This window comes from Ictalurus punctatus, chromosome 12 (genome assembly GCF_001660625.3).
Source record: "Ictalurus punctatus breed USDA103 chromosome 12, Coco_2.0, whole genome shotgun sequence".
NCBI classification, from domain to species: domain Eukaryota; kingdom Metazoa; phylum Chordata; class Actinopteri; order Siluriformes; family Ictaluridae; genus Ictalurus; species Ictalurus punctatus.
Genome location: NC_030427.2, coordinates 12,740,117 through 13,028,474, shown reverse-complemented (window position 1 = coordinate 13,028,474; position 288,358 = coordinate 12,740,117). Strand labels below are relative to the sequence as shown.

General features: G+C 39.4%; 10 protein-coding genes and 1 long non-coding RNA gene across 23 annotated transcripts; 5 read left to right on the top strand and 6 right to left on the bottom strand.

Annotated features, from left to right (window-relative positions):
- Window positions 1-633: 633 nt before the first annotated feature.
- LOC108272737 (protein boule-like) lies at window positions 634-10,058 on the top strand. Of its 2 annotated transcripts, none has more exons than XM_017481420.3 (11): window positions 634-1,035; window positions 2,796-2,918; window positions 3,057-3,148; window positions 3,890-3,950; window positions 5,002-5,077; window positions 5,165-5,325; window positions 5,737-5,820; window positions 6,426-6,473; window positions 6,565-6,690; window positions 7,148-7,231; window positions 7,463-10,058. In XM_017481420.3, the coding sequence occupies exons 1-11, from the start codon at window positions 970-972 to the stop codon at window positions 7,628-7,630; spliced, it is 1,089 nt and encodes a 362-aa protein (XP_017336909.1). In that variant the 5' UTR covers window positions 634-969; the 3' UTR covers window positions 7,631-10,058. The 2 variants fall into 2 exon arrangements, with proteins under 2 accessions (XP_017336909.1, XP_017336908.1); XM_017481419.3 differs by having other exon boundaries at window positions 636-1,035; window positions 6,426-6,479.
- Window positions 9,964-17,350, bottom strand: mobl3 (mps one binder kinase activator-like 3). The gene is given in 8 exon segments (NM_001200526.1): window positions 9,964-10,435; window positions 12,413-12,524; window positions 12,719-12,798; window positions 13,426-13,512; window positions 13,669-13,711; window positions 13,840-13,940; window positions 15,187-15,249; window positions 17,276-17,350. Coding segments are annotated over 8 exon segments (678 nt in total). The 5' UTR covers window positions 17,336-17,350; the 3' UTR covers window positions 9,964-10,303.
- Window positions 17,351-18,785: 1,435 nt separating this feature from the next.
- On the top strand, window positions 18,786-21,613 carry LOC108272738 (gamma-crystallin M2). The gene is made up of 4 exons (XM_017481421.3): window positions 18,786-18,843; window positions 19,285-19,507; window positions 19,880-20,122; window positions 21,254-21,613. Exons 2-4 carry the CDS (start codon window positions 19,352-19,354, stop codon window positions 21,527-21,529), a joined length of 675 nt encoding a protein of 224 aa, XP_017336910.1. The 5' UTR covers window positions 18,786-18,843; window positions 19,285-19,351; the 3' UTR covers window positions 21,530-21,613.
- A 5,135-nt stretch (window positions 21,614-26,748) lies between these two features.
- On the bottom strand, window positions 26,749-31,530 carry LOC108273153 (ankyrin repeat domain-containing protein SOWAHC-like). Its single transcript, XM_017482199.3, has one exon. The coding sequence runs from the start codon at window positions 31,318-31,320 to the stop codon at window positions 29,548-29,550; it is 1,773 nt and encodes a 590-aa protein (XP_017337688.1). The 5' UTR covers window positions 31,321-31,530; the 3' UTR covers window positions 26,749-29,547.
- Window positions 31,531-31,724: 194 nt separating this feature from the next.
- Window positions 31,725-43,531, top strand: septin10 (septin 10). Of its 2 annotated transcripts, none has more exons than XM_017482201.3 (10): window positions 31,725-31,762; window positions 36,036-36,150; window positions 36,455-36,650; window positions 37,362-37,548; window positions 39,982-40,143; window positions 40,598-40,694; window positions 40,778-40,946; window positions 41,385-41,517; window positions 41,899-42,083; window positions 42,747-43,531. In XM_017482201.3, the coding sequence occupies exons 1-10, from the start codon at window positions 31,760-31,762 to the stop codon at window positions 42,760-42,762; spliced, it is 1,263 nt and encodes a 420-aa protein (XP_017337690.1). In that variant the 5' UTR covers window positions 31,725-31,759; the 3' UTR covers window positions 42,763-43,531. The 2 variants fall into 2 exon arrangements, with proteins under 2 accessions (XP_017337690.1, XP_017337689.1); XM_017482200.3 differs by lacking the exon at window positions 31,725-31,762 and adding an exon at window positions 31,805-32,104.
- Window positions 43,532-46,156: 2,625 nt separating this feature from the next.
- On the bottom strand, window positions 46,157-50,104 carry LOC108272586 (ly6/PLAUR domain-containing protein 6). Its single transcript, XM_017481073.3, has 4 exons — window positions 49,936-50,104; window positions 49,161-49,259; window positions 48,056-48,180; window positions 46,157-47,500 (listed from the first exon to the last, which is right to left on the bottom strand). Exons 1-4 carry the CDS (start codon window positions 50,051-50,053, stop codon window positions 47,330-47,332), a joined length of 513 nt encoding a protein of 170 aa, XP_017336562.1. The 5' UTR covers window positions 50,054-50,104; the 3' UTR covers window positions 46,157-47,329.
- Window positions 50,105-57,909: 7,805 nt separating this feature from the next.
- On the bottom strand, window positions 57,910-73,645 carry LOC108272700 (kinesin heavy chain). 6 transcript variants are annotated; one of them, XM_017481322.3, is made up of 26 exons: window positions 73,431-73,645; window positions 73,234-73,352; window positions 72,871-72,958; window positions 72,718-72,791; window positions 72,549-72,653; window positions 72,135-72,183; window positions 70,873-70,928; window positions 70,062-70,149; window positions 69,695-69,819; window positions 68,948-69,052; window positions 68,259-68,407; window positions 67,819-67,967; window positions 67,322-67,485; window positions 67,114-67,182; window positions 66,347-66,553; window positions 66,075-66,221; window positions 65,748-65,936; window positions 64,651-64,768; window positions 64,082-64,131; window positions 63,008-63,108; window positions 62,826-62,927; window positions 62,675-62,735; window positions 62,167-62,238; window positions 60,421-60,525; window positions 58,936-59,152; window positions 57,910-58,325 (listed from the first exon to the last, which is right to left on the bottom strand). In XM_017481322.3, exons 2-26 carry the CDS (start codon window positions 73,348-73,350, stop codon window positions 58,237-58,239), a joined length of 2,796 nt encoding a protein of 931 aa, XP_017336811.1. In that variant the 5' UTR covers window positions 73,351-73,352; window positions 73,431-73,645; the 3' UTR covers window positions 57,910-58,236. The 6 variants fall into 6 exon arrangements, with proteins under 6 accessions (XP_017336811.1, XP_017336809.1, XP_053540531.1 ...); XM_017481320.3 differs by having other exon boundaries at window positions 64,058-64,131; window positions 73,431-73,644; XM_053684556.1 differs by lacking the exons at window positions 73,234-73,352; window positions 73,431-73,645 and adding an exon at window positions 73,140-73,195 and having other exon boundaries at window positions 64,058-64,131.
- Window positions 73,646-76,386: 2,741 nt separating this feature from the next.
- On the bottom strand, window positions 76,387-116,073 carry LOC108272701 (methyl-CpG-binding domain protein 5). Of its 3 annotated transcripts, none has more exons than XM_017481327.3 (10): window positions 115,599-116,071; window positions 100,021-100,657; window positions 99,791-99,893; window positions 99,426-99,606; window positions 96,897-99,221; window positions 85,055-85,272; window positions 83,521-84,666; window positions 83,107-83,180; window positions 81,807-81,882; window positions 76,387-79,587 (listed from the first exon to the last, which is right to left on the bottom strand). In XM_017481327.3, the coding sequence occupies exons 2-10, from the start codon at window positions 100,131-100,133 to the stop codon at window positions 79,510-79,512; spliced, it is 4,314 nt and encodes a 1,437-aa protein (XP_017336816.2). In that variant the 5' UTR covers window positions 100,134-100,657; window positions 115,599-116,071; the 3' UTR covers window positions 76,387-79,509. The 3 variants fall into 3 exon arrangements, with proteins under 3 accessions (XP_017336816.2, XP_047015021.2, XP_053540529.1); XM_047159065.2 differs by lacking the exon at window positions 76,387-79,587 and adding an exon at window positions 82,837-82,908 and having other exon boundaries at window positions 81,805-81,882; window positions 115,599-116,073; XM_053684554.1 differs by lacking the exons at window positions 76,387-79,587; window positions 81,807-81,882; window positions 83,107-83,180 and adding an exon at window positions 83,190-83,402 and having other exon boundaries at window positions 115,599-116,073.
- Window positions 116,074-117,933: 1,860 nt separating this feature from the next.
- On the top strand, window positions 117,934-130,260 carry orc4 (origin recognition complex, subunit 4). Its single transcript, XM_017481328.3, has 14 exons — window positions 117,934-118,074; window positions 118,342-118,402; window positions 122,058-122,134; window positions 122,249-122,339; window positions 122,443-122,518; window positions 122,614-122,699; window positions 122,790-122,838; window positions 123,639-123,790; window positions 123,933-124,106; window positions 125,309-125,395; window positions 125,509-125,617; window positions 125,822-125,917; window positions 126,358-126,425; window positions 128,903-130,260. Exons 2-14 carry the CDS (start codon window positions 118,364-118,366, stop codon window positions 129,083-129,085), a joined length of 1,287 nt encoding a protein of 428 aa, XP_017336817.1. The 5' UTR covers window positions 117,934-118,074; window positions 118,342-118,363; the 3' UTR covers window positions 129,086-130,260.
- Window positions 130,261-133,687: 3,427 nt separating this feature from the next.
- LOC108272703 (activin receptor type-2A) lies at window positions 133,688-183,517 on the bottom strand. Of its 4 annotated transcripts, XM_017481330.3 has the most exons (12): window positions 182,781-183,517; window positions 182,308-182,528; window positions 155,756-155,963; window positions 153,646-153,749; window positions 150,495-150,649; window positions 142,391-142,534; window positions 142,148-142,291; window positions 140,506-140,651; window positions 140,278-140,392; window positions 138,961-139,099; window positions 138,572-138,702; window positions 133,688-137,735 (listed from the first exon to the last, which is right to left on the bottom strand). In XM_017481330.3, the coding sequence occupies exons 2-12, from the start codon at window positions 182,360-182,362 to the stop codon at window positions 137,541-137,543; spliced, it is 1,536 nt and encodes a 511-aa protein (XP_017336819.1). In that variant the 5' UTR covers window positions 182,363-182,528; window positions 182,781-183,517; the 3' UTR covers window positions 133,688-137,540. The 4 variants fall into 4 exon arrangements, with proteins under 4 accessions (XP_017336819.1, XP_017336818.1, XP_053540528.1 ...); XM_017481329.3 differs by having other exon boundaries at window positions 182,308-183,517; XM_053684553.1 differs by lacking the exon at window positions 182,308-182,528.
- Window positions 178,948-188,336, top strand: LOC124628759 (uncharacterized). The gene is made up of 3 exons (XR_006983426.2): window positions 178,948-179,768; window positions 187,117-187,247; window positions 187,392-188,336. It is a non-coding gene; the product is annotated as an uncharacterized LOC124628759 (long non-coding RNA).
- The last annotated feature ends 100,022 nt before the right edge of the window (window positions 188,337-288,358 follow it).

Below are 288,358 nucleotides of genomic sequence, written 5' to 3'. Positions count from 1 at the left end.
CGGTTTCCTCCCCTAATCCAAAAACATGTGTTGTAGGCTGACTGGGATTTCCAATTTGTCAGTAGTGTGTGAATGGGTGTGTGAGTGTGTGGGCAATTGTTCCCTGATCTGTGGCACCCCATCCAGGATGTCCCCTGCGTTGTGTCCCATGTTCCCTGGGAAAGGTTCCAGGTTCTCCACAACCCTGTGTAGGATAAGCGGTTCGAAAAATATAGACATATAAATCTCTAAACCAGTCTCATATAGGATAACTAAAGAAATGTATTTATACATATGTATGAACATACTTTTTTTTTTTTTTTGCTGCTGCTGCACTCTAATTTCTCCATCTGGAGATTAATAAAGTATTATCTTATCTTAGCTATCGTATTTTATACACTTAAAAACTGATTTCTCCAGTGAGTTTTTCATCATCTAATTATTACATATTATTGTCACCTTTCCTCTCTTTTCTCAACACTATATAATTCAAAATCATTTTAGCTTCTTGGAGGGGGGTGTAGGCCACCGAAACAGTATAAAACAAACAAATTTACTGAATAAAGTTGTTTTTCTGCAGTGAGACACAACATTCAATTTCCCGCGTTGGGGAAAAAGTGGAAGATTCCATTCTCGCGTCCAAATGGGGGGAACCAATGTACGTATAAACAACAGAATTGTTGTTTTTCTTAAATCTGAATCTTTTTCTGCTATAAATACGGATGTATTTGACTCAATTCCGTCGATTAATTTGCTTTTGTAGCGAGCTGATTGATTATTGCATATTTTACTATAATACTTCGACCCCTGTTCTTGTTACATGCAAAGACCTCAGCGGCGTTTTTTTTTCTTTCTTCTCTCCTCGTCTTCTTATTTCTAACTTTTTCGAACTTTCTACATAAACACCACAGAGGAAAGAGCTTTTTTTTCTTCGTCAAACGAGTGTCTTATGTTAGATATCCATATTCCATATATTACTGGTTTTATTTTATGTTGTATTTTTCTTCCGAACGTCGACCCACGTCAAGCCTGAGAGAGATGGAGAGCGAGACAGGCGTAAGTCCCAGAGCTATGCTGCTCAAGCTAACTAACTAGCAGATAAACTAACGCTAGCGACGCTATCTGGTTAATTAACCGTTAGAGTTTAAATATTTGAATGGATGTATTACGTGCGCGTGCGCTACCGTTACTTTGTAATCAGTCGGAGATATTGTTGCACGTTAGCTAACTCGCTTCAGACCCTAGCTAGGAAAGGACGCGCGGATGCTTTAGTAACGACTTTTCAGATAAAGTAGTCGTTTTGCTCGTTTTTGATTAGCTCGCTGTTGTATAATTGTGTGTGTATATCTTTTTCTCCTTAATTATTAGAAATGGTTTGTGTTTTACAGTCGAGTGAAGTGTCGTGTAGGGCAGGGGTTCCCAAACTTTTCCAGGGCAGGCCCCCCCAAATGGCATTAACATTTGACCTAGACCCCCCTTTTGCAAGATGTCTTTAAACACATTAAAAATACAGACTTCTGAATATATTCAAATTGTTGAGGCCCCCGGGCGCCCCCTGGCGGCCCCCACTTTGAAAACCACTGGTGTAGGGTCATACCATCTCAAGCGGTCCAGTGCAGGCAGGTTGCTCGACCGATATAGATGTATTGGCATTGCAAAACCACCAGGGTTTTTGTTCTTTGTTTTTTAAGTAAATTTTACTTGGTTTAACTACGACGGCCATCTTTGTGTCATGGCACACGACAAATATTAGTTATACGGCTATTTTTCAGCTGAAACCTCAATATCTCGTCTCAGGACGCGCCTTATAGCTCCTATCAAGAAAAACTGATCTCTAGAGCGCATTACAATGTACATGTATAAACATTTTGCACATTCTTGTACCTTAGACATAGAACTTAAGTGCAAATGTCAGTTTATAACAAGTTCATCCTGCTTGGCTAAAATGGAACTTTATGGCCCTGAATGCCACAAAGCCTCTAGTACTCTTAACCCTAAATGTGTCATATCATTTCTTTCAGCTATCAGAAAACTTAGCATCTAAAGTTTCAAACGTATTTGCTATTTATTAGAGATCGAACCCTTCTCATTATTTAGGATGGTAGATGTCCTAATCCTAACCAAATGCAGGTTAGGGGATGGCAGTGATTGAGTGAAGGGCTGCAACTAACGATTATTTACATAATCGATTAATTGGATGGGGCAAATTTCAGTACCCTTTTTTTTGTTTGTTTATTTAAAATAAAATCCACTAACTAAGTGTTACAAATATATACTTCAGTCTAAAACTTTACAGAACTGTTTGTCCAATGATATAAGACTGAAAAGAGCCCAATACACACAGACACACCAGAATAAATATTATTCATTTAGGACTGTAGTTTCATTCTGTGCTTTTTATGCATCCATAAAAATAATGCATATATATATATATACACACATACATACATACACACACACGTCTCTATTATATAATAGAAGGGCTGCAACAAACGATTATTTTCATAATCGATTAGTTGGCCGATTATTTTTCCGATTAATCGGATGGGGCGGGGCAAGCTTTCAGTAACATTTTTTTTGTTATTTAAAATAAAATCCACAAACTGAGTGTTACAAATATAAACTACAGACTAAAACTTTACACAGCTGTTTGTCCAAAACAGAAAAGAGCCCAATACACACACACACACACACACACACACACACACACACACACACACACACCAGAATATATATTATTAATGTAGGACTGTAGTTTAATTGGGTTTACAGTTGTTGCAGCTGTAATTGTGTGTTTCTCCTCCCCATGTAATCAGACCCAGACCAGCTCTCCCTCAGTCAGTCCAACACCTCCGGATCTGACCAGTGCTCTCGACCACTCTTCCCACCTTGGCACAGTCATCCCGAACCGCATCTTTGTAGGAGGGATTGATCTCAAAGTAAGTGTGTGTACCGTGATCTCTAAATCACTGTATACCTTAAAATACTTCTCATAAAATTCTGAAGCCCTGGTCATACAGAGAAATGTCTCTGAGAACATTAATGAATCTCTGACCCGTGTGTATGTGTGTTTTTAGACTAACGAGAATGATCTCAGGCGTTTTTTCTCCCACTATGGGACAGTTAAGGAAGTGAAGATTGTTATTGATCGTGCTGGAGTGTCAAAGGGGTAAGTGCATTCTCATTGTTTCAGTATGTGAGATTTAATTGAATAAAAAAAGTCTAAGTTTATTTATATATGTGCTTCACACTACATTGTAAGTTATAAAACAAAAAAACGTAAGGGAAGGGAACAGACAAACATCATATAAGAAAGACATATGAGTATGTATATCAGCATCTAATGATCATTAAAAGCCAGAGAGAGAAAAAAAATAGGTTTTTAGCAAAGACTCAAAAAGAGGAAGGGATGGTCCGGATCTGATCTGGATAGGCAAACTGTTCCAGAGTTTAGGGCCCGCGACAGCAAATGCACTTTGTCCCCTATGCAGTAATCTATATCTAGGAACAACAAAAAAAAAATTTTGTCCCAGATCTGAGAGCTCTTGAAGGATCGTGTAGGACTAATAAATTATAGAGGTATGGAGGGTGCCAGATTATTCAAACATTCATAAACAAATAAAAGGATTTTAAAATCAACTCCCAAACAAATTGGAGATTGGAGCGATTAAGGTCATGTTTGCGTAGACCTGTTAATAATCTCACTGCAGCAATTTCGAACAATCTGAAGTCGTGCCAAAGTAGTGGAATTTATGCCATCATTACAAAAGAGTTGCAATAATTTAAGCGAGAGGATAAAAATGCACAAATCACCCGTTCAAAGGCTTGAGGACAAAGGAAAGGCTTAACTCATTAAGCTCATTTCCTTTTTCTTATCACCCTCTCTCGATCTATTTTATTTCCCCTCTAGGTACGGCTTTGTCACCTTTGAGACTCCAGAGGACGCACAGAAAATTCTGCATGATGCCAGTGTATGTTTTATGAGGTTCTTCTTGTTTTTTTTTTTTTCTTTCAATCTATTTGATGGTTTTAACAGGAAATATAAATGGGGAAGCAACTGACATCCAGTGTACCAACAGTATTTGAGAAAACGTAAATGGAAAAATATACAAAAAAAGAGGAATAGGGATATCTTCCTGATATTTCACATTGTTTATTTAGGATATGTTCGTTATATCCTCATATAAGTATTTCATAATAACAAATATTCCATCATTTTCCAATACCTTTTAGTGTTACAACCATGTAACTGCAATTGATTTAACTGGGATTATGTGCCATGAATCTACTTGAGAACACCATCCTTACAGTGAAGCGCAGAGGTGATAGCATCGCGTCGAAGCCTCTTGGATGCATTTCTAATTAAAACCCTTCTTATCTCATTGATCTAGGCAGAATCACTGTTGTACCGCATCCTTTCTGTTCTTAGTAATGGATTAAGTGATGCTCCACAGGATGTTCGAAGTTTGTGTTTATTTATTTTTTTATAACCGAACCCTGATACTTTCCACGAGCCTGGGACCTTCCAGGTACAGGTCGGCAGGCAGTACACAGAGGTCAGGATTGAACTGTCGAGCTCTGGGGCTGTAAGACTCCAGCTCTTACCTGTTATACCCGCGTGCTTCCTGCAATGATGGCTTGTCTTAGCAATGTTCTTAACTATGCGCGGTTTAAAACAATTCACACTTTTTTTTTTATTTTTATGAAAACACAAGAAGGTTGGGATTAAAGGTGGAGATTAGCATTTTATTACATATCATGTATAACATTTGTTACAACACATTGTAGGAAACTGCATTATCGTTGTATGAACTTGAATACATTTTTCTTGAGACCACATCCTGTGTTTGTTTTCGTTTATGTTTTTCGAGATAATGTATATGACATGGGCACTGTGATATACTTATAGATCTACACTGTGTAGTGTAATTTATGTTCAGTGCTTTCTTGTTCTATATAAATGGATCTGTGGAATATAAGTCTTTCTCTCTCTCTCTCTCTCTCTCTCGTTGTCTGTCTCAGGCTGGTAGGTTGTATTTTCAAGATAAGAGGCTAAACGTCGGACAGGCCATTCGCAAGCAGCAAGTAGCCGTGCACTGTACGAATCATTACATCACATGCGTGTTTGTTTGACAGTATGATAGCCGTATCAGACTGGCGTATGATGCAGTGTTTTTTAAACCAGGCGATTACACCATGGCAAGTCCCAGCCCTCCTCTGGCTCTCCCAGTACCACTTGGCACCATGTACCTGACCACGCCTACTGGATATCCCTACACCTACCACAACGGAGTGGCCTACTTCCACAACCCAGAGCTAAATACACACCCATCACACTGGCCTGCTGTGAGTTCATCACACACACACACAATCACACACAGGGTCAAACCGTCACACACACTTTTTATAGATGTAGATTTACTTACACATGTATATTTATTGATCCACAATAATGTCTTCTATGAACTGTGAATTTAGAAATATGTAAGTAAAATAAAATGACAGACATTTATCCAGTTTCCTTCTTTAAAAATGTGTGCCGCCTAATGTGCCCTACCCTAGGCCCCCAAAGTTATGGGATCGTACACATTTGAATGTGTATTTTTCTTTCCTTCAAGGATGTATATATTATGAAAATGTGAAAATATTTACACTGAGGTTTATTCTAACAGCTCGAACGGGTTTATTCTGATCGAAATGTCTGTTTGTGTAAGTATAATGCTATAATGCTGTATTTTGCTGTTTTGTGTTTATTAGTCCCACAAGGTACCCGGATCTCCGGTCATGGTGGCTCACTCTGCTCCTCCTTGTTATACTCCACAAGCCTGCCCCCAACACCAGGTCAGCATGCACAGATACCTAAAACATCAGTATAATGGCAGGACCACAGCATGGTCAGTATTTAACTACACGGTATATAGGAGAGAAAATTGAAAAGCTTACAAATACTGGATTTCTAAAGTTATGATTTCAAGGCTGACATCTTTATTTTTTAATAGAATTCTGGAGGGGGTTAAGTATTTAACACATTTACGTCGCACCTCCGGGGTCGGGGGTTCGATTCCTGCCTCCGCCCTGTGTTGTGCGCAGAGTTTGCATGTTCTCCTGGTGCTTCGGGGTTTCCGTTTCCATTGGGTACTCCAGTTTCCTCCCCCAGTCCCAAAGACATGTGCTGTAGGCTGATTGGCATTCCCAGATTACCTGTAGTGTGTGAATGGGTGTGTGATTGTGCCCTGCGATGGGTTGTCAACCTGTCTAGGGTGTCCCCCACCTTGTGCCCCAAGCATAGGATAAGCGGTATGGAATGTATAGATGGATGGATAGATATAATTATCAACAAAGAGGAGGAGGGTGGTTTAATAATGAGAGAAGAAATGCAGTAACCTCAGACTTGGTCCCTTTTTAATTTCCATATCTCTCTCGCTCTGTCTCTCTCTCTTACTCAGGGTCCTTCTCAGTGCGTAAACGGACACGTCCCATGGGCTTTTCCTCAGGTAGAGGTGTGTACTTTTGCAGATATACTGCAGTCAGGTGGTGTATCACTGATCACTCATTTGTGTGTGTGTGTGTGTGTGTGCGCTTTAGTCCTCTGTCCCTTCAAACCCAAGTCCTTTGCAATATGTCCAGCCTGCTGAGTTCATGTATCACCCAGTGGAGCCGATTGAAAATGGGTGTTTTCAGTCAGCCGTGATGGAAGGTGGTGTTCCTGAGGTAACAATACACACTTTTCATAATCTTTACCACTCTTATAGTTTCTGAACGTGTAACTGAACGTGTTTCTGAACACACACATAATGTGTGTGTGTGTGTGTGTAAACTATTAGGGCACATATTTTGTGTATGGTGTATGCGTTTACTGGCACAATATTGTATTCTATTTCAGTGTGAGAGAATGTAAAATACATGGTGTACAAAAGTTTGCACACCCTCACGACCAAATAACATTGTGATAGGTTTCACAGATGTTCCTAAAATAGTCAAATAGTGTATAAAGATATTCAAGTATAGTAATCATTTTTTTAAAATAAATAAATAAATAAGTTGTGTTTTTCAGGATACATGCACATTTTTTACTTCAGTTTTTATATAGACATGGAAATCATGGGGTAAAACTTGCACTGTATATATGTAGAGTGTGTATAAGATTTATTTGTGTGTTTGTGAGCAGGCATATATGCATCACATGGTGCAGCCACCATATCAGATTTGTTTGCAGAGCCCACTGATTCTGCCTCAGGCTGACAGAGTGAAGGTGAGCCTGCTCTTTGCTATAAAGCACTTTCACAATAGGCAGGTTTCCATCAGAGGGATCAAAGCATTAGCATATTGAAATGTTTCAGACAATAAAAAAAAAAAAAACAATTATTGGTGATGTTTTGCAAATATTGACATTCTTTATGAGACATGTGAAGTGTAAATTTCGGCTCAGGGAAATATAAGTAAGGTCTGATAAGCGCATGATGTCTCCCTTTCTTCTTATCAGGAGCCAAAGTTCCAGCCAGTGAGACGAGGTTTCTCTCACACTGCCGTCCACCTGAGACCCAGGTACAGCCGCGGCCCTCATTACGCTCACCCGCGTAAAGACTACCGGCTTGATCTTCACACCACGCCTCCTGCGGCATCCTCACCTGCACAGGATGTGCTGAAATAGAAGGGAATGGTCTGCTTCTTCACGTCACAGATTGATACACACCAGTTAAGCCAGCTTACTGTAACACCAACACACTCGACCAGACGTAAACGCCAGCCATCGTCAGAACTAAACCTAACCTAGCCGCATAAAAAGGAAGCCAAGAACAAACAAAACTGAAATACACTTATAGTAAGCTTTAAACTAAACCTGAATACTGAAAAGCCTTAAAACAGAAAGAAAATCGACCAAGCCAACAAACATTATCTTACCTATACAAAGCAAGCCTACACAAAACCTACTCCTATGTCTGAAGGACTTCAAACAAGTTGTATATTAAAAACACAAATAATTTTGATTATACCAACCTATCACCACATCTAAAACTAAACGTCGTGTTTATAGTCTAAACAAATAGACTATAATCTCAGCTCTCATTAGGACATAACTGGAGTGAACTAAACTTTACATAACAAAGTGAACAAGCGCAAGTGGAAATAACCCTAAACGTATTTCCATCGTGATATCTTTGATAAGTGAGCATCCGATTATTGCTCCAGAGTCTTTTTGTTCCCGTCTTTACCTCTTGCAAGAAAGTGAAAAGTTTATCATTTTAAAGGAGGCTTGTTTGGAAGTATGTTGATATATCCAAAGATATGTGGATATAAATCCAGATGACAGTCAGTGTTTTTGTATCCAAGATTTGTAATTGTACTGTACATTCTGATTATCATGGCGATGATGAATCTTCACTCTGGCATAACAGTCAAGAATTTAGAAAATGCCCAGAAAACAAAGATTTAAAAAAAAAAAAAAAAAAAAAAGGTTTCGATATGCCGCACCATTCATTCAAGATTTAGTTACCATGGATACGATCATATTGTCAGCTCAGTCAGCTGCAAGTTCTTAAGGATCATTTTAATGCCCTAAAACAACAAACATGAAGCCAAATACAAATCATCTGGACGGCACGGTATCACTACATGCCTTACGTTAAATCTATTGGACATTTAATACATGCCTTTATACTTTTATAACCAAAAGAATGACGTCCATACGCTCACTATGTACTACAGTTTTTATCAACTCTCTCAACACAAAGATACACAGCTCTCATTCACGTGCAGTATAACACTGTCATGGTGCTCCTATGATCAGCTTATTCAACCAGCCACAATTATTTATTTATTTAAACATATCTATATCAGTATATCTGTAGTATGTCTGTGTTCACTCATAGTTTTATGAGAAGCTCACTCATTTTCCCCCACAACCTGATTCTTCTCCACACAAGTGTTTATTTGGCTTGAAGTTGTGTTTCTGTATATAGTTATAATATATGTGTGTGTGTGTGTGTGTGTATATATATATATACACACATTTCTTTTATTGTTTGTTTACTACCACTCGGACACATGCTGTTTGGTTCATTTAGCTTAGTGTGTACATGTCACTCTAAGAGCGTTTTATGACACTCACGTTTTTATTTTCTGTTGTCTGCACAATCTGTGCACCTGGGAAAGTGTCATATTTATTATTTTGTTATTGTGGTTTTGTACACACACAGTGATGTGTTGTTCTTGAAGCCAGAAAAACTAGCAATCCTCTATTAAAAGGGGGATTTATGCTTGTCATGTACACTGTTTTTGTTGTTAGCAGTTGTTATTACATTTAGGGAACAGTTTGAACAGCGTTTGATGTGTGGTTTAATGTCTTTATAACGAGACATAAATGTTTCTTGCAAAAAAAATGTAAATAATTTATATATATATATGGATATATACACCACTATATATATATATATACTTATATATATATATATATATATATATATATATATATATATATATATATATATATATATATATACATATACATACATGCCGTTAAACTGTTTTTGAAAACTGCATTGTTGAAGTCAATAAAATCAAACTGTGATTAAGAAGTGTCTCACAAATATCTTAAACATACAGTGCCTCTGTACACTTGTTTATTAGTTATATATTCACATACTAATGTAAATGATAGTTTTATAGAAAAAAAAAAATGGCGGGATGGTCTTAGCTGTGAATGTTTTAAACTTTAGTACATTAGCAATAACTTAGGCAGGAGTAAAGAAAACACAAGCAAAGAAAAGCAAGAAGTCAGTTAAAAACTTTGCCCCGTGATTATTTAGATCATTTAGATTCATGGTTACCCTGCTAAATGTTTATTTACTTTTAACCATATGACACTAAAATGCCCTGGTAGTGTTGCTGTAACTCGACCAATGGCATAGCCGAGTGTGTGTGTGTGTGTGTGTGTGTGTGTGTGTGTATGTGTATCAGCCAGCTGATTTCTGTGATGCTCCTGTAAGAAGAGTTTGGCCTTTATAAGGTCTCATTTGAGATGAACACAATGATGCAAAACAATGTGTTACAGATGAGGCTGTGCATTTATATGGGTGAGGTACTTTATGTTAGCAATATGACATGTTAACCGAAGACCTCACTCAAAGAATCCTAACACCGCCGATGATAAATGAAGGTGGCTAGTGGTGGTGTGCGAAAATGAGATCCTGTGTAAGGGCAACCACTAGCATTGATTCACAAAAAATATGTTAGCGTCGATACAAAAAATGTTAACAATTTTGCATGAACTTGTACAGCGTGTGTGTGTGTGTGTGTGTGTGTGCGAGCATGTGCGTGTGTATCCTCAGGCATCACTCTCGGCAGAGCCAGCAGTCTGCACTTCCTCCTCCAGAATGGGCACGATGAGATTGTCCTTCGACATCAGGTTATATTTCATTACAAATCGAGTAAAACGGTGACACAGGAAGGTCTCATCCTGGACAGACAGATAGGAAAAGGGGAAAAAATTCATTGAGATTGAGAGGTCTCGGGTCTAATCCACAAAGGGCTCTGTGGCTGCAGGACTCAGTCAAGCAGAATCCGCAACTGATTTCACTCAGTTTCATCAATACAACTTGGTCTTCAGCAAGTATAACTTTTCACGGTTACTGACAGTGAATTTTGTAAAAAAACAAAAAAACAAAACAAAACAAAAGTACTGCCTATGCAGCTTTTACACACATCCTAAACCAAACCATTAAGAAATTTAATTCCAATGTCCATGGGGATATTTATGAAAACTCTGTATTGTCTAGGACTAAAGACCAATTTCACGCCTATTAATCCAGTTGCCAAATCCAAACTGGAGTGAATATGATTTCTTGGCAAGTGAATATATCTAGCTTTCCAAATGTGGCTTTAGTTACAAAAGGTTGAGATCCTCTGGCCTAGCACTAGATCTAGGGTGTCTTCACAATTATTAGTTCATTAGCTGAATTCAAATCCGAGTGAAATTGATCATTTTGGTTTGTGTGTGCTATTTGGTTTCACACTACATATAAAACAACCCAAAAAGAAAAAAAAAAATGAACTGAAGGACATGTACGAAAAATGTATTCATAGATATTCTCTGAATTTGTAGATGTTAGGGTCGGACAGTCCTGGTTTGCAATGTTTCTAGCTGTTGTGTGAAGTCCTGCTTTAGTGGTGTAGCAGACTGGGAGTCTCAGACAGAGGGAAGCCATTCAAGCATGTCCATTATTATATCAGCCTGTGTGCACTATCTTCTAGGACAAGTTTAAGAGTGATTTTTGCTTCTGACAAACCATTTTGGTATCACAATTTATATTTTATACTTTACAGTACATACACTTTATCCACTTTCTTAGGAACACCTGCTCCTTTCTGCAGTTATCCAATCAGCTTAACATGTGCCAGTAGCACAGTGCATAAAATCATGCAGATACAAGTCAAGAGATTCACTTAATTTTCACATCAAACTGAAAAAAAGGAGAAAAAAAAACAGTGTGATCTCTTGTGACCTTGGACATGGCATGGTTGTTGGTGCCACATGTGCTGATTTGAGTATTTCAGAAACTGCTGATCTCCTGGGAATTTCACACACATGACAGTCTCTAGAGTTTACACGGAATGGGTAGAAACGCTTGTTGCTACGAGACATCAGAGGAAAATGACCAGAATGGTTTGAGATGCCAGGAAGGATATAGTAACTCATATAAGCACTGGTGAGCAGAACAGCATCTCAGCATGCACAACACATCGAACCTTGAGGTGGATGGGCTACAACAGCAGAAGACCACATCAGGTTCCACAGACTGCACAGTTGAATATTAGAAGAAAGAAAATCACCTGGTCTTTTTCCAGTCTTCAAATCTCCAGTTTGGGTGAGTCTGTGCTCATGATAGCCTCAGATTCTTGTTCTTGGCTGTCAGGAGTGGAACGCAATGCGGTCCTCTGCTGTTGTAGCCCATCTACCTCAAGGTTTGATGTGTTGTATGTTCTGGAGATGCTTTTCTGCTCACCACGGTTGTAAAGAGTGCTTATTTGAGTTACTGTAGACTTCCTGTCAGATCACACCAGTCTGATCATTCTCCTGTGATCTCTCCCATCAACAAGGTGTTTCATCCTGCAGACCCTCCGCACACAGGATGTTTGTTTTTTTCGCACCACACCGTGCAAACCCGAGACTGCTGTGTGTGAAAATCGCAGGAGATCAGCAATTTCTGAAATACTTAAACCAGCCCAACCTTGCCACGGTTAAAGTCACAGCGATCACACGTTTCCCCCAATTCTGAAGTTTGACGTGAAGCTCTTGATTTGTATTTGCATGATTTTATGCATTGTGCTGCTGCGACATGATTGGCTGATTGGAGAACTGCATAAATAAACAGGTGTACTATTAAAGTGGATGGTGAGTGTATATGACCTGAGAGTGTTAAGCTGCTCAGCTCACCTCATACTTGTCGAATATCTGGCGGTGATGAAAGTAAGCGTGGGAGAATATCCTGTAGATGCGGCGGCAGACCGAGCCCAGCTTTGCCACCGATGACTCCTTTATGCTCACCCTGAAACATTATTATACTGTCATCTCAATCATTTTGTTGAGTTTATGAGAATAATAAGTTCAGGAAACAAATAACCGACAGCGTTCTGGCCCTGCTTATTCTCACTGGACGCATGCTGTAAGAAGTGCAGATGAGTGAAGGGGAGACTGTTAATACTCCATAATGAAACAATGGGGTCCTGCTTTCATGCTCACCGGCTGGGAAAATACTTGTTGCTGTTTAGAAGGCAGGCGGCTCCGTCCAGCGTGTGTCTCGTGTAGTCGATAGCGGGACACTGCGGACGCAAACACGAGATACAGTAGTAACCATGCTGTAATGATGCGTCAGAGAAAGATGTTTCGATGTTTTACTTTGCAGGTTATTAAGATTCATACAGGATACAAATCAGGCGAAAAAGGAAACACATTACGGGATGCGACACACTTTATATTTGTCCATCTTATTTGTCCATTATAGATACGACGTTTTCCTGCAGACATTTCAATCCAATCGTTTACCGTGTATGTTGTTTATGTAATGTTTTATCCATTATGTATCAATGAACAAAATAAGCAAAGCGTCCCTAACGTGATTCTTAAATAGTGTAAAGTGCACCAGGTAGACTCTACAAAGCCAGTACGTCGTCCGTGTATACAGTGATCTCTTATCACAGCCGGGATCTGTGTTGTGCGAGTCTTAAATTCACAACGTACAGTAAAGTAAATACATATTCCAGGTAGGATAAGAATTTGACAGAAATATCTAAGCGATGAAACATTTAACTTCATAATCAAGCTATGCTTTGTATTCGTTTGCTTAAGAAGCCGACGGTTTATGTGGTATGAACACAGTCGAATTACAATGTTTGATTAAATGAAAATACTAAATCTTAGGAGTGATTAGAATTTGACGCAGGCCTTACCTCTTTAGGGGTTTTATGTGCAGCACATAGGAAGATCCACTGCTCTGTAGCGGTCATTTGTGTGCATGTGTCAGGCTGGCATTCTCCCTGAATGGAAGGCGCGCGCACACACACGACAGAGAGTGTAAGAGTTTTTAAGCTCTTTTTCTACCACGGCACCATTGGACAAATCTTATACGTTGTGATTTGAATGACGTTTGAAGAATACAGCAGAGTGAGTGTGTGTGCGTGTGGCATTTGTACCTGTAATTTAACAGCAAGGCCGTTCAGTTCCAGACAAAACTGTCTATAATGACCAGAATACAATGAAATCAGGGCAAACAGCCATAAATTCAGTCTGTTTATACACTATGATATGAGACTGATCTGTGGAAAAAAGTCAACACTAAACCCTTAGAAATCCCGTCAGCGTACCTCAGGTGCTCGTATTTCCAAACGCCCTCATCTTGGCCCTCGGGAGGCTCCAGGATCTTGTCGATGTTGGCGCAGTCGGAGCGAATGTTCTGTTGGATGTACTGCAGAGAAAGACAGAGAGTCGGTTACTTCGTGGAGATGGGGATTTTGTTCATTTTGCCCAACGAATACTCAACAGTCCTTTATTTCCCAGGCACTGATCTCGACTTTATGTAGCCTGTTATGAGTGAGGAGGGGAAAACAAAAGTAAATTGCATGTGTTATTCATAAAGGGATAGTTCACACAAAAATTTTATTTCTGTCATTAATTGCTCAGCCTCATGTTGTTCCAAACCCGTAAGACTTTTGTTCATCTTCAGAACACAAATTAAGACATTTTTAATGAAACCAGGGAGATTTCTGTCCCTTCATTTACAGTCCAGTAACCAAAACTTTCAAACTCCGAAAAGCTCATAAAGGCATCGTAAAAGTAGTTTAATCCCAATTGTATGAAGCGATACGAATACTTTGTGTGCGCAAAAAAACTAAAATGACGTCTTTACTCACAAAATATCTTCACTGCCGCACAGATCTCCGACACGCGTTCACGAGAGAACCACGACGCACACATATTGATGTCGTTCATGCGGACAAAAAAAAGTTGTCGAGAGCGAACAAAAAAAGACAATTCCCTTTGTATCGCGAGAACCAGACGCGGACGTGCTGTTTACAGCAGAGGAAAAGGGACGCTGGATACAAACTGAGTCACATAGAACAATCTTTGTAACAAAGTTGTCTGCAGATTTCAACACACAGGAGGACATGCGTTTTTTCGTCAGCTCTCACGTCAACAACAACACGTATGCGTCGTGGTTATCCCATGAGAGCGTGTCAGAGATCTATGTGGCGGTGAAGATATATGCGAGTAAAGACATCATTTTCGTTTTTTGCGCACACAAAGCATTCGGAACACTGCATACGATTAGGATTAAACCACTTTTACGATGCCTTTATGAACTTTTTGGAGCTTGATACTTTTGGGTACTGGACTGTAAATGGAGGGACAGAAATCTCGCAGGTTTCATTAAAATGATTTCATTTGTGTTCCTAAGATGAACGAAAGTCTTACGGGTTTAGAACGACATGAGACAGTAATTGATGACAGAATTTTCATTTTCGGGTGAACTCTCCCTTTAAAGTAACAGTACTTTTACCTGAGAAATGTTTTCTCTCCACGGTTTTTCTACAAACGTTACATTGGCTGTACGTTTACGCCCGAGAGGGGTTTGAGTGATCAGATAGAAATGGAGGGTTAATATCTGGTCTGAATGAGACCTCTGGCTGGAACATTTAAAGCTTAAAGCCTACCTGCTGCACTGCCAGAGTGCTGTCCATCTCCTCTAAGGACTCATCGGGCCAGCTGTAAAAATCCTGTCAACAAATTCACATCATACATGTTACTTACTTCAAATTCATATTCTACAAGATGCTACGTCCTGTCCTACATCTCTGGGAAAATAGGGTTGCCACAGAAAATCACAGGGTACGATCAGACAATTACATCACTACTGACTTTGCGAAATACAGATTTTAAAAAATTTCTGTTTATTATTCCATCTCATTTTACCTAATCAAGTTCATTAATCCAGTGGTTCTCATGACTTTTCTGTTCGGCTGCAACTCCCAAATTTTTCACAACTTCATTCCTCTGGAGTCAACCTAAATCACAGTGTTTGTTTCTCCGCTCAGGGGCTGTGGACGGCACTGAAAACCCTTTGGCTGTGTAATCTGCTGCGTTGTGTTACACTGCTACTTCTGCTGTCACTCCGAGCAAGTTCATGACTTTTTCATTTCTCACAATGCTTATCAAATCAAACGCACAAAAGACCAGGACATTGCTGAGCAGAACTAAATCAGACGACTATCTCGCTTTACGAATAAACCAGCGCATTTACTCGTAAAGCGTTTACACAAGAAAGCTGGTATTCATGAAAATCTGGGAAATTCAGAACAACGTTCTTATCCTACTCGTGCTCCAGAGCGTGTGTGAATTTACACATCAGAAGACTTAGAACTAACGACTTCAAATCATACAATTAGCACTGACTGCTGCTGTATATTTGGACTATACTGTCAAGTTTAATTTGCTTATTTTTTGCTTATTACATTTACAGCATTTAGCAGAAGCCCTTATCCAGAGAAACTTACAGAAGAGCTTTGGAGTCTCTATCAAAAACATCTCCTCATGCTAGGTCACGAGGTCAAGGACTAAGATTACCATCAAGAATTTAAAAAAAAAAAGTCATTTTATTGTTCTGCATTAGTGACAGAATATAAGATAAGAAAGCGAGCAAACACAAACCCATAGAGTAAGACAAATCAAACTAATCATTTAATTATGACAAAAGAAATGGCACCATATAAACAGAGGCATGTACACCTATAATATTATTATTGTATTTTTATTAGCATAGTAGTGATGGATGTCTTTCATCCTTTATCCTCATCATTCATTTCATCCTTACAGTTGTCTGTGCTCTTGACCTTTTATGGAGTTTGGTGGACGTCACCACATGCAAATGAGCTGTGATCAACATATACAAGAAAATCTGAGCTTTGGTTTATGTCAATAAAACTTTGGTGAATGAGGCAAAATGTAAAAGATTTTTATAGAGAAGTCGTTCTTAAAAACCGTGCACGAGAAATTATAGTTAGTAGATTTGCTATATTTTTGTGTGTGTGTATATATGTAAATAAAAGTTTGTGTGTGTATGTATATATGATACACACACACACACACACACACACACACACACACACACACAGGGAGGTGCTCCTCACTCCTACACACTCTGAAGCAGTGAGAGAGCGAAGATAACAGGGTTCTCGCAAATATTTGAAAGCTCTAACAGCTATATGAACACTATCACAAGTCAGTGAGTGACAACTATAGATTATATAGACTAACTATAGATTATAGTTACATTACAGGCGGCTATGTAGCGAACATTAGCCATATAGCTCGCTAACACACAAGGTATTTTTCCAAACATTGTAAGCACAATGTGAGTACTAGTTAAGGGTAAATGTGCTGAATTAAAATTGCTCCGCTCACAGGTCGTGCTCCAGCTCCAGCTGACTGCTGTGTCTACAAATAGCTAGCTGTCTAGACGGTGAAAATTCACCCCACCTGTTTTCCCAACAAACCCCGCCTCCCTTAAGCTAGGATTGGTTCATATTTCAGAACTCGCCTTCTGATTGGACCAGCGAGGAAGGTATGAATGCAGGTGGGGAAAAGAAAATAATAACAGGATCCGCTGCTAGGAAGAAGCTAGTTAGCTGATTTAGCTAGCTGCCTTTTTGCTTTCTTCGATCGTTATATAACATATATTATATGATCTATAGAAGAATCGTCTATCTTCACATATCTATGCGTTCATCATACACACTGAAGTACCTTTGCCTTGGTTCCTGGACGGTTCCTCCTCAGGACTGCTGTACCCTCCGCCATGACCATCTCGGCAACGCCCCGGAAGTGACGCACTCGCGTTTACTTCCGCGTTCCAGTACGATAACGTCCACCTCCCGCTACACAGTTTTGGTTGACCTTAAAGTTGTGGGAATCTGTAAGAACCATTCTATCATATATGAAATATAAGCCACAAACTTACTATAGTTCACATCAACAACAATAATGATATTAATACAGGTGGTCATGCAGATTAAAAATGAAAGCTGACAACATAAACATTGAATTTTAAGGTATAAAAGTAATTAAAAGTAAGGTTATATAAAATAATAAATAGATTAATATGTTTTAATGCCCAGGAAACTACTAAAATGGACTAACATCTCTATCTTAATACTCCTTAAAATGCATATGACAAACAATACACATAAAAAAACCTAACCCAAGTAAGTCATGAAATCATGAAATTTTTTTGAACATCTGCATAATCAGACACACAGTTAAAGCCCAGGGGGACTTTAACCATCCCACTACTAAAAAACAAAACAAAAACAACAACAACAACACAGAATTCTATACATCCAACTCCCCACCCCAAACCCCAGTTCAATTTAATCTGATTTATATAACTTTTCTAAAGTTTTACAGAGATTCTGATTTCTGATCTAACAGAAAAATATCAGCTGTCAGGGATCAGATGTCAGAAGAGCAATGACTGAGACAGTTGGATGGATGGATAGAAAGATACACTATATGACCAAAAGTATGTGGACATCTGAACATCACACCCATACGTGGTTCATCCCCAAACTGTTGCCGCAAAGTTGGAAGCACACAATTGTATAGAATGTCTTTGTATGCTGTAGCTTTACAAGTTCCCTTCACTGGAACTAAGACGCCCAAACCTGTTCCAGCATGACAATACAACTGTACACAAAGTAAGCTCCACAACACATAATGGTGTGTTAAGGTTGGAAGAAGGTGGAAGAACTGGAGTATCCTGCACAGAGCCCTGACCCCCACAACCCCATTGAACACTTTTGGATGAACTGGAACACCGACTGCACCCCAGACCTCCTCACCAATATCAGTGCCTGACCTCACTAATGCTCTTGTAGTTGACTGAACACAAATCCCCACAACCACGCTCCAAAATCTAATGGAAAGTCAGGTGTCCACAAACTTTTGGCCAGATAGATAGATAGATAGATAGATAGATAGATAGATAGATAGATAGATAGAAAGAAAAATGTATACTCATTGATATGTTGAAGTTTCTGTAATGAGACAATATTTTACATATATAGAAGGAGTCTGGTGCTTTATAACTGTCAGTAAGTTTTCCAATATAGGAAAGTCTTCAGGACCGAGGAGTTCCACTCTGAGGTTTCTTGATAACATGACAAGCTGTGTTTTTTGGCTTATTAACTTCAAGACAGAGAAAAAAGAGAGTCTGGTTAGAGAATAACTTTTTTTTTTTTATATAGTTGTAATAATGTAAGTGACAACAGGAGCTAACTTGTTTCGTGGACATTCTGCAACTACAGTATAAATGGGTGAGTAGTATGATGTGTAGATTTAATAAATAAAACATTGTAATTATGGGTGTAAGATAAAGAAAACACTTTGATACATGCTGTTATAGGATAATAATCAACCTCAGGGTGGTAACAGTAATTCTGCTTTATCGTATTTTATTCCTTCCGTAATTACATTAATATTAGTTCGTAACTCTTTTATATCTCTGCTCAGATCTTTATATGAATAGAAGTGAGTTGTCTTATTTCAGTTCTTTGCTGGATAATGACTCTTTTCTTTGAGATTGTTTCATGGAGCTTGTCTAACACACACAGACATTCACTTGGACCCATGCCCACTTTCTAGAAGCAGGCCTCATAGTTCAGCAATAATGATGACTTAAAGCTTTCCCAGCTGTAAACATCTACCCCTTTTGATAGCGGATTATCAGATAAAAGCTGGTTTGATTTTTAAAAAAGGGGGTGAATGAGCGAGCAATGTGCAGCTGTGTGCGATTTGGGCTGATGATTCAGGACTTTTTCCACTATGGCCTGGATCAGAATCTTGGCAGTGTCTCAAAAGCGCAACAACAAAACTGTTGATGCTACAAACCCATGGTGGAGGTTTATAAAACAGGCAAGGCCAACTGTGCTTCAGTTATCACCCGAGGAAGGACTGCACCCCACAACCAGGATGAGTAAGGTGAGAAAACGAGAGATAGAATAGCTGCAAACATCAGGATTGTAATGTGTTTAGCTCAGGAAAACTAAGGACTGAGTTTTTCAAAAGCATTGCAGCACAAAGATTATTGTTAGATGGAAGAACGAGCATTACATTAAACACTCTCTCTCTCTTTTACATACACACACACACACATACAGTTCTTGGCTATGCGATGCTTTTAGAAACTCATCCCTGATTACTTTTGAATCTGAAAAAAAGTGATTAATAAGGATAGTAAATCTTAATATAAATATGAATTGAATAATTGATACTATATCAAGTGGTCAATAAACACCAAATTTCTGATGCAGTGGAATTTTTACCCTGCATACCCTGATTTTCTCATTGCAGATCATATTTTACGAGGATAAGAACTTTCAGGGCCGCTCATATGAGTGTGAGACCGATTGCCCAGACATGCAGCCCCACTTCACCCGCTGCAACTCCGTCCGAGTTGACAGCGGATGCTGGGTTTTGTACGAGAAACCCAATTATACAGGATACCAGTACGTTCTGACCCGTGGAGAATATCCCGAATACCAGCGCTGGATGGGCTACAACGACTCAGTTCGGTCTTGCAGGACCTTCTCTTATGTAAGTATGGGGGTTTATACACTGGGGTGGTAACCCTAAAGCTGCACTTGTGTACCATCAGTGTGTTTCTTTCACCTGGGAAAGTGATGGCAGTGAACCTTCAAAACAAATTAAATGTCAATAATAATCCGACTGCTGTGCCTTAAATGAGATTTAGAGCTACACTTCCATATCTTTGCCATAAGAAAGATATCCTTGATAGAAGTGTTTAGAATTTTTGCTTCCCCAAGAATATGTGTTGTAATTCATTAAGCTCATTATTGCGACTGTTTTGTTGACAAGATACCATTCTGAAAATGTGGGGACATTGAACACCAGGAATGAAAAAACAACTTTTATTTAAAAAAAAAAAAAAAAAAAAAGAAAGAAAAAGAAAGAAAAGAAAACAATTTGGGTATTGAATTTAAAGTTTGCATTAGGTTTAGGTACAAAATATATATTATATCTTTTCTATCCTACCTCAATACTTTACCTGCAGTTTATGTTCCTTTGTGCAACCTACAATCAGTTAACAAACGATGCCTGGTAGTGCCTACTCAGCGAGGCATGAGGTCTCTTTCCAGAACCTTCAAACTGACTGTCCCTCAGTGGTGGACCTTCCAACCTCAATCCGGACAGCAGAATCTGTCACTATCTTCCAAAAACGGCTAAAAACCCACCTCTTTTGTGAACACTTAACTAACTCCTAACTTGTCCACTGGTCCTCACCTTAAAAAAGAATTCTGCACTTACACTGGCTCTTACACTTCTACTCTGTGCACTTTGCTCATCTAGAATTCTGGTAAATTAATAAATGTAAATATTATTAAGCCTACCTACAATGGAAGTACCTCATCCTTTCTATATTACTACATTATTCGGTATTGAATATGAAAATTATTTTATTAGGGAAATATCCAGAACTCTTGATTATGCAGATTATGTTCCTATGATGACTGGAATAACAATTTTGACAGAAATCCTTTATTTGAAACATTAAAATAGCTTAAAATACTTTCATTTAGGTCCTGAGGTTTTGGTCTGGGTATGACATTACCTTTTTACTCCAATGCAAAAGTCAATAACAACACATAACTATCTTGTATTACATTGTGTAGATGTAAGATCTCTTTCTTGCTTTTCCTCCTCCAGAACCGCGGGGGGCAGTACCGTATCCGCATCTACGAGCGTCCTGACTTCCAGGGCCAGATGATGGAATTCAGCGACGACTGCGAGTCGGTGCAAGATCGTTTCCGCCACAGGGACATCTACTCCTGCAACGTGATGGACGGCTACTGGACCATGTACGAGCATCCAAGCTATAGGGGGCGCCAATACTTCATGCGTCCTGGCGAGTACAGGAAGTTCAACGAATGGGGCGCAGCGTGTGCCACCACTGGCTCCTTCCGCAGGATAACCGAGTTTTAAACGACCAGTGGTCTTTCTGTCCATGTAATAAACTTCACAATTAAATAAAAGAGCACAAATAAAGCAACTTGGCCTGTTTATATTTGTCCATGAAAAACAGACGTCCAGTTAATCCGGTAATTCTGTGTTTTTCACAGTAAAAAAAGTAAATTATATAAGAATAGTTATATACGATAAATATTAAACCAAATTCTTCAAATGTTTAAATTGTTTTTTAATTGTTTTCTACAAAGAAATTCATTTTATTAGTATTAAAGTATTTTAGTAATAGTAACAGTATTCATGCCACATTCCACAACTTGAAGCACCTGAACTTCAAGTGGCATTGAAGCCTCCGTGATGTGTTTTGTGGTGAGATGAGAAAGAAATATTTTTTCAGCATGTTGTTCGCAACGAAATGAGACTGCATACAAGGAACATCGCCTAAAACCACACATAAAATATTGTGATGTATCATCGGTGCTTTACCACTGTTTTGCTGCTGGTGGTGACAGCAGTATAAATTCTGCTAAGTACCAGGATATTTTAACACAAAACCTGGCTGCATCTGCCAAGAGGTTATGATTGAGCTTTCAACAACATAAACATGCATCCAAATCAGCACAGAAATGGCTGTGGGATCACAAAACAATCACTACCTTTGGATCCTGTTAAAAACCTGAACTGAAGAGAACATCTCACACACATTACTCAATTTCACACACATTCTTAGAAGTGAATTTTAAAAAAAATGTATTTTATTTCTCGCAATTACGAGTTTACAGCTCACAATTCTACCTTTTTATCTCGCAATTTAGACATCCATTTGACATTTAGTGAGTTACAAAGAATGCACTGACAAAGCATAAATCATTGTCTATAAATAAGATATATACAGTACAACACACCAGCTACACAAGACAAGGAAAAACAGACACTAGAACGCACTCATTACTTGAAGTTAGTCACATTTCAGGTACTGCGTCAAGTGGACGTCTAAACTGAGGGGGGGAAAGTCAGAATTGTGAACTGTACACTAGTAATTGCGAGAAATAACATTTAAAATGTGAAATATGAGCTCAAAATTGCGAGAGAGAGAAAAAAAATTCAGAATTGCAAGATAAAAAGTCACAATTGTGAGAAATAAAGTCGCCTTTTTCCCTCGGTAGTGGAAACAAACTTCCATAATAAAGTGCTTACTAAAGAATCATTAATGCTTATAAGTCTGATTCGTAGCTAGTTGGTTCAGGGCCATTTATGAACAATGACTATGTTTACATTGACAGCAGTAATCTAATTCTTGACCTTATTCTGAATAAGGTCGATATTGAAGACGATATTGTGATTAAGGTGTTTACATGAGCTGCTTTTAGAATATTCCTTTCATGTTCCTATTTTACATGTTACAGAACATAGTTCGATTAACGGTACATGTCATTACGTCCCCACGTCACGCCGTCTGACGTCCCTCCAGAATTTCACGTTTCAACATACAGTTTGTCTTCGTTATGATACCGTATACAGTTTTGGGTGTTTCATTTTTAATTTTACGAAAGCTTCAAGTGCATTTAATTATTTGTCATGTAATACGTGCTAATACACGACTGCTTAAAGCCGTGGGCTGCGTCCTAAACCACATCTTCATGTATTTCTCCTACTATATAGTAGGTTATTTTCTATACATAATTTTTAGTGATTTTTATGTAGGGTGCTGATAATGTTTGGAGTTGGCCACACTAGAACTAGAACACTCTAGCATAGTTAACATACAAGTACTTGTTATGCTCAGATCCTGTGTGTGTGTGTGTGTGTGTGTGTGTATCCTGAGATTTGTGTGTTTGTCTGAACATTTGACTGTACACACATTGAGAGCAGAGTGGGTGGGACGGTGTGATTTGATGACTCACTGCACATTCTCCATGTCAGCAAAACTCTCTGTCCTTTCGAAAAACATACACACAAACTCACAGAAACACGCACACGCACACACACACACACACACACACACACACACACACACATAGCCAAATGAGTCCATTTTAATAATGATAAATTATGTGATGATGAGTATGACGCTATTATAACACAATAGTAATAATCACATTATTATTGTGATTATAGCAGCACTCATCTCATCATGGACAATTACGAGTGATTCATAATAATTTAGTCATATTTTCATCCAAAACAACAACAACAACAACAATAATATAATTAAAGGTACAATAAATGCCTTTTTAGAACTAGACATCATGTAACTTCATTAGTGTCACTGTGTGTGTGTGTGTGTGTTTATTTTATACTGTATAACTGTTAAAGAAACATCAGAATAAAAATCCTTTATTTTTCCATAAAGCTTTTAGTAAATCTTGCGTCATTGCAGTTTAGCTGTAAACACACTGTAAAAATGGCAGGTAAAATTATGTTGATATTAGTACATAGATAATACTATACAGGGAATTACTTTAAACCATGTGTAAACCTTGTATGACAAACCAGAATAAGCAAAAACAAAGGCTTAGCCCTTTTGAAACACAGCATTGGACTATAAGAAATAAATCTGTAGTAGAAAAATGCAGTGTTCCTTATCCTGAAGGAAACTTGATAGCCAATCTTGATGCCAAATAGAAGCATTGGAATCATCACCAGGATATTAAAATGACTTGTGTGTATTACAACACAAGATACCAGGATACAAAAAAATACCCCAGCGTTTTTTTTTTCAACCTAATGTCTATCTATAACAATACCACAGACAAGAACTGTAACACGTATGTGTAGGTGGTTTCAGAGATGTTGAAGAATTTTAAAAGTTTTGCATGTGACCAACTTTGTTCAGAATCTGGGGTTACCTTGTGAATGATGACATGGAGAAGGACTATTTTATAAGTATTAATCAATCGCTTGGCAATGAAACTAAAGTCTGATAGGCTGCATGAGTCTACAGTCTGGGCTAGAAAGAAATCAGCCTTAGGCTTAAGCTTGCCCCAACAGCTGCCTTTAGACTTCCATTATAAGTCAGTTGTAAGCAGGTTTTGTTTTCATTTCTAAGTAAATGTAACCGTGTTGAAATTCTCGTCTGTAGGAATCAAACATCCAGTACAAATATGCCGAATAAACATTAGGTTCAAATACAATGGAGTATTCCTTTAATGGTGAGAACCAAACATCCCAGTAAGGACCAGGAGTTTAAAACCAGTTTCTTTTGTCTTGATATGCGAGGTACAATATCACCATATCAGGTCATATTTGCCACAAATGTGCTCATATGAGCACTCACACTTCTATATGAAAGTGCTTCAGTACTGGATTAGAGTAAGGGGAAACGGTGCAATGTTTAAAAAAAACTGACATAAAAAAAAACAAATCTATAAACTGTATAAAATCAGTAAGGAAAGATTTACACAGTCATGGGTTTACAATATGATCTCAGTTAAAAGCTAATTAGTATACAGTTTGGAGTTAGCAGTTCCAGCTTTGTATTAATCTGTATTAAAATTAACAAAATTAACAAAATTGTTAGAATTCCTACAAATCTTGCCTGATAAAAGGTTGTGTGAAAAAAAACTTTTTTTTTTTTTTTTTTTTTTTTTTTTTTACCAAAAAAACAACATTTAAGACGTACACAACAACAATTTAGGTTTTTACAGAACAGCTATCCAGTCCAAAGAGCATTTCGACATGACTGAACTTTGAATCTTTACAGATGGATGAATTCCTTACAGAGCAATGGAGCAGATTTACACAGATTACACAGAAACCAAGTGAGCTGCTTTTCCATGGCAGTGTGAAGTCATTTCCAAATCATCAGTGTTGAAAATTTCCGGAAAAAGAAATCCGCCAGCCAACATGCTCCATTGCAACGTCCAAGATGATGTGTACCAAAAAAGTCGGATACGAGAAAATATACATGTTTAATTCTGCTTTTATCTGCCATGATGTAATGTTTGAAACATGTGGAAGTTGTGCCTCCTTTTAGGTCATGAGAGCAGATGGTCATGTGTTTAAGGAGAAATAAACAGTCTCTTACTCTCTCTCTCTATCTCTCTCTCTCTCACACACACACACACACACACTTTATTTTACTTGTGAGGACCAAACTTAGCAAATTAATGCTCCTACACCTAAATCTAACACTAACCCTAACCTCAGTAAACAAAAGGAAACCTTTTGATTCTTTGAGTTTTGTAAATAAAAGCAGTTCAAAAAATGACAAATGTTCCCACAAGGACAAATCACAATCAAACATTCAGACACATCAGATCACTGACAGATATTCCTGTCCTTGTGGGGACATTCCGTCCTCACCAAGATATAAAAACATGACTATCTCGTCCTCCCCAAACATACTCTCTCTCTCTCTCTCTCTTTCTCAAACACACACAGAGTTATGTCTGAAATAAATAAGGCAGATTTCTAAATTTACTTTACATATCCAGTTCTGAGACAGGATAATCTGTACACAGTGTTATTTCTGATAATTTTTTTTTTTTTTAAAACCCCACGAGATTTGTACCGTAACCTTCAGCAGCATGCAAACAAAACCGAGCAACGTCAAAGAGAGGGTTTGGAGCCAACCTGCTATCTATCTATTACATCAGTAGTGTATGTGCGATTACTACACACAATCATTCTACTGTTCCCCTGAACTGAGAGAAGAAACAACAACAGAGAACAACACAAAACTTACTGCCATTCAAAGTCTAGGGGCAGATGTGGAATTCTGTCAATAAATGTTTAAAATACATAACAACGTAACTCCAATTTTTAAACTACAACTGTCAATTTTGAACGCTGTCTTTCAGACAGAAATGATGGAAAGTTGTTAGAAAACTTTCCAACACTGGAAAACAATGCAGAAAAATATACATATAATTCCGCTTATAGATATCTAATATGATGATATAATATCGATGTAGTGATGAATTATGTCCCAATAAACTTTTCTATAAATCATTGACATCTAAAGTTTTTTTTCCCAACAAAAATCTGATTGGAAGCAGCTGATTTCTGTACTGGATCTTTAAATGTTCAACTTTTTTAAAACATATTTTTCCCATTTTTCATCCTTATTGGCGTTAAATAATTTATTTTGGAGATATGAAATAAAGTTATATATATATATATATATATATATATATATATATATATATATATATATATATATATATATTAAAATGTCATGCAAAATTAATGTTGATGCATATTATGCGTGGAACAAATGTAGAAACATCTTAAAGTGTTGCGAAGTCCTCTAATTTAATTCCCATGTGACTTTTCACTGAAGATTTCATTTCAACATTCTATGAAAATGCTCTACCTGTTCATTTTCAGAAAGCAGATTTGATATTCTATCCTCAATACAAGGAAACATAGAAATTCTTCGCATTTGTTAATCACATGCACACTACAGATATACTAAATAGAAGAAGAAGAAAAAAAGTCTGGTGTATTCCTTTAAGAGATGTGTTTTTCCAGACTCCAAATTCATTGTGGCCAACCCACAGATCTGACAAATCACTCAGTCAGCAGTGTGTGAAGAGGGAACGAGCTCGAACTCGCTCACCACAATGACGCTAACGTTTTCAGACATGCTCGAACACTCAGCAAGATTTTCACAACTTAACTCGGGGGAAATAAAATGTTTGTGTTACTTAACTGCTTAACTCTGATAAGGGTTTCGCTTGTTATAATTATAATTAAGTGCTCTCTTACTGAAAAGTGCAACAAAAATCACATTCGATGTAAATGTAAAGCGCGTCATCTGAAAATGACAGTGGATTATAGTGAGAAGCGAGTATATAGCATTGCTTGTTTTTCTTTCCCTGTGCTCATCCCGTAACTTAACCGAAGTCTGAGCTGGTTGCTGAAATGACTATTCCTATTTTTCTGTTTTTTTCCCCTGCTTTTAACATCACTGAATGAATCATGTAAAGAAAACTGTTAAATACTTTTGTCTAGTGATGACTGACAGCTCTGTGCCTATAGCAGGAGAAACCATCCTGACCATAGTTGTTTTTTTCATAAGCGCAGTAAACAGTAATATGTGATATTATACCACAGCGCTGTTTTATTCTCAAATCTGATTGGTTAGAAAGTGTTGATTCATTTTCTCTAAGAGCTACTCTGAAAATATTTCCAGCTGTAATAAAAAATAAAAAAAAACAAATGCCTGATTGTTGACACTCGGAAGTTTTCTTTAAACGTATCATGAAAGGAGTCCTCTGGGGTCAGCACTTTGTAACAGTCCTTTAGGTCTTCAGGACAGAGGACTTTGTGGTTTCCGGTTTCTGCTTATAGCTGCTATAACATAAGTGATATTAGGAACTAACTTGTTTTGTCGACATTCCCCAACATTAAATATAACTATACAGTCCGTACAGGATTTCGCAGAGTTTTTTTTGTGATTGTTGCAGCGTTGTGAATGCGCGTTGTGATGACGTCACATGACGCGTGTTGGCCCGAATCTGTGGAAAATCTGCAGTAATTTTGAAAAATTGCAAACTCCTTGGAATATTGCGGATTTTGATTTCGCGTTCATTTCTGCGATCGCAAAATTGCGAAATCCGGGAGGGACGGACTATAAATGAATTTTTAAAAATGCTGTGTTGTTCATTAATAAATGAAATGTAATTGTTGGTAAATTGCTGTGGCACAGGAGGAATAAAACACTTTGGGATGTCCTGTTATACAGTAAATATGAAAATAATCCACTTTGAGATCGTAACAGAGCAACGTTGCTTCGCTTTGGGTTGCATCACACCGCCCTGTCATTGATTATTTTCCTATAACAGCACACCCTTTAATGTTTCCTTGCGTACTTGGGACTTGTTTTTTTTGTACTTTGTACATGGCAAGTTCAAAGGTTTGTACTGTAAATATGTATTGTGTGGCTGTAACGGCAGCTCGAGTAGGCTGAGTTTCAGGCGCTTTACTTTATATACACACAATTTGTGAAAGGTGGTGTTAAATCATTCCAGTAAAAAAAATAATGTCACATGGTCACATTTTGTGATATTTATGGCAGTACACAGGGTGGACCGTCTATTGCCTACACAGTGCTGCTCTATATGGCCCTGTTCACCACATTTTCTACAGATTACAGATTATTAGCTTGCTGGGTAGACAATATTGGTAAATATTTAAGTAAAATACTTTTAATCGAGAATCAATATTAACTCTGGGACTAGGCTCAGTGGAGGGTCAGTTTAGTCTAATATTTAGGTAAATGCGTTTGGAGTAATAGTGTATGATGGGCCTAGTATATTGACATATATGTAAGTGCTTAAAATAGTATTATATTCAAATGTATTACAAATCTGTGATTTGTTTCAGCTCCATGCGTGATAAGCTCCTACCTACCACAGCAAACAGCTAAAGGTTGCATTTAATAAACTTCCTTAACTGAGTGCAAATGTTTGCATTCCCTCACTTCTAAAACGATTAAACAAACCAGAAGGAAGGTTAACGCAAGGTAGGGGTTTTTTTCACCCCAGAGATGTTCCTTGATTAGAAATGGTCAGAAAAATGTTAGTGGTAAAACAATTAAAATTAGATTTTTAAAATATGATATAATTAAATCAGGACTTGCAGGCTGCTGGTCTTTGTTTTGGATTTATGCTCATTCCAACCCCAACCTCCCCCAAACTACTCCTATTTGATAGAACCTTCTGAGTCTGCTATAAATTTAAAAAAAAAGAAAAAAAAGAAAAGATAAATGCTGACTGAGACTCAACAGCTATAACACGTTTTGAACAAAACAACACCATTAAATTAACATGGAATTGTTTGTAGATCAATTATTTTTCCTCAAGAAAACCTAGGGGGATGCAAACTTTTGCATTCATCTGCATCTCTGGTGCTGGTGGTAGATTCACAAGTGTTCCCCTTGTAGCAGGTGTGCAAGGAGGAATTTGTGCCCCCTGACAGGTTAATGGACCCCTTCTGTCTGCCATGGCCCTTGGAATAATCCCTACACACTGCGCGCGCGTGCGTGTGTGTGTGTGTGTGTGTAAGCAGCAAATCTGAGAAGTCTGAGATCAACCAAATAGGTTTGACTTGGGTCTGGTTCTAAACGGACCGGAAGTTTGACCCGTGGCTCCCTCGAGCCGCTCAAAGTGAGAAGTGCTGTGAACGATCGGCGTGATCCCCGCTCGCACCTTGCTCAGTCTGGGCTTTAGCTTGTTAAGTGACGATTTCCGGCGAAGTGGCCTCTCCCTCGCGAGCCCCCCGACACAGTCCCGGCCGTCGTCCTCGCTCGCGCTGCGGTTCAGCAGCCTCAGGTTGGCTTGAAGAACTCGGGGCAGCTTCCACCCACTGGCGTCGTCTCCGAGCGCGAGCTCCTCGCTCCTGGGGTCGGAGGCAGCGTCGGCGCCCGCTATGTCAAGGACGTCTCGCGCGACATCGCTGCGCAAATACTGGCTCGCCTTCTTGCCACTGTAATCGCGCGCCTCCACGTCGGCGTCGCACGCGCCCACCAGCAGCTTGATTACCTCGATGTGGTTGTGCATGGCGGCCAGGTGGAGGGGCGTGTAGCCGGCGCTCGAGCGCGCGTTCACGTCTAGTGCCAAGTCGCGTTGCCGCGCAAAGTTCACGATCTGGGCGAGCAGCTCGTGTTTGCCCAGCTTGGCGGCCCAGTGCAGGCACGTGAAACCGGTAACGAAGTCCTTCTTGGAAACGAGGCTGGGCTCCCTGTTCAGGAGCCGACCCAGGCTGTCCCATTCACCGTCGCAGGCGCACATCATCCACTCGTGCTCCACGGGGTCCAGCGTCGCGGAGGCGCTCTCTTCTTCAGCGTGCGCGCAGTTTACCGACGACGGGTCGCAGTCGCTCTTGGCTGCGTGTCGGCTGTGCCTGAGCACCATGCTGCGTCGTACCTGCGGCGAGCTGCTCATCATGTGCGCGATGAAACTCTTCCGACTGCCTTTGGGCGTGCTGCTCGCAGAGTCCGCGCTTCCCTCATCCGCTCCGCCCTCGCACGTGCCTAAACTGATCCGCGGTGATCCACTCCCTGCTCCTAACCTGTCCTCCTCGCGTGCTTTCGTTGCGGACTCGCCCTCCGGGTGACTCTGATCAGCTCTGTCCTCGCTCGGGCATACTTCTTCGGTATGCGTCGGTAAATATGCAACGTATAAGTACGTGCTTCTGTCAGTCTCCGGTTCAGTCTTGGCGATCTCCGGAACACATCCTCCCGTAGAAGTTTGTGCATCATGCAGAGCTTCATCTGATCTCCGGACAGACCTGGTGTGATTCGCAGCGCCAGCGTTCCCGGTATGCTTATTCCCCATTTCCGTTTTATCCTCACATCCGTGCGCGGCCGAAATGAAGGCTGATACATCCGGACCGGTTTGCGAAGTATTCGGAGGTGTGCGCGCACCTGCGCAAAACGAGGCAGGCGGTATTTCTTGTTTTGTATCTTTGTGCTCTGACGGGACGGCGGTGTTGAGCGCGTGGCTCGGATGCTTGCCCGGTTTGACAGGCGCGAGGCAGTTGTCCCTGCGGTTGTCATGGGTAACAACAGCGCTGAGGCTCGTTTCCAGGACGGCGGCGCTGTCCGGTCCATGATGGCCATCCTCCCGTTTCACCGACCCTCTGAACCTTTTCCTCAGACAGACATATTTCTCTCCGTTCTCCACTTTCACCACCGCGACGCTGTCCACGTAGCTCTTAAACGCCTCTTTAACCGCGGCTTTCCTCTCGGGCTCGGGGGAAATGAAGGATCGGAAGTGCTTGATCAAATCCGTGTTCTTCACTCTCCCTCCTCTCTCCGTCAGAAAACATAACACCGCTTCTTGGCTGCATTCGGTCGCCATCACATCACACTAAACTACACATCATCGACCATTATTGTTTACCTGCATTTAGCAGGCTATCTGTTATTCCCCATGACGGAAAAATATCTTTTTTAGGAATATGAATAAACAAATCGATGCTCGGCCCATTTCTGGATCCCCCATTATTTTGGCTCTGTTAATCCCTAGTATTGCCAGTAAGTGGAGCAACCACGTCTTCATTCATTACTCGCAAACACACGCCCCGCCCTTAAATCCCTCCTCACGGAAACTGTTTCCTTTCGGACGCCATATGGGATCTCAATATCACGAGCCTTTTAACCATAGGCGGTCCCATACAGAGCCAACATGGACGCCAGTTTCGTATTTCCCAATACTGTTGCATTTTCCAAGCGTTTATCTGGTTTAGGGCATACCAATGTAGATGCGGGGGGAGGTTGTGTGAAAGCTAACTCGTGATATGGTACGTTCGCAAATTAAAAAACAAAACAAAATAATAACCAAACAGTAATTTATGACACTTCTAAGAATTAGTTATGGTTTAATGTGAGAGTCAGGATCTTTTTTGGTGAGGTATTTTTATACTACATAGGTAGAGATTTATTTACTCTGTCGTGTCTTGGCGTTTCTGAGGAGTGGTACAGTCCTGTTGCATTCCAAGCGTTTCTCCTCAAACTTTTCCAAGTGGCTTCACCCGCCTCTTTCATGTCGGTACTTTTTCGATTCTAAATTATATTATCTTTAAAAGAAAATAAATTATAAGTGTTCCTTCAACATGGCTTCGTCTGATGTTGCTCGACAAGGGGTAAGTTTCGTGTAAATCTGTTTTTCTTTAGTAGCTCTAATCTTGGTTTAGCTAGGTGGGTAGATAGCCAGCTAGCTAGCTGCTAAGTTTAACTAGCAATGGATAAATCTCAACTGACTTTATGTTCAATAATTATACAAGTGCACTACTTTGAGTATGAATTAATGGCTTCTACGCCCTATATAATACACCAAAGGTCCAACGGGGAAAAACACATGTAACCCATTCAGCAGTCTTTTAAGTCTTTCACTGAAAGTTAATGAGCGTAGCCATGAATTTATCATTTTTCCTTGAGTAATACAAACTGCATTTTTATTTTTATTATAAATCAGTTCACCCTTCCTCCAGATCTACTCTAAACCGCTCTACATTCATCTTACATGATTTCCAGTATCAACAACATCATCGTAGTAGTTTTTTTAGTTCTGGGAAAATTATTACACTTTTTTTTTTTTTTTTTTTAATGACTCAACCTGTACTAGTCTTATGTTTGTCCAATTAAATGCTCTCTAGAACTTGTTTGTCCCACCCCTCAGGTCATGTCCTGCTCTACAGTAGAAACTTGTTAGGCGTGAACATGGTTCTTCGACTAGTGATGGGAAGTTCGGATCATTTTACTGACTCGGATCTTTGAATCTCGTTCAGCAAAATAAACGAATCTTTTTTTTTTTTTTTAGTCATTTGGTTCATTTCAGCAGAATATAATTAAAAGGTTACATGTTAAATTCCCCAACACATCTAGTACTTATGCAAATGTTGATCACATTTGGAATAAAAAATTAACTATAGGCTAATGCAGCCGAGGCCGAATTATGAGAAAGAGAAATGTTTCATTAATATCTTAGTACTGGGTCTTTAGGCTATGCAGTCTGTTAGTTCACCTCACCTCCTGATCCGAGTTGTTCTTTCTTTTGTCACATCACATTTGTCACGTCTGTTCCCCGGAAACCGAACTGATTAGTTCACCTCTTGAGTCTTCGGGTTCGAGGCGTTCGTTCAACACGTGACCGCCTCATAGGCTGAATGCAGTGGGGCTTTGAAGTCGTGAATGAACGACTCGAATCCGAAGACTCGAGAGATGAACTAATCATTTCTGTTTCCTGTACAGAACCTATGGGGATGTTGCTGCACATGCGCAGTCAAAAATTAACAAATCACTCTCTGAGACGACTCGTTCCCGATTCATGTTAAAATGAATGAATCATTCATGAATGACGCATCACTATCGTCGATGTGTCTTCGTGCACACTGTTCCTTATAAGAGAATATTAATAGTTAGAGTTCATTCATTTGGAAGAGGGTGGAATTTTGCGGTTTTGTGTCCGGCACTTTTTTCAGAGAAGTGATTTACTAGCTTTGTGCTGTTTTAGTACCTCAGACAAACTGAGAACATGATTCAGGAGCCTCTTCCTCAGTAAGAGCAATATCATTTTATGGCGTAGTGAAATATTTTAATTTAGCTATGAGCCTAACACTCTTGTGAGACCCTGGGATGCACATATGTACGGCGTAACTCCAAAAATACATGCCTTCTCGTCGTTGAGAAGTCCTCCACGGTTGAAAAATGGTTGTCTTTAAACTCTCCCCTGTTCTCCATATTTAGCGAGCTCACTAAGATATTTTTTTAGATTTGTCACAGATGTGGCGTATCTCAAATATTTGGCTGTCAGGCAAGTACTTCAACACACCATCACACCAACTTCCTGTTTCAAACCTCGCCTCTACAGACATTTCATTGGGACTGAACATGTGGGTCGCTTATCTTTCTTACATGCCTGATTTGTGCCACCCCCTAAAAAACCCCCAAAAAAACAAACAAAAAAAAAGTCACCCCATCTCCAGAATGCAGGGATAAACATGTTTGTCCTCTCAAATGGTGACGAGCCCCAGAGGGCTGTGGTGTGTATAATGGCATGCTGATCAAAACACAAGAGAATGTGAAAGATTTTTAAAGCTCAACTAAGAACTAAGATCTTTCCTGCCTAAAAGAATTGGGGAGGGGGAAATTCCCCCTTGTTCACAAATATGCAGACAATGTAAACGTTTGCATACTCTTAGGATTCAGTTACAGTGATGTATAGGTTTCAGAGCTGTTCCTTCCTTAATGAGATGTACCAGAAATAATCCAATGGTGAGTGATGGTTATTTTTGCCATCGTTTGTCCTGGTGTATCTGTTATAACACTGCCTGATACGCCGATAAGGTCTAGACTAGAGAGTAATAGGCGAGCCACGATTTTAGCGACAGCGTGACAAGTGACATTTAAATTCAGATTTTCTCAATTCTATGCAAATTGCAAAGGTACGACGCTGTAAAGTGACATCCGATATATTTATATACAATATATTTTTATATATTTGTATATAAATCAAACTTGAATACATTTTAAACAGTAGTGCTGCATATAAGTCATATACATTTTGATTATTGTGTTTTCTCAATTAAAAAAAAACCCCTCTGGACACGAGCAACGATAGTAAAAGTCGTCACAGGAATAAAAGACATGTATGACTTGACGCTTGCTAGTGTGAACGCCGCATTCTTTACATCAGATCTGTAGATCTGGGAAGTGTCAATGTTCTTGGTTACAGAGCGTATCACTAGGAAGTTAAGGTAAGACCGTATCAGCTATTTAAGTTTTTAATGATCACGTAGTCACAATGTGTATTAATTGAGTGACTTCACTTTATCCTGCACGAGTGTAACATGGTGTAACTTACCTGGACATGAACATCACAGATTCTCAAAACGCTTTTCGGTCCGCCATGCTGAATGATTATCGTAGGAGATCCGTGAGTACTGGTGGGAAATTCAAAGCTTGGGTAAAACTACTAACTTTATTTGATTTTATCTATAATGTTAAGTTCTGGTCATTTTTTAAAAAATACCATCAATTGTTCCTGACTGACAGAGAAATATTGTTACTAAAGGAAATTGAGTTTTAATTTTATTTATTAAAACAGTTTGAACATAACCCATGGAGACACCAATGGGCTGTGACCCGGAACAGCTATTCCCATATATTACTATCAAGTAGCCCCTGTGTTCAAATAAGAAGACTTTTATTACAGGAAAGTGTAGGATTTAAAAAAAAAAAAATATATATATATATATATATATATATATATATATATATATATATTTATTTATTAGGTGTGGTAAAGAATGTCACAATTTCTGACACTAATTAATGTGGAGAATTTAGAAAGACATTGTTTTTACAGTCGTTAGAAACAGGATGACATTGAAATGATCGTGTATATATATCTCAAGGTGTAACACCGGACATTAATCATGATATTTAACAATGTTCACCGCAATGTTACATTTTATTGCTCATGATTGATTGCTACATTTTTCATAGAGTGACCCATAAGTTCATGTAAAATAGAGGTTCTTTTCCGTCCTCTTTTCCATCCCATCCATTATACATAGGGAATGGAAACTTTAGCACAAATGTTTCATACGCCTATATAAGTTTTCAGTTTTCTCCTTTTGCTACTCGTCCCTATTTTACAAGAAGAGCCGCGTTAGAACGGCGCGACTCTTTATTCAAGGGTGTTGTCTTTATGGACCATGTCCCAAACACAATCCAAAAACACACTGTGGCTAAACTTTCCAGATCGCGTCTTTATTTTTAGCCGTAATTTTGCCTACGCAGCCGTCGGCTTTATGCTTTCCCCTGTTCCTTGTGTTCGTTCGCCAAGACTAAGAGGGGGAAAAGTGGGAACAAAGTTTCCTAACAATTCATGCATAGTTGTAGACCCATCCCAACCCCTAAAGTCGTAACAGTTCAGCAGCAGCAGGAGTGCAATTGCAAAGTTTTAGTTCGGAGTTGGAAAATTTCAGCTTTACTATGTGTGTTTTTATCATTAAATTTGAATGATTTTCATATTAAAGGTTTTAATATGCTTATTTTTTGTTTTAACAGGAAAGAAATGCTCGTCCTTTATCTCTGTCTGGTCACGTTGGCTTTGACAGCTTACCCGATCAGCTGGTCAATAAATCCACCAACCAAGGCTTCTGCTTCAACATCCTCTGCATAGGTGACTCTCGAAGATGATTATTTTTTAGTTCTATGCATCTCCGAATGTGTTTTTAATCTTTAAAGGGATGTGCTAGAGAAAAGAACCGAACGTTTTTGCATTACCTGTCCGCTAAAAACTCCACTCTGATGTTTACTATTGATGTGTCCTTTGATTTTGAGGTTAAAGTAAAACTCTAATAGATATCCAGCGTCACCGTAAACACTGCAGCACTAGAGAAACAACTCCTCTCTCATCTAAAGCATTGTTCATACATCATTTTTCTTTCTAACTTACACACAGACATATATAATTTTGTGTACAGGTGAGACGGGTATCGGGAAGTCCACTTTGATGGACACGCTGTTCAACACCAACTTTGAGAACTTCGAGTCATCTCACTTTGAGCCGCGCGTCAAGCTACGCGCCCAGACGTATGACCTTCAGGAGAGCAACGTGCGTCTCAAGCTCACCATCGTCAACACGGTGGGGTTTGGAGACCAGATGAACAAACAAGATAGGTGAGGAGGAGCAAGAGGGAGGGGGACAGTTGGTAAGACGTTTATACAGACAGGCAGATGTTGGGTTGGAAATTTGGTTGGGGAGACTTTAGATAGTTGGTCAAACAGAAATGTTCACACTATATGACCAGCTATTTGTGGACACCTGATTATCACACCCATATGTGCTTGTTGAACATCCCATTTAGTCCCCCTTTGCTCTCCTGAGAAGGCTTTCCACTAGATTTTGGAGCGTGGTTGTGGGGATTTGTGTTCATTCAGCTACAAGAGCATTAGTGAGGTCAGGAACTGATGTTAGTGAGGAGTTCTGGGGCGCAGTCGATGTTCTAGTTCATCCCAACAGTGTTCAGTGTGGTTGTGGGGGTCAGGGCTCTGTGCAGGACACTCAAGTTCCACCTTCTTCCAACCTTAACACACCATGTCTTCATGGAGCTTGCTTTGTGCTCAGGGGAATTGTCATGCTGGGACAGGTTTGGTCTCAACCCCTTAATTGCATTAAAGTGGAAATCATAACGCTACAGCATACAAAGATGTTCTAGACAATTGTGCTTCAGACTTTGTGGCACCTGTTTAGAGAAGGCCCACATATGGGTGTGAAGGTCAGGTGTCCATATACTTTTGGCCATGTAGTGTAGATATATGTACTAGTGTTTACAGATTTCTTGAAGCACTAGCTCAGTCCCTGATTTAACGGAAAACTCTGTTCTCCAGCTACCAACACGTGGTGGATTACATCGACACGCAGTTCGAGTCCTACCTGCAAGAAGAGCTGAAGATCAAGCGCTCGCTGCACAACTATCATGACTCGCGCATCCACGCCTGCCTGTACTTCATCGCCCCGTCCGGACACTCGCTGAAATCCCTTGACCTTGTTACCATGAAGAAACTGGACAGCAAGGTTGGTACCAAATACGCTTATCGGAGTTTAAATTTATTTAACTATTGAATTTATTGGAGTATTGAATTGGAGTTTAAAAAAAAAATCATGCTTCATTTTCATGATTATAAACCATTTTTTTTTTTAAACACACCCAGTCTGTGTTGCCAAAACGTCAAGATGCTTGAACATTTAGGTGATTTTTGACAATATTCCTTTTTTAACCAAAAGTCAGTCACTGCATATGTTTTTGTGTCCAGTGTTTCTTTCTGTAGTTTTGTAAAGGTTAATGTTAACATGGAAGTGTAACGAAGTCTAGCTCACCCAGAATCTCTCTTTTCTGTAAATATTCACACACACACAATAAACGTCTCAAATTACATCCTTTTCTTCAGTAACGTCGCACAAACTTGCCCATGTGGTTTAGGATACATCGCGTGTAAATACTCTGAGTCACTTTTTACCTCAGAGAATTTTGTACTGTTCCACACAAGACAACATGACGTGGGATTCCCTGCCTCTGAACGTTACAAGATATATGGATGACGTAGTCCCATCTTGAAATTCTGCTCTTGTGAATTTTCCCGCATGGATACTGCAAAGATGTGGACTTCCTAATTTATAGGACGTTTATCCCCAAGTCTCAAGACTTAAGAAGTTACTAATTTGAATGTATAGTTAGATGTAGGCTTGGATTAGAGATGGATATGGGCTGAAATCTGTATTAAAACCTTTTAATGTCTCCTACAGTAGAGCTGAAAACAGTTTATACCCCAGTCTCATCCTTTCTTCAGTGGATAATCTCACCCGGATGCTGTCGCTTGGTAACTAAGAGCTGCTGCTGTAACCATAAAGACAATCTGATCCTACTGAACATCCTTTCCACACACCTAGTCCTGTTTGCCTTCAGTCTTCTACACATGTATACAGTAATGATTTCTAATTTCACTAGCTGGTGTGACCCAGAAGACGATTGGGTTCCCTTTTTAAGACTCAAGGTTTCTTCCTCATGTCGTCTCAGGGAGTTTTTCCTCGCCAAGGACGTCTATGGCTTCTAATTAGGGATCGCCACCCGGATCTGAATTCAGACTCTCTTCGCTATTCTACAGAATACTTTATTTAGCAAGACATTCCTTTTTTAAAATTTTTTTTAAAAAATCCTTGTAACTCCAGTACAAAATGTAATCAGCTACATGTAGAGTAATTTGTGTAAAACTCTGTTCCTTGAACTCTTGAGTGATCTCCTTCAAACACTTAATGTTGCTGAAGTGGGGAAAATGCTGAGGCTGCCTTTTGTACATATCAGAGAGTAGAAATGTGAAGCAGTTTGAGTTGGCAGTTTTTCTGCCGTTCTGGGGAAGTGGCTGTGGTTACATTTGAGGATAAAAGAACGAGGGAGGACTTCACATTTCTAACATTTCCCCCCCCTATCTGTAGGATTTATTCTTCAGCTGCCTTGTATACAATCTTGTACGAGTCTACTGTGTGTGTGTGTGTGTGTGTGTGTGTGTGTGTGTGTGTAGTTTATATAATGTGTCTGTGTGGTATTTTAGTGAGGTTTGAGGACTTGGTGTATTCTGGGTGTGTGTATATGTGTGTCTGGTTTCATGGCTGGCACTCAGTGGGTGTTTCCTCCTCAGAAATGCTGGCAGCAGGACTGAAGGAGAGTTTATATCATGGTTCTTGGCTCTCTGAGCCATTCAAGACTTTCTTTTCTTTTCTTTTTTTTCTTTTTTTTTTTGTGTGTGTGTTGGTTTTGGTGATGTAAAACCTGTAACTGCACTATGAAATGAGACACTTTCACTGTTGGCTTTTTCAGCTGGTGGAAAACACTAGTATTAGGCTGCTGACTGAACTCTTGTGATAGGTGAACACATCATTCACACGAAAACACAGTATTCTACAATCTCAGTAATTTGACGTAAAAGCGGATGGACAGCGAGTCGTTGGTCAGTCTCGGAGATTGCCTTTTGTGCTTCACGTGCATGTTCGGAAACACTTTGGCCCTCCTGCAAAATCACTCAACCTCAATCCAAAGACTTGTTAGGAAGAGGAGGTGAACCATGAAAATGAGTTCCATGCGTTATTCTTTGCCAATACCTGTTTGACTTTGCTCTTCACTGAAAACCGAGCTAATCCGGTCAGATTCGGATGTCCCCAGATGCGTTGTGCCTGTTTTGGTGTTTCACATGCCGTTCTCTAGTTTTCTAGGTCCGGTGACCTTGATATTGAACAATAATAAGCTGTTATTGGTGGAATGCGACAAAAATTGTATGGAAATCAATAAGTATGCAATATCGAACAGGTTTTAATTGAAGTAATATAATAAACTGTAGATTTGCCCCTCTCGGTTGCTCATTTCGAATACTTAAAAACCGCATCGTGCAGTGGTCACGTGCTGTAACCCAGCCGCTGCTCGGTGCCTGATGTCGTGTATGTTCCTTGTTTGTAAAGGTGAACATAATCCCGGTCATCGCGAAGGCAGACACCATCTCTAAGAGCGAGCTGCACAAGTTTAAGATTAAGATCATGAGCGAGCTGGTGAGCAACGGAGTACAGATCTATCAGTTCCCCACCGACGACGAGACCGTCTCCAAGATCAACAGCGCCATGAACGTGAGTATACGCAACTCTGCGAAAACAGATTCACGCCCAATTCACCTCACTGACCGTTTATTGTCGAGCTCGTTACAGCAAGAATAAAATGTGACCTTTAAGTATGCCCCCCCCCGCTAGCATATACAGATCTATAGCATATACAGATATATAGATCGAGGACATTCAACACTGCACAAATCAGAGCAACGTATATGCAGTGGTACACAAACACGGGCCGATAAATGAACAGAAATGCTGGGGTTTTGTATTTGTCCTAGTGTTTACTGAAATTCAACATCGTGTGTGTGTGTGTGCTGTTTTTTAAGTACTAAAATTTCTGAAAGTAAAAACATCAGGAATCACCTGAGCCCTTTGGAAATATTTTTATTATGAAATCTGATGATCTCACAGTATATTAGGATGGAGGAATCCTCAATCGAATGAGCGTATTACAGTCTGTGTGTGTTTCCAGGGCCACCTGCCATTTGCCGTGGTGGGAAGCACAGAGGAGGTGAAGATTGGGAATAAGATGGTGAAAGCACGACAGTACCCCTGGGGTGTGGTGCAAGGTATGCACTGTGTGTGTGTGTTTTTGTTGCTGTGTGTGTGTTCCACATAGATTTGCTGAAGCAGTCGTTGCTGTGTGTTTCAGTGGAGAACGAGAACCACTGTGATTTTGTGAAGCTGCGGGAGATGCTGATCTGCGTGAACATGGAGGACCTGCGGGAGCAGACACACACACGCCACTACGAGCTCTACAGACGCTGCAAACTGGAGGAGATGGGCTTTAAGGACACGGATGCTGACAGCAAACCCGTCAGGTAGAAACAAACCGCTAGCATGGCTTTAACGTGTGTGTGTTCTCTGGGCCTGTATCATCTCTCTGTGTGTGGTTTATTTTCCAATAACACAATGTCCAGAAGTGTTTTATTTTTTAAATATATATATATATATATATATATATATATATATATATATATATATATATATATATATATATATATATACATACACACACACACTATATATATATATATATATATATATATGTGTGTGTGTGTGTGTGTGTGTGTATATATATATATATATATATATATATATATATATATATATATATATATATATATATATATACACACACACATACACACACACATACACACACACATACACACACACACACACACACACACACACACACACACACACACACACACACACACTATATATGATGCACAGTAATTTGCGGGTCTCCTCAGCTTGCAGGAGACGTACGAGGCGAAGCGTCAGGAGTTCCTGCTGGAGCTGCAGCGGAGAGAGGAGGAGATGAGGCAGATGTTTGTCCTGCGTGTTAAAGAGAAGGAGACGGAGCTGAAGGAGGCCGAGAGAGAGGTATATCCATCCCACACAGTCTGTGACACACGGATTAAACACACTGTGAATGAGAGGAGTACTCAACTACACACACACACACACACACACAGCCACACACAGCGGATTAAAGGAGCAGTGTGGGGGATGAAAGTAGAGAGGTCTCTATCCATGTAAACAGTATGGATTAATAAATAAAGCCCTTCTGTTTTCATTCACAGTGGTGATGACGGGCTGAATGTGTTTAAGACGAATTTGTTTAAATGTTCAATTTGGTTTGATCCTCTTTAAGCATTTTGCCTCCTGAAGTAATATTAAGATGCTTTTTTTTGTTGTTCATGAAATTGGAATAGGTTCCAAACATGCCATAAAGAAGGAGTGTGTGTGTGTGTGTGTGTGTAGCTCCAGGGAAAGTTCGAGCAGCTGAAGCGTATGCACGCTGACGAGAAGAGCAAGCTGGATGATAAGAGGAAGGCTCTGGAGGACGAGATGAACTCCTTCAGTAAGAAGAAAGCCGCGGCTGAGCTCCTGCAGGGCCAGTCGTTCAGCTCCAACTCCAACCTCAAGAAGGACAAAGACCGCAAGAAGTCAGTAGCGTGCTCACGTAACGATGTCTGTAACTCGCACTCTGCTAGCTGTTCTGTTCTTTCAGCTAACGGTGTACCTAATGATGTCAACTAAAGATATAAACCAATTGTCCATCTGTATCAGCGGGTGTGGCTTCATAAATACAAATTTTCTATTGTCAGATATATTAAATATATTAAACAATCTTTTTCTACTTAGAAGAAGCAACACAAAATTGCTAATTATGTGATTATGCAGTGTCTTTATCTAAAAAACGTCCATCTTTAAAATAACTCGTGGATGTCCATGACGATGAGCCTTGTTCATTATTTCGATTTACTTACCCCCCCCCTCTTGCTTACAAAGCCTCTCTATAGCAATGTAATGCCAGATGAGCAAACCAAGGGCTGCAGTGTTAAGGACACTCTCTGTAGCCCTTGGTATGTAATGAGCAAGGAACTGTAAAGAACATGGACACAGTGGAGTTACTATAGAGGAAATTGATCAAAGTAGTAGAAAGCAAGTTAAATATTTTGTGTCTTACGCTTGCACCATTTACACTAATTGTTTTTTTGTTTGTTTTTTAAGTGGGTAGGCTGCTTAAACGTACACATTGAGAGATGGAGTTACTATTTACAAACTTTATTTGATCGTTTCTGACGTGTCAATGTTTCTCTTTCTAGCTCTGGGTTCATGTGAAGAAGCTGCATTGAAGACTGGATCCATTCCACTCTGAACAGATGTTTCCACCCATCCTGGAGAAGAAAAAAAGACTATTATCCAGCTAGTTTGTAATTCTTTAATTTTTTTTTATTATTCGATTATATCAGCAGGACTGCTGTGTGTATCATTTGTATAACTGAATTTTTTTTATATATATCTCTTTCACGCGATGTTTTAATATAGGGTTGAGGATGGCCACTAGGGGGCAACGAGACTAAGTTTTGTGGGGATCAAAGTGCCTTTAGAAATGTTGTGCCTTACTTGCTGGCTCTAAAACGGGCATCAGTTTAACAGCATTGATCAGTTTATTAGGAAATCAGATTCATGCAAAATTGTACAGTTTAATGTAAATTCAGAAACGGTAAACCTTTCGGAGAAAACGTTTTTTTTGTGTGTGTGTGTGTATCATGTTATTGTTTATATCAATGTCGCAGACTAATCGGAAACTGATGCAATCTTTTCCTAAAGGTCAAACAAGACACTCTACAAGTTTACCCAAGAAAGGTTTAAGAATGCGGAGTTGACTCTAGGTTCAGTCCCCATCTTGTTCATAATATTGTTTAGTGAAAGATCTATGCCAAAAACTGATTCTGGATTAGCACAGTGATTCTCCTGGTTTCACAAGATCACAAAACCCTATGTCCTCTGTTTGCTTTAACACTAAAATCATTTATGTATTATTTTTATTATTTTTGATTTGAAGTGTATTTATCTAAGTTGTGCATGAATAAAGTTTGAATGGAAATATTGTTCTCATGATCTTGTTCTCTGGCTGTCCCTATAATGTAAGTTTGCTCCCATTCAAAGCATATTAAAGCGCTCAGATCTTATCTCTGGAGCATGATGGGAGGAAACTGAGTGCACTTCTGTTATTTTTTGACTGCCCTTACACGCTTTGTGAAAATCTGAGAGATCTGAATTTTCACCCCAAAGAACTTGGGGCAAAATGTAAAAATAAAACATATCTTAAAATAAAAATAAAATCATTCTCATATCTTTACCAAATTCACACTGTGCCTTAAGGTGGTCATGACTAACACGGGAGTGCACTTAGTTCTGCATTACCACTTTAAAGCTGAGATATGGCACTCCTTATTTCCAATATATTACACACAATAAAATATACACACAAATTAAAACATTTTAATGGTAGATGCGAGTTAAAACACATACAGTGCAGCAGCTTGGATGGAAGTCTAACTTTTTATCTGCTGTGTTTTAGTCTTCATCTTCTGTGATCTTACATTCTCATTTCTAATATGTTACTCATTAAAAGCACATATGTAAACATTTTAATGCTCGATAGTTAAAGTACACATGCAATGCATAAGCTTGGATTAAAATATCTTCTATCTGCTATACTGATCAGTACTATATTATAACAATTTTATCTATTACACTGTACTATATATCACTACACTATACTGCATTGACAATTTTATATCCTGTAATACACTACCAAATATCAGCTATACCTCTTTAATACACCAACACCTACTACACTAAAGTATACTATAGTACACAAAAGTATACTATAGTATACTATACTAGACTAGACTACACTATAGTATACTATACTAGACTATACTGCACTAGACTATACTATACTACACTAGACTACACTATAGTATACTGTACTAGACTATACTATACTATACTATACTATACTATAGTACACTAGACTACACTATACTATACTATAGTATACTCTATTACACTATACTATAGTACACTAGACTACACTATAGTATACTGTACTAGACTATACTATCACAATTTTCTACACTACACTATACCTATTTAATCTTCTATAGTATACATGCAGTGGATAAAAACAGTTTACACACCCTTGTTAAAATAACAGGTTTTTATTCTGCTAAAAAAAAACTAATGAACTAAAACCAACAAAAATCAAGTCAGATTTTTTAAAACCTTTAATATGATTTAGCAACCAACAAATTCAAGCAAAAAATAAATAGAAACATTTTAGGGGAAAAAATACAATAACCTGGGTGTACAAGTGTGCATATATTTGTAATGGGGCATGTGACTGTGCTCAGAATTAACCAATCAGATCCTTTAGGATTTTCTTGACATCATCAGCTTCATCGGTCTGCTAAAGCCAAAGTGTGCTTTTTTTTTTTTTTTTTTACTTTCAAGGCTACATGTTTAATGCAGCTAAACAGAAATGTAAACATCTCACCCAAAATATGTAATGAAAATTTCTTCAATCTGTGGCCAAATCTTCATACATTTCATACAACACCAATATTTACATGCTACAAATTTACAAAGGAGATGGTAGTCATCCTCCGCAGGAGGCCTCCCCAGTCTATGCCGGTGAGCATCCAGGGTGTGGATATCGAGAGGGTGGAGACGTATAAATTCCTGGGTGTTCACCTCAACAATAAACTGGACTGGTCCACAAACACAGATGTCCTGTACAAAAAGGGCCAAAGTTGTCTCCACCTGCTGAGGAGACTGAGGTCTTTTGGTGTGTATAGGACCCTGCTTAAAACTTTCTATGACACTGTGGTAGCATCTGCTATCTTCTATGCAGTAGTTTCCTGGGGAGTTGGGAGCACAGAGAGGCACAGGAAACATCTCAACAAATGAGTTAAGAGGGCTAGCTCTGTCCTGGTCTGTCCTCTGGACAGCATAGAGATGGTGGGGGAGAGGAGGATGTTAGCTAAGCTGGCGTCTATCATGGGCAATTCCTCTCACCGCCTGTATGAAATACTGGAGTCCCTGAGCAGCTCCTTCAGCAGCAGACTGCTGCACCCTCAGTGCAAGAAAGAGCGCTACCGCAGGTCCTTCACCCCTACAGCAGTCAGACTCTTTAATGCAATAAAAACATAATGTAGCAGTGCTAGCTGTTTTGCATCATCAACCCACACATTACTATTATTTGTTGCTCAGCCCTCTATTGTTAACTGTGCAATAATCCATTTATCCATTCCTGTAAATAAACAAGGTGTTATCTGCATATTTTCACATTTGTATTCATCTATACATACATTGAGGTGTCCATAGTGTACATATTACCATTATTATTATTATTATTTTTTACTACTTTTATTCTTATTTTTCTATTCCTAGTGTATATCATTTTTTTAAGATGCTTTTTCCCCAATTCTATTCCTATTTAATGTGTATTCTTTCCTATCTGTTTTTTTTGTGTAATTGAGCTGCTGTAACGAGGGAATTTCTCCAGTGTGGGATCAATAAAGTTTATCTTATCTTATCTAAATATCAGAAAACTGTTATAAATACTTTACAGAAACAATGATTGAGAAGGAGCGCTACACACTGAAATGTATAGAAGGTAGAAAAGACAAAAATCATATAACGTTTTTCCCTTTCCTTCTTTTTTATTTCTAGGCAGCAGCACATTTACACTCTGCTCTCATGGATACCAAACAATTGCAAATGAAACACAGGTTTATCAAATATATATATATTTGTTAAATATAGGTGTGCAACAATTATTGGCACCCTTTTAGTCAATACTTCGTGCTACCTCCCTTTGCCAAGATAACAGCTCTGAGTCTTCTCCTATAACGCCTGATGAGGTTGGAGAATGCATGGTAACTGATCTGAGACCATTCCTCCATACAGAATCTCTCCAGATCCTTCACATTTCGAGGTCCACGCTGGTGGACTCTCCTCTTCAGTTCACTCCACAGGTTTTCTCTGGGGTTCAGTCAGGGGACTGGGATGGTCATGGCAGGACCTTGATTTTGTGGTCAGTAAACCATTTTTGTGTTGATTTTGATGTATGTTTTGGATCATTGTCCTGCTGGAAGATCCAACCATGGCCCATTTTAAGCTTTCTGAAAGAGGCAGTCAGGTTTTCATTTAATATCTGTTGATATTTGATAGAGTCCATGATGCCATGTATCCTAACAAAATGTCCAGGTCCTCTGGCAGAAAAACAGCCCCAAAACATTAAAGAGCCTCCACCATATTTAACCGTGGGCATGAGGTACTTCTCCATATCACTACCTCTCCGATGTAGGTGACTTCAGATTGTAGTTTTGGAGACGTTCTGGCCCCAAGACACAACTAACTTCTGCAATTCTCCAGTTGTGATCCTTGGAGATTTTGTGGCCACTCGAACCATCCTCTTCACAGTGCGTTGAGACAATGTAGACACGCGTCCAAATCCAGGTTATTCATAACATTTCCAGTTGACTGGAACTTCTCATTTATTGCCCTGATGGTGGAAATGGGCATTTCCAATGCTTTTACTATTTTCTTATAGCCACTTCCCATTTTGTGAAGCTCAACAACTTTTTTCTGCACAGCTATATTCCTTGGTCTTACCCATTGTTATGAATGACTAAGGGAATTTGGCCTCATATTTATACCCCTGTGAAACAGGAAGTCATGGTTGAACATTTTCCTGTTCAAAAACTCAAAATTCTTTCATAGAAATGTGTCCCTAAGACACTATAGGCTACAGTATGAGCACGTTATCCTTTCCAAAATATAATTTACAATGTGAAACAACTGTAACGTCTCACTAATAATAATTGCAACACTAATCAAAGTTATCATGCATGAAGAAGATGATGATGCTGAGAGAGGTGACTTTCCCAGGAGACACTCTGATCACTCGGTTTAATGGGGAGTTTGTAGAGAAGATGGCTGCTGTCTTGTTCCACGGTACCGGCAAGTTACAGATGTTTCCTTCACAACAGGAAGTGCAAACCTGCAGCGTTAAACAACAGTAAGTTAAAAGATATTTAAAAATATGCAGGATTGTATTTAAACCACATTTTAATCCTGGTTTTTAGCTTTACAGTCAACGTGAATACATTTGTTCTCTATTACTTCAAACTATGAATTGGAATTAGAGATAGTTAAAATTTCTTAAATGGCAACACATATTAGACAGACTGTGGAAGATAAAATAGTTTCCTTAAAGAAAAGCTTTTATGCTACAAAAAAAAAAATCCCAGTAACATTGTTGCTGTTTACTGGTTTAGACTGGTGAAGCCATCACTGTCTCAGCGATGTCTAACCTAAATCAGTTTCAGGTTAAATATTTTATGTGATTATCTCTCAAGTCTGTTTGAATTTTTTAATCCTTCCTAGTTTCTTAATTACAATTTTAAACAAGAAAAATGCCTTATATGAAGTACAACCAGATATAGTTTTTGTACCAGAAAACAAAATTACATTTGATTCTACTACAGAGCATAATGCTGTATGGCTGTATGTTTGTGAGCAAATTGAAGTCTGTCAGTAGGTTAATGGATCATACCATGTGGGCTTCATGCTGCACGCAGCCTGTGGACACGCACTCGTCCCGAGACACACAGCGCTTTGTGACGGAGACACTTTCGCCATCAGCATTCATCCGGTGACGTGTGTAGCAGAATTTAGTGTCTTTACAGGATCATAAAAACATCAGAGGTCAATCATAAACCTATTTGTGTAATTAAAATTGCATAAATGATAAAATACGAGTATTACATGTGACTGTGTGATTCATGCCTCTATATAGTTTTTTTTTTTTTTTTTAAACATTTGGTGAGACATACTGTATGCTTTGAACATAGCGACAGTCAGGGGAAAATCAGTTCACTACACAACCGAAGGTGAACGTGATTAAATATTAATACTGACAATTGTTTTTTTATTTCATTACAGTTTTTCCTTTACCCCTAGTTTATCTCTTTATTGATTTATTTTCGGTGAATCCTTGTATCATAAAAAAGTACTATTCCCCCGATCAGTTCATCAGATATTTTTGATGCTTAGTGTTGAGTGCAAACATTTTCATCCCCTGTGGTTCCTGAATGGGGACAAAAAGAAAAATGTAGCCTTATTATTCAAAGGAAGCAAAAAAACCCTTAACGATTCAAAGAAACTGCTGTGTCTAAGAGTGTGAGTGTGTCCTAGACTAACACAACGATTAACAAGAACAGAACATCAAGTCAAATATGGAAAAAGATGATCTAAAAATGTGTTCAATGGTAAGAAAGGTTCAAAAAGAGAGACGAAAACTTATCATTCTGATGGTTTCATTATTAATATACTATTAATAGATTGACAACAACTAAAATGAAAACTATTTGACCCTTTTGTTAATTGCAGCAGTGAAGGAAATCACTAAATGTGATGCTAAAAATTATATATATTTTTTGTCGTAAGGGTTTATATTGTTAAAATGTTCAACTGAAATGTATATATAAAACGTTTTTAAAGACAGTATAGAACGTGTTTATACTTTCAACCACAAACAGAATCAGAAATGAAATTCATATTATAAAGAAACATGAAATATGGAATACAGACATGCAAATGCACGTGTGTGTGTGTGTGTGTGTGTGTGTGTGTGTGTGTGTGTGTGTGTGTGTATGTACTTCTAGGGCAGTATTTGTCAGGAGCCCAGCGGTTGCAGGAGTAATTATCTTCAGCATCTTCACAGGTGAAGCACTTAAACCCTCCAGGGTGTGGAGTAGCTAGAAATACAGACAAATACAACATTCCTATATTTAAAAAGTTTAAATTCTTTCAATATAATTAAATTATTTAAAAGGGAGAAGCATGCTTACACCAGCTATAGGTCTGGAAATCTAATAAATAGCATATAAACTGTTATGCAACATCCATATACTGTACGTGCATAAAATATACTTGTTTAAAAAATATATTTTATAAAATTTAACTGCATTGAAATGTGTTCCAATGAGACTGATGCAGTGCTGTGACACACACCTTTTAATATTTAAGATAGATATTTCACATTGAACATGTGAGATAAAATGAAAACTGCACATCACTAAAGACGCCCACTGCAAATATGTCTCTGTAAACACTGATCCCGTATCCCTCAAAAGAACCCGGTTAAATCTTAATAAAAGCAAAAAAAAAAAAAACAACCCAAAAAACAAACAAGATTTCTCAAATGAGTTTTGTGTTTTGGTCAATTACCTTATATATATAAAAAAGATTATCACATTATATATTTGACCTGAGAGTTGAGTATTAAACCAAAAGGTCTGATTGTTTTAGTCACTGTTATACTCCATTCATCAAAATGAATTTTGTGTTTCTCTACTTCTCCATGAATACATTGAAATCACTCTAATATGAGCTGCACAGTCAATTTTAACAAAAACAACATAAAAAAAATACCTGACAGATGGAGCTGAACGATGTCTGCCAGTGTAAAATCCCGGGACAGGACGGCTGTCAGCCAATCGGAAAGCAGCGTGCCTAGAAGAAGCCCGGTCAGTTTGAGGCAGACTTCCATGATTGGATGATTGCAGAGTTACTCAGCGTTCCCTCCATGAGTCGTCTGTTCATAACCTGAGAAACAAAAGCTTGAATAAATCAAGGCTTAATTGTTCTACTGCAGGTTTAATGTGTTTCAACGAAATACCTTTTAATAAACTGGATTTCTCGTGAGATATTTCACATTGAACCAGCGAGATAAAGCTAAAAAAAAAAAATGTATAATAGCATTTAAACCATTAATTCACTAGTTTAAGTGATTAAACGTGGTTTAAAAAAAAATCACTCTTCTGCTGGTGATGTCATTCAGGGGCATGAAAGAGCTTTGCTTCTGTCTGCATGCAAACTGTAAGAGACAATCTAAGCTGTCTATCCATTATAAGGCGGCAGATGGACTCAGTATGAGCTCACAGTGAAAGGGGAATCTCTAAAGGTTCTGCTTTCACTCACAGTGTGATTCTCTCACAGCAGGAAAACTGCAAGAATAAATCCTCAGCCTTTAAATATCATCTTATGTGCTGTACGCATTTTCTTAATTATGAAACCTTAAAGGAATACTCCAGCATTTTTCCAACCTAATCTCCATCTAGCACATAGAGACGACACTGATCTGATACCCAGGATGCTAGGAAAAATGGTGGATTGGATATGAGGGGAAAAAATGAACGTGATCTGATCCTGTAAGAAAGAGAAATGATTAGAATTGTGTGTTTTTGCCAATGTTAATGTAATGTAAATGTCTGCATACAGAAGGACTTGTTAGGATAGATTTTTTAAATTATATTTACATTTTATACTTTATTATATTTACAATGCACGTGATTTTTGTCGTGTTTTTAGCTGTTTCCCCCCCTCCTATGCGTTTTAAGTGCTTCATTTAAAAAATAAAATCATTTTAAAGCAAAAATATCAGATGAGTATCGATATTGGCTGACACTCAGAGTTTCAGTTTTAATATCCGTATCGGAAAAGAAGCGGTGACATGCAATCTCTACTAAAAAGCGATAACACGATGGAACACATTTTTATTATTTTTTTGTTCCTGGGTATTAATGGCTCGTACCACAAAAGTAGAGAAAATGGCTATTACTCCCCTCAAATTCTGCTTTCGTAACAAGGACATGTTGAAATATTTTGAAATTGATCTATTTCATTGAGGAAACGGGCAAATTCGCATCTTTTCGTTTACATAAAGTCAGAAAAAACAACATATGAATCAAAATGAACATAGTTACATCGTGAAATGGACGTTTAGGGGCAGAGATGGTGGGGCAGGTTTTTTTAACATTTAAGCAAAACAATCTATTTTTGTAGAGTTTTATGAATTCTGCAGTCAAAGGTATATGTAAAATAATATCTATTTCAGTATTATTTGTCCTTTTAGAGATTACTGTTTTGATGAGGGTGACTTAGTAATATAAGTGAAGAACACACAGTTCTACACACAGATGTACTGTTTCTTCCTTTAAATTCTGTTTAGAAATTGTACAAGCTTCATATTCTGTGCACTGCAGTACGTCACTGCCATATTAATATTCAATAGGAGTTTAGATGTTCAGATGGTCACAAGTTCAATCACACACACTCCTAACACTCCATCTCTCTCACACACACTCAGCACACTTCCGTCATTCCAACAGACACTCATCCGGAGTGAGTGTGTGTGTGTGCCTGAAGTGTGACGATACGAGTAACTGAGCCTCACAACTGAGCTCTCACGAGAGCTCCGTCATTTACGTCCAACGATTTGCCTATACAACAATACATAGTTATTATTTATATTACAGGGCTGTTAACGCTTTCTGACCAGTCAAAATCCAGATCTTGAGTACTTTTCTATAACAGCAGCTCTGACAGTAGCTGTAACATTTCTAGACAAAGGAAAGTCTTTTGCAGTTTCCGAGTAAAATAAACTGTATTTTTATTAAGAGGCTGGTGAGAAAATGACTCTTTATAGCCGTTACAATGGAAACATCCATCCATTTTCTATACCGCTTATCCTACAGGGTCGCGGGGAACCTGGAGCCGATCCCAGGACGCATCGGGCACAAGGCAGGGTACACCCTGGACAGGGTGCTACAACAGAACCGATAACAGGAATGGATTTGTTTTGTGGATGTTCCACGACATTAAATGAAACTATAAATGGATGAAAAGTAATACTTCAGACATTTGACCTTGCAGTGACCTTGACTCTTTTTGGATCAATTCCAAAATGTATTCAGTTCATCTGCGTATTGCAGTTATAAATATCAATTCTACAAATATTCAACCACTTGTTCTTGAGATATGGTCCTGAATGGACATGGACAACCTTAAAAAACAATTAGGTGGCCTATAAAAATTTTAGTTGTTGGTAAACTGCTGTGGAATAAGAGGAATAAAACACTTCGAAGTGTTTACAGTAAATAGCTCACACCATTGAGTCATTAATTACTTTTTTTTTTTTTAAAAAACAGCACACCCTTGAGTGCTTTACTACTTACTCGATAGATATATTAGGAGCTATAATAAGTAAAAATGTGCAAATAGCTGTGGGCTGTAAAAGCATTAAAACAAATACTTCCGTGGATAATTCCTCAGCTCCAGATCTCACATCCTATTCACACACAATATTTTGGTTATTTTGACTTTTTGTAGAATACAAGAAAAACAAACAAAGAAAAGAGGAGCTGGACAGATAGGAGTCCCCGTCTCTTGGACAGACAGACAGACGGGCAGTGTAGCTGCTCTGATTCACGCGCGCGCCATCTCTGGGTGTCCACGCGGACGCGCCTACGTGCACCTGTTGCTCCAAGCCGTGCGCGTGCGCCGCGTCAAACCAGAAAAGATAAACCACAAATACACAAAAAGAGAAAATATTCGACTCTGTTAACAGTTTCACTCAGACTCACCGGTAACGTTTCGTTGATAAACGTGATGTGTTAAGAAAAGAATTAAAAAAATAAACCTAAACTTATACTGCGTTTGGTTCACGTTTTAAACCACTAACTCCATCCTCGTCTTCAGGCGCCGGTGTGAAGAGAGGCTTAGAAGAAGGTGAGATGCTTCAGTGGGCGTGTCATATGATTGGTCGATCAGAAGGATGGGCGTGCCTCGAAGTCCACATGTAAACCAGTGATGGGATTTACGACTCTTTTCAGTGAGTCAGATCTTTTGACTCGACTCACGAAGAAGAGTCAGCTCTTCCGGCTTCCAAACGTCTCATTTCCAAATTTGTGATATTTTGAAACGTAATGTTGTTTCGTATGGCTGACATTATTACGAAATAACATGCGTTTGCGCTGCATTTGTCAAAATATGCAAGCAAGGGAAACACATACGTCTTGTTCACCAAAAAAGACGCGAGTCAACGAGCCGACTCCTTCGTGTACGACACACCATTGTTGTAAAGTCGAACACCATAGTTCAAACCTTCAAAATTCAGTTTTATGGCTATACCTAACTTTTTTTTTCTGTTAACCATCTATTCAGTAGTAGTGAAGATTATGAACATGCATTAATAGGATATGAAATCCTGTCAGGTTTTCTCTTATTAATCTAGCTAGCTAAATATAATATGTACAAAAAAAGAAAAAATAGAAGAAGAAAAAAGACTACATAATTGAAATAAACAGGAACAATTGTATCTTTAGAATGAGCACAAATCTCTTTTACCCCCTTTGAACAATATTCACAATATTTTCTGTCTGGTGGACCACACAAATCTTCCACTTCTACATCAATACTAATGGATGGTGTGTCCTGTATAAAATACAGCAGCCCTATATCCTTATAAGTGTAAATCATGTAAATCATATAAACCTCTGAGGCTAAAAACAAGCAGTAAATGAGTGTTTTGCAACCAAAGAAAGAGAATGCAGTGGTGGAGGAGGTTATTAAAGTATTTAAACTGACATACACTGTGGGTTTCATCCTGTACTTATGCAGTACTGAAATCTCAGTTTTAACTGAAGTCTAAAAATGTATTCAAGCATAACATTCCTCCTGAATCTGCATTCTTCTTAGTCAGCTGCATTCAGTACACACTCCCTAAATCATTCCACACTTGTCCTCAGAGGTTTCCATATCTGAATAGGGTTATTGAGTGAACACTTGTCCGTTTCCCCCCGATATCTTCCCCTGAATAGTTTCTAAATCATAGCAGGATCTGATTAAATCTTAAAATTCCCAAGAATGGCTTGCTTTCATCTATTAAAAAAAACACACACACGTGTGTGGTTGCACAGTCACTCTTTGTGACGCTTGGATCCGACACCAAATGCAGACACATATGCAAGCTGAATCAATCTGGCCACGCGCACACACTTTTTTTTTTTATTATTATTTTTTTAATTCTGATTGGTCAGATGGTGTTGATTAATTTGCTATAACAGAAGCCCTGACAGTAATGCCAGCTGAAAGAAAAACCCCAGGTCTATATTAATGCACTCATTCTAATAACCTACTACTAGTAACTAACAACTAGTAACAACTTACACAGGGACTTGCATTGCTGGGGCGTCACATAATTTAGTTGAAATAATAAATGTATTTAAAAAAAACAAAACAAAAAAAATCAGTTATTTAACAGAAAAACATATAGGCTTTTGGAAGGAGTCTCCAGTGTCAGCACTTTGTAACAGTCAGAGGTAAAGCTGTACCTGTGACAAGCTGTGTTTTATTGTTTTATTCACTTTAAGAGATATGAAAAAAAGAGAGGTTGGTGAAGGAATGCTGCTCGAACAGGAAGTAATCCGTTTTTCAAAACACTCCACAGAATTAAACGGAACTATTAACTGAAAAAACGTATGAAGTGTCATTCTATAATTATTACAAAAAAGTAATTGTTGGATCTTCCATCCATCTTCCACCGCTTACTCCTTCTTCAGGGTCGCGGGGGAACCTGGAGCCTAACCCAGGGAGCTGTTGGATCTTATTTAATGTAATTTTTCTATGTTAATTATATTGAATGGTTAGAACTGTGAAAGAGTGCAATTACCGACATGATCTATATTAGCACAGTATCTTTATTGTGAAGACATTTTACAGAATGGAAAATAATACCAACTCGTGAATTTAAGGATACTAACATCACTGGCATTGTACCCACAGAAAGAGGTCTTCTGAAACCTTGGTATGCATCATTCACTTAGAAAAGTGAATAATGCAAAATTTTAAAACTAGTGTAACATACATCCTAAGGATGACTTGTACCTTTAGGGGTACATTTACATTGTTTACACCTTGCAGCGTGAAAAAGCCGAGTAACTGTACACATTTTGACTGCCTTACTACTTTTATTGGACTTGTGCAGGGCAGCGGGTCTCCAGGACTGTATAATATGAACCCTGCTCTAAAGGACTACACTCTGTTCCCTGATTCTGTTGTTGAAGTGGATTTTTTAGATCATATAACATTTAGAGCAAGCTTTGATAAATCAGCACTGAGGAATGTGACTGCAGTGTCTGGTTACTGTAGCATATCACAAGTATTAGCGCAGGATTAAAGACTGACAGCACAGGACCTTTCAGAGATCAGAAGCCTTGTATAATCAAAGTTCTCAGTGTACTGCTCTACACTGTCAGCCTAGTGTTCAATTCCAAGTGAGAAAATATTGCCAGGATTCACAGAAGCACTGCTGAGAGCCTACTTGTGGAACTTTTGGTCAGATCATGCAGATTCACTGGCAAGTATACAGTTAGTAACTGTATAACACACTGCAAGGTTTAACAGTGCAGTGTTAAATCTGATGACAGAGATTGCTGTAGAGTTTCACTATTATCAGATCATTTACATACAGACACTCCATCTCACTCACAAAGAAGTTACTTGAATACATAATCATGTTTGGATGAATAAGTACCTGAGGATAATGCGAGAATAATGAAGTTCTTGAGACTTTCTATACGTCTGCAGGTAATAGATGCTTAAATACTCCCGAACCACACAGAGCAGGTTGTAGGTGGTGCCGTGACTCGGATTAAAAACACTAATCCACGGACTGAAGTAATTAAAGTGAGTCACACAGGCTATGTTTTATTGCAGACTCAAATTAAAACAGAAGCAGCTTGCTGTTACATGCGAGTTATCCTGTAATTGATACAAGACTTTTCTCCCCAGGTACATCTAGGAGCAAATCCTGGACTGTACACACCATGTCTGGAAATCACACAGTTGTAGCATACAGGTATTAATTTCTTTTATGGTCGTTATGCTCAGAAATTATTACGGTGTACATTATATCGCTCATGCCAGTTCCTTAAATGCAACAAAAGACAAAAAGCATGAAAAGGAGAAAACCTTTCTTCAAACTCATAGACTAGTAAACTAGTTCATGATGAGGTCATCCCTGATTGGGAACTGGTAGAAAGTGCCTGGGTTACATGATAGAGTAACTGGATAAATAACGTAATTAAATTACAGTAAAACAGACACCAGGCATTAAAATCTAAATAGGCCAGTACAAATGAAATAAAAAACTTAACTGAGTTAAAATAAATAAATAAATAAATAAATTAGGAGTCGTTCACAGGAAGCTTTAAGAAATATTCATATGTACACACACACACACACACACACACACACACCATTATTTTTTAACCTACTTTATATGTGAGGCCCTAGGTAAACAGGCACAGGACAAAACCAGAAAAACAATGCACAGAAGACATTGCAAGAAGAAACAAAACCGCCTTGATACAGAATTTGGAAAGCCACAGGGGTCAGAACGAGTTTGGACAGGACACACATTTTAAGGAGTTTCCATAAAACTACTCACTCTGCAGCAGCATTCAGATCTGAATTGAGTCGTCAAGACGCATCAAGAAATGTTTACACAATGTCATCAGAACTTGAGCAGTAACACTTTAAAGCCGTATTGTTTAGTTTGTAAAGAGCCAGCAATGCTGACGGAGAGGGGGTCCAGGGCTTACACCCGCATTCGGAACAGCCCAAGAGGTGAAGCATCACTAAGGCAGTCAGCCTGGGAAAATAAATAAAATCTCACAACACAACACATCAGCCTGAGAAGTGCATAATGTAACACACAAGCACCATCATACACAAGAGCAACCACGGCACAGCCTGCACAGTTATCGTCTTTTTCAGCCATACAGACTTCCAGAAAGGTTCTTTTCCTCACATATCCACACTAAAGCAAATCACACACTTCTGTCAGTCTACTACTGATGGACCTTAAATTGCAGTCAGAAAAAAAAAAAAAAAAAAAAAAAAGACTTCAACACCAAATACAATCATTGTAAACCAAGAGAATTAGCCTATACAAACACCAAGGGTTATTTTGGGAGGATTTACACAGATTCAGATTTTAAATATTGGGGTTACGCTGAAGTAAAATTCAAGGATACTATATTTGTATAAAATCCAGTAAAAATACTCCAGATTATTAGATTTCTTACATCAAACTCAGTGCTACTCAGCTTGGTCTCCATCTGAGAAGACAAAATAAATAAATAAATAAAATTTTAAAAATAAAAAATAAATAAATTTTTAAAAAACTCACTCGTAGCACGAAATCCAAAGCTCCTCTCCTTAACTTACAGTGAAGAGATCACACCCAGTGTAGTTCGGTATATTTCTGCTCTAATACACCTGATTTAACTATTTAACATACTTGAGTTGACTCAGGTGTGTTTGTGAAAGGATTGCTGTTATGGAACAATCTGGAATTTTCCCTTCAGCAAGTTTGCTTGTTTGTATTCTAGTTTATTGACATACCAGGTATTAAATCAAACATTCAATAAAATCCAGCTTATAAAGTCAGACATTTCTGTAAAACATGACTCTATAAAAGATTCTTTAAAATTTACTGATGAAAATTTGAATAGTTTTCCTGGGTCCTTCAGTAAGCAAAGAACAAAAACCTCAGTGAAGTGCTGTTACAGGAAAACTGTGTGGAAACAGCTTTACCTTTTATTGGTACAAAACACTGACACGGGAGACTCCTTCAAAAATGCTAAATAAACAGCTTAGACATAACCTCACCATATTAAATACTCTATGCCTCCCCTGCTTCTGTAGCCAAATCAAAATCTGTAAGAAAAGAACACACAGCTGAAAGAAAATATTTCATTTTATTTAATTTGAGACAGTGCTGTGAAGAAACGGCCAAAACCACAGGAAGAAATCTCCAAATCAAGTCCCTTAATTTACCACAAGTCCTCAGTGAATACAGTCAATTGGGGACACACACAATGAAGATTAAAAATGGTGATAGCTATAGACGATCGGTCCTCCTCTCCCAGCAGTTACAGAGAAGGCATGATGGTGGCCGGCACGAATAGGCTTAGCTGCAACACACACACACACACACACACACACACACACACACACACACACACACTTTTTATTCATTTATAGTTACAGTCCCTCACTAGCCTCTCTCTTTTTTTTTTTAATCAATAAATGCAGCTTGTCATGTTACTGAGTTTTCCAGTGTCAAAAAAAATTAATAGGACAGTTTTATGTTCAAGACCAAACTGTAACCATAACCACAGACACAAATATACAGCACGTTTGTCCACTTTATATTTTAAAATACAAAAACAAGCACTGGCAGTATGTATTTAGATTTGTGAGATTATTGGTTCCCTTCAAGAGAACAAACTGAGACCCATTTCACCATCACTGGCTACGTTTACATGCACATCAATATTCTAATTAGTATTGAGTCACGTAAATGCAGCAATTCCACTGTCTGATTCAGATTAAGACAATCCCTGGAACGTGGCTGTTTTAATCGGAATATAAAAAAATTTATATCTATATAAAAAAAATTCCCTTTTCATGCCAATATTTATAAACCATATAAACAAACAAACATGCACATGCAAAGATTCTGAAAGTGGATTCACGACATTCACACAAGTCCGTGTGTATCTGCACACACACGTGGCTCACCGATAAGAGCAGAGTGTCCACAGCAGGCCATGCTCTTGGCTCGTAATGTGTCTTTGATGCGGTCCACCTCCTGCCGGTAAAGTCTGCGGTCTTGTGCTGTGCTCTGTTTGGTCTCTCTGAGTGCACACTCCAGCGCCTTCACCCGCTCCATCATAGCACGCAGGCGCTTCTCCAGTTTGGGCAGCTCACAGCTCAGGTCTGCGTTTTCTTGTAACAGCTGCCGTGAGAGGGAGCAGGACATTGTTTAGAGACCTCACATCAGGAAACTTCATCTCTCACACTCACACTCACTTGTATAAATGCTCTTTGTTGCTATACGATAGGTATAAATGATATCAACTTAGTCCTCAACTTAAGTGATTCTAATAATACAAATGTGTTCTGTGGCTGGAAAATTCAGAATTCAAATATTATTGTACATGTTTAAATAATGTGCCCGCATTTATCTGCATAGTATTTCCTATTATAAGATTGCAGCAACCCAAAAATGATTATTTAACCGATTTCTAAATAAGTTTGAAATATTCTTGTCCTGTTGGCAGATAATTTAACTAATTTCAAGCATTTTTTTTGCCAGAAACAAACAAAAATTATTCCAAAAGAATAAGAAAATAAAAATCTAATCTAAGAACATGAAATACTAAAACAAATTGTCTATATTTCAGATATTTTCACTTGCTAAAATATATATTATATATATATATATATATATATATATATATATATATATATATATATATATATATATATATATATATATATAAAAAATATATATATATAATATATATATATATATATATATATATATATATATATATATATATATATATATATATATATATATATATATATATATATATATATATATATATATATATATATAATCAGTGTAAAATTTTAATTGTTATGTTCATAAGATAAATCTGTACTGAGGGAGTCTGAAATGGTTTTCTTTAAAGTTAAGAGGGGTCCTGGCTTAAACCTGAGAACCCCTGGTTTATACTTTACTTGTGCATTCAATTATATTTCTATTAAAACCATGGTTTGTTTACTCTATACATTTTAATTTAGATCTCCCAAGTTCTGAAATATTTACACAGCATTGAAGTCATAGGACTCAAAAACAATTTTTCTATAGTTTTGGCCCTAGCATTTAATATCTATTCATTAACTATTATTAAAACATTCAGTCAATTCCATGATTGAATTAGTTTGTATAGATAAAATGTGTTGGATTTTATTTGATTTCATACCAATTAAGTTGTAAATAGTATGAACACTGAACCTAGAAAAAAAACCAAACCCTCATAACTTTTCACACAAAGTGATTAGTGAATAATCACAAAGGTTCAAGTGTGAGAACATGATGAAAGAAACAACCCCCCCCCTCCCCCCTCCTGCAGTTTCTGAAATAGTCATGTGTATAAACAACTGTACAACAGACTCTGAGATCATGTGTCTGCTTGTTAAGACTTGTGTGTTTACCTGTTTATGGACTTTGCTGAGCTGTTCTAGGTTGTTCTCCAGGAAGGAGACCTTATGTTTATGTAGCACACGGCTTTCTCCATTCTCACAGTCCGGTGCAGTGCTCTGGCAGTCAGCAAAATCACCATCATTACGTTAAACATGCTGTAGTAAAAATGTTGAGGAAGTGCTATGACAAGGCCATACTGTAGTGTCAGAATGTTACTGTTTAGCAGGTTTAAAGTGGACGATTTCCTACCAAGTATTAGGAGGTACAATGTGAAAGTAATGGCTTCCCCGCTTACTGTCTATATACAGTGCCCTCCACTAATATTGGCACCCTTGGTAAATATGAACAAAAAAGCTGAAAAACTGTCTTTATTGTTTAACCTTTTGATGTTTTGTTAAAACAATTCACAAAAATACTCTGCTCTCATGGATATCAAACAATTGGAAACAACACAGGTTTATCAAAAAAACATTTTTGTGTTGATTTTGATGTATGTTTTGGATTATTGTCCTGCTGGAAGATCCAACCACGGCCCATTGTAATCTTTCTGGCAGAGGCAGTCAGGTTTTCATTTAATATCTGTTGATATTTCAGAGTCCATGATGCCATGTATCCTAACAAAATGTCCAGGTCCTCTGGTAGTAAAACGGCCCCAAAATATTAAAAAGAGTCACCACCATATTTAACCGTGGGCATGAGGTACTTCTCCATATGGCTACCTCTCTGTGTGTGCCAAAACTACCTCTGGTGTTTATTGCCAAAAAGCTCTATTTTGGTTTCATCTGACCATAGAACCTGATCCCATTTGAAGTTCCAGTAGTGTCGGCAAACTGAAGACACTTGAGTTTGTTTTTGGATGAGAGTGGAGGCTTTTTTCTTGAAACCCTTCCAAACAACTTGTGGTGATGTAGGCGACTTCGGATTGTAGTTTTGGAGACTTTCTGACCCCAAGACATAATAACTTCTGCAATTCTCCAGCTGTGATCCTTGGAGATTTTTTGGCCACTCAAACCATCCTCTTCACAGTGCGCTGGGATGATGTAGACACGCGTCCAATTCCAAGGTTGATTCATAGCATTTCCAGTTGGCTGGAACTTTTTTGCCCTGATGGTGTACATGGGCATTTTCAATGCTTTGGCTTTTTTCTTATAGCCACTTCCCATTTTGTGATGCTCAACAACCATTTGGCACACCCCACAGCTATATTCCTTGGTCTTACCCATTGTTATGAATGACTAAGGGAATTTGGTCTGTGCGTTACCTCATATTTATACCATATTTAAAGCCATGTTTGAACAATTTCCTGTTCCTAGTCACCCAAGTGTACTACAAAATGTAAAATAATCAATAGCAATATACTTCAAATATATTTTTCTCATATGAATTCATAGGGGTGCCAATTATTGTGGCACACATATGTAACTTTTTTTTTTGATAAACCTGTTTGCGCAATTGTTTACTATCCATGAGAGCAGAGTATTTTTCTGACTTTTTAAAATTCATTTTTTTTTTAAAATATCAAAAGGTCAACCAATAAAGATGATTTTTCCATAGCCTTCTTGAGGGTGCCAATATTCGTGGAGGGCACTATAGTCGATAGGCCAAAACAACATTTTGAACTGGAACTACGAGGCTAATGTTCCTACTGAGAAATCCAGCTTGGTCTGACCAGCTACCAAATACCAACACATCAGCAGATGAAGACAGTCTACCAGTGTGACCAGTCTTACACACACACGATAATAATCATGAGGTACCTTTTCAACATGTGTGGTCAGGTTCTGCACAAACATTGTCCGCAAACTATGTAAAGACCGGAGCTGTTGGGCCTGAAACAGCACACACAGATAAAGAGATAAGGATTTCTGAGACACTGTCCCTGATATTAAACATGGATATTAATCTTACACCTTCAGTATAGCGTTCAGTGCCTAAACACACATACTTCATTTTAATTTATCACACACATACACACAAAAGGCAAATATTAAACTTTTAAATGGTCTTAACAAATTATTGGTGAGGAAATTAGCAAGAATTAAACAAATGCACTCCTGAGACTGTTTACTTTTGCTGCAGTGAACTGTTTGGGAAAGATAGAAACAGGGAAATTCACTTCTACAGTCTTCAATGCAAAGGTAAAATCGTGATAATTAAAATGTTTGATGTAAAATTCAAACTAACATGTCAGAGTGTACAGAATTTTCCAAAAATATCCTCTGTATGTAGTGAGTGTATATAAAAGGAAAAACCCTTTAATCTCACCAGTGCCTCTTCAAAGTCTCTCAGCTCAGCACTGGTGTGCTCGGTCTTCTCATTAGACACACTGTGTACAAAACAGCGTTACATCATGATTTGCTCATTTGTAGTGCGTGTGTCTCTGTACGAGTGTGTAGATTTATACAATAAGGCCTACATTAGTTTCTGTAGGTTGATTTCTTTCTCCTGCACGCGCATCCTCAGGGTTTCATATTCACACTGAAGCCTTTTCTGCTCCAGCACCAAATTCTCATTAAACCTGAGAAGGGAACAAAGATATTTAATAATGAAACATTTTATGAGCATTTCAAGAAGGTGTGTGGGTGCGGGCTCTTTTACTCCTTCAGTTCGTCCAGCATTCTCTGTTTGCTGTTAAACTCCTCGTGCATTTGAACCAACATCTTCGACTGCGTCTCTCTGTGACGCTCATTCGAAGCACCCTACAAAAACACACATACACAGAGATCTCTGGTTTTTAGGTCTCCAAATGAGCATTATTTTTCTTCAAGCTTTTCAGAGTAGAAAAATCACTCAAGAAAATTCTGTGTCAGATGCTATTTTGGTTCTTCTCCTACACACACACGTAAACGGAGTTCATCACGATTACTAAAAGTACATAAGAGTTCATAAATTGAGAGGCAGCATAGTGAGTTAGGAAATAACAAAATGGCTGCAAACAGCATAAATGATCACGTACGTTACGCAGCTATTCAGCTAGGAACAGGACTTGGATTTATGCAGTGTGGGTGGAGACAAGTAAGAAATTAATCATGTAATATTTATGTATATTAATAACAGTACAAAAAGTCTTAGCAGGCAGAGGAAAAAAACAAAACAAAACACTGGTTAAAAGTGACCAGAATTACCCTAGCATATACCACTGGGCAAGAGAGTTATTTATTTATTTTTTTCCACTGTTTTCAACACTAAGAAGCCTAAAAATGTGACCACTACTTAATTAGCAGCGTCTCTATATTTTTATATACTTGTTTTCTATTAGCTATTTCTATTAGAATCGGCTTTTTATTCCACGTGAATTTTATTCACGTTTGGTCTCAGTCCAGCTGTGAAGAGAAGTGTCGTTTTCAGGAATCTCCTTTATCGCTGCAGCAAGGGAAGGGATCAAAAATGGTAGATGTTACGGCTAAACTGTAGAGGTTATAACACCTCTGAGTTTAGAACTTTAGCACACAAAAAGTCCATACAGTCCATACAACTCCTACATTCTATTCAGAGCCTTTTTACTCAAATGAACACTTCTAGCAGTAATTCACAGACGTAGCTGTGCAGAGCCTGATTAATTCTAGACCAGACATTTCTTGTCTCTTTGTGCATGCATGCATACACACACATTATATTTTTTATACACACACATTATATAAAAAATACCTGGCTTTGCGGGGACTGGTTTACCTTCAGGAGCTCTTTCTGCTTCTCAAGTTCACACAAATCCTGGTTGCTTTCTGCAAAGAGAAAACATTGTATTCGTAATGACACGGTTTTACTTCTCTTTCCAATTGTAGAATGATTTCCTTCGTTACTACAGAAATCTCTCAATATTCAAGAATTCACTTCAGCCATGGAAAAAGTCTCCAGGACAAAGGAATTTATGGTTTATCAGTAATGTTATAAGCTGCATTTTTGTCTTATTAAGAGACTGAGGAAGAACAGAGTCTGGTGAGGGAATGTTTGTTTATAAATGCTATAATACAAGTGATAACAGGAACTTGTTTCACAGACATTACACAAAATATCTACAATGGATAAAAAATTACTAAACGTCAGTATCAAATTGTAATTTTGACAAATGGTATAAGAGAAATAAAATGCTTCAGGACATGCAGTTATTTGAAAATGATCAAGTTTATGGAGGTACCAGTAACTCTCGTCACATAAATCACACATGCTATCATTATTTTCTATAACAGCCTCAAAGGCAACTACATTCGCTTATACCAAAACAGCTCCTTGTTCAGAGTTACCGTGTGTGTGAAGTTTGGGTAACTGTTCAGCAAGCATGTGCGGAGTGATCTCCAGCGCTCTCCTCGTCTCCTCAGCTTTCTGCACACACTCCGTCAAAGACTTGATCTTCACCTGGTACTGTCGTCATAGCAATAAGAAGGGAAGCACCTCAGTACAGGATGTCCTTCGTTATCGCTTAAAGAAACATGCTGTGAAGGACAGTACATACTGACCCCTATGGACACAATGTTTTCGTCTCTTCAGGGCTGGTTAGTGTTTAAGCTTTGAATGGGTTTTTTAAATACACGGATTTTCGTGTCTTAACCTTTGGAAGTAAAAGGAAGTCTTTGTTAAATATAGGTGTGCAACAATTATTGGCACCCCTATGAATTCATATGAGAAAAATATATTTTACGTATACTGATTAAATGAAAACCTGACTGCCTCTGACAGAAAGCTTAAAATGGGTTGTGGTTTTATCTTCCAGCGGGACAATGATCCAAAACATACATCAAAATCAACGCAAAAATGGTTTACTGACCACAAAATCAAGGTCCTGCCATGACCATCCCAGTCCCCTGACTGAAACCCAGAGAAAACCTGTGGGGTGAAGTCAAGAGGAGAGTCCACCAGCGTGGACCTCGAAATGAAGGATCTGGAGAGATTCTGTATGGAGGAATGGTCTCAGATCCCTTGCCATGTATTCTTCAACCTCGTCAGGCGTTATAGGAGAAGACTCAGAGCTGATATCTTGGTAAAGGGAGGTAGCACAAAGTATTGACTAAAAGGGTGCCAGTAATTGTTGCACACCTATATTTAACAAAGTTTTTTTTTTTTTTTTTTTAAATAAACCTGTGTTTTGTTTGCAATTGTTTGATATACATAGAGTATTTTTGTGAATTTTTTTAACAAAAGATCAAAAGGTTAAACAAAAGAATTTTTTCACAGCTTTATTTGCTCATATTTACCAAGGGTGCCATTATTAGTGAAGGACACCGTATTTAAAGCAAAATGTTTTTATTTAGAACTTATCCAGTCTCCTCACATAAGCAGTGAGGAAATCAGATGGTTTTCAGACAGAACTCAAAGCTTGAGATTGAAACGTCTGCCACCTCACCTGAGAGATGAGTAAGTGACAGGAAGCTAGCTCTCCGTCACTGGCCAGGATCTTGAACGAGGTGTGCTCATGGGTAGACTCTAACTGTTTGGTGTGAATGATAAGGCTTTTCAATTCAGACTTGAGCTTTGTGAGGAAAAGTTGAACCGCTGAGAACTCGTCGTCTAAAGAAACACCATCCTCACACACCTACAACACAGACAGCAAAAGAGAGAGAGAGAGAGAGAGAGAGAGAGAGAGAGAGAGAGAGAGAGAGAGAGGTAGAGAGAAATGATCAGAACTCAAGCAGATGTTCTGTGCATGTCTAAACTGGATGTGTTTGTTTACCATTTTGATTTCATGAACACAGATGATGGCTCCCATGTCACTCAGATCTCTCAGCAGCACATGGAGAACGTCCACTGTCCTCCTCTTCTGACTAGCAATGAGTTCCTGCAGCTCAACTAACTCGCTCCGAGTGGCCTCTAGCATCTCCTAGCGCACACACACACACTTTGTCCTGTTAGTGGGAGTAATGTGTCCATGTAGCCTTGTTTTACATTCTCCTCAGCTGTGAGTAAGTGTATGGAGTGTGTATATAGGGTGGCCCATGTACTCACGTTCTTCACAGCGAGCTGTGAGCCGAGTGTGTGGTTGGTATGTGTTGAGTTGGAGGCCTCCTGACTCTTCCGGTCATAGTTAAGAGCGAGTTCCTCCAGTGCAGACAGCACCTCCCTCACCTCTCTCCTCATGTCTTCGTTGTCTCTCCGCAGAGAACACAGCTCCTCCTGAACACGAGTGCAGTCCCGCTGCGACGACGCCAAGAACTACACACAGCAGAACAAACACTTAAAATGAATGTAAAGCCAATACTAGTTAGTTAAAGTAGATACAGCTTCATAGAGTGGTACAATAACTTCATACTGAAGAGCCACAACACTATACTGCATTGCACTGGTCCTGTTTCAACACTAACTCTAACTACTACTAAAAACAATAACAAATTTTTTAAAAATGTTTATTTATACAGTGCCCTTCTTGTGGCAGGAATCCTTAGAACCTTTATTGATACAAAGAGCAAGCAGTCACAATATTTCTGCTATTTGTTTTAGTCATGAGACACTTGAGTCTTGCCCCAGACGATCGTAGACAATGTTATGAAACAGACACTGGGTGTCAAAAGGTTGCCAGTCAAAACAGTTTTTTTAATCGGTTTAAAAAAAAAAAAAAAAAAAAAAAAAAAGGCTTAAAATTATAAAACCCTGTTAGGAATTAGGAATGGTGGACTAAATTGGGTGTGTAAATAAATCTCTGTAGGGTTTATGCTCTCCAGAGTCTCACACCCCTGATGTTCACGGTGTATTGTAGGAAGATGATTGTCCCTGACCTCTTCCTGTACTTCCATCTGTAGCCTCAGTTTCTCCACCAGCTGCGTCTGTAGGTTAATCTCTTCATCCTACAGAGACACACAATCCATCACTTACTCACTATAATAGCTCAAATGATCAGTAGATGTAGGTCCAATGCATCATGTGTGTATTTAACACCGCCATGCGACAGTAAAGTCATCCAGGCGCACACACACACACACACACCTTATCATCCAGTAGTTTGTACAGGTTGCTGATGTTCTCCTCGTACTGACTGTTCTCCATGGCCAGCGTTTCAGAAGCCAAGCCATTACTGACGATTGGTACGTGGTCACTAAGCTCTTCCTGTTTTTTGTCACTCAATTTCTCCGTCACAGGTACACACACACCTGAGATACACCACATATACATATTCAGGTGCCTTCCCCAATTTCTATAATTTATCCAGCGGCCGATCCGTGGGATGCCATGGGATAGGATAATCTGAGATTTAAAGCCCTGCCTAAAATTTGGACACTATTGGAAAAGGAAAGGCTTGTGCCTCAAAATCGGCACAAGCATCCTGAAGACGTTAGATGTAAAGGTAAAGGCACCAGTTACAGAAGGAGAATTATATAACACGTGGAATGAACACACAGTCAAGATTAAACTCTCTAGATCCTCATGTAGAACTTTCTAGACCCCCCCCCAATATGTCAATTATGTCTGTTTCCTTCTCTCACCAGTCTTCCACTGATTGAGCTCTGTCTGCAGTTTGTCTACGAGCTCTTTCATATTAACGCCTTTCTGTTTCTCTTTGTAATATTTCTTCTTCCACTCCTCTGCTGTCAGTTCCAAATTCACACACACCGTGTTTCTGATGCTCTTTGCTCTGATGGGGGGAAAACGCACACACATACACTTACATATATTTTCCATTGTATTAGACTACCACAAAATAATAATGGGTATTTGCTCTCGTCTCAATCAGTTACAGGGAGTCAAGTCACATTTAAGCAAAGTGTAATTGCAGTGAGGAGATCAGAAGGTGAAAAATAAATCTGGAAATACATTTACCTCTTCCCACACACCCCTTAGAAAATGTTATTTTTAGTTCTTTTTTGTGTATTAATGGATTCCACATAGCTGTATTATTTAGCACCTTTGTGCATTTACACATCACCTTTGTCCAAAGAGGAGCGTGGATCTCGTCTCGGCCTCGTTAAAGGCAGATGGAGAGCAGCAGATGATGATGGTGGTCCTGCAGTTTCCACCCAGAGAATCCTGAAGGATGCGCGTCATCTTACTGTCACGGTACGGCACATGAGTTTTCTACAACACACACAGACAGACACAGACACACACACAAAACCTTATGCATTTCCTGATCACGATGTCTTTTCTGATATAACACACAGACAGTCCATGATGACAGGGTTGCCAGGTCTGCTGTCCTCCTGTGCTACTTTTGATCTGCGTCCACAAGTTGATTTTAATATATTACTTGTGTGCAGCATGTGAGACAGAAACAGGTGAAACAGTGTATCTATTATTTATTGTAATTGTAGGAAAAGTGTAAGAAATAAAAACATTTATTGTATGCTTGCTGTGCATCAGTGATGGTTCACTCTTGGCTATTCTTTATTTTGAAAATAGGGAGTATAATAACTAAAAAACAAGATTATTGTAGGACTTTGAAAATGAACACGTGGTTGTGGCCCAACACATTACTGACACGGTTTATATTTTTGTTTTTTCCCCCCTTTTATTTGACAAATGGTAATCATGGTTTTGGAGTTTCATACAGACCTGGCAACATTACATGATGCAATATCTGCTAGACACACAAACTACAGAGAGTGGAAATCTTACAGTCCCCTCTGCCAGTGCAGAGATCACATTGCCAAGCGCTGATAGAGACTTGTTGATCATTTTTGCTTCATCAAGCACGGCGCCTGCGGCCCCCGTCTTACTGACCTGCAGGATGACAGCAGAAACAATGATGTCCACACACAATTCTCAGAAACATGTCATCAACAATGGTTGAGCGAGCTTCAAGAATGTTTTTTCTCTACGAGTCTGGCTGTAATATATTACACACATGGTGATATGAGCATAAAGTCACATCTTGAAAACTACAAGTAAGGAGTAAAACACTTGGGGAGATACTATTATAGAAAAATAATTAACAACACGTTCGTGTGATGCAGCTTGCCAAAGTAGAGTTACAGTTGCCAAACTGAAGGCGATTCATTTCATATAACAGAACGTCCTGAAGTGTTTTATTTCTCTTACATAGCATAGCAACTTTCCAATGGTAAAGACTTTTTTTTTTTTTTTTTTACTTTACAAGTGGTTCTTTTACCCGTTCACAGATATATTTAATATTGCTAAACACGTTTGTTCCTGGTGTCACTTGTTACAGCAATTATAAATAAGTCAATCCATTTCTTCTCAGTCTTGAAGTTAATAAGACAAATTAAATCAATCCGTCGTCAATGCCAAGCAGCATTTTAACACCAACAAAAATATTTTACTTCCTGTTTGTGCAAAACGAATGGTATTCGAATAAACCTAAAGTCTCTTCAATGTCTATGTCAACTAGAACCTGATTCATACCTTCTCGCTGCCAGCCAGGTCGACCAGGTAGAGTTTTCCTGTCAGTTTATGCGCAGTGTCCAAATGCTCCTGTTTGATATTGATGAGGAAGATGCTGTGGCTACGGGAGCTGTGCTCGTTCATATCTCTCACACACACACACACACACACACACACACACACACACACAAAAAAATACCAACATTTATAATGACTCACACAGATAACAACACAGATAGCCAGGAACTAATGTAAGTGGTCAGGAGGAAAAAAAAAAAAAAAATAAGGTTTAAAATAAATCTCATACACCATGTATTTAGTAAATGGTTTATGTCAAAGGAGTTAATAAGGCAGGTCTAAAGATGAGTGGAAGTCAAAAGGCACTCACTGGTTACTGCTACATGCCGGTTTGCTTTTCCATCATCAATCACTTGCATCATTTCCTCTGGACTAGAAACAAAGCGCTCGGTACAACCCTACCACACACACGATTAAAATAGATTACCCTTTTTTTTTTTTTTTTTTAAAAGCATTTCACACTTTTTAAGTCTAAACCTCTGCATTATTCATTTTCTGTACCAGGTTACAGGGGAGCCTGGAGCCTATTCCAGGGAACTCTGAGCACAAGGGCCCCTGGACATGGTGCCAACCCATCTCAGGGTACAATTGCACACACATTCATGGACAATTTGGGTAATGCCAATCAGCCCACAATGGATGTGTTTGGACTGGGGGAGGAAACTACCAAAGCACTGCGAGACCATGCAAACTCTATGCACACAAGGCGTAGGCGGGATTCGAACCCACAACCCGGGGGTACTAAGCAAACGTGCTAACCACTAAGCCACCATGCCAATCAACATTGCCCCAAAGCTGTTTTTACAGAAATCCTAATGTAGATTTAGATCTAGATGACAGTGAAGAAAAACTCCCCGAGATGCCAAAGAAACCTTGAGAGGAACCAGACAGAAAAATGGAACCCATCCTCTTCTGGGTGATACCAGATTATAAATCAATATAATATACAGGTGTAGAAGACTAAAGATCAGCAGGATGTTCAGTATAAAGTATAGTCTTTATGATTAGAAAAGCAAAGAACTGCTGCAGTAATGACATATTTAGTCATGGAATTTGTCATCAGTATTGGATTATAATTTTTCAGTAATGTACTCAACACTAGCTGTAATGAACCATGTTACCTTCACATAGGGAACACGATTTTTATTCTCATGCACCGGCAGGTTGGTCTTCGACACTACAAACACACACACAAAAATTGTTAAATCAGACATTTTTCCAGACCAATATAAAAAGGTACGTCACATGACTCTCAGAAATGTTAGAGCTTGAAGAGGCTTTTTTTTCCCCCCCCTTTTACAAAGTCAGTGACAGCAAATACTGGACGGTGCAGAATTTCAGAACTCCACTACATAATTAAAATATATAAATTTCTTGAAAACTGACAAAGACTGACAAATATATGAAGACTGATTATCAGAAATAATAAACTACTTCACATGGCTATAACAATATATACCACCCCAACTGCGAAAAAGTTGGGACAGTATGGAAAATGCAAAAAACAAACAAAAAGTCATTTGAAAATTCAGATCACCCTGTACTATACTGAAAGCAAATTATTTGATGTTTTACTTAGTAATTTTAATTTATAATACAAAACACGATTCCGCTGTGCTACTGTCCATCTCAGATGAGACCGAGCCCAGAGAACTCAGCGGCGCTTCTGGACAGTGTTGATGTATGTCTTCTGCTTTGCATAGTAAAGCCTTAACTTGCGCCTGTGGATGCAGCGGCGAATGATGTTGACTGACAAAAGGTTTACCAAAGTACTCCCGAGCCCATGTCCAGATATCCATTACAGACGCATGACAGGTTTTAAGACAGTGACGCCTGAGGGATCGGAGATCGCATTCAGAAGTGATTTTCGGCCTCACCCTTTACGCACCAAGATTTGACTTGATTCCTTGATTTTTTTTTATTATATTGTGCAGTGTAGAAGGTGAAATGCCCAAAATCCTACTGATTTGTCTTTGGAGAATGTTGTTCTCAAAGTGTTGGATTATTCGCTGCATCTGTTGGCAGATTGGCGAGCCTCGACCCGTCCTTGCTCTTGAAGGACTAGATGTTTTTTGGAGGCTCCTTATATACTATGATTAGATGATTGCCTCACCTGTTTCACATCACCTTCTTATTCCAACTTGTCACATCGCTTTTAGTCCCAACTTTTTTGGAACGTGTTGCACGCATCAATTTCAAAATAAAAGTTTACCTTCAAAAAACTAAGCAGTTGATCAGGTAAAACATAAAATAACTTGTCTGTGTACATTTTTTTTTTGTTTAAATACAAGTCAAAGTACATTTACAAATCACTCCACTTTGTTTTTATTAAAATTTTCCTTTCTGTCCTAACTTTTTCAGAATTGGGGTTGTAAACCCTTACCATCCAACAAATCCCTGATTTTCTCCAGGTAGATTTCAAAGTAGGAAACCTGTAAGCGTCGAGACACAAGATCAGTGTGTGCACCACAAAATGTATACATATCCAGGTAGAGGTGTTTATCAAATGTATGGATATCAGTGTACCCAAAAAAAAAAAAAAAAAAAAAAAAAAAAAAAAAAGTTTATGAATCTCACCATTCAAGCATTCATAATTAGTAAATTCACCAATGTGGTTTGAATGATTAATTTGTTCATAGAACCAATAGAAAATGGGAAAAAAAGTAGTAGTTAATTCAAAAATTTCACTGGCAGATTAAAAAAAAAAAAAAAAAAAAAAAAAAGTAACTACTGGAGTGAAATAGGTACATCCGGTATAAAACCCATTCAATAGCACAAAACAAGTCTTGCAACTCACCTTAATATGGAACTCAAGGTTCTCCTGCACGGAGTAAATGTGATCGAAAATATCATGAGCGATACGAGGAATTATCCCCATCATCTCAGGGTCATGGAGCCTCCCCTGTAAAACAAGTGGGTGTCAAGATCAAGACCAAGACCAACACCCACTTGCTCACAACACTCACCTCCATGGTGTGCGTTTTCCCTGATGACGTTTGGCCGTAGGTAAATATGGTGCCATTGTAGCCAGCCAGAACATCTACATATCACACACAGAATTTCAAATTAAAATAAAACACATCCTGAGTGTGTCTTCAATCAACATTGCAAGGTTTTACCTCTGACAGTGTCTTTAGCACAGGATTCATAAACCTGCTCCTGCGTCGTGTTGGGTGGCAAAACCTGGTCAAACACATAAGGCTTACCCTGAAACACACACACACACACACACTTAAGTTGAACATGTGAGAATGATATTTTCACCTTTACTAAGGTACCATTTAGCAGGTTTCCTCTCAGAGAGACCTAATATGTTTTAGCACTTTGAAGAGTTTTAGTAGAATGGCACTAAAACTCGCTTCATTTCTATTTAGTGAATAATATAAACCATAGTAACATCTCCTGATAGGAAGGAAAGGAAAAAAAAATCACTGCAGTCACGTGACACCCTACAACAGAAAACAGCTCAAGACAAGACTTACACTGAACACCACCGAATCCCTGCCTTTAAATTTGATGACGTGTTTGTTTGTTCTCTTAACTTCTGACTCGTTCAGAGGTCTGAACCGACACATCACTCTGACTCCGCACTGCTCCATTTCTAAAATAAAAAATATCCAGAGTTCAACACGCAACGCTTATTTGAGCCTTTTTTTTTTTTTTTTTTAGTATTTATCACCGCAAAAGTCTTGAGTCGAGGCAGGAAGGAAAAGCACACATATTAGAACCGAAAGGAGCACCAGGGCCGAGATAGTGAGACGGCGGCGCGTGCGCCATATGGGTGCAGGTGCCGTTAATTAAACTACTCGGGAACCTTAATCATGATGAGTCGCTAGAGAAAGAGTCGGATCTTTCAGGTGAACTTCGATAGCCGACTCTCATATACGAGTCAGGTTTTTCTTCTTCTTTTGTAGATGTAGGCAATACTGTTACTCTTGATTTACTGTAATATAGTAGGAGATGATTAGATTTCAGGATAAACCGAAACAAGTCGTCTTAATTAATCACAGACAATGCAGGGATGCTTACTGTGCAAAGGTGCACTTATTTTTATTTTTTAAAAATTATTTATAGATTTCAGACAGTCTATTGCAATGTATGGTTATTTTATTCATTAGAAGGTTAGATTTCTTCACGTTGTCTCTGGGAGTTTTTCTTCAGTCATCTCTTGCTTGTTCAATATGGGTCTAAATCTACGTTAGGATTTCTGTAAAGCAGCTATGTGGCAATGTCAATTGGTACGGTGGTTTAGTACCTTGGAGTTGGGGGTTTGAATCCCGCTTCTGCCCTGTGTGTGCAGGGTTTGCATGTTCTCCCCGTGCTTTGGGGGTTTCCTTCCCCAGTCCAAAGACATGCGTTGTAGGCTGATTGGCATTTCCAAATTGTTTATAATGTGTGATTGTGCTCTGGAATGGGTTGACAGCCTGTCCAGGTTGTCCCTTGCCCTGAGCTCCCTGTGACCCTGTGTAGGATGAGCAGTTAGGAAAATGGATGGATGGAACTCATAGTTAGACAAAGACAACCACTAGTAAGGATGGATTACTGAATGTGTCTACTAGGCACAGGCCCAGGGGCCCAAGGAGTCAGAGGACACAAAAGCCAGAGCCTCTGCATAAAGTCACTCTTATTAACTAACCCGAGTCAAAGGTCCTTAAGAAATAGTCCACACGATAACTTTGAAGATGTCACAGGAATGAAAGCATCATTACACTTTCAAAGTGGGGACAAAGTTTAGGACTTTGTTGGCCGAATCCTCTGCATTTTGTTGACATGCTGCTGACTTTTTTTTTTTTTTACATGTCCTTAAATCTCTGCTCTATTTGTATATAATCGTTATATCACTTAAAAACAGTGTCATCTAACGCCATGCCTTGCCTATGATGTAGTGGGAAGCGGTGGGTGTTTGGGGCCTAATGTGTGTTTATGCCCAGGGGCCCATTGTCTCATCATCCATCGACAAACCATTTGGGAGCCGAAAGAGACGACTCTACCTGATGAACTGACCCCAATGATTTGATTCACTGAAAAGAGCTGTAATATTAAAATGCAGAAGCCTGAAGAGTTCTTCGGTTGTTCCTCTGAAGGAACTCTTAAAGGGTCTATGTAGATCCCTATACACAGTGTTTCCTTGTCCAATAGAGTTACAAGTACAACCATTAATTATCCAATGAAGCCTCAAAGAGCCACTTTTCTATAGTACTTCCCCCAGTATAATGTCGGTTCTCTAAAGTGTAGACGATTGGAATGTAAGAATATAAGGATTGCATTGTGGTCTGACACAGATGCACTATGGGAAGAAGGCAAACTGGCGGAGGCAGTGTGATGCTCTGGGCAATGTTCTGCAGGGAAAGCTTGGGTCCTGGCATTCATGTGGCTGTTACTTTGACACGTACCACCTACCTAAACACTGTTGCAGACCAAGTACACCCCTTCATGCCAACAGTATTCCCTAATCACAATGACCTCTTTCAGCGGGATAATGCGCCCCGTCACACTGCAAAAATTGTTCAGGAATGGTTTGAGGAACATGACAAAGAGTTCAAGGTGTTGACTTGGCTTCCAAATAGCCCAGATCTCAATCTGATCGAGCATCTGTTGGATGTGCTGGACAAACAAGTCTGATCCATGGAGGCCCCACCTCACAACTTACAGGACTTAAAGGATCTGCTGCTAACGTCTTGGTTAAAGATACCACAGCACACCTTCAGAGGTCTTGTGGAGTCCATGCTTTGACGGGTCAGAGCTGTTTTGGAGGCAGAAGGTGGATGTACACAATATTAGGCAGGTGGCTTTAATGTTATGGCTGATCGATGTAGCTCCTCTTGCCATAGGAACTTCTGCAGAACGTCTGTAGGATCACTACATACAGGAACCAGACAGATATGTGCAGAAAACAGCATAGAAAGTTAGACCGGGTAGTTGTTGTAGCGTCTCAGTGAAATCAGTTTTGTATAACAGATACCTATTTATATCATGCTCTTGTGTATTGTTTGATGTTAATGACTTTTGTTATAATTAAACGAATAAGCTTTCGTGTCTATGGCTTATGAGAACCACTAGATGGCAGCATTTTATTGAAATACAAGGGATCGATTAGACTTGAGCACTGTTAATGTTTCTGTCCATGTAGCAGTGTAAAATCAGGTATATTATATATTTGAATTATTATTTCACTTTTCCTGTTGACATTTATAGTTAAAAACCTCCAACCAGAAGTGGTCAACCAAATAAGTCTTTTTATTTATTTACAGCTAAAGGTTTTCCTGGCTGTAAAAGGTTTGTGAAGCCCTGCTCTAACAACAAACCACTTAAATGCATAGTGTAAGTGAAGAAGTGCTTGTTAAACAGTAAAGAAAACTCATGCTGGCTGTAAAGCATGATAGGTTTATAATAGTCTTTATATTTGCTATTTGTCACTTATATACCGATATAAAAAAGTGGATAACTTTTCCAATTATATTATTTTTGACTATGCTAGTCAATTTCTACATGTGTTTAGTCTAATGATATGAAAATAGCAATTTTTAAAATGGGGAAGCCACCCAGTTTGGCAGCCTTTTAAAGTAGTCATGACAAAAACGTCATGGCAAACAAACAAAAAAACAAACAAGCAAACCACGTTGGTTACACAAGAATTTCAAGTATGAGTGATCAGTTTTTAATTGAAACATCGGTGCAACATTATTTCAATGTTACATCACAGTATGACCTGTAATGTTCACAATATTTACAAAACTGCTGTTCAGGACAACCCATAAAAATCTAAAAAACAAACAAACGAAAGCAAACGAAAAAGAGCAATAAGAAATGACTGACTTTAACAAACTATCCCTAAGCTCAGCATCATAGCTAGCTGAAACGAATAAAATCAAGTGCACAACATACTTCGCAAAGTCAAAGGCTGTAAAGTATATATCAATGAGAAAATATATACTTAGTTACATGTTGGTTCAAGAGGAGGAAAAAAAATCCTCCGATACTGATGATGTAAAGGTTGGTCATACCAGTCAGATAAAGAGCAAGCAAAGAGACGAAGAAAGAAAGAAAAAAAAAACCTCAGGAAAAGAAAGTTAGCAAACGTAGATAAGCAGAAAGCCATGGACAACAGTGAGTATCTGAACACAAAACTGGTTTTGACCTTGAGACACTGTGAGTGAAAGGGACAGGGCTGTGGCCTGTGCTCGGAGTGGACTTCACCAGAACCTTGGGACACGCACAGTGCAGACTTCAGCATGGGAAACCATTAGTAAAGCATGTTAAAGTTACGTAAATCGGGGACTTCTTGACTGTTTGTGCCTAACAGCCATCGAAGAGAAAGTTGATAAACGTACAGGACATTCAAATGACAACATGGCTGCTTTCAGATCCATATTCTATTGTATTGCACTCAGAACTCTTAGTAGTGTATTTCCTATAAAGATAAAACAATAACGGCAAAATGATGGGAATTAAATTCCGGATGTGGAAAAAAAACCCCAAAAAACACTCCCTCTGTGTAACTGTATATTTCTCACACATACACACAAAATACTCAAATGTTTTGCCAGTCAGTACATCAATACATCATTATCTGACTTGTTCCCTGTTCCAGGGTGATGGAGTTAGAGATCTACCTTGTATCAAAGTTTTTTCATGATTCTTTTTTAGTAACCTCCTGCACGTGGTATATTCTTACCTCATCTTAAAAGGTACAGTCACCTCTTCCTAAAAGACACCTCATTGTACTGACTGGTTGGATGATGTTGGGTGACATCGTTATTTATTTTTACCATATTTTCTTGCCAATTCCTACCCACTAGGTGGGTCTCCCTTAACACACGACAGCTACCAACCAGGGAGAGTGAAGACTAAGACGTCCTTCCCTCGAAGACATGCAAAAAGTTTCAAACTGTTGTGCCTGCTACGCCACAGGAAGAAAGAGCCATCTTCCGCATACATAATCCCATTGATGGTTACGATAGGTTAATTTCTTTCTTACTGATATTGGAAAGAGTAACATCACCCCTTCTGACCAGAGAGCATGGCCAATTTTGCTCTCCTGGCTGTGGGATTCTAACTTATCAGGTCAGTGTGCACACACGACTGATGAGGAATACGGCCATTTTCTCATTAGTGTTTCAAATAAGACTGTAGTGTTACAGCTCACTCTACATTTCTCTTTCACAGTCTGATTTGAGGTCAGCTGTGTCTTTCTATGCCAATGGATCACATGCTACAAGTGTCAAACTTGTACCCAAATCGCGAACTCGACGTACACAGAGCTCCCTTTCTGTTCTGTTATCTCTTCCCCTCGGACCTCTGGTGGTCAGATATGGTATTACACAGATAAACAATAACACTGTATACATCAATAAAATCAACTCACAGCTCTCTTCTTGAAGATCTGACCAGAGTTTCATCAAGCTGTCCTACACACTGCTGCAACGGAAAAATAGTAACAGTAACACCGATATGCTATAATAGTATCAAGCTATGTCGCTGCATGGGGCAAAATAAAAATATATAGGTATCTGTTAGAGGAATAATACTGAACATGAAGGCTGTAACTCTCAAGTAAGAGTGATACATATAGATATAAGCTTTATACATACACATGTAAGGCTTTACAGAGCATTTGCTCAGGGTTGCATTATTGCCAAGAACAATTGAACAGCTAAAATAAATACAGAATACTGTACAGAAATAATTTATAACCAAAAAAATTCAAATAAAATAAGGCCCCATAAACTGCAAAACTACCGTTAGACCTTGATGACCGTTACATTTGCACACGTCATGTGATATTGATCATCGGTGGTTCATCAATATGCTTGGATGTTTTTTGTTTTTTTAAATCGATAGCCTGTGGTATGAATATTTCCAATCTCACAAGAGAAATAAATGACGAATACGGCCAGGATGAGAAATGTGATCTGGTAGTGTTCAGTGATCAAAAGACCAAACTACAGGGGTCCAAACACTTTAGCCAGTCCTGCAACAGTGCATGTCCCGTTCAGCGGGTGAAGTCCACTTGTCTACACACACACACACACACAGCTGTGAACAGCCATTCTGTTACACTCTCATGAGTGTATGACATTGTTTAAGGTTATCTGCATTCCTGCCAGTTATAGGCGCGCACACACACACACACACACACACTCCAAAAGAAGCACATAAAATCGTCCAACTGACTCTATTTCATCCTATTCACACGTGGCCATATGGGCCGAGAACTGAATAGAAACCAGCACATTGGTAGACGTTTTCTGCTTTGATTTCTTTCTTTTTTTGTACAACTGAAGATAAAGTATGCAATGTCTGCTTGTACATGGCATTATCGTACACTATTTACATTTCTTCCCAAGATTTCACCATGAAATTTCTGTATTGTCTATATACACATTGAAAATGTATCAGAAATATTTGGACTGTCTATTCTCTTAAATGCAGTAATTTTTTTTTCTTCTTTTTTTTCTCCATATTTTCTTTGTATTCTAGAAAAAAATAGTTCTTCAGTGAGTTGTAGTCAAATCGCCACCATTTCTGATTGGCTTTATCCAGCACCTGTCAGTCACTTTGTGAGGGTGGGGCCATGATGAGCCATCTGCTAGGATATAGCACCAGGTCTGAGTTTAACACACACAGAGAGAGAGAGAGAGAGAGAGAGAGAGAGAGAGAGAGAGAGAGAGAGAGAGAGAGAGACATGGCGCAGGAAAACGAGTGTGTGTTTGGATTCTGTGAGGCTGGATTCTGTGAGGCTCACTCCTCTCTCTCTGTTATCTGGAGATCTTCCTCCTTTTGGGTTTGGGCAGTTTCATCTGTCGTTCTCGCTCTCTTGAGGACATTGGATGAACCTGCAAAATAAAGTAAATACGAATTTAAAAAAAATAAAAGACATGAACAAAAACCGTTGACACTATTACATTGACCAGGGACATCAAGTGCTTCTTATCTCCCGACCAATCAGGTTACAACTCCGTGTTGGGGGTGGGGGGAACAAATATGTAGGACAAAGTGCAGGAGGAAAATTTGTTATTAGTGACTGAATATGAGGAGAACATGAATCCGGTCAGCAGCAAGTGTTAAAGCGCCCTTAGAGACATAATGTTTAAAAAGCATATATGTACCAAGTACCAGTCGGTTAAGATTGTGGTTTGTTTAAAAAGATACACTAATGCACAGCAGTGTGTTTAATATGCGCTTTAACTGTTACTACCTACGGTTACTCTGAGGCTAGAGGCTTGTTACCTCTTTAGTGTCGGGAGAGCTGCTTGTGAAACTCTACAAGATCAGAATAACTGTCTTTTTTTATTTCTATCATACACACAGGAAAATCGTTGTAGGAACTGTCGTCTTTGGCTTTTCAATGTGCCCAAGGACACGAAAGAATAATGTAAACTTTATAAAAATGGGTTAACACCAGAGATGCACCGATAGGCTTTTTTTCACGCTATCGACCGATAATTTAAAGACATCCGATGATCAGGGCCGATTATATCCTGCCAATCAAAAGAGGGCGGGAAAACAGATCGATTTTGAGCTGTGTGTAAAGATGATGTCTCTTGTGTGGAATGACGACAAAACTGCAGTTTGTGATCTCTGTACTGATAAAATTTTACACTGGAAGTGAGCAGCAGTGAAGCAGGAGTTTTAGCATCGAATTGAATTTTTTTTTGCCGCACTGCTCGCGTTGAATTAAAGCTCCAATACACCATTAAAAGATTTAAATAAATATATGTTGACAAAAAAGTATATATATATATATATATATATATTGCACAGAAAACTATATTTGTAGAGTAATGTATTTCATATCCAGTTAATGTCAATATATAAAAAGCTGATATTATATATTACCAGTTTGATGTCAATGATGAAGTAGAAATGCTTTTGTTTGTGGTGAGTGAATGTGAGATAAGTTAAGAAAAGTTATCTTAACCCTAACCCAATACGTTAATAAATCTTACTTTAATCTTCAGAATTTAGTTCATGTGTTAATGTTAATTAGAGTAATGTGTTTTCTGTTTATGAGACCAGTTACTGTCAAACAACTTGTTGAAATCGAGTGAATAAAGTTTTTATTCGCATTTCTTTCAGAATTGTGGAATTAATTATTATTAATTTAAAAGAAGGCATAAAAGGCAGGGCCACCAAACTATAGACAGGTTATTTGAATTGCAGTGCAGCTACTCTGCTAATTCTCCTTTCTTTCGCCATGGTAAAACTTCTTACCATGCACGACACCCCAGTGTCGTACCTTGGTGGTTAAGGCTCTGGGTTACTGATCGGAAGGTCGGGGGTTCAAGCCCCAGAACTGCTACCCAACCCTGTTGGGCCCTTGAGCAAGGCCCTTCTCTGCTCCAGGCATGCTGTATCATGGCTGAACCTGCGCTCTAACTCCAACTTCCTGACATGTTGGGATATGCGAAGAAAAGAATTTCACTGTGCTGTAATGTATGTGATTAATAAAGACTCGTTATCGTCAACACTACAAACCACTGCGCTAGAAGCTAAGCCTAAAATTCGAATTAGGTGCAATTTCTCACATGTTGCCATGTGACCAGTTAAACAGTCAGTTCAGTTCTGTGGTTGGGGTGAAGAGGGGAGTGATGTAATCCGACGGCTGTTTCTGATTATTACTTTGGCAGACCTGAATTTTATGCTACCGGGTCTCTACTAAATACAGCCAGGATCAACTCAAATCACTGAGAAGAAGAAAAAAGGAATATCAGAAATCTCAAATGTCACTTCGGGCATGCCCTCTCTGGCTTGCGCGCTCTCTCTTTCTCTCTTGCACACACCTCCCTTACTTTTTGTGTTGTTGTTGATTAAAAAAATTTAGAACACCTTTTTTTTTTTTTTTTTTAGAAAATTCAAATAGCTGACATGATTGACAGATGAGTTTCTGTAGTCATTTTTGTGTCGTCAGTGTACTCGTGCTCCAAAGCATTAAATTACGAAGCAGACACCTACACCAGAAATTACTGTGCGAGCCGCGGTGAGTCGTCACAGCGCATCTCGAATCGCTATGTTATCAGTAATACATTGCAGTCAGAGAATCAGAGTTACTCACAGTGCCTGACATCTTGTCCAGCTCACTCATGGCTTCCTGGATAGCAGCTTCTAAATGATTATTTAATTTCCCAGCTCTGAAAAAAGGAGATAGAGAAGAAAAGGATAAATATTGAGACGAAAGAGAGGAACTCAATGTTGATTTGTCCTGGCTGCAAAACATGCTAAAACAAGACATTCTGTGTAGTGGAAGTCAATCAGCAGAGCTGCTGCAGTTCCTCTCCTCTCCACCAGATGGCAGAACGTATGACTGTGAACAGAATTTCAGCACCAGATATACAACTACTGACTGTATTGCTTTCAACCGTTGGATGTTTACCTCGTTCGTTAATAAAATGAACCACCACACGATTACATACATTTGTTAGCACAGCAATGACACTGACATAGCAATGTGTGTTGGTGTTTTTAAACAGTGTGTATTCTTTCTGGCACATTTATCAGACACACTAGCTTCAATGGTGAGCCTACTGAAATATTTGTGCCATGTTGTATTTTCCTTATTACTGCGAGAATTTACGTTCTGTTCCGTCCACGTTCAACGTCGTATTAATGGGGAATCCAATGTAGAATTACTGGAGATGTTTGTGCAAACACTGGACTCAAATGTCCCACAATGCAATGCAGCTATAAAACACTGCAGGTGCACCGAGTTACAGCAAAGACGAGATGACTGATGCGATGACATTGACAGAAGTATTATTTCAGCTTCCAAAGAATCAACTTTAATGCTGCTTGAGCAGAGTGTACAGTCGAGGAGGCTAAAGTGCCGCTGCATCGCTTTCTATAGACAGAGATGAAGCGAGGACTAAATCTAACTATCATAAGGTAGTTTGTGGTTAAACAGACCAACTATGTATAGTTAAATTTCATATATTAAGCACTGTAATTTCATGATAAAATCATTCTTGGACTCCGTTGAAGATCACATGGTAATTATAAAGGTTAATACGCAAGTTGGTCAGGGTGGAGTTAAAAAAAAAACCCCCAAAAAACAACCCAGTAATGCTGCTGCATTTCGATAAACTCACTACTATGCCATTATGTAAATGCTGCATTGAGAATTATCCACACCACAACATCTGGTCATCAGTGGTTCCTTTCTAGAGAAAAAAAAACAAAAACCATTCATATTAACAGAGCTGTGCATCCATATCATGGTCAGTACACCTGACAAAACTCCCAGTGACTGCTGGTACAAGGAGGGGGAACCCAAGGAACTCACAACTCTGTGAATGTTTTTCAGGTTATAATTCGAGATGATCACTGTAATGCACACGTACCATAAAGAATAGACTTACTTTCTGTTCCTCTTGGCAGCTCTGTTCAGTGCCTCCAGGTCCTGTGTTAGTGTTTTCAGCTTCTCAGGCTCCACCTGAGTGACATTAATAATGTTTTTAACATTTAGCATGAGACTGAGTCAGTGTAAACTCCCAATCATAGGAGGTAACACGGGTCCTTCTCCCAAACGACGACGTTTCCAAATGCATACACTCATATGAACACAAATACGCTGGAATTCTCGGCTTCATTTTCAAAGATGAATCCTCACAACAACTTATTTAAATCCAAGGAAAGTACATGCTTCCTCAAGCCACTGCACAAAAAAACAATTCAAAGTTTTTCAATTAAACTATGTTGTTTGTTTTCAGGCAATGTAGCTAACAAGTAAGGAAAGAATACAGCCATTATTATGGAATCTGCCTATGCCTTACCTTGGCCTGGTTGGAGAGTTGCATGCTGGGATTGTGGCCGTGCTCCTCCCCTACTAGTTTGTTAGGCCAGGGAGGGAAACCTTTAATTGGCCAGACAAGTTCACCCACATTGAAGCCTCTTGGCCGGTAGTGAAGAAGCTCGGCAGAGGGCGAATCCGGGTGGCGCAGCTCCTCCTCGCTGCTCAGGCTCTTGGTGTCCGAGGGGCTGGGTGCGCAGTGCCCATTAAAGTGCCCGTTGAAGTGGGCGTAGTCCTTCAGCAGCGGCCCCTCCAAGCTGGTGGAGGAGCTGGGGGACTGGTCGTCACCTGTAAGCGGTTCGTTATAGCTGCCTCGCATACACAGAGGCGGACCGCCGTTTATGTGAGCACAACGCTCCACCGTCTGCTCCAGCCGCTCTTTGAAATTGACGTGGAGGGGAAGCTGGTTGTAACGGAAGTTACCGGCATTTCCGTCACCCAAAGGCTCAGACGAATCGTGGCACTGCGGGTTTGTATCCGTGCCACTCGCCACTCTCTCCCCACCGTCACTGCACGGGCTGCTGCGCACCTGCGCTGAACACTCCAGAAACTCGTCTCCTCTCCAGTGGGCATGACCAGGCTCTTCCCACTGCTGCCCGGGTGAGCGGAAGTAGTCGTGCGTGTCCGTGCTATCAGGTGTGCACTTGCCCTGCTCTGAGCTCCTGCGTGCTCGGTTGTTTCGCGTAGGGGGCGGGGGCCTAGCGCAGGGCTGCACCAGCACGTCAGTGCCTTCATGCCCACGTGGCCCGTGAATGACCGCATTGACGGCATGCGGCAAGCCATGCGGCTCTCCGATGGAGGCGGTGAAGGCGGTCATGGCTCTAAGCGCAGGCACAGGACTGGCCTGTGGTCCACTACTGCCCGCTGTTGTCGTGGTGATACCCACTTGCATGCCTTTACTGGCAGTGTCCACTGCTGTCCGGTACAGGGCATCCACCGCCTCCGTGCCAGCACCTGGCAACTGCTCCGATCTCTGTCCTCCAGCGCCCGCTGCCAATGAGACCTCGTTATGCCCCTGGAGCTCTTGCTGACCTTCCTGGAACATTCCTGGCTCCACAGGAAGTGATGTCACACCAGGCTGTGAGCTCATCTGGGTGTGGGGGATTGGGGTGCCGTCTGGCAAGCATCTCTGGAACAGAAGAGTCAAGGTATAATATTGTTAAGGATAAAGTCATTTGCAGTTTTTTCCATTCTGAATACTGACACCTGATTCCTCACAGTAAAGAAGCTTGTGTTACACCAAGTTATACAAAAAAAAAAAAAAAAAAAATCACAGCCTGTCCCAAGTCGATTGTATGTCGACATACAATATGTACGGCAAAGGACTGGATGGCAAAATATGGAACATCCAATCTGATCATAATCCTTTCACGTCAACAGAGGTCTAATAATGCTCAGCATTGGAACTTCTACATCAAGCAAAACCTAGTCAAACTTCTTACAGATTACGACTAAGTTTGGGCCACATTTTCCACTAGGTAAAGAACAGGGTTCTTACACAGACCCATGTGCCTCACCTGGTAGTCCTGGTACAGACAGCCCATGTTGGTGGAGACATTATTCTCAGGAAATGCTGTTTCTGAATAAGCGTGCCCCTGGGCCTGGTATGGGGAGACCCTATGCATGGTCTGGAGTGCTGGATGCAGCTGGTGCTGCTGGTACATGTGTCCTGTGCTGCTCATGATGCTGCCCATCTGAGGATTACCTATACTGCAGTTCAGCGATGATGCATTAGCTATGAGGAATAAACCAACAAATATATATCAGTGATTCTCCAACCTGAACTTGAAGTGCTTTGCATGCTCTAATAAACCTATGTCAACTTTTTAATGTGCCAATTACTTGAATCAGATTTTTAGGAGCAGCGTAAACAACAAAGTATGGAAGGCACTGTTGGCTACCGCTGTGATAGAGATGTTAATTTACCGTTAGATCATCATGAAGAATAATTCTCTTATCAACACTACACCAAATGAAATGATGACATTGCTACTTTAAAATCAAACAAGAATCTCAAATGATCGGAAAAGCATGAAATACAACTTTTTAGTTCAGTTACTTTTTCTATTAACTCAAAGAACTGACCAAAAAGGCTATTTCTGTTTTCGGCTTGACTGAGGAGACGTGGCAGCCATGTGCGTATTCTGTTTAACAGCTAATACATTCAGTACAAACATCATCGATATTACTGCTGCTGTTCAGTAGAAAAGAGCAAAAATTAAAGTATACATACACGATCTAAAAACAGCCATGACACATACAGAATTACATGCTGTACTGATTGCAATGTTGCAGTGAATATGCTTTAACTGAGTCTAGCCCCTAGAGGGTGCTCTCAGTGCTTACAGTTACGGATGGTGTGATTGGCCCGCCGCTCTCCAGATGGCACAAAGTCTGCTGTGCGCTCTCTGGCTTTCTCTCAGCATGTATTCCTTTCTCTACCTCTGTCTTCCTTTCCCAGGCTGGCTGATGCTCTCTCGCACTCTCCCCCCACCACTCTCTCACTCCCTCTCCCCCTCTCGCAATAAAGAGTGTAAGGCTGCCAGATGGCATGGTAGGTGAGTGTATCTCTGTGAATCTCTGTATATATGGCCAACACCTGCCCCAGAAGATATTAATGGTGAACTTCACCCATGAAAATGTTAATAATGAATAAATGAACACTAAGTGAGACCAGTCAGAATGAACTAAATCAGGCATTAATTACATCCTCAATCTTTTAAAACTTGCGTATAGAATTTTTCACTTGCGTATAGAATTACCTCAGGATGACACACACTGTGTTTACATGCACACTAATAATCCAGTTTTAAATGTTAAAAAACTCTACCTTGCCAACGGTTATGAAAACAGCACACTACTGAAGCTGTTAGCAAAAAGTATAAAATCAGCCTAGATTTTACCACATTAACTAGGTTATTCAGGGAATATATACCATTAATCTGATCTCAGCCTATACACAACACCTGAGCGAGCCTCGGATTCCAAGGACCTTTCCCAGTAGCCAGTTCATAAAGTTACATTAAACACAAAAGAAACCATACAGTAGATTAAGCTCAAGTTTATTAAATGTTTAAAAGTTTTCTGACTGCTCGGTACTGGCTCAGTCTTAATCCTGTGAAACACCTGGCGAAATCTGATTGGTTGTGTTTTTAAGTAACCACGAAAAATACAATGACAATTGGAACAACAATACTTTAAAGCCAATTTCAGCTCGGCCAGACTTGCAGTTCCTGAAAAACAGCTATTTGAATATATTGTGTGTGTGTGTGTGTGTGTGTGTGTGTGTGTGTGTGTGTGTGTGTATATATATATATATATATATATATATAAAAAACAGCTAACTCCACTCAACTAGTCACAAGTTACAGCTGTTTGAATAAATTAAGCTCCAACCTGCAAGAATTGGCATGTGGCGGCCATGTTGTTTAAAAACTTCAACATGTTTTTAATAATTATTAAGGCTCAGGAACTACTTAAAACACCAATTTTTGTGAAGATATGGCAAAAATTCTATCAAAACGATGGTGTGCACATTATGCAAATATGTGAAACACTGTGTGTGTTGTATGTATTTGTCCATCATTTAGAAAAAATGTTTTTCATAAATTCCTGACAGATTTACAAATGTTTGGTAACAGTGACTTTCTTCATACCTATAAATGGCATAAATTGACCAATTATCAAATTTATTACATTTATCAGTGGATAAAACACAACCAGCCATAAATTACCAATCACGTTCATAGCACAGCTTATTTACATTTAGCGACACCTGCAAAAATTTCTAAAAGGCAAAGCGCAGAGAGACGAACATGACAACTTAACGGTGAAAGAGCTCATCCTAAGCGTATGCGCTAAATCTTCCACTAATCCAGCTCATTCAACCTGATGCAGCGGATACCATAGAAACACACTAACTTTTCCTCCGTTTATAGAGCGCCGTTGCTTTTGTCCTAACTGAATGCCTATTCTTATTAGTCTTCATTTTGGAAATTGTTTGGATCGATTCTCTCAAGTTAGTAATATTCACGAAAATGCGATATTTACAACTCATTTATATCTTGATGTGTTAAACACCTAAGAACATTGTCATTTTTGTTTGAATTTTCAACTGAAATTTCAATTGATCAAAAATATTGGAATATGTGACTGACAGGTGATTTTGTTGCCCAGGTGTGCCTTATAAGATGGATTGTTTAAACAATTAATAGCTCTGAATGTCTGCTCTTTGCTTGAACCCTGGGTTTCGCCTGTGATGACTGCATTTATTGTTACAAAGGATAAACCAATATGACGACCAGAGCGCTGTCTATGGGAGAAAAGCAAGCCATTTTGAAGCAGAGAAAAGGGGGGGGGGACAAACAAACAAACAAACAAAAAAGCAATCGATCAGAGCCATTGGACATAGCCAGTACAACCACTTGGAATTAGCTGAAAATAAATGATTTACAAATAAATTGGTTCTTATTTAGCTTGATAAACGAGGCTGTTTGTTTTCTGAAGAATATGAAATAATTTAGCATTTAATCAATGGCATGCCACTGCTCTGCTGAAATAATTTAACTACTTGGAAGCTTGATTTAAAAAAGCAGTGAGTTTAGTCATTATTAGATTCCTTAAGTGCATGTAAACACAATTTAATAACAATAATAATAATTTAAAAAGGGGTTTTGCCAGTCATCTAAACATTCTGTACATATAAATATAGATAAAGGTGCACATCACTGGTGTGTAAAAAAAAAAAGAAAGAAAAAAAAAAGATCTGAATACAGCTTTCCCAACACAATAAATATTATGTCCTAGTAAATCCTAATTTCACATGACCTTATTCAGAACATAAACCATCTTTCATTAATAAACACACAATAAATACTATTCGTAACCATGTCCGGTTCTACACAGACCAGCGAGTTTCTAGCAAGTGTTAGCACATAAAGACAGCAATTGGAAATATTGTCCACATGACTCAGCAATCTCCCATCCCCTTGATAACACAGGACGCTGACTCAGCATTATGCCTGCCGTTTTAATAGGCTTTGACGTCTCAAAAAGCAGGACGCCCCAGAGAGAGAGCGAGACGCAGCTTTGTGTGATGAATCTCAGCAAATATCATTCCTCACCCTGACATTAGCCAAATGAAAGGCTCTAACGTACAAGTCTAAAATGAAAAATCTCATTAATTTTGGTACTACGTATGACTGACTCGCAGTGCGTGGGCGGCGAATACGACGTGCTTGCACTTGACTGAGAATACACACACACACACACACACACACACACACACACACACACACACACACACACACACACACAACCAGCCTGTTTACTTTCACACAATATGAAAGGTCCACATATTGCACTGATGGATTGATATCACTAAAAGCTTCTTAACAGATCTGGTCACACACTGTTACGACGAAACTTGCATACATGCATAGGCTATACTCCACACACATTCACTGTTTGATAAACAGAGCTGGTGGTGGAGGTGGGAAGCCTTGAGCTAGGCCTTGTGCTGCGTTCTTTAATATTTCTTTCAGCATGTGCATGACTCAACAGCAACTCTGTGCTTAGCACACAGCCACGTACACACACTGAGGGAGGGTATGCTGAGTGGCTGATGATCTCGTTACTGATTAAAAGCTGTGTGCGTATATGTAACAAGACGAGACCGATATATCATCTCACTGATAAAATTTGTCTGAAGGTCCACTGCTGTGAAGTTAGCACGCCTATCTAAAAGTAAATTTGTATGTTTGTGGTAATTTTTGCTATAGAAATTACTGCTTGTGTCAGTTTAAAAAAAATAAATATTATTTTAGTATCTGCGCATTAATTAAGGAATAAAATAGGACCGGGTTGGTGTTGACCCAACACAAATCTGATTATTTCCTATAACAGAACGTCATGAAGTGTGTTATTCCTCTTATGCCTCAGCATACAAAGATATTTTACACAATTTCCACTTTCTTTTACTTTGTGGCAACAGTTCAGGACTCTCCTTTCCTGTTCCAGCATGGCCGTGCCCCTGTGCACAAATTGAGGTCCATCAAGGCATGGTTTGACGAGTTTGGGGTAGAGGAACTCCAGTGGCCTGCACAGAGCCCTGAACTCAGCCCTACACTCCGCGAAAGTTTGTTGAACCCTTTACAATTTTCTGCATTTCTGCATAAATTTGACCTGAAATGTCCTAAAACTAGATGAAGAGAACCCAATTATACAAATAACATTATACTTTTTACCTTTATTTTTTGACTAAATTTATCCAACATTAAATATTTTTGTCAGAACCTTTGCTTTCAGTAACTGGTGTGACCTCCTTGAGCAGTAATACATCCATCCATCCATCCATCTTCTATACCGCTTATCATACTGAGTCTGCAGGGAACCTGGAGCCTATCCCAGGAAGCATCGGGCACAAGGCGGGGTACACCCTGGACGGGGTGCCAATCCATCACAGGGCACAATCATATACACATTCCTTGAGCAGTAATAACTTCAACCAAACGTTTCCGATTGCTGGTGATCAGTCCTACACAACAAGTTGGAGGAATTTTGGCCCACTCGTCCTAACAAAACTGCTTCAACCAAGTGATGCTTCCTTGCATGAACTGCTCTTTTTAGGTTCTTCCACATTTCTATTGGGTTGGACTGGACATTGGACATTGACTTGGCCATTCTCAAAATGTTAAATTTCTTCTGCTTTAACCATTTCTTTGTAGACTTGCTTGTAAGTCTATGGTCGTTGTCTTGCTACGTGACACACTTAGGGTATCCGTCCTTGAACTGACGCTTAACCACGTCATAGAATTTACTGATACAATACAGAATTCATAGGTCCATCAACAATAGCAAGCTGTCCTGGACCCAAGGCAGCAAAGCAGCCCCAAACCGTGATACAGCCACCCCCATGCTTCACGGCTGGGATGAGGTTCTTATATTAGAATGCAGTGTTTTGTTTTTGCCAAACATAACACTTTTCATTTAAAGCAAACAGTTTTATTGTGAATTCATCTGTCCACAGAACATTCTTCCAACAGGCTTCTGACCTATCCACGCGGTCTTAAGCTAACTTCAGAAAAGGCAGCTGTGCTCTTTTTGGAGAGTAGTGTCTTCCTCCTTGCTATCCTGCCATGCAGACGGTTCTTGTTCAGTGTTTGCCTGATGGTGAGCTCACGAAAATTGACATTACTCAATGCAAGAGTTGCCTGTAGGTCCGTAGATGTTACCCTGGGTTTTTGTCACTTCCCATAATATTATTCGCCACTGAAGTGATTTGAGTTGGACAGCCATTCCTTGGGAGAATTTATGCAGAAATACAGAAAACTGTAAAGGGTTCAGAACATTCTAGTATCACTGTATAAGGAATAACAATGTTGCTGTCCTGTACTCCCTAGGTAGTGTCCTTATGCATAATGTAGAACGCCATTTGAGAGTTGGCTTGAGAGAATGCTTTACTTCTTGCATTTTTGTTGTAAACTTTGCATTCCGTCCAATCAGCATTTTCAATAAAGTATTGGCACCCTGATGTGCCGTGGCCATTACGTTAGTTTGCTCCCCAAAAGTAAATCCCCGAAAACATCAATTGACACAATTAGCCCCATTTTAAAATGCTGTGTTTGAATTTTGAGCACTATTTTAGTTAGTGTGCCTCCTGATAAAAATGCTGTTAAACCTGATGCCACACTGGAGTCACATGATGTATACCTTGTTGGAATGTACCGCTTGTGTCAGGGGATCTGTTAATCTGGCAACACTTCTTCTGATGTGCTGTTGACTGCATACACACTCTGTACAGTGAGACTGTATTCTATTACAGAGCAGAATGTCCCCACCAAACAGCGCTACTTGGCAACACATTAGACCCCAGGACTATCCATTTCCTTGCCCAGTGTGTGCGCAGATATACCTTCACATAATACTGCCCGTGAATGGTTAAGGCTTTGCTCGGAACATTGTAGGTTCAAATCCCAGCACTGCCAAGGTGCTACTGTTTGAACCTTGTGCTAAACCCTTAAATCTCAACTGCTCAGTTCTATCTTGACTCAACTGTAAACCATGTTGAGTAAAAATTTCAACCAAACAAAATCAAAAGTGAGTGCATGAGTGAGTAAAACAAGTTAAACCTTTTTTAAAAAAATTATTTTCTTTCCATTTGCTCCTTAAATAAGTCTTGGCTCATTCCCACTGAATATACAGTTCTCCTCGATCAGATGACATCTACCAACCAGGGAGAATGAAGGCTAAAATGTGCTTCCTTGTGACATGTGAAGCCAGCCAACTGCATCTTTTCGAACTGCAACTCATGCTGCATCACAGGACAACATAAAACACTTGGAGGAAAGGGCTATCTGCCCTCTTCTGCATGCATGAGCTCACAGACACCCACAACTGGCTAGTGTCGCTGTGGCTGACAGGGGAGTGTGTGAGTATGCCATTCCCTTACTCCCAGAGAATACAGCCTATTTTTGTTCTCTTGGCCTTCTGGCCACGGATGGCTGTGGCATCATCAGGATTCAACCTTGTGATCTCCTGATGACAGGGCAATTGCTTTTCTGTTGCACCATTCCAAAGCAAAATGAATTAACATGGCACAATTATTGAATATAGAAGCGCTCATACTAGCATGAGCTAGGGTTTTGTTCACAACCCTTTGTTACAGCCAATAGTGCATCTACCAATGATCAGTAGTGCTGTAGGTGAAACCAGCTTGTGCCTCAAGAGGATCAAAAGAGATAGAAAAGAACTGTGCATGCAGTTGGGCCACAATCAGGCAGATTCACTCTGAATTCAGTACTGGAGAGCAGAAAGTCCTATCAGAGCACATTGCTTACCATAATTGTCTACAACAGCCGGAGACCATGACGGGTGTCAATATTATCAGCAAAGAACAATAAAGTGCACCTCCAGTTGGGACATGAGTGTCAAAACTGGATTATTGGCAGTCCAGCAGCCAGAGGGGGCAGTGTGCTGGCTTCCTGGTACACACATGGACCCCCGATATCAATTGAAAAACATGTTAACAGCAGGGTGATCACAACATATGTGATCATTACTGATGACTAAATTGCTACAGTTTTACAACTGCTACATATCCACACTTAGACTGACATTTACAGCAAGTCAATGAACCATCACAAGTATCATCAAATGGTTCCTTGAACACCACAGTGATTTTTCAATTCTTCTGTGTCCTGCACAGTCCCAGGATCTCGATCCCATCAAGTATCTCTTGAAAGGGATGCTTGCATTAAGACAGAATTTGCACATCCGCACATTGTATCCAGCATCTTATGCTTTCTGAAGGCTAAAGGGGGCACTTCAGAAACAACTCACTTGGCAACTTAGCGTAGGGTCCGTATGAAGACAGCAGTAATACATACTGTTTAGCCTGCTAGAGGTAGAGTGCTAGAATGTGATGTGTATGCGGCAGTCTACAGGGGCAGTAAGAAGTTGTTGTGGCGTATACAGAGTGTATAAGAATGATAGCAGTTAGCCTGCTGAGCTTGAGGGCTCGCCCAGTACGGACAGCATGTATGATCTACTGATGCTGCTGGTTGCCGGGTAGGTTGCCATGGGAACCGTGGCGGGATGATTGGTGGGGCTGTCCGTGGTTTGATTCAGACTGCAACCCCTCCCCTTCCCACTACTGCACAACACCACACACAACAATACACATGCACACACAGTGTAAGGAGGAGGACCATGATTTAATGGGGTTTAGGGGATTGTGGTGGATGAGTGTGTTGAGTGAAACCACGCAGTATGTAAAGAGTGTGTTTGCTTGCACAATGTTGAGAGACTGTGTGTGTGTGTGTGTGTGAAATCCTTGCCAGAAAAGAGGCAGAAAAGTCAGAAAAGATTTATCATCCGAGCAGCTTTAAACCATTCACTCAGCCATTCCTTTGGAGTTATACCAAAAAAAAAAAAAAAAAAAAGCTGTTACACCCATTTAGGACAAAGCATCTAAACGTGCCATTTTCTCTTTATTCCAGCACATTTTGTAACACAGTGTGCGTTTATGTGTGCTCTGATCCTACCGTAAGTCCCAGCACATATTCAGTCTTTGAAATCATGACAGCATCTGTGTTAAACTCAAACTTTTACCAGAGAATCCTGGCCAATACAAGAATCTGCTTGAGCTAATGCTAATTTTGTCAACCTATGCCACCCCCCTCATTAACCAGTACATATATTATGCTTCTGTACAAAACGGTACATAAACTTCAACCACATCCAGTTGCTCTTGACAGTCACGTGGCATACAGGGCTCATGTTTATGATTGAGAGAGAGCAGGATTTTGGGATCTCTTCGGGTGAAAGACTGTGGACTGTGTGAACCTAGTCTACGTTCATCTACAAAACGCCAGATCGGTAGTTGTGTAGCTTCAGAGATTCAGAGACTTCTGAAAGTCATGTCCAAACGAATCTTTTACAGCTTAAAACAGTAAACCATTATTATGGCTTGTTCGAGTCAAGCCATAAGATGAAATATTTGCACACAAGTTCATGACCCTAAATGAGGAAAGTCAAAAAAATTCAAAGAGAATAAGAGAAATTAACCAGTATTTCAGACATCTCAAATGTGGAAATGGGTCAAACTGACCCTTAACATAATAGAAGGGTTAAATATGTTTGTGTGGAATACGACGTAAATAAGACGTTGAAATAATTATGAACCCAATTAAATAGCAAAAAAAATTGTATCATGACACGTGAGAGCACTGTACCAACAGCCATATGAGCACGATGTTCCCTATGAAGACACATTTAAACCTGTGTCTAATTATCATGTATATCAGCATTTATACTGCATTTAATAATAGCAATAATTTAGGCTTATAATTTGTTAGCTGGCTGTGTTACTAGGGCTGCACAATTAATCGGATATCGATCGTGATTACGATTCTGACTGCCCACGAATGAACATGATATTGACGTTTAAAGTTCATCCTCCTCTCATAGAGATCTCCGCTGTTTTCTCCGCTCAAATCAAACGCTTCCTACACTTACAGCCAATCACATAGAGCTGCGCAGGGCTGACGTCATTTTGTAGTGCCAAAACCCGGAATCGGAGTTAGCATTTTAGCCCTCGAGCTGCCAGTTTCTCTGGGTGCTCCAGCGCTTGCGCAAGGGGAAATCTAACACGATGCTAAATGGCACTACAGAGGTTGTCGGGGGACGTTAAACGTCATCACGCTGAACTGGAAAAGTCTCTGCAGATAAACTGGTTCAGGTATGCTGCGCACAATTCCCCAAAAAAGGTAGATGAAGGAGGACCAGTCTTCATCCACGGAGTAAATCCATATTATGGAAAATGTTTTAAATCAAGTTTGGGAAAGTTCTGGGAAGCTTGGTGATGGTGACGTCAAAGCTGAGTGACCATGGTGTAGTTCGTTTATAGCATACGGTTAGCTGTTTATTTCTGTCGATTGTATTTAGGCTTCAAACTTCATAAAAGTTGTGTTAATTTGTGAAAATCATCTTGATGGACAGAACGTCTTAGTGTTGTAAACTTTTGTTGATCACAGAGCTTTTTTTTTTGCAATAATCCAAAAGCCTATGGGAAAATCCTATCGGGATTTTGTCGAGGGAACCGGTGTGATGCTAACTTCCGGGTTTCGGTATAAAATGACGTCATCCCTGTGTCATCGCTCTATTGGGTGATTTGTCTGCGTCTCTCCTCCTGTAAACACTGTTATTGCCTTTTATGCAAATGCCTGAATCGTTTTCATTTGGTTGTATATTGTTATATTTGATGCATATTGTCATTTGGTTGATGTTATTTTTATTTATCCTACATTTTGGATACAGTTTTATTTATATTTCGCTTCTACGAGATGATGCACTTTAAGGACCAGTCTAATTTGATGCAAAGATTTGTACATTAGCAGGAATGTAGCACAACATGGAGGTGAAAGCAGCGATCTGTTTATTTAAATGTGAAAGTGGAGTAAAAATATGTTGTCCCTAAAATCAATGAATAACCGTGATAAATAATCGTGATCGCAATATTGATCAAAAATAATCGTGATTAGCATTTTGGCCATAATCGTGCAGCCCTACTGTATAGCAGTCATCATTTTAGACATCTTCTAATCTGCTTAACAACCTGCTTGTGTCATTTAAACTTAAACAATATCATGTTTTGATAATGGTACTAGACACTAGGTTTTATAATAGTTTATATTAAATAGCAACTAGGTGTTGATATTAGCTTAATTCCTTTATAGCTACACACACACACACAGTTTGTAAAAGAGTAACGGTAAAATTTCACTAACCATTAATACAAAATGCAATGTGGCTCACAGCAAATAGCATCACATAGCTAATGCAGTGTGTTATTAATAGCACAAATGCACTGTTCTAGTGAAGCATGTCATTACTCTCCCATCTTTTTCTACTTTTAGTACAGCATGTGTTAAAATAAATTGAAGCAGAGAAGATCTGGGGGAACCCATGGATGATCTGGACAGTCAGCAAAATGCTAATAATCTCAAGGAAGTGAATAGCCATTAGTTTTAACTGCCTTATCTCCAAACACTCATTTTACATCGAGGAAAAAAAAAATCCTCATCTTCTCTATGTTTTCTGCACTATGGTACAACTATGCTAGGCCCAGCTTTAATGCTTTCTTCACAGCAAACCCAAATGACTCATAAGTCCTTCATCTGATTGTTAGGAGGCTGATGGAGAAAAATCCAGATATGCAAGCGCAGCATAAAAATCAGACTGAAAATAAATTCCAAATACATTCCATGGTGGTTCAGTGGCCAGAGAACTTCAGTATGACTCACAGTAGGCCTGGATTACAGAAGTAGTCTGACAGAACACATTCAGATTTTCTCTTTTGCCATGAAGTTTGATCAACCAAGACAGATTGCTGATAGCTGGCTTCCTGTTTCCCCGGTGCCATGGACCAAAGGTTCTCCATCCCAGTCTTAGAGATATGATGTGCTGCACTCTTTTTTTGCCTGAAAAGAGTGCTAAACCACAAAACCATGCACTGCGTGGGTTTATAAACTACTGCCATAGCACAAGGGAATTAAATCCAAAACTACTCCAAGAAGACTATCCCTAGAGTTACTAAATGCAAAATGCACATGTACTATAATTACTCAGACATCTGTATATAGCCAAATCAAGTTCATAGAGAATTAGTAAATCACATTAAATACATCCTTCCCTCTCTTTGAACCTAACTATTTAACCTTTATTATATACCACAATCCTTCAGTGTTTCAATCCCCCCATGTACTTCCTAAATCTACAGAACCTTGAAAACACAACATCACACTGGCCCTGGACACAGCCAACTGACAGCAAAGGAAAAGTATATGCCCCTGTTCTTACCTGTGTCAGACATGGCTTGGGCACAACTAGCATCATTGCTATTGGGTACCATACAGGACATATTTGGCCGGATGTGTCCATGAGGAATGCCTTGTTGCTGTTGATGTACATGAGACAGCTGCTGTGGGTGAGTGCTTGGGTGTCCCATAGAAGGATGTCCTAGGGTAACCTGTCCACTTTGGCCCAATGGTCCACAGTTCCCCATAGCTGTGGCTTGCATCTGGTTCATCATACCAGGGAATGGAGTCTGAGGGCCTTGTGCACCAGGCTCCATGCTCTGACAGTGCATTGGGTCTGACTGACTGTGAAGCCGTTGTTGTAACTGCATGCTCTGTTGGGCCATGCCAGGGGGCATAGCACCCTCTCCAAAGTGCATCTGACTAGGGCCAACTGAAGGTAATGGCCGACTACTCCTGGCCATGTGGGAGCTCTGGTTGCTCATCGACTGAAGTAGCTGGGCCATGGAGGTGTTGGGAGGTAGACCTCCAAGCCGGGCCACTTTCCTCATTTGCTCCGGAGGAGGGCAAGTTGGCCTGGGAACACTCATATCTGGTTTCATCATGCTGAAGACCATGTTGTCATGGCTGCCAGCATTAGGAGTTTGCTTGCGCTTACGGAGAGGATCACGCTGCTGGGCCATGAGCTTGTCCCGCAGAGCTGCACGTCCACTCTGGCCCTCAGGCATGGGCATTAGCATGGTCGAGCTGGGTGGTAACATGGGATTTAAAGTGTTGGGCCCTTCAACAGCCCTGCTACCACTACTTCCACCACTAAGAGAGCAAGGCATCCCATTGCCACCATTTCCGTTATTACTACCACTGGAAAGACTAGCATTTCCACTCCCAATGCCACCAGCACCTGCACCCATTCCTGTGCCAACACCCATAGCAGCCCCACTGCTACCACCAAGTTTGTTTTGATTTGCTAGCTGTGCTTTGGCTGCTGCTGAGAGTAGACTACTGGCAGGGAAAGAGGCAGAGTTGTGTTGGTTGAGGATCTGGTTGAGGGGCATGCCCAGTAGTCCAGGGTGGTTCTTCGGGGGAGCACTACTGCCTGAGGCTGGGGGAAACATGGAGTTGTGCTGACTGCTAATCGCATTACTCATTCCCGACAGAACCTGGTTGGGGTCTTTGTACTGATGGAGTGTGTCAGGCTTGGAAGAGGGGCTGGAAGGCATGGTGGGTCTGGGCGAGCCCATGGAGGATCTGGGTGAGCGTGGTGGAACCTTTATGCTTCCACATGGGCCCTGGGGCCCTGAGGGCATGGCAAAGCTCCCATGCTCTGATGAGGTGGAAGAGGAGCGGGATCGCTGTGGAGATGCTTCCATGCGGGCCATTGCAGGCCCAGACATGTGTACAGGGGACGTAACTGGTGAGGGGGAGATGGAGGTGGCTGCTCCATGCTGAGTCCTCTGCATGTGTCCACCATGGCCAACTGGCCCAGGCTTCACTGTTGGTAATGGAAGGTTGCTTGGCAACGGGACAATGGCAGGAGGGATGTTTACATTCATCATTGGTACCTGAGAGTGGGCATTGGGCTGGAAGTTGGATGGGCTTGGATTTGTCATGGGACTTTGAATGGAAGGTTTGCTGGGAATGGGGTCCAGAATTCCCAGAGGGTCCTTCTCAGAAGTCATCTGTTTTTTCTGGACTGCACATGAGGGGGGCATAACAGAGGGAGGAACAGGGTGAGGAATAGGGTGAGGTGCAGACTGGGCCTTGTGGTGAAATACTGCTCTGGTCATGTCCATGTTAGGTGGGTAGCTGACATTACAGTGTGGCTTTTTCATGATAGGGCTTTTGTTGGTGACTGGGGGTGAGAGAGGCGTGTTAGTCCTACCAGCCATGGCACAGGATAACTGGGTGGCAGCAGAACCATGGATCATGACACCAGGAGGGGACATGGGTGTCCTGCTGTTGCCATGAATTGGGCTGGGACTACCAGCTCCCTGAAAGCCACAGGGATTACTTCGTGCAAATCCATCTGGACTACCCAAAGAGTCTGTTCTAGGGGACAGAGAGCCATCCCCATACGCCTGCAAACCTGATGAAGGACTCAGCATGCCTCCAGGTCCACTGCGGTAGGGGGACTTAGGCCCTGGCTCATTACTGCCCAATCTTTGCCGTGGGTATCCAGAATAATGCTCTGGCTGCTGAGAACTGCTCATGTCTGAAGAGTAGTGTCGTGGACCTGCTGCCATCATCATCTTGAAAGGGTTCTTACAGTCAGGTAGTGTTGAGTTGGGCAGCCCATCATGGGACTTATTCCTTATTGCTCGAGGGGTTGCTGACCGCTGGATGGTAGGGACCATGGACGTCACAGCACCTTTAAAGGAAAACGGTTTAAAGGAAAACAGGGACAAAATAGCCGTTAAATCCAGAGAATGAAAAAGAAAAAATATAATTTTAAGAAGCTGGAGCTGTACTTAGTCAAGAATTACACAGGTCAAAAGTATGGCTTCGAAACATTTAGCACATAACATTTTAAGCACAATCTCATTCAAAACACGAGAAAATGAACACATCATACTTGTGCCTCCACTGGGACCAGTCAGCGTTAGGGAGGGGTGCGGTAACTCCATACTTTTGTGCAGAGTGGCTACAGCTATGAGCTTTCTCTTGTGGATGCAAAGCTTTGTGACATCCTCATCAGCCTTCACATCCTCTGCAGTCCTCTGTTTGACAGTGGCCCCGGGATCGAAATTAAACACCTAAGGAAGCAGTGGTTATTAAAACGGCTTGGCCTTGCCTGTGGTCATACATTACTATCAAAGTGTACTTTCGCTATGACTTTGCATATTAATTCACTGACCTACTTATTTCCTGAGGTAATGTAAATTCATTAAAGTTTTACAAATGAAATGGGTATGAGGTGAGGATAAGATGACGACTGACCTTGGGGAGGATGAGTGGACACTCCAGGCCACACTTACAGGTGCCATCCGTGAGTAGGTAGGACTTCACCTGTTCAAGGCTGGACAGCACTGATCCACTGGGACTGTGAGACAATTCATTAGTGCTACATTTGTGCCATACAAAAAATGAAGCATTCACTGATCTAGGACTAAGCATCATGGCTCATATAAAAGTATTTATGAATGTTAACACCCATATACATCCTTTACCTGATATAGATGACCCCAGCGGACTCCAATTTTCGCTGCCAGCCAATAGGCACCTGGGTAGGCGCAGGCTGCCCCTCCCCCTCCCCTCTCTCACTCTCCTTTCCTCCATTCATTTTTCTGGGTTAGCGCTTGACTCCGCTGGAGAGATCACAGGTTCTTCACTGTCCCAACACTACTTGTCATCGTGTCTCTCGGAAACGGGAGGACAGAGCGCTACAACTTTCCTCTAAAGAAGTTGGCTGTGGCGAAATGTGTCCGGGGCTGGGTGCACGTGAGGCAGGCTCACAGCGAGACCACGCCTCTGGTGAGCCTCATCGAGCTGCTACTAAATGTAGATGGGGATTCCCATGTCGGTCTCTGACCAATCAGAGCCATGAGAGTTGTGATGAAGTTCCTGGGCTACATATGCAAAACAAAAAGCACCTTAGAGTAAAAAATGCATGATTACAGTGCAAGCGCACTGCAGCCACCGTGCAGCACGCACATTCAGCACAGCAAGAGATGACTCTCCAGGTCACAAGACTGCTCCTTCCGGAAGTGGATGATTCTCATTTTCTTTCAGGCTGATCAGTTTAAACGGAAAAATCCCATCACACGCTTGGCCAACACGTTAGAGCCAGTATGATTTGCATGATTACTGTAAGAAAGAAAGAAGGAAAAAAATAGGTTAGAATACTTAAACAGTTTTTGAAACTTCTTTGTAATGGTTAAAAAAAAATAGCTGTGAGGACTGGACTGTTAAAATCATTAAAGGGGCTGAGCAACAGAAACAGCATTTGTGGGGAAAAGGAGAAAGCATCTCTTATCACTCTGAATCCTTCAGTTCTGACAGAGCTTTGTTATGGAGAGAGGAGTGCACCCTCCACACCGCATACATTTCAGCACTGGGTGAATCATCCTTGCTCTGTATTTCCTGTTGTGCATGACTAATACAGTAGAGCGGGACCAAACAGGAGGGTATAAGAAGGTATGAATCTTTGTACTCGTCACATACCTCAGTGCAAAATTAAACAGCCCAGCTTTAACATGAACGATAATTTGCCTTAATATAGAGCCGATTCGCATCCACTTTATTTTAAATGGAAATATACACTCAAAAGCAAGAAATGGCAACATATAAACAGAAATCAAAACTAAAAATTTAGCCAGGTCTGCAGGAGAGTACTGTCCCTTTGACGGTTCACAGAGGACGTTTTAGCTTCTAACTAGCAGAACTAAGGAACCTACGGCTTTTACAGATGTTATAAAATAACAAAAAGACAAGTAAAGCTTCTCAGTATACTGAATGGTGTGTTTCTGTTCAAATCCGAGTTGCTTATAGCAGCGGTCTGCAATATAAACTGGTTTCGCTTCTTGTGCTTTCTTCAACACCACATGCCTGTATACAGTGTAAACACAGCCACGCCCCCAAACCCCAAAACACAGGAGCCACTCTTTGGACCACCCACACCTAATGATGTCTATTAGAGCTAAATTATAGTTTTTATTTAATATAAACACAGAGCTCAGAAGTTATGATGAATTAACCAGGACTTAAGAGCAAGTCTGAGCGTGATGTTTACCCAGAAATCATGCACAAAAACACCCAGCATACTGTACAACCCCAAACGGCACCATTATGACCCTAAAAATAGTGTGCCTCAAATGATGAGTAAAGGCCAGCTTAGGAATTTATGCTGTTGAACGATGCGTGCACATTTCACGCGTCGTTCAACATCAATTCCTAAGGAAAGAAATGTCTCGGTTGTTTAAACACCCATCTCCATTTTTAACACGGTATTTTATCACGGTCATTCAAAAGTGTAGGCTGTTACGTCATGTTGGGATTTACTGTGGCGCACGGCAAATAGCACTGTAGCCATTTGTCTTCATGAACACAGTAAGAAAAATATGTCCAAACTCCTCTCTTTGAAAGAGTCTTTTCTACAAGTTGAAGGCTTGAAACTTGCTTTTTGTTTTAGCCACACACTTGCCGCTGGAATCACTGAGCACATCTCTGCACCATCTGAGACATATTAGCTAGAGGTATATGCAAGTATACAGGTATATGTTCTATAGGTAAAATTATATCAGATTGGTGTTGGCCAATTTGAAGCACTGAAAGTATCAAATGTTAGAAACTGAATTGTTTATCATGTTGGAGTACTGATAAAGTATCAAACATTCATGATCTTGCGCAACTCTAATCTCAAGTCGAGCCATTTCTGCCAATGCAGAACCTGTAGGTTACATGCGCTACACTAGTTGATACAATGATGTTACAGGTTGTTTTCTCTTAAAACTTTAAGTCACAACAACCTTGTTTGCTAATTAGGAAGATGGCGGCAAAAATTATTTTCCATCATATGCCTTTGTAGCCACCTGTAAGTATAACCGGTCTGTACAGGATTTCGCTGGGTTTTTCCTGATTGTTGCGGCCAAAATGCTTGATTTGGCTTTTTTCAAAATTTGCGATACAACTTGCGAACGTTAACCTTTTTTTTTTTTTTGCACAAAACTACTTTAATTGGGAAAACTGCAATTGTTTTGCACGGTTATTCAGAGTGATGTTTGTTGGAGAAGAGACCTTTTAGCTGTACTCATGTTCGACGCATGTGAATTGAAGAGGGCTTTGACTGAATGTTGTGTAATTTGGAAAATTCCAAGCTCCTTTGAATATTGCGGCGTTTGCTTGATTTTGCATTAATTTCTGCGATCGCAAAATCCCGGAGGGACTGACTATAGTGTGATTTAAGCCCGTTGGTTCTGGACACCACTACCGTCTCTTGGTAATTATTTAATCTCCACACTCGTTATTTGATAAAGAGATTACTCTGTGTTTCATAGATACAACTTACTTCCCTTTTGGGTACGTTTTACCCAGTACACACGACTCACTTTAATCGGTGACTGAAAAATATTCCAACTTGTCTGAAGCTCTATAAAGTAGAATATTAATAATAGGCATCAACAGTGATCCAATATGGCGTTGTGCCGATGTTGGCTGGATTTGTGTGTGATATGTGGGAGCATGTTTTTTTTTTCTTCCTCAAAGCTAGACCACAATGCAGTTCTTTTTGCTATAAAATATATTCTCAGGTGACTGTATGCCTTGTACTTCCTGACAGAATAGAGGTAAAGCTTGATGTAGATCTATGTGATAGTTGGTTGGAGAATATCTAATACTAGACACATAAAATAAACACAGCCTTAATACGCTGACTAACTGAGTCCTCTCTGATGCGTAGTTGCTATTGTTCTCAGCTGCTGGCTAATGTGTGTACTTGTGGAACCGGACTGATCCTTCATGTCTCTATGACAAAGCAGACTGAAGAGTACAAAACATAAAATAATTCAAAGGCATTAGTCTAAACACAGCTGTTGAGAGGAAATGGATTTAAAAATGGACTCTAAAAACATAGTCCATTTCTCTTCTGAGCACTACGTACTGACGATTGATTAAGAATGTACGCAAAGCCTGTTTTCTGTTGATCCTAGTCAATGAATTAAGGGTATATTTCTCTTCTTCAACCAACAAGTCTATCAAAATCACAATCTCGATCCATTTCTCAATGTAATTTGATTTGAGAACAGTACCGATCCTGCAGCATTTGTACTAGAATGTGTCAATATTCATCGTGATTCACTGAGCTTGAACCGAATGAGCATGGATGTTGTACCACATGATCTCAAACTCACTTGACACTTGCACTGAGCAGGAAAAATTTGTCCTAAACAAATGTTATATAGTGACTATTTATTTCTTCATTACTAAACAAACGACGACTAAATGCAGGGAGTTGATCAAGAAGGATTTTCATCCACAAATGGCAGATTCGTGCTCAGAAGCAAAACAGAAACCTTCGTCATAACTAATTCTATAACCAGCTGTTACTATTTGCTGGTCTCCTTTAAACTTTCGGAAAGAAAAATTGCGATCTTAGCCAAATTGATTAAAGTTTCACACTAAATTATATGGCCAAAAGTTTGTGGACACCTGACCATCACACCCATATGTCCTTGTTGAACATCTCATTCCAGATTTAGTCTCTTCTTTGCTGGTGTAATAAGCTCCACATTTCTGAGAAGCTTTTCCACTAGATTTTGTAGCGTGGCTGTGGGGATTTGTGTTCATTCAGCTACAAGGGCATTACGCTATGTGTCCACCAAAGTGTTTTTTCCTGAGGCCAGCGTATTTCCCCCCCCAGTTGTTTGCAGAGGAAAAATATTCAACATTGGGTAAAACGCTTGTCACTTTTCACCCAGCCGTCCAATCACAGTGGAGGAGGGGCGGGACAAATACCACACCAACCGAACAACCGCCCACAATATTCCAATAACCCACATAGACATCAACCCACATCTTTCTAAGTGCTTCAGCCTTCCCTTCATCCAAAGCAAGGGCTAGACCAATTACTTTACCTTGTGCCAACATTTTTATATTCAGTAATTACTGATAAAACAATCCGCGAAATCAGATACTAGTAACATTACTTCTGAGGATATTCCGTATCATAGCAACCAAAGCATCTCAGCTGAACATAATACAACGCAGTGCTGCTAAAGAGCTCTCAAATGCCCCCAGCAGGGTGTTTTCAGAAGCGCGTCTGGCGTTTTCAACTGGATAAAAACGCTTGGTGTACCCATGGCCTTAATGAGATCAGGCACTGATGTTGGTGAGGAGGTCTGGGGTGCAGTCGGTGTTCCAGTTCATCCCAAAAGGTGTTCAGTGGGGTTGTGGGGGTCAGGTCTCTGTGCAGGACACTTGAGTTCTTTCACCTTCTTCCAACCTTAACTTAGCTTGCTTTGTGCACAAAGGCATTGTCATGCTGGAACAGGTTTGGGCCTCTTAGTTCCAGTGGAGGGAAAATTGTAATACCACAGCATATTAAAGACATTCTATACAATGGTATAGTTCCGACTTTTTGTGGGAACAGTTTGGGGAAGAACCACATATGGGTGTGATGGTCAGGTGTCCACTTACTTAAACTTTTTTTCTTTTGCAATTGAGATAGCCCTCCCGGATCAGCGCCCTGACTACTGAACTACGGAGCTGCGATGCACCCTAGTTTTGAATGTAAAAAGTGATTAACTCATGAATATAAATAAAACAATTCAAAGTGGTTGTGTTTTGTTTACAACTCTAGACTAACACCACGAACTCTGAACAGGCAACCATTTTATACGACACATACTTATCCATCAAATCATCTTTAAACATTCCATTTTCGTCATTGACTTTTCTTTTTTTCTTTTCAAACCAAGCCATGTCATCAGTTTCCTTAACAGACCAGGGAGGGTAAATAAAATGAAAAATCTATACAAGTCTGTGAAAACTCTGCCCTCTCAGAACTAATGTCTCTAGCCCTGTAGCTAGTCTCTGTAGGTCTCATGAGCTGCTTCAGCTTAATAACTTACATAAAGCCATGACGCTTCACGTTTAGAAAACTAGTATCGCTGGTACATAGCCAGTCCTTTTTAAATATTCATCAGCTCTGCTATGGTATTTTTTTTTTGCAAATATTCGGTCTGCTTAAATGCTGGGTCTGCAGCCTGTGGTGTGCCAGTTGACAACCGCTGCTTGATAGCAACTGGCGTATTATCTGACAAGTTATCAGGCTGCTTCGGCTGTGCTGCTCTTCTGAGAAACGGATAAATTCCTTCCGACTCGTTTACCTGCTGTTTTCCTCTGCCAGCTGTTGCCTCTTCTTTCTCACTAACGCCATAGTCCTCATGTCTGCTCTATCAGCTTTCCATGACCGACTGGTCAAGCAAATCCTACCCTGACAAGGTAAAAATGCAGCCGTAGATCCTTCGCAATGAGTACGATCATCATTCCCATGAAGCAGGCACGCTATTACCATTACAGTCATCAAAACTGCAGTGGACTGACTGTACTTTATCCAACATGGTGTGAGAAACACTGGAAGATGTCCATGAACTCTTTAATTCCTCTAATACCACAGCAATACCACAGCAAGTTGCCAATAATTAAAAATTTGAATCCAGTGATTAATAGACTAATAGATTAATATACTAGATTTATTATCCACTTATAGTTCCATGTTGTGGAACTCCCTACAAGTTATAAGCTCCTGTTATCATTTACATTAATAATTTACAATGGCCCAAAAACACAAGGCAGCTTGTCATGTTACTATGGAACCGAAAAGCTCAATGTGGCAGAAAACGTAACGTAAAGTTGCAGCTTTATCTCTGACTATTGCAAAGTGCTGACACTGGAGACTCCTTCCCTACAAGTCTCAAACTCGTACATTGATATTAAACCTGTGATTTGTCTTGCAGCCGGAAATACTGTCAGAGATGCTGGTATAGAAAACGAATCGACCAGTTCTGACTCAATCAAGAGTCGAGAATTCAACAGTGAGAAATTTCCACTGTGAAATGTCATACATTTGAGATTTAAAGTCATGTGAAAAAATAAGTACACCCCATGAATTTTTTAATTTTTTTTACCACACACATTTGGACAAGCAAACATCTGATCCTCTTAGAAACAGTGCCTATTAATAAAAGGTGATACACTATCAAATGACACATAAAATTGACATTTTGTAGAAATTTTCACAATTTAGATTAACAATAAAAACAGACCAGTCACATGGAACAAGTAAGTACATCCTTACATTTATCACACCTTCAAATACATAAAATTAGAATCAGGTGTTTAAGATTGGGGCTTACAGTCTTATTTATACCTCCCTCATACCTAGAGTTCGCTTTGCTATTGAGGTGTGTGGTGTCATCATGCCATCATGATTTAAAGAGTTCTGTAAGGCAGATCCTGTTGTGAATGCCTAGGAGTCTGGCAAGGGATTTTTTAAAAAAAATCTTCAAATTATTTGAAATACATCATTCCAGAAAATCATCTACAAATGGCACAGATTTCAAACGACTGCCAATTTGTCCAACACTGGCCGTCCCAGCAAATTCAAGAGCACACTGTCTCATGCAAAAGAAGTCCCCAAGAACCCCAAAATTTCCTAACAGGATCTGCTAGGAAGTCTTGCAACTGGTGGTGTCAAAGTACATGCTTCTACAATCAGAAAGAGATTGCACAAATGTGACCTGCATGGGGACTACAGTTTGCCAATAAGCATATAGGCAAAGACCAAGCATATTTTAATAATGTGCTCTGGACAGAAGAATCAAAAGATATAGTAGTTTGGCCACAGTAACAGCAGACATGTTTGGCACAGACCAAAGACAGCTTTTCAGGAGAAGCACCTCATACCAACTGTGAAGCACAGTGGTGGAAATGTTATGGTTTGGGGTTGCTTTGCTGCCTCAGGGACTGGACATCTTGCATTCATTGATTTAACTATGAATTCTGCATCATACCAAAGAGTGGTTGAAGGTAATGTGAGGCCATCTGTCTGAAAGTGAGGCCATCTGTCTAAAAGTGGACCTTTCAACGGGATAACAATCCTAGGCACACTAGCAAATCCACCAATGAATGGATCAAAAAGAAGAAATGGATGGTTATGGAATGGACTAGTCAAAGCCCAGATTTGAAACCCATTGAAATGTGTGGGGATTTGAAACAGGCAGTACATTAAAAAAAAAACCCTCAGACATCATGCTAACAGAAGGAAAATTGCATGGAGGAATGGTCAAAAATTCCAACAAGCCTGGTGGACAGTTGACAGGCCTACAAGAAGTTATTTCTGCTAACAGGGACAATACTACCTTCTGAGGCCAAGTGTGTACTTACTTTTTCCACAGAAGATAACATCTGTTGATATTTCTGTAGAATAAATGATTGAAAAAGCTCATTTTCCTTGTGGCTTTGTTTAAGTATATCAACTTTATTAATAGGCACAGTTACAAAGATGCTTGTCCAAATATGTCACAAAAAAAAAAGCCTACAATTTCCATGTATGTTTTCAGATGTATGTTTATATTTCTGTAGAGCTACTTTGAATCAATGTCCATTCTTAAAAGTGCTATGCAAATATTTCATTGCACTGAACAGAGCTATGGTATAAGATGACGTAATACTAATTGTGATATACAATGTCACACAATTTTCTGAGATATCACAAATAGTGGGAGAGCAATATGTTAACATATTTCCTTTTCAGTATTTTACATATATTTTTATATAGACATTAAATACAACTAGAATCTAAGTGAAATGCAACACTACTGCTTTGCTAGCACCTATAGATCATGACGTACTTTAGCGCATCATACAAACATCATCTAATGTTGTGATATATTTTTCCATCAAATTAACCAATCTGAGTGAACATGTTGCTTTGTCTGATCGCTACCTGTATATGCTTGAACATTTGTTGACAACGATATGAGAATGTGTTGCATTAGGATGTATAATGGGAATGGTACTTCATGCCAAGTGAATTCACTCCCTGACAATGCTTGGCCCATTAGTAGTCCACAATGGTCCCACAGAAACATGGAGGAAAGTTTCACTCAGTAGAAGGATGACCAGAGAAGATGCCTCGTGTGTACTGAATAGCTGTATAACCTACTTTACAAAGTCAAACATGGGGCTTGATTTGATTCTGAAGTTATAGTATTACTAAACCAGTCTTTCTTTATAGAGGGTGTAAGCTTGTTATGAGAAGGTGTCTAATGCTTAAGTCAACAAAAGGGCGCAAATTGTAATTTAAAAAAGCCCAGAAAGAAAATGCCCGCTCAACTCAGCGCTTGGGATGGTCCCGTCAACTCAACATGGCTGCTCACAGCATCATCAGTCAACAAAGCAGCACTCTTAACTTTAAATTATCTGCTCCTAAGTTTTTCCTTTAGATCATTCATAGTCAAGTCATACAAACGCATTCGCTACACTACGACTATACAGTGTATTGATTTAAGGAGGGAAATACTAGGGTTGCACAATTAATGGAATATCGATCGCGATTACGATTTTGACTGCCCACAATTAAATGAACATGATCAACTGCGATATTAACGTTTAAAGTTCGTCCTCAGCTAATAGAAAGCTCCGCTACAGATCAAATCAAGCGCTTCCTACACTTACAGCCAATCACCATAGAGTGGCGCAGGGATGACGTCATTTTGTAATGCCAAAACCCCAAAACAGAGTTAGCATTTTAGAATATGAGTTAGCAATAAAAATATGTTGTCACTAAAATCAACGAATAATCGTGATAAATAATTGAGATCTCAATATTGATCAAAAATAATCAGGATGATCATTTTGGCCATAATCGTGCAGCCCTGGAAAATACACATCACTCATCACAGGTAGCTGGCTAGCTTATAGTGAACAAAATACGAACATGGAGGGGTCTGTTTTTCCACCCACTTTGTATGCGCAACACTAGGGATGGGGGATACTGTTTGCGATATACCGGCAGAAATTCTCCCCACAATAAGAATTAGTCTTCCCGCGATAATAACGAAAAAGGCTAGTCGATGACGTATTTCTGTGTGCGACGGTCTGTGACCCCTTCGCAGCTCACATAAACATGAGTTTATCGCTAAACGAGGAGCTACCTCTACAATCTGGAACTGGTTAGGTTACAGAAAATCAGTTTTACTTTTAGATCAATGTTTGTGTTTCTGAGGCTCTCAAGACTGCATGCAGCAGTCACTTGTATCCAAAAACAGTGGTGAATGGTACTATATTTATATCGCCACTGATACCGCTATCGCAATAAATACCGGGGAATATTGTAATATAGTTTTAAGTCCATATCGCACATCCCTAACTCGAACGCAATGAGGTGGAAAACGTTAACGTTATTCAGAATATTCCAAGTTTACTTCTCTGCTGAGGTCTAGCACAGAGATCTCGAATTCTTGGATCTGATTGGTCAATTGGATAATAATAATGGGATAATTGGATAATAATAATAATAGGATCCGATTGGTGAAACGTCAAAGTGTTGACTGATTTTCTAGAAAAGCAGCTCTGAAAACAGCTGTTTATACGAATGCGCTCGTTCTAATACGTTATGATTTCTGTAGTAACAATTTTAGTAACGTTCAACATGGAGGAACAATCTCTAAATAGGGAAAATAATGAAATGGATTTAATAATGTGCTGCTATTTTAACAAGTAAAAAGTAGAAAATCACATTTCTGGAAGGAGTCTCCAGCGCCTGCGCTTTATAACGGTCAGTAAGTTTCTGGTTTATCTGTAACACGACAAGCTGCGTTTAAAAAAAAATCTTATCACCTTCAAGAGAACGAAAAAGAGAGAGGCTGGTAAGAGAAAGACTGCTTGTAGCTGATGCAACGTAACTGAAGACGATTATAAAAGGTTCCAAAGCATGACGTGATTGTTGGTAAATTGCTATGGTATAAGAAGAGCAATAAAACACTTTGGGGTGGGCTGATACAGGAAAATAATCCACAGTAACGCTGCTTTGAGGATAACAGCACACTCCAAAGGGTTTTATTCCTTACTAATATTACAATTATACAATAACCTGTATAGTATACATAGTCTAGATCTTTACACACAAAAAACAACAACACAACGTTTGATTAAATATAAGCCCAAGGCTAACTGTGTGTTTGTGTGTGTGTGTTTGTTAGCCTTGAGTATGAGGTCTACCATGTGTCACCGGTTAATCCAGGTCTCTGTTGCTGACTCACAAGTGGCCTGTGTGGAACAGAGGCAGAGCCAAGGCCACATTTATCACTTCACTGTCTTCTACTAACCGCCTACAACACAGGCTTAATGCAAGTACAGGATTTGGAGTGCCACGTTTTGACGCTTCTTCATATCCGAAACGTGATTCAAACAAAAAGCATCAAACAACAAAGGCATCCGAGTAAAAAAACAAAAACAAATAGAGGGACAAGCAGCGTCCACCTTCAGCCAGATAAATTAATAATATCCACGTGGCTAGATCGAAAAAGAAAACGTTTACAGTGCGTGTGTATGTGTGTCTGTGTCTGTGTATATACATAAAAAACGCATTAAAGAAAACATCATCTCGAGGTGCTGCTGAATTCTTGATTGGTCAGGTGGTGCTGATTCATTTTCTACAACAGCAGCTCCTGCAGCTACTGCAAAACAAATCACAGATTAAATATATATTAATGCTTTTCTTCTAATGCCTTATGGTTTCTATAGCAACAGCTAATTCACAAGGACGTGGTATGGCTGGCGCTCGACAAACAGATTAAAAAAAAAAAAAAAAAAAAAAAAAATTATGTAATCTTCGCTACGGTCCAGTATTCTGTAAGGGGACTGAGGGAAGGAGTCTCCAGTGTCAGCGCTTTCTTTCAGTCAGTAAAACTGTGACAGAGTTTCCCAACACGAGGAATGTCTTCACGGTGGAGTGCTTTACGTGATCATGGTATCAAGACAAGCTGCATTTTTTGTATTATTAACTGTAAGAGAGAAGAAATCCAGGTTGGTGCTTTTAAACCGCATGTGATAACAGGAACCGTAACCGGATAAAAACAACATGTCGGTCTTTAATTGAAAATTGGTGTGGTTTAAGAGGAATAAAACACTCCGGGACGTCCTGATATTGGAAAATAATCAACGTCGGGGTGGTACCGGTAAAGGTAGTTAGTGCACAATAGTTACAATGTCAACCGGAAGTTCGTGGAAAACATTTACCAGCTTTTCCATACAGAACATCGTTCTCTACATGTTTACTACTAACTTTAAACAGTGGTGTAACCTCGAAATGAAGAAAACCACCAACTGCAATGCTTCTACAATATATTCTTTCATGCCTGCTGATTACTTCTGAGCAGTAATAGCATAGATTACACCTAATCATCAACCAGTTAACACGTCCAAGGGTTATTCTCAATGGGAAAGCCTACAGCTGTGCTTCAAATATGCTTGAGAGAATAACAGTAGGGGATGTACACACCTAACTGTACTTCATGAAACGATATTAAAAAGTATGACATCGTGAGCACAGAAATATTTGTTAACGGAGACTCATTTATAGCCTTATCTGTCGTTTTGATATCCATTTATCGATACTTATCCTACACAGGGTCGCAGGGAGCCTGTAAAAGGGATAGCGGGGCACCAGGCATGGGACGTCCTGGAAGGGGTGACAACCCTTTGCAGGGCACAATCACACAAACCACACTAAATCTTCAATTTAGAGATACCAATCAGTGGACTGGGGGAGGAAACCAGAGTACCAGGAGGAAGCCCCTAAAGCCACTGTGCCCCCAGCAGTTCTAGCTCAATCCTTTTTCTTTAATCAGAACTGCAAAGGAAATGGATTCAACAAAGGTCACAAGTTCACTGTAAGGCAAAGTTGATGAATTTATTATTATTTTTTTTGATACCTGCACTTTCAGAAGTAAAGGTAACAAACTACTTGTCCTTGTTGCTGGGGTGGTTCAATCAGGAATCACATGGTCTGTATCTTTAGTACGCATCTTTTATTTGGGAAGCTGTACCGTAAATCATTTTTGAGTGCGCACCATGTTCACTTTTTTCAGATGAAAGTTAGGAAAGAGACTAGCGCCGTATTCGTTCTAGACTCGTTTTACACGTGAAGGCGGGGTAATGTAACTGTCATCAATGTATCTCTGGGACTTTTGTCTCATCCAAATCAGTCATGTTAGTAACTTTTCCATGAAGTGCTTGCCCTTTCCGATCATCTCACACCGAAACAGAATAGCATTCGAGTTTAAAATGCAGAACAATTCATTTACAAAAACGGCCAGTGTGTAAAGAGACATGTCAAAGAAGTGATACTTCTATAGTTTTAGGAAGTTATTGAGTTCCTCGCACAGGTAAAGTCTATATACGTTGCGGTCATGTGACCCACTAATGATCAAGCATGACTGGTGAAGCCCTACAACAAGCGCTTGACAAAACAGATCAGCGTGTGTAGTAATACACATGGAATTCTTACTGTGACGACCACGCGGACATCGTCAAAGCAATTTCGTTCACGCGATCGTGAAGCAATCATAATTACTACTGATATCTTCTGGCATCATTACTTAACAGATATATGTCTGGAAACCTAACGTCATTCAAAGATTACTTAAGGTTATAAGTGTGTATTTAACATTTTTCTGTATATAACATTGATCTGGTGTTTAAAAACAAGATCCTCAAGTCATCAACATCAAAAAACAAAATGTGGCACATAACCATGACGCTCTCAGAGATCAAGGCACTAAACTGTACTTTTGCTTGTCGCTGGTGTGGTACCATCAAGGGTAACCCTTTCACACCAAATCTTTTACAAGGTGTACCTTTAATTAGCTGTAAAAGGTACATCAGTGATCAGTGAGGCCTGAATATGTACTACAGGGTATACGAAGGGTAGCATCGCCACCACAAACGCCACTTTTCTGAGCTTGCTTTTGCACTGCATTTTAGTGCCGTCTCAACGTAGGTGCCATCTTCCACTCGCCTTCACGCAGGAATAATGCTGTATTATTGAAGCCCTGTACAGATACACGGTCAGGCCGTATTCCAAATGCCTTTCCTACTCACTCAACACGGACCCTATTAAGGATGTAAAAAACAGCGTTCTGGACCCTACGTAGTGCTCGATATGACTAAGTTAGATTCAGCCCTGAAAGGAGTGACTTCGATAAACGCCTGTTTAGAAATCAATAACAAGTGAGATCTAAGACAGAAACCTTCGTTGTAATTTTATCCATAATGAGATAAATGATGCATCATTTTCAATTAATAGAATATTACCATTCGCAAAGTATGTATTAAATGACACTTATTCAGGCACGATATAAAACCACTCATTAAGGAGAATTCCCTACTCCCTCAGTGCGTGGCTCACATTTAGTATCGGCTCGACTCGGCTCGCTCAGAACCATAACTGAGCTGGTATTAAAAAAGTACCAGGTACTATCCATGGAGGAAAGTTCCCAAAAAGCAAGCAGAGTTGAGTCAAACCGTGCGGTGGAAAAGCGCCGGTTCCATCCTGAGCTCCATGGGGTTACTCTCTGTGTGGCGTTTCCACACACATATGGGTTCCCTTTGTATCCTCGCAAAATCACAGAATGTGTACTATCTACTCTTGAATTGTCAATGTGTGTGTGTGAGATGGACTGGCATCTCATACAGGGTGTAAACCCAGGACAGACTCCAGATCCATGTCCATAAAGCGGTTGCTTAAGACGAACAAATTAAGAGGAATGAACTTGACGGCACCACGTCAGCAAAAGTTTAAAGTTCATCCTGGATAAAAGAGTCCTAGAGGAGTTGAAACCATCACAGTCCGTTAAAAAACGCCTCAGAGACACTGGACTTCAATTTCCATTGGCAACGAGGAGGATCTTCAGCCGTTAACAGAAGCTCGTGAGCGAGTCCGGAGCGGCCTATTCGGCAAGGGGGGTAGACGATACGGTCCCGCAGAGTATCCAAGCAGAAACGACATTTTCCGCCAACAACAACAGGTTGGTAATAGATCTGAAATATGCCTATCTTGGTAGTCAGTGTATACAGCGTGGTTGAACGCATATATCCCTGCACTCTCAGGAATAAAAGGAGTTTTCCCTCGTCATCGGTGTGACACTGTGGTCAGCGAGTGATCCTTCCTAATGACGGACCCTACGTTATTTTCTGGGTACGCTATAATACGTACATGAAGGTACAAAAGATGTCCTCTTCGTGGTACCATGCCAGCGAGAATATTTCTGTCCAAGAGGATGCAATTATATCTACCTCATGACTGTAGAAGTCGTTGTATCGTGTCAGTCAGCGTATAAAGTGTATCTTGGAAAAGTGCTCAGTGTGTAGGCTGTGTGATTTGAGACTAGACCCCAGCTGGCTGCCTTGTTGGTGATTGATTTCTCTCTGAAACACTAGTAGTGATAAGTGCAGCACCGTTATTAGGTTTTCTCCCCCCCGCCAACTATCATTTTATATATATATATATATATATATATATATATATATATATATATATATATACACACACACACACGTTGATATAGAGTGTGGACCTTCAAAGAAAAAGAAGGAGAAGAAACATCCAGAAAAAGATTCAGAACAAACACAAAACCCAAGTGGTTGACATTACTAAGGAAAATGTCTTTCACATAATGATGAGTGTGAGTGATTGATACTGTACATAGAGCTCCTGTACGACAAGCTAAACCTTTCCTTTCAAGCTAGCTCAGTTATCCAAACCCAACCTCAGCTAACATTATATTCTAAATAAATAACAACAACAATAATACAAAAAATAAAATAAACTCGCTTTAAAGAAGTGTATCAGCTCTTAAGAAAAGATGGCTGGGCAACGATGAGATTTATTTAACACCAAAAACAGGATCTTTTTCTGGAAGGATTTGACACAGAAGGGGAATTAAAAATAAATAAAAATAAAAATAAAACAAAAAAGATTTGTGATGGACAGAAAATCAAGTCGAGACCGACAAGAGGAGCTAGAAATAAATAAACAAAAATTAACAAACAAACAAACAAACACACAAAAAAACTGCTGCTTAGCCTCGCTGGCTAACAGTCATTATGCTAACTAACTGTTAGCCAGATAGCTAGCTTGGGTGGCCTGACCCGAGAGAGAGAGAGAGAGAGAGAGAGAGAGAGGAAAAAAACCCCACGAATATTCAACACAACAAAAACAACTTAGCTTCCAGTATATACATACCGTATTATTATCCCGTCGCTGAGAGACATGTAGCCCTGCATAACAAACCCCAACACAAGCCGCCAGGTGTTTCAGTCGAAGCTGGCCGATTTAAAACAACTGGGAACCAGAGAAATGTCTCAAAACCAGGGCCAAAATGAAGAGAGGGGGCCGCTAATGCTAAAGCGCTAATGCTAACGCCAATGCTAAAGCTAACGCTAGTGCAGCTGAGAGGAGAAGAGAATTGACGAGAGGCTCATTTTTTTAATTCCTCCCTGAATAATGCTGTTTTTCTCTCCCAAACAGGTCTCCGACACATCCTCCCGGTTCCGCCTGAAGTTCCGGACAGGTACAGGATGAAGACAAAAAATCCGCTTGTGGCTCGCTGCAATTCGGCTCTGTCCCTTTAAAAATAAAAATAAAAAGCTTCCCCCATCAACTGCCTTTTGCTGTGTGTGTATGTGTGTGTATGCATCACTCTGGGCTTTGGGATGGAAAGATGGAGCTTGCGCCCCCGTGAGGAGCACAGAGGAGATGCTGACGGACCACAATGCACCGGGGCGTGACAGGAGGACACCGTCCCCATCCTCCCCGTCCATCAGAACCTCTTCTAGTACCATAGTTCTCAAACATGGTTCTTCTGGCAGAATCGATGCCACGGACTGATGTGATGGAACCGATTCTTCTGTTCGTTCGCTTTCAGTTTCCTGGTCAGGGGTCATGGTGGATTCCTGGGAACGCTGGGCATCCCGGAGCCGTCACAGGACACTGTGCACTCGTTCGTTCACACCTAGGGGCAATTTAGTGCAGCCAATAGGTATCCATGTTTTTGCACAGCGGGACGAAACTGAAGAACCCAGAGGGAACCCATGCAAACCTGGGGAGGACCTACACAGAGAAAAACCCAAGTCCTGTGGACTCTGGAGATTTTAAGCAGCAACAGGGTTGTGGGTTCGAATCCCACCTGCACCCTGTGTGCATTGAGTTTACATGTTCTCCCCGTGCTTCAGGGGTTTCCTCTGGGTACTCCAGTCCCGTCCCCCCCCCCCCCCCCCCCCCCCCCCCCCAAGACATGTGTGTGAGTGTGTGTGAGTGTGTGTGTGATTGTGCCCTGCGATGGGTTGTCCCCCACCTTGTACCCCGAGTTCAAGGGATAGGCTCCAGGTTCCCCCATGAGCCTGTGTAGGATGAGCGGTACGGAAAATCGATGGATGGACTGTAATAAATAAATCAAGGAGACAGTGTTTTAATGACTGATTTACACAACAGCCAATAGTGTCCGAGATTCTCCAGACCTCCATCAAATCCAAACAAACTTAAGTGAGTAGCTCACTGAACTCGCTAAATACTCAGAACAGCGAGAGGTGTTTTCAGCTGTGGAGGATTTCTCACTGCGTCCTCATCTGCACCTGTCCATATTACCCTGGATGGTTTTAACAAAGACATCTTAGAGTTACGTCGTACATGTTTGAGCTGAGGTCATGTGCCAGTGGTGCTGAGTGTGACGGAAAGCCGCAGCGTTGAAACCGGATAAAATAGAAATATATAAAAGGATAATACTTCCTTTTACTCACGAAAAAGCACAGACGGTGAAAAAGACGGTGTCGTGCCTTCGATTACACCGCGGTAGCAGCATTCCGGTGATGAATGGCCTCAAGTTGGTAAAAAACTCCTCTGAAAAGCACACAAATTCCTTCTGCCCCAAAATGAATAAACCCCAATTTTTTGAAAGTGAATACTGCGCAGGAAGGTGAAGCGACATGCTGATAAACCATATTTACTGCTGAGTTGTTACTGTAGAGCAAGACACGCCCCTAGGGGTGGGAGCATTTAATTGGACAGACACAAGACTAGTACAGGTTGAGTCATCAAAAAAAAGTTAACTGTTTTCTCAGAAGTGTCTAGACGTAAAATTAAAACAGGAATATCTCCCAAACTATTTATTATATTGTTTTCTAGATAAACTATCACATTGGTGTTACCAATTTTGATTTCGAATGGCATGCTAAAGACTAATATTTAAATAGATTGTTAGTAAAATAAACCTATACTGAGGGAGTTTTGTGAAACGTGAGTGTGTGTGTGTGTGTGTGTGTATATATATATATATATATATATATATATATATATATATATATATATATACACACACACATAAATTACAGTAGAACGGGTCACTGACTAAAAAGTCTATATTCTGTGATGATTTTTGTGTACGTTTGTTTTAAAATAATGTATGATATATTTCAGTATAACTAATAAACAGTGTTATTTATGATGAAACATGTCCCTAGAATGTATCTATTGTGTTTTACTACAGCTTGTACTTTTGATGACCTCCTCTCAAGCCCAGTCAAACCGGAAGTGCATCTCTATGACGCGACTCTCTCTTCCGGCCGCGTTTAGGCTACGAGTCTTCAGCACCGGGTGGCATTTATGCCATTAAAGTTCACCACCAGGACATTTCGTTTCGGTTTAAAAAATCCTGAAGCTAACAGTAAGTGAATGTTGTAGGATTTGGGATAATCTGTGTTTAGCTAAGCAGCTAGCTCAGCACTGGGTCGCGCGCGCTCTGATATGATATGATATGATATGATATGATATGATATGATATGATATGATATGATATGCTGCAGTCAGTGCTGCTAAATCTCTCCAGCTCTTTTGGAAAACTGAAAACTAATCAACAAATATCATGTGTGTGTGTTTAAATAGGTTTTGTTTGGTCGTGTTGTGCCTGAGCTTCCTTTATTTTCTTTTGCAGCATCGTGAGTAAACGGAAGTCCATGGAAAAGCACGTGGCTGTGGGAGAATGTGTGTCACAGGTTAGTGCTGCTGTACCTGTATAAACAATGCAGGCAGTGTCTTACACTGGATATCCTCATGCTACTGGAAAACATTAGGGTATATTAAAGTGATCACTCCGCCATCTTTTCTCGGATAGTCTATACAGCTGCGTGCGAAGGTTTTCCCTCCCGTATACATTCTGGATTAAAAACAAATAAATAATAATAAAAAAAGCAACATTTACCTCTATCCTACAAAATTATCAACTAAAAATGAAATGAGTGTATTCTGCATCAAACAGTGTGAGAAAAACAACAAAGAAGAGGTTACAAACCTGATTAAAAGGTATATTTACACACAGAGACAGTCAGTATGTTTACATACAATAATCCGATATTAAGACGATACTGTGATTAAGAAACTAGCATGTAAACAGCGATTATTGATGACCTTAATCCGACTAAAGTCACACTCGAAGTAAACACAAATCCAATTAAGACATGTGGAGTGTTCTCGTTTTAGTTGTATTATCGAGGTGCATTGCAGACATGTACACACCTTAATCACACTATTAACGTCGTGTGGGAGTTTTCACCGCAATTTACGTCAGGACACGTACACACACGGCAGTGCTCAACCGTTTTATGGCAAACAAGAGCGCAACGCTGCGTCTGAAACCGTACAGTAGGAGAAATACATGTATTTTGGCTACTATATAGTGGGTAAGTATGCGGTTTGGGACACAGTCCGCGCCTTGGGACAAAACCCACGGCTTCAAGCAGTCGTCTGTTTACACGTATAGCATGACAAATAATTACCTGTACTTGAAGGTTTCGTAAAATTAAAAATGAAACACCTGAAACTGTATAGGGTACCATAACGAAGACCAACTGTATGTTATGTGAAATTCTGTAGGGAACGTGAGTGAGTTCGTTTACATTGACAGCAGTAATCTAATTAATGACCTTATTCTGAATAAGACAATATTGTGATTAAGGTGTTTACATGAGTTGCTTTTAGAATACTCCTTTCATGTTCCCGTTTTACATGTTATAGAACATGGTTCGATTAACGGCACACGTCATTACGTCCCCACGTCACACCGTCTGACGTCCCTCCAGAATTTCATGTATCAATATACAGTTTGTCTTCGTTATGGGACCGTATACAGTTTTGGGTGTTTCATTTTTAATTTTACGAAAGCTTCAAGTGCAGTTAATTATTTGTCATGTAATACGTGCAAATAGACGACTGCTTGAAGCCGTGGGCTGCGTCCTAAACCACATCTACATGTATTTCCCCTACTATATAGTAGGTTAGTACGCGGTTTCGGACGCAGCCGTGCTCTCTCGTTTGCCGTAAAACGGTTGAGCACTGTCGTGTGTGTGTACGCGTCCTGTCGCAAAATGCGGTGAAAACTCCCACACGATATTAATAGTGTGATTAAGGTGTGTACATGTCTGTAATGCACTTATACTCCACATGTCTTAATTCGATTTGCGTTTACTTCGAGTATGACTTTAGCCAGATTAAGGTCATCAATAAACATTGTTTACATGGTAGTTTCTTAATCAGAGTATTGTCTTAATCAGGTTGATATCAGATTATTGTTGTCCATGTAAACGTACTGAGTTTTGGGTAAGTTACTTCCAAAAAAAAGGTCATTCGTTACTAATTACATCGTCAACGTTGTATTTAAATTACTGACTAATTACTCTGCCTGAACAGCCATCGCATTACTCACTACTAATTCTTAAGATCAACCTCAGCCAATAGTACATTTCTGTGAGTGGCAAAAGTATGTGAACCTGTGCTTTCAGTATCTGGTGTGACCCCGTTATGCAGCAATAACTGCAACTAAACGTATCTGGTAACTGTTGATCAGTCCTGCACATCGCAGGACTGGAGGAATTGTAGCCCATTCCTCAGTACAGAACAGCTTAAACTCTGGGATGTTGATGGATTTCCTCACATCAACTGCTTGCTCCAGGTTCCTCCACAACATTTCTATTGGATTAAGGTCAGGACTTTGACTTGGCCATTCCAAAACATTTATTCTTTATTCTTTTTTAACCATTCTTTGGTAGAACAATGTGTGTGCTTAGCATCATTGTCTTGCTGCACGACCTACTTTCTCTTGAAATTCAGTTCATGGACAGATGTCCTGATATTTTCCTTTTGAATTTGCTGGTATACTTCAGAGTTCATTGTTCCATCAATGATGACAAGATGCAGCAAAACAGGCCCAAACCATGACACTACCACCAGCATGTTTCACAGATTGGATAAGGTTTTTCTGCTGGAAAGCAGTGTTCTCCTTTCTCCAAACATAACCTTTCTCATTTAAACCATAAAGACCTATTTTGGTCTCATCCATCCACAAAACATTTCTCCAACAGCTTTCTGGCATGTCCACGTGATCTTTAGCAAACTGCAGAGGGGCAGAAATGTACGTTTTCAGTGTTCTCCTGACGGTGGAGTCATGAACATTTAATATTAGCCAATGTGAGAGGACTCTAGTTGCTTAGAAATTACCCAGGGATCCTTTGTGACCTCGTGGACTATTACACGTCTTGCTCTTGGAGTGATCCTTGTTGGTTGATCACTCCTGGGCAGGGTAACAGTGGACTTAAATTTCCTTCATTTGTACACAATCTGTCTGACTGTGGATTGGTGGAGTCCAAAATCTTTAGAGATGGTTTTGTAACCTTTTCCAGCCTGATGAGCATCAACAACTCTTTTTCTGAGGTCCTCAGAAATCTCTTGTTCGTGCCATGATACACTTCCACAAACATGTGTTGTGAAGATCAGACTCTGATAGATCCCTGTTCTTTAAATAAAGCAGGGCCCTCACTCACACCTGACTGTGACACCCAGTGATTGAAAACACCGGACTCTAATTTTACCTTCAAATTAACTGCTAATCCTAGTTGTTCATATACTTTTGCCACTCACAGATATGTAATATTGGATTATTTTCCTCAATAAATAAATGACCGAGTATAATAAATTTCTCATTTGTTTAATTGTGTTCTCTTTATCTACTTTTAGGACTTGTGTGAAAATCTGATGTTTATGTAGGAATGTAGAAAATCCTAAAGGGTTCACAAACTTTCAAGCACCACTTTAAATATCAGATGATGATAAAGAAAAAGAAGCAATAGGCTGTCAAACAAAACAGGAAATAGAAATGTTATAAATATAGATTAAGTTATCTAACAGTACATGTATAATATACGTAATTATATAAAAGTAATGTAAAGGAAACATGGCAGTAAAAGTAAGGACAATAATAAAAGATAAAGCTCGAAGGTTAAAGTGAAGAAATGTTTTGAGTTGCTTTATGTCTCTATTTTTAGTCAGTGATGGACGGAGCATGGAGAACGTGCTCCAGATCATCGAGGCATAAAAACAAAGCTGCTTCATCACACTTTTTTTTATTATTATTATTATTTTTTTACGTTTCATATGTAGTTGTTTAGTCATTCAGAGATGTATGAAGGTGTTATACCTCGTATTATGATTATGCATTTCTTGTAGGATTGAGGCTAGAGATAGTTAAATAGATATTTCTCAAAATATATAAATGTTTATAGAGGAATTGCTGGAGTATGCTGTACAACATTGTTTTTAAAGTTATATCCGCGATCGTCTGCACTGTGATGATTCGTTTTGATCCTCTTATGTCTGCAGGTCCAGAGAGTACTGAGGGAGCGCTTCTGTCACCAGAGGCTTCCGGATAAACCGGTGGGCCTGGAATCACAGTACAAGTGGGTTTTTACAACAGAATACTCTCTTCAAATCAGCTTTCTACTAAGATTACAGTCCTGTGAGCATGCATGTATATGATGTACCGTGTGTGTGTGTGTATGTGTGTGTGTTAGGCACCTGTTGGAGCTGTTGAGGAGGACAGCGGTTCACGGTGAGAGTAACTCTGTGCTTATCGTCGGTCCACGTGGATCCGGCAAAACGATGGTACGAGTAGGTTTGCATGCTACCGTTATTGCACAAACCCGACACGGTATTGAGATTCACACCGCTGCTTTATACTAACCTGAGTGTTTATTTGTGTGTGTAGCTGCTACGTTGTGCTCTCAGAGAGTTGCTGGAGTTGCAGGAGGCGAAGAAGAACGTTCTGCAGGTCCACCTGAGCGGTGGGTGATGAATCGATGCCGCAGCGCGTGTTTAAAAGACGCCGTCGGTTTAGTCACGGCTTCGTTAACCCTATTAAACTGTGCGCCTCGTGCAGGTCTGCTGCAGACAGACGACCGGATCGCTCTGAGAGAGATTACACGCCAGCTTCAGCTGGAGAACGTCGTAGGAGACAAAGTCTTTGTGAGTGTGTTTCAGCATCGCTGGATTTTCGACACCTCCACGACGCGTCTTATTTAACGGCTTATTCAAAGACCGTGCTTTGTTTTGCAGGGCAGCTTCGCCGAGAATCTGGTCTTTCTGCTGGATGCTCTGAAGAAGGGTCGGTCCTCTGATTTTCTTACATTATAACTCTGCACCTGTTTTTAATGTTCACTTCCTCATCAGTTCAATAAGGAGAGTGGGATGAGTACAAGTGGCTCTTACCAAAATAATATATATATATATATATTTTTCCCTAATTTGGTCACTCATCAGCTACCATGTGCTTCCTCTGAGACACATGAAACCAGCGCTGTCTGCCGCCTTCTACATACACGAGCTCTTAGATGCTCATGATTCACTAGTGCTGCTATGACTGAAAGTAGAGAGAGGGATAATTTAATTGATAGCACTAGCTTGGTATCTAGGTGTTTAGGTAACTTGCAGGATGTTTGGCGGTTGCGCATGATTAAGTAAAAAAAATCAAAAGAGCAAACGCCATCAAGTGGGTTTTGATACTGTTAGTAAATTTCCTTTAACTACAATCGTAAACGAACCCATCGAAACACTGATCAGTTCCGAGGAGAGAGATGGTGAACATAATAAGAGTCATTCATGACCAGCAGTCCAAGAGAGCATTTTTTTTCCCCTCCTTGCTGTCTGGATGGACAGGTTAGCATTTCTGTTTACTCAGTTTATCAAATGATACACCGTCCAATCACAGGCGAGACACATATATACGTACATATACAGTTGGGATTCTTCTAAAAGAGTGGCAGCTTCACGTTTTGAAAGAAGCGAGAGTGAGAGAAACTCGGGAGTGACTGAATTAGGGTTAAATGAATGAATGAATGAATGAATCAAAGACCGCTGTTGTTCCTGTAAGTTCTAACAGATTCGTCTCTGTCGGTCTTTGTGTAGGTGATAAAAGCAGCAGTCGGCCGGTGCTCTTCATTCTGGAAGAGTTTGATCTGTTTGCACATCATAAGAACCAGACCCTCCTGTATAACCTGCTCGATGTTTCTCAGTCTGCTCAGGCTCCTGTAGCTGTGGTGGGCCTCACCTGCAGACTGGTGTGTGTGTATACACACACACACACACACACACACACACACACACACACACAGAGAGAGTGTATACCTTCATTCTCTGGGCAAAACAATTTCAGATCATGTTCGTAATAGCTCTGTATGTGTGTTTCTTTCTTTATAACAGGACGTGCTTGAGCTCTTAGAAAAGCGTGTGAAGTCTCGGTTTTCCCACAGACAGATTCACCTGTTGAGTTCTCGGAGTTTCCATCAGTATCGAGACGCTTTTCGGTCCGAGCTCACGCTGCAAGACGGCTTCCCCGACAGCAAGTTCTCTCAGGAGTGGAACCTCGGCATTTCGGTACAACACACGACGCCACAATCTGAACTGAAGTGTCACACTGGTATCACGTGACCTAACAGTCGCTAAGCTTAGGAATAAAACACTCGGAGGTGTGCTCCTATAGGAGTATGATGCGACATTAACAGCATGTTTTACTCCTCTTATACTACAGGAGTTTGCCAATTATTACAACTTTTATTTTGGAAGAATGACACAACATATAGTTACTTTTAATGCTGGGGAACGTCTGCAAAACAAGTTTCTTTATGACTTGCGCTCGAGCAGCAAGCCGTCCCCTCATCAGCGTCTCTTTTTTAAAGCTAAGACCAAAATGCAGCTTCTTAATCGTGTTAACATGGAACACTGGAGACGCCTTCATTGACATGATTTAAAAATAAATAAATAAACTTTTTTCCTGTCTTCCTATATTGTTGCACGCTTATTTAGATTTCTCATCCTATTGATCTGTTTTCCGTCTCACTCACAACTCCTGCGGTTACAATCTGCCAGCCTCTAACTTTTGGCGTTTTCTCGATTGTAGCTTTATATGCCTTTTCATACCCCCGTCTTCCTCACCGCTTACGATGACGAGCAGGGAGTTTTATAATTATCCAATTCTAATCATCACCGTGGGCTGTAACACGACCATAATCGTCGAGCACAACGATTATCCAGATACCGCGTAGGCTTTTAAGACACGCCCACTCGTTATCATGCGAGTAGGGAGAAGAACAAAGCGGTGCATGAGGAGAAAGATTAAAAGGGATCGATAGGAGAACGTACAAAAAGTGACGAACAAAGCAGTGAGTAAATGATGTCATATAAATGAAGGTTTTCTATTAAAATGAATTAAAAAAAAAAAAAAAAAAAGGAAGAGGAGCGTAAACATTGTGTTGATTATTGATTACAGTTGATTATTGATCGCAGATGTGCATCCTTTTATTATTAGTGTAATGTTTAAATACGAGTGAAATGAATTTTTCTTGGTCTCTTAATGAAGAAGGTGTGGCCTTTTAGCCCCAGTAAAGGAGCTAATACATTATTTATTTACTTCTTTATTATTCTCCATTAAGTTAGAATTGAACTGTGCAATATCTTTCCTCACAGTTTGTCTCATTGAAACAGCTCTGAATCCTTTAAGTGAATCTCTTATCGATCACTGCTGATGGCTTACGGATGTTTAACTAAAACTGAGTGGTAATTCTCTCTCTCTCTTTCAGAAACTGTGTGAGGACAAGTCAGTGGATGAGATTTTACAGAAACATTATAACTCCTGTAAAGATTTCCGCTCCTTACACTCACTGCTGGTGAGAAGAGCTTAAAAAAAAGATGATGATCAGCACCAATGTGTTCTTTCTGTTCATTTCCTAAAGCAGTAGATCCTGACTCGGGGTGTGTGTGTGTGTGTGTGTTTTCTCAGTTGCTGGCAGTGAGCCGTGTTTCTGTCTCAAACCCGATTCTAAGAGCTGTAGACCTACTGGAGGCCAGTCGAATGAGCTCGGCTGACTCAAAAGGCAACATCCTGCATGGTGAGAGCATCAAGCTTACAAACTAAAACTAAACTAAACACAAACCTGCCGGTGGCGCAAACAGCGTTCACATACAAAATAAAGCGTGAAATATTATTAGAAGTGCCTGTCAGACATTTTTGAAAAGGTGTAGTTGCACAAATAGATGATTTAACACAGAAAAACCTTCACCTGACCTCACCTCTTTGCATTTTCTTTGCTCAGGTCTGTCCGTCCTGGAGTTGTGTTTGATTATTGCCATGAAGCATTTGAACGATATCTACGAAGGAGAGCCCTTTAACTTCCAAATGGTTCACAACGGTATCACTCATCGTCTCTAGCATACACTAAGAAGAAGCACAAATACAAAACGACCTTACTTGGATAATAAACGACGAGTACGAATCTGTTCAAATAATCTATTCAAATGTGGATACGAAAGTTGTAGACCAGGGACGGATTCGTCACACCCTGCACGTGATCTTCATCCAGAAGTGAAGTCACTTTAATGTGACGCTTCATCTGGCGTAAAGTCCTCGACGACTCCTGCCGTCGTTTTCGTTCCTCGCATCGTCAGAGGAAGGAGCGAGGAAAGGAAAACGGGCAGTTTATAAAATAAGACGCTTCCCAATTACGTATTGACCGTTGACCACGGCTGATTGTACACACATTATGTACATATATATATTTGAATGCTGCATAGATATATATATATATGAAAAGTGCCTGGAATAATATTTTGTCTCGTCGTTTCTCCTCAGAGTTTAAGAAATTCCTTCAGAGGAAGTCTCACTCCATCCATAACTTTGACAAGCCAGTGGTGTTTAAGGTGAGACTCTAAACTTAGTCTGAATTCATCATGCAACAAATCTCATCGTCTTTACAGTATCAATCCTTCCTTAAAACGACCGGATGGACAAATGATCCAGTGATTATCACGTGACATTATATTCCATTACCTGCCTTGTTTTTAAAATATTGACGATAACCAACGTAATGACATGTAAGCAGCTTTATTACGTAAGGAATAAAACGCCTACGCACGAGCCGTTATAGGAAATGAATCCACAACAAGCTGCTGTGATGCGGCCCGACGTCGATTATTTCCTTATAACAGCATGCTCTGAAGTGCTTTATTCCTCTCATACCACAGCAATTTTCCCCACATCATTTTTGTCATTTATAAATGATATAGTATTACACTGTATATATTAATGAATCAGAAGTTTGACTTTTTTTTATTTATTTTTTAAATCCGTTTTTTGTTACACTAAATGTTGTGGAACGTCTGAAAAAGAGGTTGATTCTTATGAGCAGTTACATTATAGCAGCTATAAACATTCACTCACTCGCATTCTCATGCAACTAATAGCGCTTTCCTGTGGTTTATGACGTTTAAGGCTCCACAGGGTGCACGTAGTTAATAACTGACATTGCTATTTTCTTTTCCATGTCAGGACAGCAATGTAAATGAAACAGCTTGTAAAAAACAAAAACAACAATATTTTTTTGATTGATGGACCTCTTGGAGTTAAAAGCTAAAGAACAACAATAAAAAAACCCATCCCACACAGCCCTGCTGCCATCTAGTGGAGAACTCTGAACAGGACAATCAGGATTTTACCAAGTATGAAGCGTGAGAGAAAAATTAAATAGAAAAATGTAACACGTATACATATAATAACAAAAATAGACAAGTTTGTAGGTGGTGTTTATATACACACAGAGGAAGCTTTAGTCATCAGTCATCATTTAGTCACACCAGCATACAGTCCCGAGAGCCGTGCAAACACAAACATTGATCCGAAAAAGTCAAACTTAATCCTGACCAATTGAGTACGCTAAAAAAATAAAATTCCAGTGAAAATGCAAACACCAATACTCACAGGATTCATACTTTAACCTCCGCCTTCTGCCAGGCTTGTGCATGCATACACCGGTGCTTACAAAGCGAATGCCTTTATTTATTTTTTAGTGATGTAAGCACATGGTATAAAAATCTTCAACACTTCTTTAAAAAATAAATAAATAAATAAATAATTCCTGCAACAAATGATCCAATAATAAGAACCACAGATACATAATTCAATGTATTTGTGCTTAAAACATGTCTTAATTAAGAACACACTACCGTAGGAGACCGATGATGAGGAGGATCTTGATTAGGCTGAAACTGAGGTTAACTGAGGCTGTAATAGGGTTTGTGTACATGCAGATAAATCGTTTTAAAATGACGTTTCAGAAAGTGCGCAAGAACACCTCATTCGCTAAATACGCTAGTGCTTGGTTCGTCAGTCAGCGCTGCTACGAAACGAGGAAAGAAAACGAGCAGGCTCGCTTAAAGAGACGAGAAGCTGGTGATCATCATCACTACAGTGACGCTGCTGTTGGTGTGTGTGCGGTGCTTTTAAACACTGTACACGTGAGCACTTTAATACATACACCTACCTTGTTCTGTGTTATAGGTGGACCGTTCGAGAAGTCCACCTCCAACCTGAAACACATTATATAGAACGTTTGTACTGAAATATTGAATGATTCTGGTGTTAATTTGCAGGCTGTCGCTGTATTTTCGTGTCCCTCTCGTAATGTACAAGCGTGATGACACTGATGGAGGTATTAACATGAAGGCTTTGGAAGCTGATCTGTTGAGCAGTGTACAGATGAGGAGGTTTGAGAGCCGGACAGAGTAAAGCACTGAAGTGCCGCTGCATCGCTCTCTTTACATAGAGATGACACGAGGGATATAATACCACTGGCACCACCGTCAGCAGATAGTCGAACGGCATCGTGGGTAACGTACGACACCGTTAACGAAGGCGAAAATAGACCGTGCCGATGAAAGAAGCTTAATAAACTACAGTATGTTCTGGATGTCGCTGAAGATCACGTTAACGTGATTTTTTTTTTTTTTTTCCCCCACTCACGTACAGTGTGTTAATCATCCTCTACCCTTGATCAGTGTCGATCCTAGAAACACTTCCGCACCCGATCCACTTACACCAGAAGCATGAATTAAATTCTGAGAACGTGACACACTCGGCACATTGCTTGCTTTAGCTCTGGGTTTGTATCTGAGCACGTGCGCTGAAACACACCACCTAAGCTCCAGCGCACGTGAATCAGCTGATCAGTTAATTATCAGGTTGAATCAGGTGTGTTCGAGCAGAGAAAACACACAGCTGTGCAGTTCAGCAGCGCTTTATGTGGTGAGAATGAGAACCCTGATTTAGCTGATGTGATAATTATAGCATCATTACAGATAATACAGTTTAATTTTGTGTGTGTGTGTGTTGCGTACTGTAGGCTTTCGAGCACTTGCTGCAGCTGGAGTTGATCCGGCCGGTGGATGGCGGAGTGTGTAAAGTGCAGAGGGAGTACCAGCTCGTGCGTCTCATGCTGGATCACACGCAAGTCATGGAGGCTTTGCAGAGATACCCACAATGCCCCACCGACGTCAAACAGTGGGCCGTCTCCGCCTTCGGGTGATGCTCGTCCTGTGGTGGAAACATCATGGACTTAAACTTGTTGTTTTTTTGTTTTTTTTTGTACACGTATCTCTCACTCATCTTAAAGACTCCAAGCACCTGCTGTTACAGTGAGCTCACGGCGTCTGATAATCAGGTATATAAAAAAAGCCTTAAAGTGTGTGAACACTTCAGCAGAGTTGCTGCTGTTTCTCACTGTACGTGTGAAAACTGGCGGGGAAAAAAACAAGCGAAGTACGTCAGAGGAAGAAGAGCATTTGCTGCTCATAAAAATCACAATAAGAAGAAGGAAAGTGCCAATGTGATAGACAATAAAGAACGCAAAGCTGAAGGACAAAGTTTCCTGCTTGCTTAGTATTTTAAGTCTTAAAGCAATTTATTTTATTATTAGAGACACCTCGTTTGTAGGTATAAAATTACTGACTGTATTCCATCATCTGTCCTGTCCATCAGTGGAAAGGGACAAGTCTGAGGTGTAACATCATTGTTGGGGTTTTAAACACTGTGTGTAATTAATGTACATTTTATTCGTCAAAAATTTGGGCCTCTGGCGATGCACAGAGATCCGTCCATATGGTATGGACCGCTTATCCTACACAGGGTCACGGGGAGCCTGGCGCTTATCCCAGGGAACTCAAGGGGACAACCTGAACAGGGTGCCAATCCATCGCACATCCATTCACACACTACGGACAATTTAGAAACGTCAATCAGCCTACAACGCATGTGTTTGAACTGGGGGAGGAAACCGGCGTACCCGGAAGAAACCCCTGAAGCACAGGGGAGAACATGCAGATTCCGTGCACACAGCGCGGAGGCGGGATTCCAACCCCCACCCCTGGAGGTGCAAGGCAAACACGCCGACCACTAAGATACCATACCCCCCTCCCCCCACCGAGACTATAGCGCATCTGTCTCCAGGCACAATTAGTCCAAACCGACTTCTAGTACATTCTGTGTCCGCTTCTGATCAGTTCCACCATCCGAGTAACATCTGCTCACCGACGGACACGTCAGAAACCTACAAAGTGACCAATCTGAGATTTATTGTTCTAGCTGTCGTAGGTTCTCTCACTTTTCATGTGCTCGTCAGTCCAGGGTTAATAAGGTTCCTCAGTCATACCAGGTATTTTTTTCGAAATCTGTGTAAACTGAAATAAACATCGTTATACCACAGTGCTACTGAATTCTCAAATTCTGATCGATTTACTAGAACAGCACGACTTGGGCGCGTGTATCCGGTGATACGGTGAAGCTTTCCATGAGGAAGGAGTCTCCAGTGTTCCAATGAAGCGGTTTGTCTGTAACACAACACGCTACGTTTTGGTCTGATAAACTTCATACGAGGCTGGTGCGAGAATGACCCTGCTATAACGCAAACGATAACACTTGCTTCAGGGATGCCCCAGAACCCAGAATGCCCACAAAGTGTGCTCCTCACACTCTAGAGTGCTTCAAAACCTTAATGCGGTCCCTTATCGAAACTGTGTAGTGTAAAAAAACCCAGCCTGCAGTATCTCCTTTCACAGCTTGCTATATCTTGCTAGACCTGGGCGGCTGTGACTCAGGTGGTAGAGCGGGTTGTGCACTAACCGTAGGGTTGGAGGTTCGATTCCCGGCCCACGTGACTCCACATGCCGGAGTGTCCTTGGGCAAGACACCGAACCCCAAGTTGCCCCTGAGGGCAAGTTAGCGCCTTGCATGGCAGCTCTGCTACCACTGGTGTGTGAGTGTGTGTGTGAATGGGTGAATGATACACAGTGTAAAGCGCAGACCATTTCTAAACATATCTAACCTGTTCAAATGTGACGGCAAACTTCGATACGCAAAGATTATCACATAGAATACACACAGACATGGTGTATGATTGTTGACTGAAGTGCACTCGTGCATTTCTCAGCACAAGTGAAAAGAGCATTCTCTCTCTCTCATCACTCGTACAGCTCGAGGATTCACTAAGCGTACATTCAAAAGGCCTGGCAGCTTTCTTTACGTAAGCTTTATCACGTTAACGATCGTGAAGCAATACAAGAAACCCGTGATATCTGTTTTCTGTCCAGCAGCAGTGCGAGATCTCTTCCTGTGCTTCGGTCTTCTCCTCGTCTCCCTTGTGTACCGTTAAGTGGTCTATCAGTGTTTGGCGAGTAGTGTAATGTGTACGGCTAAAAAGAGGCCGGCGGGTTTTAATGTGCCGGTTTGGATTACCTTAAACGCTCCGGACTGAGCTAATGGTCGGCCCTGAATAGGGACAATGTCATTTGTTTGTTCCTGCTGCTGCTGCTTCTGGTGTCCTGATCCACAGGCGAGGGAGGGAGAGCGAATTGACCAGAGGGATAAAATAGCCACTCTGCACAGGGAGAAGAGGCTCATGTTACACACACAGCTCGAAATCTTTAAAGCTATCAAACCGCTCTCGCACTCACTCTCACTCACACAAAACCACAGCTATTAAAGACCTGAACCACTTTTGTATCCTACTAAACTACAAGTAAGACAGAAAACACTCCGAGACGTGCCGTTATAGGAAAATAATCAATCAACAGCGGGGTGCTGCGACGAAGATGCGTTACTCTTACCACCCTGAAGAGAGAACGGCATGCCCTGAAGGGTTTTACTCCTCTTATACCACAGCAATTAACCTAGCATTCTTTATTCATTAAAGACATTTTTGAAAATCAACTTCATAGCTAAGTTTAATGGTGCAAAACAAGTTCACTTACATTATAGATGCTATAGTCCTTCCATCATCAGCCTGTCTCTGTCTCTCTCTCTCTCTGAAAAACACGGTTCGTTCGTCACATAACCTAGAAACCACAAAGAAACCCCTCGAACAGCGAGCAAGGTCTTCTTACAATAAACGTTATACGTAATAAACATTTTTGCCGTTTATGTAAGACGCTTCACCCGGGGCCGGACTCACGAAAATCTTCTTAAGAAAAAGAAAGAAGATAAGAGAGCTCTTGAGATAAATTCTAAGACGTTCGTAAGAAATGTTCGAGTGCAACTCTTAAAAATTCTCAAGTTGTTCTCAAATATACATTTTCTCAAGAACAAAACGACAGCAGTGTAATCCGGTCGCTGTAACGAATTCGGCGCTGCCGAGTTTGAAACGCAGCAACGTATTGTCCTTTTCTCAACATTAACCATCGTAGGAGGATTTACTGGCTGGAACGTGGAAACCAATAAGCCAGGTATACTGCTTTATTGAAGTAATATATTGTACTACATAGACACAGTATTTATTACATGTTGCAAGTTTTATATCTTTGTAATGTTTCATATTTGACAACAATGTGTAATATAAAATGTACCCTCTAGGGATCGAGTGACAAGTTGGCAGTTCTCCTAACTTTAGGAAGTTATTCATTTATGATTTTTAAGAACACTGAAGTTTTCTCAAGTTTTGTCCTAGGAACAATCTTAAGAAAAAACCATTATCAAAACTTTTTTATTTATTTATTTATTTTTTTAAGTTGTGAAGAAAACGGCAGGTAAGAAGAATTTCATTCTTAAGAACGTTTTGTGAATCCGGCCCAGAAGCGCACGTTTATACGGTTTTCACTGTTTAAATGACGTTCGGCGTCCGCTAGGATAAACCTTCTTTTTGCTGTTGCTATAGAAACGATAACGCATTAGAACAGTCAGTCATCACTATCTAGATGAGTGAAAAGTACAACCGATCGGAATTGAGAATTTAAGCGAGTTCTCCTAATGCAATGTCTTTACGAGCGTGTTGATTAGTCCCGCTTAACGTTCCATTCATTGCAAATCGTCAGTTTATTAGGTACACCTTACCCGAGTGCAAAAGATTACATACCCTTAACAACAGAATGAAGACTGTGTGGAGTTTGAAAGATGGTCTGTAATGATTACACACACAAAAAAACTAATGAATATCAAAATATCATTCAAAATAATTGTTTCCGTCCCAATTAATTTGACATTTCCTTTCTCTACTACCTTGTGTGCTCGCCCTTTTCCTCTGTACGTGGGTGAACCGATATATCAGGATGCATTATTAAGACATCTATAGCTTTAATATTGTGTAAGTGCTCATGAATGCCAGTGTGTATCATGGTTTGGAGCTGCAGCAATGGCGGGGTGTGTCTCACACACAGTGCAGTGTGTCCCCTAAGACCAGGCTGCTTTACAGGAAGTACAAAAATAAACAAACAGTGTGTGGGTTTTCGGCCCAGGACCAACACACTTCATTTTTCATGTGTGTTAAATGTTGTTTTAGTTTCCAAAAAGTTTCCAAGCAGGTGGAAAAAACCCCCAAACAAATAAAACAACAACTTATATCAGAGTGCTGAGGAATTCTCGATTCTGATTGGTCAGAAGGATTGACTCATTTTCTAGAACAGCAGATGTGATAACATTGCAGATGCACGACCAATCACAGGTTTATATTAATCTGCTCGTTCTAACAAAAACACGGAGACTATATTACTATATTAAAGTGACCAATCAGATACAGGTCCAATTCAGGTCTAGAAACAGATTCTCTCTCTCTCTCACTCACTCACACACACACACACACCGCACTGTTTTTCAGAGCCATATGGGAAGCAAGGATGAGCACAAACAGGACATGAGCAGCCGGTCGAACAGAGCAGTCACTTTATTGAAGGGAAGAGCATACATTTCAGCTGTACAGTATTTAACAAGCACTCCTTCAAGGCCTGTTCCCAGATCAGAAGCTGAGACTCTGCCGTGCGACAGAGAGAGAGAGAGAGAGAGAGAGAGAGAGAGAGAGAGAGAGAGAGAGAGAGAGAGAGAGAGAGAGAGGGAGACAGAGAGAGCGCGCGAGAGAGACAGGCTCCGTCACAGAGGTAATGCGTTTGGGTTTAGAAAATAAAAACACTGCTGGCTAATCCCGTGGCAGAGCTCATAATCTGATCTCAAGCAATTCTAACCCAGGATCAGATTTGTTGCTTTCTTCACCAATTCCTCACATGAGCCTGGATCACATGGATGGATTACAGAGACAATCCAAAAATAATGATCATATACTGCACTATAGGGCTGCACAATATACTGTTGTTTTAAGAAAAAAAAAAAAAATTATTGGGAATTGCATATAAGCGCTAGAACCACAAACTATATCGTGTCTGGTGAGAATTCTGAGCACAGACACGTTCTGTAAGTGTTTTGTTAAAACCAGTCAAGTTAAAGGAGCAGTTTGCCATGTTAGTGCCCTCTGCTGTCTGGAAGGTGAATTACAATTGCAATGAAAACATCATGAAGCATTCCTCTTTTTCTCCCTGCAACTGACCTGGCGGAAAAGCCAATTCACTGAAGGGGAAAGGAGGCGAGATGTGAAAGATGAATTTGTGTCTGGTAGCGGTGCTTCACGTTGAAGTTATCTAGGTGAACTTGTGAATTTATGAGCATCGGTCTTTCGAGCCAATTAAAAAAAAAAAAAAACACAAAAGGCGGGGCTGTGGTCTCTTTGGCTTGTAAAAGAAAAAGAAAGAAAGAAAAAAAAAAAGTTATTTTCTTACTGCTGCACATCTCGTTTTTGTGGTAAAATCCGTTTCTGTTTCCTGTTTGCCGGATTTATCGAGGAATTTTCTTGTTAGAAATGTTGGCACCTCTGAACCACGCATGCCTTGTGGCTTGCATTTTGAGAAAAATGAAAGGGCAGAGCTAAACAGCTCAGAGCTCACTGGAGGCAGAGGGAACACCGCGTAACTTGTAACTTCAGAATTTCCGAGCTCCAGCTAGAACATAAAAACCAAACATTTCAGGTCTAGAAACACTTTAAATCATTACAAACTGCACCTTTAAATGCCAATCCGAGACTGTTTATGCTTAATATTCTGTTTGTCCACATTGTGCAACCCTAGTGCACTACACACAGTAATTTATTAGCTCACGTCCTGTCTAGCGTAGTTTTGTATGTAGTCCACGCTTTCAGTTCAGTCTGCAAAGCACGACTTTTCATTTGTGTTGAGAATATATATATATATATATATATATATATATATATATATATATATATATATATATATATATATATATATATAAATAACCAAAGCAAAAAATATAAACAAAGTAGTAAACCCCATGATTCACAGCGGGGTTTGTTTAAGTGACATTTTCAGGGCTTGACATAAATTAATACGACCCAAATCTAGTTATATATAAAACTGTAACATCTCACTATTGAATAGGTAATTTTTTTCTTTTTTTTCTTTTCTTTAAAAGGACTATTTTTTGCCTCGTGATTACCTTTAAAAATAAAACAACTTCATGCTATACTGGTAATCTACAACATACAACATTCACACTGTATTTACAGCTATGTGCAGCTTCAGCAGGCCTGCGACACGGTCAATAAAGACAAGCAGGCTTGGCTGAAGATGAAAGTGTTATACGTTTAGAGCTTAACTCTGCCCCTACAAACACACACACACACACCCCGGCCCACTGATGAGCAGCCTGCGCAGCTTGCGCAGCTGATGTGTTTTCTGTAATTTCACAGCACGATGACATCTATACACTCCTGTTGCTCCTCAAACAGGTTACAAAATCACATACACACATACACATGACGCAATAGCACTAGAGCACCCCTTTCGTCTGCAATACCGTACATAGTGTGATGAGAAACAGTAGTGTGTGTGTGTGTCTGGTTTAGTGTTTCTGCATGTTGATCATGTGGAGATCAGTTGTGTATGTATTTAGTATACGTTTTTAAGTATTGGCACCCACTGTAGCATGAAAATAAATAACCGAAAAGCAGCCAGCGTTTCAAAGAAATGCTACAGTTACAGATGTTGCTGTTGCAGCTGGCATGATTGCATAAGAGCTGTAATCTTACAAACGCATAGTGCTGGATCCCTGAATACTGATGTTGTGTTTCCATATGTACAGAGAGAGAGAGAGAACGAAAGGTTTAGTGTCGTAAGAAATACGCACAACCCGTGTGTGTGTGTGTGTGTGTGTGTGTGTGTGTGTGTAGAAAATGAAAAATAAATCAAGAGAGCCAGATTATTGTTTCAATGGCACCAGAATGAACAGAGGAGAGAGGAGGAGAAATACCAAGAGGTTACCTGAGGTGTATCATGAAAACCAGAGCAACTGAGCTGCATGGTGTGTGTGTGTGTGTGTGTGTGTGTGTGTGTGTGTGTGAGAGAGAGAAAGATAAATTAACATTAGCTTTTGAAAACAGGGGTGATGGAAGAGAAAATCTAATACAAATAGTGTTAAATACACATTGCCAAGTGACTCCAGCACTCCATCCTCGAGATTTTAAAAGACAATGGGGCACAGATCTTACCAACAATCCATCCAAAAAATATTAGAACTCATCAGACAAAGAAATAAAGGCAATATGGAAAGGCAGAAATGTTGCATGTGAGTGTGTATGTGTTTGTGTGTGTGTGTGTGTGGAGGAGGTCTAGTGAAATTTAAATATGGGACATATTTAGGATCTCCCAGAAGGCATCAGTACAGGAACCCCTGAACACGTCACTGGAGCTTGGGGGTGTAGCTTTGGAGAGAGAGTGTGTATTTAGTTGACGTTTTGAATTTCAAAATATTTCGCTTCAGCTAATGATGGGCAAAATAGTTGGTGTGTACCTTTAAGTCTAAAACAAAACGTCCATTCCTAATTCCTTACTCTGACTCGCACTATAGGACCGGGAAACTGATGAACGCCAATCATTTTCATTTGTTGAATTAACTAATTTGCATAAATTGGTGAAAATCTCAATTCAAATGTCACTTGTTGCATAGAACGTGAAACGTTGCTTTTGTTCATTGGAACATGAGGGGAGGTGCCCCGAGACTCGTGTGTATGGCTGTGTATGACATGTTTAGTGTGTGTGTGTGTGTGTGTGTGTGTGTGTGTGTGTGTGTGTGTGTGTGTGTGTGTGTGTGTGTGTGTGTGTGTGTGTGTGAGAGAGAGAGAGAGAGAGAGAGAGAGAGAGAGAGAGAGAGAGAGAGAACAGTAGTACTGGACATTCAGAAGCGCTTTCTTATTGGTGTTACAATAATGATTCATAAGAACTTGCAGGAGGAGGAAAAAAAGCAACTGCAGTTTATGAGTGTTGCCCTTTTCATACTAAAACCAAACTGTATTTTTTTTGTTAAAAGTCTTCACTCTTGTTTAAAAAAAAAAAAAAAAGAAAGAAAAAAAAATCAGGAAGTTTCCCGCTTGTGGAAAAAGAACACTTTTGGTGCAAACGGCGACTTCCTTTCTTGAGCCTCCCATCTGAAGGTCCTTATATGTGTGTGTTTGTGTGTGATCAGTTTTCAAGTCTTTTCTTTCTCTCCAGGAGTCCGTAAGGATTAAACTGTCTCACACGCTTGTGTCCTCGTATGTGCACGCGCACACACACACACACACACGCACGCACGCACGCGCACCCGAAGCAGGAGATGCTGGTAGCACCCTGTGCTCTACCTTATCCCACCTATGCAGTCTGATTGGCTGATGAGGTGATGCATCATAGGCTGGACTCTTTGGGCGGGTAGTCCAGGTTGGTCACCATAGTGACGACGGTGAGGATGTCGTCAGGGGCGATGAGGTTGGTCTGTCGCTGCATAGTGATGATGCGCTCCTCCACGCAGCCGGCCGAGAGGCGAGCCTCGGCTTCGTGATCCCAGCACTCCTCTATGGTCTCGCACAGCGTGGCCAGGCCCTGCTCAACACACACACACACACACACACACACACACAATGATACATCACTTTATAAGCAATTATACTAATCAGCTGTGTTCAATTTCACACAGTTTTTGAAATGAGCCGTATCCTTAGAGTCTAAAACACTCATAGGAAAGTGCTATCTGCCCTCTTCCACATACATGAGCTCACAAATACCCGTGATTGACCAGTCTCACTGTGATTGACAGGGCAGCAAGAGAGAGCATGGATATTTTTGCTCCCTAGGCCAACGTTCCAAAATCGCCAGGATTATAGTTATGGTTCTTGCATCACCCCCGTTATTTGCAATTGTTTGATAACCCCCCCCCCCCCCCCCCCAATTCTACATCTCTATATATCGCGCTCTCTATATCTCTATGTAACTAATAGCAAGCAAATGCATAGATAAACAAGGGTTCATTCTAAACCGTGGCATCACTGCAACTCTATATTTCACATTTGCCTGTTTAACGTTCACGGATTAGTTTATTCGTGAGCTTGAGATCAATAATTATATGGGATTTTTTTTTGCAAAAGTTCGTAACTCATAAATGCATAAAATATAGGTGTTATTAACCTATTTAACATTTGCTAGCATAAATATATGCATAAACTTATTATATAAAGTAACATTTTTATACATCCCCTCCGCCCCCCATTTATTTACATGTTTCATGCTAACAAATGTCAGTATATGTATATGTATATTATTATTATTATTATTATTATTATTATTATACTTGCATGCTACAATAACTACTGTTATGGCTGCAGCTAAGTTTTTGACGTAATGTGTGTGTGTGTGTGTGTGTGTGCCTCTCTCTTTCTTACCGCATGTTTCTGCCAGTATTCTCTTAAAGTGGGTCTGAGTTTCTTGTGTACGACGACTTCCTGCATGTCCTCTAACGAGGGATGTTGACCCACCTCCTCCTCAAACGGCAATGCATACTCATCCACTGGACCTAAGCAAACACAGTCAGACAGTCAACCTTGTGCATGTGTGTGTGCGCGTTTTGTGGTGTGAAGGGCAGGGCAGGTCAGTGGGGATCATGTTCTGTATGATAAGCAAGAAATTCACATACAGAGTCAGCGTTAGGCTGAAGGGCCAGCACATGGACTTTTGATATATATGTGTGTGTGTGTTTCTGTGTGTGTGTGAGAGAGAGAGAGAGAGAAAGAGAGAGAGAGAGAGAGAGAGAGAGAGAGAGAGAGAGTGTTACCGTCGGCAGCAGTGCAGCGGGATGCCAGTTCCCACAGCACAAGTCCTGCAGCATACATATCAATCCTCAGGAAGGAGTCTCGCTGGAAATTTATGGCTCCTTCCAACACCTCTGGAGCCATGTACCGCCGAGTACCCACCTATAAATATACACACACGCACACCCCCAAGAATCATCAACCTATTAGGATTGTAGTTCTAGTCATTTCCCCCCAAATTTAGAGAACACAGTAAAAGCAACTGCACCATCATTGTTACGGCACATGACAACATCACTGCTAAGTTTAACATGTTAGAAATGTTCAGTACCACTCTGAGTACCATTCGAGTAGGGCTGCAACTAAAGATTATTTTCATAATCGATTAGTCGGCCGATTATTTTTTCGATTAATCAATTAATCGTATGGGGCGGGCGAACTTTCAGTACCATTTTTTTGGTTTATTTAAAATAAAATTCAGAAACTGAGTGTTACAAATATAAACTTCAGACTAAAACTTTACACAACTGTTTGTACAAAACAGAAAAGAACCCAATACACACACACACTCCAGAATATACATTATTAATTTAGGACTGTAGTTTAATTTGGTACTTTTTGTGCATCCATAAAAAATAATGAATAAACAGCCTCGTTACTAACACATCACATTATTCCCTTATAATAAACGACAGAAGTTACATTGCAAGCGCGCAAATGCACCATATAATGACAAGAAAGTTAAATGAAACTAAACCTTTTAAGCAACTCGCACCAGTTTCCCCCGAGCTCGTGCAGCACTGATTAATCTCCGCGGTGTTTAATATAAAATGCCCCCCTGCCTTTCTTCCTCATTCACGTGACGATTTCTCCTCCGTCTAATGGTGACTGAGGTCATGTGGGGAATAAAAGGTAACGCTGACAGAAAGTAAACTGAAGAAAGTCATTATCGGTGACTCGGGTGTCTGCTAATGCTAGTGTGCGTCTGACGTCATGCGCCGTTGCCTAGGATGCGTCTTATACTCCCGGTTAGTAAAAAAACAAAAAAACAAACAAAAAAAAAGCTGGTGTTCTACTTTAGATGATATTACCTTTCTAAAATCCACACACTAGACGGTAGAGTACATAGTGCACAGTGTAAGTGTACAGTACTTCATTTGGGACACTACTTTAGATTTTCCTCTCCGAAGCGTGTTTTCGGAACAGAAGTAACATAATGAGTAAACGTACCGCCCACAGACCAGCTGATCGATAATGAGATTCGTTGACAACGATTTTCATAATCGATTAGTTGTTGCAGCTCTACATTCATGTACCCCTGATCAGCACTCAGAGCTCACCTGTCCGTGTGTGTCACCTGCAGATTTTCCCGCCTCAAACTTGAGAGCGAGGCCAAAGTCAGCAATACAGGCGGTGAGATTGTTCTTCAACAGTATGTTCTTACTCTTAATATCCCTGAAAGAAAGAGAGAGATGTAAAAAGATTATATTATATATATATATAAAAATAAAGTGGTTGAAGATCTAAGGGACGTACGAGGTGAGTTTAAGGTGTGCGTGTGCAAGTACCTGTGTGCAACGACAGGCTTGTGGCCGTCCTTCAGGCCCGGGATGTCCTCGTGCATATATGCCAAACCTCGTGCAAAAGTCTGAGCTATGTGACACAGCTCATTCCACGACACCACATTAGCCTTCAGGTAATCAGTCAGCGAGCCCTGATCTCACACACACACACACACACACACACACACACAAAATGCACTGATTGCAATCACGTGTAAGAGAATAACATGATATTCATGGACTGGCAAAAATATGTTAACATTCTGGGAGGCCAACGGTTAACACAAGACATCACATTAACTTATAACATATTCAGTTAAACTGGCACTTCACTTCATATACCGGTGAACATCCCGAAAACAGACGCTGTTATTGTTAGTCACATTGCAACGTTGGAATACTGGCACTGAAATATTTTTGTTGATTCAACATAATCTCATAAATCTCCTTTAATAAGACTAAGTATTCATCAGGGTTTTGTCCTCAATGTTGGTTTTTGTCTCAAGTCCCCCAACTCGTGACCTGATTGGTCAGGAGGGAAAAAAAGAATGTTTGAAGTAGATTTTTTTTTTTATTCAACCCACCTGCATTTAGCGGTAATAGCACTGTTTAATAGCTCTCTTTAATAGCACTGATCACATTCTGCATTGGAGAGCTAGGTTATTATAAGAGCTTTGCTATATTTAACACAGTCAACACATTTCTGTGTTAAACCACCACTGCGCTGTTAATGAACTGTTTACAAAAACTAGAAGGTGCTGCCTTTGATAGGTTTTTGGAGCAAAAAACAGGCTGGGTTTAAATGATTGCATCACACAAAGCATGTTAAAAACTCATTTTGTTAAATATTACATACTCATAAAAGATAAATCAGAAAAGCATACTTTAGATCTACAATGCATCGCAGATACTGATATTCCAGTCAGCAGGGGGCAGGCATGAGCTTCGAGTGAACGGGAGGATTGTAGACAGCCTTAATGTGTTGTGTGTGTGTGTGTGTGTGTGCATTTCTAACCATTTTGAGTACGCTGTTTACTTCGATTTGTAAGCCTTTCATGGTTCTTTGTGCACTCCTGTGAATGTGTGTGTGTGTGTGCGCACGTGTGTGCATATTGAAGGTCGACTGATAGTGGATTTTACCGATAACCAAGTTGGGCGGCACCGGCTGATAACCGATTAATCGTCTGATAGTTTTTAATTGAAACCGAATGAAAACATAACATTCAAAGTAAAATACTGCTGAACTTTGTTACAAAAATAAACAGTACTGACTGTACCATGAAAATGTACTGTACTTTTCTAAATGAAATATATAAATAATATATATTAATTATTAATACATATTAAAGTGAATAAAAGATCTACCTCTAAGCTGAACCCAAAGGTAAGACTCCAAATAACAAATAAAACTAGAGACAAATAAAAAAAACACTTCAAATAACACAACAAAATTGGTCAGTTTTTATTTCGTCTCTAGAGGTCGCTCTCGTACTGTATAACGACTGTGGACCCTTCTCAGCCGCTCTGGCAACGGACGCAAAGGGAAAAAAACTATCGGTGTGGATTTTTGCCAATAACCGTTCCAGCAATCAGTTATCGGTTATTAATCGGCAAAACCGATCAATCGGTCAACCTCTAGTATTTATACCTTCTCATGGTAAGCTGTAATGAGCCACAGCTCGATGTCCATGCCGTTTCCTCTCTTCTCAGCGCCGATGAAGTTGAGGATGTTCTCATGTTTCATCCCACTCAAGCTGTACATCTCATACTCGTTCTGCCATGACTGCTTATTCTGTCACACAGAACACACACGAGACATACTTCATACACATGGCAGCATGGCAGAATTTCTAGGAATTATTAACACACACCCACACACTCTCTGTATTACCTGGATGGGGAAGATCTTCACAGCCACATGTTCGTTGAGCAGCTGTGCTTTCCACACGCAGCCAAAGCGCCCCCTGGCCTTGATCTCCAGTAACTGCAACGGCTTCTGGCCCAGGAGTGGAGAGGGAGGCGTCAACCCAGGGTCCTGCAGAAAGATCAGCAACCAATCAGCATTAATTGCTTGTATTTATTAAACCTAAATCTGATGCCAAATAGTACAAGCAGGTTTTATTCATCAACCTGCTTTTCGCATCAATCCACATACACACGTCATCCTATACATATATATGGTAAATTGGAGCATTTTGCATCCATTCACGTATTTATTCACGCTCAGTTTTCAGCCTTACATTCAAGACCTGGTGTCTAGCTGAAACTGAGGCATTAAATCTTCATATAACTGAAAATAATTAAACAATGTTTCTTTATATGGACAAAAATTAAGCTTTGACCTCCAGCTAAAAGCTTCAGTGACATGATGCTCAATTTTTCAACAGGATCAGTATATAAAAATAGTTTATATATCACTCAGCTGATAAATAATCAAGGAATTCAACATTTTTCAATTATTAATAATCAACGATGGGGTTTTGTGACTTTTAAAACAATTTTCCTGTAACAGCACACCTTGAAGGATTCAACTTCCGGAGTATGTTTTAAATCTAAAAGATTACCACGATATACGTTTTATCTGTTTATAGTTACATTTCATTTTGTGGACAATATACAATACATGTTACAGAAGATAATTAAAAAAAAACAAAAAAAAAAAAACAGCTTGTCATGTTAGAGAGAAATCACAAATGTAACAGACTATCTTAAAACGTAACATCATTTAAACTAAAACGTCCTGCTACAAAATGCTGACAATGGAGATGCCTTCCATAACTGTTAAACTGTCTTATTCAGGCAGAAAAAGACACTGGAACTCTGCTACGGGACAGTTAAGGGAGTATATAAATCAGTACCCCCTGCCTCGGTTAGGTTCTGCCAACCATAACGGTGTGCTTCTTCTCCCTACATATAAAACTGTCCTAAAGCGAGAAATAATCCAGAACAAGGAGGTTAAAATCTGGTCTGAAGAATCCACCGCTAATACTGATATCGCTACGGATCCTTCTGGGTCAAATCGTGAATTTGCCAGTGCTCTTAATACATTTTACCTGAGATTTGATCAGTTTGATTTTAAGAATGAAGTTGAGGGACTTGGACGTAAACTTAAAGATAGCCACCACTTCCCCATGGAGCACAGAGAAGTTAATAAATAAGAGCCCTTGTCCCGACAATATCTGTGGTAAACTACTGAAATCTTGTGCAAAGCAATTAAGTTCGATCTTCTATGATATTTTTAATAGGTCTCTATATCTACAACGTGTACCTAACCTGTGGAAGCAGGCCGTCATTGCCCCGGTTCCTAAAGGCAGTAGTCCTAAGGCTTTTAATGACATTAGGCCGGTTGCCCTCACTTCTTTTGTAATAAAAATTTTGAAAAGCATGTGAAGACAGAAACCGAGCAGACACTCGACCCTGTGAAATTTGCTTATAGGGCACACAGAGGAATTGAGGATGCTACAATCGCTCTACTTGTGCTAGATTGTTCTTTATTGACTTTTCCTCTGCCTTTAACACTATCCGACCCCACGTTTTAGCCATGAGGCTGACGGAGCATTTTGAGTTGAGTAGTAATCTGGTGGGTTGGATACTGGAAGTTCTGACAAACAGGACATAAAGGGTGAAAGTCAACGGCATTTTATCAGATTCATGAAGTTCTTCCGCTGGCTCAGCCGGCGGCTGTGTTCTCTCACCCTTACTTTATATTCTAGACACAAAAGTGTGCCAAAGTAAGCATAAGAATGGGACCATATTGAAATTCGCAGACGATACGGTCATTGTGAGTCTGCTACACGATAACGAGTCCAGCCACCGCCCAGTCACTGATGAGTTTGTCACTTGGTGCGACAAATCTCTCCTGGAGCTAAACATAACCAAAAACAAAAAGGATATGATCATACATTTTTAGAACACATCCTTCAATCTATGATAGTACGATCATTAAAGACCAGGCTGTGGATTGTGCAGAGAGCTACAGGTATCTTGGGACAGTCACAGACTCCAAATTGACCATTGAGAAGGACTGTGAGACAGTATGTAAAAAGGGACATCAGTGTCTGTTTTGTCTCGGGAAACCGTCCCGGTTTCATATTGATAAAACCATGATGACCCTCTTTTATCAGGTTTTTACTGAATCAGTCTAGTCATTCTCTCGTGTCGTGGTTTGATAATCTGTCTCTGAAAAACAGAAATTCTTTGAACCAATTTGTCAAGTGGGCTAGTAAGCTTATAGGTGAGTCTCAACCGATCAGGTCTTTACTCCACATAGCTGCAGTGTAAGGCGAGCTTTATTATTAAAGACTGTCTTCTTTGTTCATCCTTTACATATTGAATTTCAGCCTCTTCATTCCTGCTGCCGGTTTGTAGCCCCTAGGTGCAGAACAAAACAGTACAGGAATTCTTTTGTACCTGCAGCCATTGCACTACGAACTAAAAATAGTATGAGATGATGCGCTGTGTTATACACGGCACTTTTGAGGGTGTGTGTGTGTGTGTGGAGGCACTTTGTCATGACATTCTTAGAAGTCTCTATATTTTGACCCTTTTGATGTTATAACGGTACATGTTTTTTTAAAGTACGTTCTGTTTTATGAATTTGTCTGAACTATGGATTGCTGAATCTCCTGTCTGCACAACTAATTCACCCTCGGGAAATAACACAGAAACCTTGACCTTGAAATAAACGTCTCCTTACAGAAAACGCCACCGAATCGTATGATGCATGTTTCCGTTTTTCCAGGTTATTTGGAGGGTCTGCCATACAAGTCCCGGAGTGAGCTGTCGGTATGGAAACGACAAAGCATTAGATCGAGCTCATTACATAAACCAGAGATTTGCCTTGTAGCTGGAACTACAACACTGTGGTATGCAAGTACTTAAAACCTCAACAACATGAATTCTAACAAGACAAAGCGGCATAACAACTGCGCAAAGTTTCAGCCTCATCGTGACCACACCACAGACGCCCAGAACACCAAAGCTGTATCTTTTGTTCACTCAAAAAACAGCTATTTCCAGGACTATTCAACTCCCTACAGTACATTTAGCGACTGTTCCAAATAACATTGGAAACAGAAAGAAAAAGAACCGTTATGTCACTGCATAAATGTTTATTTTTCTAAAGAGACATTATTGGTGCTTTCCACCAAAGGTGATTGTATTACAAAAACCAACATATTACAGGGTGCATTATTGCGTATCTGTATACTTCTGTTCAGGTTAACAGCAGTGCTCTCACAGTGCACTGCGAGAAAGAAAGCAAAAAGAAAGAGTGAACAGATGAGCGGGAGAACGTGGAGCGAGTTTTGCTTCGACATTGACCAGGGTCATGAGGTCTGTAAACACACACACACACACACACGCGCGCGCACACACACGGCTAGATGCTTACGTTTTGACTTTTCTCTTTGCCTCTCAATAATTAAAGAGGCACAGAAAGCTGACAGTGGAGGTGAAAACGGTTCGATCTTCCTCCCACAGGAAAGCAGACGTCACCGTAAATAAAAGAAAACTTATTTAGGAGCACCCACGGCCTTTAAGATTTAAAATTCAAACAGTAAATCAAAGAGAAGCAGAACGCTTGTATAAGACAGCAATCACACCAGAGGCACAAAAGTTTCTATAACACTGTACTGAAAGAGAAACACCAGAGCAGTGGAGGATAAATCACTAACTCTGTCAGTTAGACAAGCTGACTGTATGTTCTGGCTGTCGGGGGGGGGGGTGCGACCCTCTGTAGTATGTAAGCGGTTCGGAAAATGGATGGATGGCTAGGAGACCAAGGGAGAAAACTGACTGTGCTTGCTGGGTGGGAGGGGCATATTCTCTCTTCCCTGTCTATCAAAGTGACACTAGCTAATGCAGCGAGGGCATGCCTGAGCATCAGCTGTGGCCGGAATTGAGGCGGGCTGTACCGGCAAGAATGTACAGTGCAGGGCAGTGTTCTGTTTGTCATTTCGGAACGAGTCCGAGAGATAGAGAGAGATAGTGAGACAGAGAGCTGATGGAGTCAACACAACACACACGCCTTCGAACTTGAACCTAGCAGGTGGCTTGGAGTGGCTTAGTATTTGTGGTTTTCATTTTATTTTGGGTAAAGTGAACAGCACTCGCTGAAAAATGCTTTTGGGTGATAGAAAGGAAAAGAAAAGGCGCACAAAAGTCAAAAGTAGCTAGTCTTTTGAGGTCTTCTTTCCCACACACAGGGTTCTACAATGAGTGTCTGCGAACTCATGCATGCGGAAGAAGGTCGATAGCTCCTTCGTCAGAGTGTTTGAAAGGATGTGACTGGTTGGCTTGGAGGAACCACATGCTAGCCTTCACCCTTCACGGTTGGTAGCTGTCATGTGATGGGAAGAGGAGGCACGTCAAACACAATGTGCTACAGTTATCACATGCGCAATCATTTCCCTTTATCCGAATTAACACAGTGAACTGACCAACTACTTTTTAGTCCAGTCAGTGAGGTTTCTGAGCAACAAAAACATGAGTCTAAGCAGCACACAGGAGCTCTGACCAGCTCGATGGGCAAGCCAACGAATACGTCATCATTTATCCACACGAGAGGTAGAAAATAATCTTTAAATGCGGCACACAGAAACTTTACGTTTCTCAGGATGCAATTTTCTGCATCTGCTCACACAATTACTAAGAGTTCTGAGTGAAGAGGAAGGCAGCATCAATATCAGAGCACCCGTCCATGCACATTCAACTGAAATTACACACACAAAAATGCTCTTGTACTTAAATTAGGGTTATGCATAGAAAGATCTGGCATGTACCATCAACACATGCAAACTGAGACCAGACTCTAAAGAAGAGGAAAGTAAATGTGAACAGGCCTGAACAGGGATAAATGAGAAGCAACTTTAATGATCCAACATAATGCTAAAATAAAAAGAAAATAAAAAAATAAATAAAAAAAAGAGAGACAATGAATTCATGAGTTAATTAAAACTCATCTTACCTCTATCATTATATGAAAGGCGTGCTAGCAGAAGAGAAGAAAAGGCAAAAGAAGGGAATTACTGCTTCCAGTGAAGAGAGGAAAGATTATAAAGATGAAAAGTGTATGAAAGAGTAAAAGATCCTTTTAATCTGATGTGTTAAATGCAATGAAGATAAACATGAACAACAACAATGTACAACAACAGAACAGAGGGGAATGAAGGAAAAACGGTGGACAGAGGAAGAGAAAGAGAGATTAATGTGTTAAGCCTGTTATATTTCTGCACCTGGGAATGTGTGGGTGACAATCACATACACACACAAACTCTGTGTGCGTGTGTGTGTGTGTGTGTGTGTGTGCGTGCGCAAAAGGCTGGCAGTGTTGCATGCACCAAAATGCATCAGAATAAACACAACATTACAGCTCAGAGAAGAAACCTAAAGCCAGCCGTTGTTTAAAAAAGTATAACGATTAAAAAAAAAAAAAAAAAGCTGCACCACAGCAGCAATAAGTTTTTCATTAGGTTTGGAGGAAATGTGGGGAAAACAGGGCAGATTAAACAAGTGAAATATTACGACTCAAGTCTTTGGGTGAAGACTCATGTCACTAAAGCAGGTCTTACCTGTAATCAGTCCGCACCGGATTTCGTTGAGTTTTTGTGATTATTGCGGACAAAATCGCTTGATTTTGTTGTAGCATTTAAAAAAAAAAAAAAAAAAATTGGCAAAATTGCAATTGCACGAAATTGTTTTGCACGGTGTTTCCCTGTGATCTTTGTTGGTAAATGAGGTGTACGTTTTAGCTGTACTCATGTTTGACGTAGAAAATCTGTGGTCATTTTGAAAAAAACTGCAAAATCCTGGAGGGACTGATTGAAGTGGCAGTAAAGTGTGAGGGTCTAGATCAGAGCAGACCGTGATCCAGATGCTGACCCAGCAAAGTATTTCAGCACTCTGAAACAAACGCTTGGAAAATACTGTAGTCGATCAATGTATGAAAAGAAAAAACCAAACAAACAAAACCTGTATGTAGTTCAGCATGATTTCTAAACATGACCCAGTGCAGCTTCTGTAGCAGATCCTCTGTTGCAGTTTATCCAATCAAAAACACATTCATGTAAATGATTTCACCCTGGGCAGCTCATAGCGACAGTGCTGGAGACATCAGTTCAGAAAAGGGAGAGTTTTCATAACATTTTTCATTTTTATTTACCCTCTCTGCTCTGATTTGCTGTGACATTATTGTGGATTTGGACAGAGACAAAAATGTTTATTCACCACAGGAATATTATTGTGGATGCACAATAATATTAATTTACTATTAATTATTACTATTAATAATTAATTACTATTCTTAACACAAATACAGATATTCAAATGAGGCATTGTTTTGGTAAACATTCTTGAAGTTAACGGTCAAATGACGTGTTTGTCGGTGTTTGCTATTTTTCCAAAATTTTACTGTACTTTAACAGCAAAGATATCCCTAGTTAAAATCAGGAGATTTTAATTCTTGTCATCTGTTACAGTGTCGAGACACTAACACACTTGTGCGCGCGCACACACACACACATATATACATTATATATATATACCAACATTCTTAAAACGTGATGGTATTTGTTTTTCTGCAGTAGCACTGGTACCGTTGGTAATGAAGGTATAGAGGTTGCAGTTCTTCCGGAACTGATGGAGGCAGCAAATACACGCAAGTGTTTTAGTCGGTCCACAAGTGGTAAAAAAGAACGCCTACAAGCACACAGGAAAAACTACAGAAGACGGCGACAAGTTTAGCTCTGCCAGGACTCGTTGAGAGGAAAGGTGTTAAGAGTCAAATATGGAAATACTTTGCATTTGAGGTGGATGACGACACGCATATAATTGATGCTGTGAAGCCGGTGTGCAACTGATGCTATCGTTCATTTCAAACAAAGTGAGGAAAGGCCTGTTTGAGGCAGCTGGCATTGTGGCCGTGAAACCAGATAACGTTATGCTCCATGTAATGTTAGCGTTAGCCTGTCATTTGTTAACGACGCTAACACATTACGATGTTATAAACTACCTCCTAATGGGCCACCATGCATCGCCATTCAGCCCGTGTCCTGTCAGCTAAATGTAGCCTAATGTCACTAATAATTATTCAAATGTTCATGCTTTTAATAAATCTTTTTGGCCTGCCACCATATCAGTGAATCTAAACTAATGCTTGCATTCAGAGTATAAGGGGGGTGGGTGGGGGTGTGTGTGTGTGTGTGTGTGTGTGTGTGTGTGCACGTGAGGACACTTAGGAGTGCACCTTAGCACTTGTAGCCTCCACTGTTTTAGTAGTCATTGTCAGACAGTGTTTGATAACTAAAATATCTTGTACTTTTGGTGGTATCGGTACCGATGACTAGATTTTTGGCATCGTGATATCCCTACACATAGAATTCAACACACTAAAACAAAAAACCGATAGAAAGAGATCGAGAAACTGAGACAGGCCATAAACCCAATGAGAGAGACAGAGAGGGGTAGAGAATGAATGAGAGAGAAATTGAAAGAAAGACAGAATGAGATGCAGAGAGAGAGAAAGAGAGAGTCAGACAGAGAGTGAGACTGAGAGACAGATGGAGAGAGAGAGATGGTGAAAATGAAACAATTGAAATTGAGAGAAAGAAAGATGAGATGGGGAGAGAGAGAGAGAGAGAGACCCTGACTCCACATAGAAATAATTTCACACATTGAAAATTAGACAAGGAGTCCAATTGCTGAACAGGTGCGTAAAGCTTTAACGAGTGGTGCTGGTGCCAATACTTATGACACAACTGCACCGATCTGAAAAAAATGTCACTACAGGTGTCTTGGTATCAGTCAACGTTCAACACCTCATGAACATCTCTGTTAATTATCTTCCCATTAACATGCAGCCTGTTCAGATTTTTCTTTTCGTTCACTCACACAGCAGTGATGTACTGAACGGCGTGTGTGTGTGTGTGTGTGTGTGTGTGTGTGTGTGTGTGTGTGTGTGTGTGTGTGTGTGTGTGTGTGCGTGTACAGAAGCTTACCTGTGTGGGGACGAGCACGGGCGGGTACGCCAGCTTGTGGTGGTGGTACATCCAGAAGGAGAAGAGCAGGATGGCAGCAATACCCATGATTGGCACCAGAGAGTAGAGCAGCGTGTTGAACAGCTCCGGCTTCGGCGTCAGCGGGTTCGACGTGGCTGCAGCACACAAACAACCGTGTTTGTTAACTCTTGGTTCACACCAGCTAGCTAGAAAGCCACATTTGAATTGAGATTTTGGCTTGAACGATTCCTCGCACCAACCCTAACTCTAATATATATATATATATATATATATATACACATACACACACGTCTACAAACAGTTACGTTCATGCGAATGAGATGACCCATGCATGGATGATTTTGCATAGTACAGCTCCCATGGCAACAAGACTTCGAGAATCTTCGTTGAAAAGCAGAAATTGGAAACATCGTAAGTCACATATTCTGCGACTTTGATTTGAATGTTTGTACCGAGACCTCGGCTACTTCGTCGGATTTGTCACTAATGTGCTGACGAATGCTGCTGGAAAGTGGCGAGTAAGAAAACATGCTCTTGCGCTTTTGTTTTTAGGAGCCAATAGGGAATCTTCATCGTTCTTGCTTATGTTTGAAATCTTTTCCCCAGTGCGAGTTTGCGGTATAGTGGACAGTTTTGTTGCTGTTGTGCTGACAGAAGCGCCTCGAGAAAAAAAAATGAAATAAATAAAAGTGAAAAATCGCTGCTGCGGTGAATACAGTGTGAGAGTATTAAAACAGATCCTGTTCTCTGACAGCGCTTCCTCATGCTCTGTGTGGATGAACAGAAGGTGACAGAGAAAGATCAGATCAGCAAATCCCCAGGTCACATGTTCCAAAACAAAAAGACAAAAACTAAAAGAATCTCCCACATGCCAGATGTGGCACAGAGGAAGTGCGGCGTTCAGTTAGCTAACGCTGCACCTGCTGTGGGCCATATCTCTGCCTGTTAAATAAGAAGGCTTAAACACTCTCTTTAATGTAATTGCCCTCCTGGGGTTGAGCCCTGAGAATACTAGTGCTGATCTAGGAGCTGTTCTATCCGTTCAGCTCCTAATGAACCGAATTACGTTACTAATGGAGGCAGATCCTGAATCAGCGCTTCCTCGGAAGTTTGCACTTAATCTCCTGTAGATATGTGAACGTGTGTAAAACAACGGTGCGTGCTGTTTTAGGAAAATAATCAACGACAGGATTGTCAACGTAAAGCAGAGTTACTGTTATGCGTCATGAAGGGTTTCTTTCGTTTGGATTTAAAATGATAAATCGATTATTTAAAAACGGCACTTTTTATCCATTTACAATTACTGTCCTGCAAAGTCCAGGAAATAAGTTTCCTTTCCTCACCAGCCTCTATGTTGGTGTGATGGTCAGGTGTCCATATACTTTTGGCCTCAGTGTATTACAACGAGAGCATTAATCTAAACCTGTGATTTGAATTACAGGTGGCGCTACTGTCAGAGCTGCTGTTATAGAAAATTAATCAACCCCTTCTGACCAATTAGGATCATGAAATGAAAGATGCAGGACAATAAGGGCAGCTTGAATGAAACAGACAACCTTCTGGCTCTGACGTCTGACTTCAAATCCTCACTCGGCCTGTACGCTGAGTCTTGATGCTTGCAGATGAACGATACAGAATAAATATAAAACGCTACCCTTAAAGCGACTGTCCGTTATCTCTACTAGAATGCCTGGGCGTTTATGATGGACCAATCGACAATGGTTGAAGAGCTTTGATTTTTATTTTTTTTTTGCAAACTGTTTTAAGGTTGTAGGTCTGCTCAAACACTTAAGAGTCGTCATTATACAGTACAAGAGCGGCCTCTAGAGGTGAAATAAAAACTATCACTGACCCATTTTGTTGTGTTATTTGAAGTGTTTTTTTTTTATTTCGCGTGTCTCTATAATTATTTGATATCTGAAGTGTTACATTTTGTTTCAGTTTAGAGGTAGATCTTTTATGTACGTACAGTACATTTTCATGGTACAGTCAATACTGTTTATTTTTGTAGTAAAGTTCAGAAGTATTTTACTTTGAGTGTTATGTTTTCATTCGGTATCAGTTTTTAAAAACTATTGGTCTATTAATTTGGGTAGTTATCGGTAAAATCCACTATCGGTCAAACTGTACCTGCATCAATATGACGAAACCAACAAAACATTTCTTCAAGTAAGGTTTTACACATGTTCCTCCATTATTCCAACTGCCTCGTTCAATTCTCCTGCTCATTTTTCTTTCACTCTTTTTGCCGTCATGCCTTTGTGTCTCCCTTTCTGCCATTTCTGAAACGTTTCATAAAAGTCCCAATTTTTATTGTTTTGTGGGCCCTTTCCCTGACTCCCAATAACTCTTTACATGGAAAACAAAGTTTTCCTTTTATTACCGGGACAACATCCATCGAAAGTTGTTAATTGTTAATTAGTTGTTAATTCAAAAGATACAAACACCACAAAGATTTTTGAGGATTGTTTTGAGTATTTCTATAATCACAAATAGTTTGTGGAAGAAATAAATACTTGAATGGGGATTGTAGCATGCTGAATTGGAGCTGCATTGCCGAAACTCTTTTTGAATTGAATACGATATGTTGTTCAGAAAAAGCAGAAACGATGGAAGCACGTATTGGTCATCTGGAGTGTATCCGTAGTCTGTGACGGTATGTTTGTGCTGTGTGTAGATGCTGAAGAAATATGCACTCAAAGCTAGCAGTAAATGTTAAACAAAAGGATGAAAGCTGCTCTGGCTGTTATGATTACGCTGTGCGTTAGGGAGAGGCTTACACACTCACTTTAATGTGATTGCCCTGCTGGGGTTGAGCCCTCAGAGTACAGCAATTGATTACATAATGTCTCCGCTCTCAAATCGGCAGAAACGCAGGCCGCTGCTACATTTACATGCTGCCACTTAGGACACTTTACAGTTTACCATCTCTGATAAAATCTGCTCGGCTTTTGTTTTGAGCTGGTGCTGGGAGAACTACAGGCTGTCCCAAAAGTCTCCTTACATACTTTACTGTTACCGACCAACGAGACTAGTCCCACTTCTTTTCTGTTCATTTCTATTATAGCTGTGTGTGTGTGTGTGTGTGTGTGTGTGTGTGTGTGTGTGTGTGTGTGTGTGTGTTACTTACTATGTATAATCTCGGGGCTGTAGTAAATCTTCTCGTTGCACATGTTGCCCTCACAGCAGCAGAAAAACACTTCAGGGCTGTCTTTCTTCTCCACACACTCGCTACTGCAGACACACACATACAAAACAAAGAAAGTGTTTGTTTTATAGCGTTTACATCTCCTGGCATTTCGTCCATTACCGGGCTCTCAAGTGTCAAAAAGGAGAAACTGTTTCTACATGCATATTAACACACACACACACACACACACACACACACACACACACACACACACACACACACACACACACACACACACACACACTTTCCCTCTCAAGCAGTTTGGGATCTTTCAGAACATGATCCTCCACATGAATCCCTCTTTCTCTTAGGCCACAAATTGCTTCGCAAACATCGCAACAGTAAACGATCAGTGACGGGTGCGCAGCTATCTGAGGTGATGAGGTAGAACACTACGCACTATTTAAAAAATAAATAAAATAAAAATCCCATAACCAAAGACTGAGCTCTTGTTCCACTTGCTGTATAAAGCAGGTGCAGTAGTGTGAATTTCCTGATGGGATAAACCTGACACTATGGGGATTACAGGTGGATTCACGGCTGTCAAATATCTTTACATTTTAAATTCTATTAAGCATTTGAATATTAACGAGCTAATAACTTTATCTTGCCGAATACAGAAATGTCATTAGCGGTAGAATGATGCTGTATGTACATATCGCAAAAAGCTATTTTCTTTTTATTTCTATGCACACACACACGGTACAACATATACGGTCTGATTAGATGTCGACCGATTGAGCGGTTTTGCCGATAAATTGGCACTGATAACGGATTACTAATAACTGAACGATTATGGGCAAAAATCCACACCAATCCAGGCTGAGAAAGGTCCGCTATCCTTATACACAGTACGAGAGCAGCCTCTAGAGGGGAAATAAAAACGATCACTGACTAATTTTGTTGTGTTATTTGAAGTGTTTTTTGCTTCAGTTTGGATGTCTCTATATTTATCTGTTGTGTTCCCTTTTGGTTCAGTTTTGGGGGGATATCTTTTATATACTTAAATATTTATTACTAATTAATATATATTAATATTTATTTCATTTAAAAAGTACACTACATTTTCATGGTATGGTCAGTACTGTTTATTTTTGTAATAAACCTGTTATGTTTTCAGTCGGTATCAACTGATAATATTACAGTGTAATCGGGGTGATTAATAGGTTATCGGCAGGTGCTGCCCAAACTAGTTAACGGTATCGGTCGAACTCTAGTTTTTATGAAGACACTTTCGGAAGAACATTGGTGTGGCGTAGTTTCAAAAACTGGTTTGATTACACCTTATTTAACGTGAACAAAATTTTTTTTTTGTAAATTATTGTATTAATTTACAATATATTTTATTTATTTAAAAATAAACACTGAAAGGGACGAAAAATAAAAATATGGATAGAAACTTAAACACAGCTTTTCACAAACCTAAAAGTAAAAAAAATAAAAATAATTACTATATATATATATATATATATATATATATATATATATATATATATATATATATATATATATATAACATATATATATGTTACACATATATAAAAAACAAACAGAAAATAGTAAAGTAATTCTATAACAATATAAAACACGATAAATATTTTAGATAATATTTATATAATTATGTACTACTTTTATATTTTACATTATTATGCATTACTTCTTCAAATGTGGTTTTTGATCTATCTATCTATCTATACATTATATATATATATATATATATATATATATATATATATATATATATATATATATATATACATATATACACACACACACCTACATATATGTATTTGTTATGTACATGCTACATATACTGCACGCACATTAAATAATGATTTCTGTAGAGAGATTCCAGTATGTGCCTCAGAATTACGTGCAGTTAATATCACTTTAAATATTTATATCTATTTAGAAAAAGGCTATAATGTTTTTAAAAAAAACCCTGACGTTAGGAAGTTCTCACAGACTTGCATTAGACAACACGTGATGGAAACACTGTATGGGAGATTGTTTGTAGAACTGGGTGTAAAAACGGCGAGGGTGTGTAGACCTGTCGTAGCAGTTGACGTCGTCGAGCCAGCAGCCCTGTTTGACGAGCTCGATGGTTCCCGAGCTGTTCTTCCACGTGGAGAAGCAGTGTCTGCGCTTGTCTTTCTCTCCAGCACATGGCTCGATTCCGCTGCGGTTTGTCCGGTCTTTCTCCCAGTTGGAGTTGAAGAATATGCACTCCCGCGTGTCCGATCGGCCCAGGATCGCTCCTGAATGACATGAGAGAAGAAGGAGAAATAGAGAAAGGTTAAGCGTCAAACGGAAAAAACTAAACGAAAAACCTTTCCCATCTATGAGTTGTTAAAATCATACGAGAGTAATTAGTTACTGCTAGCTGTGGCATGACGAACAGAGAACTGAGAACACAGCCACAACTACTGAACATACCAATAAAAGGACAAAAATTGTATTTATCAAGAGGAATAAAACACTTTGGCACCTGCTGTTACTGAAAAAGTATCAACTTCAGGGTAGTTACAGCACCTCCGCTCCATACCAGGTCACATCACACCACTGTTGCTGATTATTTTCCTATAACAACATGCCCCTGAGGGTTTTATTCACTATTTGTATATGATGTATATAGTTTTGGAGTCAACATGCCAGTTCTGCTTCCTTTTTCTCAGACATCAAATGGGTTTTCCCCAGGCAACTGAATATTTCAGTTCATCAATGAGGACGGGTTAATAACCAGCCGATCTTTTACTCTCAAACTAAGAGTTTTGACTGTTCCTCTAACTTTCGGCCTCCTTCTCTGTGTTTCTGACCTTCATAATTTTTCTATTTTTCTGTTGTTGTTGTTTACATCGTTTGTGGTCCTCGCGCCTATTCACACACTCGCACGGAGTCAGATTAAACACAATATTATTCACAAACATGAATCTCAGCTCTCCCCCTCTTTCTCTCTCACACACACACACACACAAAGCCATTAAGCGCAGTAATCTGTTCAGTTCATTTGCCTGAATGAATAACAGAGAGGTCAAATGCAGGCTGAACAAACAGAGCAAGCGGCAGCAACGGAAATGCTTCAATATCATCATCATCAATCTGCAGAGAGAATACGATAAGTCCAGCTCTGCATAAACATGCCTAGGGACACACCTCAGCAACACACACACTCCTCCCTCACTCACACACACTGTTGCACAACCACTGCATCTAAACCTGACAAACATAGTAGGTCTACTCACAACACCTATATTCTACATCCCTAACCCTAACCACCCCCTGCTTCTGGGTGAAAACAAAACTAAATCGTTCCTCTGTGTTATTGTTCACCTACAAAACTGAAACGAGTGTACGTGTAAAGATGTTCTTTGATTGCAAACGTGTTACAGCCTAGATAAGCCAGATAAGTCAGCAGATATCTTATTAGCACGCTGGAAGGTTTGCGTCCTCACTGACATGCTCAGGTTCATTTATCTGAACGTGCATCACTAACCCCGAGTGAGCGACAAAGCGGCACGCGACGTTCGTTTTCTACGTACGTGTCTGGCACAGAGCCACAATTTCAACCACAGTAGCAAGCAACACAGAGACAGTGCGTTATGCAAATTAGGTACGATCGGTTCAAATGATTCCTAAGGGACCGATCGTTTGGTACGACATTTCTTCACTCCCCTGCTCGCAATCTCACCTCCTACCTGCACATAATTCCCTTTTCCCCAGACAAAGCCAACAACTCAAGTGCTAGTGGTAAAGCTTGAACAAGTGGCAGCTCATTTGTTTTTATCCGCAAGCCATGAGCAACTATGTTTCCATCCGAGTATTTTTATGAGAATTTTGGGATATTGCATTAAAAAAAATAAATAAATAAGAAAAGAACAAACAAACACGCACGCTGGAGGGAAACACCAAATGCCAATAAAGTCTCAAAACGTGCATAAAAAACGTGCACACTCAATTCAGGTGGATGATTTTTTTTTTTAACACAATAACAAGACATGCATAAACTACTATGGAAACACGTTTACCGAATAAATTCCTCGATGCGCATCAAAAAAAAAAAAAAAGTCATGTGATCACGTGATTGGATAACTGACTCAGAAAAGGAAAAGTCGGAGAGTGACAGGTATATTTGGATAGACGACGAGGGCCGAACATTTTTAAACACAATTTTTGAAGAAAAAAAAAAAAGAAAGAAAGAAAGAAAGAAAGAAAAAGAGTGACTCCTCATGGAATTCATCAATGAAAGAAACAGATTTTCCAAGCGGTTCGAGCGAAGATGATGCTTAAAGCATACGAGAAACCTTGGGCTATTTTATTAAATAAATGAGCTATACATGTATATGAGATATACAACGGAAAAAAAAACAAAGCTTTTGATTTTATTCTCTTGAACACGTGGGATGGAAACGGTGCTTTATTTGCAAACATTTTTCGCGGTATTCCGATATTCCAAGTTACATTCGCAACGTGGATGGAAGACATAGCTGCATTGTGTGTTTTAAAATTCAGAACGCACTTCATTTAAAAACATCCGTTCTTTTGCTTCCTGTTTCGCAGAACGTGTTAAAACTACTTCAGTTTTCCCAATCACCACACTTTATTCAATCTGCACACTCGAATTTCATTTCCCTGAAAGGATTTAATCACGGAAATCATGTTTTATACGGAGTGAATTGAATTCGACACCATGAAGGAGCCTAAATCCCTCTGTAGTAGTGCCTTAATGCTGACAAAAGTCAGAAAGAGGACGGTTTATAACTCAATTAACGACAAGCTTTCATTTCCTGAGAACACCTCCAGTACAAACCCAACCCTCTACACAACTGTCACCAGAAACACCACCACAACCACAAGCATGAACAGAACGCTGCTTGCCTTTAAATCCAAGTGACAACCCCAAATCTAATCCGCTGGAATGAACAGAACGCCACAGCGCTGCACACCGTCGCACACGGCTGGAGCACGTGCTAGCGGTTAGCCACAGGCAGTCAGTGAGAGAAGCTCGTGTTCACCTGGACTCGTGCTCGGCTCTGCTCTTGGAGCGTGAAGCATGACATGCCGAGTGATAACACACAGGCATCACAAAAGACATCCGAGAAAGAAGCACTGAACAGCGAGCCACAGAATTTGTGGGTGACATGACGGAAATATCACATCACAACACTTTCAAGGTGCAAAATAGTCCATGTTTAACAGTCCAATTATTTAATCACGATATCAGTTTATCTATTGAAGACAAATACAACAGCAAACGATAGACAATTTCTTCCACCCCAGAAAACCATAGAAAACTAAAGAGCATTTGGGAATCTAGCTTTGCTTTAATAATTAAAAGCACTCGCTTTCGTTACACAAAGCCATTTAGAGATGCTCAGGAACATTGTGCTTCGATAACGCCACCAGAAAGCACACAAACCTTTTTTACATGCAGCTAAACTGGGTATTAGCCAGCAGACGACCTGCAGCAGAGTGCTCGGTGAAGCTGGAGAGTCGATTAAAGAGGACTCCACTCAATCTGACGCCACATCTTCTCTATACTGCTACGTCACAAATGCCTGTGCACGGCAATCAGCCATGAAGGAAACGTCGCCGAGGCTCGTCTATCTGAAACCGGTGAGTATTTATGAATTCAATCAAATATAGAACTGTTATTACATGACTGAACCTGATGATCATCTAGCTAAAATGGAGGAGGAGTGGTCTATGCTCGCTGGGAAGTTACATAAAAGGCACACAGGCCTTTTGCTGCTCACACTCAAACGCGCCGAGTGTAGCCGTAATGGAGTTGCCGGCGCTGATTAAGGATGTATTCATTACTGCCAGAGACTGCACGGATTATCTCTAGTTCATGAACTGGTCATTATCTGAATATAGTAGGACTGCTCAGGAATGTATGGCAGCGTGTCAAGAGGACAAACTTCACCGGGTTTGCAGCTAAAAGCGCAGCAAAGCTCCATTAAAGCGACGACAAAACCACCACTCTGGCTTTTCTGCAAACCCGCTTGTGGGATTGAAATACTTTAGAAAACACAATCCATCCTATTACGCCTTTAAAACAAGATTTTACACCACAGCGCTGTTGTATTGTCTATTCTGATTGGTCAGAAGGTGCTCATTCATTTTCTACAACAGCAGCTCTGACAGCAGTTCCAGCTACAAGGCGAATTAGAGCTTTATAGTCATGACCTCGTAGTGAGGCATAATTTCTGAAGTAACAACTTACACAGGGACCCCGTATGGTGGACTCTTCACTTTAATGATCCGTGATTTTCTATGCAGATGTTGCCTCACTGCCCGACTGCTGCGACTTGCCGTATTTAACTTTGTTGGAACGTGCGTATTAGTGACCCCCAGATATTAAACACTTCCCGAGTCACGAAAACGAGAAATGGATGCTTCTCTTATACGCTGTGATTGTTTTATTGTATTTTCAAACTGATGCTGGAACCTTAATTCACCACAAACTGTAATAAGAGTCAGCATCTCGTCTCTACTCCACCACCTGTTCAAGCCCTGGGACGCCATCTTGTGAATGGAGCTTGATCATATGACCGTGTGGCACAAAAATCCGGGTTCGAAGAAAATCAGACGCGATAGAAACTCGCTCTTCCGGTGGCCAGTTTATCGCTGTCCAGATTCTTTACTACACATAAAATCGTTCCTGTTGACCGTTTGCTGTGGTATAAAAGGAAAACACACAACAGTTACAGTAACTGTGCTGTACATCAGGCCTCCTGGCTGATGAATATCTTCCTGTAACATCAAACCCAGTCATGTTTTATTCCTTACTTAATGTCACCAGTTTATAGTCAGCATGGCAGATTAACCGAGTAAAACTACGGTCTTTGTTCGGCTACAACTCCCCTGTATTATAAAGCAAAACCAAAATCAAGAAGCAGCAGAAGCAGGCTCTGGCTCGTCCTCACTCTCGGCCGTTGTCTCCTTCATCTGGCTTGTGACACAGGAAACAGGATTAAGTGAAAGGGAAATGCTTTGACAAAACAAGGCTTGTTTCATTCACTCTCAGGGCACACCAGGCCTGAAGACGTGGACTCGAGCACGCTGACGGATGATGCATGTTTCAGCCACACCTGTGTACTTGGGACTCGTCATACCGTAAAGCGGGAAGAAAGTTGCCACACTTGTATTTTTCCTCCCGGTGTACACTCTGTTGGTGAGGAAGTGACACGTATAGGTGCTGTCAAAGCCTGGTGTTAAATATTTAAGATTGTGTCGTGCTTCTGTTGAAGAGCACAGTGTTGCATTTCCCTGAAGGAGAGAGAGTGTTGTGTGAAAGGCTGTCAAGCAACAAAAAAAAAAAAGAATACAGCGAGTGCATAATTCTCCTTCAGGTGTTACTGTTTTAACAAATGACACATTGTTACCATTGAAATGATCAAGCATTCTGTCATTCTTTTATTTAAAGAGCTGTCAGACAGAGAACTTTCCACTTCTTTGGTAAATTGCAATTGCAGATCTTCGCATCACGCCACCCAGCCCTTGATTATTTTCCTCTAAAAGAATGCCAGTAGATCATGTGGCTGTTTGCTAGACATGCAGAGGACGAAATTCTTCACGAATAAACCTAATGATCCCAGCAAACTCTGGGAACGCAGTGAAGTTACAGTGCTTCTTTGCACAAAGCAAGCTCCATGAAGACATGGTGTGTTAAGGTTGGAAGAATGTGGAAGAACTCGAGTGTCCTGACAGAGCCCTGACCCCCACTGAACAAGTTTGGGATGAACGGGAACACCGACTGCACCCCAGACCTCCTCACCAACATCAGTGCCTGACCTCACCAATGCTCTTGTAGCTGAACGAACACAAATCCCCACAACCACGCTCCAAAATCTAGTGGAAAGCCTTCCCGGAAGAGTGGAGCTTATTATGGGACGTTTTATGGGATTATGGGACGTTCAACAAGCATTTATGGGTGTAACTGTTGGGTGTCCACAAACCTTTGGCCATGTAGTGCATCTTAAAAATCTGAAAAACAGAGTTTTGTCCTAGGATTTGAGTGTGAAACAGGCTGAAGTGTCTAAACATCAAAACACCAATGTCAATCAAACATCAGTGTCTAAACATCAATGTGTAATGTGGGAGAACTGAATTGTGTGCCATTACAATCGAATCAGACGTTTATAATATTTGGGTATTCTGTACTTCACTTTTATGTGTCATGATGCACAAAAAGACGCAACATCATACAGAGGAAAAAGTGCTGTCTTCCAATGAAACAAAATCAGATCTTGGAAGCTTCGGTATCGTTATATCCCTAAATTATACACTAGGATAGCCTGATCTGAACGGTGACATTGAAACTGCCAACAGAGGAATCACACCTGCGTTCAGCTCCAATTATGCTGTCCTGGCGTCGAGAGAGCGAGAGCGCCGAGGCCTGGCTCTCATTAAACCGAAGTAGAGCTGCTGGAACAAAACAGTGTTTTAGTGACAGCTTGGCATCATTTAGGGCCTTCTGTCAGACCAAAAAAAAGCCAAAAATAAGCCAATTAGACTCAGCCATTACACCACACACACAGCAATCAAAACAAAATACGGGATGCCCGCTGAGTGTGAACTTGTCTACAGGGGACTCGAATAAAACAGCGGCATTAGAGATACAGCAGCCTTTAACTCGACCAGTTTAATGTCACCTCCAGTTAAAACGGTCACTCTGTGAACTGCTGATAATGTGTGTCTGATTTAAAAGTCTTTCTCTGTGTGCGTGTTTTCTCAGACAGAAACGGAGACAGAAATGGAGACAGAGAGGAAAAAAGAAGAAAGGCAGTAGACAGAGAGAGCGCGCGAGAGAGAGGTGGGGGTTGTATTACGACGACTAGTGGAGAGGGGACGAGTGCTGGGGACGAGGAGTCTCAGAGCTGTTTAAGGTTTCTGCTGACAGACATCTTTGACCACGCTCAATAATTCGACAAGCTGAAAAGACCTCCATTCAGGCCCATAGTAGCACTGTACATTTTTAAAGACATCCCAAAAACAAGTGCAAGACGGAACTAGAAAGAGACTAGGATAAAGAAGATGAGGCGTAAGAGGGGTGAACATTAGTTCTATACGCTGCAAGTCTTCGACAACTGAAGATGATGTATTCTCTTTAAACGTCAATCAACTCACTTAAAGCGTAATGTTGAACCTCGGGTGTGTACCCCCCCCCCCCACGCATGCATGCCCAGCTCTACTGTAGCGCACAGCACTAGCAAAACCACGCCTTACACTACAACCACTCAAAAGTATGAAGACTTTAAAGACCTAAAAGCAGCTGTGGACAAATTACAAGTTCGTTAACAATCATAATTTGACTCAGTTTCATGGTTTGGTTTCCTGGAAATGCAAATGAACTAGACTAAACTGTAAGTATGTAAGTAATACAACACTACGTGTCCCGCTGTTACAGGAAAATAATCAACAACGGGGTGGTGCGATGCGGCCAGACGAGAAGGGTTATTGTTACCACTCTGAAGTTGATTATATAGTGTTGTAATACTCTTACACCAAAGCAAATTTCCAAACACTAACAGTTTTTTTATGGCGTCATCCTATGCATGTTTTATCCGTTTACAGCTTATTTTTAATGTCGTAGCCTCAGATTCTGGTTCTAGGCGGACAGGAGTGGAAGCTGATCTCCGCTGTTATAGGCTGTTCAAAGTTCGGCGTGCTCCCACATGCTTTTCAGCTCACCACTGATGCAAAGAGTGGTTTAGTTACCGTAGCCTTCCCTTCACCTCTCCCAACCACAAGACGTTTCCAACTAAAGAGCTGTCGCTCACTAAACGTTTTTTTTTTCTTTTTTTTTTTTAAAACACCATTCTGTGTAAACTCTAGAGACATAGGTGTAGGTGAAAATCCCACGAGTTTCAAAAACGTTGCCTTTTTTACGCATTTTGTCTCCATTCTGATGTTTGATGTGTATGTGAACATAACTGAAGCTCTTGACCTGTATCTGCATCTGATTTTACGCATTGCGTCGCCGCCACATGAATGGCTGACTGGATGTGCAGGTGTCCATAATAAAGTAGACGTACATCACTACTGTAGTATTTATTACTAAAAACCATTGATGCCATGTTAATAACTGGATAACGACTGTACCATTTTACTGCACAAACGGCAGTAGACCTGAAGCCACAGAACTTGGCCCTGACCCAGAAAGTCATGGGTTCGATGCTGATTGATGGCATCCTGCTGCTGTTATTGTGCCCTTAAGGGAAGCACTTAACCCAGGCAGCTCCAGAGAGACCGGCCAGTAAATGGCTTATGGAAGCCACTCTGGATATGAGAGTGTTTTAAATGAGCATGGTCAAGTCAAGAAAACAATGAAGGGAAGAAAAATATTTCCTACTTTATCGAAATCAAAATATTTTGTGTCCTAATCAGGAATGTTACACTGAACCTCTTGAGAAAGATGTGTATTATACACACCTCCTTGTCACATTACATTCTGTAATGCATCACAGAAGAAAACAGATGATGTCCATGCGGCTCCTTAATAAAATAAGAGGACATGGAGCGAGGGGAAAAAATGCAAACGCATCTTCTTGCCGTTCCCTGAAGGAACATGTCATATGCTCTTCTGAAAGGCCGGCTGACAGGAATAGGAGGACTGCCTCGATTCAGAGACATTCTGAAACGAAATATTTTTCTCACTGTATCCAATAATGTACACACAGACCGAGTCATACCACCAACAGGAACCCCTGAAAAGGAACGCTATGGAGAGAGGGAGAGGGAGAGAGAGAGAGAGAGAGAAAATGGGGGAGGTTGAAAGGCAGCACTCTTTCCACAGGGCAAGTAAAAAGCAGAACACGGCCGCAGAATCTGATCTCTTAATCCAGGCTGGAATGCAGCACAGCCAATCAGTCTCCACTTCAATTACACTGCAGAGCGGCAGCTGTCCCGCAACAAAACACCCTGGCTGAAACTGTACTCCAAACACCAGCGGTGCATACCCGAAACCAAATACCCAAATCTAAACACCAATACTGTACAACCAAAACCAAATACACAAATCTAACCGATACGGTAAGAACGACACCAGATACACAAATCTGAACAAAGAAACTGTACAATGACCAACAAATAACCAAATCAATACACTGATCACACAAACCAACACCAAATATCCAAATCTAAACACGGACACTGTACTCCAAACACCACTCACCCAAATCTAAACACCGATACAGTATTCCAAACACCACTCACCCAAATCTAAACACGATACTGTATTCCAAACACCACTCACCCAAATCTAAACACGATACTGTATTCCAAACACCACTCACCCAAATCTAAACACGGTACTGTATTCCAAACACCACTCACCCAAATCTAAACACCGATACAGTATTCCAAACACCACTCACCCAAATCTAAACACGATACTGTATTCCAAACACCACTCACCCAAATCTAAACACGGACACTGTACTCCAAACACCACTCACCCAAATCTATACACCGATACTGTATTCCAAACGCCACTCACCCAAATCTCAACACGATACTGTATTCCAAACACCACTCACCCAAATCTAAACACGATACTGTATTCCAAACACCACTCACCCAAATCTAAACACGATACTGTATTCCAAACGCCACTCACCCAAATCTAAACACGATACAGTATTCCAAACACCACTCACCCAAATCTAAACACGATACAGTATTCCAAACACCACTCACCCAAATCTAAACACGGACACTGTACTCCAAACACCACTCACCCAAATCTATACACCGATACAGTATTCCAAACACCACTCACCCAAATCTAAACACTGACACCGCCAACAAATACTCAAATCTGATACTGAAGGCCAGACACCAAATACTCAAATCCAAACACAGATGGCATCCAGTAAGGGCGAATCAAACTCCTACGAGCTCCGACATACTGAAATACATCATCTCTGCATCACAAGCTGGGCCTTGTCGGAAAGTTTAGACTTCAGAAGATATGTGGCTTGTTCATGTGAATCTTCTTGTAAACATGATGAACACAACACATGTGCTTGGCTAAAATAGCGTCCTGAGCCCCAACACCGCACTTTTAAATAACGAGCTCATACTTCATCCCAGGTGCTAACGGTGTGCCATAAACCTAAACGCTGACCTTCTCCCTGCGCCACATTCATTTACGCCTGGAGATCTGCCCCTCTACTGTACCCTCAATAGCTCTCTGCATTCCTGCTCGGTGCTCTTCGAGCCACTCGAGCTGCACATAGCGTTCATTCCTCCGGTGTACCGTAGCAGAACACGGTGCTGCACACCTCTATAACAAACCCGAGGAGGTTTTAACGCAGCCTGGCATGGAATAAATTTAGTGGGCACTGTGTGAATCCTAGTACAAAAGCTAGTTTAAAAAGCACACGTCCACTTCGTTAGGAGCTGGGAGAATCAGCAGAACTGAAACACAAAACCACAGGAGATGGGCTTGCTGAAAAATGTGCTAGACGGAGCGGCTTAAGCCTAGAATGTGCAGAATGAACACGTTCCTTTGTGAACGAGTTTAGCGTGCAAGCACATACACACTGATAACAAAACCTGGCATTAGGAAATGCCTTTTAAAATAAAAATATTTAGCTACACCGTTTCTATACTGCAATTTGGAAAGACTTCCTGGTTACAGGTTGTTGAAACATACACAGGATTTCAGTTCTGTAAAACATCAGTGGTCATGAGAACATTCCGGCAACGGCGCAGAAATTCAGCTGCATCATTCAAAGCAGCTCAGGTGTAGAAGTTAAAAAAATCCTAATATATGAGCAGTATAAAATGCATCAAATAACAATATGAAATAATGTCGGACTTCAGTTCACCTGCATGATTATTCTCTGTAATGGTCAGAAATATCCTTGAAAAAAACCCTGAACTCGAAACTAAAAACTGAGCGTCGCTACCTCGCTGTGAATGAGAGAAGGACAAATCTTCACAGGTAACAAAAACAATAGCAACACAAGAAAAGGAGTTAATAAAAAGCCTTTAATTTTAAAAATAAAGAAAGAAATAAATCCTAAAATGTAATTAAAAAAGAGTAGTGTGGACAGCAGCGGCGGCCCATGTGTGTGAGGTGCAGGCCAGTGGGGAAAAAAAAACCTGCTGCAATTAACACACGGCTTGCAAATTAAGCTTTCTCTCAGGAAACCGTGGATTTCCAAAATATGCAATCTGCAGTTGAGGTCAATACTTTTGTTTTAAAAAACAAAACACCACAAAAACAAACTGCGTCTCTCCTCTCTCTCTCTGGCTCCATGTGTCTGTCTCTGCCCATGTCTCGGTCTCTTTCTCTCTCTTACTCGCTGTGTCCGTCAGTCTCTCTCTCTCTCTCTCTCTCTCTCTGTGTGTGTGTGTGCGTCTCGCTTCACGTCTCTCTTTCTCTGGGTCAGTTTTGCCCGTTTCTCTCTCTCTCTCCCGTTCTCTTTTCATGCATCTCTCGGTCTATGTCTCATTCAGTCTCACACTCTCTCTCTGTCTTTCTCTTTGTCCCTCACTCTCTGCATACGTGTCTCTAATGTCCTTTCTCCCGTTCGGTGTATGTGCTGGTCTCTCTCCTGCCCTGTCTCACTACAAACAGACACAAAACACACTCACCAGTCACAAGGACACATTTCACACACAGTTCCAACACCTTAAACGTTTAACCTGAGGCTCTGTGAGCAGGAAATAGCCTTCATTTACACAACCACACACTACAGTCATCCATTTACTGCTCGATCTCACACTCACTCTGTACTGTCATAACACCTTAAGCCATTAATCTCATCCTCTCCAGCAGTTACTGATGCCACACACACACACACACACACACACGTCTACTGAGTCGCAATCTGCCTGAGGGAAAAGAGTATATTATAAAGAATATATTGGACGTGAGTAGAGAACATCGCAGCCCATGGCTCAAACGCTGACCACCGACTGGCTGACTTTTTTCTCAAGGTCATAAACACAGTGCGCTACATCAAAAAGTTTGTAGCACACTTTGTATCAGGAGTGGATAAGAACAAGACCATGTCTATACATTCATCCTCCTGCGTTTACTTTGTTAGTTGACACTTTCTGAAAGCAAACAAAAAACCCCCACAGAAGTGGTAGCGTGCTAGAGCTGGAGAGTAGCTCCACCTCAGTACAGAACGAAATATACGGTAAACGGATTTCTGTGGAGTTTTTCCACCTCACTCCCACAACCATGTGAAAACCACAGCAGGATGGATGCTGCTGTTTTTTGTTATGAGTTGAGACAGCACTTCTGTTTGCGAGAAGGGAAGAAGAAGAAAAAAAAAACCCTTTGTGAATCGCTCTTTTGACTCCCGGCGTCATAGTACTGCGAACTCCTAATCTCCCGATGATGAAGTGAAACAGCTGCAGCGCTCGGCAGCACGCTTTCCCCTCGATCTTTGTTCGGATTTAAAAGGGAGTGCTTTTATACGTTCATGCTTTCCCATCTATTAGGAATCGAATGACTCCGCTAGTGTTAACCGCTGTTATTGTCACAGGAACTATTTCACACTCTCGCTGCTGGCTCGGACGGAAGGAGAAGACCAAACGTGGCTGATCAAGCCGGGAAGCAGAATGAAATGCTCGCTCTGTAGTGCACTGGTACACCTGTTACGCAGTTACGTTCTAGGCAAATATGCAGTCATAACCGTCAACCATAAATCTTCCTGCCACGTTCAATGGATCTGCACTTACTCCCACACACACACACACACACCTGTCAGAACCACATCCACATTAATCACTCTGTGTCAGCGGTCTTATTTCCACTCTGGGAAATTCATTTTATGTTAAAAAAAATAAATAAATCATCACAGCTGCACCTGTGGAAAATAAATAAATAAAGTTGTTGTGTGCATGTGGTTTACATCTAAATTCCCTAAAGTTAGTTTTGATCAACTGCACAATTTGTCAGTATTCTGTATTTGGTGTGGGATGTCGAACATTTCGAACGCTGCTCTAGCAATTCAGAATGAGCGTTTAAACGAATAAACACCGGTCAGTGTTTGCAATGATAACAGAGCTGTAGAGGCTTCAGGAAAGAAAATTACAGTCAACAAAGTTTGCTTGTGAGATGAAATCTCTTCCAAACCTCACAAATCTGATAAAAACAAAAAAGAAAAAAGAAACCAACCCATAGTGAGAAATTATCTGTCAGAAATCTAAAAAGGGGGGGTGGGGGGTGGTGGCAAAGATATGTTTCACAAAATGTTAAAATTCAAAACATGTGCATTCTCTCCCGGTGCTTTTGAGAACATCAGTAAAGTCTGAAACTGTTCCACGCTTTTCGAGTTTTATTTACAGTATTTGCATTCATGCTGCGATACAACATACAGGGCACGGCCCCTGACGATGACCCGGGGTGGGCTGATTTATTGAATGCCGAACTGACAAGTGTTTAAAGGTTAAGGCCAGAGTGAAGCGCAGCATCAGTCACCCGTAAGGATGAAAATCAAACACAATCACACACACACACACCGGGCAAACAGTGTGTTTGGTCACACTAACCTTCATCACGACTCGCTGCAGCAAAGCAGATCGTGATGTGAGGTTATTCTGGATGTGTGTGTGTGTGTGTGTGTGTGTGTGTGTGTGTGTGCATATTTGAGTTCTGCTTTGTCCAGTCTTTGCATTTATATTAGCTTTCTTTCATGTCTGAGGGCTTTCTGTCCAACAAAACGTCATGAATCGAAAACAAGAACAGCAGCAAAAAGAGAGCGAACAATCGTGAACATGTTATCCTGCAGCGATAAAAGTAGAACAGCCATTACCAGAGGATCAGAAAACTAAATCTATATGATTCTTATAGATTCATTTCAGTCAAATCAGTCCACAAAAATACAACCGAATGAAATGAGACTTCTTTTATTTATTAAAGTGCACCTATTATGGTTTATCAAATATTACCTTTCATGTAGAGCTGTTTGTGAAGGTAAAATGTCTGCGGGGTTTCAAAAATGAAAGTGCACGACAAAAGGAGTTATTGACTCCCAAAAGAAGGAAGTGATTCTGAACAGCTGAAGCGAGTCGTTAGTGATTCCAGACTTACTTCCTGTACTAACCTACGTAAGTTTGTAACAGAAAGTCCCGCCTCTGGTCTTCATCGGCTGCTCGCTGACAGACGGAGCTGATACTTGTTACGGTAGTGGGCGTTTCCTTTTTGAAACACGCCGACAGTGGTAGTCCAATCACAACAGACTGGGACATCTGACCAATCAGAGCAGAGAATGCTCTCTGAAAGGAGGAGTTTAGAATGAATCCTTCAGAACGGATCGTTTAACGAGTCGTTTGTGACACTGGGGGAAAAATGGTAATGCTGCAGTTTAAATTATGTGTTTTTTGATCTCGGATGCATGTAAATCTATTCTATGAAACTTTTAAAACAAAATTAGTCACGTTTCAAAACCATAATAAGTGCACTTTAAAGAGCAGCACATGATAGTTTGTAATCCATTTAGAAGCACTTTTAATGTTGTGGAACGCCCATGAAACCCGTTCTTGCTATCACTTGCGTTATAACAGTCGATCCTTCACCAGCCTCTATTTTCTTAGGAAAAGAAATGTAGCTTCATTTCAGTTTTATTTGTATAGCGCTTTTAACAACGGACATTGTCCCAAAGCAGCTTTACAGAAATCTTTAAATTCATGATGTAGATTTTAAACGTATGAATTTAACTAACTTTCTATATAAAATTAAAAAATAAATACAATTTTTAAAGCAAAACTGTTTTTGTAACAAACTTCTCTCATTGCCTTGGATTTTTTTTTCAAAAGGTCTTTGTGTGTTTGTTTTTAAATGAGTTTTGAGCATTTTCCCCCTCTTTCATTTAATGATTTTTTTTTTTAAACCTCCTTACATCATGCAACAGCCCTAAACGGTGTGAATTTTGTACATTCAGAAATTATATTTTCTAAAAATGTTTGTCTTCAACATTACATACATTAAGACCTGAACGTTAAAAAATGATTCCGCACATACTGTTTTAGTCTTTTATTTATTTATTTATTTTTAAACTCATGGACAATCTGTTTTCTTTTTAATCCAAGTCATTTATACGTAACCAAAATTCATTTAGAGATACAAAAGAACCAGGATATGCACAAGTAATCTATGCATGAAAGGCTTAAAGGTGCATTAGGTAAGATGTTATAAATAAATAAATAAATAAATAAGACACACCTATAACAAGGTGGGTTCAACATTTGAAAGATTCCCGCCCATATTCACAAAGCTCCGCCCACAGGATCTACGGTGGCCCGTGGAGTGCCTATAAAATGACTGACAGGAAACACATTCCTAACACAAGCAAGCATTCAAGACCGGAAATCAGTTTTCCAAGCAGGTTTTCTCAGTGACTTAATCCATCGTTTTTTATCATGCCCTACATATCTTCCAGGTTACTTGTATAAGTAAACAATAAAAAAAAATAGACTATTGCACCTCTAAAGTTACAAAGCTGGAGATAGCAAAGGTACTGAAGACTCCTTCAAAAAAATAAATAACCGTCGCTGCAGTTTATGTGACGCAACAGATAAGAGCAGGTGCATTAATATTTTTGCTTGTACTTTTCTCATTTGTTAGTCACTTTGGATAAAAGCGTCTGCTAAGTGAATAAATGTAAATGTAATATAAATCAGCTGGAACTACCGTCAGACACCTTTCCCACCAATCAGAATTGGGATTTGGTATAACGTGGCAGATCGGACAGGATAACTGATCATCAATACATGTTTAATGTGCTCCTGCTCCTACTCTTTTGTGCCATGGTAAAAGTGTCCTCATGCGGTGTGCTGTAACGTGTGAGGAAGATTGTAAATGACGGCCCTGATCACGCTGCTGTAATACCGCACCGACTCAAGCGCCGCTCGAGAACACAGAGCGATTAGAGACGTTTTATGAAGATGATGATTGAGAAGAGATTGATGATGATAGAGAAGGTTGATGTTTCCAGCTGATGCAGATTTGTTTTTTAAAATCTTTCCCAAAAACGAGTGGAGGGCAAAAGAGCTTCGTCATAAAGGGATTTCAAATGTGGACATGATTTATCCTGTGGGTTTCCTGTAGCAATTGGTAAATTCTCTCATGAACTGGTGGGCAGAAGGGACAAAAAAATAAAATAAATAAATAAAAAAATTCTGCACATCGTTTTCAAAACCCACGGCGGAAAGCCAAAGACGATAGAAATATTACAAAGACCAGTGTTATAAAGTCTGTGCATCAACTTGTAGGCAAGAAGTGAAGAACTGACAACTAAATTTAACTGAATTTTAAGCAAATTATCAAAAAGGCAACAGAATAAAATGCGAGTTGTTTCATCTCACTTCTTTTGTAAGTTAACAGGGTCCCCCGCCCCCCCCCACAAAATCCCAGTTTTCAGGTGGAACCAAGCCAGTGCATTACGGTGTTCATATCTTTCCTGTTTTGATTGGGTAATTATCAAACCCGTAACTAAAACACCGGGAAGTTATAGAAATATTAGAAGCAGTCGTCATGGCAATCTTCACAACCTTGTTGGATTTAGTGCAATTTCACCAAGAAATTGAAGAGAGCCGAAGCCAAATACTGCTCGCTTATTTGCTCCATATGTAGAAAGACATGGACTGTAAATTCCATCTTGTCACAAGTGATTTGATTTGGTCAATCATTTGATCTGGGAGAATCGAATAACTGGCTTGAATTTGCACTTTTAAAAAAACTTTTAAAAAAAAAACAAGAGAGAGAGAAAGCCAAAACACTTTCCAATGACGAGCTGATTTTAGCATAGAGACATAGAACACTTTGTGGTCTGCTGTTATCGGAAAATCATCAAAGACGGGTGATACAAAGTAGAGCTGCAACAACTAATCAATCGATAATAATCGATTATGAAAATCGTTGTCACTGAATCTCATTATCGATTATTTGGTCTGCATGCGGCATGGGGGAGATTGACTCACTACGTTACTTCTGTTCCAAAAACACTCCTCAGGGAGTAAATACTAAAGGTGTGTCCCAAATGAAGTACTATACACTTACACTATGCACTGTGCACTCTACCATCTAGTGTGTGGATTTTAGAAAGGTAAATGAAAGGAAATTCTCTTATATCATGTACCCTCTTATATTATGAACTGCTATCAGATACCTATAACGAAACATAAATACTATTATATAATATAAACTTAGATATTAGTTTATGTAAGTACTTATGCATTTTTTTTTATGGATGCACAAAAAGCACAGAACTAAACTACAGTCCTAAATAAATAATAAATATTCTGGTGTGTGTCTGTGTGTATTGGGTTTTAGTCTGATAATTTATTGAAGTTTTAGTCTGAAGTCTATATTTGTAACACTCAGTTTGGGGATTTTATTTTAAACAAACAAAAGGTATTGAAAGCCCCCCACCCCCACCATCCAATTAAATGAATAAATAATTTGCCAACTAATCGATTATGAAAATATTTGTTTAGTTGCAGCCCTAATGCAAAGAAATAAGAAACGTAGCTTGTCGGTCTTGAAGTCTTTCCTGTGGTGGAGAACGCAACGCTTTACCTCCAACACTGACACTGGAGACTCCTTCAAAATACCATCGCACAGAAACCTTCACCATATCAATCCGTTTACGTGAAGCGTTCACCAGACAAGTCCATGTGAATCATCGGAATACCACAGAAATGATAACGCATCACAACGAGCGCATGAACACAACCCTGTGATTTGTCTTGACCTAGCTACTTTTACAGAAAATGAATCAACAATCAGATCTGAGAAGTCTACAGCGCAGGGGTATAAATGCTACTTGATACTGCGGATATTAGAACATAATAACGGGATGTGATAAAAACGGACGGATCTCTTCACTATGAAGCATCTCGGAGCCTGTGATTATTCTGTTAAAGCTTTCGTCCTCTGAACAGCGCAGCCTCGCTCCCGGCTCCCGCTCTGTAATCATTGCAGAGTTTTTCCTCGAACGCCGGCCTCGAGTGCCTCCGAATGCGCTGTTCCGGACCCTCGAATATACACAGGCCCACGCGTGCAGGCAAAGACTGCCAACGTACAGACACACGCAGAACACACTCGCGCTGGCGGTCTGGTCTGCTTCCTTTCACACCGACAACTTCGCTCTTTCTCTCCCTCCCACACACAAATATCACACTTGTGAGATTCTGCAGATCGGCTCGGTGATCATTCCGGGTGTGAAAAGGCTCCAGGTCGCAGTGCTGAGTCTGCGGTTGAAACGTTTTACAGAATGACACGGAGTCGTGATCACTGCTACGACATCTATTTTGTGAACGTTAAATGTTCCCGTGTACCACAGTTTGGCCAGCATGTGCGCTCCAGGACTGAAGGCCGCACCGTTCCCTTGGACAAGCTACCCTTTTAGTTTTTAAATTAAAAAACCCACTCTTTCCCCTCAGTTGTTTAAACAATACCACAACCAATGCTCTGCCAAAACTGACATCCTCTCAGTAGTGCAAATCTTTGTGCGAAGGCGATTTGTTTCAAACAACGTGCAAGGCCCGTGCTGCGTTGCACGACATTTCCCACATTCACAACATAATACGCAGTACGTCACTGCTGATCTGACCTCTAACAGCAATCCTGTCAGCTCTAAATCTCATCATTCGGTATTATGAGGTATCTTATGAGGTTACGTTTAAAAGATATAGGAGCTTGGCCATTATTTTGAACTATAATCATTTTTAGCATTGATTATCCTTTACAAAATACAGACATAACATTCTAAACCAGGCAAAAAAAAAAATGGAGCCAATTAGGAGAATTTAATGGAGGCACATGCCTGCGCTGTGCCCTTCTGACCTGGACAGCGTGGAGCCGGAATGGCTGGAGACAAGCAAGAAAGCAAGACAGAGTGAGAGAGAGTGGGAACATGAGAGAGAGAGAGCGTGCGAGAGAGCGAGAGAGAGAGAGAGTTAGCACCACATCTGTCTTATCCCCCTCTCATAGCTGCCAAGTGACGCTCTGCTCCTTTGGGGCTCCTGCACTTAGAACAAGAATTTAAAATATTGGGTCGGGGGGGTGGTTTACAGGAACCAGAACCAATAGACCCATGTGGACCCCTTGACCCAGTTACCCTCACTGACCTGGTCCCAGTACAGATGACAGTTTGTCCCCTAAAGGACGCAAATGGTTTGTCAGAAAAGAAGGACATTCTTCAGCCATGTTTGCACTGGGACGATTTTCGTGGCATGAAAAACGGTCCGTTTAAGTCCAGTGGCTGTCAATGAGAGAGTGTTCACACCCAGGAATAAAACGTGTGGTATCAAACAGTCAAAAAAATTTTAACGGAGAGGGGTTCGTTTTTTTTTTTTTTTGATGCGTCGTGTCACAAACAATGAGATTCACGCTTTTGTTCACGCGCCCGGAGCCACTGAAGTTACATAAAATTACGAATCACCTTGTGTACCGGGGAATTTCTGCTTTTTGATAAGCGCCATCTACCTTCAGTGAGTGAATCTGCACTTTCATTTAACTTGTGTGGGTGTGAACACAAAAAAACACAGCGAAAAACGGACCGTTTAATGCGCTGCGAAAAACTTCCCGATGTGAACGGGCCCTTTGATACTTGCTGGCTGCCCATCAAACAGGAAGTAGCAGTAAGTGAAAGTGTGCGCTGTTCTGTCCGTCCAATACAACACGGCATAACACGTTGACCGAGACGAGGATGTTGGAGTTTTCGGTGTTGAGAATCTCAGCTGCTTGAAAAATACAGTGTCAGTCAGGCGACAAGCTGTCCTACAAAACCCCACTACAGGCTACACTCATGAAAAACTAAACTTTCGTTAAACGTACCAGTCTCGTCACAGCAGCCAAGCTTCAATTCTCGGGAACTCCTTGATAAAACATTTGCTTTTGGGGGATGTGAAGGAACAGCTTCCAGAAACCCGACAAATCCAGATGCTCGTGCCGCACGTAAATCAGGAATTTAGTCATCGAACAGTACACGCTTCGTATTATTGTGGCGCTTGTGAATGTAAAGTCATTATAGTAACAAGAATTATAAGGATTGACCTTTCCTTGACTCTCAGTGTTTATACAAGCTAAATTGTTAAGAATTTCCTCAAGAACCATTTTCAAATTTTCTAATGCAGGACACAAATGTCTGCTTTTTTTTCCTAAAAAAAAAAAAAAAAAAAAAAAAGACAAAAAAAAAAAATTCCCCAAGTAATAACATAACTCTCTAGATAAGAATACATTTTCCAGATCATACACTATATGGGATGAAATTTTCTCAAAAATTTGACCGGAAAAAAACAAAACAAAAACACGATATGTTTACGTGAACAGGAAACAGGAAAATTTTAATTTTCCTTCAGCTGTGGGAAAACAAAATGGTGATGGAGAACCCTGAAATCATCTATACACCGAAGATAACCTGCCTTCATCCCTTGCTTTAACAGAAGCCTGTCTGTGTGTGTGTGTTAGAATTCTGGGATTTTCTGAGCTCTGTTAACCTTGGCATACGCCTAGGGAAGCTCTGGGGGCTTACATTAAAAAGAGGATGAAGCTCGTTGCACGGTAGGGCTGCACAATTAATCGAATATCGATTGCGATTACGATTCTGACTGCCCACAATTAAATGAACACGATCAACTGCGATATTAACGTTTAAATATCATCCTCCGCTCATAGAAAACGCTGCTGCAGATCAAATCAAGCGCTTCCTAAACTTACAGCCAATCACCATAGAATGGCGCAGGGATGACGTCATTTTGTAGTGCCAAAACCCAGACACGGGTTAGCATTTTAGCCCTCGAGCGGCCAGCTTCGCTGCACACTCCAGCGCTTTGCGCGAGGGGAAATCGTGAAACTAACATGATGCTAAATGGCACTACAGAGTTTGTCGGAGAGATAAAACATCACGACGAACAGGAAAAAACTTTGCAGATAAACTCAGGGCTCTACAGTGCGACCATTTCACTTGCATTTGCGATTGAAAAGTACTGTGTGAATAAATATTTATTCGCACCGATGCGAGTGACCTGTTCGGAGTTGAATAATACAGTTGGAATAAAAACTACAGGAAGTCCAAAATGCATCTACACCGCGCAACAGTTACTTTCACACTGCTTTTCATCTCCTCAGTCAACCAAACAAGTGTGTAAATACTGCAGCTAAGCCGTTACGATGACGAGAGTAACTCTGTACATAATATGCTTCTCTCAACTCTCCGATCTCACAAACCGCCATCTCTTATTGATCCCGCAAAATGGCCTGAACTTGCACCTGCTCGTGTAGACTGGAGTAAATTAATAATAATTTAGTCCATTGTAATTAATAATAATGCTAACGCTACAAGGTGGGTTTAATTCAAGCTTCTTTATTAAAAAATCCCTCACCAATCATAATCAAGAGTAGCAACTGTTCGGTCTGTAAACATACAGAACACTGCCGCTCTGCTTCACTAACTCTAATTCACTTCATTTAAACTCACGGTTGCCAGATATCACTAGAAAAGTCAACTCCAGTTTCCATGTTTTGATTTAATCCCCCCAAAACACAATATTATCAGCTGACATGGACACTGTACTAGGGGAACCCATCTAAAAGGAACAACTGATAAACAAACAAACAGAAAACTAATAAAATGTAAAGACCGAAAATGTGCTTAGTTATAAATAAATAATTTAATATAAAAAAATTAAATTATAATATATAATAAATATAATATATAAATTATAATATATAAATTATAATATATAATTATAATATATAAATATATAATATTATAACTATAATAGATATTATAATAACTTCATAAAATATAAATTAAATGAGAAATTAAATGTTTAATTACTAGTGGTTGCATTTAATAGCAATTTGACATTAATCTTAGTAAGCTATTTCCTTACAAAGCTATTAGCCTTTTTCCTAATATGGATCATGCTTGTGTTAGTTTGCTTTTAATTAGGACTCTATAGTTTAAGATATTTAAAAATAAATATTTTATGCTTGTTATTTATCAATTAACCAACAGTATATATCATTGCTATTATTTTAATTCAATTAACAGTGACCATGAGCAGAGAGATTACATTTAACTGTTTATGACAGACCTCCTGATTAAAGTTTAAACAAAAAAAGATTGGTATCTGGATCGGTTTCGATCGTAAAAATCCTGATCAGAGCATCAGTAATTAACACCAATAAAAACTAAAGCGTTTTGCATCTGACGGGTAAATGAATCACCCAATCACATCCTATATGAGATTATTCAGATATATAGACAATATACACAGAGTGGTTCGAGAACTGACTCCAGCCCAGAACCATGACAGTGGAAAATGTCTGATAGTGTAGCCTTAAATATGTTTAAGAGGAGCAGACTTCAAACACTGAACACTGATGTTTATTGTAATTTGTTTACAAGGTGGAACAGCTTAACAGTGTTTTTTTTTGCATACGGTCTGTAAAATTAACTGAAAATATTAAATTTAGTTTATCAGAAGGTAAATTAATGTGTCACGGCTCACACTATGTTCCTAAATTCAGTCATAATTGTCCAACTCAAGTTCTCTCATGCCTACTTATATTTACTTATATTGTGGCACTTTAACGTTACCATCTCTATAAAAACAGTAAAAAAACAAAACAAAACAAAACAAAAAAACCTAAACTTCAACTGTGCTCCTAAATTTTTTCCTAAAAGAAATTGTCTTGCATCTCTCCTCCTGTAAACACTGTTAATGATTTTTACATTAGCAGGAATGTAGCACAACATGGAGGTGAAAGCAGTGGTCTGTTTATTTAAATGTGAAAGTGCAATAAAAATATGTTGGTCATCAATGAATATTCGTGATAAATAATCGAGATCTCAATATTGATCAAAATAATCGGGATTATCATTTTGGCCATAATCGTGGAGCCCTATTGCATGGCCAGCGCCGGCCACCAACAGTGGCGCTTGTTATTTAAGATCATGTTAAGCCGCTTTGGAGGAATGGTAATCTGCGCTGAAAGGGTGATCACAATCACGGTGTCACGTACAATCGGGTTTCCTCCGAAAGCTCAAATCGAGTCTCTGCGTACTGACCTCAGATCAGTCTGGAATCACTCTGTACGTCTCATTGCATGTCCCTTGAAAAGTTTTTCACCTTTCATTCCCTATCCTTTGTAAACACACACACACACACACACACACACACACACACACACACACATCACACTCCAAGGAATGATCCATCTCCTGTAAACACACATGTTCCCAAGTTCCACGCGAGTCCTGTAAACCTTTCTCTTCTGTTCCCATCTAATCCCGTCCCCTCTCTCTATCAGAAGAGTGTAAGTGTAATTAACCTTTTTCTGGGCATCCGCCCAATTCCACAGATACGATGGCACGCATGTCTCTCTGTCTCTCTCTCACTCACACACACACACACACACACACACACACACACAGTACAACCTTGGGGTTGGGGGGGGGGGTCAGAGCACAAACTGCACACCCTCCGAGTAAAACGCATGTGAGTATTATTAACATGTTTGAGAACAAGCTGTTGACGCTCACCAGAAATAACACAATTGGGTTTCTTTATCATTACAAGTTATATAGCATGCAAAAACCTTATTTACGATCAGGTTTTAAAGCTATGAAGGCATACGAAGCGTGACAAGAGTTAAAAACGCATTAGGAGTCAATTTCTGACCCTTTACTTCATCACTACCGGCCAATTGGACTGATAAACCTCTAAACTGCTGTATTCAGACTATCGGTTTCTTGAGGTGATGTCTCTAATAAAATATTTCTATCTGGCTGTGAAGTAACAGTTTCCAGGAACCCCAGAAATCCAGATGTTTGCTTCACACATGAATCATGAATTTACGGTAACCTAGAACATTACGAGCTGATATCATCACAGAGAAATAATCAAAAGATAGAGGAAAGTTCCACCAGTAGTCAAGACGTGTGCACAAGCAAAGGAGGGAAATTTGGATGCCAAATGTCTTGGCTGATTGAATACATTTGAGCTAAGTGGGGAAATTTCTCTACACCTCTAATCCTGTGACTACGGATCATGGCTTATAATACGTCCTTGGCTTGTTATAGGTAAGACACAAGATTCTTTTACTGACACACATCAGTGTTTTTGGTAATCGAGCCAACAATTAGCAAATGAAGCACAGGAAAAGACGACACGCGCAAGTCACTCAAGACATGACACGTGTTCGTAATGATGAGTGATGCGGCAATGACATCACGTTTAGCAAATTCAGCAGACGCGCATGTGCATTAGTACTGACATTAGTTCTTCTTGTGCATATACGCAGTGGTACGCATAGCCTTTCAAAGTATACTCCATTTGACGTGTACGCGTACACAGGCAGTCGACGCATGCACATTACGACAACTTGCACTACCCCTCCTGGCCTACAGTCAGTGCAGAGCAGTAAAGCAGGTCTTCTTATGAGAAGGACTACAACGAAGGAGAATCACAACAACACGAAGAACAATGCATGGGTAATCTCTTGCCATGATTAGCAACCATATACAAATCCTTATACTCTTTAAGGCTAGAATTATACAAATGCAGGGACTTTCTAACTTCCGTCTCATCCGCTTTTTCCTTCAACTACCTTGAGAATCAACAGCCCTGGGTCACTGCTGCCACCTTGTGGAACAACTAAATAGTGCAAAAGAATTAAATGTGCGATCCCGGTTAGAAAAATCGGGCAGATTTTGTCTGATGACAAAATTTGCGTCATGTGTACTGTATGCTGTTCCTAGTGTGCGCGTAAAAACTGAAGCTCACTTTCTGCTTAATGATTACACAGTGATTACTGTACCATATCATATGAATGTGTTAATACCCACTCGCCAATACAGAAATGAGTAACCTACTTAGTATTAATCAATCATTTTACATTACGTAATATCTGTTTATGTTTATCCGGTTTAGTTTTTACACAGTGGCCATGAAAATTCACATGTATGCATTTATAATGCTAGCTAGTGTTGATTTTACATGAAGTGCATTAGCTAGCTACATTAGTTACCTACCAGCGGAAAAGAGATTTTTGTTTCACTTTGGGAAAACATTTCCGTATAGCTGCATGTAAAGTACATTTCGTTGTTGTCCTTAGCCGTGTTTCCATCCATGTATTTTTACGCACATTTTGGGATACCGCATATGGAAATGCGAATAAAGTCTCCAAAACGCGCATAAAAAAAGGATCTTTTCTTTCAATTCGATAAGACATGCACATAAACTATGATGGAAACACAGTTACCGAATAAATTCCTCAATGTGCATCAAAAAAAAAAGTCACGTGGCTTTGTCTCGACAAATCATGTGATTGGATAATAGGCTCAGAAATATAAAAATGGCGGAGAGGGAGACACGCCGGTTTGTGACGATTTTGTTCTTTTGAACACATGGGATGGAAATGCCGCTTTAAACGCAAATGTTTGTGTTTTTCGCACAAGTTGAATTAGCGACTTTGATGGAACCATAGTACTGAATCAGAATCCCCTGTCGTCAACGACCGGTAGCAGCTATTCGTCAAGAACCTGCTGGCTATGTGCCAGAGTTATTTCATTCACCAAGCGTTGTCTATAGACATTTTTCTTGCCTAGCCAGCGTTTGCTGCAACAAAGACTTCCTTGCACTCCTTGAAGCTTACATGTATTACAGGAAGATGCTACTGTGCCTCCTCTGGATTTTTTCACAGAGGTTACCCATTGTTACTTGCAAAACGCGAGGCTGTTTTGTGCCACATGATTGTTCACCAATCCATACAGGACTTTGTGGAGTTTTTTTTGTGATTGTTGTGGCCAAAAATGTTTGCTTTTACTGATGTTTTTGTAGCGGAAAACTACTTGAACCTTTTAGCTGTACTCCTGTTTGACGCACGGAAATCGAAGAGGGCTTCGGCTGAATGTGTGCTGTCACGACGTCTTGTAAACCTGCGGTAATTCTGAAAAATTGCAAGCTCCGCCGAATATTGTGGCGTTTGCATGATTTTGCGTTCATTTCTGCGACGTTGTATTATAAGGGGGTCAAGCACCAATTTTAAGTTGGAACTCATTATTATTATTAGTAGTAGTAGTATTACGACATTACATTAATATTATATATATTAATATATGTATAATTCATATTACATTAATATCACAACAAAGGTTATCAGGATCGTTTATGTTTTATGTCTAACCTGTCTCCAGGAAGTGACGTAAAAGGCAGTAATGGGGTCAGTGAAAACAACAATATTATATTTGTTACAGATCAATGTCATTGTGCGGCTGCAGCAGCTGAGCAGTACAAAAGCATTGCCACGGTCAGAAAAGGTCATTTTAAAGTCGAATGTAGCCTATCTATTGTTAAAATCTAGAAACATTATTATTATTATTATTATTATTATTATTGTTGACTGATTGAATGCGCTATCCTAGCAATGTATTATTAGGGGGCCAAGCACGAGCACCAGGTGGGAAAATTGGTGTTATTAATGTAGAAGTTATGTCATTACAATGATCCCGGACTTCATATCTCGTGCACATAGCAATCCATGAGATGTTTAATCCCTCAGAAAAAACATATCAGATACATTTGGGGGTTTTTCCCCCCTGAAATATATTTAAGACCCACCTGATGAGCAGGAGATGAGGAAAACAGCGAATGCAAGTTTAGTCGCAGATCCCATCTTCAGGCTGATGGTTCAGTCCTCAGTTCAGAATAATATCCGAAACAAATCATGCACGGATGATGGATCTGTCTTAGTTTTGAGGATTTTCTCTCCAATGTTTATGAAGCGTCACTAATGTCAAGAGAGTCTTCATGAAAGCATCTTCAGCTTCACATCGGATCCGCTGTGTGATAAAACACAGTCCACACAGCAGAGAGAAAACATCTCCATTGGATTTTTTCCCCCCCCTTTTCAGTTCAAGATGAATATGACACTTTTAAAAAATATATAATAATAAAGTTTTTAAAAAAAAAGTGGTGACTACACGTGGAGCTGAATCAGAGTCTGTACAACATTTAGACAGCATCCATTTCTCCATGAGAAACATTTTCTCCTGATTAAATTCATGGTATTTATTAATGATAACATACCATACCTTCTTAATCACAACATTTCATTCCAGGGTTTTTTTTTTCTTCTTCTTTCTTCTCATTAACTGAAAGTTGAAGCCTGATTTTGAGCTGTCACTTCTCAAGTTACAAGTTCATAAATAAATGTTTGTGATGATATCCAGTTTCAGAGTTAATACTAACAACTAGTGTCCATAAGTAACGATACATACGAATAATAAAATAAAAATTGGGATTTAGTTTGAAGGTGTCCACACGGATAAATCCATATCAGCCCGGTCCAAGGAAAACACGTCGAGGCGACAGGATTTCTCGTCCAAACCGCAGTCAGCCATCCAAAAACTGCGTTTTGTCGTCGCTACTAAACCAAACCTTCGGTGTATACTGTAGAAATAAAGGTTTGACATGTGTTTGCGAAATGTTTCTGTCTTTAAAATCCACGTTTTCACCGTTTGAGTCCGGAGTGTTTAAGCTAAAACCAGTCTTGGCTAGCTCGCTAGCTAACAACACCTCAATAAAAGTGTCTCGCGACCCGACCAAAACCGAGCTGCCATATCCAAATATTTTCCAAAAAATGCACACTGAAACGTCCAAATCCCGCTAAAAACACCTCAGAGAACTATTCAAACGCCTCCTGAGACTCGGTGGGACTTTCGCTGCGACTTGCTATCTGCGGCAATCCTGTCACACACACAAAAAAAAATTCCCCTGAACGGACGCGTCAAAGTCTCTCCACTAAACCATCTTTGCTCTCCTCAGTCAGGGAATACGCGTACCCGTATTCCATAAAAACCCCGCCTCCTGCATTGTGATTGGCTAAGGGTGCTCCGCGACCTGCTTCATGATTGGCCAAATCTGCATGCAAACCGTTCCACCGCAGGAGGAGTAGGAGGGAGGCAGAGGAAAACGGGTGGGAAAACGCAAACAACGCAGTCGATACACACTGGATTCAAAATGGCGTTCGGGCATGGTTTGTGTTAGTTTTTTTTCCCCAGAATCTTCAACCCCGCCCCCTACACATGGAATGAGAACGTTAAAGCCTTTGATTGACAGCTTAAAGCGACCAATCAAGAGGTAGGAAAACCACACGAGTTTATTAATATATCCAATCCTACAAGAGGATCTCTGTAACTGTAACAGTGATATAGAGATAATGTGGTCTGATGGTTTCATGATACCCCAATGTTGTCTTTTCTAATGGCTCACCAATAAACACTTTTAGTGTCTAAAAACTGTTCAAATGACTGAAATCATTATGAATGACACACAATTGTCTTATTCTTTTATATGTTTTATGTAGCTATGCATGTTTTTTTTTCTATTAAGTGTATTTCTGTAACCCTTGTCCCTTTTTTCTGCTATTTGTAATTTGTAACTTTTGTGAGGTTTTGTAAATCAATTTGCTGCATTTAAAATGTAAAAATCTGGTCTCATGGCAAGCACATTTAGTCAGTGATAAATAGTATAGTGCAATATTGTATACAATAGTATAGTGTGGTATAGTATAATATAGTATAGTCTACCACACTACACTATACTAAGCTATGGTATACCCAAGTAAGACAGACAGTACAGGTTTGCAAACAGGTTTTTGTCTGTCTGACTTGGGTATAGTATGGTATATGGTGTAGTGTAGTATGGTAAGGTATGTGGTGTGGTGTTGTGAAGTGCAGCAAAGCATAGAGTGGTATAGTGCAATGTGGTATGGATGAGTGTAGTGTGGTGTGGTATAGTATAGTATAGCATAGCATAGTATAGTATACCACTCTACATCTTTATTAGGAACACCTGTACACTGTACATTTATCTAATCAGCCAATTGTGTTTTTAGTATTTTTAGGTTTTTGTGTTGCTGTGTTGCATGTTCATCCCTTCATGGCCACAATTTACGAAGCATGATAATGCACCATGTCACAAAGCAAAAGTCATCTCAAACTGATTTCATGACATTGACAATGAGTCCAATGATCTTCAGTGGTCTTCCCATCTGAAACCAACAGGAACACCTTTGGGCTGTGATAGAACAGGAGATGCGCAGCATGAGAGTGCACTTGAAAAAATCTGCAGGAATTGCATAATGAAATCATGTCGACAAGGACAAGTATCCTAAAGGAATGTTACTAACATCTTGTGAAATCCTTGCCTCTAAGAATTGAGGTTGTTTTGAGAGCAAAGGGACGTACTACCCAGTATTAGTATAGTGTTCCTAATAAAGTGTTTGGTGAGTGTAGACACTTCCCAACAGTGTCTCGCAGCTTTGCTGCAAATGGTCCAAAATGCTATCTGCTTGGTGGTCCTGTAGTGGTCCCTTTTCATTGAGAAACCACTGTAACAGGGACTAACACGTAGATATAGCAGAGGAAAATATAACAAAAAGCTACAAGCAGTAACATGGTAGTTATTTTGTAGGTGTAACTCATAAAAAAGCCAGTGAAGGTAAGCACAAGCTAGGCATACCTATTAAAGTAGTCACTGAGTGCAGAGCGCTACTGCGAGATCTCAATCTTAGAGCTCTTATTCCATGTACAATTAAATCTCTGTCCCTCTCTTTCTTTCTTTCTTTATGTCTGCTGTCCACTAAGGTCTCATTGTTAACCACAGATCACCATCGTGTCCTCCTCTCTGTGGCCTCTGAGTCACTGAAACACTGAGAGCTGTTAAATTATTCCCTTAATAGTCCGCTTATGCAGTACACTGCTATATTGCTCAATGATAACACACATATTCATGCAGTGTGTGCATGTGTGAGTGCATTTGTTATCACTTTTGCATAAATGATGGGAAGGGGCTTGTGTAATGCTGTGATATTGTGCAATGTACCAGTGCCTCAGCTGTTACTGTGTTAAGAAACACTGTGTATCTCACATCCTGTGAGAATCTGTGATTTTTCAGCTTCGGAGCTGTGAGCTTCAACACATTATTGTGGCACACAGGAACAAATAAGCCCTTGCAAAATCTTGCATTTGCAAGCATCTATGTCAGAGACTTTGCTCACAAATGCGGCTACGAATACATACATTTCTGCAACTAGGTAGAGAACGAAGCATGCCATGACTACAGAGACACAAAGCAATATGCAAAACGTTGAATCATTTTTACAGACAGATTCTGGTATGCAATGTGACTGCTGTCCTTTCAAATGATCATGGACGTGCATTGATCAGTTTTAATTGAATATGCTGCCTTATGGAGACAAGCTGTGGAGCTGTATACTTTATAGCACTTTCATTTACTGTGGAATTTGCTGGTCGGGATGAATAGCAGGGTGCAGAACTTCATATAATTGAATGTGTATTAATAAAGAAAAAACACTTCAAGAAGTGCTGTTATAGGAAAATCTTACATTATGTATAGTGCTCTATATAGAACAGTCTATAAAGTAAATAGCTTACAAGTGAGTGAGGGAGCGATTTCATTCACAGCAAAAAGCTGTAATTAATTAGAATTAGCTTAGAAACGTCATAAGAAACTATATAACTGAATTACTGTCTACGTCTACGTTGGTGGAAATATACAGTATAGCGCGGGACGACAATAATATGCACATATTTTTTTCTGTGACCACATTTCTCTGGACCTTTAGCGGTGCCTAGAATATAGCCATACACCAGACTGCCCCCCCCACACACACACACAAAGTGCGCATGTGTGTAAGTAGGTCAGAGTGTCCTCGTGGCAGAGTCTACATGCAGGCATCATACATCATTGAGATCGGTACCATTGCACTGATTGAATCATACCACAGAGAGGGAGAGAGAAAGAGAAAGAGAGGGAGAAAAAAACAGGAAGACAGAAAGCAAGAGCTGTAAAACAGGCATGTATTTTTCATGCCTCTCCTGAGCAAGATGAGACAGTTTCGGGCATCTGGCTGATGATGTCAGAGGAATATAGATTTCACTGTATATCTCCTCTGGATGAAAGGAAAACCATAGTCTTTATTACAGCTGAGGGGCTGCGTGGCTAATTTTTAAATCTGCACAGCAAACCGCAACCTTTACAGCTACATGACCTTGATTTTCCTTTTTCTCTGTTCAGTGTATTAGGTGACATTTTTAGTTTTTCAATATCGGTCTAAATCTGGGTGTCAAACATATGGGTCAGGCTAGAAAAAAAAAGGTTGTAATTCATCAAATCAAATGAATTTAGAAATAATGCTCTAAATGTCTTGTGGAGCGTAATTGAAAGATTATTTTTAAAAGAAAGTGCTAGTTTCTGTTATTCCAGAGAATATCTCAAAGAAAATAAGGAGAAAAATAACCTCCGGGCCATAGACTTAGCTACTCAAAAAAAAAAAGAGAAAAAAAAAAAGCGCTAATGATGTGTAATTCTTCTTAACAGCAGTTTTTCATTTGTATCTTTCAGATCAATTCTGACAGGAGTGATATTTTTGGTTTGACCCACTTGACAGTGGACCAAGTGATAATGATACCAAAAATGAATTTCACACCCTGATCCAAATACTCCAGAACAAGAGCATGGAGTTCCCTGTCAAAGTAAATTATGTGAATATTTGTATGCTGTACCAAAATCATATAATATATATATAGTACTTCTGTCATGTGGATGTGTTATATAGGTAGGTTTACAGATTTCAATTTTGCAAAGTATTGACAAGTACGTTCTTTTTATTTTTTCAGCCCTCCCCACCCAGATATCTGGAACCATCCATTTGAATACAGTACCTTCCACTACTATTGGCACCACAAAGATTAAAATGGGCCATGGTTGGAATTCCAGCAAGACAGTGATCCAAAGCATACATCAAAATCAACACAGAAATGGTTTACTGAGCACAAAATCAAGGTCCTGCCATGGCCATCCCAGTCCCCTGACTGAACCCCAAAGAAAACCTGTGGGGTTAACTGAAGAGGAGAGTCCACCAGCGTGGACCTCGAAATGTGAAGGATCTGGAGAGATTCTGTATGGAGGAATGGTTTCAGATCCCTTGCCATGTGTTCTCCAACCTCATCAGGCGTTATAGGAAAAGACTCAGAACGGTTATCTTGGCAAAGGGAGGTAGTACAAAGTATTGGCTAAAAGGATGCCAATAATTGTTGCACACCTATATTTAACATTTTTTTAGGATAAACCTGTGTTTTGTTTGCAATTGTTTGATAACCATGAGAGCAGAGTATTTCTGTTAATCTTTTGAACATAAGATCAAAAGGTTAAACAATAAAGACCATTTTTCACAGCCTTCTTTGCTCATATTTAACAAGGGTGCCAATATTATTGGAGGGCACTGTATGTTCTTGTGACTCACCTTCGGCTGTTGCGGATTATCCCACATGGATACCCTAAAGATTTGTACTTCCCCAAAACATTTTCTTGCTTCAGTGGATAATCTCCTACTTAAGTACTATCCAGTGGAGAACTTCTACTTAAGAACCGCTGCTGTAATCATAAAAAACTGTCCCGTTGCTTATCCCAGGACTCTTATTTATGATCTACTCATAGTGATCATCCCTTTTTCAAAATCACACTCAGTCCTGTTTGTGTTTACTCTTCTATACATGTACATTGTAATGATTAAGATTGTCACATAACAGCTTTACAGAAATCAATCAATGTCTATTGGTAAAAGTGCTACACAAATAAAAATTTATATTGAATTAAATATGATGTAGCAATGAAATCCTTTCAGTTGTAATTGTTCAGCCAGGGATTTGGAAAGTAGCAAATTTTGTGAGTGCAATGTGAACATCGTAAATTAGGATTTGTGAATCAAATATAACGATAAGAACCTGAAGTTTGGTTTCAACAACAGACACAGATTTATGCATGAATATTGATTTCCAAACTCATCCTTACATTATTTACAGCAATTTGTTCACAGTATAAAATACTTTTAACTAGTATAAAAAGGGACCGGCTGGTTTTCGTACTACATTCTGGATTACTTGTAGCGCAACACTCCAGGCTGTGTTAATGTATGGTGGTCAGACCTGAATGGGTGAAAATGCCATTTTGTTCGTCCCTGCTTCTTCTACTCCAGTCCCCGTCCACTAGCGGAGCTACCAGAGAAAGACAGTATTGACCAGAAGGATAGAATGGCCACTCTGTAAGGAGGTAAGAGTCTAATGTTACACATAAACACACAACCCCATGCAGAGCTCGAAACCTTCGGAGACACAGAGCCGTCAAAAGGCCAACATGACCTTCTTCTCGCTCACACACCCTCACGGTTTTTTTTTTCCAAGCCGCAACAGGTTGCCAGAGCAGTGTGTCAGGGCCTGAGTGATGGGGGTGTGTGTGTGTATGTCGGCGCCAGAGGGTATTGACTGGGGCAGAGGTTGAAGGGACAGATGCGCATAACAATGTGAACTCAAAAATTTCTGATTGGTCATAACAGCAGCTTGGATAGTAGCTTTAAAGAAAATCACAGGTATATTGTATATTAATGCACTCTGTGTAATATGTTATTGTTTCTATAGTAACAACCAACACATTCTTAAAGGAGTCTCCAGTGTCAGGACTTGGTAAAGCTGGACCTTCAGGTTTTCTGACATGGGAAAGAACACCCATAGTGTTCATTTGAGTCCAATGGACTTGTATAAACACTGTAGGGTGTAGATTCAACACTTTGGGTGTTAAATCAACGCCTTCGTATTTTGCTGTGTATTCACTTCAACAGAGAGGAGAAAAGAGAGGCTGGGCAGGGAACGATTGTTCATAGCTGCTATAACATAAGTAATAACAGGAATGAAATTGTTTTAAGGACATTTGACAATATTAATGCAACTGTAAATGAATAAATAAAATAAAAATTAACTGTCGATTAACTGAAATAAAAATGGACTGTTGCCATAATGCTGTGGTATAAGAGGAATAAAACCCTTTAAGACATGCTGTTATCAGAAATAATCACTTTTCCTATAAGAGCAGATCCAGTTGTGTTTTATTCCTTACTCACATTTCTGGTGAGCATTTCTGTACAAAGTGGACACATATAAAAAGGGCAAATCACAGACAAAAAGGGCACAGGAGTTTGGTATGGTGAATCACCTGGTGTGAGGATTTGAGGCAGACCGAGCCAGCTAGCACCAGTAACTATGCCATCACACTTACAACATAACACCAGCGTGGCAAAACTGTATGACGATGTAGCAGCAGTGTTCAAGTTCCATGGTACATTTTTTCTGATTCTTCCTCACACACACACATACACACACACACATACACACACACACAGATATATTAATATATCTGTGAATGCCAGGCTGCATTTGTGGAGACTTTTGAGAGTTAAAGAACAGTTAAACTGCTATAAACTGGCTCCACAATGTTATTCTTTGAAACAGGAAGTCAGGGCGGGATGTGTCTAGGGGCTTGACTTACAGTCAGTACTTTTCAAGATAAGGCACATCCGCACCAAATTAGTCAATAACTTTTAAGTGGGTGGGGTATACCCATTCTGGGAAGTATTTCATTGGATGCAAATTTAGTACATGCCCCCGAGTACAGAATGCGCCATCAATCCCTTTTTAGACCATATACCCAGAAATGCTAAACTGCTAAATTGAATGAGTTGAATACTTCCGATACAAAATTTCAGCATTCTTACTTGCAACACATATCGCCGTAGACAACTCTGAAAATATAAAAATCATACGCTCGAAATGCTATTTTTGATTTAATATGTACTTATCAAAATTATTTATATATTTCTTTTTTTCGATATGGGAAAAGTACTCATGAACTCAAAAAACAGTGTTTCAGACATATGAGTGTTATATTTATGCTACCCATTTTCTAATGTTATGCCGCAAACACAAATGATTTTGCAGGCATTCATGTAATATGTAGTAACTGTTTCATTTGTACCCGCATACAAATATATTATTCATAATGCACAGATAATGTGTTCTAAATGGATAGGAATTGAGAGACAAATAGAAAGCTTGCCATTAAGGTTCACAGGGCATCTGGGTGAGATTAGAGTTGTGCATCTGGACTGGGATCCTGTGGGACAAGAACAAGGAAGGTTTACGGGCAGGAGGTTATATATGAAGCTTGCCTTACTGTACATACAAAGATCATGTTTATTGACATTAATGTGCAGCGCTGTTACAGCGTTCATTTTCAGTAAACACCTGGTCAGGGTCATGGCAGCTTAAATTAGCCTACTAGTTTGTTTATATTTTGGGAAATATTATGAACTAAATTTTTTTAGAAAATGTCACAGACAGGTACAAACAACAACAACAAAAAAAACTCGAGCGATGTAGTTGAGGCCGAGGAACTGTCAATGGTTTCTGGGGACATAGTGGAAGGACTCCTAAACAAATAAACAAAAACAAACAAACCTTTTGGTTTAGGCCACACCCACTTCGAGTTTTTATCTGAATACAGATACAGATACTTGGAGCACTAAACAGATACAGATAGTGTCATTGTGTTAGAGTTTGTATGTATTATACACTTCAAATACTGTAATAGTATTGTACCTTTACAGTAAAGGCTCAGGTGAGCAAACTATACTGTCTCATTATACGTTCATTTAGTTAAAATGCAGAAAGTGTCATACATTATCTACACGTGCTTTCATCTGAGTTCTAAACATTTGCACATCTAATCCTCTTTCAGTGCGAATGTGTTGAGCAGCAGATGACAGTTCGTGTCAGACTTGATATGTTTGCTGATCCACTTTTTTCCCTCGGTGGCAGATGACACTCGTAGTGAACTATGTGTCTGATTACAATTCTACAGAGAGAGAGAGAGAGAGAGAGAGAGAGAGAGAGAGAGAGAGAGAGAGAGAGAGAGAGAGAGAGAGAGTGAGTACAAGGGAATAAGAGAGATGGGCATGAAGAAGAGTTCTTTCAGACCATGTGAGTGGACTGAGAAGTTTGACCACCCTGGTCCCTGTAAACCTCAGCTCAGAGTGTGAGACATGAAGTGGAATAAATTCTCTCTCAGCACACGCTGTAGACGGATCTGGACCTCTGGGACCGGCTGCATGGACACGTCTTTTCTGTAAAACAGATCGCAGCTAAGACTGATTTTTAGGTAAACTAGGTAAACTTGGCCCGTTGCTGAAAAGATTGGTCTTACGTACATTGTACGTTCAATGTTCATGTAAGGAATAAACCCTACCCCTAAGTGTCAATGATTACATTTCTTTATTTATTAAAAAAGCAACACAGCTTACTTTTTGTACATTTATACTTACCTTTAATGTTGCGGAACATCCACACACAAAAAAAACCCCTACCAACATCACTTTTCCTAATATTACTTCTGTAAAAGCAGCTATAAACAGTCGATCTCTCACTAACCTTTATTTTTCTCTCTCCCTTGAAACTAATAAACAGAAAAAAATGCAGCCAGTCATGTATCTGAAAAACCGCAAAGTGCAAGCCTGAAGATTTTCCCTGCAGCAGAAAACTTTATCTCAAAACCCTGACACCGACTGAAGTCTTCTTTCATTAATCTTTAATAAATGAGTCCATAAGTAAATAAATAAATGATAGAATAATAAGTAGTTGATAGAAACCTTTACCAGATCATTGTTAAACAACAACATTCTTTTCGTATTGTTATGCTTAATATATGTGAGAGTCCATTATACAGGTCCCGATGAGTGAGTTGTTACTATGGAAACAAAAACATATTAGAACAAACACATACCTACAGATATATACAGATCATATCATATATGCAGATACTTGTAATTCGTCTTGCAGCAGATTGTATGAACACCTTCTGACCAATGAGATTTGAGTATTCAGCAGCTAACAGTTGCTAAGCAATCTGTGACTGTATAGTAGCATTGTGATTTTCAATCAATTGGTGCAACTGTTACACCACCGTTACATTACATTTAAGAGCTCATAACCAGTCCCTGTTTGTGTAACCTTCCCCCGGGCCTCTAGACATCGAGGCCAAGTTTTGAGTTTCGAGAAGCAGTAGGCACTCAGCCTGTGTGTTTACCGGTTCGTTCAGTTTAAGGGAAATATTTGACATTTTTGGAGCACAGCCAGCTCTAAGGGGACTGGGTAGTTGGTGCGAGTTTGTGTGTGTGTGTGTGAGAGAGAGAGAGAAATGGGCCACAGCCAGAGATGGTGAGATCACTGCTGGCGCCACTTATCAAGCCAGAATCTCAGACTGGCCAGGAGCTTCCTGCAGCCGACTCAGGGAACACACCCACACATTCAATCACAGCTCCAAACCAGGCCTGAACCAAGAGCAGTGTGTGTGTGTATGTATGTGTGTTTTGCATATGCAATAGCGATGGAGTATTAATGCAAAGTGCATGGAGATCAGGCTAGGTCAAAGGTTGTCCTTTGAAGTGTTTGTGGGCGAGAGAGAGAGCTCTTAAAGAATGTGGTGAGTTAAGATCGCATCTGAGATAAACATACTTTCTCATTATTCAAAGTGACAATTAGTGCACTGTATACAACCCACTCCTTCCCAGCACCCAGGCTTTTGTGATTCTATCTCCTTCTAAAGATAAAAATCTAAATTCCTTGAGCAAATTTTTTTCCCTGAAATGATTTAATCTGTGGTTCACTGTATAAATCATAGCCTTCAATTTGCTGCTTGCACTCTTTCCTATGACACTTCAGAGTCGTTCACTAAACATACGACCACCCATGGATCACTGTGATACAGTGCAGTGCAGTGCAGTACTCACCCCTTTGAACTTTCCCATATTTTGTAGAGTTCTCTGCAGTGAAGCATGGTGGTGCTAGCATCATGTTGAGAGTTACTCTTGGAATCCCATTTTGATAGCTCCTCGGTCTTCATGATTCTTTTTATTTAGCCATCCAGGAACAGGTGTATTTATACTGAGATCACATGACACTAGAACTGCACTCAGGTGAACTCCATTCTCATTATGTGATGTCTGATGGCAAATTTTCCCACCAAAACTAATTTAGGGGGTTCACAGCAAAGAAGGTGAATACTTAAGCAATTATAACTATTTTTTTTTTTTATTTGTAAATGATTTTGCAGACTATACTGTATTTCCCCCACTTCATGTGTATATTCTAGTCATAAAACCCCAATTAAGTGGGTTTATGTTCGAGGTTGTACTAGTACAAAGTGTGGAAAAGTTCGGGGGGGGGGGGGGGGGGGGGGTGATTGTGAATACTTATGCAAGACACTGTACATTCTCTTTAATGACCGTGCAGATAAAATCACTCCACTTTGGGAGTGTTGTTTGTGTAAGCTTGCATGTGTATTGGGATAAGCATGATGTCCAAGCATGTCAAGGTGTTTAACAGCGGGCATATTTGACTTCAGCCTATTTTTCTATCCAGCTCCTCTATGACAGCATGGAGAAAGCATTTCAGCGTGACCCCAAAATTAGCAGGCAGATTTGTCGAGCACACCTATCCACGTGTCGGTTATGTAAACTTAGGACCCCGTGCCAAGTTCATACATTACCATGCATCAGTAGTGTTAGTGTTATTTAAAGGGTGCTGACACTGTGATTCACCCGCTGCTTCCTAAATATGAGGCCCTACTGTAACTGCTCATAAATACCCCCGTGTTTATCAGAGTCTGAACCCGTAGCAGGAGGTCACACAGAGCCGGCGATAGGACAGGCGAGAAAATACCAAATACATGATGCTAAAGAACCCGGTGACCGTCTCGGTTTCTGTCTGTCTGTCTCTCTTCCAGCTTTTTTTTCCCTTCTGGAGTCACAGGAAGCACAAAAATAAACATAAAACAACATGTAACATTATAAGGCATTAGCAAATCATCATGTGACCCACCAAAGCAGCATGATGCTAAAATCATTTCCACTGCATTAATAAAGCAGAAGATACCTGTGCTTTTACGGTCTGACCTTCAAACTTAGTCAAAAAACCCGGTGCTTCTAAGTTTTAAAGTTCAAATTTAGTCTATGTTTTTAAGGTTTAAAATGTAAACTGAGCCCGCACTTCTAAGCTATAAAGTTCAAATTAAGAACGAGCTTCTAAGCTATAAAGTTAAACCTTAGCATGTGCTTCTGAGGTTAAAATCTTAAACTTAGTCTATGTTTTTAAGGTTTAAAGTTCAAACTTAGCCATTGCGTCTGAGCATTAAAGTTGAAATTTTGTCTATGTTTTTAAGGTTTGCAATTCAACTTAGCCTGTGCTTCTAGGCTTTAAAGTTCAACCTTAGCCAGCGCTTCTGAGCATTAAAAGTTTCAATTTAGTCTATGTTTTTAAGGTTTAAATTTCAGACTTTTTAAAGGTCAAACCTCTAAAGTCAAAGGTTAAACATCAAAAGTTCAAACTTAGTCCGTGCTTCTAAGTTTTAAAGTTAAACTTAACCTGTGTTTCTAAGATTTAAAGTTCAAACTTAACCTGCGCTTTTAAAATCTAGTGTTCAAACTAGCCAGTACTTAAAGGTTTAAAGTTCATGCTTAGGCAGCTACGGTTTAAAGTTTAAATTTAAAGTTAAGCCTTTGCTTCTGAAGATTAAAATTCAAACTTACCATTTACCATTTAAATGTTAAATGTTTCTAAGGTTTAAAGTCCAAACTTACCATGCACTTCTAAGGTTCACACTTCAAAATTGATCTGTGCTCATGAGTTCAAGCTTATGCAGCGTTCGTGGTGCCTTGTTAATAGTAATTCATAATGTCATTTCCCACCTTGGGACATTCAACATGTGAAGTGAGAAAAAAACAAACAAAAAAAAAACCCCTAAATAATACATGGACACCTGCACAAAAGTGTGTCTTTTGTTTTTGAGCACTGAAAGCTCATTAAAAGCTTCTTTAACTGCACTTTTACAGTTACAGGCCTGAGTGGTTATTGGTTCTGTTTTACTACATTAAACTTCAAACATTCATGCAACAGAAACTGCAGCACAGCAACAACAGCTGACAATAGTGAGTAGCTTAGCAACAAGCGAACCGGCTAACATTAGTGTTATGTTAATTCTAATGTTGATGATTCTCTTTTGAAAAGAGTGATTAGTATGGTCAGTGTTACAGATTTAACCAAGTAGTGTGTCTGCATATTACGTGACCTAAAGCCAAATACTGCTATAAACTAATTTAAAAGTAGAGAAGGGGGACTGTACACATATCACAGTGTGCACAGCCAAGTTCATTTGACGTTACGCCGTAAACAGGGAAGGAACTGGTAGTTGAGAAGACTGGGGTGTTTTCGATGGTTTTTACTAGTTGTAGACAGGGAATTCTAAGTTGCAAATTTGTAACCTTGAACACAGCATTAGACTGTGCTTCTGCAGCCATAGCATTTGACTCTGGTCCTCCAGAACTGAAATGGACGTTCCTCATACGACATTGTTCGTATATGGAATACTGATTTGTCCATTATACGAGACTACTTCTTGACTTTTTCTCTTAAGCAACCAAAATTTTCAAAATCCATCCTCTGAAACGCTCACACTCATTTAAAAAGTACTCATCAACTCACTGGACTAACCGTTTCTGACTGTAAACTAAAAGAAATCCACTTGTGTCCACGGTAAGGCACAGACAAATACGTATTCTCAATTAACCTCTCAAGTACAGGATGAACTTTACCCACAACGTGAACATTTTATTCCACTCTCACTGATGGACTGCAAGAACGTGTCTAGACTACAAAGAGCGTATCCGAGCGCGCTCAGTGGCCCTGCGCCAAATTTCCCTGCTCCTGTTCACATTGCATCATCCATCACTGAGCTCAGGTGCTTCTACATGTACACGCTTAATCAAATATCACACACACACACACACACACACACACACACACACACACACACACACACACACACACACAAATCTCATGTATCATATTCCTGCACACAAGTCATTCTGCATTAAAGGTTACAGCAACCCTAACAAAGAGGACATGCTGCTTTGCAGCTATACAGTGACACGTTTCACACACACACACACACACACACACACACACACACACACACACACACACACAGCGCTGTACACGATGCGAGTAAAGCCATTTTGGATGTTATATGTGAGTGAAATTAGACCCTAAGGAATGTGCTTTCACCTGCTACAGGGCCTGTTGATTGATGCGTTTTTTACTGTGTGAAGTGCTACGTGTGTGTGGTTGTGTGCGTGTACAGCCAGCCGTGTGAAATACTGAGGAAGAGTTCGATTTCAGCAGAAAAGATCTAGTGTCTCTGCTGTCTCGAGTTCATGCAAGGATAAACCAGCACCGAGCCCGATTGGTTCAGTGAGCTTGATGAACTTCCCACCTGGTTGAGAAGCACTTCTTGGTAGCAACGTAGCATTAAGATCACCAGAAATGCTAAGGATTGGATTTCAAGTAACACTCGCACTACTAACATTTTGCCGGTCACAGTGTTACAGTGCTGTGAAAGAGGAATGACGTGGTCAGGCAGGCTAATATGGAAAATTCTCAAGAGAGTCACGATGCAGTTTAAAGAAAACATATTAAACCACTTTTGTGCTGGCGTTTCTGATTGGTCAAAAGGTGTTGATTTATTTTCTATAACAGAAGCTCTGACAATAGTTCTTGCTGCAATTCAAATGACAGGTTTATATTTTGCTGTACTGCAATTTCAGCCCATGAAGGTTTGAAGTTTACAGAACCAGTAGCCATTCAGGCCTGTAACTGTAAAAGTGCGGTTTATGAAGTGCAACAAGTGAAGGCGTACATGTTCTTTTTCCATTTTCCCGAGGTGGGAAAATGACGTTATTCCAACTTGAAAATGACCACTTACAAGGGTGACTGGCTGGTGGGTGGGGCTTGGCAGGTGACCAAATTGGGGAGAAAATGGAAAAAATGATTGCCATAAACATGAGATCAACAAAACATTTTTTCTTCCATGTTGTCCTCTTCCTGTTTTTGTAAAGCATGTAGTAATCCATATTACCAGTCCTTCAGGCACTAGCGGCAATCTTGTTGCTACTAGCTCCCCATAATTGTTGAAACACAGTTATTGAAGATCTTCCATCAGTTGGAGCCCCAAAAAGATCCTGAAATTATGAAAAATTGAAGTGTTTTTTTTTTTTTTGCCTCACACCTCCAGGGATGGGGGTTTGTTTCCCTCCTCCGCCCTGTGTGCACAGGGTTTTGATGTTCTCCCTGTGCTTCAGGGGTTTCCTCCCAGTACTCTGGTTTCCTCCTCCAGTCTAAAGACATGTGTTGTAGGCTGATTGGCATCTCTAAATTGTCTGTAGCATGTGAATGGGTGTGTGTGTGTGTGTGTGTGAGTGATTGTACCCTGCGATGGGTTATCCCCTGGCATAGGCTCCAGGCTGGCCGCGAGCCTGTGATGGAAAATGGATGGATGGATGGAAAAGTAACATAAACTAGCATTTTAACATTAAAATCTTTAAGTCTCTTTTTTCCCCTTCCTTAAAACGCACATTTGCTGTCACACGTACTGAATCACTGAAGTACAACTTTACTGCTGGGGTGGAGGGGTGTGTGTGCATGTGCGTGTGTTCACATTACAACATCCATCATGAACCTGTAATGTCACAGCAGACTCCTCTTTAGAATAAAGCTGCCGTTTATCGGCCTGCTGTTTCTTGTGCGAATTTGATCCTAGTCATTTGTCTCAGCCTGAAGTGCTTGATATTCCTCAGTCCCCCCACCAATCCACCCCACCCCAATCCATTTTATAATCCATAACTGATGGCTGTTAGTGGGCGAGTTTGGCTTTCCAGGTAAAACACAAGATCAAAAAGCCAACATGAAGCGAGAATGAAAGCTGTTATTTGAACGACTGCTTGGTGGCTTTGGGAGAAGAAAGAAGGTCAGCTTCACAGAAAAACAGGTTGAGTCTTGAGAGGATCCTTCAAGCTGCTGCTTTCTTTTTAATTCACATTTTTTTCGCTTGCCCCACTCTCATATAGCATGAGGCAGAGTTCACTGAGTTTACTGGTTCAGCTATAGCCTACTGCTTTCAGACGTCTACAGCATCTCTGCAGCTCCCACTCACACTCAGACGCTCACACAGAGACCTTGCAAGCTCTACTTGCACAAAAGAAACCTTTAAACAAGACTGAAAAGACTCAAAATTCATTACTTTAGCATAATAGTTACCTAAGAATTATGTTAAAATTTAAGGTTTAGATAAGCATTGACTTTAGTGACCTTAATTGAATTTTAAATGGTCCATTGTTCCACATTGTTTGCTGCATGTTTTCTACAAATAACACGAAAACACATCTATTTCCAATCTTAGAAAAAAAAAATACTCAATTGAACCTTTCCTTGTCACTCTTTTGTACATTTTACCTAGAAATGGGCATGTAGTGGACCTTTTCTCTGAGAAATAAATATGGTCCATTCCTGTGCTTTTAATCATTTTTCATCAAAGGTACACTCTTTCAATGTTTCCAGATAAAAGATGCATACAAAAGACAAGAAAGCGACAAGAAAAGGTTCAGTCTAGTATTGTATTGTATTTTTTTTTGTTTTGGAGAGGCCTAGTTTATTTGAGTCTGGTGTAAAATATTTCATCAGCACATACTGTCCTCTGTTAGGCCATGATTTACTAAATATTTGCATATACACTGATCAGCCATAACATTAAAACCACCTGGCTGAAATTGTGTAGGTCCCCCTTGTGCCGCCAAAACAGCTCTGACCCATGGAGGCATGGACTCCACAAGACAAGGTGTGCTGTGTTATCTGGCACCAAGACGTTAGCAGCAGATCCTTTAAGTCCTGTAAGTTGTGAGGTGGGGCCTCTATGGATTGGTCTTGTTTGTCCAGCACATCCAACAGATGCTCGATTAGATCGACAGCTGGGGAATTTGGAGGTCAAGTCAACACCTTGGACTTTTTTGTCATGTTCCTCAAACCATTCCTGAACAATTTTTGCTGTGGGGAATGGCGGATTATCCTGCTGAAAGAGGTCATTGTGATTAGGGAATACCGTTGGCATTAAGGGGTGTACTTGGTCTGCAACAGTGTTTAGGTAGCAGGTATGTGTCAAAGTAACAGCCACATAAATGCCAGGACCCAAGCTTTCCCTGCAGAACATCACACTGCCTCTGATGGCTTGCCTTCTTCCCATAGTGCATCCTGGTGTCATTTCTTCCCCAGGTAAGTGATGCACGCGCACCCTGCCGAATATCCTTGATAACACCACAAAACAGTTGATTTACTAATATCTACCGAGAATTGCGTCTTTGACATGAGCAAAATAAGTTGTTTTTCTTTTTGTGTATTTGCCTGCGTATATGAATATTCAATTGAGTATCCAATACAAAGTAGTGATGCAAACCTGTCCATGCACAAATTGATATCACCAAAGGGCAGGTATTAAATTAGTCTAAGCTGTTTCTGCCATTACAAGCCAAAATAAATTCAACCCCAATTCCAAAAAAGTTGGGACGCTGTGTAAAATCTTACTAAATGTAAATAAAAGCAAAATGCAATCATTTGCAAATCTCATAAACCCAAACACTTAATAAGTGTTGTTAAAAGAAAAGTTGATGTTACACAGTGGTAAACAGTCGGCTGTCCCAACTTTTTTGGAGTGTGTTGCAGTCATCGTGAATGCCATTAGAAATCCTCAATAAATAAATGATAAAGTACAACTCCAATTCTGAAAAAGTTGGGACAGTATGGAAAATGCAAAAAAACAAACAAAAAGAGTCATTTGAAAATTCAATTCACCCTGTACTATATTGAAAACACATTAATAACACATTATTTTATGTTTTACTTTATTAATTTAATTTATTTCATGTGAATTTAATTTATTTTCGAAAATATACACTCATTTCAAATCTCATGACTGCAACACACTCCAAAAAAGTTATTTACCACTGTGCAACATCACCTTTTCTTTTATTGCATTTGGGAACGGAATACACCAGTTGGTTAAGTTTAGCAAGTGGAATTTTCCCCCATTCATCCATTATGCATTTCTTCAGCTGTGCAACTGTACAGGGCCTTCATTACCTTATTTTGTGCTTCATAATGCACCACACATTCTCAGTCAGAGACAGGTCAGGACTGCAGAATATTGTCACATCGTTATTAGTCCTAAATTTCCACTGTCCCAACTTTTTTGGAACATGTTGCGTGTATCAATTTCAAAATAAACGTTTACCTTCGAAAAACTAAGCAGTTGATCAGGAAAAACAGCAAATACCTTGTCTTTATACGTTTTTTGTTTAAATATAAGTCAAAGTACATTTACAAATCACTCCTCTTTGTTTTTATTAGCATTTTCTATTCTGTCTCAACTTTTTTTGGGAATGGGGTTGTATAATATTTTTTTGTCTCCTTTAGGACTTGTGTGAAAATCTGATGATGTTTTAGGTCATATTTAGGTTATGCAGAAATGTAGAAAATTCTAACAGACTTTCAAGCACCACTGTAGATATTCACATAATATTCACTGACATTCTGCAAGCTATTTATTTATCAATAGGTTTGTCTTAAATAAATCATTTTAATGTGCAATGATGAAATTTGCTTCAAATTTTGAAATATTACATCCAGACCCTTTTTTTCCCCAGGCTTTCACTGTATGCCTTTTTGGGGATGCAGATTTAATGGAGAATTACCATTGATTAATCACGAATAAATATGCTTATACCTTTTACAATGGAAAAGTAACTCATATTTTAAGAGAAAAACAAAAATCAATAAAACTATTAAAGGATTGTGCAAGAGTATCATAAACAAACAGAAATTATTCCATAGCTAGAATTTTTATTTTTTTTTTACATGGTTTAGGCAGTGTAAAGATATTATTACTAAAGTAACCATTTGATGAGCTAACATAGTATATATGTTATATATATCAAGTAGTATATACTTCAAGTTTCAAATTCAGCATGCATTATATTTAGGGAAATCCAAAAATCATGGCGGGAGTAAGGACACAGGCAGACAGCATAACACAAGGATAATCCAGACCCAAAACATGAAAACAGGAGAGGGTCCAACCAGGAAGTATAACAAGAAACAAAGAAAAGGGAACATGGGAAACTAACCCTGCATCCCAGTTGGCATACTATCCGTACTAACTAGTATCTGAGATGAGAATTAGTATGTTCCAAATTGTAGTATGTTGAAATGAGTATCCCAAAGGTACCAGGATGATCTACTATAGGTCGGTATTGAAGTGTGGATCTGTGGACACTTTTTCAGCTAATGTTGCCCACAATACCTTGCGCGAAGTAGGAGAGCTTTTTGTGACCGTTTGCTTGCCGAATTCAAGAATACATTTCAGAGAGTTGTACTGTAAATGAAATGTGGAATAATAAATCAAGGGGATATTAAATTATACTATATAGTGTAATTTATATAAGGGAGTATGTTTATGGTGTTCTCTTCTGGGCAACAACGTTCTCTTCTGTTACACGACGTGTTACTATGCCCCGGTAATTGCACACTATTTTACTACATGCTCAAAAGTATGTACTTTTTCTTCACAAAAAGACTACCTACATGTAGTACATAGTATAAGTATTCCAAATGGGATGCAGGGTAAGTCAAAGGCTGTATCCGAAATGACATCCGATTGCACTCGATTCAGTACCTACCGCTCAGCCGTTGATGCAGTATGTACTGATAAGTATAAGTGGTAAGCGTGAATACAATCCAGTCATACTACATCCGCCATGTTGGCATTGTCAGCTTCAAAAGAGCCGATGAGCCATTTTTGATTCTGAAAGCTCTTCCACGCCAGTCCCGTTGCCTTATGGGATAGTAGAGTATTCACAGTGTCCAGTGGTTCCATACTGCAGAATCCTGGCAGAAGCAGTAGGTCATCCATGTATTTCTTGCCTACTCTTTTATGAATACGGAGAATTCAACATACTACTGCTTTTCGCCTATTGTATAGTAGGGTATTAGGGATATTCGGACCCCACCTTAGATTTAGTGAGTAAAAAAAATGATAAGACTTTGCAACCGGAGGGCAGGAATACACAGGCTAATCAACGGATTAACACAGAACAGGTGAACACATTAGGGCAATTAACTAATGGTAGTACAAGGGCAGAGACCAGACTAGAACAAAATCACTGAATCTAACCAGAAGATTTAAATTTCAAACTCTCAAATCATTGCTCTCCTTCAAAAAATGGGATAAAAATAATAATAATAATTATAATAATTATAATTATAATTTCTTAATAATTTCTAATTTCATGACTTGATTATGTTCTGTGATCTTTACACACTATACCAGTGATGATGGAAACCACAAAAATTCATGTGACCAACAATCCACAGCGCAGTCCATCCATACCAAAGACCATGTACATCAATCATAGTCTCTCTCTCTCACACACACACACACACACACACACACACACACACACACACACACACCACACACACACACATTAGTGCTCTCTGCCAGTGGAACATGTTTGATTTGTTTGTGGTTGGAGGTGTTTATGGTTGCAAAGCTCTGAACCACCAGAGCTGGATTTTAGTAGTAAGTGCAGCACTATGGGAGGTCTCAGTGTGTGTGTGTGTGTGTGTCTTTGTACTCTGCTGGTGCTGGTGTTGGCGGGTGTCCCAGCTTGCAGAGTGCTGCTTCATTACTCTGGACAGGAAAGCTAATTACGGATGCGTAGCAGACCTCCCAAACAGAAGCCCCTGCAGTGCAGCCAGACCAAACAGCCGAAATCAGTTCATCTGGACCTCCAGAACCAGCATTCAGACCATGCCCACCCCTCAAGCCTTTCACTAAATTCAATCTAGCAAATAATCAGAACATGCAGAAATTTCAGATATTCCAGACCATCGTCTGAAGCTCTACCATTAGTTTGCTAACGAAGAATGAGAATCAGGTTAAGCTTCTGCTGTTTGCCATCTTGCTACAACTACAGACGGATGGCTTTACTATGGACCTACACGTTCCTATGGCAACTAGAGACAATTCATGACCTCAACAGATGGCAAAAAATTATAATTTTATGCACGAGTGGACTTCCTCTGCTTCATGAAAATCTTATATACAGTGCCCTAACTAATATTGGTAAATACGAGCAAAGAAGGCTGTGAAAAATTGTCTTTAAAGTTTTGATCATTTGTTAAAAAAAAATTACAAAAATACTCTACTCTCATGGATACCAAACAATTGCAAATGAAACACAGGTTTATCAAATATATATATATATATATATATATATATATATATATATTTGTTAAATATAGGTGTGCAACAATTATTGGCACCCTTTTAGTCAATACTTTATGCTACCTCCATTTTCCAAGATATCAGCTCTGAGTCTTCTCCTATAATGCCTGATGAGGTTGGAGAATACATGGCAAGGGATCTGAGACCATTCCTCCATACAGAATCTCTCCAGATCCTTCACATTTTGAAGTCCACGCTGGTGGACTCTCCTCTTCAGTTCACTCCACAGGTTTTCTATGGGTTTCAGTCAGGGGACTGGGATGGTCATGGCAGGACCTTGATTTTGTGGTCAGTAAAACATTTTTGTGTTGATTTTGATGTATGTTTTGGATCATTGTCCTGCTGGAAGATCCAACCATGGCCCATTTTAATCTTTCTGGCAGAGGCAGTCAGGTTTTCATTTAATATCTGTTGATCCATGATGCCATGTATCCTAACAAAATGTCCAGGTCCTCTGGCAGAAAAACAGCCCCAAAACATTAAAGAGCCACCACCATATTTAACCGTGGGCATGAGGTACTTCTCCATATGGCTACCTCTCTGTGTGCGCCAAAACCACCTCTGGTGTTTGCCAAAAAGCTCTATTTTGGTTTCATCTGACCATAGAACCTGATCCCATTTGAAGTTCCAGTAGTGTCTGGCAAACTGAATATGCTCGAGTTTGTTTGTGGATGAGAGTGGAGGCTTTTTTCTTGAAACCCTTCCAAACAACTTGTGGTGATGTAGGCGAATTCGGATTGTAGTTTTGGAGACTTTCTGACCCCAAGACACCACTAACTTCTACAATTCTCCAGTTGTGATCCTTGGAGATTTTTTGGCCACTCAAACCATCCTCTTCACAGTGCGCTGGGACGATATAGACACACGTCCAATTCCAAGGTTGATTCATAACATTTCCATTTGAGTGGAAGTCAGGGTTGAACAATTTCCAGTTCCTAGTCACCAAGGTGTACTAAAAAAAAGTAAAATATAAATGGGAATATACTTCAAATATATTTTTCCCATATGAATTCATATGGCTGCCAATAATTGTGGCAAAGATATATTTAACAAAGATATTTTTTGATAAACCCGTGTTGTCTTTGCAATTGTTTGATATCCATGAGAGCAGAATATTTTTGTGAATCTTTTTTAACAAAAGATCAAAAGGTTAAACAATAAACACTTTTTTCCTCGGCCTTCTTTGCTCATATTTACCAAGGTTGCCAATATTAGTGGAGGGCACTGTATACAGTAATATGAGTCTAGAACTGTTCTATGAGATATCTAAAACTAATATTTTTCAGTAATATTGGTTTAAAAAGGTATGCATTGTTCTTATGGACTAAAAGCAGAAGGGATGATGAAGCCCAACACATAGAGGACCATTTAATAAATGATCATGGATAGTCATATCATTATAACACATTATACCACCTTTTCATAGCACCATGACTCGGACAACAGTTCTGGCTGAAAGGCCAATAATCCAAATTGCTGTCTTGTTATTTTGAGATACGTTTCATAAATGCTCAGAAACAACATAAGAATATACTTAACATAGTTAACATAAGGATAATTGACATACTGTTTTACTTTTAATGTTCTACATTTATTGTGAAAGGTCCACAAAATTAGTTAGCTCTGTCCTGAGGACTTTCTCATAGAGAAAAACTGTTACAAAGCACTGACACTGGAGACTCCTTCCAAAAATAAAATAAAATAAAATAAAAATAAAATGAAATAACCATCTCCTCACAGAGATGGTACCGTTACCGCCCCGATGTTGATTATTTTCCTATAACAGCACATCTTGAAGCATTTTATTCCTATTATGCCACAATCTTTTGATTTGCCAATGCTAACAAATTTTTATTTACAGTGGCTTAGTGGTTAGCACATTTGCCTCGCACCTCCGGGGTTGGTGTTTTGAATCCTGCCTCTGCCCTGTGTGCACAGAGCTTGCATGTACTTCCTGTGCTTCATGGGTTTTTTCCAGATACTTCAGTATTGTCCCCAAGTCCAAAGACATGCGCTGTAGGCTGACTGGCATTTCAAAATTGTCCGTAGTGTGTGAATGCGTGTGATTGTGCCCTGCGATGGGTTGGCACCCCATCCAGGGTGTCCTTTGCCTTGTGCCCCAAGTTCCCTGAGATCGGCTGCAGACTTGGACTTGTCTTGGGAATGTTATCACTTGCTTTGAATCAGTGAAGTTGAGGTTTGTGTTGCAAATGAAATCGAGCTGTATTATAGGATAATCCTGGATGCTTTTGGTTAGCTGGATCTGCGCAATTGTAATAAAAACTTACATCCCGTACATCCATATGCTTATATCTTTATTGTATGATCACAGCTGCCCTTTAAATAACATTATAAATTCTTTCACTAGTTAGTGATTTGCTTTGAATCACGAACGCCTTGCCCAAACTGTATTGAGATGCACCGTCAGGCGTGGCGTGATTGAAACGACAACCTGTTAATCAGCATCGAGCACCTTCATGCCCATATGTGTTCATTTCCTGAAGGGCACGGAGACAGCGAGACGGCTCAGGAAACAGATGAGCCCACCTGCAGGACAAACAGGTATCATACACACATCTAGCGATCTTAATAATTGCCTCTCCTTGTGAAGATAGGAAGTTAATGAATTGGAGAAGACGCAGATGCCGTTCCTTTTCTGTACACTGATGAATTAACAATAAAACAGTATATATATATATATATATATATATATATATATATATATATATATATAATAAAACAGACAGAGAGAGAGAGAGAGAGAAAGGGGCTGCTCATGGGAATAGCAAAGGTGCTGCTTTATATCGAGATTGAGGAAAATCAGCACAGGTGTTTTGGAGGAAAAAGATGGATGGATACGTCCAGCACAGGAACGCCAGGGGAACAAAACAGGTGTTCTGAAAGTCCCAGATGTGAATCCCGAAGATAAGCGTCAAGGTTAAGATAAGGAATCAGCATTTCAATGAATAATTGCACTTTTACTTGAGTAAAGAATTTCAGTACTTTTACTACTATGGAGACTGGAAGCTGACAGTACCGACTATATTGAACAAGCTTCAATATACAAATTTGGTATATTTGAATGATCCACTTTATTAGGAACACCTGTAGACCTGGGCATTTTATGCCAATATTGTGGCAGCAGAGCAGTGCATTAAATCATGCAGATGCAGGTCAAAAGCTTCAGTCCAACATTCACATCAAACATCAGAATAGGGGGAAAATGTGATCTGAGTGACTCTGACCATGGTGCGGTTGTTGGTGCCAGATGGGCTGGTTTGAGTGTTTCAGAAACTGCTGATCTCCTGAGATTTTCACACACAACACTGCCTAGAGTTTATACAAAATGGTGTGACAGTAAGACTATGAGAACTGAAATAGCTACACTTTACAACCACAGCGAGCAGAAAAGCATTGCAAATCATACAAAATGCTGAATCTTGAGGCAGATGGGCTACAACAGCAGAAGACCACGTCCGGTGCAAAGTCATTCGGTGTAACGACACTTCATGCAATACAAAAAAAACAAACTTCATTAAGCCATATTAGTTGATTATTAAGTTAGCAAGCTATTAGCTACTTATGTTAGGCTACTTCAAGGACAAATCAGTGTAAACTTAGCCAGCTAATTATATGTGATAACTTATTTTGTGAACTGATTAGCTAGCTAGTTATTTATTTTTAGCTAACATTTACTAGCAAGCTAACAAAACTTGGTTAGCTTTAGTAAACAGTTACCCATTTATTTAATGACTCTTTTTGGGATTAGTAGTTTTACTCTTTTTTGAATTTGCTTTGAAACAATTGTTTAAAGGTGCATTCGGTAAGATTAGGTCTCTGACAGTTATGTAGGTAGATTTGACATTTGAATTTTTTTTTTTACTCAATGGCTGTGTCCGAATGTCCCTACTACCCTACTATACAGTAGACGAAAAGCAGTATGCCACTGGAGTAGTATGTCCGGATTCTCAGTATTCATAAAACAGTAGACGAGAAATACCCGGATGACGTACTGCTGCCACCAAGATTCTGCAGTATGGACCCACTGGACACTGCGGATACTGTGCTATCCCATAAGGCAGCAGGACTGACACATGACAACGCCAACATGGCGGATGTAGTACATCCGTATTGTATTCATGCTTACCACTTATACTGATCAGTACATACTGTGTCAACGGCTCAGAGGTTTGGATGAAGCCGTTGATAAATATAGCAAAGGTGAATATTCCTTTAAAAAAAAAAATCTCAAGTAAAGTTTATGATTCAGTTATATACTTAAAAATATACTGTACTTGAGTACATCTCTCTGCTCAAGTATTGTATAAAGTATAAAATAAATGTAGTTTCTTTCTTTTCACCCCTGGCTATTACAGTTACTGGTCATGAACCCTCCCTGACACTTTTATTTATTTATTTTTTTTACATTCAATACCATGCATTAAATGTAAGTTTAAAGTTCATCTATGGTTCATGTGATTATCATAAAACAGAGTGATTTTTATCCCGTCAATGTCTCATTGTCTACCTTTGAATTATGCATTTGAACAACGTTCAGTCATCCATTCCATATAGCCGCAGATCATATTTCACTCATATGGAAATTCTTCAGTGGCAGGGTGTCGTATGATAGGATTAACCTTACCTAACCTTTATTTTTAACTTGCACAAGTATTAGAATTCCACAGCAGCCGAGGGCGTTAGCTGTCACACAGCGCATGAAAGAGAAATGTTTGCATGTGACGCGTTTATTTTGATTTTATTAGAACGTCCAGTTCTCCAGCTCACGTCTTGCACTTTTCTCGTGTGTGGGTGCTACAATGCCTGAATTGTTGCGTATGGTAATCCATCACATGCGTGTTTGCCAAGTTACCAGATTTACTGCAGAACGGCAAACACTAAACCCACATTGACATCTTTAGGGTTGCGTTTCAGCTCATAACTCACTTCACATGCTCTTGGCATCTTAAGCCCTCGATGCAGCAGGTTTTTGCCCGGCAACCCGATTTATTATAGCACGACTGTCTGCTGTGTCCAGACCTGTATCAGGATATCATGACTGAACTGCTGTAGGCGTGACTGCATCAAACGTTCGTCAACTTTATAAAAAAATATATCCAATGACATATAACTGTTGCCAACAAAGCATTCCAGGAGATTTAGCCTGGAGATGTCCGGATGGATAAATATGGAATAAAAATCGTGCGCTCGTGATTCAGTGTATCCATTGTGTGTATGCCTCTTCACAGCCTCATCTATAAATGGGAGAAATTTAACCTTGTGGACCTTGGGAGCGAGATTTCACGCCAGATCCCTGTAGATCTGCCCACATCAGTCTGTCACTCATATCACCAATAACCGCTCTCTCTTTCTCACACACACACACCCATTCAAAACTCATCAGTCACCCAGACGATCATGCACGCTTTGCATTGTCTGGACATGCAAGTCTGTCTTGTACACATAATAGAGTGCAGAGGTTTGCATCCTGCAAAGGTTTCAACATAGAATAAGTTAGAATAACGGAGTAAGTTACAAATGAAATAAGGCTATATCCTGCAACAAGACAAGCACTCTGACAGTCCATGTTGTGCTGTTGTAGGAAAATAATCAATGACACGGTGGTGTGACGAAGCCGAGGTGCTGTTACCACTACAAAGTCGATTATTTTCCTACAACATCACATTCCAAACTGTTTTTTTCCTCTTACACCACAGCAATCTGGAAACAATTGGACTTTAAAAAAAAATACAATTAATGAAATGACACCTACATACTTTTTATCCTTTTATAGTTACATTTAAAGTTAACACCTCTGTCCTGAAGACTTTCCTGTGTCAGAAAATTTTAAGTTAAAGCTTCTGGGTTTTACAAAGCACTGGAGACTCCTTCTGTGAATGTAAAAACCAGATGTCTCCAAGCTTCACTAAATCAACCAGTATACGCTATTATTTATTAAATTATCTGTTTATTTAATCCGTTTTTTCAAATCTGTTGTTTATTATTATTATTATTATTATTATTATTATTATTATTATTATTATTATTCACAAGACCCTGTAAATTAGCTGTTATTATAGAAATGATAACGTCATGATAAAGTCATGCGATGGAGTCAGAGACGGATGGAGGCGACGGAGTCAGAGTTTAGAATTTTATTAATACTGGCAAACAAATCCAAAACATTGAGCAAACATGTAAATAGGAACAGGAAAGATGTCAGGCGATCAGCAAACAGCAACGCAAGAGGTGTGTCTCAATTAGCTCCCCAGGTGGTGAATCAGTATGTGGTGTACACGAGTTCAGGCAATGGTAAGGACCCTGGCTCAATTTCTGGCATCATGACGATGTACTTGCGTTGTAAAATGTCACTACCCGCATTTATCAACAACAGGCATGACCGATAGCTTTCTGACATTATATGTTAAATGTTATAAATTTGTTCGCTTAATCACACGCGTTTCTGTCCATGGTACTTCAAGCAGGATCGTAGGTTACAGTAGCTAGTGAATTTTTTAAAATCAATAAACACTTAAAAGTCGTTAAACTCAAACAAACCGTATATAGAACGTCAAATAAAGTTAAAAATCGCTGACGTAAGTAATCATTTGAGAGCTACAGCAACACTAACAAGCTACTTACATTTACAGATGAAGTTGGATGAGAGTGCGCACGCCTTTTAAAAAATTTTTTTTTAGCTGAGAGGCTTCAGAAAATATTACATCATTTCCAGTAAGGGAACATAGTGAGCATCGATGCACCCTGGTTTGTGCAGTGCATTGTGGGTTTTTTTAGGGAGTGCACTAGAAGGATTTTGCGATTGAGACAGGCCGTAAAAAATGGCGGACTCCTTGATCATTGCCCTGATTACTGAATGTGGGAGCTGGTTGAGACACACCCAAGGGCAAAATACAAAATACAAAAACCAGAATAGCAATCACATAATCAAAAGCTTTGGTAAGTCAGGTAAGTGTACACTGAGTGTAACTTCACAATGAATCATTGTGAAAGTGTATAATTGGAAGCAGGTGTGCATGATCAGTACTTAGGTGAATGTGAAAGTACCAGTGGTGTGAGGTGTTGGGGATTGTAGTCTGTGGCTGCCATGTTTGTATAGGCTGAGCTGTAGTACGGGAAGTGGAGTTTCAGGTGTTGGCGTGACATATAAACCTGTGGCTTGTCTTGCAGCCAGAACTACCATCTGAGCTTCTAAAAATTCTGAAAATTCTGACCAATCAGAATCAAGAATTCTGAACCAACCAGGGAGACGATATTAGGTTCTGAGGTTTAACACAGCTACAGACAGTAAAATAAAGAGTAGACTATTCCATAGTATTATGGATTATGACTTATGGCTGAAATGATCTTTTTCTAAAAACATATAATGAACCTTTGATGAAATGTTGCTATGGTTCTTTAAAAAAACAAACAAAAAAAAAAACAGGCTGTTGCTGTCTGAAGGAATCTGGAACTGAGCACCGACACCTTCCTCTTAAACAAGCACCACCTGTTGCACTGCAGTGTAACTGAATAGTCCATAAGCAGCCTATTATGTGAGAAATACAATCGCTGCCAGTGTTTTCAGAGTTTCTTTGACTCCTGGGCAGACGGACACTGTGGGGATCTGCGGTTAGCCTTATGAAAATCAACCATGGTTATTTTGTTCAAAAGGAAACCGTGGTTAGCAAACCACAGTTGATGTGTCTGGCACTATGTTACTGCTACTGTGGTCACCATGTCATTGTTCTAGATAACACAACTGAATGTGAGAAAACTTTGAAGAAAAAAATTATGAAAAATTACGAAGAAAATGAGCTCAATCTCTCATCTCCATGCATGCCTAAACTGAAAATATCACGTTGCCTAAGCTGAAAATATCGAATGAATGTTATTCCTTTTCACGAAGGGTGCCAATAATTTTGTTGTCAGAAAAACTCTAAGAAAAGATTTATATGAACATGTGCTACAGAAAGGCTTTAATGCAGACCCTGAGGCGTCATGGACTGACCTGTGTATATGTGTGTGTGTGTGTGTGTGTGTGTGTGTGTGTGTGTGTGTGTGGCCTATTAACCAGAGCCTGCACAGCTTCCACTCTTTTAATTATGGCTCTGAAAATCCAAACCATAAGGACAGAGCGATAATTCCCCATAAAACTTGATTTGTTTAGTGCTTTCAAATGGTCTGTGGAAAATAATTAACCCAATTCGTCGGCGTCAGTTAATTGAGGAGTCTCTAAATAATATTAATAGGAAAACCCATTTATTAAAAGCTTTTATTTGTAACAAAAGAAGAAAAAACAACTGAAAAGTTGGGTTTGACATATTTTTGAATCAGGAAGTATGCTTTCAGTTTGGAAGCCACATTTAAATATTGAGCCAAGTGTTGCAGCTGAAATGAGTTGAGATATTTTATTTTGTTTTTTGCTCGCTCTTTGAGTCTGCGCCAATAAACCAGGCTCTATAGCAACACGAACTCTTGCCTGGAGGAAAATCTGGAAAACTGGTTCAGTTTGCTTCAACCATGTTATACAAAGAACACATGGAAAAAAAAATAAATAAGAGCTGTAGGAAAGACGTATGTGTGATATGCATCTCATTTTTTTCTGTCATTCTTATTCTCACACACACTCAAGTCTCATGCCATTACATCTCAACAGTTGCCACAGCAGCCAGATGTGTGAAGACGTGCAACAACAGATGTTACACGAAAAAACCCCCAACATTTCCTTCCTTCCTGCCTTCACCGAAATGAGTGTTAAAGCAGTATGTTATATTATTTTGATCAGTTCACACATACAGTACAATAAAAAAAAAAAAAATAAAGATCCAGATAGATAAAGAATAAACATTGTCACTTCCATTATACTAAAACAGGACACTCCTAAATATTCAGACTGTAACTTCAAATCATTTTTTTTTTATTCTTATACCCTCTCAAAGACACTAATTAACTCTGGGCTGTGTTCCAGTACGTGCTGTTGTTGGATTACCCTTTCTATTTCCCCTACGGATCTTCCTAACTCTGCTATATTGTGATATTTTCTATAAAGTCATTTCTATTTTGGAAGTCATGTCTATATACAGTGTCCTCCGCTAATAATGGAACCCTTGGTAAATAAATATGAGCAAAGAAGGCTGTGAAAAATTGTCTTTATTATTTAACCTTTTGATCTTTTGTTTTAAAAAAAATCACATAAATTCTCTGCTCTCATCGATATCAAACAATTGCAAACAAAACACATGTTTATCAAATATATATTTTGTTAAATATAGGTGTGCAACAATTATTGGCACCCTTTTAGTCAATACTTTGTGCTACCTCTCTTTGCCAACAGCTCGGAGTCTTCTCCTATAATGCCTGACGAGGTTGGAGAATACATGGCAAGGGATCTGAGACCATTCCTCCATACAGAATCTCTCCAGATCCTTCATTTCGAGGTCCACGCTGGTGGACTCTCCTCTTCAGTTCATCCCACAGGTTTTCTATGGGTTTCAGTCAGGGGACTGGGATGGTCATGGCAGGACCTTGATTTTGTGGTCAGTAAACCATTTCTGTGTTGATTTTGATGTATGTTTTGGATCATTGTCCTGCTGGAAGATCCAACCACAACTCATTGTAATCTTTATGGCAGAGGCAGTCAGGTTTTCATTTAATATCTGTTGATATTTGATAGAGTCCATGATGCCATGTATCCTAACAAAATGTCCAGGTCCTCTGGTAGTAAAACGGCCCCAAAACATTAAAGATCCACCACCATATTTAACCGTGGGCATGAGGTAGTTTTCCATATGACTACGTCTCTGTGTGCGCCAAAACTACCTCTGGTGTTTATTGCCAAAAAGCTCTATTTTGGTTTCATCTGACAATAGAACCCGATCCCAGTTGAAGTTCCAGTAGTGTCTGGCACACTGAAGACGCTTGAGTTTGTTTTTGGATGACAGTAGAAGCTTTTTTCTTGAAACCCTTCCAAACAACTTGTGTTGATGTAGGTGACTTTAGATTGTAGTTTTGGAGACTTTCTGACCCCAAGACACAAATAACTTCTGCAATTCTCCAGCTGTGATCCTTGGAGATTTTCTGGCCACTCGAACCATCCTCTTCACAGTGCGCTGGGACAATATAGACACATGTCCAATTCCAGGTTATTCATAACATTTCCAGTTGACTGGAACTTCTCATTTATTGCCCTGATGGTGGAAATGGGCATTTCCAATGCTTTTACTATTTTCTTATAGCCACTTCCCATTTGTGAAGCTCAACAACCTTTTGCTGCACATCACAGCTATATTCCTTGGTCTAATCCATTGTTATGAATGACTAAGGGAATTTGCCCTATGTGTTACCTCATATTTATACCCCTGTGAAACAAGAAGTCATGGTTGAACAATTTCCAGTTCCTAGAGTCACCCAGGTGTACTACAAAAATGTAAAATATCAGTGGGAATATATAAAATATACTTTTCTCATATGAATTCATATGGGTGTCAATAATTGTTGCACACCTATATTTAATAAAGATATATATATATATATATATATATATATATATATATATATATATATATATATATATATATATATATATATATAATATATATTTGGATAAATCTGTGTTTTCTTTGCAATTGTTTGATATCCATGAGAGCAGAGTATTTTTGTGAATTTTTTTTAACAAAAGATCAAAAGTTTCATATTTACATTTATATACATTTTATATTTTTTTGCCTTCTTTGCTCATATCTAGCAAGGGTGCCAATATTAGTGGAGGTCACTGTATATTTAATTTTTATCCTTTTACAGTAGTCTTTCCATGCACAACCAGCTTTACCTGACATTCATTAAGTACTATAAGTGTACAGTTAAAGGAAAATAATCAACGATGAGGGTCCGTGATGCAGCCTGACACAAAGTCACCACCCCGAAGTTGATCCCTATCCTATAAGAATATGTCCAACAGTGTTTTATTCCTCTTATACCACAGCAAATTGCCAACATTTACAATTTTTATCTATTAAAGAAGAACGATAGTTATATATCTTGAGGAACGTCCACAAAAGTAACGCTTAGAAGTCTCCTTCCATAACTGTTCATCATACAGAATTTCAATTTCCACTTGTTTTGGGGCTGCCCGTGTTCAGTATTGAATTTATTTGTGATGTCACACCCCACAGTAGTGGTTAATGGGTCATATTAAAAGTATAGACTCAGGGCTTTGCAGTTTTTCACAAGTATTTATTTTTTACCTAGCCTACTAGGTTTAAATGTTATAATTTTAATGTCATAGTTGTATATGGTGTTTTACTATCAAAAAAGTTTTGGTTGTTTATTGTCCGTTTTTATCTCTGTACCAATGTTATTGTGGAGAGGTGTGAACAGTCACGGTACTCTACACACAGAAACCCAACAGTGTCCTGACTAATCCTATAACAGACTTCTAAAATAATTAACTTGTTTATACTGATTGAAAATGTCCGATAAATCAATTTCCATTCTGCCAGTGGAATGGAACACCAGTGTACTGCGAGAAAGGTTTAAATGTGAATTTGCTGTTACCATAGAGACAGTATTTATTACAATGAGCGCATTAACATAAACCCGTGAACAACTGTCTTCAAATCTCTTTTCTTCTTCTTCAGAATGAATTGGAGTTGTTAGTTTTCTATAACAGTAGTTCTAGCTGTAATGCTATTCACAGGTTCATTAGTGTTTTTGTCTTAGGAGCGATGGTCCGCAACAAAATGACTAATTTTGTGTTAATAAATTTTGACTGAGCCATGGTAACCAGTGCAGGATTACACATTTGTAGCACCATGGTAAATGGTGATGATTCACACCAACTGTTTTGCAGTCTCAGTGAAATTCAATATGTGAAAAAAAGGAGAACCCACCTGTTTCTGATGAACATTAGGCATCTGGAAAAAAGGGTAATGTCTAAGATAATGGTTTATTGACTGTCAACTATGGGTAATACACAAATACAGATAAATAACTATAATAACTATAATAACTATAACAAAACTATAATAACAGACAAATAACTCAGAGACCCACGTCCATCTATGCCAAAAATTTGTGAGAATAAGAACATTCAGACTGAATTACATCAGCCTGTGAATTCTACTCATGTTATTTTGGTTATGAATAAACAATCTTCAGTATGAGCTGATGAAGCTGTTTTGATGAACAGTGAAATGTTTTGACTATCCAACCCTTTTAACAGTCAAGTTATCCTTATAAATAATTTAGAATTTTTAGTGACAAACTGACGTAAAAAACTATTGATACATGAGTCACAAGTTGCAACAATGATCATTCAGATATAAGTGTACTACAAGTGTACAAGCTGAACCAACAGTCACTAGACTAACAGCAAGCTCCAGGCTGGGATGTTCCCAGGAGAAACACAACAATACTTTCAGGGGAAAGGGAAACTCAGTAGCTAGTTATGACTAGCTAACTAGCATTAGCTAATCACATTCACATTACCTGCAAGTGAATTCATTCATATTCACTTAACGATGGTGGTGTTGGCATTGGTAGCATTCTTGATAGTGTCTTTGGCATCTATCACCGTTTCAATAATCTTGACCACAGCGCAGTGGATCTCCACTAATCTGTTGGTTTAAAATAAGTCGATATCGCTGGTATATCATCCAGTACTGCTATGTCTCTCATTACTTTCACAATTTTTTTGTCTTCTCTTAGCAGCTCTATTTTCTCTCCAGTGCATCCTTAGCTAATGAGCAGATGCCTAGATGCATGTCTGCATCCCTTGACTGATCTGGGTGTCATCATTATTTCCTCATCAGAAAATTGAAAACCAGTATGTATTTTTTATGTATTAAGTATACATCAGTTATGCTCATTGGTAATGTTGTGGTAATCGAGACCAGCCTTGAGACCACAAATCAATGGTCTCGGTCTTGTCATAAACTTGAGTGAAACTTTACTCTGTCTTGTCTCTGTCTACAAAGACTCGATATATAATTTAACACCACCTGAGACCGTAAAATAATTTCCATGAGCCTATCTCAGGGAACTCGGGGCACAAGGCAGGGGACACCCTGGACTGAGTGCCAACCCAGTGCAGGGCACAATCACATGCACACATTCACACACTACGGACAATTTATGTCAAACATGTCTTTGGACTGGGGGAGGAAACTGGAGTACCTGGAAGAAACCCCTGAAGCACGTGAAGAACATGCAAACTCCATGGACAGAGGATGGAGGCTTGAATCAAACCCCCAACCCCGGAGGTGCTAGGTGAGCATGCTAACCCCTAAGCCACTGTGCCCCCTATCAATTGAAATGTGCTTGAAAAAATGTATCTTTTGTATAAGGATTTGTCATTTAATTTACCTCACACACCCTCACCCGATGTGTGTGAAGGTGTGTACACTGTAGTGCTAGAAGAATGGGCTATGATTAACATGTCTTCTGTATGTCCTGTGTACCTATTAGTACAAAATGATAATAACAAAGAAGACGGTCTGTTTTAGTTCGTTCAAGTAAGATTTCATGTCAGGTTAGGAAGATACTACAACCAGCATATAACCATATCTGAGTATCTGGTCTCAGTCTTGACATGAACACGGACCAATATTGTGTTGGTCTTGCACCTTGGTCTTGACTTGGACTCCATTAACTATGGTCTTGGTCTTGGTTTAAAAATCCTAAATTTTTCACTTGAATACTTTCATTTAAACCTTAGATAAGGCCCCTTGGACACTTGCCAGTAACAGTGTATCTGGCAACTCCTTGTCAATACTGGCCGTATTAACTTGTAGTTAACAATTATAGTGTTGTAAGTTAGTGCCAAACAGCTAGCTTAATCTGAGTGCCCAATTTTTCCAACCTTAATCTGCTTTCACACTGCAACCCTAACTTACCAGTCTTGGCTAACTAACTAGTCTAGCTCTGCTCTCTAGATTATATTTAGCATTAATAGTGATGTAGATTTGTGTAAGTCTGGTGATGAGGGAGTAGTTTGCTTTCACTGTAGCTTTGGCGGCAGAAAATCATGAGAATTGGAGCTGCTTGTATGACTGGACTGCAGTGAAAGTGCAACGTCACGTCACTTATTGGTGAACATCCCAAAAATACTCACCTTGTTGTTTTTACTTCCATAAAGTGTGAAAATGCCCTAAACAATTCAGATAAAAGTTTAGATTAAAGTGAGAAGTCAGGAAATAGAGTTCTTAGTTGTCACGATCGCGGTATTAGGCCCTGGTTTAACTGATTAGAATCAAGGACAAAGAGAACGCAATAAAGTGTTATCAGATTTATAATGAAAAGCATTTCACTCTGTGACAAATCTTCACAGTCGTTCCTAATGTGCTTTCTATCTGACATGATAAATAAACATCGTTATGCTCTGTAATGCACTTTTACCTCACACAGTGTGACCAGATACTTATCTTTTTATATTGATGAGTCTCTATGAGTGTGAGTGTGTGTATGTGTGTGTAAGCAGGAGATAATGGCTAACATGGACACACAGGATAAATTGTACCACTTTGTGTGTCTAAATCATTTCAGCTGATGAATGCAGTAGTGTGTTGTTTGGCGCATTTTGTTGGTATCTGAACGTGTCTTTAATTTGTTTGTCTGTGAGTGTGTGTCTTCTTTCTTTTTTTACATGTGTGTGTGTCTGAAGAGAGAAGGTAGTGTCTAAAGAGTGACCTCATGTTGAGTTCATCAGCCACACACACACACACACACACACACACACACACACACACACACTATTTGCAGCATCTAAATTATTACTTTTTTAGGAGACACCTCAAGGGCAGCTTGAACAAAGTACCATAGCCCACACGTACACACACACACACACACACACACACACACACACACACACACACACACACACACACACACACACAGCAGAAATATCAACTTTAAGTATTTCATAGGTGGAAAAAATATAAAATTTTCACATTTTGTTTTCGATGATTCTCAAATCTGTCATCCAAAATGATCCAAGACATGCTTTGTGTCTAATGGTGGAGTCCAAATCTTCATACAGTCACTTAAAATGAATTAAATTAAAAACCATTTAAAAATCTGAAGTAAATTTTATATTTAAATTACAACACACATCTGGCTGTGTTTGTTTTCATCATCAGAGAAAATGAGAGAGAGAGAGAGAAAGAGAGAGAGAGAGTGAGAGAGACAGAGACTGAGTGTGTATGTGTAAGAGAGATGGAGACACACACAGAGAGAGAGAGAGAGAGAGAGAGACTGAGTGTGTATGTGTAAGAGAGATGGGGACACACAGAGAGAGAGAGAGACAGAGACTGAGTGTGTATGTGTAGGAGAGATGGGGACAGAGCGAGAGAGAGAGAGAGAGAGAGAGAGAGAGAGAGAGAGAGTGAGAGAGAGAGAGTTTATCCTCTACACACCCTGATTATTTGCATAAGATGTTCAGATACCTACCTGTTAGTTTTTGTTGTTGTTGTTGACTTGTTTATTATGTTTGTCATATTTGCAGAGATATGTGTATTCCATGTAAATGTATTACTTTTGCTTCAATCTACCTGCACTATTTTCTTTGGTGACAATGTGACAACATTCATGCCAATAATGCATTGCTGAGCTGAGAGAGAGAGAGAGAGAGAGAGAGAGAGAGAGAGAGAGAGAGAGAGAGAGAGAGAGAGAGAGAGAGAAACGGGTGGAGTGAAGAGTTGCTGAGGTGTTGATCTGTGCGTGATTGTTATTTGACAGTTTTTGGACATCTGTCAAAAGCTGAAACAAAAGCAAGATTAAGCAAGAAACTGAAATTCTTCAGGAACTTGCTGGGAAATGATTGCGAAAGCTGATTTTCTAGCAGATATGACTGGAAAATTCCACAATATGTAAAACAATTTAATCATGTTAATAATGTTTACAGGAGTGTTTGTTGGAACAAGCACTAATGTCATGCACAGTCCTGAGCACATTAGTGTTACAACATGGAGAATATAATGTTAAATATATATATATATATTTTTAAACCTATGCTAAATTGGAACTTGCTCATTATAAGTAGCGATGCGTTACCAGCTTGACGTTGATTATTTTCCTGTAACAGGATGTTCTGTGGAAGAACTGCATACAAGCTCAAAATAAAGCCCAAGTTCTTAGTGAATAAAGACTGGGTCCGGTTTACGTTTCTGAAGTTTACATATGATGTTAATTACAAAGAACGTTCTTATGAACAAAATGACAAACTATTTAGCATTATGGATGTTTCAATAAACCCATCCATGAAGTGTTTTAATCCACTTATACCACAGAAATGTGAACAAATATGACATTTTTTGGACTTTTTGTCCATTTATAGTTACATTTGATGTGTTATCACTTACATTTATAGCTATAAACAGTGATTCCCTCACCAGCCTCCCTTTTTAATATTAAACTAATTGGACAAAAATAAAATAGCTTACTGTAGCTTGTATGTCCTTAACAAAGTTAAAAAAGCCCTGAAACTGGAGACTCCTTCCAAATTAACAATTACACATGATCTGCTTATGTGGAGCATTTGCAGTACAAGTCCATGTGTAAGCTGTTACAATAGAAACCCTAAAATATTTGAATAAGCACATTACCATGAACCTGTGATTTGTCTTACAGCTGGAACTACTGTCCAAGCTGCTGTTATAGAAAATTAATCAACACCTCTGCACATTTTTTGTCCAAGAAAGTATACACTCACCTTTTATTGTTTTCCCCGCCCTTAAAATGACCGGTCATTACTTACCGGATTAGTTGCATCAGGTGTCTTAGATTAGAGAAAATGACTAGATATGAAGCACCCGGCTTCTCCAGAACCAGGACTAGGGTTGGAATCTTGCTAAAAGCATCCAAATCTTATTTAGAGGCTTCTGTGAGACTTTGTTTAGCTCCACCTGCTGGTATATATGATATCCTTCTCCTGTGCTGGAGAAAATGGGTTGAAAACTCTGATTGGTTGATTCTACATGTACCTATATTGTACATGTGACTGACTTTTGAATTTTCAATGACCTCCTCTAGGCAGAGTCATGGGCTGTGTCCGAAATGGTGTAGTACCCTAGTACACAGTAGGGCGAAAAGCAGTACGCCATGGGGTAGTATGTCCGAATTCTCAGTAGGCAAGAAAGAGTAGGTGAGAAATACTCAGATGGTGTACTGCTCCTGGTGAAATTTTGCAGTATGCAACTGATGGACACTACTACTATGGTAAAAAAAAACAAAATCCCATAATGCAACGGGACTGGTGCGGATAAGCTCAGAAATAAAATCACAGAAGATACCTGAATCAGTTGTTACCTTGCTGAAGGTTTAAACAAGAAAACAACTGTCACAGCTTTTGAAACCTTTTCGTGATCTCCATCATGCCTTAACCGGCCAAGCTAATGACAACGAATTTACTTCAGCCTGTTAACCCCGCCCACATTACATTACTAATTCAGTTAACTTTCCTTATGTGCATTTTGCCGTTAGTGCGGTTGCTTTAATCTGGTGGTCCCTTTAAGATTTTTGTGTTTATGACGACTTCGAAGGTCACATCACAGTGCTAACATGGCGGATATAGTATGTCCGGGATTGTATTCATACTACACACACATTCTGATTAGTATGTACTGGTCCAATGGCCGTGCAGTAGCTACTGAATCAAATGCACTACGTATTGTCACAGTACGTGATTTTGGACGCATCCATTGTTGTGCCATATTCTTTCTATTTTGTAAATAACAGATTTAATGGTGCTTTGTGGGATGTTTTTTTTTTTTAATAAAGAAAATTGTTTAAACACTGATTTCAGAACTTTGCCTCCTGGCCTTTTTTTTAGGTATGTCCTAATTAAAAATCTGGGGCCTTCCAGGAATAGGTGTGTTTATATTGAGATCACGTGACACTTTAAATGCTGTCCATTCAACTAATGATGTGACTTCTGATGACAACTAAAGAAATTTAGGGGTTTCACAACAACAGTAATGTTCCTAACTATATTAATTATGACATATGTTGTGTCGATTGGGTGGGGGGGGGGTATTTCTTCAAGGCACTGTACATGTTTTACCTGTCTATCTCTTCTCATTAATTCTCTTCTCAAAGAATTACGAATGATATGATTTCCTCACGCTTCACACCGAGCAGATCACAGACTGTGCACCACATGTACAAATACCTCCTATATGGTTTACTTGGAGCTCTAATGGTGTAGAGAGTTAATACAGTGTCATAAAACTTTCTCTTACAAACTCTAGTTAGCAAAGAAACACTGTTTCGTCTTGTCTTCTTGCTGTTGATTCAGCTCATTGTCTAATGGGCAAACCCTTGTGGAGCTGACAGAGCAAGAAAGAATGCTAGAACAGGAAAAATACAAAACCTTTATAAACTTTGTAAACTGTTCTTCGAGACAGTGCTGAAAATGTTAGTGAATGGTACAAAATGTATTTGAGCTCTAAGGTACATATGAGGTTTGGACTTGGGCATGGCAATGAAAGGTGGTGTGTGTGTGTGTGTGTGTGGGTATGGCACGAGACCAATCTTCTTGGTGGCAGCTCGTGATAGGAACAGTGTCACACTCCATCCCTCCATAGTGTTAGGTTCTTCTCCTTGAGCAAGAGAGAATAACCCTTGAGCCCCCCTTATGAGGGTTACAATTTTTGGGATATACATGTGAAGTCTGTTTCGGCCGGATGAGCGAATGAGGTCGCTGTGGACTCAATGATCTTTCATTCTTTCAAGCGACGTGTTCGTGGTACACATAGAGCAGGATGAGGTATGTAGGAAATCCTGGTCAACCACCGCGCCCAGTGCCACCTTCAATCATCTGGCCTTGGTCTTGGCACTGGATCATGGTGGTCACCGGGAAGAGAGAGTGAGGTCGACGCTGCACAAGTCTTCCTCACTTTAATCCAATATGAAGTGACCTCCTGAATCTCACTTTAGGATGTCTAAGGTCATTAGTTTGGAATCGACATCAAGTGTAATCAATTGGAATCAAGTAAAGCTGTGCATGTACAATCGACATGGAATCAGTGAAGCTGTGCATGAACAAGGCCGTCGTCCTGTCCTCCATGCGCTATGGCTCAGAAACTTGGATCTTCTATCAACAGCTTGTTAGAAAAACTAAATCACTTTCATCGCAATTGCCGTGACCTATCCTTAACATCAAATGGCAGGACAGAATTCCAGACACTGAAGTCCTGGAGCAGATGAAACAAATTCAGCTGCGTTGGGCCGGTCACGTCAGCAGGATGTCGGATGCACGTCTCCCCATATAACGCATCCTATACGGTGAACTTGTAGCCGGATCATGATCTTGCTGTGGCAGAAGAAACGCTTCAAGGATACTCTGAAGTAAAAAATGAAGGAACTCAATATTGACTATAACTAATGGGATATTATTGCACAAGACCGCAATGCCTGGCGTATCAAAGTGAAACAAGGAACCACAGCCTCCGAGGAAAAAAAGATCGACGAGGCAAGAAAGAAGCGCCAAACCAGAAAACAAGCCGGAAATGAAAAATCCGTTCAGCACCACAGGGAACAACTTGTCTGCCCACACTACAGTCACACATTTCGTTCCTACATAGGGCTTCTTGGACATCTGCGCGTCCATAGAGATGTTGCTTCATCTCAAACTTGAAATATCCCCCTCATAATGACAACAATGATGGACAAACTTGGTCTTCGTCAAAATCGACGGACGAACTTCCATGTGTGTGTAACAAGACTGTTTTAAGTTCAGGCAAATGTCCATTATCCGAGCAATTAAAGTGCTTCTGATACTGTAGGTGATCAAATCTTTTGAAATTTTTAATTAGTTTTAATGAGTTTTAATATATTTTTAATGAGTTTTTTCTACATACATCTTCTTACCTTATTGCTGCCATAGCAACAATGAGCAAAGCTAACAGAGATGCCATTAATGTTGCATCCTTTGCTGAAGTCAAACACCACAGGAAGTGAAAATCGTTAATTCTTTTTGCATGAAGGTGCTTGGTGAAATGAAATCCATCCATCCTTGCATCCATCCATGCATCCATCCATCCATCCATCCATTCATCCATCCAATTCAAACCTCTATTCATTCAGCCATCCTTATATTTGTTTATCCATCCCCCATTCAAGCATCCACCCATTCAACCATCCATTCAAGTGATACATATTTATTTATACATCCATCCATCCATCCATCCATCCATCCATCCATCCATCCATCCATCCATTCATTAATCCATCCATCTTTTCATCCATTCACCCACTCCATTCTCCAATCCATCCATCCATCTATCCATCCATCCATCCATCATCCCACTCCATCAATACATCCATCCACCCACTTTATCCTCCCATCCATCAATCCATCCTGTACAGTTCATAATCTAAAATGTGGTTGCACACCTGGAGAGTTTCTTGTGCTGATTGGTCAGCGAGAGGTCAGTGTTTCCCATGTGAGGCAGGGAGTGAGTTCAAAATCAGGTCAGTGTGCAGATAAGCCTCTCCAGGCTAATGTCATTAGCAATAGCAGTGGTGGTAACTTATTATTCCGAGAACTTGGCTTTGAACCTGGAAGTCATGAGTTTGATGCTGGATGATAACACGCAAAGTTCAGAAGCTCTAGCTGCTCCAGGGTGATTTATCCCTGCTTTTGGGGAAAGCTTTAGCTGAGAGAGATAATAATTAACGTCACATACCAGCATTGGCTGTCTCCTCCATCAAGTTCTCAAGCATCAGATCTCACACGAAGCGACGTTTGTCACGTAGCGTTATCATTTTTCATGAACACAAATGAACCTTCCAGTTATCACTTATTCTATAGCAGCTGCTGTTATAGAAGAGTCATCAACAACATCTGAGCAATCAGAATCAAGAATTCAAAAGCACTGTGGTATAACAGCTTTAACTCACTATGATTGTCAAATACAAATTTTAAAACAGTATTTTGTATTAAATTAGCCATTCCTCTGGCAACAGACCTGGTTGAGAGCAGGGCATCCGGGATGAGAGGAAATGGGGTGATGAAGGAGAGAGACGGACGAGAGATTAGAGAGGATGAGGGGAACTGATGAGTGAGGTTAAGAAGCTTATAGATGCTTAACCCCCTCCATTTCTTCTCTCGTCTTCCATCCTGTGCCATCTGGCAGTGTTCAGGGTTAAAGCTGAGGATTTAGAAGCTGGAGAAAAGAGAATTAAGAAAGCGATCATGTAAACAGGAAGCCTCATGAATAAAAGTACTATTCAGTGAATCCAGTATTAAGTGCAAAAGTTAGTATCCCCCAAATATGCATTCATGAAGCTAAATATAAGGCAATGTCAGTCAAATGACAGGAACATGGGGTGATGCAAACTGACATAATTTGGATTTAAGCACTATTAATATCACAAAATATACCATTATGATGAATAAATGAATGTTATCGAAACTATATCCATCCATCCGTCCATTTTCAGTACCACCTACACAGGGTCACAGGTAGCCTGGAGCCTATCCCAGGGAACTTGAGGTGGGGGACACCTGGACGGGTGCACACATTCACACTACAGGCAATTTAGAAATGCCAGTCAGCCTACAACACATGTCTTTGGAATGAGGGAAGAAACAGGAGTCCTCTTAGGAAACCCCCGAAGCACATGGAATATATATCAATTCTGCTTACACAAGGCGGTGGTGGGAATCAAACCCCCAACCCTAGAGGTGTGAGGCAAATGTGCTTAACCACCATGCCCCCTATGAAACGAAATTGTTTGTAAAAAATGTGATTTCTTTTTCTTTTAATTTTATCCTAAGGGTGCTCAAATATTTGCACTAAACTGTCTTTTAAAAACATGATAAACAAATCATATTATTTGTTTATTAACATTTAATGTTCAGGAATCAGCTCTCAGGTGTGGGTTTGATATATAGAAGAAAAAAAAAAGAATTTTGACATTTTTAAACGGCGCAAACTTACATTCCGTGCGCGAAAAGGCTGCATTTGTTCTCAGGTGCTGTCGCGATTTTCTGCCGATTATTTCCACACCACTGATTATCTGATTGATTGGTTGATCACTGAGGAATTTGGGGGATAAATTAGTAAACATCTTAATGAGAATCTCTTAATATATTAAATTGCCACTAAATGACTGACACAATCAACATAAAATTGTAATTAAAACAATCAGACTGCTCATTAAGATGGTAGCTTAATGACATCGAACAGGTTTGTTAATTGGGTAAACTTACATAAATTAGTGAAACAGCTGATTTATTCGCTCGCTTGTTGCCCAAGGGAGAAAGCATTGCGAGCTTCATTTAACGGCCTAATGATGATACGGAACGGTGTTTGTGTTGATGGAAACACCTTCATCAGTAGATTTGCAAACTATCCCTAAACATTGGACAACATGATTCTTCTCTAATGGTCCTTCAGTAACATGCCAAAACTTTCTGAGCTGTTTTTTTTTTTTAATAGTGTGAAGGACAAAATGATATATTAGCATTAATGTGGAAATAATGCCAGCACAAAAAATGTCCTATATACTGTATTTTGTAGGGTATAAACAGGCTAGCATTTCTGAGCACTCTCTCTCTTTTGAGGAAAAATGCATAAAAATTCGCAATTATACAGAACGTAGATGCTCGGCCGTTTACGGTTAATGTTGTGAAACATCCACTAAAATACAAACATAAATAATGTTACAGAGAAACTGAAAAGCACAAAGTTCTCAGACTACTATAGAGCCCTAACACTGGAGACTCCAAAATTCATCAACACCTTCAGACCAATCAGAATCGAGAATTCGACAGCACTGTGGTATAATTCACTTTAGTAGCTAGTTAAGTTTGCTAATGTCATGACGTCTTGATTTGGCAATTTTATTCCATTTCCTGTGCACAGCCCTCTTCAAGTCATTCCACTGATTTTCGGTGGGATTTAGATCTGGGCTCTGATTGGGCCATTCCTTAATGTTGATCTTCTTCATTATTGTGCTAGAAGGTGAAATTTATCTTCAGCTGTTTAACAGAGACCGGCAGGTTTTGTGCCAAAATAGAGTGGTATTTGGAGCTATCCAAGATTTGCGCTATAGAAGCAGCCCCATAGTTTGATACTTCCACCACCATGCTTCACTGTGGGTATGGTGTTCTTTGAGTGATAAACTGTCTTGTTTTTGTACCAAACATATAGTATTTAGATTTATGGCCAAAAAGTTCTACCTTGTCAGTAAGACATTTTGCCACATGGTTTAAGGTCATTTAAGGTCATTTAAGCATGCTTGGATGTTTTTTTTTTTTTTTCTGAGAAAGGGTGTCCGTCTTATGGGCTAAAAGGCTAAAGGGCTCTAAAGAACTCCTGTAATGTTGCCATAGGTCTCTTGGAAGCCTCCCCGAGAAGTTTCCATATTGTCCGTTCATCTATTTTTGAGGGATGTTCTGTTCTCGGTGATGTCACTGTTGTGCCCCATTTTCTCCACTTGTTGATGATGGCCTTCACGGTGTTCCGTGGTACAGCTCATGTTTTGGTAATTCTTTTGTAGCCCTCTTCTGATTGATACCTTTCGACAATGAGATCCCATACATGCTTTATACGCTCTACATGGACCATGGCTTCAGAAGTCAGATGAAACAAAAAAATGTAAAGAAACATTATAAAAGGATACGCATCATAAGTTGTTGTTTTTTTCAATTTAAAATGTATCTATTTGTTTTTCACTTATTTTTTTTTTGGCTGCTATATCATATTAAAAATGGAAAAATATCTGCCATGATTTCTCCATCTGGGGATTAATAGTATTATCTTATCTTATCTTATGATTTATCTTATCTTACTACACAAAAATCTGCAATTTTAACAGGGGTGTGTAGACTTTTTATAGCCAATGTAAGTGAGATGTGTGTGTGTGTGTGAGTGTGTGTGTCCTGAAGCTAATGTCTTGTTATTGGACATAGAAATAGCTGTGGCATTGGCAGGGTGAGTGCTGCAGTGGGGTGTGTTGGGGGTGCAGTCAGCGTTCAGAGGGGTATTTTTGGGGGGCTTTCACCCTATCTGACCCCACCACCTCGTCCTCGGAGCCAAAAGTCACTCAGGCGCCACATCACATGAGACATTCAGCGGCCAAGTGCCAGCTTAGATCACTGTGGATCTGCTGCTAATGCGTGTTAGGGTAAGCTCTCCTCTCATCGCCTCCTGAAATCTCTCCTCTCCTCCCTGTCCTCTTTACAGATCTCTCGTGTCCTTGCTTGTCCTCGGCCCTTCTATTCTTTCCTCTTTTTATGTGCTACTCTTCTTTTTCTCTTCTCCTGGCTTCTGTCCTGCTGTGATGGACAGAGCATTCTCTCGCAGGGAATCGCAACCATCCAGGACAGGACCGGGGCAGAATAGATCACAATCTGATAGGATATTAGTGTCTATGTGTGAATGTGTATTTTTATGGATGATTCTCACCTTTCTGACTCCTTTGGGATTTGAGACCTGTCTCACTCTCATTCTTTCTCACTCTCTCTCTCTCTCTCTCTCTCTCTCTCTCTCTCTCTCTCTCTCTCTCTCTCTCTGTCTCTGGCTGTAATGAAGCAGACAGCTCATAAGTCACTACAGAGATGCTGCCTGCTCTCACGTGGGCCCCGACATGCAGCTCCGTGTCCTCAGATACCCCTTCTGCTCACAGGGATGAACAGCTCGGATACCGAAATTGAGCTGTATTTTACTGGCCAATATATCAGCCAAGCACATCCTTCTGAAAGGGGGCACTAATAACATTTAAGATAACGAAAGACATAATTAAGAAATGTTTAAATATGGTGCATATTAAATTGACTTTCATAAATGTCATTTATAATATATACATATCGTCTATGATGATTCTGATTGGTCAGAAGGTTTCAGTTCCTTTTCTGCAACAGCAGTTCTGATGGTACATCATTCCTATAGTATCATCTTAGCTAGCTAGTAACAGGAAAAAATATAATTTATAGATATTTTATCATAAGGGAAAATGTGCTTCATGGACACGCCACAACATTACATGTAACTATAAATGGATAAAAGTTACATTTGAAAGTTTAATCTTTATTTTAAAAATTGTTGGCAAATTACAGAGGTATAAAAGGAATCAAGCACTTTGGGTCATGCTGTTATGAAAATTGTTGATTATTTTCCTAGAACTGCATGCCCTTTCGTGTTTTATTCCTTACTTAATCATAAAGTGCAGTTATGCGGCCACAAGTTTACATACGCCTTGCAGAATCTGCAAAATGTTGTTTTTCAAAATGCAAAATGTAACCCAAAAGTTCAATTGTTAGAATTTTGTTTAAAGATCTAATTTTATTCATTTAGTACTGCCCATCAAATGCTACATAAGATATTTTACATGTTTCGAAAAGACAAAATAATAACAATTTACACCGATCATCCTGTTCAAAAGTTTACACCCCCCTGGCTCTTAACGTATCGTGTTGCCTTCTTGAGCATCAGTGAACGTTTGCACCTTTTGTAACAGTTGTGTACGAGTCCCTCAGTTTAAATGGGAGTTTAACTGCTCATGACCAAAAAGGGAACTCATGAACAACAATCACGAAACATAAACACAATTGTTGATCATCAAGGTAATTATTGTGTCTTGTGGAAATAGCATAGCAATGTGAAATAGCATATTCAGGGCAATACTCAATAAAAAAAACATCATTATCATTTTGCAGATTCTGCAGCATAAACTTATGACTGCAACTGTATATACAATATATATAACTCCAACAGCAATGCTACAGTATTTGTATAATACACGCATTATAAGCTATATTACAGATCGAATACACACACACACACACACATGTATTTGGTCCATACATCACACGATATTTTGCAGAATATGAAATTATATTTCTGCTGCAGAACAGTGTACCAGTCTACTTGTGTATTATTGATATCATGGTAACCTGAGAAACTGAAGAAAGCTGTGTTATCATTCGCCAACTGCTTAAAATTCACCTACAGTAAAAACACTGCGATAACTGAGACGACATGACCTCATGGGATGTGCACTGTTTGTGCTGAAGACGTTTTAGAGCCTGGGCATCATCAGCCATTCCTGCAAAGCGCCATTTCTATTAATACCAATAGCTTTCTTTTGGAGACGTTCCAATGATGTGCCTCAGGGAGGTGGGGGGACTTGGGGGTATATGGGGGGATATGGGGGGATGGGGGAGGACGATAAGAGTGTTTGTTGCTGGAATGTATTGGGTGAATCAGGTGGTGTGGGGTGGATGGGGGTCTATAAATTAGCCAGCTGAGAGAAATAGGATTGGCTAGAGATGATGTAATGCACCTGATGAATTATTGCATCGCCATGTCCCCCCTTCTTGCATGAGCTCATTGCCCTTCATCTGCAGCCTCATATCCCAAGATTCATTTCACCCCGTTAGGTGCAAAAGTTGGCTTCGGTTACTGACAGATATGTCTGGCATGTTTACAGTCAGAGAGTCTGTTGCTTTTTCTATTTTTACGTTTACACAAATGTACATTTGATACTTTCAGCATGCCTATGCATTGGCTAAAGTCTGTTTTAGTGCGATTTAAGTGTCTTTTAACATTATTGCCTTCCACCCTGTATGAGATCTCAATAAATGGCCGTATTCTATAACAGATGAGCTATAGACTGTAAGGAAAATGACTATGTTCTGTTTAGATCATCCATCAGCCCACAGCAGAAAAAGGGGTCATGAAAACATCAACATTCTTCAAATTGATTGTGAGGTAATACATATATTTATTTATGTCCATTACCGTGTTTCATTTATATTTTATACATCACCACTACTGTGTTTGTAGTTGTATCTTGAATTTTGCCTATACCATCATCCTGTTGGTGGTTTTTAGACGAGTGTCATAGCAGTCCTCACACTCAAAAACTTAAAAAAAAGAAAAAAGAAAAAAGACTTTACTCAAAAACTTGACACTGCTGGAACTCATCGGCAATCTTTTGTTGCACTGGCACTAAATGAGCCATGTCACATTACACATTCTAAAACAACTGACTTCAACCCCATGTTCTGTTCCTACTGTGACTTGCATTATATTAGCCTAACAAGACACACTTTTTTTTCAAATACTGAAATATACATCAGGCCTCTACCTCCATGTTATTGTTATTATTATTATGATTATTTTTGTTGTTGTTGTTGTTGTTATTATTATTATTATTATTATTATTATTATTATTACTTTTAGACAAATGTCCAATGTGGTATCCGACTGAGGTAAAGAAACAGATCAGCTTATTGCTATTGTTATTGCTACCAGTTTTACATTGCATAGCTTTTTGCCAAGATGTTTAGTATCTCAAATATCAAAAATTATTCTTTATGTGCTTTCATAAAACTGGACAAAAGGATGAAACACTGCTAAATCTATACATTATACTATCGTGAATCATTTTCCCCTCCTCAGAACATATATAATTATTTGTTGTCACTTCACACCAGTATCAGACTAAATTAAGGGTGTTGCCTAATGTTTGAAGGTGTACACATAGCAGAAGTGATTCAGGGGCTAATGCAGTTTCAACTTCGATTTGTTTGCTATTTTATTAAGCTGTTAATGTCAAAATGGTGTTACTGAGTCAGAGGTGTCTGATGATTTAGGCTTGAATTATTTTTCCAGAGCTCTTTGGTGTCTAATCTCAGTTGTCTGCAAAATCTCAGATTGGAATATGAAATAGAAATGTGGTGCCTCTTCCAGCTTTACATCAGCGAGAAGGAGCATGGTTAGCTCATGTTCATCTCTCTGAGACACTTTTATCTCTCTCTCTCTCTCTCTCTCTCTCTCTCTCTCTCTCTCTCTCTCACACACACACACACACACACACACACACACACACACACTACTCCAACTGCCTTACTTTGTGCGTGAATCATATCTGAAGTGTTTCTGCCCTCTAGTGGACAAAATTGTTATGATTACACCCCCCCCCCCCTCTCTCTCTCTCTCAAAGTTAAAGTGAAAAGGTTGCTTTATTAACATTTGTATTGCTAAAACTTGGGTACAGACAAATTAGAAGATACTTACAGAAATAAATGAATTGAAGCAAATGTACATACATTCAACAATACAGTGAAACAGAAACACTAGTAACAAGGCTCATAGAACACGGAGAGGAAAAGAAATAAAAATAAAAATAAAAGAAAGGAAAGAAAGAACAATTCCCATACATATGTATATATGTATATATATATATATATATATATATATATATATATATATATATATATATATATATATATATATATATATATATAAACACACACACACACACACACACACACACACACACACACACACACACACACACACACACAAGGTATGAGTGCGTGTGAGTGTGTGTGTGTGTGTGTGTGTATGTGCGTGCGTGTGTGTGTGTGTGTGTGTGTGTGTGTGTGTGTTTGTGTGTGTGTGTGCGTGTGTGTGCTTGTGACATGGTCACTCACTGTCCCTCACCGGGTGGCAGGTGTGTGTGTGTACTGTGCTGCTAGGGTGCAGCTCTCTCTGTGCTCCTGCAGTATGTGAGGTAGTTTGTCAGGGGCTGAGAGGCAGCTGAAGTTGGGGATGATTTTATTCATTTTGGTGAAGAATTCAGTTCGATTCCTCAGATAATCTGCCATGCTGAACTGGCTGTTTAGGACCAGATAACACTACCTTTTTCTCTGGAGTTTAATTTGGGTCTCCCAATAGGCCAAATAGTTTACTTTCAGTGTTTGTGTAATTTGGTTAATTCTAATTGGGTTTGCAAAATTCTTCTGTTCCTTAGCGTGAGTTGGTAGTGTATTAGTGTGTGGTAGTGGGGTTGTAGTGCCTCAGGAGCAGTTGGATGAGGGGACTGGTGTCTTTGCTCAACTCCTGGTACTGCAGAGCTTTATAATGATTGCTTTCTTTGAGATGTCTCTCTCTCTCCCTCCCTTTCTCTCTCTCTCTCTCTCTCTCTCTCTCTCTCTCTCTCTCCTCACTCTGTAATTACAGCACTTCCGCCACCTAGCGGCCATTTAACAAAAATAATACAAATCAAGAATGGTTTTGAACCTAAACGAGATTGAAAACAAAAATAGCTAGCGAAATATGCGAATACAATCAAAACACAATTTTTTTTTATTGAGGATTTAATTATATAAATTGGTATATACCAATCTTATATGAAGACAGCCAAATGAGTAAAAAAACCCCCAAAAAACACAGAGTATTGAAATAAAATGGCCTATAGTACAATGTTGAATAAATGTGTTTTTAGAAGATTTCAGGGACAATTATTTGACAAAATTACTATGATACCAAACAGACACTTCACTGTTTCACTGATTAAAGTAAAAAGCTTAATATCAAACCTCAAACTAACCTCTATTTCATTATCTACATTATCTACATTATACATTATTTAATTATCTGCAACATTTCTTAATCTTTAAAAAGTCTTGTGCATGTACAAGCAGAAAATTCCAGAGCTGTGGGCCATAGCATGTACATATAAAATGTAAAAATATAGTGAAAGTGATGTAGTGAATTAATCAGGATTAAGCATTTGTCATGGTTTCCCCTTTAGGTAGCGTGCTTGGAGAGCCGGAGGGCGCGTGTGTGCACGAGTAAGGTGCGCGAGCGCCCGCTCTTCAGATGTTGATAACCGTGACATTGTTTACTGTGGACACGTGCGTTTGTTTTGTTTCTGTTCTGTCTCCTCCCTGTTCTGTTATTGGTTGTTGTTTGGGGGTGTGTCTTTATTGTTCTTAGCTGCCAGTGCGTAGCACTGATTATGTTTGGGATATATACTGCTCACTTCCCTGTACACCTCGCGGAATATTAGATAGAGTTCTATAGCTTATTTAGGTTAACGTTAGATTAGTTCACTTTGTCCACGCTGGTGTTTTCTGCTCTCAGTTCCCAGTCTTAGTATTGTGATTTCTGCTTTGCCCAGTTTTTGCCTGTTTGCAGATCGCCTGACTCTTTGCCTGTCTTGACTAAGTTTTTGGATTTCAATTTGGATTTGTCTGCCTTTGTCTTCTTTAACAAAACTCTTTTACTGCACTTGCATCTGTATCCTACTCCCTTACGTCTTGCGACGTGACAGAATTTGCTGACGACAAGTTTGCTGACGACACCACAGTGGTCGGACTTATCTCAAAAGGAGAGGAGGCAGCCTACAGAGAGGAAGTCCTAAATTTGGCAGCCTGGTGTTCAAAGAACAACCTGACTCTAAACACCAAGAAAACCAAGGAACTTATTGTAGACTTCAGAAAACACAACACGGAGCTGGCCCCCCTCTTCATTAATGGTGAGTGTGTGGAGAAGGTCCACACCGTCCGGTTTCTTGGCGTCCTTATCTCTGCAAACATCTCCTGGACGGACAACATCACAGCGGTTATCAAGAAGACTCAAACGCGGCTACACTTCCTGAGGGTTCTCAGGAAGTACAATCTGGACTCCAATCTGCTGCTGATCTTCTACCGCTCGTCCGTCGAGAGCTTGCTGACATACTGTATCACGGTGTGGTATGGTAGCTGCACCGCAGAAGACAGGGAGAGGCTTCAGAGGGTAGTAAGAGCAGCACAGAAGATCATTGGCTGCCCTCTGCCCTCCCTGATGGATATTTACACTTCCCGTTGCCTCAGCAGAGGAAAAACTATCATTAAGGACAGTTCTCACCCTGGCTTTGATCTGTTCAATCTGTTGCCCTCAGGGAGACGTTACAGGTGCATCAAAACAAGGACTAGTAGATTTAAGAATAGTTTCTTCCCGAACGCTATTCCCATGATAAACAAACACATGTACTGAGTCCACAGCATATGTATATATTGTCTCAAAACTGTGCATTTCATAGTACCTCCCCCATCCACCCCAATATCTATCTTGCATATCTATCTTGCATATATTGTATATCTTGTTTATTTATTTTGTTTATTTATCTTGTTTATTTATCTGTGTATTATCTGTTTATTCTTCTTGTGTACTGAATGTATATGTTTGCACGGAACAAAAAGGAGTGGCTCTTAATTTCATTGTACATATGTATAGTGACAATAAAAGGCATTCATTCATTCATTCATTCATTCATTCATTCAGAATACTCCGCCTAACATGGATGCAGCAGGAAGATAGGGGAGACGCAAACCATGAAAGCAACAGGAGAGGAGGGAGAGCATCAGGAGAGTAAATGTATGGATTAATGGCCACGTTTCTTATCTGTGCAGTTTCCTCAGAGGACTGCCGCCGAACCCCCGCCTGAGACATATGGGTTAGAGAGCTACCCGACGATGTTCCTGTGCCACTGCCAAGTGTACTTCTGTAGCCTGGCATATCCCAAGCCTGACAATAAACAGTGGCTTAGATTCTTAGTGTCCCGATTTTTCAGCCTGTGACCAGGGCGGAACAGCTGGTATGTACAGGGTCCACCGCCCTCAGTGATGCCACTTAGTTTGCGGAACTTTTTCTGGAGGAGTTCACGCAGCCAGGGCAGCTACATGCTCTGGATTTACTGGAGTGGAGGGTCAATGGAATGCCCCAGACTGACCTGCCATTCCACATCTATTATGAGGGGATTGACAGGGCAGCCTCCACAGCTTCGCTTCAGGTTCTGGCCAACATGGAGGAGGTTTCTCCTAGATGCATGATTGAGGGCTGCGGGAAAGAGACTCAGCTACAATGTCCCACATGCAAGAAGCTAGGTCTCCAGGAAGCATTTTTCTGCTCTGAGGAATGCTTCAAGACCAGCTGGCATCAGCACAAGCATCTACACAGGAAGGCCCCTGCGGAACTACAGCCCGAGGTCAACGTGGCGACCTCAGAGCTCCAGCTTGAAACCAACAAGGTGGTCTCGCATGCTGAGCTCCAGCCAGAGGTCAATGTGGCGACCTCAGAGCTCCAGCTTGAGACCCACGAGGAGGTCTCAGCACCTGAACTCCAGTCAGAGGTCAACGTGGTGACCTCAACCCCAGAGTTTCAGCCGGAGACCCATGAGGGGGTCTCAGTGCCAGAACTCCAATATAAGGTCACGTTCCTGCTAGAGGTCAATGAGGTGACCCCCCAAGTTCTGTTCCTGTCCCAGGTCGTAGAGACGACCAACCCAAGCTCTGCTCATGCCAAGTTCCTGACCCAGGTCGAAGTGATGATCAACCCAAGCTCTTTTCCTGCCAAGGCTGATGCCGAAGTCATTAACGACCAAGTTCCGCTCACGTCTGAATCGGCTGACACAGATGACCAAGTTCCGCTCACGACCAAGTCTGTTGACAAGGATATCCAAGTTCTGCTCACGACCGAGTCTGTTGACACAGACAACCAAGTTCTGCTCGTGCTCGATTCGGCTGACACGGATGACCAAGTTCTGCTCATGACCGAGTCTGCTGACACAGACAACCAAGTTCTGCTCACGCCCAAGTTGGCTGACATGGATCGCTGACATGGATGACCAGGTTCTAATCGAGCTTGAGTCACACTGTCACGTTGAGGATGTTGCTTTGCGTTCCAGCTTCGTGGAGGACGTCGCTCTGCGTCCAGCTTCGCGGAGGACACCGCTCTGCATTTCAGCTTTGCGGAGGATATCGCTCTTTGTTCCAGCTTCGCGGAGGATGTCGCCCCCCTTTTCTGTTCCTATGAGGACGTCGCTCTGCTTTTCTGTTCTGCTGAGGACGTCGCTTTGCTTTTCTGTTCTGCTGAGGACGTCGCTTTGCTTTTCTGTTCTGCTGAGGACGTTGCTCTGCTTTTCTGTTCCGCTGAGTATGCTGCGCAGTCTCCTGGTTCAGCTGGGGACATTTTGCCCAGGGCCCAGAACCGCCGATGAAGAAGAGTGTTTTGTGGCGCTCTGGAAGGAGTGCCCTTGGGGGGTAGGGGGTGGGGGGTGGGGATATGTCACGATCTCCCCTTCTGGCAGCGCGCTTGGAGAGATGGAGGGCACGCACATGCACAAGCTACGTGCACGAGTGCTCGGCGAGCGCACGCTCTTCGGATGTTGATAACCGTGAAATTGTTTACTGCGGACACGTGCATTTGTTTTGTTTCTGTTCTGTCTCCTCCCTGTTCTGTTATTGGTTGTTGTTCGGGGGTGTGTCTTTATTGTTCTCAGCTACCAGTGCTTACCACTGATTATGTTTGGGATATATACCGCTTGCTTCCCTGTACACCTTGCGGAGTATTAGCTAGAGTTCTATAGATTATTTATGTTAACGTTAGATTAGTTCACTTTATCCACGCTCGTATTTTCAGCTCCCAGTTCCCAGTCTTAGTTTCTTGTTTCATGTTCCATGTTCCATGTGTATGACCTTGTTTCTCGTTTCCTCGTTGTGATTTCCACTTTGCCCAGTTTTTGCCTGTTTGCCGATCGCCTGACCCTTTGCCTGTCTTGACTATGTTTTTGGATTACGATTTGGATTTGTCTGCCTTTGTCTCCTTTAATAAAACTGTTTAACTGCACTTGCATCTGTATCCTACTCCCTTACGTCTCGCGACTTGACAGCATTAAGTATGCTTGTTAAATAGCTTACAATCTTACTAAATTCTTGAATCTGATGAGGTGTTTTTCTGAAGCATTCTTGTATTATGAATGTGATTGTTCTTATATGTTATCGTTGCTATAGTAACAACTTAGATAGGGACTTATTAAAGATGTACAATCGTTCATGGTGAGGTTTTCTATGAGGGGATGTTTATTTAACCTTTTTGGAAGGACTCTCCAGTGTCAGCACTTTGTAACAAACAGAGTTCAAACAGCCAAGCATGCCGAAAGGACAAACTTTCCAACATGGGAAAGACTTTGCGGTTTCTTGGTAACATGACAAACTGAGTATTTGTCTTTATTAACTTCAAGAGAGAACCTGGTGAGGGAACACAGTGAATATAGCAACTAACTTATCTCATGGATGTTCCACAATATTAAATGCAACTATAAAATCTCAGAAGCATTGTTCTTTAATAATTAAAAATTGTTATCATTCTCAAATTGCTGTTATAGAAGAGGAATAAAACACTCTGGGATGTGTTGTTACAGAAAAATCTTTGCATAGGACTGCAGTACACCACCCTGTCATTGATTATTGCCTAATAACAGCATTTCAAAAAATGTTTTATTAATTACATAGGTAACGAATACTGGTGATGAGACAGTATGGAGACTCCTCATTATAAGGAATGAGGTTACACACACTAGCACGGAATCATACTATAACACACACAAACAAACTAGAAAATGGCTGACTAGAAAATATCCAATTACATCCCAGTTCCTTCTCCAGCCATTCAATCAGGTAACCAGGCATTTTTCCAGCCAGTCGTATAATACTCCAGTCATAACCTGATTTCAGATCACTGAAAATGTTTCCTGAACACTGCCTGTCTGTGTTAGGGAAACTGTTTAAGTCCTATGAATCGTTGTAAGAAATAAAACCATTAAACCTCGTTTAAACATCATATCTGCCTACAGCAAACATGAGACAAAAGAACAGTCAGTGCCTCTCTTGAAACAATTAACCCACAATAATTATCATGGTACAATCACACAGTGGCGGCTCCCGATCCCTGTGCTCCTGTTCACCATCTCATTAAAGGTGCTGCTTCAATTACAAATTCTTTGGCTTGCGGTGTTAATTAGAAACTCTTAATTAGAATAAGGAAGAGCTTTGACAATGGTTTTTAATTTGAAGTGGAAAGGTGCTGCACTGACGGTGCTTTATGTTATGCTCAAGAAGTAACTTCTGATTTTATTTATGTTACTAACTCAACATGTTTATGAAGGTAAATCTTTAAAACAGGCCATGATATACTATAATGAGCGTAAAAGTCATTTCCTGTTCTTCCATGCACATATTTTAGTTTTTTGATTGATATGGACTGCCATTGGACCATTTCTCTCCAAATCCTTTTCATTTCCTCAAGGCCAAAAGTAAATCTCAACATGATTCTACCACCACCATGCTTCACTTTGGGGATGATGTTCTTAGGTGAATGAGCACCAAAAACCAAAAAATGTCATTTTGGATTCATCTGACCTGAGTCTCTAATGTGATCATTATGACACGTCTTGTAATGAGCTCTTTATTACATGCACTTGTTTGTCAGCAGTGCACAGCCTCATGGGAACGTTCCAGGAGTTAGGATTATCCAAGTAGACTTACAATTTTTGTTCGGTTTTCTATTAATAGAACTATATGAACCAGAAAAAAGGGGGGAAATGCTGAGAGATGTGTTGCCATATGACGAAATGCTACCACAAGTAAAATTGCCAATGAATTAAATGACATAAAATGTCTCTTATAATCATTAATCACTATTATTCTGGTTTAGGAAAGTGCGTTAGTGAAAAGGTTATGCTGCCATTACATAATTAAGTTTCATAGATTTAATTACATAGCTCAAAGCTGGCCAAGTTAAAATATTTCTGGCTGTCTGCATTTTCCTGACAGGTCTCTCATTATTACGCATTTTGTCATAAATGAAACTTGTTTGAGAAGACAGACACTGGCTATAAGACTCTGTGCATTACACATGGTTGATCATTTAAACCTGGTTTTAGGAGACAAATGCATTCACAAAACTGGCTGCTACTATTTACCCAAAGGTTAGTACAAAGTCTAATAGCATAAGCATACGTAATCAGACACACTTCTGATTTTCCCACCAGTTTTTTGCTCAGACTTCTCACCTTTTGTGTGATTCAATCTCAAATGCACATGTATGAAAGAGAGAAGGACATGTTGGGAGACTTAAGTCTAAGTCTAAGTCTTAAGGTCATGAAACTGTAATGGGTGACAGGATGTAAGATATCTGTTGAGCTTTTAATGCACCGTTTTGATTTGTTGAATTAACAAAATACCAACGTTTCCAATGTTAATTTGTTAATTTCATGCACTCTCCTGTAAAGAAAACGCTTTAAAGGTTTGAAGGATAAGCTGACCAAGTATTCATCATTAAGTGTATTTCATAAATTTATCAATAAAATATTCATCCTTAGAGATTGCAATGAGGTAATGAGGTAAAAGTAATGTCTCTTTTTAAGATGACGATTCCTTCAATGTCCTTAAAAAAAAAAGCAAACTTTTTGTGGACTTGTACTATGACTTGTGGACTTTACTATGACATTAATAGTGTCATATTAGCCTTGAATGGCATTCTACAGTTTTGTGAGTGTATTTACAGCAAAAACATATATTTCAATGTGAAATAATGTGAATGATTATATGAAACTGCAAAACAGTGGTGCTGAATACTGAATAGTGAACTCTGAATAGTGCTTAAATCCATACAGGTCTGATTACTGAAGTGTGCAGTTTTGGTATCAAATCCCCACTAGACACATGTAACTCAACTCTGACTACCGCCCTTTGTGTGTTGCAACATGTTTGATTCTTTAAAGTGCATTTAGGTTAGCACGGCACTTTCGTACATAACAAATAAACAAGTCTGATTGAGTTTTTGGAACATTACTGATATGGTTTGAAGTGTGCTGTGATTCAGTTTTGTGTTTTCCTACATTAGCCTGATAACTCCAGTATTAGTAAGGATGTAAGGATGTAAACTTCAGACAATAAACATGTCTTGGCTGAGTCAGGACAAGAAATAGATAGAAAACAAAACAAATAAAGAGTGTGTGTGTGTGTGTGTGGGTGTGTGTGTGTGTGTGTGTGAGAGAGAGAGAGATAGAGAGAGAGAGATGGAACTAGAAAAGAAAAAAAAAACAAGAGATGACTGTCCTGCATGTCATTTCTAAGCGAATGCATTAAAAGTGTAATAACAGTTTAAGGATACAATCCATCATGGCTGTCCTTTGCTACAGGGGGAGCATGAGAGAGAGAGAAAGAGAGCTTGAGAGAAAGATACATCTCACAGGTCATCATTTTCTGTTGATTAAATGACAAATAATAGCCCATTCATCAATAACATTAGATGAAAGCCGAAATGATTTATTGCCGTTTGGGTTAGTAATATGGCGGCGAAGCCTGGTCACTCAAGTGCTACAACAGAAATGGGTATGTGTGAGTGTGTGAGTGTGTGTGTGTGTGTGTGAGCATGAGTGTGTGTGCGCGTCTGATTTTAAGGCCAGCCGAACACAGGAAACGAGAAAAAGAATGAGCACACCTCGGACATGGTGAGGGGGAAGGTGACACTGTGAGCACGGCAGTCAGTCTGCGGTAATGAAGTTTAAGTGAGTGACTGATGGCGTTGTTCTGCAGCATGCGTTGAGGTGTGTGTAGTTTTGATGTAACTGATTTTATATACACACACCGTAACTACACTGTCGCACTCTCTGCTCAGACTCAAACTTTCTCCTCAGAATTTGTCATAAATGACTGGAAGAACATGGTAACACAAACACACAGTGCCACCTTGCAGTCCCTGAAGCTCTACAAAAAGCCAAAGAAAATGTCTTCTGTCCTTGTCCTTCTTGACATGTCTACAGACTTTGACACTCCTCATTTCCAATCTTGCCACCTTGAAAACTAGGAGTTACAGTATACTATATGTCGTGTTGTTGTTTTTTTGGCATATCTACAGTACTAGCCATAGCATGAAGCAGCTCAGTATCTCATCACAGCCTTAATACTGGTGTTCCCCAGGGTTCAGTTCTGGGTCCAGACTTATTCCTATACAAAATCTCTAGGCTCAATGATCCGATCTCCTTTTTTGTATTTCCTTTTCATTTTCTCAATCCACCAGAGGCCAAGGGTCAATCTCAATATTATGCTACCACCACAATAGTGTTCTCAACACTGATGGGTAAAGTTTCCACTAAACATACTGCTTTGTGCCAAGGACAAAAAAGTTCTAATGAGACCATAAAATCTTTTCCCACATTTTCTGAATCTTGAACATGTCTTTTGGCAAACAGGATTTCATATGGCTCGCCAATCTTCCATAACGCTCAGTATTATGGGAGAAGTTGCGCCAGTCTATGGTTATTCTCTAGGCAGAGTCATACCCTATTGTACCCTATTCTTTTAAATTATGAGATGATCAATGTTTGGGATATATATATATATATATATATATATATATATATATATATATATATATATATATATATATATATATATATATATATATAATCACCAAACCTGATTAGCATTTTCCCAGAACTTTTCCCCTTTCAACACGATGCTACCAGCACCACCATGCTTTACAATGGCAATGGTGTTCACAACACTGATGAGCAGCATTGGGTTTTCACCAAAGGTAGTTATCAGATTATTTGATTCTGGACTCAGACCTGTGAAATCTTTTTTCCCCCTAGCTTCTACTACTTATAATAAATGGTAATATATACAGTATCATAGCATTTAGATCACTCACTCACCACCTATGACTTCCACTAAATAAGAATGAGAACACTCATCCACTAATAATTGTTATGATGTGTGTGTGTGTGGAAAAGGATAGAAACACTTGTCAGTTGATTAACTAACCCTGAACAATAACAAAGTACGGAATGGAGTTTCTAAATGTCAGACGAGACATTTATTTACAGAGAGATATTCTACCATCTTCATTCTCTTCCTGTACCTTTCTCACGTCGTCTTTCCATCCGTCTCTCTCTCCGTCCATCGCTCCATCCCTTTCTCACTTTCCCGAGTAATTGAAGTCATTTCCCACCTTGAGGATGATGAATGGACCGGGCGTTTGCTTTCTGCCCTTCCACTCCTCAGCGCCTAATTAAAGAAAACATTCCATGATTGCCTATTTTTCCTCATGCGTGACAACCTATTATTCTTCCTACTACCTGATTAGGGCCTTATTATGCTCAGATTTAGATTGATTTAACAGGGCAGGGCAATAAAGCACTCCTTGCCTTGGTTTTAGTGAAGTGCAGGTTCCAGTAGGCCGCTGTAATTGGTATTACAGCCGGGTGAGACGGAGGCGGGAAGAAGGAGGAGGGCGAATTAAATTATAAAATTAGAAGGTCACCGTGTTCAACAGGTGCCGTTTTGGGCACTCAATGAAGCTGTCACTGTCACCAGCCACTTACACAGCGCAGGAGTGTCTGAAACGATAAATCATATCAGTCATATTCGCTAAAGGTGACGTATTTCCATCAAGGCCAGAGTGATGTGTTCATCAAAGAGGACAGTATTATTATAATTCTTAGTTTAAAAAAAAAAAGAAAGTGAACACAAATTGCTTTCCCCCCATCTTTTTTATTTTGTGCAGCAGAGTCTGACTGATTAAATTACGAGGTAATGAATAAGGAATTGAAGGAAACAATTTTGAACAGCTTTTCTCCGAACTTGAGCTTCACTGGTAATTTTTTCTAATAAACGCTGCTCTGATGGCCCTATTTGACTTTGGGAGTGTGTGATCACTGACTTGCAATCACGGCTGAGCTTCAGTGAGCGTCATAAATCCAAATGAGTCTCTCTGATCGGGCACGATGTACTACAGCCACACTGACACACACAGGTTTTTGACTTAAAATGTCATTTTGCAAACACACACACACACACACACTTCCAACAGATATAAAGCTAGACATGCATTGTATAAATGTTCTAATGGATATAATCATGAGAAACTGCAGGCACCTTAATGGACAATTCTACAGTAAGTATGAAATTTGTATGAGATATTTATTCACCATAAAACCCTGAAAACAGAGTAGACGTCAGGTTAGCTAAAGCTGAAACAAACAACAACTTTAGGGTGGCGACAGTAACTCCGTCTCACCCTGTAATTGATTTATTTCTTATAACAGAACACCCCCAACTGCTTTATTCCTTAATTGCAGGCGAGACAGTCTGATAATACAGGATGTCCAAAAACCAGGACACCTTTCATCATTTCCCTCATTAGTTTGATTATCGTCTAGTCTAGTGTGACATAAGCTCTGTCCTCATTGACTCAGGGATGGCGGTCGCTCGGAAAAATCGGGACGTTCTTTAACGTGATGTACGGCAGGAGTGGACGCTGAGCAGCCCTTTTGCTGGAAATTCAATTATTTGCTTGTACTGCTATTGACTATTTGGCCCTTAATGTACATAATTTAGGCCTTAATGATGTGCGTTTCCACTTTGAGCAATTTGTTACACACACACACACACACACACACCCACACACACACTATAATGCTCCACAACAGTTTGTCATCTGTGCCGTTTTCTTGAGGTTGTTATATCTGTATGTACTCTCTGCGTTGGTGTGTTTGTGTGTTTGTGTGTGTGAGAGAGAGTTAGAGAGAGAGAAAGAGAGACGGAGAGACAGATCCGTGTGCATGCACGTGAGTGTTATTTCCACGCTCACTCTACTGTCCAATGATTTGTCTCACTGAAGATGAGGAATAACCCAGAAAAATATCGAACGTCAAGCCTCTTAAATGAACCTATTACACCACGTGTGTGTCGGCGTGCGTGAGATCGTGTGTGTCGCCTCATTATAAAGAGTGTTCGGCTTGTCAGTTGTGTGAGAGGAGCTGGAATGATGTGCGATTTGCTTGTCATCTGTGTAATCTAACGTATCAGGAGTGTGTATGGAGGGATGGAGGAAGAGGACTGCTCTCACACACACTAGATATAGCTTATCTTAATCCAGTGAAGCAGGAAAAATAAACCTCTTGGAAGTGGAGGAGCATCTTACACACCACACACGCACTCCATCTCTCGCTCTGTTTATTAATTCCTGCTAAATGAGATGTTGCAGGCGTGAGATAGAGCTAAACATTAAAAAATGATTTGGAGCAGGATGGATTAGAGAGTGACGTCTTCGCTGATCACTCACTGAAGACTTCATTATGGCAATTAATGAAGCCCTCAGCTACTTGACCCCATGATCAGACCAGGCCAGGATGCTTCGTGACTGATGAACGGAGATACTTAGTGTGTAGAGAGAAAGAGAGAGAGAGAGAGAGAGAGAGAGAGAGAGAGAGAGAGAGAGAGAGAGAGAGTCACGTCATACACAAATGAGAAATACATACCATATACCAGAACAAATGATCAGACATTAACAAACTGACATTTAAACGTGGCTTAGATAAATAGCTCTAACATATGTTGATTACCATATATCACTGTGGAATGTTCCAGATTCCAGATCACAGGTTTATTTCATTGGCAAACCTGTAGTCCACATGTAAGTCAGTCCCTCCAGGATTTCGTGATTTTGCGATCACAGAAATGAATGCAAATTCAAGTAAAGGCTGAAATTTTTCAAACTCAAGCAGATTTTCTGCAGATTTATGCAGATTATGTAACGTCATCACAGCGCGCATTCCGCCAAAGCCCTCATTGATTCATGTGTGTCAAACATGAGTACAGCAAAAAGGGGGCAGTGCTGGATTGGTGGTTAAGGCTCTGAGTTACTGATCGGAAGATCGGGGTTTCAAGCTGCCACTGTTGGGCTCTTGAGCAAGGCCCTTAACCCTCTCTGCTCCAGGGATGCTGTATCATGGCTGACCCTGTGCCCTGACCCCAACTTCCTGACATGCTAGGGTATGCAAAGGTGTTGTAATGTATATGTGACCAATAAATACTCATCATTATCATTATTTACCAACAAACTATTTTGTGCAATAGCGATTTCACCAATTCAAGTAGTTTTCTGTAAAAAAAAAAAGTACTCAGCAAATTGCATCACAATTTTGTCTGTTCTATTTCTTACTTTTGCTCCATTTTGTAGGACCTATGACCCTAAGCATGTGAAGGGCTTTTGTGTGTGTATTTCCAGAAATATTATTTGGATTGCTAATACCAAATCGGATAAATTGGGTATTTTAAAATAATACACTGATAGTATTATAAAATTAAAAACCCATCATGGCTGATATGCAGGTGTTAAAGCTTTCTCCACACTGAGGCTATTCTACTAGACAGGGTGACTTATCCAGTAACCGCACTGTTGCTGACACACACACAGTGTTAAGTAAGTGTGTGTGTGTGTGTGTGTGTGTGTGTGTGTGTGTGTGTATGTGTGTGTGTGTGTGTGTTCTCCACTGGGTGAAATCAGCGATAGATGTATGGCACCCAGGTGACCCATCCTTCCTGAGCGAGAATGTCTTTTAAAAGCACATGTGAGCTATGTCTCCTGTCCGTGCATCGATTCTGTGCTCAGCAACACACACACACACATACACACACACACACACATACACACACACACACACACACACACACACACACACACACACACACACACACACACACACACACTGAGAGAGCAATAGCTGCTGTGCCACTTCCTCATGAATCAGGGTTAAATGCACGATCGGGTCTCAGCGCCGGGAATGATGGGAAACCTCACATGGCTGGCTCGCTTTACTCTCCCATATTAGCCACATTACTGAAACGAATTTATTATACACAGGTCTACACACACACACACACACACACACACACCAGCACACAAACACACATACACACACTGTCATGTAACGAGGTTGAGACGGATGCAAATGCAGTTAAAGCTTTTGTTTAAGAGACAGGCAGACAAATTCAAAATGTAGGGCAAGCTCACGATCACAAAACAGAAGAGGTGTCAGGCGATCGGCAAACAACACAACTTAAACTAGACTAGACAAGACTTGAGGATAAAACGTGAGGATAAAAGAGGATGAAAATCATGAAACGCGGAACAAGGATCAAAAGGCTCGGTAGGGGTATGGCAATAAACACACAGAATCAATACTTTGCACAGAACACAGACATACGGGGGTTTAAATACACAATGAAATCAAAGGGCAAAACAAACAGCTGTGAATAATGATGACACGTAAGGGAGACAACCAATAACAAGACGGGGTGGAGACAAGACATAAACCATAACAAAACACCCGCATCTAAAAGTAAACAAAGTTTGACAACCCGGAAGTGACCGCTATCACGCTACAGGCTGTTGAGCGCGCTGAGCGCCGGAGCGAGGGGAGATCTCTGACACACACACATGCACGGATGAACACAAACATGATTAGAGAAACATTGCCCTTGATTTTACTCGCCTTTTATTTAGCGACTGCTTTCTGTTGAGTAGGGAAAACAATGTTGGTCGAATTATTTCAATTTCAGAAGAATGAACAAACTTAATTTTTATTCTGAATGTACATGATTATAATAAGCTTTATATACAAAATAGCATGGATATATATGCCATTTCCCTCAATGCTTTCCTGCCTTTCCAAACAGCCAGCCAGCTAGGTAACCGCTACTAAACTAGCTCACAACAATTTGCTACATTTCAAATAATTCCAGAGATGTTAAATCCACTGTTTCTAGCTGCTATAAGCGATAACAGGAACTCACTTGTCTCACAGATATTCCACTACAATAAATATAACTATAAATGAATAAAAAATGTTCAGAAACGAAAATGTTTTGGCAAGTTGCTTTGATATAAGAGGAATGACACGCTTCTGGATGTGCGGTTATAGGAAAATAACCAATGTTGTGGTGGTAACAATAATACTGCTTCACCTCTTTCCATTCTTGATTATTACAAGTAGTGTTCATAACACGTTATGATACCAATACCAAAGAAACTGAACTCACCTTTGTATAGAGCAAGATCATGATGTGTCTTTATAAATAACTGCATTACAGCAGAAAGATCTCTCACTACAAAATCGCACTAGAAACCTTCTGAAAGAACTTGCCAGTGTGTCTATAACTGAACACTAATGCAGTGAATTTCATTTTATATATATATATATATATATATATATATATATATATATATATATATATATATATATATATATATATATATATATAATATATGTATATATAGGTTCAATGTACAAATGAGTATAAATTGAGCTGGATTAAGCTCGGTGTGGCCATGTTCACTGATTCTGAATAGAAATATCAATGATTCAGGCTCATTTACACTAATCATCTCAGGTGGCTCATCTCAGAGTAGCTCCTGGACTTCAAATTAATTCTCCACCAAAAAAAAAAAAACAACAAACCAAAAAAAAAAAAAAAAAAAACAACCCTCTATTAATTAACGCTTGTGGCTTTTAATTTCTGGCAGAGCCTGAGACTTGGAGCAGCCGCCGGCTGCCGAGGCGCTGTTGAAGCCGAGCCAGAGAGGAGCAGCTGGATCAGCTCTTATCTCTTGCTTAGTCGTTTTTTTCCCCCTGTAAATGAATTTGAACGATTATCAGTGGATGGCTTCGTCACGAATCGCTTGCTTAACATCTGACCCGTTCGACAATTATCAACCCCCGACCCCATCTCAGATCTGCACAACGATGTGCCAGATTTAAGCATCGGCCTCCGAATGGAGCTGCTGGATTTAATGTAGGGACGAGAGGCGGGGTTTGTCTTTTCTTAGAGTTTATGCTGAATTAAGATTTAACATATTGATGGTCAGTGTTATCTTTTCTTTAGAAATGAGTAGGACGTGATGGCGGATGAGATTACAAATGTTCAATCCTCTTCTTATCTTTTTTTTTTTTTAAATGGAGAAATCTAACATCTTGGATCAGGCTGATGCTGTTACTAACACACAGGCTGGAATTTGCCAGTGAGCTTAAAATAAGTGTGCAAATGTTAGCACACCCTTAGGACAAAATGAAGTAGGGAAAGACATTTAATATGAAGCAACGAAACATTGAGTGTCTTAGGTTTCACAGATGTTTCACAAAAATGAATAAATAGAGTATTTTAAGATATTAATAGTATCAGTTCCATTTATCAAAAATGGCATCAGTTAAAAAGTTTTCATTTAAGTTAAAAGGTCTGCATTTCACTCCTTCTTCAGGTACTGCAAATTTGGACTGACGGGATTGCTGAAAAATAAATGTTCAAAAATCATTTTTGATTTTATCTTATTTTATTTCGGATTGTTGTCATCTAGCCTCATACACCTATATTATATGCTATAGTTATTGTTATTATTTTTTTGGTAGGTGAACTATGTCATAGATCACATCTTCCTCTTTTTTCATTCAAAAACCATTGGCAATGGAAAAATGTCTGTAAATATGGCCGATTTCTCTCTCTCTCTCTCTCTCTCTCTCTCTCTCTCTCTCTCTCTCTCTCTGGTATTAAGCCTTGAGCCATAACTCATAACTGTATGTGAATAAAATATTAATTTTTAAAAGGAAATGTAACATTTTAAAGCCTCAGATGTCATATCACATGTGAGATTTTTCCACTTAGGGTTTTTTTTCTTCTTTTTTCTGTTTCTCAACAAAACCAGAGTCAAAATATTTCTCCAAAGAGTGTGTAGAAAGATGTAGGCCTTTATTTGTTACCCTTGGTTCATTTGTCCTATTATCTGGTTATAGTCATATATGTTAAAATTGATCTCAAGTGCAGGATTTAAAAAATAATGCACATTGTCATATTTTATGAAAAATAATACCTATTACAAACCTTCATTTGTTTGTATTTGTTTCTGTAAGCATTTATAACATTTATGGAAGGAGTCTCCAGTGTCAGCGCTTTGTAACTAAGTTGTCCACCACGGGAAAGACTAAGCAGTTTTTCGATAATGTGCTATGCTTATTCAGCCTTATAACTTCAAAAGAGAGGAAAAAGAGCTGCTGCTGAGGGAATGGCTGTTTTAGCTGCTGTAACATAAGCGATAACAGGAACTAATGTGTTGTGTGGACGTTCCACAACATTAAACATAGCTTTAAATGGATAAAAAGTATACCATCCATGTTTTATAAAAAAAATTAAAAAAAAACCACGAACAAAATCTATATCACCAAACATAATCAATGAATTTATCTCTCTCGCTATATCTGTCTCTCCTTTTTCCTCTTGTCTCAGTAGTGCTATAACAGCTAGAGTAAAAAAAAGTAAATGTTTTGCTTTCCAGCTTCCTCATGTACTTTACGTTTAACCCTCACCAGAATCAGTGTCATGATCAAGATGGCTGCTTGGCTTCACCTTACCAGCTTGATGCCACATTGATACGTTGATATGCGACTCATAAAACCTCTGGTGCATTACCTACCATGCTAACCACATTGAAAAAGACATTTTGTACAATAAGCAGGCTCCATATCTCCACTAATGACGGCTAATTTCAGTGACACTTGTGTGTTTTTAAGCAAATGTATTGAGGCGAGGTGCACTTCCGCGCTAAGTGGTGGCTAACCCAATAAGAGTGCAGTTTTCTGTGCGTCGGCTGCTTAATGCAAGTTCGAGACGCCGAGCTCAAGTCCATAATGTGGTGCCTCTCTGAACACGCAACACTTCTTCATGGCCTTCTTAAGACAATCTGTCTCGCCGCTCTCACTCGTATAGCCACTGATTGGACAGCTGTCAGTAGAGAACGATACATCTCATTTTTGCTTTTGATTTAAGACTAAACTGTGTTACATAAGTATTCTTCCCCCCTTGAACTTTTCCACATTTTGTAGTAGTACAATGTGGAAATAAAACAGACTTAACTGGGATTATATATCATGACTCCATTCAAAATAAGCCAAAATACTGAACTGCATGGAAAAATCTATATAGTTCGCAAAATTCTTTACAAATATTCACACCCCATTGCTGTAAAACCTCTAAAGTAGTTACAGTGCAAACCAGAGGTTTAATGGAGTTCAACCGTGTGCAATTAAAGCGTCACATGATCTCAATATTAATATATCTCAATATACTTGCACCTAAAAGAACCCAGAGCATTTTGTTAAAGAGCATACCTAAACAAACCGCAAGCAAACTGCAGTGCTCCCACCACCATGCTTCACTGTAGTCATTTAGAAGTGTTGGTGACTATTTTTTTAAAATCTCACTCTTCTATATATATATATATATTTTAATAGGATTTAGGTCTGGTACTTTTGCAGGCCAGTTAAAGTGTCCCATCATGCTCATTGTACATATCTTACACTACATAATACAATTCGTTTTCTCCAAATGACATTAAATGAGCTAGCTCAATAGTCTAATACTGTAACCGCTTCACTTACAGTAACTCTCACAAGTTTCACTACAGTACTGTAGTCTTCATTGAGCAATATATCTTTAAATAAACAAGTAATAAAACCAAGAGTTTACATCGCATAAGGAGATGTTATTTGTTTTAACCAGGCCACATACCCAGTCGATGTTCAAGTCACATGTTCAGTCACATGCTTGTACATGTTTCCGATTTTGCAAAGCTTTTATTTACTGGTAACAGATGAAGTGTGTATACAGCTCTCAGGATCCTCAAGTATCAATCTGAAAATAAGATAAAAATGTAAATCTAATCGTTCATACAATATGCAAGGTCTGAAAAACTTTTCCTTTTCTGGTTGATGAAGTTCCCTTGCCCGAGTGCGAGTTCTAAGAGCCTGTGCATTTCGATAATGCAGCTGTCATCTCCACTCGGCCGTGCGGGATGCTGAGTGAACGTGAGGCTCGCTCCCTTAAAGCAGCTAACAAATGAACACGTTTTCCCTGCATAAAGCACTCGCGACACTGATGAATGGCTCTGCAGATGAGCTCTGAAAATCTGATGGATTTGTGATCTTATAAATGCTTAGACAAACTAATGCATGTAATTATATTTTCTATTCAAAGTCTATTGCTAGGCATCTTATTACAATGTCATTAGTCAAAAATGCCCCCATCCCCCCCTCGAAAAAAAAAGATACAGTTTGCACATTTTTTTTTTTCCTCCACTGGGCAATTATGAGAAGTTGATTTCTTTTGAGTGGAATGGAAGTGAATTGAATTTGTTTGCTTTTGTGCTGAGGACGTGATTGGACATTGTGGTGTAAGTGTGTGTAATTGGGGAGAATCTTATTTACTGGGTTCATTTGGATTAGCTCTTGACTATACACACGGCAAATATAGACTGTGCATACTGATGGACAAGTAGTGCAGTAGCAATGCATGATTTGCTTAGTGCGTATATATCTGTATGTGTGTGTGTGTAGTTTATCTAAATATTGTTGCATGTACTTAACCCTTTACACTCCCTGAATTCATCACGTGTCTTAAGATTTCTCACCTGTTTAACTACAAACCTTTTCACTGCAGTTTCTAAATAATTCATAGTAGTTACTGAATAGTGAGTGCCACAACAGGAAAATGTTTACAACATCATTGCTGTCAAGGCAGCACAATTGTCTGGGTGTGCAATCACAGCGAAACTAGCCAATAGTGAGCATTTGTGAGCTCATGTATGAGGAAGAGGGCAGACTGTGCTTTTTTCCATGTGTGTTAAGCTAATGCAGAATGAGCAGCAGTTTGAAAACATGTGGTTGGCTGGCTTCAGCTGTCTCAGAGGAAGGACGTGTTAGCCTTGTATGTGTAGTGTGATAGGGCAGAGCTGGCTCGTGAGCGGGAATTGTCAGCTTGGCATGCGTGTGTATTATTGCACCTTACCATATGAATGCTTACACAAGTAGCGAGAAAAAGATATTTTCAGCGTGTATATGTACAATATTTGTGATGGTTTGGCTTAAGCTAGTTTGTTTAGGTGTGTGTGTGTGTGTGTGTGTGTGTCTCATCTCTTTCAGGCCAGAGATACTTTATAGTCACAGATCCTCTATGAGGCCTTTTCACTAATACTATCATAAATAAACTCTGATTACTAAAGACAGTAAATGAACTAAAGAAAACATTTCAAATGGAAAACACACACACACACACACACACACACACACACACACACACACACACACACACACACACACACACACACACAATTTGCTAAGAATAGTAGCCTTCCCTATGATTTTCTGTCCTTGATCTCTTTTGATTTTATTTCTCTTTTGATTCAGTGTGTATATGTAAGTGTGTGTGTGTGTGTTTGTGTGTGTGTGTTTGGAGGCGGTACTAGGGGTCATATTGACTTTATGTTTAATTTGACAGACTGCTCTATTTTGTCATGCTGCTTCAAAGAGTGCTTTCACTATATGCCTCGCACGGCCATGATTTCTCTCTTTCTCTATCTCTATCTCTCTCTCTCTCTCACACACACACACGCACAGATAATACACACAAATAATATAGCATAACACTTTATCTTATTGTGTACAGGAGTCCATACAGTCCATAGTCACTCTGCATGACTGGCAATTTTAAAAAGAAAAAGATAAAACCACATGAAAAGGTATAATTTACATTTTAAAAATTCTTCCAGTCTTCTGCTTTTGTCTTGGTCCTGATTCCGAATCCCTCCTCGAACCCCCTTTTTGACAAATGAGATGCTCGGTGAACAATTATCGCCATCGAGATGGCAAACGTGTTAACAGAATTCATCTCTGTCTCCTTGTGCGTTTAAACCCGTATTAATCACCTGATTAATGGCTCTTCTATTACTCACCAGGGGCCTTTGTATTCCTCCACCGCTTAAACGCACGGCGCTCTTAAATGATAACATTTATAACATTTGCTTAATGTTAAACAGCTTTGATGAGGACGGGACTTTTTTTGTTCACTGACATGGGCTTTTAGTGTTCTTATTAAATACGTGCCATTTTGGGTAAACATTTCTGATCATTTGCTATTGAACCCTTTCATACATAAATGATAAAACACCATTTTCACCACCACCAACGCCACCAATAATAACAATAACAACAACAATAATAATAAAACCAGCACCACCAACAATAATAACAACAACAATAAATAAACCACCCCCACCACCACCAACAATAATAACAACAACAAATAAACCATCCTCACCACCACCAACAATAACAATAACAATAAATAAACCACCCCCACCAACAATAATAACAACAATAAATAAACCACCCTCACCCCCACCCCCACCCCCACCAACAATAATAACAACAATAAATAAACCACCCCCACCAACAATAATAACAACAATAAATAAAACACCCCCACCCCCACCAACAATAATAACAACAATAAATAAACCACCCCCACCAACAATAATAACAACAATAAATAAACCACCCTCACCCCCACCAACAATAATAACAACAATAAATAAACCACCCCCACCAACAATAATAACAACAATAAATAAACCACCCTCACCCCCACCCCCACCAACAATAATAACAACAATAAATAAACCACCCCCACCAACAATAATAACAACAATAAATAAACCACCCTCACCCCCACCAACAATAATAACAACAATAAATAAACCACCCCCACCAACAATAATAACAACAATAAATAAACCACCCTCACCCCCACCCCCACCAACAATAATAACAACAATAAATAAACCACCCCCACCAACAATAATAACAACAATAAATAAAACACCCCCACCCCCACCAACAATAATAACAACAATAAATAAACCACCCCCACCAACAATAATAACAACAATAAATAAACCACCCCCACCAACAATAATAACAACAATAAATAAACCACCCTCACCCCCACCAACAATAATAACAACAATAAATAAACCACCCGCACCGCCACCAACAATAATAACAACAACAATAAATAAACCAACCTCATCAACAATAATAACAACAACAATAAATAAACCACCCCCACCACCAACAATAATAACAACAACAAATAAAGAAACTACCCCCACACCACCGACCATAATGACAACAATAAATAAACCACCCCCACCACCACCTACAACAATATTAACATTAAAACCACCTCCACCACCAAGAAACAACTCAACCACCACCAACAGCGGCACCACTGCCACAACAACAACAACAACAACAACAACAACAACAACAACAATAATAATAATAATAATAATAATAATAATAATAATAATAATAATAATATCATCACCACCAACAACAAAAAAGCTTATTTTCTAAAATTCACTAAAATCATCAATGAAAGAACATCAGAGGAATCAAATTGGACAAAATCATAACCGTGGAAGACTGACAGGTCTATAATATTACACAACTAAAAGGGTTTTTTCTTTGATGTCCAAAATGATTGAAAATACCATTTGTACACATACAACACTGGTGCAGTTTAGGCTTTAACTTTTATGATATCATATATAAAAAAACAAACCCTTATGATTATTTTTAGACAGAAATGTCAGAAAAGTGCTGGATCTGTCACCATCAGCCACATTGGATTTGGAGGAGCAACACTTAATGGAGTAAAATAATGATGCATATAACATTGGATAGATTTCTAATATATATCTAAAATTAACAGTCGATGAATGTGGTACATGGTTTCATGGTAACCCTAAGCCTAACCCTAAACCCAGAACCCTAAGCCTAACCCTAAACCCAGAACCCTAACCCAGAACCCTAAACCCAGAACCCTAACCCAGAACCCTAAGCCTAACCCTTAACCCAGAACCCTAACCCAGAACCCTAACCCAGAACCCTAAACCTAACCCTAAACCCAGAACCCTAACCCAGAGCCCTAACCCAGAACCCTAAACCCAGAACCCTAAACCCTCAACCCTTAACTCCTAACCTTAACTTTAACCCTAACCCCAACCCCTAATCCTGCACAGTTATAGTGTAGTTATAGTAAATTAGTATATCAATAGTCTATTTATTATTATTATTATTATTATTATTATTATTATTATTATTATTATTATTATTATTATTAATACACTACACACTAAATAAAATATTAAAGTATTAAATATTCTTTAAATATACATAGTCCTGATTAGTTTGTTATGACCAAGCTATTTTCAATTACTCTCAGAAGTGAAAATTATTTTTTTCTCACTTACAATATGGATTAGTTACATTTGCAATATAGATTTGTTACATAAATAGTTTCAATTATTTCTACATAAATTTTTTAAATTTAAAATATAAAATGTTTTTGCTTATTAATAAATCATTTTATTTTTCAGGCTTGATGTGAGGAATTTTTGACAACATTTATAACAAGTATAGAACCAACAGAACCAACCAATTTGATATATATTTAGGTTTCATATTTATATATATACATTCTTACTTTTGTAATTTTATTTGTATCAATTCCTTTTTTGTTTTGGGTTTATTGTAGCACTATCTCTAATTTTAAATTAGAATAATTTCCCTGTTATTATTAAGCTAGATTGAGATACATTTTATTGACCTTTTTGCAGTGTCATATATATATATATATATATATATATATATATATATATATATATATATATATATATATATATATATATATTAAATACAAATATTATGGAACCTCAGTCTAAAGAAAGACATATTGTTTTTTTTTTTTTTATTATTATTATTTTTTTTAAATCAAAGGTAAATTGCTAGTACTTATTATAACAGTATTTTTTTTCATAAATTATTGAGCAGTTTTATTTCAGCCCTTCCTGATTCTACTTCTCAGCTTAATTTTGTGTGCGCCTCCTTATTTTATTTATACTTCATCCTATTGTTAAGCTACTTTGAGGTAATTATTTAGTCAGTAAATATGTTTTTGTGATGTTTTCATCATTTGGAATTATTATATTTTTAATCAGAGGTAAATTGCTGTTTTTCTTTTATATTTACATTGAGTAAATATAGAAATGTGAAATGTGATGTCTAAAACATATTTTGTTTTGGACTGTACCACATTAGTTCACTAGAGGGTGCTAAACCACTTCAAATCTCTTTCTCTCTCTCTCTCTCTCTCTCTCTCTCTCTCTCTCTCTCTCTCTCTCTCTCTCTCTCTCTCTCTCTCTCTTTCTGAACATAACCTGGTATCTCACTCTCTTTCTCTCTTTCTCATCTTTCACAATGTTCAAAAACAATCCTAATTGGTCCTTTTTTTGCTCCTCCGCTGCTGACGGACACGTGTGTGTATTCGCTTGCCCTCTCTCAGATGCACAATTTAATTCTGACAAATGTGATGTTTGAGTTAAAATGTTAATAGGGGAGCAGGACTCGCAGAAGTAGACATCAAAGAGCATGCATTAATATTTACGGCTGCCGTGATTTTTTTCTATGTTCTGTTTAGTCTCCTGGGGAGAAGGAGAGGTTCGAGCCGTGCAGGAGCTCCTGTTTTTCTTCATGCTTTAATAAATGGTGATGTTCTCTCTCTGTGAAGGTGAAGCACTCACTCACTCTGTCTCCCTTTTTTTTCTAATGCTCTCTAATTGGAGTGAGGGCCGTAGAACGAGATGTGGGGTCTAACTATGCCAGAGATGAAACACAGATGGAATTCAGAGGGAAATTAGAACAAAATTATTCCACTGAGGAAAGTGATCCAGTATTACATATCTGTGAGTGGCAAAAGTATGTGAACCTGTGCTTTCAGTATCTGATGTGACCCCGTTGTGCAGAAATAACTTCAACTAAGCATTTCTGGTTACTGTTGATCAGTCCTGCACATCACCTTGGAGGAATTTTAGCCCACTCCTCAGAACAGAACAGCTTCAACTCTGGGATCTTGGTGGGTTTCCTCACATCAACTGCTTGCTCCAGGTTCTTTCTTTGAATTTACCCTACATGGATCAATAAAGGTACGTTTTATCTTATCTTATCTTATCTTATCTTATCTTATCTTATCTTATCTTATCTTATCAGAGATATTTCTATTTGATTAAGGTTTGACTTTGACTTGGCCATTCCAAAACATTAACTTTATTCTTCTTTAACCATTCTTTGGTAGAATGACTTGTGTGCTTAGCATCATTGTCTTGCTGCATGACCCACTTTCAGTTCACAGACAGATGTCCTGACATTTTCCTTTAGAATTCGCTGGTATAATTCAAAATTCATTGTTCCATCAATGATTGCAAGATACAGCAAAACAGGCCCAAACCATGACACTACCACCAGCATGTTTCACAGATTGGATAAGGTTCTTATATTGGAATGAGGTGTTTTCCTTTCTCCAACCATAACCTTTCTCATTTAAATCATAAAGTCTTATTTTGGTTTCAAAACAACTTTTTTTCCCCATTGATTGAAATCACCTGACTAATTTCCCCTTCAAAGTAAATGCTGTTAAATCCTAGAGGTTCATATACTTTTACCACTCACTGATATGTAATATTGGATCATTTCCCTCAATAAATAAATGACCAAGTATAATATTTTTGTCTTGGGTGTTTAAGTGGGTTCTTTTTGTCTACTTTTAGGACTCAAGCACCTCTGTATATAAAGTAATTATTACACTTTATACCACAGCACATTGAATTCTCCATTCTGATTGGTCAGAAGGTCTTGATTACATTTCTATAACAGCAGAAGAAAGATTTATATTAATCCACTTCTAGTTAAAGTACATTATCATTTCTATAGCAACAGCATACACATGGACTTGTGTACATTTTCAAACATTATTCATTTGGTGATGTTTTCTATGAGGATATGGTTACTTTTAGAAGGAGTCCCCAGTGTCAGCACTTTGTAACAGTCAGAGCTAAAGCTGTAATTTTACGTTTTTTCGACATGTAAAAGTATTTGAGACAGAGGGCTTTGCACTTTGGTTTCTCAGTAACATGACAAGTGGAAAAAAGAGAGACTGGTGAGGGGCCAACTGTTTATAGCTTCTGTAAGGAAGGAACTAACTTGTTTAGCAGACATTCCATAACATAACACATAAATATCTGTATAAATGGATTAAAAAAAGTATGACATGTTGTTCATTAATAACAAAAAATTGCAGTCGTTGGCTAATTCCAATTGTACAAGAGGAATAAAACTCTTTGGGATCTGCTGTTTTAGAAGATAATTAACCATGCTTTTTGTTCAGCCACTTCACAGCAACCCATCACTGAAGACACAGCAAGACAGAATTTTTATTACTTACATATCACGATTTTTATTAACTATTACAAAGAAGCTTATAATGCTGAGATCACATATGGTTAAAGCAGAAATATTATCTTATTATGTGTCATTTTTTCCAAGTCTTCACCTATTACATGGCATTTTTGTTATGTGTTTTTTTTTTCTTTCTAGAAGTTGTCAATACTTGCTGAGAAGAGAAACTCAGGCCTCCGTGGTGTCCCAGGTTCTGTAAAAAACCTTATAATGTGAATCACTAACATCCAACTAATCATCACAAAGAGGTGTCTCTATTTACCTGTCAATCATGTTATCATTCAATAGCTTTTACATATTATTTAGTATTAATTATGAATTTGGGATACTTGTTTGGGGCATGTGGCATTGAAGAAGCTGTAATGGTTTGGATTTGTTTCAAATTAGCTCCCTTCAGCTAAACTCACTGATTACACCTTTAACTGCTCAGGCCTTATGCTTAGACTGGATTCTGGTTCAGCTGTAAATAAAAGCCAGATGAATAATGTAAAGAACTGGCATGGTTATGATGATTTAATCAGACATTACAGGTTTATTTCAGGCACACAAAAAGAGCCAGCACTATTTTACTGATGTTTTCTGGATGATGATTCACTCCTTTTCACTTCTTCACTGCTACCTCTGTCCTTTTATCCTCCTTTATCCCTGACTGTAATCTTCTCATTTTCCCCAGTTAAATAATCTTTCTCTCTTAATCGGTTTCTTTTCCTGTCAGCTACAGTAACCAGGTGAAAAATGCTACTACTGTCTGTGTGTGTGTGTGTGTGTGTGTGTGTGTGTGTGTGTGTGTGTGCCGGACTAACCATCTGCCAGAGGCTATATTATGTCTGTGTGAGGCAGGGGCAGTGTTGACATGGGCGTTAAAGGCCAGGTAGTGGTGCGACTGTCAGACTCGATTTAAAGGGCGCTCATTCAGACAGAGAGAGACAGAGATCTGTGTTCAGTTCAGTATCCTTTGGAGTGTGTTCCCAGCCTGTATCGTCTGCTCACCTGTCAGTTCAGAGCCAGCTAACCGAGGCCTGTCCGCTGGAATCGAACTCACTAAGCAACACACACGAGTGTGTTGTGTTCATTTATCTAATAGAGAGAGAGAGAGAGAGAGAGAGAGAGAGAGTGAGAGAGAGAGACAGAGAGCGAGAGAGCGAGAGAGAGTGTGAGAGAGAGAGAGGGAGAGAGAGGTTTGGTCATCGCTGAGCGTAGCATTAAAGCCATAAATATACATAACCTAGATAACTGATGACATCATTCTATATACTGAGCAATGGGGACCCAAAATGACCCAAAATGACCCAAAAAGAGCAAATATTTTTATTTTAAAAAAATGCACACTTGACAGAAATGTCCCACGTTAAACCCAAATTCAAGTGACGAGATACCCTGTAACATGTTCATTTAGCTTAACTCAATATTAATCTAAATTTAATTGTGGATCAATAAAGCATCCATGTAAAAGTTGTTTCATTGCCTCATACAGTTGCAATCAAAATTCTTCAATACCCATTGCAAATCAGGTTTATTGTCAGAATCGACAGACTTTAAGCTGTTTGCAATGAACAAATCAAACAAAAGCAATTGATATAGTTCAACACAACAAATGCTTCAAGTGGTTTCCCCAAATTCAACTGACAATGCAAATTTTGACAGTAACCTGATTCGCAATGGGGGTTGAAGAATTTTGATTGCAACTGTATGTGTATGTATTTTATACTGTTATTCAAAGGATTATTAGCTAAGATAGCTAGTCAATTTACTCTGTAAACATTAACTATCTAGACTCTTCATGTCGGGCTGTATTCATAGTTCTTCTTCTTCTTCTTCTTCTTCTTCTTCTTATTCTTATTATTATTCAGACTGTTGATTTCAATATGATGTAGCATAAAAATACAAAAGACAATGAAAATGTAGTTTAGACTAATATAATATGGCTAATATATTGTGTATATATTCAGAATGATTCTCATTTACAGGATGTGCAAAGGATCCAAGTCGTGATCATTATCATCATCACTGCAAAATTCAGAGTTTAAGAACTCTTAACAACTCTGTTAAATAAAGTTTAACGATATGGGTTCCACTCACATTTACTGGCTGTCAGTCTATAAAATAGCAGCACATCTTAATTTCTACACAGTGAACAAGATATAGCCTTATATTTTGTGACATAAAAACAAGAAGCTTACGCAAGAATTTGTGTTTTTCTCAAAGGACAACATGCCCATGGAAGGATAAGCTGACCTTATTCTCTTGTACTGTTACAGTTATGTTAATGCCGCCTCCATGTTAGTCTTTGGTTGAAAGCCATTCCAGAATTTTTTTTGTGTATTACCATTGTTGAAATGTTTCAGGGTGAAATATTTAACAGTCAGACAAGAAAAATGAGAAGAAGTTAGAACTGTGTGATCAAGGTTAGTTTTTGGCAAACTCTGCCATGTGCACATCACACAACTACGTGAGAAGCACTTACGTATTATAGTAGGGCATTACCTCCTGGTTAAGTGAGTGCAACTCAACTCTGAATATGCCACTAAATTATTTTCAATACTTCTGATTCTGCCATGTATCATAAAGGGATAGGATGCAACTTTTGGGTTGAGCCCTGAGTTCCCTGCTCCGTTGAATAGGATAAGAGGTATGGAAAATGGATGGATGGATGGAAGCAAGCAACTCATGAAAGAAAACCAAAAACAAAATGTTTAGTTTGCTAACTAATCCCCTAAAAATAGCCACAACAAAGGCTGGCTATTATCCACTAGATAGCTATATAATTAGGGAACAACTAAAATGTCTTATCTGTCTTGAATCTCTTTGAATGATTTTAGAGCAGACTCTGTCTCTCATAAGATAAGATAAGATAAAACATACCTTTATTGATCCATGTAGGGTAAATTGACAGCATTATTAGCGCTGTAATCACACACCATTGTCAAGTACAAGACAAATTTAAGACCTGGACTAGCTGACACTGAGTCTTAAGGATTCGAGGCCAAGTCAAATTAAGTCCAAATGAAAGCAAGTCAAGCTTGAGACTGAAAATCTTCAAATTGTTTTTGAGGTCAAGCTTTTACTTCAACTAGTTGGCTTCATTTGTACCAGTAGCCAATGATTAAGCTGTTTTTTGAGTTCTTGTCAAAGTCTAGGACAAGCCAAGCTTACAATTTGCTAGATCAATGCCCATGACTGAGACCAGTCCAGTCCAGGTCAATACAGAAACCGAATAGAGATATACAGCACTAAGCATTATTATTGTCTAGAATCTCTGTTGGATCAAACTGAAAACTCTGGCTCATTTTGTATCTTACTATTACTTTCCAGGGCATCTTGGAGCAACTCATGAACATAATGTTTTACAGTATATCTATATGGTATGCTATTTGTATATAAAATAAAATGATGCAATTTGATTAAAATAAAAAAGAGATCTGTAGCAGCACATTTGAACTGATCCATATACATTTCTCTACTCTTCCTGAGCTGAATATTACTGATGAAGCTTTGCTGGGCTGGATGTGGATGTGGATGTGAATGTGCGAGGGCTGCCAGATATCCCATAATCCCCTTGTGAATCTTTGCCGTCTGCCAGAACGGAGATAGAGCCGTCAGCTCAATGAAGGCTGGACACTTCGGTCCACATTGTCCTCTCAGCCTGTCACCCTGTTGTGTCCGAAAAAGCTCTGCAAATTCAAGAGGCTGTGATCCTGTGTGGAGAGGATGATTTCAGAAATGGACAAAATTAGGGAGGGAAAAAGAGAGCGAATAAGAGATCGTACACCTGTTAAACAAATGAGACAAGACCAAAATTAAGACTGATGCTGCAGGTTTAATCCTAATCTGTGGATGCTGAGCCATTTCAACCCACTTCCATAAGACTTCCAAGGAATCATATTAACTGGTTAATATTTTAGCTCCATAGTGTGTGTGTGTGTGTGTGTGTGTGTGTGTGTGTGTGTGTGTGTGTGTGTGTGTAAAACACTGATGGGATGTCTCTCAGGCACTGAATGTGTCAATGGGTGGTAAATCTGTCTCCCAGTGCATGAGCTCTGTCTTTCTCTCTTTCTGTCTTTCTCCCTCGTCTCTCACAATCTCTGTCCAGCGGCAGAGTTGCTATCCACGGCTAATCTGTTTTCCATTTTTAAATACTCCATCTCCAAGCTTTTGGAAGGACAATCTAGTCCTTTGGATCACGGCTCTAAACTCAGCCTTAAAAAAATCCTCATGTGATCAAGGCCTGAGTCGCTCTGAATCTCAGCTGTATAAACCCAAAATAGTTTTTGAGCTACTGGGGAACGTGGCTTATTTTGTATCTTAGTAACTTAATGTTGATGTGGGACTGGCAGTGTTTGTCACTTCACAGTTTAAGGATATTGCAAATCAATTTATTAGATTAGAAAAACTTGGCTTTGAGGTTGGCATGTCTATAGTGGAATATTTGATTGTTTTTTGAGGCTCTGTATTTTCCCCCCACAAAAATAGAGAATTTGTTGCTGGCCAACTGAAATCCAATTCTGTACGCTTTCTTATTGTGTCATGTCTTCATGGGCTTAAAAACCACTAATATTAGTGAGTGAAAGTGCAACTTTGGAGTAGGACATGACAAGAACTTGAGCATGTATGCCTGACTTAAAGCAATTGCAGAGTCAAAGTGCTCGGGTAGAATCAAAGTCCTCTTTTTCTATGATCACAAAACATTATAACATGATTTACTTTATATACTGTATTATATAAGGAATATTTTTTACTCTAAATATCTCAGCACTGTAAATATGTCTCTTTGTTTCGGTATATTTACTCTAAATTTACACTAGATTAGATCAAAGCTGAGTTTTCCAAAAATGTTGCACTACTTTGGACATGTTGTCTTTAACATTACAATACTGTGGAGAAACTGGGTGCATTTCAGTGTCTTGAATTTTGACAAAAAACTATTTGTAGAATTGTATAATAAAGAGAAAATATTTTCTTAACCCCTAAACTAGAAAAGTAAAATGAGTAATATTCTTAATATTTCTACAAACAAATACCATAATGATGAATTTGTACATAATTATTTTTTTAAATTATGATTTTTTTTAACATTATGAGTTAAATGGGTCTAGCACTGAATTTCAGGATTGATGCTTTAAATTTAGGTGAACTGGTTTAAAGTTAGGTGATCTTCCAACACATTTATTATAATTAAATGATAAATTTATCACATTGGACACACTTTCAACCAGCTGGGATGACCTTAACCTAGATTCTATACTTGATTTCCCCCTCTCCATACATTTTAATATTATATAAAAATTAATCTGTCACAATTTCATATATTTTTTTAATGACACTGTAGCCCTGTATAGACGATTCCACACTACCATAAACCTCAATATAGTATCCCGTAACTGAGTACAACATAAAAAATAAAGAGCTAAATAATAGGAGGTGCTATATCAAATGCTATTTTAGAAGCTATTGAACAGTTAGGGTGGAAGGCATATTGTTAAATTAAACCAAATTTGAAGTGATTAATGTGATAATGTGATACGAATTCCCAAATAAATGTCCCCATGGGGGACATAAATACATATATATTGTTCTCCATCGATCTATCTATTATTATCAAATGTTTTGTCCATTCTCTGTATACACTATGTATAGTATGAAACAGTGGCCTCTCTGTAAATACATAGTATATATAAAATAAATAAATAAATAAAAAAATCACAGTACTAATCAATTAGTATTTTTACATTTGACCTTTAAAGAAAAAAATTCTTCTTCTTCTCCTTCTTCTTATTAACCGCAGTTGCCATATATACAGGCATACACTACTTCGTACTGTATGTATTGGAGTGCAATGTGAAAAGAAAAAAGAATTCTTATGCATTATGTATTCAGTGTGTTTGTATGTGTGTGTGCTAAAGAGAGAGAGAGAGCGAGGTGGAGAAAGCGAGGTTTTGTAAACATGTGTCTATCCTAATAGAAGCTCAGCAGCATTTTGATCCTCTAACCCTTCCTCTACCTGTAACGGCTCCGACTTCAAAGCCGTCAAGAGAAACAGGCAAGGCATCTGAACATGTTTCTACTCCTCCCCTGCTGTTTCTGTTTATCTCACACACACACACACATACACACACACATGCACACACGCACACACACTTTTCTGCTGTAATGGGCCGAGATTTAAATAAGACATGACCCCAGAGCAGAGCAGCATCATCACAAATAACACAACGACTCGCTCTGTGATCCGAACAGCAGGCCAATGATTTCTTTCTCTCGGCGTCAGCTGTTTTGATTTTTGGTTTTTATAGGAATAAATACAACACAATTAAAATGAGGAGAAAATAAACCTTCTTTTTCCAGACTGTTTTGCTTTGTGGTTATGTTTTTTTGAACACAAACTTGAAAACTAGAAGATACTGTTTTGTTCCCATTTACTCCTTTACCAGTATGGTCATGATTAAAATGTTTAAAATGGAAGTACATAATTTCTGAAAAGAGTTTTTATTCAGTTAGTTCTGACAAAGTGCTTGGTTGTATGGTATATGATATATACCCAGACCACTGCAATTATAAATATTAGAGGAACATGCTAATATATATATATATATATATATATATATATATATATATATATATATATATATATATATATATATATATATATATTATTTCAACCAACTGGGTTATAGCTATGTATATATACATAGCTATAACCCAGTTGGTTGAAATTGGCTTATAAAGGGCAATACTTTCATAAATTCTTCAGTCAAAGGTGCAATTTAAGCTCTAGTTTGTCCATTCAGAAATGGGGCTACTTTATCAAAAAGATTTTTGGCAATGCTTTACTAAAATATATGTGTGGGTTTTAGACATATAATCACCAGTGTTTACCTTCAACTTCAGTGCTTGTGGAAAAAACAAAACAAACAAAACAAAACAAAACAACCACAATATGAAACAAAACATCACAGAGTAGACTGTAGCTTTGCTGCGCGGACCCCTGGTAAAAACAACAACAACAACAACAACAACAACACAGATTTTCTATAGGGTCCCTGTATCTTTGGTGCTTGGACCCCTGGTAACAGCAACAGCAACAACAAAAACAACAGCAAAGATTTAATATTGGGTCTCTGTAGCTTTGGTGCTTGGACCCCTTGTAAAACAGCAACAACAAGAACAGCAACAAAGATTTACTATATAGTCCCTGTAGCTTTGGTGCTGGGACCCGTGGTAAAACTATCCACAACAAAGATTTACTCTAGGGCTCCTGCAGCTTTGGTGCTTGGACCCCTGGTAACAACAACAACAACAATAACAACAATACAGATTTACTACAGGGTCCCTGTAGCATTGGTGCTTGGACCCCTGGTTAAAACAACAACATCAACAACAACAACAACAACACAGATTTACTATAGGGTCCCTGTAGCTTTGGTGCTTGGACCCCTGGTAACAACAACAACAGCAAAAACAACAACATAGATTTACTATAGGGTCCCTGTAGCTTTGGTGCTTGGACCCCTGGTAACAACAACAACAGCAAAAACAACAACACAACATAGATTTTCTATAGGGTCCCTGTAGCTTTGGCGCTTGGACCACTGGTAACAACAACAACAACAACAACAAAACCAAACAACAACAACACATATTTACTGTAGGGTCCCTGTAGCATTGGTGCTTGGACCCCTGGTTAAAACAACAACATCAACAACAACAACACAGATTTTCTATAGGGTCCCTGTAGCTTTGGCGCTTGGACCCCTGGGAACAACAACAAAAAAACAACATAGATTTACTATAGGGTCCCTGTAGCTTTGGCGCTTGGACAAATGGTAACAACAACAACAACAACAAAACCAAACAACAACAAGACAGATTTACTATAGAGTCCCTGTAGCTTTGGTGCTTGGACCCCTGGTAACAACAATAACAAAAACAACAACATAGATTTACTATAGGGTCCCTGTAGCTTTGGCGCTTGGACCACTGGTAACAACAACAACAACAACAACAACAAAACCAAACAACAACAAGACAGATTTACTATAGAGTCCCTGTAGCTTTGGTGCTTGGACCCCAGTATAAACAACAACAAAAACAACAACATATATTTACTACAGGGTCCCTGTAGCTTTGGTGCTTGGACCCCTGGTAAAACCAACAACAACAACAGCAACAACAACAACAATACAGATTTACTACAGGGTCCCTGTAGCATTGGTGCTTGGTCCCCTGGTATATACCACAAAAACAACAACAACAAAAACAGCAAAACAGATTTACTGTAGGGCCCCTGTAGCGTTGGTGCTTGGACTCCTGGTAACAACAACAACAACAACAACAACAACAACACAGATTTACTATAGGTTCTCTGAAGCTTTGGTGCTTGGACCCCTGGTAAAAACAACAACAACAACAACAACAGCAACAACAACAACAACAACAACAACGATGTACTATAGGATCCCTGTAGCTTTGGTGCTTGGACAACTTGAAATTACTGAGAGCAAACATCATATAACCATGTATTTTTTTTTTTTCATTTATTTAAAATCAAACACTGTCCTTAGGAAGCGTGTTTCAAATGATTGACTGATTGTAATTACATTCAAGTAATAGAGTAAATTATAGTATATGTGTTATATCTGTTCTTACTTTCAAAGTGAGACATTGTTGTCCAACACTGTTATCTGTGAATGCAAAAAGACAGAGGAACTGCAGGAGTTGCCCAATCTCTTGATGTCCATCTCCAGGTCTTGGCACCAGTTATTGCAGCATTGTCCTCTTTACCGTTTGCGTTGGTGGTTACCCCTCTTGACAAGGGTCCTCCTACTTGGATATTGATGAAGGTCTGGAGCATTTTGGTAGTTGACTCCATAGTCCACCAGATCTGCCATATTTTGTATATACCATGGGATTTGTAGTAGTCCTGAGGCTGCACATTTAGGTCCTTGTTCTTGCACACTATTCAGGAAAGATCTTTCAACTAGTTGATGATTGAATCAGATGCGGCTTTCTTCAAAACCAAGGTTGTGGAATCGCTGTGTTAATGCAATCATCCACAGGGTGTCCCAAAAGTCTCCATACATAGGGGACTGTGTTTGCCAGCACCACGTCAGTTGTACCTTCATCAGTGGAGGTTCATGGACGTTCACTTCTTGGTTGGTCCATCCATGAGAATGATATACTCAGCAAAAAAAAAGAAACATCCATTTTTAAGGAGACTGTATTTTAAAAATAATTTTGAAAATCCAAATAAGCTTTACAGATCTTTATCGGAAAGAATCTAAATGTTCTTTTCATGCTTGTTCAAAGAACCTAAAACAGTTATTGCACATGTACCTGTGGAATAGTCCTTAAGACAGGCACAGTTTACAGGCGGTAGGCAATTAAGGTCACAGTTACAATAACTTAGGACACTAAAAAGACCTTTCTACTGACTCTGAAAAACAGCAGAAGAAAGATACCTAGGATTCCTGCTCACCTGCGTGAACATGCCATAGGCCGGCTGCAGGGACGCATGAGGACTGCAGATGTGTCCAGAGCAAGAAACTGCAATGTCTGTAATGTAAGACGCCTAAGCCAGTGTCTCCTTAAAAGGAGACAAGAAGGACAGCTGATTGTCCCTACAGTGGAAAAATTTACTTTAGTTAAAGTTTTTACTCAAAATAAATTACTCAGTACTTTGCAGTTTTGTAAAAAACCATAAAAAGAAACTTCAGCAATCGTGATAGAAAAATATATAATTTTCTGATAAAAAAAAAATCCAATTGCAGCAATATTTTCCCTAGGAAATCAGCCTGGAAATCTTGATTAAATCGAGGTTAGACACGTATAATTAGTCACTTCTGGTTCAAGCCTTTGTTTTTAAACTACAACAGGATAATGCATTTGAACAGAGAGCAGAGAGAAAAGCCAATTAACATCGGCAGAAAAAAAAAGAGCATCACTAAGTGGTCAAAGTGGAGGAGGGCAATCGCTCTGAAAGCTGCCGTTTCACTTTAAACACTCATCTTAAATCACACACAATAGCAACGTGGATCTGTCAGTGAGTGTTACATGGATTTAAGTTTCAAAATCACTTTATTAATGTATGCAAAATGTAGCAAATACTGGGATAATTAGAGATGTTCTTGTAATAGTTGATTGGAATAAAAATATTATATATTCTTCATAATGTATGTTGTATATTCAGAAGTATAGTCCATATTTTTGATGAACATGTGCGTTTATAAATGCTATTGATTTTAGACGAGGCTTTAGATTTGTATTAATAACCTTATTAGTAATTATATTTAGTTAATTATTCATTCCTAACCTTCATGCTGTGTTTTTATTTTAATTTGTTATTTAAAATTAAGATTACTCTTTATGGCCATTCCATGGATTCAAGTTATCTCTTTAGGTTTAATAGCAATAACTCTAATAATATTAGAAATTCTTATCTGAATTCTTACGTATAAGAAATTGTTTTATAGAAAGAGAGACGACAGTGATTACAATCCACTTTTGGTTTCATATTTATTTTTGATATTTATCATAAAAAAATGTATGTAAGTAAATTTAACCAGGTTCATATCTAATTAATCTATTTCAATGACTGAAACTATGAGAGAGAGAGAGAGAGAGAGAGAGAGAGAGAGAGAGAGAGAGAGATAAATAGATAGATAGATAGGGAAATAAAGATATATAATACATGTTACAATGGTAAATAGTGAATAAACATGAAGAATAATAATTTGCCTGGTTTTATGTATTTAAATAAGGTTAAAAAAGAAAAAGAAATAAATAAGAGAGAGAAAAAACTGTATACACCTGGCTAAATTTCTCTAATAAACAGTTATGAAAAGGTATTTTAAAAAATATCTCTCTTTTTTTTAACATTAATAAAGCCATTTATAAATAAACTTGGATCTATATGATTTATGGATCATGAAGCTTACAATTTTAATTTAGGGTTACTTTTTTTGTTTTTGTTTTAAAGCTCACCTCCTTGAACATGATCAGACAGGAACAGAGAGATGGGAGGAAAGGTGGAGATGAAGGGGAAGATTGCAGAAGGAGGAGCAAATGAGAGAGATGAGATGGATAGAGAGAGTGAGAGAGAGAGAGAGAGAGAGAGAGAGAGAGAGAGAGAGAGAGAGATGAGGTCGAATGAGAGTAGCAGCTAAAACAGCATTATGAGCTTCTCTGCAGAGGGAGCCCATTTGTGTCCATTTGCATGTGGCACGGGCGGCAGCTGTTGAGGTGTAATGAGCGGTTGTCACAACACGCGGGAGGAGGGCCTCAGTCGCGCCGCGCTCCAAATCAACCCCTGTCACTCTGCATGGCCAGACACACACTGGCAACCTGCAATTCCCTCACATACTTCCTTCCTGCACCGCTGGCCTAAATGGCCCTCTGAAAGAAGTAAATCTGCAAAGTTGTGTTTAATAACACTGAGAGTGAGAGTGATATTGGAATGCTCTGTGTGTGTGAGTGTGTGTGTGTGTATGTGAGGGGTTAAGAGGGATTTGTGATGTTTTGCCTCTTGCATGCTCTAATCTATGCACTGAAGCACTTCAGGCTCACGAGGAGGAAAAAAACAAAATGGTGAAGTTTGCGTTGTTACGCGCCTGTCATGTGGCATCAACGCTCCGTCGTCCGTCAGTGTGAATTGTGCTTATTTAGTCAGTGGGGAATCACTCACATGACGAGAATGACAGCGTCCAATGATAGGTGTGTGTTCATGGGCTGGTGTGTGTGCTGTGGGCTGTGTGAGCATGGTGTTTGAATATTATTTTAATTATTTGAAGCCACCTATCTGCATTCTCTTTATTGTATTCAGACTCATGCTAGTTGTCTTAATGTAATTTTGTTGAAACACATTTTTACTAAATTACCCTTGTGGATAGATAAATGCACCAATTTATTTTCACATGCTTTAGAAGAACAGATTTCTAATATTTTTCAGTGGTTGAATCTTAAATGGTGTTGTCTTGGCCAAATAGTGCACTATGTCATATGTTATACTCTATGTAGTGAGCGCATATAGTGAATGGGATACCATTGGGGATTTAGCCTTTTTATATGCCCGAGGGTTGAAGATGGAGAATTCTTTACATAAATCCCAGGCCAAGAAAAGTATAATAAATACATAAATAATACTTTTATATACTTTAAGACATAAAAACAAACAAACAATCAAATGAACAAGCCAACACACAGACAAGCAGACAAACATGCAGCTAAATAAATAAGCCACATATATAAACAAACAAACAAACAAACAAACAAAAACAATCAAATAAATAAAAAACACACACAAAGATCCCCCCCAAATAAGCAGACAAACAAGCAGATAAATAAATGAGCAGCCAAATAGATAAACAAACAAGCAAAAAACAACAACAACAACAATAAAATAAATAAAAAAACAAGCAAAAACAACAACAATAAAATAAATAAAAAACACGCAAAAACAAATAAGAATGCAAACAAGCAGATAAATAAATAAGCAGCCAGATGCATAAATAAGCTATTAAAAACAAAATCATAAAAATGAAGAAACCAATAATAACTAAAGAGATAGACAAAATCAATCAAGCAAACAAATAAACAGACAAGTAAATAAGTATGCAAGGAAACAGCTAAATAAATAAGCAACCAAAAACATACATAACCAGATAAAACATAATAAAATTACGATACAATAAAAAAAAATGAAACTAATAAAAATAAAGTAAAACAAGCAAACAAACAAGCAAGCAAGCAATAATACAAAACAACAAACAAATCAAAAATAATTAAACAAATAAACAAACACACAAACAAAATAACAAATAAATAAATCAAACAATATTTTAAAGAAAGGAATAAAAAGAAATTAAAAGACAAAACTACGGGCTATAAATATTTTATAGACATTTTCTTCTACAGTTTAGCAATGCTCTAAACAGTGACTTTTTGACCTCTTTATTTTTAAGTGTGCATGTGAGCTTACACTTCTGAATGCCATAAAAAGCATTGTGTATAAAGGTTCAGAAAACCCTTAAAACCCGATAAACCCTTTCAGAAAGGGTTAAAGAATGCAAAAACTGGGAGTTTCCAGGGAGCACTTGGTATTTTTTATTTTATTTTAAATGCACTAATTTTGAATGAAGACAGATGATAATGATGAGACACTAGATCAGGAAGGACAAGACCAGGACATGATCTCATGATGATGTAGGACTGATAAATGTGAGTCAAACTCCTTAATCAGCTGAAACATTTTGCTTTAGAAAGTCATCGAAAGGTGAGAAAACGACTTTGTTTTAAGCGACCAAGCACAAACTCCAAGCACAAGTTGAGCACAGACGCAGGAACCCACCAGCACTGGAGCAGTTTTTGTGCATCACGTCTGATTAATGAATTCATTTGAACACAGCCGCGCCCGTATCAGCAGGCGCACATTGATATGCACAAACAAAAACATAAAGCAGAAATGGAAATAACTCGGCTAAGTTTTCTTTGAAATGCCCCCACAAGGCAAAGGCAAAGGCAGAACTTGGCTCAACCTGAGAAAGGAATGGTGGAAATTAGAGGAAAAAAAAAAGTGAAGGGGGGGGGGGGGGGGGGATTGTTGCAGTGAAACACATTTCCAATATAATTTGTCACTGATGCATAAATCTCGCTGACAGCCTTGCGTCAGTGTAATGATGTCGCCGCACGCGGAAAGCTGTGTAAACTTGCGCAGTTGCAGAAAGCTGAAAAAGACAGAGCTAGACGGAGGGTGGAAAAAAAACCTATATGTTGAGCATCACCTTATTTGCATAATTTAGTGAAACCCAATGAGCCAGTGCGGAGTGTACAGGCAGGAGTAATAAGCGTTCGGGAAGGGGAGGGGAGCTCCGAGAACTCTAATGGTTCGCCTATGGGGATTTCAGCTCTCCATGGGGGATGAAAATGAGCACTATTTTTCAAACAGCAGGGGTAAAGGTTTTAAAACCAGAAACACATGCCGGGATAAAGATGTTAATGCCATGGGGTGCAACGCAGGAGAAGGGGGGAAAAAGCGATTGGCATCAAGAGGAAGAGAGAGCAAAATAAAAAAAATATATAAGCACCGTAATTTCAGCATTAAGACATAATAATCGTGTTTCACTTGAGATATTAAAACGGTAACCCGCGTTGTCTCGTAAGGCAGAAATAGATAGATAAATAAAGGGAGGAGAGCGTCATCAGGTAACACGGCCTAATGGAGCGGTGAAACAGTGCAGCGCTTACTCAGTGTGTGTGTGTGTGTGTGTGTGTGTGCGTGTGTGTGGCACACAGGCCTCGGGAGTAGATCTTAGGAATATAATCAGCACTTTCACTTATGAATAAATAGTTTTTCTGACTTCTGTGAGGTGGAGTTTTGTGTATATGAAGCAAGAGACGGAAAACATAAGGTAGAAAATGAAAAATAAATAAATAAATAAATGAGCTGCTGTCTCTTTTAATAGTTTTGAAAAGTTCTGGTGATAAAGTAGTCTGGAAGTATAGAAAGAGGGATACTGTAGTTGTGTTTATTGGACCAAAAAGATCTTTGCATGTGTAAGTATGTGTGTATTACTGAATTCATGTTTGTATGTATGTATGTATGTATGTGAAAGAAATTGTCATGTAGATACAGCGGGGGAAATAAGTATTGAACATGACAACATTATTTTCAGCAAATATATTTCCAATGAGGTTATTCACATGAAATTTTCACCAGACATCAGTATTAACTCAAGAAATCTGCAAATATAAAGAATTCACAACATTAAAGTCCATAAATAAAGTTATGTGCAATAGAGTGGAATGACACAGGAAAAAATTATTGAACACACTAAGAAAAAGCAGATCTCAAAGGCAAGGTAAGGCAACCAACCATCTGAAATCCATAAGTAATTCTACCTCCTATCTATGCAAATTAATATCAGCTGGGTTAGTAAATTGATGGTCTATAAAAAGGCTTTTCATTACCAAGGTGTCACATAAGAAACATTTCATGATGGGTAAAACGCAAAGAGCTCTCCCAAAACCTTCACAAGCTTATTGTTGCAAAACATATTTATGGAATCAGATACAGACATATTTTAAAACTTCTGAATCCTCCAGTAAGCACCACTGGGGCCATTATTTGTAAGTGGAAGCAACATCACTCCGTCATCAACCGGCCACGCACAGGAGCTCCTCGCAAGATTTCTGACCAGGGAGTCAGAAGAATAGCCAGAAGAGTAGCCCAAGAGCCAAGGACCACTCAGAAAGAGCTCCAGAAACACTTGGAAGCAGCAGGTGGCATCGTCACAGAGAAAACAATAGGCAGTGCACTCCACTGCTCACGCTCACCCCACAAGACTGCATTACTAAAGTAAAGGCATGTTGAAGCTCATTTAAAGTTTGCTACTACTCATTTGGACAAGCCTATGAAATACTGGGAGAGTGTAGTCTGTACCTGCAGTCTACCTGCAGTACCACCTCGCCACCTTACTGCTTCATTAACACTATTAAAAAGTCAAAGTATTGTGGGTCAAGCAAGAAGCCTGGCAGAAAAGCTTTCTTTAATATAGTGATCTTATACACTAGCCGAGCAATGCATACACATATCACACAGATACAGATCAAGAGCTTCAGTTAATGTTTGGCCATAGCATGGTTGTTGGTGCCAGATTCTAAATTTCACACAGAGTGGTGCGACAAACAGAAAACATCAGGTGACCTCAGAGGAGAATGACCAGGCTGGCTTGAGCTGACAGGAAGATTAACCACTCTACAACCGTGGTGATTAGAAAAGCATCTCAGAATGTATATCATGTTGGACCTTCAAGTGGATGGGCTACAGCAGCAGAAGACCCCATCGAGTTCCCACTCCTGTTCGCAAAGAATAGAATTCTGAGGCTATACTGGACAAGAAAACTGGACAAAAAAGACCACACAATGTTTTTCCTATTAAAGTAAATTTGTAAAAATAACAGCATGTTTTGGAATATGTTTATGTGTTATATCACCATTCAAGTCCCTGTGAAAGAGCCGTTACTATAGAAATGATTGCCTATTAGAACAAGTGTGTTAATATGGTAAATATAAATTAATAAAACAGCTTCTGACCAAAGAGATTGGGGAATTCAACAGTGCTGTGCAATAAACCTGTTTATTTTAAGTAACCAACAGATTAATGTTGTAATGCCGACTTTTATTAATGCCTGCATTTTAAGGTTATAGATAAAAGGGACCGTGTCAAAAGGGACTATGACAAAAGAGACTGTCATTTTTTGAACCATCTCTCTGTGTGTCATGGTGTTCAGGGGGTCTGTGGTGATGGGTAAAGGCATGTTTGAGGTCAAACCCATGCTAACCTTGTTTTGTATCTGGGATCTTGTCACAGGGGGGATTTGTAGGCTTTGCTGTTCGGTTATGGAAAGGGACATTGGGGTCTGTCGTGCTGTTGTGCCACTATTTATCAAAACGTCCAGCCAAACTCCAATGCAAGTGTGCACTTTATCAGAGGGGCATCACATGGTTGTGACCTGCTTTGCTTGGACTGGTCTTAATGACTCCTTTGACATCGTTCGCTCTGCCCATCAGGGTGGACATACACTGCATCCTACATCACTCAGTATGTACGCACGCGTGCGTGTGTGCGTGTGTGTGTGTGTGTCTCTGAGGGTTCACTGCCCCGTTGTTGATTTGAAAAATGACCTCCAACGTCAACCAGGCAGCAATGCCAAGTCTTTATTAATATATTTATGTATTTCCTTTTGACAAGAGGAATCCGAAGAAGTGCTTGACAATCAGAATGAAGTTTAGCTAAGGCCGAGAGACTTTGAGAGAGAGTGAGAGAGTTACAGAGGTGCTTTGAGACCTTCCTGTCATCGTGTAGAAAGGGAGCACGACTCGCGTTGCCACCGACCCCACAACCCTGATTTGTCCCTAGGGGTCACATTCTGGAAATAAAATGAACAAAAGAACTGGAAAGTGACAGGGAAGTCATGAGAGATTCATCCCCACTTCATGTCATGTCTGTCACTGCACTTGTATTCCCTGAACTTGTCGTCCATCATGTCAAAAGTAGCTCTGCTGAGAGTTTTTCATTTATTTGTAACTGGCCAATCTGGATTTGTTTACCGTATCGTCTCAGTGGGTAAAGCTCGTGTTCGACACACAGGGCTGATTGCTGTTGGCGAGCAAGAGATTGAGAAATGGAGAGAGAACAGAGCATGATGGAAGTCTTGGATATTGTTTTAATTATAACGCAGGCAAGTTGATAAAGGGTGCGGTGCATTTGCTCTCTCCAGCTCTTGCTCCTTTTTTGTCAGCCTGAAAGAAACAGCCGTGACGGCAGTGATGGGCTAAGTGCTGCTCTCTTCTCTCTCTCCGCTGTAATTTGTGGCTTTAAATGAGAGATGTTTTTTTCCTCAAACAGCTTCTCGGAGAGGAACATCAACAGAGTGATGTCGCTCATCTCACAGCAGGTAGCGGTGCACCGCGCTAAAAAATACCTCGGCACATTTCGTGCTCTCTTTCTCCATCTGCTCTTGCAGGTGTCGCTTCTCTTTTTGCGCCTCAGGGGGACGAGGCCTCCAACTTTTCACGCTTGTCTTTTGTTTTTTCGAGGAAATGCATTACGTCTTGTCTTGCTGTCAGCTAATGTGAAATCTACAGTGCAAAAAATTGTCTAAATCCTTTGTCTCTTGGTTTTTTTCTTTTTTTCTTTCTTTCTTTCTTTTATTTTTTTCTTCACCCTTGCTCACTCAGATTAGTATGTAAGAAATAACACACAATGGACCAATAACAGGAAATTATTCCACCATAGATCATGTGATGCATCCAGATGCGAAGCACACATAATTTTACAACAACAAAGTGGATTATTTTCTTAGAACAGCACAGCCTATCATGTGTTATTCTTTACTTATTAAGTTGAGGGAGTAAATGCTGTATGAAGCATTATGAACAATAAACTGCTGAATCTGGAGACTCCTTCCATAAATGTTAAATAAACGTCTAACCAAAAAACATTTTTCTTTGTTAAACAACAACATGTTTTTAATATGATTATTACTATGCTTAGATTATAGAATTGTTACTATAGATAACGATATTGATAATGTATTACAAATATAAACCTATCGTGTATATTAGAGCCGGCACTAGTGTCAGAGCTGCTTTTATAGGAACCCTGTGAATCAAGAATTCAATGGCACTGTGCTGTAAATATTATTAGATAAACAAATATAGTGACCCTTTTTAAACAATGCCTCGTTGTGCAGCTCTGCCAGCGGTAATCTGTAATAAATCAGCGTACCTGCTTCGGACATCTCTCCTCGAAGATGAATTGTGCGTTTAATAGAAGATGACGCCTCGAGCACAATGACAATTACCTGCCGTATTCTCCATTAGGACAGCGACGGCCCGCACCTTCCTCCGTCACGGCCCATAGCGCAACTGCTCACGGCTGTGCTTTAGCTTTTAATTACCGGCCTTTTTCCTGAGCGTTAATGCATGGCCCTGCTTATATACAAAGCCTCTCTATTCTGGCCTGTGACACACAGAATTACTCCCTCATGTCTGTGTGTGTGTGTAGTGTGTATGTGTGTACTGTGTATGTAGTCTGTGTGTAGGGTGTATGTGTAGTCAACTGGAACACTCAAGCTCCCGGTCTAGGTCAAGATTCAAACTATGAAATACACGCGTGATCATTCTCATCATTCTTTATCTGCAGTGCCTGGTCAAAGTGTTTTATTTAATTACCACTGCTGCTCATCAGTCTCTCTCTCTCTCTCTCTCTCTCTCTCTCTCTCTCTCACACACACACACACACATACACACACACACATCTTCAACTCAATCCTCTCTTCCTTTATCCATTAATATTCATCTCTTCATTCTGTCTACACATATAATAACACCAAGTATGTAAATTAGCTGTGTATAAGCGATAACATCAGCTAAAATTCCACAAAAGTGAATGTTAGTGTTAGTATAATCAGCCACAGCGAGCAGTTCTGGGACTGAATTCTCAGACAGCATTGTGTCGGCCATAAAAGGCCACACTTTTGATTCTCAAACCATTTCAGTTGCCATATTGTCACGCCATGGGGCCTATAAAAGTTTAGGAGTATAATAGCTAAATAAGCATTAATTAAATATTAATTATGCATTAAGTAAGCATTGCCACAAAATAAAAAATAAGCTCATTACTCAGATGCAGGGATTGAAACTGTATTTAAGTAAAAGTGTTGATGCTGTATCAAAATCTTACTCCATTAAACATAGAAGTATGGAGGCAAAATTCTACTTGAGAGAAAGGTCAAAAGTATCAGTGTTTAAACATACCTTTACTCACATATTCAAAAGTCAAATTAAATATTTGTAACTGATGAAAAGAGCTGACCACAAGTTCATCACGCCTGATCCACCATGACTAGCTAGTTTGCTAAGCAATCAGTCATAAGGAAAAAATTCCACTAGCTCAAACAAACCTAGAATTTTTCTTCTGGTTAGTTCATATTTAGCTAATAATCCTATTGCAACGAATGGTAAGGAACATTGTTAATGAGAACAAATTTTATCTCGCTAGCTAATTGAATAAGCTAATTCACAGAACTTGTATAGCTAGCTAATTTAACAAGCTAATTTACAAAATTTAACAAGCTTGCTAATTTAACAAGTTAATTCACAATCTATCAGTGAAACCTGTTATCACTCATGTTATAGCATCTATAATCAGTCACCTCCCTCACTACCCGCTCTTATTTTCTCTCTTGAAGCTAATAAGAGACACCTTTTCATGTAATCGCGAACTGGAAAGTGCAAAATTGAAGACTGTCTCAGAAAACATAAAATTACAGCTTTACCTCTGAGAGTTACATAGCGCGGACACTGGAGACTCCAATGAAAAATGAGAAATAAACATTTCCTCAACAATATTAATGATTCAACACATTTTCCTAATCTGGTTACCTCATACAAAATGCTATAGAAAAAGTAACATATTAAAATTGAGTGCATTAATATAAACCTGTGTTTTGTCAGAGCTGCTATTTTAGAAAATTATTATAGGAAACACCGTCTGACCAATCAGAGTGAAGAGCGCCGTTCTATGTATACAAGCGAATAATAAAGTCCAGTCTTCCTTAATCCCTCCTTAAACGAAAGCGACGTTCTAGTATCAGCTGCAGTTCATTTACGGAGCTCTGTTCTTCCCCCCGCTTTCCTCTTTTCTTCTTCTCATCAACAGCATGAAATCATTTTCAGATCCACGGAGTGGGGATGCATCACGAACACCACGCCTGAAGCCAAGCGCGAGAGAGAAGCATGCTAATCAGAGGATCTTTGATTAGGTTGTGCCATTAGAGCTGCGTTTTATTCATCTGATGAAGAGCAAGTGCATCTCACATCCATTCTACCTGTGCTCGCCATAATGCTGTCTAATGATTTAAATGTGTGCTGGGAGGAATGCTGGATAAACACTCATCTGATTTTATACTGTATGTACGTACAAATAAAGCGTAAATATACAATTACCAAATGGTGTGCGTACTTCACGTTATGCTGCTGCTGATGTTTTGAGAAATTAGGTTCTCTACCTACTGAATTTGTAGCATATGTGTGATTATGCTAGAAATATGGACAAGAATTATGATGCGTTTCCTTGCACATAGAAAAGAATGGAAAACCTGAGGCAGTTATTGAGCAGACTAACAGGTTTTTTTTTTTTTTAAGTGTACCCTTTCAGAAATATGTATGATTCCACCTAATGATAGTGCTTTACATTAATATTCCCTTAACTAACATTATTTACTGCATTAAGTAAGGAATAAAAATCTTCAGCATGAGCAGTTATAGGAAAATAATCAACAACAGGGTGGTATGATACTAGTTATTGTTAACACCTATTTCATTACAGTTGCTAATATATTACTTTATAAAACATCATGCTTTTTATCTGTTTACATTTACATTTAATTTTGTGGAATATTTAGATAAAATCTATTCACGCATACCAACCATCTTCAAATCAATGATGATCAATGTCCCACAGAGTTTAGCTCCAACACTAATCAAACACACATGAACAAGCTAACTGAGGTCGTCAGAATTACTAGTAAATTACAGGCAGGTGAGTTTGGAGGTTGGAGCTAAATTCTGCAGATCTGAAGAACCCTGTGATAGGCCGTGCTTCACCACTGCCAAAATCAAGTGTAGTAACATTTTAGATCTCATACGCTATTGTATGTCAATCATAAACATAGTTACTGTAAAATATTGTTCATTTTTATTATGTTATGCTCATATTATATCTGTTCATTTCTCAAAATGCATGAATAGAGTAGGCTTTTCTCCAGATTTCTACTAGCCCTAACTGTGTAAACAGTCGAATCTCAAAATCACAATTTGTACATCAGAATGCTACTATAGAGGATTCATTTCTGTAAGAATTTCAGGTTCATATCTGGTCCCCCAATAGAGATATTCAACTGAAAATGAGGTTAATAATAATAATAAAAAAAGCATTTTCTCACCCCCATAAAAAACCCCCAAAACAAACAAACAAACAAACAAACAAACAAACAAACAAACAAACAAACAAACAAAAAACATAAGAGAAGTCTCTAACCTGAAATGTTCTGCATGCATACTATACTTACCCAGGTACACCCTAAAAGAATTAAGACTGAGACATGAACCCTTCCCATTATAAATTGACCCTAAATGTGGAACTGTGAGCAATCTTGAGCATTACATTTGGACTAAGTTCTAAGTCTAAGCAACAAGAATATGCAAAATGTTTATACATGTACCTTGTAACGTGCTCTAGAGATCAGTTTCTGTTGCAAGGAGCTAGAAAGCCCATCCTGATATTGAGGTTTCGGTAAACAGCTGTATAACCAAAATTTGTTGTGTGCCATGACACAAAGATGGCCATCATAGTTAACATTTACATTTACATTTATTCCTTTAGCAGACGCTTTTAACCAAAGCAACTTACAAATGGCCTCACACTGCCAGGGTCGGGGGTTCGATTCCCGTGGCCCTGTGTGTGTGGAGTTTGCATGTTCTCCCCGTGCTGCGGGGGTTTCCTCCGGGTACTCCGGTTTCCTCCCCCAGTCCAAAGACATGCATGGTAGGCTGATTGGCGTGTCTAAAGTGTCCGTAGAGTATGAGTGAGTGTGTGAGTGATTGTGCCCTGCAATGGATTGGCACCCTATCCAGGGTGTACCCCGCCTTGTGCCCGATGCTCCCTGGGATAGACTCCAGGTTCCCCCATGGCCCTGAAAAGGATAAGCGGTATAGAAGATGGATGGATGGATGGACTTACAAATGAGGAAATACAAGCAAAGTGATATATATCAAGTGGAGAACAATACAAGTAATGCTACCAAGATTTTTTTATTGAGTTCTAGAGAAGCAAAGTGCGCAGAGTAGAGATGTAAGAGCCAGTGTAAGTGCAGAATTTATTTTTTTTCAGTGGGTGGGTTGGGGACAAGTCAGGGTTTAGTTAAATGTTCATAGAAGAGGAGGGTTCTTAGCCTTTTTTGAAAATAGTGATGAATTCTGCTGTCTGGATTGAGGTTGGAAGTTAATTCCATCATTGAGGGAAAGTCAGTTTGAAAGGTTCTGGAAAGAGACCTAATGCCTCGATGAGTAGGCACTTCCAGGCGCTGGTTGGTAACTGATCGGAGGTTGCATGAGGGAACATAAAATTCAAGGAGAGTTTTGAGGTAGGCGGGTGCTTGTGCATGAGCATCAAGGCCTTGAAATTGATATGGGCGGCTACAGGAAGCCAGTGGAGGGAGATGAACAGGGGTGTGACATGGGTTCTTTTGGTCTGGTTGAAAAGGCGTGCTGCTGCATAATGAATCATCTGAAGGGGTTTGATGGAGCTGGCTGGGAGTAGTGCGTTGCAATAGTCCAGTTTTGAGATAACAAGAGCCTGGACTAGTTAAACCAAGTAAAATAATAATAATTTAAAAAATGATGGTTTCCCCATGCCAATACATAGAGGTAATCACTCCAAAAACAAAAAAAACCCCTAGAAAAATAAAAAATGGGCAAGCAACCTGTATTGGACCACTTGAGATGGAATGACCCACCTAAGAACTGTTGCTGAGCTCATAAACACTGTCAGTATGACAAATTGTATTGTTAAAAGCCCTATACAAATAATAAAATAATGACTTTGGAGAATTCTTTGCATCCTAGATTAAATGTGAAGCATTACTGAAACATTTATATCCAGCCAAAAAAACAAACAAACCTGTACTCATATTACCATGATGTCATCCGTGACTAACTTTTCTGCTCGTCACAACTTTGATCCGGACTTTATCTCAGCGCGTGGAGAGCCGCAGAGTGAGCTGAGGAAGAGCAGATGCCGTCAAGGCGCGATACAGATCAGTGCATTTGAGTTCAGCGAGTCACGCAGAGATGCACTGCTTTCCTTTAAGCGCAAAAATCCCATTTGCCTGCTCAGAAATGTAATAAGTGCCACTGAGAGATGGACAACATATTCATTTATTATTATTGACCTCTAAGGAAGAAGAAGGAGGCACTCATTCTGTAGATCTGTAGAGCTTCTGCGAGATATAGCTTGAGTAAAATCACCAACAGGCTTTTTTTTTTTCCTCTCAAAGATGTGGTTTGAAGGTTTTTTAAAAATTTTTTTTGTAAATTTATTTATTCGATTATGTCCAAATTAACGGATAGGAGACGGAGAAGTAATGCGTTTAGGAAAAACAACAAAGAGCACTTTGCAATGCGGAACAGTGATGCGGTTTCTCGCGTTGAGATCTTGTGCAGATTTACAGGAAAAACCTCCAAAAAAAACTCAACGGGAATCAAATGGAGAGGAAATCACCAACGGGCTTGTAGTTGCTTTATTTTTCCTTTGAAAGACATGGTTTGATTTATTTGATTATGTCTGAATTAACGGATGGGAAATGGAGAAGTAATGTATCTTCTAACTTAGGAAGAACTTAATAGTAAAGGGTTCTTTTTTATTTTTAATTGCATTCGACTTCTAAGTTTGTCTGAATTCAATGGTTAAATTAAACAAGAAGTATGGTGTGAGTACACGTGAAGGTATGGATAGAAGCACTTAGATAGATGTTCATCAATTAGGATGGCACTTGTAATGTGCTTCGAAATCTATAATTACACCAGGGTTTGTAGCACTGTCACCCCTCTAACCCAAGAGCTGTGTGTTTTGTGTGTGTGTGTGTGTGTGTGTACTCAAGCATCTCGGGTTCAGTTTGACCTTTTGCAGTGGGACGCCTCACAACCTTGCAATGAGCAACGGCATAATAAGAAAGCGAGATGGAAAAAGCAACAATATGACTGGACGTGGTCTCGGGTTAAAATGGAAAACGACACACTAAAACGATGTTTTGTTGTTCTTGTTTCATACAAAGAAATTTTACTTTCTCAATACAAAATTTGTTTCTCCATGTGAGGGAAATTCTTTTAGTGGCGCCTTCCATTAAAGCTTCAACTAAGAGTTCAACAGCCAGTTAAACTGACACCATTTTCAACCAGGACGTATTCGGTCTATGAGAATAATTTGGTTACAATCTAATAGAATAATGTCTAATAAAAATCTGTTTGGTTTGGGTTGTTTCCTATTTCTTGTGGAAATCCAGTTTATACAGCTATTGTGTCACTTCCTGTGTGCATTTTTAAACTTTCCCCTATGCAACATTACAATTTCATACAAATTTACTTACACACACTAATGCACATTTAGAACTGTGTAAAGAATTAGATTTCTTACTTAATTTCTTAAATAGATAGTATCCATTTGAACAGATATACAGTATGTGTGGTTGGCTTGGAAAACCCTCAACACCATGAAATCTTTACAATTTCTTTTATATAGTTCTGAAAAATACTGGCACCCTGTCCAGGGTGTACCCTGCCTTGTGCCCGATGCTCCCTAGGATACCCTCCAGGTTCCCCCTGACCCTGAAAAGGAGTAAGTGGTTGAAGATGGATGGATGGATGGATGGATGGATGGATAGTTCTGAAAAATATAGACTTTCCTGAACTGAAATATGTTTTCCCAAAACCACAAGTCAGTTTCTACACCCAAAAGCAAAAATGGTGCTTCTATATTTTAGAAAATAAGTGCATCTAAATTTTTATTCCAACTTCATTGATTGTCTAAAAGCTATTTATTAAACTGAAACTATTTATTGATTTGATTTTCATTTAATTTAACACCTACAAGAAAAAGTCTAAAACGAATAAATATGACTATGAAAACCACGTTTTATCTTTTTTTAATGCGTCTTTATTCACAGAGCACGAGGCCATATAATTTGGCCTGTGTGAACTTCCATCCATCCATCCATTCATTTTCTGCACCGCTTATCCTACACAGGGATGCAGGGAGCCTGGAGCCTCTCACAGGGCACTCAGGGCGCAAGGTGGGGGATACCTTGGATGGGGTGCCAACCCATCGCAGGGTACAAATTGAAAATGCCAATCAGCCTACAATGCATGTCTTTGGACTGGGGCAGGAAACCCCCCGAAGCACAGGGAGGGCATGCAAACTCCACACATACAGGATGAAAGCAGGAATCGAACCCCATCCCTAGAAGGGCGAAGCAAATGTGCTAACCACTAAGCCACCATGCCCCTCTACATATAGACATAAACTTTTTTTTCTTATTGAGACTAATCGCAGCATTTGATAAGACCTTTAACACAAAACTGCTCAGCTGTTCAATAGTAAGTCAGTTGTTTCAAAGGAAACATCTTGCATGTTAATCTTTATAATAAACATGTGATCCTCAATGATGACCATTGGCGCAGACTTGTTTATTTAGTCTGCTTTCACTTTTAATGAAAGTTTCCTACATTACCCAGAATGCTGTTTGTGGTGCTGATAGTGGTGCAGTAGGATTTAGCCCTTGCTTCATCTCTAACTGAAGAGAGTGCTGCAGTGGTGCTTTAATACTTTAGTCTGTCCGGCTCTCTCACCTCCACATCTGTACACTCTGCTCGAACAGATCAGCTTCCAAAGCTTCAATGCTAATATGTTCCCTCATGCAATCTGCGATCAATTAGTGACCGACGCTTAGTAGTTAATACTCAGCGTCACTCAAGGTCCCTTTCAAGAACCTTCAAACTAACTGTTCCTCAGTGGTGGAATGAACTTCCAACCTCGATCCAGATTGCAGAGTCTCTCACCGTCTTCAAAAAACAGCTAAAGACCCACCTCTTCCGTGAACACCTAAACAATCCATAATAATAATAATAAAAAAAAAAATAGAAAAAAAATTGCACACCTTTACTCTGTGCACTTTGCTTCTTCTGGAACTCAATTAATGTATCTTGTGTGGTAGCACTACTTGTATTGTTCTCTGCTTGAAATATCGCTTTGCTTGTATTTTCTCATTTGTAAGTCACTTTGGATAAAAGCGTCTGCTAAATGAATAGATGTAAATGTAAATGTAATACCGCTGTCAACATCATCGCCCTCGTCGCCTCGTAGATCACTAACTAGCCGAGTCAAGTCTCTGCTGTATAGCTGCATTGCATTCTGGGACTTTGAGTCCAGTATTTACAACAACATCAACACTACTTCTCTGTTACAATTCTCATATGATATTCTTCGAGTTCATATAAAAATTTATTGTAACTGCTAGCTTCTTACAGGAATTTAAAAAAAAAAAAAAAGCATCACCAACAAACAAATTAGCAGCAGAATCTCTAAACACATCACAAATATTTCAGTATAAACATATATAATATGTTTCAGGTTGGAGTTTTCCTTTAATTTCAGGATCCACAAAGAAATGTTTTGAATTGAACTTTCAGCTAGGTTAGCTGTGTTTCCCCCCCCTTGTTTCCCTAACTAGCCAGGACATTTTGGTCTTGATTACTCAATCCGACATGTATTTGTGTACATGAGGAAACTATTTTAGAGAAATAGTCTCCAAAGCACAGTAATAAGACAAGAAGACTCAAAAGAAATGCATGAAAATGAAGATGATTATTTTTTATATCAGGCATATGTTTCCAGGGAGTCTTAAGTAGATAAAGATTTCTGTCCTCAAAATGTCGTCTTCTTTTATCTTTTATCATCGGATTAGAAATTTGTACAGATTTGAAGCTGACATTATTGGATTCAGATTTATTTCACGCAAAGGAAGTAATATGAAAAGGTACAATAGCCAATTAGAACGATCTTAAACTTTGCTTTTATTTCATATGAATTCTTGCAAATTGTGTTGAATTTACAGAACACACACACACACACACACACACACACACACACACACACACACACACACAGACACTCAGAGCCCAACCCTTGCCAGGAATAACACGAGCGTGTCTTGTTTGAGTTGCAGTAGCCGTACGGAGCCACTTTCCTCCTCTGTGCTTTAGGAGAAAGCTTCGGCAGTGCAAAGCCAGTAATTAGTGGTGTTTTTTTACACTCTCCCCGTGCATGTTTGAGTTTATTTTGACAGAGTAAATTGTCTTAAATTGTCGCAATAATCCCTCGGCGTAAAAAGCATCAGGCGAAAAAGGCTGTTCTTTATTGAACTGAGTGTCTCCTACTCACTAATTGCTTGAATGCATTTCTCAATTTCAATTTGTATGACCCACGAACGCGTCTGTAATTTTTGTTTTCAGTGTACCTCTTCCTCGCCTGTCTACCAACCCCATCATAATCAAAAGATAAATTATAGAGTTACACATTCTTCTGAGTCATATTTCTCTCTCTGCAGTGCTTGAATCTCACCTCTCAGTGCACTATACAGGTGTGAAATAATCACTTCTACACCTCATGTAGTAAAACACTGCATCTTAGTACATGACTTATCTTCAATTACTTTGTAAAAAAAAAAAAATTATTAAAACAAAATTAATCATCAAATCAATCCTGTAAATAGTTTAAATCTAGTAATAGGTTTTTAAATATTATTATTAAATATGGTTTACAAACAAATAAACAAAAATAGATAAACAAATACATAATACGTGATCTTTGAGCTATTATAGAACTATCATTGAAATTTAAATGAAATCAGAATGAAGCAACTAAATGAGTCACTCAGTGTAAAATATCTTCCACTAAAACTTAGAATGTCAACGCATTACATATGGACACATACTCCATAGAAATATTTCTAAAAGATCTAATGAACTTCTGAAATGTGCCGATGTAAAGAGATGAAGTCAGATTTGCCATAATCCATTATATATGCAATATCCAGAATATAATTCTATTCCATTATATGTATTGCATTCTATTCTAATGAATAAAAAAATCTAATCTATTCTATTTTATCAAGCAATAACATTCTATTGTATTCTAATGAACAAAGTTCGATTGTATTGTATTCTATTATATTCTAATGGACACTAACATTAGACTAATCTATTCAATTATTGCACAATAAGAAAGTTCTACTGTATTCTATTATGTTCTAATGAACAGTAACAAAGGTCTATTGTACTGTATTCTATTATATTCTAATGAACAATCACAAAACTGTAATCTATTCTGTTATATCGACCAACAACTAATTTCTATTCTATTCTACGTTGTTCTAATGATGCATTGTATTCTACTTCACAATCTTCTATTCTATTCCATTCTATTCTATTCTAATGAGCAATTACAATGTTCTACTTGATTCTATCTTGTTCTGATAGAATATATTAGATCAATGTCAAATGGATGTTTTTTCTACGCTATTCCAAATAATGGTAGAAAAACGCTATTCTATTGACCAATAATGTTCAATTCTGTTTTGTTCTAATGATTCTATTCCAAGATGTATAACGTAGTATTCTATTTCTGTTGATTCTGTGTATAGATATTGATAAATATTCTATTGTGTTGTGTTTTATTCTAAATATTTAACTTTCTGTTTACATATCAAATAATGACATATATGATTAGCCTGCACTCACTCACTCACTCACTCACTCACACACACACACACACACACACACACACACACACACACACACACACACACACAGAAGTGTTCTTAAAAATAAATTTTTTTAACCAAAACTGATCACACGGGGATCTCGTGTAAGGATATGATCAAACAGAAGTGATGAGAATGAAAGGAGCAAAATAAGGCTACTTTAAGTTTAATCTTAATATCTCAAGGCTGGAGCTGTGAGGTTTACAGAAAAACTACACATTATTTTAAACTTACAGTTTTATAATAAAAATTATTTAAATCACTGTAGTTCTTATGCTAAACAGCAAGGATATTTTGTGAAGCTTAAGCTTTTTGACTCTCAAGTATACATTTCTGTTGCTATGACAGAAAGGAAAAAAAGCCCCACTCTCAGTTAAGAACAAAGTTAATATTTCTGAATTGGTGTTTTTTTTCTAAAATTGCAACTTAGACACTGTTGTAAATGAAGCTATAAAGTTCAACGCAGGAAGTGTAGTGATGGAGCAGCAAATGTGTACAGCAGCCATCTAAGTCGAACGCTTCATTTATTTGAAGTATCAAACCATAAATGTGTGCTTGTGGGTGTCTGCGTGCGTGCGAGCTGTTTTTTTTATTTTTTATTTTTAAATGTTTGCCGTTATTGTGCAATGATTTTAAATCGACAGCAGATGGTGCTGTGTAATCCCAGCCTCGAGTGACACGAACGAACACACACAAACACAATTTGTCAAGCATAAAAATCAGACCTAGTGGAGTGCATCACATCTGAATACAGACTCTGAAGTCTTGTTTCACAACAAAATAACTAAATACTTTATCAAACGAATTATCGTTTCTATAGTAACAACTTACAGGGACCTACGCATCGTATAGGGGATGCTCCACATAAACATATGAAAAAAACATGTAAAATTGCTGATATGGTGAAGCTCTCTGTGAGGCGATGTTTAATTTTGGAAGGAGTCTCCAGTGTGAGCACTTTGTAACTTTCAGTATCACAGTATCACAAAGAATGTATGGCTCTGCGGTTTCTCATTAAC

Bases quoted from the DNA above. Each gene is read 5' to 3' on its own strand.
- orc4 (XM_017481328.3), top strand. From the start codon at position 118,364: ATGGAAAAGCACGTGGCTGTGGGAGAATGTGTGTCACAG. The intron at 122,340-122,442 runs GTACGAGTAGGT...TTGTGTGTGTAG, and splicing joins GTGGATCCGGCAAAACGATG to CTGCTACGTTGTGCTCTCAG. The intron at 122,700-122,789 runs GTGAGTGTGTTT...TTTGTTTTGCAG, and splicing joins TCGTAGGAGACAAAGTCTTT to GGCAGCTTCGCCGAGAATCT.
- LOC108272586 (XM_017481073.3), bottom strand. From the start codon at position 50,053: ATGGAAGTCTGCCTCAAACTGACCGGGCTTCTTCTAGGCACGCTGCTT. The intron at 49,260-49,935 runs GTATTTTTTTTA...CTGTATTTCTAG, and splicing joins CGTTCAGCTCCATCTGTCAG to CTACTCCACACCCTGGAGGG. The intron at 47,501-48,055 runs GTATGATCCATT...TTAACGCTGCAG, and splicing joins TGCAGCATGAAGCCCACATG to GTTTGCACTTCCTGTTGTGA.
- LOC108272737 (XM_017481419.3), top strand. From the start codon at position 970: ATGTTGTATTTTTCTTCCGAACGTCGACCCACGTCAAGCCTGAGAGAG. The intron at 3,149-3,889 runs GTAAGTGCATTC...TTTCCCCTCTAG, and splicing joins CGTGCTGGAGTGTCAAAGGG to GTACGGCTTTGTCACCTTTG. The intron at 5,821-6,425 runs GTCAGCATGCAC...TCTCTTACTCAG, and splicing joins AAGCCTGCCCCCAACACCAG to GGTCCTTCTCAGTGCGTAAA.
- septin10 (XM_017482200.3), top strand. From the start codon at position 32,075: ATGGCTTCGTCTGATGTTGCTCGACAAGGG. The intron at 40,144-40,597 runs GTGAGTATACGC...GTGTGTTTCCAG, and splicing joins AGATCAACAGCGCCATGAAC to GGCCACCTGCCATTTGCCGT. The intron at 41,518-41,898 runs GTATATCCATCC...GTGTGTGTGTAG, and splicing joins TGAAGGAGGCCGAGAGAGAG to CTCCAGGGAAAGTTCGAGCA.
- LOC108272701 (XM_017481327.3), bottom strand. From the start codon at position 100,133: ATGAATGGAGGAAAGGAGAGTGAGAGAGGGGAGGGGGAGGGGCAGCCT. The intron at 99,222-99,425 runs GTATGATGTGTT...TTTCCTTTAAAG, and splicing joins TGGTCCCAGTGGAGGCACAA to GTGCTGTGACGTCCATGGTC. The intron at 83,181-83,520 runs GTAAGGCATAGG...AATGTCACTCAG, and splicing joins AACTCTCCAACCAGGCCAAG to GTGGAGCCTGAGAAGCTGAA.
- LOC108272700 (XM_017481320.3), bottom strand. From the start codon at position 73,350: ATGGAGCAGTGCGGAGTCAGAGTGATGTGTCGGTTCAGACCTCTGAAC. The intron at 72,792-72,870 runs GTAAAACCTTGC...TGTGATATGTAG, and splicing joins TGCTAAAGACACTGTCAGAG to ATGTTCTGGCTGGCTACAAT. The intron at 67,183-67,321 runs GTGTGTGTGTGT...GTGTCTCTGTAG, and splicing joins ACAAACTACTGGATGATAAG to GATGAAGAGATTAACCTACA.
- LOC108273153 (XM_017482199.3), bottom strand. From the start codon at position 31,320: ATGGCGACCGAATGCAGCCAAGAAGCGGTGTTATGTTTTCTGACGGAG.
- LOC108272703 (XM_017481329.3), bottom strand. From the start codon at position 182,362: ATGGGATCTGCGACTAAACTTGCATTCGCTGTTTTCCTCATCTCCTGC. The intron at 150,650-153,645 runs GTAAGTAACACA...TGTGTGCTGCAG, and splicing joins CAGCCCCGAGATTATACATA to CCACGTCGAACCCGCTGACG. The intron at 140,652-142,147 runs GTATAAATACTA...GTGTGAGATCAG, and splicing joins TTACAGCTTACCATGAGAAG to GGCTCGCTGACTGATTACCT.
- LOC108272738 (XM_017481421.3), top strand. From the start codon at position 19,352: ATGGCCTGGATCAGAATCTTGGCAGTGTCTCAAAAGCGCAACAACAAA. The intron at 19,508-19,879 runs GTGAGAAAACGA...TTCTCATTGCAG, and splicing joins CCACAACCAGGATGAGTAAG to ATCATATTTTACGAGGATAA. The intron at 20,123-21,253 runs GTAAGTATGGGG...TTCCTCCTCCAG, and splicing joins CTTGCAGGACCTTCTCTTAT to AACCGCGGGGGGCAGTACCG.